We start from the raw sequence: 219018 nt of genomic DNA on the forward strand, positions 1-219018 counted from the left end.
ATGCTCCGCTGGCAGCGGGAATGGTCCAACTCCACAAAGGGCAGATGGACGCACCGAGATATCCGGCTGGGTCGGGAGACGACATGGTGAAGTGAACTTCCACCTGACACAAATACTGTCAGGCCATGGTTGTTTCAGGCAATATCTGCACAGGTTCGGACACGCGGTGTCCCCCATGTGTCCCGAGTGCGTGGAGGAGGAGGAGACTGCTGAGCATGTCTTCTTCGTATGCCCCCGTTTCGTAAGAGCGAGGAGCAACATGATGGCTGTGAGCGGGCCTGGCACTACTCCGGACAATCTAGTCCGGAGGATGTGCGACGACCCGGACATCTGGAACGCGGTCTGTGCGGCCGCCTCTCAGATTGTTCTGGAGCTGCAACGTGTGTGGCGGGTCAACCACCAACACGCCAGTGGTAGCTAATTACCAGTCTCCAGGTAGTTAGCTAGGAGGTTATAAGAGTAAAGAGGGTGCATCACGCACAAAAGCCACTCCCCGACGTAAAACTTAACCGTCGTTCCGGGAAGACCAGGGGTGACATTGCGCATTTCGCTTCGAGTAACTCGAATCGAGAGAAATCAAACTCGTTTCGAGGTGGAGTTGGTATTGCGTATTATTTTCGACACCCCAATTTTATTGCAGTCTATTTCGAGCAAACATTGACTCGAACATAAATGTCAGATTTGTCTAGGGGCTGGACAACTTTATTTTCATGAAAAATATTTCGGTAATATTATACGATATCGGCTGATAAATTTTTGATATTTATCGTTTATCCGACACATTGACATCACACTGACGCTTAATAATGCAACAATAAATACTTTGTAATAGCTAATATTGGAAATATTCCACCATATATCAAAAGTGTCTTGCCCCTAGAGATTGGTATTTTTCACGTTCATAATAAGATGTGTCCTTAAAGCAAAATAATAATCTTTGAATGTTTTTCTACGATTCTTCAGTGACGAAAATGGTTATAGGAATATACAAAGACGTAAACAATAAGATATGAGTATTAGGCTTACATTAAAATGAAACAAAGTTAGTTATTTTCTGATGCAAAAGAATTTTTTTTCCATGGTTTCGTCAACGTTTCAAGATAAGGCGGGGAGCACTCAAACCTATTTTAAGTACAATATTTCCCTCCAAACTGCACTAGTACAATTCCTGCTCCGTTAAAGTTAGCCCCTACTATGAATCTACTCGCTAGTGCACCCTACCAAATTAATGTTTTTCCGCTCCACAGATAATTAGTGAAATTATTTATGTTTTAGTCAACAAACTTAGGTACAAACGAATGTCTTCAACCTATCGACCATTTTTTATCACTTTCGAGCTAAAAAATGCTCGATCAAACCATTACGTAATGCCAGTTTTGCTCGAAGATCAACTGCAATAATACGCCATCTACTCGTTCCGAGCTCGAATCGAAATCGGCAATGTCAAATGTGGTCGAAACGAACAAAAATCAGTCGAAACGAAATGCGCAATGCCACCCCAGGGCTGGAGACTGGAGGGGTTTTAGTGGGTCGGGACAGGAATCAGTAGGGGCCTGGGCGAGTGTAACTACCCCGGCATCTCTCCCCTAGTCTCATCCCCACACCCTGAGTTCTCTTCTCAGGTGTCTGTTTGCAGATTTCCCCGCCACCTTTAAAAAAAAAATAAAAAAAAGCAATCTCACCAACAACCAGACCCACAAACAGGTAAAAATCTAGCAATAGTGCGAAAGAAAAAATTCCCTTTACAAACTGACGCCGTTTCTGGACGAGGACGCCATCCTGCATTTTGCGGACGAAAGAAGAGGGCGGAGAACATACCGCATGATAAAAAATTCCCGATAATCTTGCCGCGTAAGTATGCGGCTACCGAGAAGCTGTCGTACCACTAGAAGTACAGAGATGCCAACCGTACACTCGTACAAACACACTGTGTTCAAGTTCGCATACCTTGCTCTATTAACCTTGCTAAGAGCGTGCAGAGCCAAAGAAGAGAAATTACCGCATACTAGTGATCGTAATGAATCATCGTGAGATCCACGCCATAATCAGGGGAAGTTGAATTCATTAGAGTGGATTCCGTGAACGATTAACTACAATGTATTTAAAATTAAACATATATCTATATGTTGAGTTTAAATAGTTTATTTGACACGGCACGATACAATTTATGTTTAACTGAGCCAAGTACATTTTTTTTAAATTCTAAATTAGCAGGGAAAAGAGGGAGGCCTTTTCTTTATTCTCGCGGCCGACTACGAGCTAGTGGGGATTTAAGGTGAGAGGAGGGGTGTTACAATTTTGTTTTTAACAATTTTATATTACAGAATGTATTCATTTGTACATGGCTAACCAGTGATGTTCTATTTGAGCAGTTTTGGTCTGTAGTGTCTGCGTAAACATAGAGATGCCGAGTCTTCGTTTTAGTGTCTCCAGCCGGGTGTATCATTCTCTTTCAGTTTGTGACAGAAATTGTATTCTAGCCAATAGATAAAAGAAATTAAATTTTAATGCCAGCATTTTTTATAAACCCGTATAGCTGTGTCATGTACTGGAGATCACCGCTTCCCAGAATGTCTCTAACGGGTACGTTCGGTTGTTTTCCTCGGGCCCGAAGGGAATCTATAAGCTCGAACCTAACACCACAGTATTCGGTACACGACCAAACAACATGCTCGATGTCATGGTAGCCATCGCCACAAACGCAGTGATTACTGTCTACAAGCCCTATACGAAAGAGATGCGTGTTTAACGTATAGTGATTGGACATAAGTCTGGACATCACGCGAATGAAGTCCCGACCTACATCCAACCCCTTGAACCATGCTTTCGTCGATACCTTAGGAAAAATGGAATGTAGCCACCGTCCCAGTTCATCTGAGTTCCATGATGATTGCCAACTGTTGAGTGTTCTCTGACGCAAAATGCTATAAAATTCATCATAAGCAATTGGTCTTTCATAAATATCGCCGTCAATAGCACCCACCTTAGCTAAAGAGTCAGCCTCTCCTTTGCCCGGAATGGAACAATGAGAAGGGACCCACGCTAAGGTAACCCGGTAATTTTTATCTGTTAAAGCACTTAAAAACCGCCGTATTTTCCCCAGGAAATACGGGGTGTGCTTCACAGTCTTCATCGATCGCAGAGCCTCAATGGAACTGAGACTGTCTGTGAAGATGAAGTAGTGGTCTATGGGCAGGGTTTCGATGATCCCAAGAAAGTACTGAATGGCAGCAAGTTCTGCGACGTACACGGAAGCAGGAGCATCGAGTTTGTAGGAGGCGGTAAAATTTTCGTGGAAAACACCGAAGCCAGTGGACTCATCTAGATTAGATCCGTCAGTGTAAAACCTTTTATCATAACTAACATGTTTGAACTTATTGGAAAAAATTTTAGGGATCTCTTGGGGTCGCAATTGATCCGGGATACCAGAAATGTCTTGTTTCATGGTGGTGTCGAAGAATATAGCATTATTAGAAGTATCTAAAAGTGCGACATTGGAGGAATCGTATGAAGAAGGATTAATATCTTGAGCCATATAGTCAAAATATAAAGTCATGAATCTGGATTGAGATTGAAGGTCGACCAACCTCTCGAAATTTTCAACTACTAATGGGTTCATAACTGTGCATCGAATTAGGGGCCGTCCACATACCACGTGGACAGAAAACTCGTCATTTTAGACCCCCCCTCCCCCTCGTGGACAACCGTGGACATTGACCGAAACCCCCCCCCCCCCCGTCAATTTGTCCACGTGGACATTTTTTTCGAAGAAGCATTAAAATGGAAAAACGTTCGTTGCTGATGTTTATTTAGCGTATGAGAACATAAACATAAACTTTAGTTCAATAAATAGATATTATCACTATACTAAAAATAATAAAAAAACACAAAATAGAAGATAAATTAAAGAACGTTTGACAGTACTCAATCTTCTGTCCATGGTGATCGTACCCAGTGTGAAATATCCCCGACCACAGGAAAGACGGGATCAACATCGCTTTCTTTCGCCAGTTCAATGTCTTCCACAGTATCCTTGTCCAGCCATAAGACCTCAGTCTGACCGTTGACGTCAACACAACATAAAATTTCATCAATTGTCGTTCTTAGAATCTTCGAGGGACGAGTTTTTTTAGAAAGACGAACACCGTGGTTTCCTTTCTTGTGACGAGCTGCATTCGATTTCGATGCAAAATACAACCCACATTCGGCACAAAGTCGTCCTGAGGGGAGATAAAATTTTTTTAGATTTGTTGAATTTACAGATAATTTTTTTTTTGAAAAAATGAAAATGAAACAATCATTCATACCCGTCAACTGATCATTAATCGATGGGCAGTAGAGATCGTATGGGGGAGGATCAGGGTATGTTGCAGCCTTTGGTTTCATGTTTATCGCGTTCCGTAGTAAAAAAGGAGGAAAGGTGTCTTCATCACACACCTCCTCTGGTTCCGGAATGGTTAGTCCAGTGGGTGTTCGGCGCATTGGGAATGGTGCTGGAAAAAATCCGTCCGGCAATATGTTTTTTAAATCACTGCGAAGCAATCCACAGCAGGCAACATCATTGCATTTCACAATCTATTAATTTTTTAAAAAGATTCAATGATTTGTAAACTATAATAAAACATTAATGCTCGCTTACCTGGAGAAAGTATTGGCTTTCTCTCACATGTGAGGCGTACCATTCTAAAGATGGTGCTTCAACCGATTTTTCGGATCCTGTTCCGAAATATTCAGCAATCACAGGATAATTGTCGATTGTCAATTCACTCCATATTTCGGCCAATACCTCTCCTGCAAATTTGAAGTTTTCGATCTCCAAATCCTCGTCGATTGTTCTACCATGTGCATCAAGATGGCTTCCGAAATGCTCGTGAGGCAGAACCACCCCTGAGAGCTCGCGGCTCAGTGGGGCCATTTTCCTTTCTACGCGGTTATAAGCGCTTCGACCAGGTGCATTTGTAAAAATGTAGAAAGCATCAAGGTTGTACCGCTGGAAATGCTGGATTGCGTGGTTTATTACTTTTGGGTAACGGGGATTTTCGTCTGGCCCGCCATCGACTGATAAAATAATAACAGGTTTGACATCACCGTTATCTAAAATATTTGATATTTTTAAATTTTAAAGAAAACTAATGAAAATTATGATTTACTTTTTAAAATTACATCAAATTCAGGCGTATCAAGCAGTATATCGAAATCATGTGCGTGTGTTGAAGCGTTTGATGTCGAATGCTTTCCCGACCGGATTGCAACGAACGATGGCCCGGAGTATGACACGGACGCAGGATTTCCATCAATCTTGTCATTTGCAATCATAATTCCAGCATAAACACTTGGTATCAGCTTATGCCTTGCAGCGACAACCCAGTCGTGGTCTGGCAAGGTAATTTTGTACTCAACGCTCATCAGAAACGGAGCCTGTTTGTTGACAGCGGTTATCCCGATAGGAACTCGTGCCTTATCGTCCTGAGATACAATAGCAACCTGGGAATTTCCCAAAATTGATGCCAGTGTTTCTACGGATCTGAGAAGAAAATATTATTTCCAACATGTTTGATTTTATAGAGGTTCTTTAGTCTATGATTTAGATTTGTAGAATACTATGAACTCTAAATAAAACCACCGATGTTACTATGAAAATGTGACCGTTGCATTTACACAAAACTTATGAAAACGAATGATTTTTTATTTAGAACTTAAGATTAGAAATGTCTTAAACTTTCAAAACAAATTCATTCTCATGAATTCAGTGTAAACGCAAATTCTTAAGTAGAATCATGCATAGCTGTTCTTATATCTGAAATCACTTCTCTCGTGTCTTTGGAATTGTGATTGCCTACCACAAGTTCAATGAAAGTTTAACTGATTATCGTCACGAATCAAATTTTTAAATGTATATTGAAAAGTTACCTGATGGTTGCAGTGCAGAACTTTCCGTCTTCGTGAATTTTATGCTGTGAATTTTCTGGCTTGCACAATCTCACCGGTACCGTTTTCACATGTCGTTTCCCCTCGGAATTGCGAGCATCGTGTGGTAACAAGCGAAGATATGTGGCGCTTCTGGATAGTTTAAAACCCTGTATATCCAGTTCATCGTGTAGCTCATCGAGCGTCTTACAAGTGCGGATTTTTTCAGAGCGCCGTCGTTCATCAGCTGCTCCACCAGCTATGGCGATTTGGACGATGGTAGACAAGAGTTCCGGTTGGTCGAGCTCTATTCGAGGTTTACCAGGTTGTTGACGGATCTAAAACATTCAAATCCCAGTTTTCTATAGGTCAATTAGATTCAATTTTTCAATTACACTTACTTTGAGAGATGAGGCCAATTCGGGATCCTTGGCTAAGATCTCCTTCAGAGCGCTTTTCCGGTTTGCCCGATATTTTCTCTCCAACTTTGCCTTGATTTGTTTCCTTTTCAATTGTTTCCTCTTGGATTCCAAATCATTCTTAAGTTTGGTAATGCGGCAATGAACTGACAAATCTGAAAGTCCTGAATCCCGGGCTAGGTAAGCAGTGTTTAGCTCGGATTCACAAACGGCAATTTCCTTCTTCAGCTTTTCTTGGGCTGGTGCAGGTTGCACCCCATCGTCGAATCTTCGCTGTTTGAAGAGGTTTTTCGTTTCAAAGTTTTGTTTTCTGAGGCTGGAATGTTTTTCGTTTTTATTTAAAAACTACAAGCAATATATCAGTATTTACTTGATGGCAATGATTGGCTCTCTACATGTTCTCGTTCTTCTCCAGGCTCATGCTCAATCCCACCAACAGGTTGTTGATGTTTTTCAGCTGTCGACGTTGATGACTGCTTTGGTTCCTTTGATGGTGGCTTGAAAGGGGCCTGTAATGAGTTCCAGCTTTATTGAAACCTTGTAGGCTCTCCAGAATCACAGAAAGCACTGAAATCCTTAGCTTTGTCTGACGCTCTCAAGAAGGCCAATATTACGTCATATACGCTGTAGTCTGAATTGAACATAATTCACAATACACAATATAATTATAATTACCTTGGTGAAATATGACATGAGGCCTGCTTTTTTAACCGTCGCAGATTTTTTCAACTCTTTGACTTTCTCTTCTACATTTTTCGGAAAATTTTTACTGTCATTTTTTAACTTTTTCCACAAAACATTAACGTCATCCTGAATTTTTTTTCCACTGAACTCCGAGCCGAAGCAGCGTTTGTAAGCTTTATACAAATCATTGTACGACATTTTGTCCTTATCAATCACTTTAAATCACAATACGCAAGCTCCATTGAAAAAAAAAATGACCGCGAAAATTTTTTTAAGCTATCGAAAAAGACAATTGATTGTAGCATGGATCGTTTAAGCATGAAAAAAAAGACGCGAATAATCTGAAACACTTGTTCCGTCGTATATGATACAAGGTTTGAACTTTGAATGAAATGATTTTACGTAGAGCAATTCCTTTTAAACAATTGATTTTCTTCTTATTCTTTATTTATTGAAAAACCAGCGACCAATCAGCGTTGTTTGTGAATCGACAGATTGACAGGAAACAATCAGAGAAAAAACCGGCGACCAATCAGCGTTGTTTTTGAATCGGCAAACTGCTACTTTCCTCTAACACAAAAAAAAAAACCTTTTGTTGGTGGCATTGCGCCGTTGATTTAGGCCTCTGCCAGGGCGAGATTTTTGCCGTAGGTTGATGAACAACTCTATTTACGGCTGTTTATTTACCTACGGCAAGAATCTCACCCGATCGCTCGCGTTGGCATTTAGCATGGCAGTGGCCTGAATCAACGGCGCAATGCCACCAACAAAAGGTTTTTTTTTTCTGTTAAAGGAAAGTAGTAGTTTGCCGATTCACAAACAACGCTGATTGGTCGCCGGTTTTTCGTGTTTGAACACGTGATGAATAATATATATATGTATATATGTAAACGCTTATATATGAAAACGCTTCCCTTTGCGCCACTCGACACTCAGTAAAGCATCAGCCTTACACCATACATTATATTGATTTGAATTATGGGATACATTTCAAAGAATAAATGGAAAAGGTCAATGATTTTATTTACAAAAGAAATGCTCATGCATTTCGCATTATCGATTGCGAACAGCATCTGTTTTGAATCAGTACAGGTAATAAATACTAACTGCTCGCTGCTATTCGTGACAGTTGAAGCCGAGTTTTGAAAATATTCGTCTAAATAATTGTTACTAATACCAGAGATCCCAGATGTTTTTAAAAAATGTCAGTAACTGCTGAAAAAAAAAAACAAAGAAAAACCTGCTCGAAACCTGCAAAAAAATCTATCAATGATTGGAAAAATTTCGCTCGCGCAAGAAAAAGTTTGCAAAAATCAGCACACATTTTGAGAAAGTCTGTGCAAATATAAGTATACTCTGACAATGAGCGAAATAGCCTATAATTGTTGGTGAATTACATCAAATAAACTTGCTTGTCGACCTCAGCTGACCTCACAGCAGAAAAGAAATAATAGACTTGCTGTTTGCCGCAAAGAATCGCATCGGTTTATCATTATCATGTAGTTGATATCAACTAGAAGGGGCCAAAAAATGCGCAATCTACTTGAATTTGTTAACTCATTGCTGTTTTGAAACTCTAGTTCTGGCAGTTCATTCTAAACTGACGGTACCACGGCAAAGAAAGGATGAATCAACGTTCCGAGTGAAAGACAATTTTTTTTCTACTCATTAAGAGAGAATGCGGAACGAAATGTAAATGATATCATGTCGGCAGAGCATGTTGTATGAAACATAGCGCGAGTGATTGAAGCTTCAACAGAGCTACATTCGAATTCCCAGAGTTAGGTCTGTTAATCAAAAAGAAAATCTGTACAATTCTTATTATAGATCACAATTTTTTTTTGAAAGGTTAGGAAAAAAGGTGTCCACGTGGACACTATCATTACCCCCCCCCCATACCGTGGACAAGCGTGGACATTTGCTAAAGCCTTAGAAGGTCTCCTGGGTGGGCTCCCCACCAGGTTCCGGTAATCGTACGAAGAAAATTAATCCTCTGCTGGCTTTTTTGTGTCAGATACCTAATATGACAAGCCCATATGCATTTAGAGTCGAACCAGACCCCGAGATATTTAGCGACTAAAACCTGAGTGATCGTTTTACCCGTTAGAAGGAGCTGCAGCTGAGCTGGGTTATGCTTCCTCGAAAAAACGACCAGCTCAGTTCTCTCCGGAGAGAATTCGATACCCAGCTTAGGAGCCCATTCAGGCAAATTGTCTAAGGTATCTTGCAATGGTCCTTGCAGATCGTTAGCCTCGCTACCAGTAATGGATATAACGCTATCGTCTGCAAGTTGCCGTAGCGTGCATGAATTTGCAGGACATTTATCGATGTCATTGACGTAAAAATTATATAAGAGAGGGTTTAAACTTGAGCCCTGGGGAAGACCCATGTAACTAATTCGGGAAGTTGTCGAATCACCATGTGAGAAATACATATGCTTTTCTGACAACAAATTGAACAAAAATTTATTCAAATTTGGTGAAAGTCCCTGCGAATGGAGTTTCTCGGTGAAAACTTCAACAGAGACAGAGTCAAAAGCCCCCTTAATGTCCAAGAATGCAGAAGCCATTTGCTCTTTTCGAGCAAAGGCGAGTTGAATTTCGGTGAAAAGCAACGTTAGGCAATCGTTCGTCCCTTTGCCCCGGCGAAAGCCAAATTGAGTATCTGAAAGTAAACCGTTTGTTTCGACCCATTTGTCTAACCGTAAGAGGATAATTTTCTCCATTAGTTTCCGGAGGCAAGAGAGCATAGCAATCGGCCTATAAGAATTGTGATCAGAGGCGGGTTTTCCGGGTTTTTGAATAGCAATGACTTTTACCTCCCTCCAGTCGTGCGAAACAATGTTTAGCTCAAGGAACTTGTTGAACAAGTTAAACAAGCGTCTTTTTGCAGAGTCGGGTAGATTTTTCAACAAGTTGATCTTAATTCTATTCAACCCTGGAGCTTTATTGTTGCACGAGAGGAGAGCCATTGAAAATTCCAACATCGAAAATGGAGGCTCTTCCGTAGCTACTAAAAACGCGTCACGAAAGGTCTTCTGTTCGGGGACAGAGTCCGGACAGACCTTTTTGGCGAAATCGAGTATCCAGCGATCTGAATACTCCTCGGACTCATTCGAAACGTTACGATTCCGCATGCGCCTGGCGGTATCCCAAAGAGTGCTCATCGCTGTTTCCCTCGACAACGCGTTCACAAACCGCCGCCAGTATCCGCGTTTTTTTGCCTTTATCAAGCTCTTCATTTGTCTATCCAGTACATCGTACTTTCGGAGCAAATCGATAGTGCCTTGTTCTCGGAAGGCCAAATACACCGAGGACCTCCGCGCGTACAGGTCTGAGCACTCTTTGTCCCACCACTTGGAGGGAGGGCGCCGTCTAATCGTTACCCCGGGTATCGGTTTCGTCTGAGCTTGAGTCGCGGCATCGATGATCAAGCCAGAAAGGAACGCGTATTCTTCCTCCGGAGGAAGTTCCACGTGGGACTCGATTCTTTGCGATATTATGGTCTCATAGGACTTCCAATCAATGTTACGTGTGAGGTCATACGCAATGTTGATTGGATCCGTTGGAGTTGACCCATTAGCAATTGAGATAACGATTGGTAGGTGATCACTACCGTGGGGATCATTGATTACTTTCCACTGGCAATCTAACGCTATGATGTCGAGCAAAGGGATAGGTCAAGCACGCTTTCGCGTGCTGGAGGATTAGGTACACGTGTCGCTTCCCCAGTATTCGAAAGAGTCATATTGAAGTCGTCGATTAAGTTACAGATTAAAGAAGATCGGTTGTCGTCGTACAGCGACCCCCATAGCGAACAGTGAGAATTAAAATCTCCCCATTTCAAAAAAAGGCGCGGGAAGCAACTCTGCTATATCAGTGAGATGCATCTGTTCAATCCGCGCGGATGGAGGGATATATAACGAAACAAGGCATAGGTCTTTTCCATTCATATTCGTTTGAATGGCAAAGACTTCAATATTGGAGATCGAGGGGAGGTCGATTCGGAAGAAGGAATAGCACTTTTTAATCCCTAAAAGTACCCCTCCAACGTGTGAGTCTCGATCTCGACGAATAATGTTAAAATCGTGGAAATTGAGTTGATCGTTTGAATTGAGAAAGGTTTCACAGAGCGCAAATGCGTCACAATTGTATGTATTTATTAAATGAGAAAATAGATCGAATTTGGGGATGATACTTCTGCAATTCCACTATAATACAGTGATAAAATTTCTAACCTCTTTCGCCGTATTAGTCATCGAAAGATATGATAGCTGAAATGAGGGACCAAGTTGCTGCTAGTTGCTTCAAAAAGGTTTTCACTGTAGGAAGAATGGCAAGAAGAATATTTTGTAGGGGATCTGGTATGTTGAATGTTTTAAATATCCAGTCCACAATATCAGAAAATTTTATGAACCCTGTTTCTTTTTTATCTTCTGATCGAGAAATGGGTGCACGAGGGGGTTTTGGTGCCCCAGGAAGCGGTGGGTACTCCTGGTTTGATTTAAAATTAAAACCGGGAGGTACTTGCTTCGGTTTTTCTTCACCGCTTCCTTTTTGTGTTGGCTTATTGGTCATTCCGCTAGGGGTTATCTTGCGACCTTTTCGAGAAAGATTAGGAGAGTTGATCATTCTCCCCTTCCTAGATCCTTCTGGCATGGCATAAGAACACCCTTCGACAGGAGCGTCAGATGTACCCTCATCGGTTGGCAAAAAGGAAAAGATGTTTCCTGTCGAGGGAGGCTCAGCACTCCTCAGCATTTCTGCGAAAGAGCGCTTTGATCGTTCCTTGAGGGAACGCTTAATTTTTTCCTCGCGCTGTTTGTACGCGGGACACGCCGAAAGGTCATGCCGAGTATTCTCACTGCAAGCGGTCTCAGCATGATTGCCTCCGCACTTGCTGCAGCGTGCCTTGCAGTGCGGATCCGGCGAATGTTACACGGAAGGAATCCGAAGGGAAGAATTTCTTCTTCCTTTCTTCGATGGATACTGAATGCAATTGCTTGACATCCAGTATCTTTACATCTTGAATCAGGGGGTTCTTGAAGCAGCCAACCCCGTGACGCAAAATGTCATCGACCGTGAGGCTTCCTTCGGTAACCACACCGTCGATCTCCACGTCTCGCAGTTTGTTCGGTCTAATCTTGTAATTTCGGTTACGTCCGAAAACTGTTTTGCCAGGTCCTTGCCGATTTGAATAATATTTAGAGGCTTCTTTATGGGCCTGAAGTAAACTACGAACGGACCTTTCGAAGCATCTGGGTAAGCTTTCACCCGTGTTGCCGGTACCCTTGGTACGGGGCTAGGTAGAGGGGAATTGATGAGGGGGGAGCTCAATCTCTTCCCCATTTGTTTCCACATCCAGGAATAGTTGCACCTGCATGTCGTCCATTTTGCGGGAGCGTTACGCTCTACCGCACACAAACGATAAATATTCGAATGTGGGGGGGGGGGTCAAGTAGTTGCTATTAAAATTTAAAAATAATTTTTCAAACTACAATGGATCAAAATAAAAAAAAGGCAGTAATACTAATACTAATAACAATAGTAATAATAATAATAATAATAATAATAATAATAATAATAATAATAATAATAATAATAATAATAATAATAATAATAATAATAATAACAATAATATTAATAATAAAAATTATAGTAATAACAATAATAATAATAATATTAATAATAATGATAAAAATTCTAAAGTGAATACTTCACCGAACGTCTAAGTCACGACCTCACGGCTGATAGTAGGATTAATCGAGCGTCTCCGCAGAACAAACAATGACGATCCACCTTCGTGTTGTGACACAGTGGCCGTGTCCTACACGCGACCTTGTAGATGCCACTTGTAGTTGACTTCCACTCGCTCGATCGTATGGTGGATTGGTGGTCCGTGCTGCTAGCGGGGTAACAGCGGTGCGGGAGAATTATTCTTGCTGATATATCAGCTGCGTATCAGATCACTGGCGGGGTAGCCTGCCCCTACCAGTGTGCAGAAGACGTTTCTGCCGATAAACTGCAGGCTATTGTTATCGCGCAGCACAAGAACTAATCGACAAAAAAAAACACCCGTACGATAACTCGTGTATTGTTATTTTGCGAACTCAAACGGAGAAGAACAATTTGCGTCTAATCGAGACGAAAGCAAAACAACGAATGACAATTTTGGGTTGACTTTTAGCTGTGATAGTTCAGGACCGAATCTATGAAATTATCAGCTCGCGCATTTGTTGACTATCGTTGCTAGGCAGGATTGTTAGGGATTTATGCACAGCACGGGTAGATAGGTGAGAGCAGGGTTTGATTTCATAATTGAGGTTAAGTTTTTAAGAAGCATGAAAGTCAGAAAACAGCAATTCAAGTTTCCATTGATTCGAGTAGCCAAAAATGAAGATAAAACATTTCGTGTGCATCGAAGATACTCTAAACAAATATATAAATATCTAAAGTTACACTTATTAAAGCAAGAAAAAAAACAGTTATGAAATATACAGGTGTTATGATAAACTTGATCATTCAGAGAGCTACGAAATGTCCTCCTCTGTCCAGGAGCATATAAACTAGACAATAATTAATAACGAAAAACTTCTTTATCGCGTATTACTGCTACACTCCTAAGTTGCAGCACCTCGCGTATAAAAAAGTAAAAAGAAATGAATTGTGCATTGCGATGAAAACATGGCTCTGAACATTATAGTAAGTGAATGATCCCAAGCAATGAAAAACTAAACAACAACTAATACCCAACCGACTGCTCATTAACTTTATACATTGACAATATTGGAAATCACAGCACAAAATTTCAATAAAATTATTACACTGTTAAACATCACTGAAGACAAACGTGTTTCATTTATGCTCTACAAGTAGCATTGGACGTAGCGAGTGGTATATTATCAGGATATTTAAATTTAAATCCATAAAGATGTTTACGGGTTGGAGTCTAGATCCCAGACAGTAGACTAAAGTAGAAGCCACCAACGGAATCCAGAAGTCAAATCTACAGCACTTGAAGGCATTTGAAGCTCAGGTTACGAAGCACGTAGGTAATCTGAATCTCAAGGTAAGAAAGGCCAACTGCATCAGCTATTGTAAGGGCACCAAAGTTTACCGTATTTGTGATGCGGAGAGTGGTGAGTCTGTGGAAAATGCTGTCAGTTAGTTTAGTGTTAGTCCAGTTCGCCTACTGATCTACATTGTGCAAAACAAGAAGTTTTCGTCAGCTAAGGCGTCAGCGTACTAACTGAAGAAAGCCAAAATCAATCGGAAAACAAAGATGCACAGTGTTTGGTCTAAGACAATGTGCTGGTTGTACTTTCTCCTGGGTATCAAAAAAGACTATGTGTTCCGAACTCCTAGGCCTATAACCTGTTGTTCTGTCTGATTCCAAAAGACAACTTTATTCAGTACAAATTAGTATCTTATATCTAAATATCGTACATGGTCAGTTAACAATTGTTAAAGTAAAACACAATATCATTGTTTCGAGTGCTTCTACACATCTCTGCACAAGCACATACAACGCGCGACTCGGCTATATAATTTGTCATTCTATTCTGTTGAATCCTTCCAGCTTCATGAAGGCGGTTCATCATCCACGGTCTACGTAACCAGCTGAGGTCCCGTAGTTTGCAAACTCGCACAAAACTAGTGCTGTATAGGACGCTGATACTCCCGGTGGCTCTTTACGGATATGAAGCATGGACGCTGATCGACGTGTGCTCGGAGTTTTTGAGCGTAAAGCTCTGTGGTCGATACTTGGAGGGTGAATTGGAAGATGGAGTGTGGCGCAGACGCATGAATCAAGAGCTGTACCAAGTATACAACCATGCTGATATAGTGAAGGTAATACAGCGGGGCAGGCTTCAGTAGGCTGGACATGTAGCCAGAATGCCTGACGAGAGAGCCTCCGAACCTTCTTCAGTAGAGAACCAGGAAGAGGCTGTCGACTCCGTGGTAGGATGTGCGCGGTGGAATAATATACACGATCTGCTAGTGTACGAGAAGACTGGAGAACGGTCGCTCAAGACAGAAGAAGCTGGACATCTCTAATTCGTTCTCTAGGAGCGAACGGGGAACGGTCCGTTAGCCAACAAAATAAAGTAAAGCAAAGGTACGTAAGTATTCATCAATATCTGTTTTACAGAAACCCTTTACAAAAATTAGTGGTGATTGAAAAAATCACTTATAGCACAAAATGACTTTTCAGCCAGATTAAAAGTCATATTAGTCAAATGAAAATTGAAAATTAATTATTTCAATTTAGACCAGCATGGTCTTTTCGCCTCAGAGAGACACGGCCGTGCGCTAACGACTGCTTTCACACTATTGGGCAAAACGACGCACTTGTTTGAAGAGAGCAGTTTTTTTACGATGTCAACTGCAATAAATTTGTTTTCACTCACTAGAAAATATGATATTTATTCAAAACAAAATTGCTTGATATATTACCCAGTACGGTGCCTACTTACTTCTGAAACTTATTCACAAACGATTTCGTGTGGGAGGCTTTTATTTCATAACGGTTTTCTCTCAAATATCATCATACGTACATAGCCTTAGGGTTTTTTTTCTTCATCTATAGTTTATTTGACACGGCACAAATACAATTCAATGTTTAACGGCGCCAATTATATCTGGTAGCTTACTTTCTAAAGTATTTTAATAACAAAAAGCAAATTTTTTATCCTCGCTGCCGACTACGAGCTGAAACTAAAACTAATTTAACATGACATGTAGGATAGGTCACGGCTCGCCAAGACATCACGAACAAGAACAGCCGGCTGCCTACCTTCGGCCTGCAGGGAAGCTATTAATCTAGACCTGGCGTCACAGTGTACAGGGCATGACCAAACAACGTGCTCTATGTCGTGATAACCTTCACCACAGGCACAGATACCACTCTCCCCGAGCCCAACACGACGGAGATGCGCGTCAAATCTTTAGTGATTGGACATAAGCCGGGACATCACGCAAATGAAATCCCGACCTATGGAATCCAACCCCTTGAACCACGGGTTCGTCGACACCTTGGGGATTATGGAATGTAACCACCTTTCCAGTTCCCCTCTGGTCCAAGCATTTTGCCAACTGATGATCGTATTCTGACGTACAAATGCGAAAAATTCATTAAAGGCAATTGGTCTTTCATAAATATCACCGTTTGTTGCGCCCACCTTAGCCAAAGAGTCCGCTTTCTCATTGCCCGGTATCGAGCAGTGAGAAGGTACCCACGCTAAGGTAATCTGAAACGATTTTTCGGATAAAGCACTCAGATGTTCCCGTGTTTTCCCCAGGAAATACGGAGAGTGCTTAACATCTTTCATCGATCGGAGAGCCTCAATAGAACTGAGACTGTCCTTAAAGATGAAATAATGGTCCGTGGGCATTTTTTCGATAATCCCTAGGGTGTACTGAATTGCAGCTAATTCTGCGACGTAAACAGAAGCAGGATTATCGAGTTGATGGGAGACGGTTAAATTGTTATTGAAAATACCGAAGCCAGTGGATCCATCAAGAAGTGATCCGTCAGTGTAGAACATATTGTTGCAGTTGATGTTTCGATATTTATTGGGTCCTGTACACAAACAGTTGGCTGCCTTGATCAGGTAGTCTATGAAATATGTTCAGTTTAGAACACCGAGCATCTCCATCGGATGGAAAAACGGTGGAGACGTCGAGTCTTTGTTGTAGCTTGGCGTAATTGCGTGTAATAGGCAACGCACAAACATCTTTGAGGTAACTCACTGAGTCTATAGAATCACCACTCAAGTATGGATGAGGAAGACCAACAGAGTTTCTCATATTATTTTCTACCGGAAAACTAAGAAAAAAAACCAAAGTTGTTGTTGCTTAAACATCACCAACAATTCGCACAGCACCGTAGAATTTGCGAAACGCTCTCTATTTACACCCGCAAAAGCTTCAACGGCGCAGAATCGCTCCCCTGGATTGCACTCTAGCAATCGCGTGCGTGACAGCTTTTCATTCATTGTTATAGCTTCTTTAACGTCAGAATGGAGTTCTGGCTGTGACTTCGGAGTTCATCTTATTTTTCGCAGTGAAACAAGTGCAAAGATTTACAGTTGTTGGAAAAATTGTGCAAAAAGTTTCCTTCTTGTCGTTAAAGTGGTCCCTTAAATCAAACTGATTCCTACACAAAGCAGGCTTTGAGCACGAAAAACAACGGAAAAAATGCATTTATTCGATAAGGTTCGCGAAATCGTCATGGTTCCCGTGTCGCCCAAATATCTTCGGATTTCCACCATCCTGATTGCCATCTATAAAGTGGTTAGTAAAACTGTCCTCCTCCTGTGTTTTCTAACAAAACATTCGTTAACATCGATTTTTTTGTGTGTTCCCACCCACCACATCTCTCCGCAGCTGGTTGCCCATATTCTGTTGTTTATAATGCTGCTTGGTCTGGCCCACGCCGAGGAGATGACGGCCATTCTCGGGGCGGACATTGCCGACCAAAAGGAGCGTGAGGAGTATGTTTACCTTCCGACCAATGCCAAAGGCGAGACCATGAACCAACTTCGCTTCAAATCGGCTGCCAATCTGGCTTCGGGTGGGTCTCCGGCACTGTTTGACATGCAGTGCGTGCAAAGACGACAGGCGCCGAATCATGTTAAACATATACATATTTTAAATTGTTTTGGTTGATTTTTTTTTTGCAGTTACGTTTTGTATGCTGTATATCGGTACTACTCTAGCCACAATTTACGTTGTGAGCTGTCTCGGTTTGTTGGTCGGAACGCTACGCAATCGGCATGAGTTTTTCATCCCCTGGATGGTTGTGGACTTCTTCGGGACTCTAGTGGCCGCTTCGATTATGATTGCCGTTGGCTACAACAAGATGACCTATTGTGTGATTGGAAAGTGGCAATACTGTGAGTAAACATTCTGAATCCGTATTTTAGTTTTGGTATGCTATTTTTCCATTGTTTATTTGACATTTTAGGGGGCTTCTGCGCGGTGATGACGGCTTTCAACCTAGTAATCTGGATGGTAGTTCGCATGTTCTACAAGAATCTGGTTCTCATGACCAAAATGCGCGAGATAGCGGTCGTGGCCATTCCGTGCCCTTCACCCGGAACCAAACAGGTGCCGTATCACTACCGTAAGGAAAATATGCACCTGAGCGATGGCGGCCTCAAGCATATACTGTTCGATTCAAACGAGGCCAACTACTTGGTATAAATTCGGTTGAATCGAAATGAAAGCATTAGGTCAATTTGCGGATTGCTTTGTGGTTGATTTTCCACTGGAAGGAAATGTGATAGTAAGGCACCGAAGCTGTGAAAAGATTGGTAAATTTGTTGGTCAAATTGAAAAGCTACTCGAAACACACTTTCTGCAATTCGTTATATTAAAGATAAATCAATTTGATTGAAGGTAACCATTCTAGAACCTATCTTGATACTTCGTAGAAATCTAAACTCCAGATCAAATTTAAAGAATACTACAATATTCTAGCAACACTGCTAACCTAGTGTAATAAAATAAATTATGCCTCTTATGAATCTCACCAAACAACAGATTAGTTTTCAGTTGTTTACATTTGTTCGCCAACTTTGATTTCAAGATGACTCCCTTGTTGAGATGTGTCAAAACGTTATGGTATCAAATACGCCAAAAATGTCAAACATTGCCTGTCATAGATGTCATAAATAGAAACATGTCAAACATTTTATCTGCTTGTTTTTTTTTTTTTTTGAATCGTGAATTATGAATGAGTAAATCAACTGTCGTGATGAAACATTTAATATTGAATCACAATTCAATGTACCAAATTCACAACGCAAATTTCAATACTTCAGCCCATTGTATCGTAGCAGCCCAGCAGTTTTGTAACCGTGAGCTGTGAAACAGTGCAACAACAAATTTGACAGCGTGCTTGCTAGCAACTGCCCCAAGTATGATGACAGTTCTACAAGGTATGCTATTCACGTCGATGCATTAGTATTAGTGATCGTTATGAACTTTTTCCAATTTTGTATGACATTTGAAACGATTTTGCATTTTAAATTAAACTTATAAAACATACTTTCCTGAAAAGTTATAGAAATGATGTTGAAACATGTTTTATTTGTGGGGAATACATAAACATGCTGCGGTTTAGGTAAAATATGCTGTTTTTCATCAATTTGCCGGTAACCTTTTTGCACTTTTCGTTTTTTTCTTGTACTCTAATAGCGCTTCTAAATAAAGTCGCTTATATTTCATACAGTAACAAAAGTCATGAGCTATGACAATGACTAAGATTATGCTCCAACTATTAGAAATATAGCATTTTTATATATTTTATTTCGACATATTGTCGCAATTTTTCACACTAAATCTAAATTAATATCAATTTCTAGTGTGTTTCAACTGGAGATTCACTCTCCAACCAAAAAAATCAGATATAAAACAACATAAAACGAGAAATTTCCAAAAATGTTCTGAATTCCATACAAAACGCGAAAGCATACCTTGTAGAACTGTCATCATACTTGGCTGTCAGTGCGCTAGTTAATTCTCTCCCGTTTAAGTCGCATCTCTACCACAACTGGGTAGAGAAAGAGACACTTCCTTGAACCCATAAAGATAAGCCACTTCGCTCTCTGTTTGTAAATAACCAACTCACCAAAGTTGGCCCCTTTCTCGTGTGCGTTGTTCTCTTTCTATCGCTTCTTCTTGCTCGTTTGTAGCTCGATCGATCGGTGTCCGACCCGGTCCCATCGGTGTTCAGCAGGTTCAAATTCTCTCTGGCCGTTCAGTCGAACTCGTTCATCGGTTCCGTTCGCAAGTGTCTACGGTTGGTGGTCTGTCGCTTGTTTATATATATACGGGAAAATCGCGCCCTAACTATCGTCGGTATTTTTGGGGTTAGTGCAGGGAAATTCTCTCACTTGAAAAAGGTCTGGGTCGTCACTTGCGTGTACAAATTGTCTAGAATTGCGAGCGTGACATTTACGAAAAGCTGACAGTCTCAAATCGCAGCCTGCTGTGATATGTGAAACATCTTACACCAGAGTAGCATTCACCCAAATCAGCGTCAATCAACGGACCACAACGCCAAGTATTGGAGAGTCAAAGTACTTGACAGAAAATATTGTGATTTTGCTTTCGTTTGTTTTTGCAAAAATAAAAAAGGAAATGCTCACTGTCGCTTAGCTCGCCTGCTTGCCTATTGCTCGCATTTTGGGTGGTATTTTTAACAAGCCTTGCGCGCAGCAGCAGCGTTTGTACCGCAGGAGAAAGAGTGTGGGTGAAGTGAGTGTGTGTGCGCTGAAGACGCGCGGCATAAACGGAACGAAAGAACAACGAAGCGTAAGCGACAAGTGATCCCACGAACGTGAAAGAGAGACGATCGCATCCCGTTGTCGCTCTCGCTTGCTAAGGAAAAAAGGGCAGAAGAAAGCAAACGGTGAAAATAGGAAAGAAGAGTCCGCCGAGCAGCCGGTTGGTGTGGTGTTGGTGCCGGTGTTCTTCTTTCCGTGTGCATGTGGGCTGTGCATGAAAGTGCACAAAAAGGAAGGCAAAGTGCTGTTTCAGTGATTTTGCTCTCATCATCTCCCCTCCGATTGTGGTATTGAATCCATCATCACCAGGAATGTATATTTTGCTTCCGAATTGAAATCACATAATAAAATCGAAGGAAGCCACTGGTTGCCATAGTACGAGCAGTGCGTTAGTGAGTAATTAATGTGCGAGTGATTTATTTGTGTTGAAAGAGTAGAGCGCAAGTGCGACACCGATTTGACGTGATCGGAAGAAGAGTGAAGCTTCGCGGAACATAGCATGATGATCATCTTCCGAAGGTGTGCACACAAATACAGTTAAAGTTGCCGCCTAACCTGTCGCCACACGCATACGTCAGAAGACTCAACCCAAGTCACAAGTCAACGTGTTTAGAGAAATATTATCCACTATCGGGAAACAGCGACATCGCAGGACGGCAGGGAAAAATACGAGCTGCCGATGGCGATCGGTATGAGGATCACAGAGAAACAAAAATAACAACTATAACTCCAGACGGTTGGTTTGGAAGCAAAACAGAAGAGACACGAAACTTGAAAACATTTTCTTCGTCCGTTTGTTCCGATCATGAGAAACGTCGATCGTTCGGCGGAAGAATAATAACCATAGTTTCGAACGCATACAACCGGAGAATGGAGCAGAAACAACAACAGCAACGGCAGTAAAGAAGTAAGTCCATAAAGAAAACGATACCGAAGAGGTATACCGTGGTAATGGTGCACGGTTCATCAGGGATTGAAAAGATTGGAATTTTGCCCGTTCGGTGAGGAGCTGGGCCGGTCCCCTCCCCCTCCTTCTCCCTGCTCAGTTCAGCCGATCGTTGGGTTCTTGATGGAAGGTCAAGGAATGGTCCCCGGGCCAATGTTGCAGCCAACGGTACTCATAAGTTGGGGCTCATGGCTTTTTTGAAGTGTATTACCGCTTATGTTTATAAGAAAATCTCTCTTATTCCGGGTTTTATTCAACATTTGTTGGTTTGAATGAAACTCCCGATGAAATGTTGATGGCGCGGTTCGAAAAAGTCGCCAACAGACTGACACGGTTGTAGATAACAATACCAGATTTTCGATCTCCTAAGCGCAAAGGAAAAATTGTTATCTACTATCGGACCACACTGTCTGTACTACCGATAGACAATTGTAGCTTTCTGCTTAGAAAAGTGCCAAGTCATCATGAAATAGCTGCGCGTGCTCTTTGTACGTCTAAATTGACGGAAACTGAGGTTCTAATACATTATCCAGGGGCGAGACTATACTGATTAATCAGGAAGTAGGATAATAGCCAAATGCTTGTTGATAAGCACTGGTTTAATGTTTTTTTTTCCTCGGGGTTTTCCCAAAAACAACATTCACTGCTCAGTTATTTGTTACAGTTTTTCTGTGCAGTTAGATTGGGATTTATTTCTGTGTTTAATTCAGCTAACTGAGGAAGGTTAAGTAAATTCATTTATTTCAGACAGAAGAGTCTGATATCTCTATAATTCCTATATTGTTTTTGAAATGTCTCCAAAATGTTAATAATGTTAGTTGAAGACGTTTAACGCTCCGTTTTTTCTTAGTAAATCGAGCTTAACTTTTCACGAGAACTTCCCTAGAATATTTGACGAGAACTTGGTTTTGATTTGAAATTTTTCCAGAAAGTTTCCTGGGTGAAATGTTCTGCATAACGTCCGATGCCTAAATCATTAAATGATTATATTTCTTTCAATTCGACATAAAAAACTTTATGGTTTTACCGTTGAAATAAAAAGCAAATGTTTGAAGGGTTAGTGGAGAATCAAATTTTCTTTACGCTCATTGAAATGACTGACTCATTTCGTTCTTCGTTAGAATATTTCCAAACATTTTTTTATTTTCAGTCTGCATTTTTAGTGTAAAATTTCTGATTGAAATTTGCACCTTCTCTGCGTTAACCAAACGCCCGCAATAATGCAGCGCATTTTGACAGTTTAATCGTAGAATTTATGGTTTTTGCTGCAAAATACCCAGCAAGCAAGAATATAGGTACAGAAGCTTTTGAACCCACGCCGCAGTCACATTTTACCTTTGTCAGATCTTTATTTATAAAGCAACATTCATGTCTTGATTCATCTTTTTTGCGCGTTCCCGTCCAACCCCTGCCAGCCATGGCTGACGGAATTGAGTATGATTGATCGACTGTTCGTGTGCAAAATCGTTAATTTATTGTCGGAACCACTTTTAGTGTCTTTGCTATAATGAACGTTAATTTCGCTGCATCGGAAGTTAGTTGAACGTGTTTTTGTTTGTTGTTTGGCACAAACGAAGAGACTTTTAATATTATCGGATTACGAATATTTAACTGTACACTAAGGTCGCACCATAGAAGCGTTACGTTTTGGCTCAGTGTAGTATATAACTAGCGCGTCGTTTTGGGTGACGCGTTGATTGAAATATTGTTTACTCGCTCTAGTTACGGCTGTTTGATGTGGGACGCTTTGCGACTTTGCGGCAATCAAAGCAGGCTGGTGAAAAGATCACTCGTTCGTTGAGTCTGGTGGCAAAAAGTGGGCGATATGTGACAGCATTTAGGTTGAGTTTAAATCATCAAATTGATCTCCTGTTTCAACACCTTCTGGCTGCGCAAAACAGTCGATCATCAAATTTTTCCTCGTTAGTGTTTATCGAAAGTGGTTAGGGAGAAAACTTGACACAATTAGTTGTTTTTGTGTAATATACTCTGTTACGCACAATTTTAATTAAAATTTTTTTGATATTATTAGATTATTTTTTACAAAAGAAGGGAACGAATTTTAAATTGTTGTTTTCGAGAAAATCTATCATAAAAACCTTTTTATTGATAGTTGGGAACTGTTAAATGCGCTTCTGATATGAGAATGTCAAAATATGAAATTGTACGGCATCATACAATGAGGAACATTTATTTCCAGCACGAAAATTGCTGAAGAAATGTCTACTTGAAGAACAATTGCTTACCTTATGATACATCAATTAAAACTTGCTCAGAACTAGAAAGTGCCTTCGGATCATTGTCAAAATGATCTCATAATTCCAAGCCAGTTTTCCTGATTAACAAAGAACATCCAGCTGGGATGTTTCTTGGTTGAAACACAAAATTGGCAAACTTATTTCAGACTGGGACCAATACAAGAAGGCTCTGGCTGAATATAACAGAGAGATAAGACATGCCAAAGAAAGGGTTGGAGACGGACCTGTGAAGATGTCAATAGCACTTCAACAGCTACTAGAATGCATAAAGTTCTTTCAAAAGACCATTCAAATGGTCAGGGCAGTCTTATCACTTCCCTTGGTCGATACACAGGAATCTCGCGAAGCACAGAACTAAGATGAGGCAAAACGACATGGTCAACTGATTCCTATCCTCAAGCTTGTAAAATCTTCACGCCTACCTAGGTTGAATGAGCATTGAGTTCTTTGCGTTTGTCTTTCAAATATGCTGGATAAGACGAAATTTTTCCAGCATTACTTCGGCAGCGAAAGGAAGTTATGGTTACCCTGTTGGCTGAAGTTTTACTCTGTGTTACAAACCAAAAGCTTGGAGGAAGGTTCGGGCTGTTTTTAATCCCATAGCAGGAAAAAAGATAAAACGACTTTCCTTTAGACCTATCAGTCTCTCTTCTGTTTTGTTCAAAACAATGGAAAAAATGTGGACGACTGTATTCAGTCAACGAGCTTATTGAAGGCCAAAATCAATTTGCTTATCAATCGAGTAAATCAATAACGAAAACAGCGCTAGGTGATAACATCGAGAAATCGCTTCAGGCCAAGGAAATTGTTTTGGTTGCTTCTCTTGATATTAAAGAAGCATTTGACAAGGCAGCCTATAGCACCGCGTTTCGCAAAGGAAGCGAGCGCCCTGGATAATTGTGTTATCGCATGGATAATGGTGATGCTTAAATATCGAGAAATTTCTGCTTACCTTGGAGGTACTCATATTCTCAAGGAGGAGTACTTTTACCTTAACTGTGGTCTTTAGTATAAGATGGACTCCTCAAAAGGCTAACAGAACTACGATAGGAAATGATTGGCCACGCAGTTTCGTGAGAAGTTTAATGATACGATATTTAATCGGTAACAAACTTCGCTTTATGTTACTTAAAAAAAAAAAAAAAAAAAAACAAAATAGAGGGTTCAAATATAAACCCCTAGGACAAGACCTGACAATCGGTGTCCGTTACATAGAACCAATTGCGACAAGGCTGCTGATTGGTTGAATCTGACATCTGACCGTTACGTAAAAAAATACAACCGGGTTGCTTTCTGATTGTAACGCAGTGTTGCTGGAACTCATAACTTAGCTGTTGTAAATGTTCATTGTTCATAAGAGATGATGTAAGACTATGCAAGTTTATTCATTGCTCATTCGTAAGCTTTGGTATCGTGCGGTCGGTGAAGTTTATCCGTAATTTTGTTAGAGAATAAGTTTTTTTCTAAAATGAAATGTTTTTTGTTAGAAAACAAAGAGCGGAAATCCAGAGTTTTTAAATATATTCAATCTGGCAACAACGAACGAAACGTTTCAAAACATTTCAACAGGGTTAGCTAAAAGAAAAATAAGAATCCTATTGCCGCCTCTTATCTTCTATAAACCAAGAGCCCTATCTAAACTCTACACGTTTAACAGTCGCCCACATATCGGGGCTTAATTTAAAAATAAAACCTCGAGGCAGATGCCCAGCAATAATTCCATATAGCTGCCATTTTAGTCGGGAAGGCTCTCCACTCCTTTAAAATAGAGAGATCGCATGCTGCCACCCCCTTGAGATGAACCCTTTCAAATTATTAGGTATTTTAACGTAGAACTACGCGCCTCAGGAAGTTCGGTTACTTAGGGGTGTAAAATGAAAATCTAATAACGGAAAAAGCAAAAATGTGTTTCAATTCAACAGCTAATAAAATCGGTTTTCAATGGATTTCCTTCGTTCCTGTAACAATTAATTGGAAATTCATGTATGCATCTGCCGGGCAGACTGCCCTAATACAAAAAAAAATAATTTGGTTTTTCGAACCATTGTACTATCGAAAACGAAACTCTTCCATCTTATTAAACAGATAATTCCTCCTTCGTCATACGCAACTTCAACCTAATTACCGCTGTCGGGGTAGCACAGAGTTGCAAGCACTGAAAACGATTCATTATTTCCTCGTTTTGCACTAGAAATTAAAATGGAATTCTCTATGACTGTTGAAGCTTGTCTGAGCCGCGTAGTATTTGTTCCATTCCTTTTCAGTAATGTCCTTTTGATGTATGCAAATTGAAATGCGGTAGCACTTCAACTTCTCTTTTGCGCTAAATTTCAAAACATTACACATTGCTTTTTTTTTTAAGGGGGGATTTGTTAGTAGCTTAAGTATTTATGATAAATATTAGTAAATAATGAGTATGTGTGTCCAATCACAAATGGTGACTTCTCAACACTGTTAGAAATTTGTAATTTTAATTGTTAGGATTTGTTTGCTTTCGCAATTAGGACTTATCATTCGTAGGGATTTAAACCTACTTGTCAGAAAAGGGGAAGTAAACTTACAACTAACTTAATTGCTAACTTATTGGCTATAAAGAGAGCTTATCGTAGCAATTGAGGATTGCAACGATTTTTGTCGAAAATTGTTAATAATTTTATTTGACATAGCTTCTAATGGTTCAACACCAGTAAGTCTATGTAATTCGAGTGTACCAAACCAAGGAGGACGCTTCAAAATCATTTTCAGAATTTTATTCTGAATCCTTTGAAGCGTTTTCTTCCTTGTTGAACAGCAACTTGACCAGATCGGTACAGCATAAAGCATTGCTGGTCTAAAAATTTGTTTGTAAAACAAAAGTTTGTTCTTTAAACAAAGTTTAGAATTCCTGTTAATGAGAGGATATAAACATCTCGTATATTTGATGCACTTGGCTTGTATACTCTCAATGTGCTCTTTGAAAATAAGTTGTTTATCATAAATTAGTCCCAAGTACTTAACCTTGTCGGACCAACTTAAAATAACCCCATTCATCTTGACAACGTGATTATTGTTTGGCTTGAGGAAAGAAGCCCTAGGCTTATGCGGAAAAATTATCATTTGAGTTTTAGAAGCATTGGGAGAGATTTTCCACTTTTGCAAGTAGGAAGAAAAAATATCTAAACTTTTCTGCAATCGACTGCATATGACACGAAGACTTTTTCCTTTTACGGAAATGCTTGTGTCATCGCAGAACAATGACTTTGTGCATCCTGGAGGCAAATCAGGAAGATCTGAAGTGAATATGTTGTACAGGATTGGACCCAAGACTGAACCTTGAGGTACACCTGCTCTGACAGGAAATCTATCAGATTTGGAATTCTGATAGACAACCTGCAGAGTTCGATCAGTAAGATAATTTTTTAAAATTTTGATTAGGAAAATTGGAAAATTAAAAGTTTGCAATTTCGCAATCAAACCTTAATGCCAAACACTGTCGAATGCTTTTTCTATGTCTAAAAGAGCAGCTCCAGTGGAATAACCTTCAGATTTGTTAGCTCGTATCATATTAGTAACTCTGAGCAATTGATGAGTTGTGGAATGCCCATGGCGAAATCCAAACTGTTCATTTGCAAAAATTGAATTTTCGTTGATGTGTGACATCATTCTGTTGAGAATAATTCTCTCAAACAGTTTACTTATTGAAGAAAGCAAACTGATTGGTCGATAACTTGAAACTTCAGCTGGGTTCTTATCCGGTTTTTAAATGGGAGTAATTTTTGCATTTTTCCATAATTTGGGAAAATATGCAATTTTGAAGCAGCAATTGAAAATTTTCACTAAAAATTCCATTGTGCTCTCAGGGAGATGTTTGATTAGTATATTAAAGATTCCATCGTCACCAGGTGCTTTCATATTTTTGAAATTTTTAATAATTGATTTAATCTCATTCAAGTTAGTTTCAATTATTTCTGCAGGTAAAAAATTCTGGGAAGAAATTAAATCAAATTGACGTGTGACTTCATTTTCAATTGGACTCACAAAATTCAAATTTGAGTTATGAACACTCTCAAACTGCTGAGCAAGTCTTTGAGCCTTTTGTTCATTGGATACAAGAAAACGTTCACCATCTTTTAAAACTGGAATAGGCTTTGAAGGTTTCTTAAGAATCTTCGACAGCTTCCAAAAAGGTTTTGAATATGGTTTCAATTTTTCAACTTTAGTCTCAAAATTTTGATTTCTCAGAAGAGTAAATCTATGCTTAATCTCTTTCTGTAAATCTTTATAAATAGTTTTAAAAACAGGGTCACGAGAACGTTGATATTGACGTCTGCGGACATTTTTCAAACGAATTAGAAGTTGAAGATTTTCGTCAATTATTGATGAATCAAATTTCACTAGAGCCTTTGGAACAGAATAATTCCTGGCATCAACAATTGCACATTTTAATGCTTCCAAAGCGGAATCAATATTCACTTCGTTTTGCAAATCAAGCTCATTATTGAAATTTCTCTCAATATGAGTTTTGTATCTTTCCCAATTAGCCTTGTTATAATTAAAAACAGAGCTCATAGGGTTTAAAACTGATTCATGTGATAAAGAAAAAGTTATTGGAAGATGGTCAGAATCAAAGTCAGCATTGTGATCAAATCACTACATACATGACTTTGATCTGTAAGCACCAAATCAATTGTTGAAGGGTTTCTTACAGAAGAAAAGCATGTAGGACTATTCGGAGACAAAATAGAATAGTATCCTGAAGAACAATCATTGAATAAAATTTTGCCATTGGAATTACTTTGAGAATTATTCCATGAACGATGTTTAGCGTTAAAATCGCCGATTATGAAAAATTTCGAACGATTTCTGGTGAGTTTTTGTAAATCACCTTTAAAATAATTTTTGAGCTCGCGTGTGCATTGAAATGGTAAATATGCTGCGGCAATAAATAAAATCCCAAGTTCAGTTTGAACTTCAATTCCCAAAGTTTCAATAACTTTCGTCTCAAGATGGGGAAGAGCACGATGTTTGATTCGGCGATGAATAACAATTGCAACTCCACTGCCGGAACCCTGAATCCTATCATGTCTATGAACCACGTAATTGGGATCATATTTTAATTTTATGTTAGGTTTCAAAAATGTTTCAGTAATAATTGCAATATGCACATTATTTACTGTTAAAAAATTAAAAAGCTCATTCTCATTGGCCTTCAATGAGCGAGCATTCCAATTTAATATTTTAATTGTTTTATTTAAAATCATTGCTAAATTTTAAATTAGAAACAATTTTAATAGTAAAATTTGTGCCTATTTGAATGGCTTCAAACATTGATTTTGCCTGCAACATGGCGTTCATAAGATCGAACATTGCCTGTTGCAAAAAAGAAAGTTTACCTGCCGTAATAGGCCCCAGGCAGTTGACATTAGAAAAAATATTTTCGACGCAATATTAGCTGGAGTAATAGGTGTACAATTATTTTCTAGCGTGTTTTGCTTACCCATATTAACGGTCATTTTCGAACTACCAACACTAGGCGGTATAATGTTCGAACTACCTGTAACCTGTGCATAAGTTAAACGGGTATGCAAAGGAGTAGGTAAACTATGCGTCACTGGTACGCTTGGAGAATTTTGTTTTGAAGTTGGTTTTAATTGAGAAATTGAATTTTGTTTACCTTGCCTTGCCTTAACAATTGCTAAACGGACTGAGCATTGATAAAAATTTGACATATGGTTGCCGTTACAATTCGCACAGCGAAAATTTTTACTCTCTTTCACAGGACATGTGTCCTTTTTGTGAGAAGAGTCTCCACAATTAAGACATTTTTGGTCCATGTTACAGAATTTGGAACCATGGCCATAACGTTGGCAAGTACGGCATTGGGTGATATGCTTTTCACCTCCGCCATACTTCCTATAAATTTCCCACTTTACACGCACATTATACAAAGCATGTGCTTTTTCAAAAAAATTCAAGTTGTTAACCTCATTGCGGTTAAAATTAATTAAATAATTAACAAGAGAAATTCCAGTTCTCTGACTGTTTTCGCCTCGTGATTTTTGTTTCATTAGAATTACTTGGGTAGGGGCTATGCCAAGTAATTCTGTTAAAGTAAGTTTGATCTCATCAACGGTTTGATCGTTGGTGAGACTTTTCAAGACAACCTTGAACGGCTTGGCGTTCTTGGTGTCATATGTGAAAAATTTGTACATCTTGTCAGTTAAATACTGAACAAGACGATCACGACCCTTTACTGAGTCGGCTAATAAGCGACATTCACCTCTACGGCCAATTTGATAGGTAACTTTAACGTCAGAAACAAACGTTGAAAGTTCCTTTTTGAATATATTAAATTCAGAAGAAATAGTTACCACAATAGGTGGAACTTTCTCCTTTTTTAAAGATTTTATATTTTGTATAGTTTCATTATTGGTAACTTCCATTTAACCAGCTTCATGCTCAAGCAAAATATCAAAAGGATTGTCACTACAGACACTCGAAGTGTCAGAAAGAGATGCCTCTCTTTTCCTCCCCGCAGCGATGCGAGGTTTCTTTTTCCGTCCAGCCATTTCAGGTGATACGAAAAAAGTTAAAACAAATGTTAAATTCAAAAGTAGGTAGTCTTGAGAAAGACTGATGGGAAATAACTTTCAGGTAGTCTTTAAAAGACACACTGACAAAACACAAACTTTGAAGCTATAGGCAGTCAAAGACCAGTCCACAAGCAACCGAAAAAACGTCTGATCTGTAGGACAGTTCAAGACGCACTGATTACACATTGCTTATAATGTCATGTATGTGGCTTTGCATACAACCCTTCTGGTTTTTACTAAAAGGAGAAAAATAAATGTAAAACAGCCTACTCTAAATGGAGTTCGAATTCGGTTCGAAAAAAGTTTTATACCTCGGTGTTACTTTGAACAAAAAACTGAACTGGACTTCTTGCTAAATAGGGTGTCCAAGGGTACAAATGTCCAACGGTATTTCAAGCAGAAATTTATGCTATTGCTTGATGCTTAATGTTTAACAAAGAAATACTGATTTGCAAAAATCTGCATAATATCCCATAGTAAATAATATCTGTGAGAATGCATTCTTTTATTAAGACAATTCGCTAGTAGGAACGAAGTAGTTCTATACTGGGTGTCTGGCCATCGTTCTATTGAGGGGAATGAAAAAGTCAACAGTCCAGTAAGAGAAGGTTCAGAATCATATTTTATTGGTTTGTAAAGTCCCGGAGTTTGCTTTGAAGATCTTAAAGAAAACTTGAGAAATGCCTATGGTAGAGTTCCAAACTGGAATGCGACGAAAACATCCAGACAAGCTCGAAGATTTGTAAGACCGAAGGCAATAAAAGCCCGGACCTTACTCAATCTTGGGAAAATGAGCTTTTTGTAATTATAGGTCTGTAAGCCCGAGTAGGTATCATCTGAATAAAATGGGAAAAGCTCATTCGACAGAATGCCGTTTTTGTCAGTTGAAAAACTGAAACTGCGTAGATTCTTTATTTGGAATATGGTTACTAAAGCCAGGGCCGCAATAAGACTTGTGGGGCCCGAGAGCCAGGTAAGATGTGATAAATAACATGTCATATAAAAATCTAAATTAAAGAAAGGTTATAGAAGGATTGTATCATTTTTGTTTAAATTGAAGTTTTTTTAAGTGTCACGAATTTTTTTGTGTCGTGAGTCATTGGAAGTGAACTATCGTGGGAACCCGGCGGCCATGGCCCCTCTTGCTCCCTCCTAGATCCAGTTATGATTAAAGTCCTTAGAAATTTGGCAAAGCGATCCAGTTAGAGTATCGGATTTCGTAAAACGAGTCAAACCTGTGTTTTGGCTCTACAGAAGAGAAAGCCATGTTGGTTTTATAGAAATAAATAAGATAAATATCCAATATTTTTTAGATTTTTTATTTAACCAAAACAAAAAACTAGCTTTGTTATCTTCAAAAAAAATTGAACTAGTTCATTATCAAGTGCAATTATTTCGACCGTTAAAGATTGTTTATTGGTTCTGTCTTTCTGTTGTCCTCAAGAAAAACATTTGTGCCCCTCAGAGAAACGTACTTTGTAGATTGCGATTGTTTCTACGCTAAGAAATCGACGAAACAGAACAAAAACTTTGTTGAGCATGGTGAGAAGATGAAAAAAGCGTTACTTCACAGAAAAAACTCAGATTACTAACCATTCCCCGCCGAATGAGGGGACCTCTCGTGTGTGCAAATTTTCCACACTGCGGTTGTGCGCCTTGGGCGCTGCGAAAAACCGAATGAATAGCTCCGCGCAACGGTCAGTGACATGGGGAAAGGCAAAATTAGCAGCCCCACCGGTAACAATCTGTTAATTTACCCGCGTAGATTCTAGGCCGCCTTTCGGATCAATGTCAGTTCGGATTTTTCCCATAGCATCGTGCATACTGAGTGAGGCCTTTTTTCATGGTTGGCTACCAATTTCGTGCGTGGCGGAGTAGTAATTACTCTGGCAGGAGATAATACTAGGTGAGTGTGAGTAGTGCTTTTTAGGGCCTCCATCCAAGGAATAAGAACAAAAAAATCAGTTGAAGGGTAATTTTCGAAATTATAGTGTCAGACTGCGGATGAAATTGATGCACTCCATGCGGCCATTATCGCCCCGTTATCACTTCCCTCTGTCGGCACACCATCATGCGAAGGTAAACAAAAGCCGGCCGGTCAGCCGCCGCTTGTTTACGTACGCTTCGCAATCATCGACGGTCGGTTACGTCAACGATACACGCGAAACGCCGGTAGTGTCGTTGCTGGAATCTACCGGCGCAGCGCAACGAGTTTACCGCTTTTTTTTTATTCAATTCAGTCAGTATGAACCTTTCGGTTGGTACAGAAATATACATGCGTTTGCTCACGTTTGCCCGCTCCGGTCAGTGACTTTTGATTTAGTGGAAGAGGAGGGACATTCTGGGTGTTAAATGGTAGCGTACACGATTGTCTCGGTTTGACTCGGCTGAGCATGATAAGTGTCCGCCAAATGGAGAATGAGCTTTATTTTCTTCGTTGCAGAGCGACGACGACAGTTGACGAGCTGCATTTCGGCGAACACTTGAAATCGCGACAATAATTCAACCGTCCGTATGCGTTTTACGTTGAACGATACAGCGGGGATTTTTTGCAATTGATGAATTAGATCGTGTGTTTGGTCGGAACAATCAATTATATGAATAAATTTTTGAATAAACATAAAGTTTAAAAATTCCCTTCCCGATTCCAAGTGGAAGCAAATCCAGTGTAGGCATCAAGGGCTCACATGACGCGCTTTAACTTTAGTCGCGGACAGAACATGGTTGGCTACTGGTGAGGAAAGCTAAAGGAATTCGAGCCACTCGAAGCTTCCTGAACAACACTCGAGACCTAACCTGACACAGCCGCGGCCGACGAAGAGGCGTGGAAGTGAGAAAATATTTGTTGTTAATTTATGCTTAAACTATTCAAAACACCCGTAACTTAGACGAGAAACCAGAAGCGGAGCCACGAGAATGAAAAAAAAAAAGACAGACACTAATCACGCACAAGAAACATACCCAGGAACTCAAAAGTCTGAAGCGAGGTAGGCGGCGGTGACGAAGGCATCAGCGGTAGCGGCCTGTCAGTTGAATCTGTGAACATGTTGAAGATAAACAGACGAAAAACTAACATTAGCAGGAATTAATACGAGAACATCGATTCGTTAGCTGGTAAGAGAATTTAGATCACATTCTGTGCCGAACACGCATCAGTACTGGACGTGTTTGGTGATCGGTCCGATAGAGTATAAAACAAAAGACGTGTGAACAAGTGTTGGCATTGTTTGCCTGGTCGAGTGAAATAAATCCGGGTTCAAGGTCGTTCCTTTGTGCAACTGTTTCGCATCGTGACTGCCAGCTGGTGCGTAAGCCGATTTGGCTGCTGGCTGGATTGTGCTACAGCAGTGGACGAGACACAAACGAGGAAAAAGAAGAAGCCATCAGTGTCAGCGAGTCGTATCGCTGTGCGGAGTGATCTCACACCTGGCTCGCTGCTGGTGGCTGTTTGGTGCTGCTGTATTGGTGCTGCTGGCTGTAACGGCTGCTACTTCGAACGATCGGACAACCAACCTTACTGGAAGGGAGAAATAAAAAGGTACGTGTTCTTGTCAGCGCTAGTGCGCTAAACATAGCGCGATGGATGTAGATCCCTCGCCTCCCGCGCCACCATCCCCGAACCCCTCTGACCCTGACCCTTCTGTTACCCCCTCCCCTGTTCATTCTTCAGTCCCCCCTCGCCCCAGGCTTTACCCAGACGGAGCCCAGGGCAGCTATACTGTCTATTTTCGGCCAAAGGCGGGACCGAAATCGAAACAGTTGAACCTCTTGCAGATTTCTAAAGACCTGACGAAGGAGTACAAGGGCGTGACCGAAATTTCCAAGGTCCGGCCTAACAAGCTCCGTGTCGTGGTCGGTAACCTGAAAGAGGCCAACGATATAGCTTGCTCTGAGCTCTTCACACGCGAGTATCGCGTTTACATACCCGCACGAGACGTGGAGATCGACGGTGTCATAACCGATTCGAGTCTGTCCGTCGAGTGTATACTGCAAAGTGCCAAAGGGTGCTTTAAGAACAAAACGTGTCCCGAAGTAAAGGTGCTCGACTGCAAGCAATTGCGGTCAGCATCGATCATCGGTGGCAAAACAGTATACACTCCGTCAGACTCGTTTCGAGTTACGTTCGCCGGGTCTGCACTACCAAGCCACGTCTCGATCCACCGGGTTCGTCTCCCTGTGAGGCTCTACGTGCCCCGCGTCATGAACTGCCTGAATTGCAAGCAGTTAGGCCATACAGCCGCCTACTGCTGCAATAAGGCACGTTGTGGCAAGTGTGGGGAGTCTCATGCGGAAGATTCTTGCAGTGTTAACGCTGAAAAGTGTATTCACTGCGGAGAAAATCTGCATGAGCTCTCGACATGTGCGGTGTACATGCAGCGCAGGGATAAAATAAAACGGTCTCTCAAAGAGCGTTCAAAGCGTTCCTACGCTGACATGCTGAAGAAGACCGTTACCACTTCTCCCGTTACTTCGAACCCCTTCGATCTGTTGCCCTCTGAGGAAACCGATTCTGACGATTCACCAGCGGGAGCATCTTACGCCAATCCTGGGGAGTCTAGAAAGAGGAAAAATATTTCCTCTCCTAAACTTCCCAGAAAAGGTCCTAAGATTTCTCAAAGTGAAATGAAAGTTACAAACAAACCAAACAGTGCCGCGGAAAAACCGAAGCAAACTCCTCCTGGGCTGGCAAATTTAAAGTCCCAGAAGGAGTTCCCAGCACTGCCAGGAACATCTAAAACCCCAGTTGCTCCTTTTACACTCCCAGTTGATGAAACAAACTCTGGATTAGTGAAATTTTCTGACATTGTGGACTGGATTTTTGAAACTTTCAATGTACCCGATCCAATTAAAATTTTTCTTACAGCATTCCTCCCAACAGTTAGATCATTTTTGAAGCAGTTGACTGCCCAATGGCCTCTCCTTGCAGCGATTGTATCCTTCGATGCCTAATTCAACTGCGTATATGAAGGATTCTATCTCTGTCTTACAGTGGAATTGTAGAAGTATTTTACCAAAAATTGATTCGTTTAAAGTTTTGATAAATAAAAACAAATGCGATGCATTTTCCCTTTGTGAAACTTGGCTTACTTCAAATATTGATCTCAACTTCCATGATTTTAATATTATTCGCCTTGATCGAGACACCCCATATGGAGGAGTACTTTTAGGGATTAAAAAGTGCTATTCTTTCTATCGTATTAACCTCCCCTCGATTCCAGGCATCGAAGTTGTCGCATGTCAAATGACAATACAAGGTAAAGAGCTTTGTATTGCCTCAATATATATTCCCCCCAGAGCACAGGTTGGGCAACGGCTGCTCTTTGATTTAATAGAACTTCTTCCCTCGCCACGTTTGATTTTGGGAGACTTCAACTCTCATGGCGTGGCTTGGGGTTCCCCATACAATGATAACCGCTCCTCTTTAATCTATAACCTTTGCGATGACTTCGACATGACTATTTTAAACAACGGTGAAATGACACGTATCCCGAAACCTCCAGCGCGCCCAAGCGCTTTGGATCTATCCTTATGTTCGACGTCGCTACGGTTGGATTGCACATGGAAGGTAATCCTCGATCCTCACGGTAGCGACCATCTGCCTATTCTTATTTCAATTACTAACGGGTCAACTCGCATGCGACCAATTGACATTCCGTATGACCTCACACGAAATGTCGATTGGAAGTTATACGAGGAAATGATTTCAAAAGCGGTCGAGTCGATTCAACATCATTCACCACTTGAAGAATACAACCTCCTCGCGGGCTTGATTCTCGACGCCGCGTTGCAAGCCCAAACGAAGAAATATCCCGGCGTAACGATCAAAGAACGGCCTCCCACTCCGTGGTGGGACCAAGAGTGCTCCGATGTCTACACGCAAAGATCCGACGCGTTTAAGGCCTACCAGACGGGAGGTATACCTGGCGACTATTTACGGTATTCGGAGCTTGATACCAAGCTTAAAAGCTTGGCTAAAGCAAAGAAACGTGGATATTGGCGTCGGTTCGTGAACGAGACGTCGAGGGAGACATCGATGAGCACTCTTTGGAACACAGCCCGAAGAATGCGGAATCGCGTAACGGTCAACGAAAGCGAGGAGTCTTCAAGTAGGTGGATATTTGATTTTGCCAGGAAAGTATGTCCGGACTCTGTTCCTGAGCAAAATATTGTTCGCGATGCGTCTCCGGGCCACGACGCGATAGAATCACCTTTTACGATGGCAGAACTTTCAGTTGCCCTCCTGTCCTGTAACAATAACGCGCCTGGATTAGATAGAATCAAATTCAACTTGTTGAAGAATCTACCCGGCAATGCCAAGAGGCGCTTGTTGAACTTGTTCAATAAGTTCCTGGAGCAAAACATTGTACCGCAGGATTGGAGGCAAGTGAAGGTGATCGCCATCCAAAAACCAGGGAAACCAGCTTCTAATCACAACTCTTATAGGCCGATTGCAATGCTATCCTGTATCCGGAAATTGATGGAAAAAATGATACTCCGTCGTTTAGACCACTGGGTCGAATCAAATGGTCTACTATCAGAAACTCAATTTGGCTTCCGCCGTGCCAAAGGGACGAATGATTGTCTTGCGTTGCTTTCAACAGATATTCAGCTGGCGTATGCTCGTAAAGAACAAATGGCGTCTGCGTTCTTGGACATTAAGGGGGCTTTTGATTCCGTTTCTATTGACATTCTTTCGGGTAAACTTCACCGACAAGGATTTTCTCCAATTTTGAACAATTTTTTGCACAATTTGTTGTCCGAAAAGCACATGCATTTTACGCATGGCGATTTGGCAACTTTTCGCATTAGCTACATGGGTCTTCCCCAGGGCTCATGTTTAAGCCCCCTTCTTTACAACTTTTATGTAAATGACATCGACGAATGTCTGGCAAATTCATGCACGATAAGACAACTTGCAGACGACAGTGTAATCTCTGTTACAGGAGCCAAAGCTGCCGATTTGCAAGGACCATTGCAAGATACCTTGGACAATTTGTCTGCTTGGGCTTTACAGCTAGGTATCGAATTCTCTCCGGAGAAGACTGAGATAGTAGTTTTTTCTAGGAAGCATGAACCTGCTCAGCTTCAAACACAATTAATGGGTAAAACGATTTCTCAGGTTTTGGTACACAAATATCTTGGTGTCTGGTTCGACTCTAAAGGCACCTGGGGTTGTCACGTGAGGTATCTGATGAAAAAATGTCAACAAAGAGTGAATTTTCTTCGTACAATAACCGGACAATGGTGGGGAGCCCATCCAGGAGACCTTATAAGGCTTTACCAAACAACGATATTGTCTGTTATTGAATACGGGTGTTTCTGCTTCCGCTCCGCAGCAAACACACATTTGATCAAACTGGAGCGAATACAATATCGTTGTTTGCGTATCGCCTTAGGTTGCATGCAGTCGACCCATACGATGAGTTTGGAGGTTTTAGCTGGAGTACTACCATTGAAAAACCGCTTCTGGAGCCTGTCTTCTCGTATTCTAATCAAATGTGAGGTCTTGAACCGTCCCGTGATTGAAAATTTTGAAAGGTTAATCGAACTTAATTCTCAAACCCGTTTTATGACATTGTATTTCAATCACATGTCCCAAAATATTAACCCTTCTTCGAATATTCCAAATCGTGTCGACTTATCAAATACTTCTGATTCTACTGTGTTTTTCGATACATCCATGATAGAAGAAACTCGTGGAATCCCGGATCATTTACGCGTGCAGCAGATCCCTAAAATTTTTTCCAATAAATATCGAAACATCAACTGCGACAATATGTACTACACTGACGGATCACTTCTTGATGGGTCCACTGGCTTCGGTATCTTCAATAACAATTTAACCGTCTCCCATAATCTCGATAATCCTGCTTCTGTTTACGTCGCAGAATTAGCTGCAATTCAGTACACCCTAGGGATTATCGAAAAAATGCCCACGGACCATTATTTCATCTTTACGGACAGTCTCAGTTCCATTGAGGCTCTCCGATCGATGAAAGATGTTAAGCACTCTCCGTATTTCCTGGGGAAAATACGGGAACATCTGAGTGCTTTATCCGAAAAATCTACTCAGATTACCTTAGCGTGGGTCCCTTCTCACTGCTCGATACCGGGTAATGAGAAAGCGGACTCTTTGGCTAAGGTGGGCGCAACAAACGGTGATATTTATGAAAGACCAATTGCCTTTAATGAATTTTTCGCACTTGTACGTCAGAATACGATCATCAGTTGGCAAAATGCTTGGACCAGAGGGGAATTGGGAAGGTGGTTACATTCCATAATCCCCAAAGTATCGACGAACCCGTGGTTCAAGGGGTTGGATGTAGGTCGGGATTTCATTTGCGTGATGTCCCGGCTTATGTCCAATCACTATAGATTTGACGCGCTCCTCCGTCGTGTTGGGCTCGGGGAAAGTGGTATCTGTGCCTGTGGTGAAGGTTATCACGACATAGAGCATGTGGTTTGGTCATGCCCTGTACACCGTGACGCCAGGTCTAAATTAATAGCTTCCCTGCAGGCCGAGGGTAGACAGCCGGCTGTTCCTGTTCGTGATGTCTTGGCGAGCCGTGACCTATCCTACATGTCCCTTATATACGTTTTCCTGAAATCCATCCACGCCCCAGTCTAGTCCCGTTCCCCTCCGTCTACACCCAACAAAACGACAAGAACACGTTTGAACCTTAAGCACAAAACCAGCAACCAGACCCCGCACAATAGAACCAGGACCCAAGGACTACGAGCCTCTGTCCCAACTCACGACATCGTGGCTCAGCAGAACGAATCCATACATGCCATTCGACGATTATCAGACGACCATTGAACAACAAAACACTGATTGGAAATCCCATGCTAGTTTTAAGTTAGACTTAATTTCAGCTCGTAGTCGGCAGCGAGGATAAAAAATTTGCTTTAGTTTTTAAGTCATCAGATATAATTGGCGCCGTTAAACATTAAATTGTATTTGTGCCGTGTCAAATAAATGTTATGTGAAGAAAAAAAAAAAAAAAAGAGAATTTAGATACAGTTTCGTGCATTCGATAGCGTTGGCGACGATATTTAGGCATTCTTAACGATTTGTTGTATTGAGCTCCCATTAGGCCCACAACCATCATTCTTTTAAAAATGATTGATGATCATCGGAGCTCGGTGCTTTTCCATGATTTTTCAGGTTTAGGGACATAACATTCCCTGGCCAAAAGACACCTGAGCACTAACGAAACCTAAAGTTACAGAAACTCACCTATTTTATTGTTTCACATCTCCTACTGTGATTGAACGGTGATGATGAAATCTAATCAACTCATATTTTTCTCTCTTCTTGCGTATTTTTATGAGAACACATAGTAAAAGCCAATTATTCGCAATTAACGGTACGTAATTTAATTATTATTATTTATTTATTGACATGTGTGACGCAAGACAATGACTTTGAACATGCAACAAAAACTATTCTTTTTGTTTTGTATTTCCTCTAGTTTTATTGTTCTTCAGTTCAATTTGATTATCCATAAACTGTTAAGCTATGCTAGCAAATTGCGCTTGAAGATTGCCAATTTCGAGCAAAATTTGATTGAAGACGGTTTCGAGTTTCAATAAACAATGTTCTTACTAAAAGCGCTGACGCATAGTTCCAGGTACTATGACACGGCACAGAAAAGTAAAAATGCTAAAATTATTCAGGTACTAGCTGTCCCGGCAAACTTCGTACCGCCCTATTTTCAAATTGAATTATTTTAAACACTCTAAATTGATTCCACCTGCATCCAAATAATTAACTTCCGACTTGTTCATAGTTTGCAAATGCATAACGAACCGGTCATTGGATACGTTCAAACGGAGAAGAAAAAAAGGTTTGAAATGATTGGTTTTATAGGAATGAGAGCATCCTTGCCTTCCAAATTTTGTTTATAATTCTCGATTCTAAAAATACCCATATTGGATGCTATTCGGTCATTTTCAGCTGATTTTCTGAAAAGGAAGCCGTCTGCTTGGATTTCGAAATGGCGAGTAAAATCAATTTCTGGCCTCTGATCATCAGTTCGATACCGGAAATACCCATATTGGATGGTATTCAGTCATTTTTGGCTATTTTCTAAAAAAACCGGAAGTTACCATTCTAGAAATTAGAATGGTGTCTTAGATGGATTTTAGTATCCGTGTATCATCATGATTACGGAAATACCATGTTTTGTCAGTGTCGGCTGTTTTGCAGACACTGGAAGTGGTCGTTTTGAATTTCAGAATGAAATGTGAAGGTAATTTCTGGCCTCTGAGCGTCATTCTGGTCCCGGATATACCCATATTGGGGGTATTCGCCCATTTTTGGCTGTTTTCTAGAAACCAGAAGTCGCTCTCTTGGATTTAAAAAAAGCATGTGGAGTTTATTTCTGGCCTCATTCTGGTTCCGTAAATATCTATTTTGGGTTGTAATTGGTTTTTTGAGCTGTTTCGTTTTCCAGAAACCGTAAGCCACCATTTTAGGATTCAAAATGGTGTCTGAGGTCGATATTTGACTTCTATGCATCGTCACAGAAACGGGAATATTGTGTATTATTTGGTCGCTTTTAGCTGTTTTCCAATAACTAGAAGTCGTCATTAAGGAATTCAAAATTGTGTCTGTGGTCCAAGGTTGTTAATACGATAGAATATCGTCGATAATCGTCATCGCCGTTACCGATAACGTAGGGTATCGTTATTGACGATAACGATAGCGTCTTCAAACATTAACGTTATCGGCGATGACGATAGTCATTAGACGTTATCAGCTCACTAACGTCTTATGCCAGTTTTGTCTGCTGTGGTAGCGAGTGGTGTACTGAATTGATAAAAAAGCAGGCACGGGGTGAAGAAGCATTTTTTAACTTCGGAGGGTTGGAGACGAATCATCACTAGGCAACAGGAAGAAACTTTTCCTTATTTGTTTATGTTTCGCTTCTCACCAGGAAAAAAAATGTTTGAGTTTTGATTGTTTTAACTTTGGAGGCGCTTTTGCAGCACAAATATGAATAGCAAGGTATGTGGCATTGTCATATTTGCATTTAAAATGCATCTAAATTATATATCTAATGACACAAAAATTACTCTTGCAGTGGTTGTTGAAAAACAAACGTTATTGTTTCGATACCGTCCAGCAGCTATCGTCTTTGACAATGACGATAATGTCTGAAGACGTAAGCGTCATCGTCGATAACGATAACAGACGGTATCGTTATCGGCGTTTTCGATAGGTTATCGATTAACAACCTTGCTGTAATCATGATTCATGATTATGGAAATACCCATATTGGGTGGTATTTTGTCACTTTAGGCTGTTTTTCAGTCCTCCTTTTTCCAAAATAGGGAGGGGTGTCAAACCATCACAGAATCATTTTTACCCCTAGAAACCTACACAACTCTAATTTGCTTCCATTTGATCGATTAGTTCTCGAGCTGTGCAGAAATTTGTGTTTCATATGTATGATACCCCTCCCTTTCTGAAGGGGCGTCAAACCATCAGAAAAGTATTTTTTGCCCCCAAAAATTTTCTCATGCCAAATTTGGTTCCATTTTCTTGATTAGTTCTTAAGTTGTGCAGAAATTTGTGTTTTATTTGTATACGATCCCTTCCTTCCAGAAAAGGGAGGGGTGTCGAACCACCACGAACATATTTTATGCTCCCAAAATAAACTTCGCATACCAAATTTGGTTCCATTTGCTTGATTAATTCTGGAATCATGCAAAAATTTGTGTTTCATTTGTGTGGAAGCTCCCCTTTTCAGAGAAGAGAGGGACTTCGAACAACCGTAGAAACACTTCTTACCCCCAAAAACTTTTAGGGTAAAAGCACCGGTTTTGGCCATAGTATGTTATTGCTGAGAGGTATTTGGCCTGCTTCCTTCGAAAAATATGTAATTGAACCAGTTCAACGTGGAAATCGGATGAACTCGCCTATATTTTTCACTAACATTGAGTTTAAATAGTAAAATTATGTTATTTTGTTTATATTTTTTTCAACCAAAAAACTTCTCTAGGCTGTTATTTTGGCCATAGCTTTTCTTAATTGGCCCCTCGGGGCTCCTATTTTGGCCAATTCGCGAAAAAGTTGAATTCACACGAATTTATTTTAAAATTTGACTTTACCATGTAGATATATTTTATCAGCAGAAAATCCTCGTTATTTAACAAACTAAAAGGCCAGTTTATGTATTAATCAAACTAAGTAATAATATTATATTCACACGAAGCTAGCACTGCAAAGTACTTCGACCAAGAATTTTATTTGAATTGAGTAGGATATTAAATAACACAGACATCACATCATTGATCTATGTTAATTTTCTTTTATCATATATCTTTATTAATAAGCGTTAGTTCCGGTAGATACAACCGAAGTTACAATTTTGTAAATAATCTGAACAAATAGAGAACGGATATATTATGCGGAACGGATAAATCACATCAAATAGCGGTGCTGTAGTAATACAATCTTTCTTATCCAAAACCAGTTTTGTGTTTTCACGAATCTCATGCGATATCTTCGTACTTTTCATGTTTTGCATCAATGTTAATACGTTACCATGGATTTGTTTACATATGGCCAATATCAGGATTATGAATTATGGAATTGCTTTGATATGTGGCCAAGAATGGATCATTGATCGTTTTTGGAAGCTTTTGTTATTTTTGATATTGCAGAGAAAAATCATACCATAATGCCTATTTTTTTATCCATGTGCTGTAATAAGTTGTGCCTGATGCTGGTAACAAAATTTGCTATAGAAATCTACAAACTTAAACAAGATTATGCTCTACCAAAAATAGCTTACAAATTACCTAAACGTTAGACTGTACAGTAAACCTGGGAGAGTATATTAAGTTCCTTTATTCAAAGTAAAACACGCATATTTGTTTGCTACAGTAAGTAATGTATTTGTCGAATAACATCAGCAGTTTCAATAGGAGACTTCGAAATAGGAGTAATTCAAGATACTTCTTCACAATTATCAATTTTATTCTATCATGGCCAAAACCGGTGCTTCTACCCTACATGCCAAATTTTGTTCCATTTACTTGAACTCAAACTATCGAGAGGAAGCAGATTTAAGTTAAATTCAAATCTGGAAAAGTGTTACTCAGTTCAACTTTGCAAGAGTTTATGCTATCGCTGGTTATCAAGTCTATATGGATCAGACAGACTGGCAGACAGACAGAACTCCATTTTTATATGTATAGATAGACAACAACACCGCATATTATTGATAACACTGGAGAAGATGGACTTCTTCCTTCTATTCGTTACTAGGACACGTTGTTTTTTGCTGTTATGATGGTAAGCATGAATCAGTGCTTACAAAACAATCTTATTGGAATCCGTACTTTTTAGATACCAATATCGAAAAATTCCATCCCCATATTATGTCGAGGGTGTTCATTTCCTTTCTGTTAGTGCATTTTTTCAAAGAACACAAAAACAAAAATTCTAGGCTCAATTAGAGAATATTTTCTTTTTCGGCCTTCTTTGATCTTTTAGTTTTTTCGGTTCGCCAATTTTGCGAAAAAATATGATATCCAGCTTTCCACGAGCGGTAATGACGAATTGATTTGACATTTAATGAAGATTGTCAAACTACAAGTTCATTGAATATATATATATATATATATATATATATATATATATATATATATATATATATATATATATATATATATATATATATATATATATATATATATATATATATATATATATATATATATATATATATATATATATATATATATATATATATATATATATTAGGGTGGGACAGAGTGATTGATTTTCCAGAACCAAGTTTTTTTGTTTTTTTGGAGCCTCGAACAACCCTAAACTTACCGGAAGTCGATTGGTTTTGTCTCCGCTTGGCACATTGCATTTCAAATTTGTATGAAAATTTAAAAAAGAAAACCTACCTTTCTAGAGAGCACAAAACCAATCGACTTCCAATAAAATTAGGATTGTTTGGGGCCCCCAATAAAATAAAAAAACTTGGTTCTTGCTTTCTGCTATCAAGTTTCGTTTTTTTATTTCGATATAAAGATTCCCCACTCTAATATCCAGTCTATTTTTCCATTGAAATAGTATTATTATAAATGTCAAATCCATCCAACAAGTACTAGTTGATTGGAAATTTCCAATGAACTAGTAGTATGACAACCCCCTTTGACCTCATCCGTCTAACTTATTTTAATAATTTAATAATTAAATGTCAAATCCATTCGCCATTACCGCTTGTGGTAAACTGGATACGAGTTTCTAAAGTCAAAATTTTGAAGCAAATGTACCAAACGTCACAGAGGAATTATTCATTTGAAAAATGACTGTAATCTTGACATGAGCTTCGAATACTCCAAAAACGGTTTGAGGGATGGGAAATTGACAAGAAAGATGGCTTTACATGAAACAATAATTGACATGAATTAACCAAACCCCAAATGACGACACTGCAGTTTGGTTTTTTGCTTACGAAAAAGAAGCTACCTTCAGCTGTTCATGAGAACCGATTAGCTTATCACTGCAACTCGCCAGTGAACTTGTTGTTTTCATCATTTACGGTGCAACAACTAATGTAAACACTGCAAACATGTCAAACACTACCGGCGAACGGGGGGTGTTTGAATATGATAATTACAGATTGATGTTTAAAAACCTAAATTAATCCACCTAGCGGTCAGACCCAGCCTTGCTTATTCAATTTTTTATTTGTAAAAACAGATTTACATAACGCTCAATCCAATAAATGTATATTCACTCTTTAGGTTATAAAATATTGATGTTGTAATCTATACATATAAAAATGCAGTCAAGTCTGTCTGTCTGTCTGATCCATATAGGCTCGTAAACTACCGAACCGATCGACGTGGAAATTTGTTTGTAGGGGTTTTTGGTGCCGATAAAGGTTCCTATGATAGTTTGAGATCCCTCCCTCTTCTGGAAGGGAGGGGTCCCATACAAATGAAACATAAATTTCTGCACAACTCAAGAACAAACCAAGCAAATGAAACCGAATTTGGCATGTGGATGTTTTAAGGGGTAACTAATATGTCCATAATAGTTGGATGAAACACAAATTTGTGCACATCTCGAGAACGAATCAACCAAATGGAACAAAATTTGGCAGGTAAATGTTTTTAGTGGTAACAAATATGTACATAGTGGTTTGACACCCGAATCTCTCTTCTATAAGGAAGGGGTCCCATAAAAATGAAACACAAATTTCGCACAGTTCAAGAACCAATCAAGAAAATACAACCAAATTTGGTATGTGAATGTTTTTAGAGGTGACAAATTTGTCCATAATGGTTCGACGCCTCTCTCTCTTCTGGAAGTACATGTTTCTTCACAAATTTCTGCACATCTCGCGAACTAATCAACTAAATGGAACCATATTGGCAGGTGAATGTTTTTAGTGGTAACAAATATGTTCCAGAATCGACCTTAGACAACATTTTGGATTGTAAGATGGCAACTTCCGGTTTCTGGGAAACAGCCAAAAATGGCCGATTTCCACCTAATATAATAATATCCGGATCTAGAATAATACACAGGAGCTAAAGTCGACCACAGATAGCATTTTAAATTCTAAGATGGCGACTTCCGGTTTCTGAAAACAGCTTAAAATGACCAAATACCACCCAATATGAGTTTTTCTTTAACCAGTATGCCGTTCAAAATCCAGAAATTGTCTCCAAATGCCATTATGAAATCCAAAATGGCGACTTACGGTGTCGGAAAAACAGCGCAAACGACCAAATACCACCCAATATGGATATTTCCGGAACCGTAATGATGCACTGGAGCCACAAATCGACTTCAGACAACATTTTGAATTGTAAGATGGCAACTTCCGGTTTCTGGAAAACAGCCTGAAATCAAAGATAACTAGAACAAGATACCTAACTTCCATATTTTTCATACATTTTGAATACGACCGATTTCCGACGGTTAGTGCTGCCATCTGATGACTTAAATTCTCATAAATAAATCACTATGAGCAAAACTGATTTAACGTGCATAGTTCGTTATTGATCGTTGAGCTGTTCAAGATTGTATATGAAAAAGGTGTAGCAGTTTGGTCAGCTCGACGCTTAAGGTAACATGCAGATTAATGATATTGTAATTTTTTGCATTTAATGCTATTGCCATATTTTTGCACTTCAAAGTACGAAGGAAAAGTGTGAAATTGACTGTCAAAGTGGGGGTTTATATTAAGGGGTTATATTTATTTTCAGGTCCCGTTCTACCAACACTTAAAGTTTGATATGTCGCAAGCCAGGTTTAGCACCATTATGCATATGGTCAGGTTCATCGGGGCACCCGATTTTTGTTTTATTAACCTCGGCAAGGGTGGAAAACTTGACTGTAGAGCGTGCTCATAGCGGTTATTATGAAGTTCTGATGGAACGCTCAATTTTAAATGATGCGCCGATTATTCTTGATTCTTCGGAGAGTTTGATGTTTGAGAACTAAACATTCGTACTCATTATTAATATTTTTCGGATGGCAGCACCGTACAGTCATCCACATGGATACTTGAAAAATTGTTTCACCTTTCAGCAGTTATGTCTTGGCCTTGTCGTCAGTTGATTTTGACGTTAAGTATACATCATATTAACAGTGCATAAATTAGTTCGACTTTTGCTCACGCGCAGCGACAATCATGTCCGATGAATTCTGCAAGAGTTAGGTATCTTGTTCTAGTCATCTTTGCTGAAATGGACGATTCCCATTAAATATGAGTATTTCTGGAACCATCAAGATGCACAGAAGCTAAAAATTGATCACAGACACAGTCTTGAATTTCAAGATGGTGACTTCCGGTTTCTGGTAAACAGCCGGAAATGACCAAATACCATTCAATACGAATGTTTTCGGAACCAGAATTACGCCCAGATGACAGAAATTGTTTCACAGGCAATTTTAAAGTCCAAAATGACGACTTTCGGCTTCTGAAAAACAGTCCAGAGTGACCAAATATCACCCAATATGAGTGTTTCTTTAACCAGTATCCTAAATACCATTTTGAAATACAAGATGGCGACTACCGGTTTGTGAAAAACAGCCTAAAATACTATCCAATATGAGTATCTCTGGAACCAGAATGATGCAAGGAGCTAACAACTGTCCTCAGCTACCATTTTGAATTGCTAAATGGCAACTTCTAGGCAACGGTGGGAAAAGACCGAATAATACTCAATATGGATATTTCCGTAAACGTGATGATGCATAGAAATCAAACATTGACCCTGGACACCATTTTGAATTTAAAGACGACCACTTTAATTTTTGGAAAACAACCTAAATAACTAAATGCCTCCCAATATGAGTATTTCCGGTGTCAGATTGATACCATAAAATCTACTGAAAATGACCGAATACCACTCAATATAAATATATTTAGAGTTAAAGCGATGTACACAAGCCAACAGTCGAGGATGTTGTCATTTCGATTAAAACCAATCATTTCAAACGAGTTGTTATTTGACTTTGATCATATCCTATGGCCGATTGGTTAAGCATTTGCAGACTTTAAACACATCGCAAGGAATCAATGAATTTGAAACGTTCAAATAGTACGATACCACACTTAAATTATGTAAAGGCCACATATATCGATCAATGCAGGTATAGTTTTAAATAGTCTTTGAATTTCTTTTCTTTTCATAACTTTTGAGCCACATATCAAATTGTTATGAAGTTTGTTATTTGTAAGTTTGAGAGATGACTCGTTCGTATGACACTAGTAATGTTCAAATAAGTCATGTACTCTTTGAGATAATAGACTTTCGTTGTATTGTTAACAATTTAATATATAACAGTTGCTTAAGTTCGATTATAATCAAATGAAATGGGAACGTATAGGGCAGCCAAGCTTTGAAACCACGTGTTCAATCATAATTCATCAGTTAACCCATTACTAGCCCGCTCATCTGATATCAATATTGATCAAATCGGTTGTGTAGTTTCTGAGATAATGAAGTTTCGGGATTTTCACAAGTCGGTACATTACAGATGAAGTTACAGTTCGATTACAGTAAAATTCAATAGGGTCTTCTGAGGCAGCTAGACCATTCATTTGACACTAATTTTGTGAAAATCGGGTTAGCCATCTCTGAGAAAAGTGAGTGAATCCAAGTAGGCACCATCCAAGTAGTAGTGGATTTCACATTTTTAAACATAACAGGCAAACTAATAGTCCGATTGCAAAAAAAATCAATAGGGTCTTATGGGGCAACAAGACCTTCCATTTGACACTGATTTTATGAAAATCGGTTCAGCCATCTCTGAGAAACATGAGTGAGATTAAAGAGTCTTCAGAACACGTTTCTTTTCATAACTTTTGAACAACATGTTCAATCTGTATAAAATTCTAAACTTAAGGGTTTTCCAGGTAGCCCGTTCTTTTGAGACCAATTTTGTTCAAATCGGTTGTGTAGTTTTCGAGATACTGATGTTTTATGATTTTTACTATTTGATACATAACCTCGAAACTAAAAATCCGATTACAATGAAATTAAATAGGGTCTTATGTGACAACAAGACCTTTCATTTGCAATTAATTTCATGTAAATCGGTCCAGCCATCTCTGAGAAAAGTGAGTGAGAATACAAATCTGCACATACACACACACATACACACACACATATACAGAAAATGCTCAGCTCGTCGAGCTGAGTCGAGTGATATATGCCATTCGGCCCTTTGGAGCACTTTTATATTTTCGGTTTTGCAAGTGATTGCTATACCTTTCTAGGAGAAAGGCAAAACGATTGATTTGAATTGAAATGAAATAAATCAAAACAGTTTAGGAAGCAGCAGGCATACGTTTAATAAGTAAAAACACACTAGATTAACGCTTTCCGGGGAAAATTGAAATCAGCTTGATAATTTATCCTTTTTTTATTTTTCCGCCTAATATGTTAATGAGTTGTGAATCAAAAAGCAATTTAAAATAATCGAGACAACCCGAACGCAGTAAATCTTTCATTACCGCACCGAAATTAGCAACATGAGTTATCCTCTTTTTAGTCATTGTGCATAAATCCACCGCCGCGCTGAAATACCTCGCTGTCATATTTATTCACAGCCACTCGCTAACGAAGTCCGGCCGCGCGGCTCTCTCGAGTCAATTTGCCGAATCAACAATGACATACGCGAAACGGGGGGTATATAAGCCAAGAAAAAGCCAAACGTCGAAATCTCGTCGACGATCGCGCCGTCGTTTAACATAATCAACAAACATCACACTTGAGTCAATCGTTCTCGTTCGTGACCGGTCAAATTTCCCTAATTTGACTGAATGAGCAGCGGCGGCAGTGATCTTGGTCGAAAGATCCGGCTCAGGTTACCAACAAAGCGTTGGATCAAGGTCTTTAAGGTTTTGATTTGTTCAATATCTAACCAGTTGCAAAACCAACAAATCTGCCGATTGGCCACTGTCATTTGTCATAGAATGAAGCAAAGTGATACACCCAAGTTTCCTGTTTCCTTTGATTGCTCCGACCGGTTATGCTCAGTATTTTGCCTTTTCCGGACAAAACACAATATGAAAAAAAAAAAACACAAACAAATCGAGGCAAGTAGATGACCATTTCGTGAAATTAATGTGCTTTATGTTCGCATAAATTTCGACCGCGAGAGCGTGTCGCGTATTTTTCCCACGAATCACAAGTAGGCCGTTTCGCAGTCTCGCTCAAGTTTGGTGGACGCATATTTGACGTGAAAATATGAAGCAAAATAAACACAATTAAGCCGGACACCCATCACTCATTCCATCGAAGTCGTATTCGACAGTCGTCGGTGTGGTTTCGCCCGGTTGGGAGTTTCTCGACTTTCGGGGATATTTCTAGCCGGTTTGTCTTTTGTCTGTTTCATATTTCAAGGATATTTTGCAGACGAAACAAATGTGTGGCTAATGTAGTTGGCAGGGTTGTTACTATTTTTCAAATTAATTTTCATCGTAGAATTTAGTAACAAGCTCACCAAGTTAGAGGGTCTGTACGCGCTAAATCACACCCCGTTCCGAAGTGGCCGTTTTATTTGTCTTCAGAACATACTCGAGTGTGAAATCCGTCATTTCGTTACGACCGACCGTCGGAGCGGTATGGTAATTCATTAGCTCCGCCAGTCACGTAACTTGAGCATGTCGAGCATATACAATGCGAATATGAGCGCATGAGTCACAGCCGAGTGTGCCCTGACAGGCGAGCGGACGGCCGCAGAAGCCTAAAACTCGTCACCGCGTGCGCGTCAGGTTTCTGATGTTTTGTTATGTCTCCGCACCCTGGAGCGGCGCGCCATCGGAAAATCGAACAAATATCGGTTTTCGTTCGCTGCACGTTAGCTACTTTCGGTGGACAAAGACCGGGAAGTCTAAAGGGCCTATCGCTTGGCTCACCGCGGCCAGTATTGAACAGTGGGTATGCGGGTTAAGCTCAGACATATAAAATTTTAATTTATGTCCAAAGGACAACTGCCGACGGCAGTGCCAGGCATGGTTATTTTAGTCAATTTACATGCTGTTCTCGTATTGAAATCGTCATCACACACACGCGCTTCTTCGGTCATATTCCTGCGATTCTGAGTGCTTTGTGCATGTGTGATTGCGGATTCCAGGAATGGAATTTGTTAAAATCATACGGTTGATGTTGACCGTCGAATACATACCAGGAAACATGCTAAACTCGATCAAATTGTAATTGACGATTTCTTCTTGACAAAATAAGTCCCTCTTACAATAATGCTGGCCAGACGAACATTTGCTGAAGCCTCTCCAGGAAATTGTAATTGCAGTAGGGAAAGGGGCTCGGTTTAGTCCGGAGCATGTCACTTACTGCCAATAATATACAGTGAGCCTTATAGTGAATACCTTGGCAATACCACAAATGTTTCTGGTCGCAGTGACGGGTCCATACAAAGACGAAAACTCGATCATCCACCGTTGAAATTAGAGCCGCAAACTTCGGAACCATCGTTTCATGAATTGAACGAGTAATTATGGTCGTTTAATCTATGTAACGATTAATCATCACTCAAGCGTCACTAAGTCGTTTATCAACAGGTTTGAGTTTATACGACTAGAACAGACATTTCCCACTGTTATAAACCACAACTTTCAACTGCATACATGCGATTTATGGCACTGCATCCAGACAAGTGATATTTTGCGGGCAAGCCGGTGAAAAAATATGAGTGCGAAACCAACGTCTCATTTTTCGAACCATAAAACCAGCCCGAACGAACAATGCCACATTAACCAAAAAAAAAAAAAACAACTCTTCGCCCTCCTGCCGTACTATCCGCGCGCGCACAAATCTCATGTCAACCACGGCGCAGCAGAGCGTCCACAAAAATGACTCTCAAGGTGGAATTAGTAGTGTGACATGATCTCGCTGTGCGCCACAGCTCTCACGATCGGATTCAGGTTCGCGGCCCGATGACGAACATGAATAAAGAGTGTGGAATATAACATGACTGATTATTATGACTTTCGAAAAGAGCGAACACAGAAAGAATCGAAACGAGTTTTTTGTCTGCGCGTTATCCTGATAGACGGGCGGCTGAGTCAGTGTCGTCGTATTATGGTAGTTTTTTTCCTCCATCTTCAAACAAAAATCTACAAACGACCGCGACTGGATTGGCAATCGGCTCCAGTAGTTAAAGCTAGAGTATAGAGATAGACAGGTGAAATCGGACTGCCCCGACTATGATTTATCGATGAGGCTTCATGACAATTTTCGCAGTGGCACTCTGGTTGCCAAGTGGTTAAGTAGCTTGCAATCGGTTTGAAATTTTTTTATTTTTGAAACTCGTTTTCGAAAGGTTTTCTACACCAAATCGCATCATCATCTCAGAGCTAACCGAACGTCCGCGGTCCGGCTGCGATGCCAGTAAGAAAGAAAGAGAAAGAAGATTAATCGAACAGCATTCTTGGCCGGTTTTTTTGCACACACATACCTACATGTGCATGCTGAGCCCATCTTTGGCGTGCACTTTGAGGTAAGTGAACTTCAGCCCGTTCTGTTGCTTTCTGTTGCTGGGCAAGCCTGTGAAACCGAAACGAATCGCTGAACTGAAACTATTGAAACCGATCGGCAATGCATTCCACATGGTGACGCCTGACCCTGTAATGATGGCAGGTGATGGTGACGCTTTCTTACGAAATGGTTTGACAGTTTAGATCGGGTGTCCTATTCTACATGGTAGCCAAGAAACAGCTCAAACCCTATCTAATCTTTGTTTCGAAACAACCGCCACCTTTTTACTGACTTTCGGTTTTGTTCTACTTTTAAAAATTCGGATCACGCTGTGCGCTATTCTTGAAACCAGGAAAAAACGAAAATTTATTGCACAAGATAATCGCGTTCTCTTTGTTCTCTTCTCTACCTGATACGACCGGGACAGGTAGGCAGGAGAAGTCGTATCGCCTACCTGAAATCCTCTAGAGTCCACCGACTGTCCGAAGGCTTCGCTCGGCCTTAGTCACGTACTCGAAGAATGACATTCCTGAGCTCAGGCAACAGTTCCTTTATGACAGCCCTCGGATCGGATGATTAACATCGTGGTGCGAGAAGTCCTCGCTGCTGGTGCTGCTGCTGCTACCGCAGATGAAGATGTCAAACTGCCGCTGTTGCTTTGCAGTAGAATTTTGGACGAATGGGAAGATTTATTTATCGCCTTTCCCGAGATGCTGGCGCAGAGATGCTACTTGTTGATGTCTGGTGCTACGATAAACACTTCAGCTTGATGCTGTCGCGACTGTGCACCGTTTGACTGATGGGCGTGGGTGCTGTAGTGGCAGCCCCTTGAGAATCTCGGCAGCAGCGGTTTTCTCGTTTGGTGAGAAACCCGATTGTTTACGGATCTTGTCTAGGAGTTTGTTTATTTCAGGATTAATGTTGGGAAATGTGAGAATTGCTAAGGAATTTGATGGAACGTTTTATTTTTGTTTCAGGGTACAAATTCTGAAATACAACGCCCAGTCGTCACACCAGCGTTACAACGCGATAATAACAATTTTGGTCCCAGCTGAAGATTCTCTCCGAAATGGAACGATTTATACGATGTTGATGATTACACCCTAAACCAACAGCAACACCCCGTGCCCATTCCGATGCGAATCGTCAATTTATCAGCACCCGAAAGCGTGCTGTGCCCATTTCCTGGGTGCTTGCTGCTGCCATGAAAGATAGACGATCACCTCCGCCCGTATAGTAAAAAGCAAGCAAAAACGGCAAAGCGGGACATAGCGAAAAAAAAAACGGAGCAAGAGTCATCGATTCCTATATTTATGCCCCGAGTCGCCGACGGCGGCAGGAGCTGCTTCTGAGCACAGAAACACGTCCGATCGTTATCACCAACCCCGGCTGGGTGGAACTTGTCCAGTGATTTCGTCGGCTCCCTTCCTGCTGCTCGTCAGCCGGCGGTCGGTCGCTCGATTGCCGAACAAAAAAGGCGAAAACTGGTCCCGGGTAGAGCCACCGAGGCTACGTTCCTATAATTATTTATTGTTTTCCGAATGTAGTTCATCTTCGGCTCCTGATCCCACTCTCTTCCGCCAGAGACCCAGCGATGTCAGCCATAAACAAGCTGAAAATTTATGCTGCCTGTGAACCATGTGACATGGCGCACAGAAATCGATTTTAAAGCGGAGCACTTCACCACGGCACACCTTTCCGATCGATCGAGCGGTCCATCGAACGATCCTCGTTAGCTAACTCGACACATCATCGACAGTCGCGTTTGTCTTTTTTTTTTCAATCGAAAATTCAAATTCTTCGGCTGGTATTCGAGTGTTATTGGCTCCATTGAGTGTGTGTCCACTTCGCCCTCGTTTTATAAAATCAAAGCAATCCGAGGAGGCGAGCTTAACCCCGGCATCCATGACTTTTTCCATGTGGCAAGTTAGGGGTTACTGAGATGCGTCCATCTTTTACAAAACATTTGCCTAATCATCATTCCGATTGGACGATGATCGGTTCCTTTCGTTTCGTTTCTCGTTCGAGTACAAAAGAACACAACAGAGCTTGAGTCATGCGATTTTCACCGTCATCAACTTAACCCGTCATTCCACAAGTTCCCGAGACAATTATGTCGAATATATTCGAATACATTCGAACGGAACGCGCAACGACTACATTGTTGCACGATCATCGACCATTTAAGATGGATGCCCTTCCTGTTCTGCCAATTTGTGATCCACTTTATTCCACACAAAGCGACCATGAATCATCAATCTTCGGGAAATTGCTGCTTTCAGTTGATTTTCCCACCACAGCAGCATCGTCGTGGCCTTAAGTGAATGAGTGGGTGAGCGTGACGAACTCCGTGCTCCGTTGACAGACGGGAGCCTGTCAGAGCAGGAGCCGGGGGTTGGTGGAGCGCAGTACACCGATATCCGTGACGGATGCTGCAGGTTGAGGCTCTGTTTGCTCGCTGTAACAGAATTCTTTGAGCTGCTGCCGAAATCAAGCTCTTGAATGGGTTAACATCAAACTCACCAGGGGGTAAGCTTTATGTGGTTTCTGTTTATGAAATGGATGGTAAATCAAATTACCGTCATTCTCACCCACCAGTTACCTGAATCGAAACAAAAAAAAAAAAAAAAAAACACACACAGACATGTCAGTGAACACCGAATTCTTAGGGATTATCAATCATACACGCCTAATTTGGCGGGCGGATCTTCTAGCACCGACAACGATCAGCACTCAGAATAGAACAGCCTGAATGACGGTGACATGGCACAGACAAGATAAACAAGATGAACAGTATCTTCTAATGGCTAGTTTTTTCTTCTTCTAATGGTTTTTGATGATGCCTTTCGTGTGTTCGCCTATTTCCACGCCCAGATAAAGAAAGAGTTGAAGCCATTTAACGCAGAATTTTCTATAGCGGCAAAAAATGACATTGGAAATACGTTTAAAATCGATGGTCGTAGCACACAGTCTGATTGAGTCTATATAACATCAAAATGTGTGCCCATTTTTAATAGTACAATAGTTCGAATAATGAAATTACAATTTTCTGCATTTGGGTGGGTGCATGGATGATTTTCCAATCGATTGCTGTAAGAATGGAGGAAATCGGTTGGCAACTGACTAAGTTTTAAACGCTTGAAAGTGGAAATTTTTTGTGACGCTCTCAATGGTTCTTGAAATTGGACCCCGATATAAGTTGCTGTAAGACGTATTCTACGTCAAAAAAAGCTTACGAATTAAGCTCAGAATGGTAAAAATGCAATCAAAACCCAGAGAAAGGCCAGAGAAGGAAACGATTCCAGAACTTGTTCAGACGCAACGCTTTATAAGGTCAAAAAGCCATTAGGGAAACACGGTCCAGATTACAAATGTAGCAAAGTAAATGGAATCCAGCCCCTCATCGCCCATTCTCACACCTGTACACAGTCTACTAAATTAGGCTATTTTTACCACTAACCTCAACAACATTCATGAAAAATTACTTCACGTAGTTGATAACACTTCAATTTATATAAATATCAATCTTTCATCACTTTGAATTTTTTTGTGGCACTGGGCAACAAAACTACAACTTACATGTGCAGCGCGTAGTATTGTCATGGTAACAAAACAAAACTGCATAGCAAAATATCAGCCTCAAAAACAGTACCGTGGAATGAGGTGGAATTGATTACCTGAAAATTCGGAATTAAAAGCATTAATCCAAAGATATTGTTTACGTGCTTTAAATACAACTTTTACAAGAATCACGTACCTGGGCAAAGTTAACCCTTTGATTCCCCGGGGTAGTTTCACATATTTTCGTAAAATTTCTCCAACTTCGTCAAAACTCAATCAAATTTGGTAGAACAAGTTTCGAAATACAAAAACTTTAATAAAATTATTCAAAGTCAACTCAATTACGAGTAAATAAGTTTCAGAGAACTGAGTAAAGTTGATGAAAATACTATACCATCATTGTAATACTGATGATTCACCATAAAAGCCGCAACAAACTGAATGGAAATTCGTCGAACGATGATCAAATCTTTTTCGATTGGGAAAAATAGTAAATTTCATCTAGTGAGCTGCCATGAATAGATTTTAACCTGAAATATCATAACTCATCGAACAATAGAAAATTCTCAGATTTATTTTATAAAGTAACCAATAAAGCAATTTCCCTCATAACCTTAGGGAATTTTTGGACACATACCAGTACTCATTTTAAATAAATATTGTTTCGAAAAACTCAGCATGCACCGAGTTATTTGGAAAAGAAAAATCACAGGAGGGTTGTGTGCAAAGCCACGACCGCAAGGATGAAGTAGAATACTTTTACAAGAAAGAAACCCGGCTGCTTGCGTGTCAGTCATTTTTTTAATTGTTGTTCAATTCAATATCGGACAAGATACCGATCACATCTTGGCGTTATCACTGACAGTGCGATTAAAGTATTCCTTGTGATAAAATAAACAGTGAAAAGCTGATTTAAAACTCAAAACTAGACGGCTCATGTGTTGTCAAAATGAGTCAACTTTTATTGAATGCATTAACTAGTGCCCGCTATCGCACAGAGACTGCATTCCACTAAAGTGCTTCACTGCATCAGCTGCTATCGATGTTAAACCCGCTGCAACTGCTACGCTATTCGTAGCCATGCCAATGTTTTGGCCGCTACACGCTGGTATTGGTATCCGCTGTCCCTGCATCAACTGGCCCAGCTACTATCGATGCTGAGATTCGCTGCAACTAGTGCACTATCCATTGCTATGCCACAGCTACTGCTGCTGCTAAGGAAAGAATGCTGTTGTCGCTGTCTAGAACTATTATGAGCGGCTTCGTTGCTGTTGATGTTGATTTCTTTTGAAGGGACTTTAACCCAAACGGTCATTCGTCCCTGATGAGCGGCTTCGACTGAAACAGGCTCTTATATAAGGATGAAAAACCTATCGATAGTAGTAGGCAATCATCGATAACTATCGATAGCCATTTCAGTCGATAATTCCCATCCTTACTCTTATACAGACAAATAGCAAATTTAAAATGCCAAGGTCTATGATTCTGTCGACCGTGCTTGGGAAGCAATCATATTATCGACTAATCAGATCAGTCAAATTTCGCGCTTCAACAAGGATTGACCATTCTCAATAATATAGTTGCTTGTCATGATTTGGACTTGATAATTTTTGAATTTTAATTATGCGAAAAATTAATTTTTATGCTGATAATGAAAGCTTTTCGGATGTTGTGCTCATGACTGAAGGAAAAGATAATTCAGTACGTTCTGAGACACGGAGATGAAGTCAAATATATATATATACCTGTTTTAAATTTCTTGAAAGTGTAAATTGATTTAAGAGAAAATATTAACTCTTCAATTAGGTTTTTATTTCATCCGGAAAAGGACAATTTGTTGTTTAATTCAATGTTTGATAAGATGCCGATCACATCTTTGCGTTATCACTGGCAGTGCGAATAAAGTATTCCTTGAGGGAAGATAATCACTCAAAAGCTTTCCAGAATGTTCTTTTCATGGATACATTTGCTGGTGTGCCTGCAATCGCTCAGAGACAGCATTTCACTAAAATGCCACACTGCATCAGCTGGCCCTGCTTATATTGATGCTGAGACCAACGTCAACCGCTGCGCTATCCCCGTTGCCACAGTAGTGGACGCTTCCGTTGCCATTGGTATCCGCTGTCCTGCATCACCTGGTCCTGCTATCGATGCTGAGACGCGCTCAGCAATCCGTTGCCATAACACAGCTGTGGCCTATATCCGTTGCACTGCTACTGCTGCTGTATCCACTGCACTGCACTGCTACTGCTAAGGGAGGACTGCTGTTGTCGCAGTCTTGAATTATAATGAGCGGCTTCGGGTGAAACAGGCTTTTATATAGGCCAAATAGCACATTTCAAATGACAAGGTCTATGATTCTGTCGGCCGTGCTTGGGAAGCAATCATATAACGACCAATCAGAGGTCGAAGTTTTCGTTTTGACAAGGCTTGACTATTTTCACTTGTACAATAGTTTGAAAAACAAAATTACAATTATCTGCATTTGGGAAGAATCTTAAAAGATTTTCCAATCTATTGCTGAAAGAACGAAGGAAATCCATCGAAAACTAACCGATTTATTAGCATTTGAAATTTGACATATTTTTCACTTTTTTTCATTTTACATCCCTATGTAGCCCAACTTCCTGAGAGAAGTATTCTACTTCAAAAAAAGCATTCTGGATTCAGTCCCGCTCAATTAATGTGTTCTACTTCTACATCCTAACTTGTTTGGGTAGTCATCTGGTGTATCTGAGTCCGTAAATATTTGAATTTTCATGTGTGTCTCATAACGCAAAACTTTGTATCGTACCATCTGAGTCACAGAACAACAATTTAAACGAATTTCACTTAAGTAAAATTTTATTCTAATCTAACAACTCGCTCTTCTAGTGTTGAAAAAAAAAAATTGGTAAAGAACTGACGAAAGTAAGCACTCGTGCATGAGCTTTAGAGGGGAAAGAGGTGGTACCATCATCATATTCATCATCATCCGCATACGCGATAGTATTTTCCATTGAGCTGATGATAAAAATAGGCTTAGCCAGTTGCGTGCTAATTGACTGACGTCCGTTGGCTAGCTTTATCCGTTAGTCAAAGCTACAGACTTATTTCCTCCGTTCATGGATTCCTTCGGCTAGAAGCGAAAACAGATTCATCAGAATCAATACAAGAGAGAAAGAGCCGCAGGTAAGTGGGGAAACTGCTAGCCTAATTGTCGGTCATATATTGGAAAATATTGCTCTCTTCCTGTTTGGCTGTTCTCGCATAATTTTCTTCAAATGCCTCAAGTTTCATTCTATTTTGCGTTGCACGCTGAATTCGGCCGGGGGTCATCCGGAAGCAGTGAGTCTGGCGTAATGATTTTAATTCAACTCTAACTGAACACTGATTCAGGCTTATTCTGACAAGTTTCACTGTTTTTTTTTTTGGTTATTCAAAAAAGCATTTGCCCTACATTCGAACATCGAAAAGTGTGCTGTAGATCACTCCAGGCACTTTTGCAGTGCTTCGCTAAATGAGCTCAGCCTTGTCCGCTTGTTCCTGTTGAAATAAACGACACCGTAATAAGATGCAATCGTGAAAGGTCCATTAATCTCTGGATGAATGCAAACACAAATCTACCGCAATGTTTTAATGGCAATCATATCAACAGATTTAATTTGTTTGCCCACTCCGGGAAGATTAATATACAAGTCCTAAGAGTCCCATCGTCGTGCTAACGAAAATAGCTCCCACTCGAGTGGATGCTCGCCCTCGTGTTTGTTGTTTGGTCGACAGGATTCCCTGCCTGGACCCCCGGGAGCCTTTCTGGCGATTCCGTTTCCACCTTCGTCCGGAACGTCGTGAAGGGTGGTAAACGTGAGCAGCTGCATGTAGCGCAAAAATTATTACTCACATTAGTATAACACTTCGGATGTGCTTGTGGTCGAATCGAGCACCGCACCGCAGCGTAGCGAGTGCAGCACAACACACGGAATGACGTGCCCGTGTGGGTCGCCACTTTGTCCGGTTTCAGTTATGACGTCCTCGGGTCGTTGTAGGTGTAATCTCTTTGCGGATTATGGACTGGCCGAGTAGCGCAACGCTGATAAAGACGATGGTTGCAATTGTGATGCAATAATCAGGCGTGATTTGCAATTGTACAACAGAGTTTTTTACGGTTATAAAACAACGTCTTCTGCTCCTAGTAAATGTCTTTATAGGCTGGCGAAGTGAAAAAATAATGAAGCTGGCAACCTACACTAAAGCACTTACAAAACTGTGAACTGTGAAATGCGGTAGAAACTCGACTGGTTTCGCTTTTGACAATTTGTCTTATCAATTTGTAGTTCCCTAAATCCACTTTGCCAGACTAATTATAAAGTGACTATTCTGCTGCTTACTTATCAATCAATGAGCAACAGATTTCATGCAGTATCTATGGGCGATTTAAATGACTGTTCGACTGACAGCTGGCGCTGCAGTAAAAATGATGATAATGATTTGTATACAGCATTTTAACCTATCATGATTCTATTTTTCAGGGAGTTATCACGAGCTTACGTAGCGAGAAACTTTGAAAATTTAGATTTTTTCACTAAACGATTGATTTAAACTAAGAAAATTCAATTCCAGCACGCTATGTACGTACCAACTTCTGTAAAAACATAACCTAAAATTAGAAACTAAACCGAATCGCATATATTTGCAATTTCATATTATTTTATTGGCAGTAAGCAGTCTACTAGATGCTGCTGAGAGCTTCTAACCAGCTGTATTCTTTTCGACACCAGGAACATCCATGTTACGCAAATATCGCACGAAAAAACAGTCTCCTGTGTATATCAGCCTTGGCTAAACATTAAATCTATCATCATTTTCCTAGTTCTTAAGTCCAAATCCAGAAGTTGCACGGTCGTTTTTAGTTTTGCGTTAAATCACCAATTGAGAGGACAAATAAAAACGTCTTGAACTTACCTAAGAGTCTAAGTTGAAAAAAAAAATTAAAAACTATTGCTTTTTATCCGTTCCTGAGAATTTTTTTGCCCCTTAGGCGTCAAGTTTCCAGTGACTTCAATGAGCGTAAGTGAGCGGAAAAACGATGAACCCAGCGAGCAATTACTCTAAATACCTTTTAACGTATTTCCGACGCTGCTAGGGGCACCAAAATTCACAGTCATCTCTTCGCTCTTTTTCAACTTCTGTTTGACAATATCATCCTCAACTGGGTGAAATTCGAGGCTGTTTTCAATAGACGTTTCCCGTCAGACCACACCCCCTATTTTGAAGTAGAATACTTCTCTCAGGAAGTTCGGCTACATAGGGATGTGAAATGAAAATCTAAAACCGAAAAAAGGGAAAAATATGTCTAATTTCAAATGCTAATAAATCGGTTAGTATTCGATAGATTTCCTTCGTTCTTGCAGCAATAGATTGGAAAATCTTCTAAGATTCTTCCCAAAATAAGATAATTGTAATTTTACTATTCACACTATTGTACTAATGAAAATAGTCAAACCTTGTCAAAACGAAAAATTCGACCTCTGATTGGTCGTTATATGCTTGCTTCCCAAGCACGGTCGACAGGATCATGTACCTTGCAATTGAAAACATGCTATTTGGCCTATATAAGAGCCTGTTTCAGCCGGAGCCGCTCATAATAGTTCTAGACAGCGACAACAGCAGTCGTCCTTCCTTAGCAGCAGCACTAGCCCTGTGGTTGGTCACCACGTCTCAGGAGCAGCGCGGTTATCCTCAGCGTGTGTCGCCAGACAGCCATTATTCCCCCCGTGTTGGGGCAGCATGAAGATTGCCATCAGGAAATCCAATTTCGGAAATCAAAATGCCTTTTTCAAGGCAAATAAACATGTCATTGGAAGTTAATAATTTTTGTCAACGCAAGCAAGCATTCTGTGTTGCATCCTAGCAATTTAAATTTGTCGCACCCGTCTAATTTACTGAATGTGATATAGCTTCCACAGTGCATGTTGTCCGTGTATCTTAACTCCCCCAATGTTAGGGCAGCTCAAAGGTTGTAATTAGCAACCGACTTTGAACCGCAACATGCTTTTTTCAAGGCAAATAAAAAAATAATTGAAGGTTAATAATATCCTAGCATCAACACAAGCAGACATTCTGTGCGGGATGCAATCAAATTGTGTTGTAGTTGTCTAATTTGCACTTTATTTAGTAAACCCCCCACTGTAGGGGCAGCGCAAAGGCTGCGATCAGCATAACCGACATTGAATCATAAACTGCCCTGTTAGAACGCATTCACAAAAGCAGTTAGTTCGACTATGCAGAGCTAATATGAAGTCGATTCCATCAATCAGTATAAACAGAATTTCGTCGTCTCCCAGCTGTTAAGTTGCAACATGATGCAACACGCAACAGCGAGCAAACGAAATCGCTTGATGTTACAAACCGCAATAAGATGCGGGTTGAAACCGTTGCGTGTGTGAGAGCACCATCGGTGTTTATTCGCTGGATACAAAAATCAAATGCGAATTGTGGAAAAATTTGTCTGAAGAACATTAGGGAATGGAACAACTGAACAGATAGGGCGTGGTCTATTTCGTAGCACCCTTCGGCTATAAAAGAGTGTTTCTGGGAAAACTAGCAACATTCATTAGTCGGAAGGTGAGCTGGATGGACCGTCCACAACGTTGACAGCAGCAGCAGTAGATATCAGCACTCAGCGGTAACAGAATATATATTAGCGGGTTGCGCCTGTGGCTGCCTTCGAATTAAATAAATCACTTGCCCTGTGGTTGGTCACCACGTCTCAGGCCTCTGCCTGAGAACGAACGCCAACGCGAGCGATCGGGCGAGATTTTTGCCGTACATCAGCCGGCACTTCCTCTAATGGAAAAGTTGGATCATTTTGTTCAGAAGAATATTACTGTCGGTAATATTACAGAGCTGCGATTGCATTATATCCGATATGGAATTGAACAATTGTTCTTTTGAGGACAAATAAAACACTTAATTTGAAGAGTTAATAGTTTTGGGTACCAGTAGCAGTATGGTAACAGCCTCAGCGGTAGGTGCATCCGGTACTTCCATGAGGCGGATGTTATAAGGAAGTAAATGGAAGCGGCATGGCGAAACAGTTCGGGTGTGCTTAGACGCGCGTCATTTTTCGTTGTTGATATTATTCCCCACATGAAACAAAGCGCTTTCGTACGATAGCGGCGGTATTAGCGGAAGATGCATTTGCCAACACTTACTCCAGTAAAGCCGTGTCTAATTTTCAATGTGAAAACACCTTTCTATTGTGTTGGCCGTGCACATTAGACCTCTGCCAGGCTAAACGCGAAAAGCGGCGTGAACCGTTTCGCCCGGCCGTAGGTTAATGTGCAGCCGTAAGTAGAGCTGTGTAAAAGTATTCTACTTCAACCTCGCGGTCGTGGCTTTGCACACAACCCTCCTGTGATTTTTTTTATATTTTTTCTTTAAAGTACTTCGTATTCAAAGAATGATAGAGCTAAAATCGGATTTTTTGAATGAGTATTAAATTTACCATTATTTTTTGAAAAGTTGAAAATGCATGAATGTTGAATATATTTTTCACCTTGCATGAATGTTGAGTTTTGAAATTTACGGTATTGCAGCACTGAAAAAAAATATTCACCCCAAATTTCTGGCAACATTGTCATTTTTGACATGTTTTGATACCGTTGCGTGACAAGACGAATCACATCACAAGTGTCCTGGAACCGCTGGAGAATTTCAGCGCGCAGTTGCGTTCGCGGTGTAAAACCAGCCTCTATAGTGAGAAATGCAAAAGCAAGTTATAAATCAACCAAATCAACCAGTGACAAATGCTGACATGGACCGTAGGCAAAAGCAGCCACCAAACGAGCGGCCAAGGAAATCGAAAGCTCACAGCAAGAGCTTAGAGCAGTTAACTTTGTTTGAGTATTATTTTTCGGAACTGCTTCAAAGTGATATCCGTTTTGATGGCATGACAATGTCAAAGAAAAACCCGGATGAAATACCAAAAAAAAATTAGTTTAAAGTTGCTTGAGACGGATGTCTATTTTGAAAACTTGGTTTGTAACCTTCATTACTCCTAATGTAGATAATTGATACATTACTATTTTTAGGAAAACGTACATCCGACTGGGAGTTAGCGACAATTAAGAAAACATCTTTGGAAGTAACAGGTTTTCATCGGATCATCAACAGCGCAGCCAAAACTTGGTTTCGAATTGAAATGGGCACGACTTTTTTTACCAGAGCATTTTACGCTAGAAGTTTCAGCTTAGCAATAGCGGACGAAATCGCTAGAACATCGTTATAGCTTCTAGTTTTTATGCGATTAAGTATTATTTACGATTTTGAGTTGTTATGGATTGAAGAGGGTGATGCGAAGAATGTAAATTTTACGCAACTTCCATTGCAAGATAGGTTTTTTAGCCTCTATTTATTTGACAATACCATTCATGTGCACGGTGCCAGATACAAAAAATAAGAAAAAAAACTGCTGCTTTTTATTTATATTTGTTTCGTTATGTTTTCTTGTCGATCCGTTTTGGCTGTTATTACACGTCTTGATTTTTGTTAGGGAGGTGAAAAAGTATTCTTAACTGTCGCCGGTTCAGGGCGAGTCGTATCGTTTTCGCTGGTTTATTATTCGGTGAAAAGATCAAAAACTGAGCTTAAGTTAAAACTCAGAACCGAAATGAATCAGGAATAACATCAGGCTGACAGTCGATGAGCGGGAGGTACTCGGAAGCTACTTCAAGAATGGAACACTTAGAGTGATAGTAGCGTCCAGCACGCTAAGCAGTAGCGTTAATCTACCTGCCAGGAGGAGTGTCGTACGATCACTTTTGTTTGGGGGAGTGCAAATGAACGCACTGACCTGCAGATGAACGGGCAAACCTTTGAAACCGGTTGTCATTTTTAATTTGTTTTGTATACAGGAAATTTTTGCAAAAAAAAAAAACAATAAATAAACAAATAAAACATGTTGCAGGATAACGAATTTAAAATTCTAAGATTCACAGTTCTTTGTATCATTAAACAATCAAGCAATCACGGGTGACCGATATCACATACAGTTAGAGCAGAAGTATAACGGCACGGGACACGCAGCCAAGTATAAGTGGCCCGCCAATCGACACCGAGATTCGCTTCCAAGCCAATTTGGCCATTTAGATATGCTAAGCCGAGAACAAATCGTAAGCCCAGGTTTAAAATTATGGAAAAAACGGTACAACCATGCGAACTACCACTCGAAAAGCCAAAACAACCCAACAAATAATGGTAATTCAGACTGTACCTATTAACCGAAAGCTAGCTTCTCTTATAATTTAAGCTGGCTTCTTTTATAATTTATAACAACAGAACTGACTGGTAGCGAAGGCATTCTAACTTGCACAGCTATTGCTATTCTTTTGGGCTAAAATTCTATGCTACTTCTGCATTTCACTAGTGTCCCTGATCAAAGATACAAATTACACTAAAACTCACACTTAAACTTTTAAGAAATAACACTGCGAAGTGACGAAAATCTGTTCTATTCTTTGCCGTCATCCAAATCGATTTTCTGCATGTGTTTCTGCACCTCACAAACCAGCAGTTGTTACCAGAGCAACTTTATTGTTCGTCTCGTTTGAGCTCTGGCAAGCGGCTTTCACCGCTTCGAGAGTAATTTGCGCTTGAAGTTTTAGAATGTGCAGTTTCGCTAGCGTAATCACTTCATAGTAACCGATCCTGACGCCGAGATAAACCTTCTCCTCTACTGAAGTGGCAAAACGGCAACTGTCGTGGCGGTTACGGAAATATCAATATCGAAACAAATACTGACAGACTACCGGTGCCTTGGCTATTGTAGTTATCAAAGATCGTTCCTCTAATTGATCCGTTATCAGTTGATACGACGCTCAATTTCATAACTGGAAGAGAACAAAATCAAAACATTCAGAGTATGTTTTAGATAATTTCAAAAAATACTTACAATGTTTAATCTAACACATTTTCCTGGCGTTTTGAAAAAAATGACAGGAGGGTTGTGTGCAAAGCCACGACCGCAAGGTTGAAGTAGAATACTTTTACAAGAGAGATAACCTGGCTGCTTGCGTGTCAGTCATTTTTCCTAGTAAAAAAATGTTGACCGCTCATTGGCAGTATTGAAAATTCTGTGCAAATGAAGTTGAAGTACTATTCAATTTCAGTTTGCACATATAAATACAACCTCACTGAACAGGTAAAGTACAAACTCTTTGCGGCGCAAACAAGTTTCAACAGTCAGAGTATATGTACATGTGAATTCAAATTAAGATAATTAACTTATGGTTAAAGCTCAGAACGAGAAAATATTAAATCTTCAATTCATTTGTTTGGTTGACTTAAAAAGGACAGTTTGTTGTTGAATTTAAAATCGGATATGACGCTGATTGCATCTCTGTGTTACGTCCATAGCGGGAGTTATGGTAAACTTGCGTATGACGAAGGCATCGTATTACCTGTTTTATTGAATGGGAGAAAGAGGAATATTGTAAAATTTTTTAAACATTTAACTCAAACATAATTACCAAATCGTAGTCAGGCACTCTGACAACAAAGTTGAAGGCTATTTTCTCATTGAAAATCAGACAGCCAGCAAAAGTTTTGATTGCCAAAATCCAGAATGCCGAACAGCCGTAAAGAGAGCTATTTATTTACCTACGGCAAGTTTCTCGCCCCATCGCTCGCGTTCGCGTTCGCCATGGCAGAAGCCCAACTGTCTGTGTGAATGCGTTCTTACAGGGCAGTTTGTTATTCAAAGCCGGTTATATAATATAGTAAGTATTTAAAGTAAGAATTAGGCAACTACAACAGAATTTTGTTGCATCCGGCACAGGATGTTCGCTTGTGTTGATGCCAGAAAATTATTAACCTTCAATTACTTGTTTATTTGCTTTGAAAAAGGCATTTTGCGGTTTAAAATCGGCTGCTGATCGCAACCTTTGAGCTGCCCTAACAGTACACATACACGAATAACATGCACATACACGGACAACATGCACTGTGGAAGCTATTTCACATTCAGTAAATTAGACGGGTGCGACAGATTTAAATTGCTAGGATCCAACACAGAATGCTTGCTTGCGTTGTCAAAAATTATTAACTTTCAATGACTTGTTTATTTGCCTTGAAAAAGGCATTTTGATTTTCAAAATTGGATTTCCTGATGGCAATCTTCATGCTGCCCCAACACGGGGGGAATAATGGCAGTCTGGCGACACACGCTGAGAAGAACCGCGCTGCTCCTGAGACGTGGTGACCAACCACAGAGCTAGTGCTGCTGCTAAAGAAGGACGACTGCTGTTGTCGCTGTCTAGAACTATTATGAGCGGCTTCGGCTGAAACAGGCTCTTATATAGGCCAAATAGCATGTTTTCAATTGCAAGGTATATGATTCTGTCGACCGTGCTTGGGAAGCAATCATATAACGACCAATCAGAGGTCGAATTTTCCGTTTTGACAAGGCTTGACTATTTTCAATAGTACAATAGTGTGAATGATAAAATTACAATTATCTTCTTACGGGAAGAATCTTAGAAGATTTTCCAATCTATTGCTGCAAGAACGAAGGAAATCCATCAAATACTAACCGATTTATTAGCATTTGAAATTGGACATATTTTTCACTTTTTTCGGTTTTAGATTTCCATTTCACATCCCTATGTAGCCGAACTTCCTGAGAGAAGTATTCTACTTCAAAAATATCCCGGTCTCTTCTAGGCGTTTGCATATTTTTGCTGGAGCTGGTCGAGATCTGACATGACGAAACTAGCTATCAGCAGTGCAGCGATGGCACAGAAACTCAATGAGACACATGAAGGTGCGAAAAAAAATTTCGCCAACATAAAACAGTAAACGGATTTTATTCACCGCTTCCCCCGCCTAATTTTAAAGCAAACCGGAATGATCATCGAACGGTGCTGCAAGGCTAATGAGCCAGTAAATTGTTCGTTGCTGGCCAACGATCGTACGGTCGGGTCGATTTAGGACGTGACTCTAATGGCCCTCCGGAATGCCACTGCGGCATACTTCGGGGTGCCGCAAGTCGAATATAAATCAACCGTCGAAAATTGTTCACACCTGTCCCAAAAGATTGTGAAGTAAAATGAAGTGATTGACATTCGATGCGCTGATGGTTTATCATAATCCGATCGCTCTTCACTACCGGTACGTGACGATATTGCCAACGAAACACACGTACTGCTGCTGGAGAAACAATGGCGCCATCTGTCAACGCTTGGACCGATCGGCATCACGCCTGGATTGAATTTCGCAATCACTTGCGCGACGCGACCGGAAATGTTCCCTCGAAGAGCGTGTGGGCCACATTATTTATAGCCACGCGCCATTGGCGGGACGTGCTGCGAAGCGGAAGTTGCGCGTGAGTTTCTTCTTCTTCGCCGTCGTCGTCGTCGGTTCTGATCGGATGTCGCAGTGTCGCACACGTCGAGACGAGGTGTTACCTAATTCGATGAAAACATTCCTACGCACATACCGATACACTCGTTACGAGTGCGACCCGCGACACCTCCGTGCGGAGGTGTGTTGTTTTATAGTTACCCATGTTTTCATCTCGATCGACAGGTTGCTCACCGTTGGAGTGTCCGGTTTCAACTATTTTAAGAGCCACTAAAGATATGGAATGAGACACGACAACTGTTTACGAATGTCAGCACTTTTGTGAGGAATTTTCGTTTGTTCTAACAAAAATAAACACTGCTTTAAAAACCATGACGAAAGCAAAGCTCACTTCGACGCTTGCTGTTGACCCATTATCCTCAAGTGATGGTAACTGTTACAAAACCTCACCTCACTGTATTCATAGATCGTCTCTTGAACTGGAATATTTCACCGATGGACCGTAAAACTTCCCACGGCCGCAGCGATGGGAGGAGAAATATTATGATGGCTTTGCTGCTTTACTGTAGTTACATACCGTATAAACATATTGGCGAACGCTCACTCCTGCCCAAGCCCACACACGAAACGTTTGACCGCTGGCACCTCTTCTCGAATGGTGCTGCTATCGTAGAGTGTGCTTCGCTTATTTGGGTTTAGTGCGATCATTGGAGCTTAATTGAATTATTGAAGGCGCGCGCGAAGCTTACGCAAGTCAAAAAGTAGATAAACTCCTCCAGTTTTCGGACGTTTGGGTGTGCGAAGATCACTCTGGACTTGCCTCCCACACGGTACGGTGGTGATACACATGCTCTCGCATGATGGAGTCATTCCACAATGGAGCTACGGCGTTGGGTTTGGGAGGAGGAGCATTGGATAGTTTTTGACATGGTTTTTTTTTTCTCTGTTTGATTGTTGCTACCCGTTGAGCGGTTTTTGAAGAGGTTTGTCATAACAAGTTTCGGTGTTCCTTTCAAACAGGTAAACTTCGATACTAGCTTTACTGTTGAAATGTGGGAAACATTAAATATTATTACTCTGAATTTTCGTGAATTTTGCAACCGATCTTTTTGGGATGAAACTCAATAGTATTTGGCATCGTTTGTTATTAAAAACTCATAGTTTTGTGTTGTGCCAATCTTGAATTCAACGGGCGTTATAGTTTTTTAATAAATTATCAATGTTCTTGACCATGTTAGAAAGAAGATGATAAGAAGGCGTGTTAAACATCTGATAAATGTATCAATTCAGTTATCCTCTCTTAGACTTATTTAACTTTGCTACCCCCCTTAGCCCTTATTTCGCAGGTATTTTCATTCGAAAAGGGGATAGTTTCAAAAATAGCTGTTTTTATCATTATTTAACAACGTTCTGGCGATAATAACTAATAACTTTTTCAATTGAATAATTTTGAGGTGCTGAAAAATGCCGTTGGTGTGTCACAATAGTGACGTCATTGTGTGGGATAATTTTCATTTTCTTGCTACCACAGCAGCATTCTCATGAATTTAGCAGCTACTATGTAACAGCCTACTCCATAAAAGCGAGCAGAAGGATGGGAACACAATTTCCTTTGTACTGCAGGCACGAGATCGACGGTATTTTGCCTTGCCCTTACCGTACGTATGTTATCATCTTAGGAATGGTAATGAAGGTGAAATTTATGTTTACTGCCTTTTGCCGTATCAAATAAACTATTTAAAACAACAAATGTTTACTATCTTGTATACTAGGATTTCGAGAGAACCTTTCAGTAGAAGAGAACACTTGCCAATAGAACAAGCTACACTTATGTTGTACTATGTATGAAAAAAAAAAATTAAGTTAGAATCCATCTTGGTGTCATCAGAGGTTTGAAAAAAAAACCCGAGAAAGCGAATTAAATGAAAGTTGCGGATAGTTCTAAAGCGTAAACTTACTGTTACGTTTCATCGTAAAGCTTTGTATACTGAATGAAAGACGGTACAACTTTTTGTAAGTGTTTTGGGAAAAAAACAATGCTAGAGTTTTTTAAAAAAAGTACTAGTTATATAATTTTTCTTGTAAATCTTCAGATCCCTTGGGGAAGACCAAATCTAAAGCCGAAACGTCGTACTTGAAACAAATTAGTGTTTTATTCCACCGTTGAGATTGAAAAAGTCGTATCTTCCTCTGAATTTCACGTTACAGTCCTTCTTGAATTTGTACATCACAGAATCAAAATTTTGGTAAACATATATCTTGTTTTCCAGTCGATTGCTGCAGGAATGTAAAAAAAAATCCGTTACAAACTGACTGACACAACACTGATAGAACGGACACGTAAACGGGACCAGACAACAACACTTATATTGCTCTTACTTAATATTAAGGATAAATTAGGAAATTCACCTTTTAGAGTCGACCAGTTTCGAGCATTTTCATACTCATCTACAGGACGAGGCCCGATGTCCAACTGATAACAAATGTTTTTTGCTACAGCTTCCAAGTCACAGAGAGATGAGGAACTCCGTTGTCTCTTTTTAGCTAGGTTGAAGAGAGGCGAAATAATTGGTGCGTCATCTACGTTCATTAAAGGTTCCTCCGCGTTAGCAATGTACATTGATTCCCATGCATTCAGCAGAGAAACCTTTTGGACGGTTTTAATTGACTGAGTTTTAAGTTTTTGGAAGTGGACATTTTTCGTGACGCTCTCGGTATTTTCGGATTATTTTCACCCCTATAATGTTGCCGTAAGACGGAGTTCTACGTCAAAAACTGTTTCCAGGTTAATATTTATGTCTATAAAAACACCGCAAAAGTTTCGCGAAGCACGATTTGGGAACTCGTGTTCTATAGAATATAATATCTGTATGTAAAACTACTCACATTTAAAGAAAACTTAGAGAACTTTTAAGTACATAATCAGGCGCTATCTCATATAATTGCATTATGCTAGCTTTGTTTTATTTATATAAAGGATCCAGTTTTTCACACTTCATTCAGCATTCTTCCAATTAAAAAAATATTGGCAACCCTGCGCCAGAATGTTTTTTTTTTTGTTCATCTATAATTTATTTGACACGGCACAAATACAATTTAATATTTAACGGCGCCAAATATATCTGGTTGCTTACTTTCTAAAGTATCTTAATAACTAAAAGCAAATTTTTTATCCTCGCTGCTGACTACGAGCTGAAACTAAATGTAACTTAAAGCTATAATATTTTGCATTGAAATCACTGGTTTACTGTATGATGGTTTTCATTGCCATAGGTAAGCACATGTTCCGCTGCTGGGCCAAGATATTACGGACTGGCATATTGGGTTGTCTCCCTCAGGCCTTGAGAGTATCGTGCGGGTCTGATTGCTGTCTCCGGATCCGGGGTCTTAACGTGTTCTTGTCGTTAGGCTGGATGCAGGCGGAAGGGGGTAGGACTAAACTGGGGCGTGGATGGATTTCAGGAAAACGTATATAAGAGACATGTAGGATAGGTCACGGCTCGCCAAGACATCACGAACAGGAACAGCCGACTGCCTACCTTCGGCCTGCAGGGAAGCTATTAATCTAGACCTGGCGTCACGGTGTACAGGGCATGACCAAACAACGTGCTCTATGTCGTGATAACCTTCACCACAGGCACAGATACCACTTTCCCCGAGCCCAACACGACGGAGATGCGCGTCAAATCTATAGTGATTGGACATAAGCCGGGACATCACGCAAATGAAATCTCGACCTACATCCAACCCCTTGAACCACGGGTTCGTCGATACCTTGGGGATTATGGAATGTAACCATCTTCCCAGTTCCCCCTTGGTCCAAGAATTTTGCCAACTGATGATCGTATTCTGACGTACAAATGCGAAAAATTCATTAAAGGCAATTGGTCTTTCATAAATTCCACCGTTTGTTGCACCCACCTTAGCCAAAGAGTCCGCTTTCTCATTGCCCGGTATCGAGCAGTGAGAAGGGACCCACGCTAAGGTAATCTGATACGATTTTTCGGATAAAGCACTCAGATGTTCCCGTATTTTCCCCAGGAAATACGGAGAGTGCTTAACATCTTTCATCGATCGGAGAGCCTCAATGGAACTGAGACTGTCCGTAAAGATGTAATAATGGTCCGTGGGCATTTTTTCGATAATCTCTAGGGTGTACTGAATTGCAGCCAATTCTGCGACGTAAACAGAAGCAGGATTATCAAGCTTATGGGAGACGGTTAAATTGTTATTGAAAATACCGAAGTGCTATTCCACTGGACCCATCAAGAAGTGATCCGTCAGTGTAGAACATATTGTCGCACTTGATGGTTCGATATTTATTGGAAAAAAATTTGGGGATCTGTTGCACGCGTAAATGATCCGGGATTCCACGAGTTTCTCCTATCATGGATGTATCGAAAAACACAGTAGAATCAGAAGTATTTGATAAGTCGACACGATTTGGAATATTCGAAGAAGGGTTAATATTATGGGACATGTGATTGAAATACAATGTCATGAAACGGGTTTGAGAATTAAGTTCGATTAACCTTTCAAAATTTTCAATCACAGGACGGTTCAAGACCTCACATTTGACAAGAATGCGAGAAGACAGGCTCCAGAAGCGGTTTTTCAATGGTAGTACTCCAGCTAAGACCTCCAAACTCATCGTATGGGTCGATTGCATGCAACCTAAGGCGATACGCAAACAACGATATTGTATTCGCTCCAGTTTGATCAAATGTGTGTTTGCTGCGGAGCGGAAGCAGAAACACCCGTACTCAATGACAGACAATATCGTTGTTTGGTAAAGCCTTATAAGGTCTCCTGGGTGGGCTCCCCACCATTGTCCGGTTATTGTACGAAGAAAATTCACTCTTTGTTGACATTTTTTTATCAGATACCTAACGTGACAACCCCAGGTGCCTTTAGAGTCGAACCAGACACCAAGATATTTGTGTACCAAAACCTGAGAAATCGTTTTACCCATTAATTGTGTTTGAAGCTGAGCAGGTTCATGCTTCCTAGAAAAAACTACTATCTCAGTCTTCTCCGGAGAGAATTCGATACCTAACTGTAAAGCCCAAGCAGACAAATTGTCCAAGGTATCTTGCAATGGTCCTTGCAAATCGGCAGCTTTGGCCCCTGTAACAGAGATTACACTGTCGTCTGCAAGTTGTCTTATCGTGCATGAATTTGCCAGACATTCGTCGATGTCATTTACATAAAAGTTGTAAAGAAGGGGGCTTAAACATGAGCCCTGGGGAAGACCCATGTAGCTAATGCGAAAAGCTGCCAAATCGCTGTGCGTAAAATGCATGTGCTTTTCGGACAGCAAATTGTGCAAAAAATTGTTCAAAATTGGAGAAAATCCTTGTCGGTGAAGTTTACCCGAAAGAATGTCAATAGAAACGGAATCAAAACCCCCTTAATGTCCAAGAACGCAGACGCCATTTGTTTTTTGCGAGCATACGCCAGCTGAATATCTGTTGAAAGCAACGCAAGACAATCATTCGTCCCTTTGGCACGGCGGAAGCCAAATTGAGTATCTGATAGTAGACCATTTGATTCGACCCAATGGTCTAAACGACGGAGTATCATTTTTTCCATCAATTTCCGGATACAGGATAGCATTGCAATCGGCCTATAAGAGTTGTGATCAGAAGCTGGTTTCCCTGGTTTTTGGATGGCGATCACCTTCACTTGCCTCCAATCCTGCGGTACAATGTTTTGCTCCAGGAACTTATTGAACAAGTTCAACAAGCGCCTCTTGGCATTGCCGGGTAGATTCTTAAACAAGTTGAATTTGATTCTATCTAACCCAGGCGCGTTATTGTTACAGGACAGGAGGGCAACTGAAAATCCTGCCACCGTAAAAGGTGATTCTATCGCGTCGTGACCCGGAGACGTATCGCGAACAAAGTTTTGCGCAGGAACAGAGTCCGGACATACTTTCCTGGCAAAATCAAATATCCACCGACTTGAAGACTCCTCGCTTTCGTTGACCGTTACGCGATTCCGCATTCTTCGGGCTGTGTTCCAAAGAGTGCTCATCGATGTCTCCCTCGACGTCTCGTTCACGAACCGACGCCAATATCCGCGTTTCTTTGCTTTAGCCCGGCTTTTAAGCTTGGTATTAAGCTCCGAATACCGTATATAGTCGTCGGGTATACCTCCCTTCTGGAAGGCCAAAAACGCATCGGATCTTTGCGTGTAGTCATCGGAGCACTCTTTGTCCCACCACGGAGTTGGAGGCCGCTCTTTGATCGTTACGCCGGGATATTTCTTCGTTTGGGCTTGCAGCGCGGCGTCGAGGATTAAGCCCGCGAGGAGGTTGTATTTTTCAAGTGGTGGATGATGTTGAATCGACTCGACCGCTTTTGAAATCATTTCCTCGTATAACTTCCAATCGACATTCCGTGTGAGGTCATACGGAATGTCAATTGGTCGCATGCGAGTTGACCCGTTAGTAATTGAAATAAGAATAGGCAGATGGTCGCTACCGTGAGGATCGAGGATTACCTTCCATGTGCAATCCAACCGTAGCGACGTCGAACATAAGGATAGATCCAAAGCGCTTGGGCGCGCTGGAGGTTTCGGGATACGTGTCATTTCACCGTTGTTCAAAATAGTCATGTCGAAGTCATCGCAAAGGTTATAGATTAAAGAGGAGCGGTTATCATTGTAGGGGGAACCCCAAGCCACACCATGAGAGTTGAAGTCTCCCAAAATCAAACGTAGTGAGGGAAGAAGTTCTATTAAATCAGTGAGCAACCGTTGCCCAACCTGTGCTCTGGGAGGAATATATATTGAGACAATACAAAGCTCTTTACCTTGTATTGTCATTTGACATGCGACAACTTCGATGCCTGGAATCGAGGGGAGGTTAATACGATAGAAAGAATAGCACTTTTTAATCCCTAAAAGTACTCCTCCATATGGGGTGTCTCGATCAAGGCGAATAATATTAAAATCATGGAAGTTAAGATCAATATTTGAAGTAAGCCAAGTTTCACAAAGGGAAAATGCATCGCATTTGTTTCTATTTATTAAAACTTTAAATGAATCCATTTTTGGTAAAATACTTCTACAATTCCACTGTGAGACAGAGATAGAATCCTTCGTATACGCAGATGAATTAGGCATCGAAGGATACAATCGCTGCAAGGAGGGGCCATTGGGCAGTCAACTGCTTCAAAAATGATCTAACTGTTGGGAGGAATGCTGTCAGAAAAATTTTAATTGGATCGGGTACATTGAAATTTTCAAAAATCCAGTCCACAATGTCAGAAAATTTCACTAATCCAGAGTTTGTTTCATCAACTGGATGTGCAAAAGGAACAACTGGGGTTTTAGATGTTCCTGGCAGTGCTGGGAACACCTTCTGGGACTTTAAATTTGCAAGCCCAGGAGGAGTTTGCTTCGGTATTTCCGCAGCACTGTTTGGTTTGTTTGTAACTTTCATTTCACTTTGGGAAATCGGGGAAGTTTAGGAGAGGAAATATTTTTCCTCTTTCTAGACGCCCCAGGATTGGCTTAAGATGTTCCCGCTGGTGAATCGTCAGAATCGGTTTCATCAGAGAACAACAGATCAAAGGGGTTCGATGTTATGGTAGAAGTGGTCACGGTCTTCTTCAGCAACTCAGCGTAAGATCGCTTTGAACGCTCCTTAAGTGACCGCTTGATTTTATCTCTGTGCTGCATGTACACCGGGCATGTGGAGAGCTCACGCTGATTTTCCCCGCAGTGAATACATTTTTCAGCTATACACTGCAAGAATCGTCCGCATGAGTTTCTCCACACTTGCTACATCGTGCCTTATTGCAGCAGTAGGCGGCTGTGTGGCCTAGCTGCTTGCAATTGGTGCAATTCATAACACGGGGTACATACAATCGCACAGGCAGACGAACCCGATCGATCGAGACGTGGCTAGGGAGAGCAGATCCGGCAAACGTAACACGAAACGAGTCTGACGGAGTGTACACTTTTGTGCCGTTGACAAGAGACACAGACCGCAATTGCTTGCAATCTATGATCTTTACTTTTACGTCGTGAAAGTAAAGTCCGAAAGAAAACAGTAAAGCTGCCCTGAGATCCGTCCGGGTAAAGCCTGGGGCGAGGGGGGACTGGAGAATTAACAGAGGAAGTGTTGGCAGGAGGGACAGGGTCGGAGGGGTTCGGGGATGGGGGCACGGGAGGTGAGGGATCTACATCCATCGCGCTAAATCTAGCGCACTAGCGCCGACAGAACACGTACCTCTTTACTTCTCCTTTCAGCAGGGTTGGTTGTCCGAACGGTCGAAGCTGCAGCCTTTACAGCCAGCAGCACCAATACAGCAGCTCCAAACAGCCACCAGCAGCGAGCCGGGTGTGTGATCACTCAGCACAGCGACACAACTCGCTGTCAACTGTTGGCTTCTTCTTTTTCCTCCTTTGTGTTGAGATTCTCGTCCACTGCTGTGGCACAAATCACTTAGCAGCCAAATCGGCTTACGCACCAGCAAACAGCCACGATGCGAAACAGTTGCACAAAGGCGGGCGACCTTGAACCTTCACTCGACCAGGCAAACAACGCCAACACTTGCTCGCGCGTCTTTTGTTTTATATTCTATCGGAGCGATCACCAAACACATCCGATACTGATGCGTGTTCGGCATAGAATGAACCCTGCGCCAGAATGTTTGTATCTAACAAAATCAAAAATAGAGTAGGGAAGGGTAATTTCGTCATACTGGTATTTTCGGCCCATACTCAGCTTTTTTAATTACAGTTATCTGTACAAATAATTTCGCCACACAACGTATGCACAAGCATTCTTTTGTTTGTTGGGTTACAAGTTGGGTACAAGTTTTAATAGTTGTCTTCTGAAAAATATCATGATATAACTGGTTTTGGCAAGTTTTACAAGCTGTTGTACACAAGAGATATTGGTAACTCACTACCCGTACTGCATCATTTTTTAATAGAATCATTATTTTTAATGAAATCATATACTTCGCACATTATATTGCTGAACATTACTGCATGAAATCATTAGCCCTAGTGCATATGCAACGCAAAAGTGCCAGCATATGTTGTTTATAAAACCGTTCTAATATGATTTATTTACGAAAAACATTGGCAGCCCGGATTTGTCACAAGCATTGTGTTTCGGGACGTAAAGACATTTGAAAAATGACCTGGCATCCCTGGTGTTGCTTTGAAAACTGATCAGTCCATGCACCAAGGATTGAACGCAAGATTCTACGTTCAAAAACACCAAGAGCTCGCCGATCAACCTCTTTTTAAGTGCCCATGCTTCATGGCAAAAGTGGGCCACCGGGAGAATCAGTGCTTTGTAGAGTGCTTGTTTTGTACGGGTCTGCAGGTTGCGGCACCTCAGCTGGTAACGCAATCCGTAGAATGTCCTATTTTCGGCCGCTATCCGTCTCATTATTCCACGGCTAACCTCATTGTCGCACGTCACCAATGTACCCAGCTGAATGAGTTCGTCGAGTACTTCAAATGATACTCCATCAATCACCACCGCTGCACCAAAACCAAAGCTTTCCTGTTGAGAGGTCGAAAGCCCTTTTCCACAGCTCTACGGTTAATACCAATGATGTCGATATCGTCCGCAAAACCTAGAAATGTGAGACTTCTCTACACGCCAGTCCTCTGTACGGCACCTTCCAACGCGATGTTGAACGATAAGTTGCTTCAAACTTTCTAACGTCACGGAAGCGTCCTGCTCGATGTGAATCCTATCAGTCTAACTAGTTTTGTAGGAAAACCATTCTCGCACAGTATCTACCATAACTTATTTCTCTTAACTCAGTCGTACGCTGCGCTGAAGTCTATGAATAGATGGTGAGTAGGGTGCAAACCAGTCCGAGGGCAATTTATCATCGGTTCACACTTTCAGTATGGTCCGATGGATGACACGATACAGCTGTTCGCTTCTGACTTTGAAAAGTTCGGCGGGAATGCCTTCCTTCCCAGCTGCTTTGCAGTTCTTCAGCCTTTTCCTTGTCCATGGGTTGTCCATCTTTCTCAATACCAATCCTGCTTCTTTCGACTCCTCTGCATCCCTCACCGTTCGTGCTTCGCATCGTGCCGCGATAAGCAGCTCTTCGACTCTGTAAGAACACGGTCCCAAAACTGACGTTTTTTCGGAAATAGTTTCTGTTTTCTGCGGCTCTAGCTACTCGATATCTTATAATTCTCTGACGTTTCACAGCCATAGCCAATATGTGACCTCTGACGCGTTTCTTTTCATCCGTCGCTCACTGGCGCTCAGTGTCAATTTGCATCCCCGATGATAAACTTGATGTACGTCTTCTCGAGGAGACCATAGAACTCCTCCTTCTTGTCATCTGTTTTATTATTAGTCGGTGCGTACACAATGATTAGGCTGTAATTAAAAAGTTTGCTTTTAATTCTCAACACGTATATACGGTCACTGATCGACCACCAAATAATAACACGCTTCATTTGTTTCCCAATTCGCACTAAACCGACTCCTTTTTCTGCCTTCACGCCTCCACTGTAGTAGATGTGATACCTAAATGAAGTGTCCGCAATAAGATCTACTGCCTGGAATTCACCGCATCTTCTGGATAGCTGCGACCTCCACATTCACCTTTCACAGCTTTCTAACCAGGATACCCATGGGTCCATGCCGATTATTCTGTTCCGTACATACCGAATATCAATTACTACGATCAATCCGTGTCTGGATTGTTCGTAGTAATTGATATTCAGTATGTTACTTTACGGCTATAATACCTAGTCGCGCGAAGCCCGCTCCGGGTCAGACGTTATTGTATACCGCCCCTATCATGGGGACACAGCCAGGGTTGATATTTGTTGACACTCTTTATTGAAAGTGCAAGACAACAAAATCAGTTTATCAGTTAACGAAGATTGTCAAGGCATCGGTCAGTGCCAGTGAAAATGTGTTTCGGTGAGGTTCATTTTGGTTGAGTGGACTGTTTGTTTTTCTTTTTCGCTTTGAAGCGCGCGATCTATTTCATCTGAGTATAACAGCACGTTACTAGGACGAAAATCTAGTGTATCTGAAAGAGTGCTGCGATCTTTGGATGTGAAAATTGAAAATGATTGGCTGTAATTTTCGAAGAATTTTGCTGGGGAAAATGACTTTTATCAGCACTGGACACAGCCGGATAAGATGCCCTTTTCCAGTCAGAATATGACCTAAGCTAAGCTATGATTTCTCGTATTTCTCGGAGTTGTTGAACAAAAGGTGGATGATCACAATAGGATCTCAAGTGACACGTGTTCAGCCATTTACCAACCACATTCATTGTTCCTGATCTGTAATTTAAGACAATGTTTAGGAGAGTAACCTAATAAGCCGGGAATAGGTCTTTTGCCCTATATCCAACTTGTTTTTGCATGAAAACCGCAAACGCGCCGCGTACTAAAATAACCCCTTCTTGATATTTTATTAAAATGGACAATATCATTCCTATAGAAAATCTTGACTGTATTTAAAGTAGTACAAGAAAACTATTCTAAAACACTGCTCAGAAGTACGACAAAAATTTCCCACAGTTTTTCGATGTATGTTACAATTGTGTTCATAATTCTGAGTGTTGAGTAATGTTTGTATCAATATTGTCAACACTTATGAGAATCTGTGCCTCTGTCAGTTTTATGATTCATTCTGCAATCGTTCGCTGGAAATCATCTTTTATTTTCAATCAATCAAAGAGATATGACAAAGCGTTGTACGAATCTCAAGATTAGACTTTTCGGAAAAATCTTCAAGATAAGCACTGTTTGTGGCACCCAAAATTGCTATCAAGATTGCCGAACAAAAGAAAAGTTGGTCCGTGCCAACTTATTGTGTCACAATAAACGATCAATTTTCGACAGGTTTTATCAGGCTCGCCTCTAAGTAAAGATTGTTGTAAGCTCCTTAGTTCTATTTGTTTTAACCAGGTGTAACCAGATGTTCACAAATGTTACATTTCTATTTTTGTTCTTTACAGATAATGGTTCTCCAAATTTCAAGCTGATATTGCAGGGTAAGTAGGGAACCTTCATTATACCTTGTATTTTGTAAAATCGTGTATTTGATTATATCTGTTTTTATTCAACATTATAAAATTTTTTGCCACATAAGTCCCAACAGAAGAAGAACCTCCATCAGGGTTTATTCTGCAACTAGTTGAACATTCCCGGCGATGCTCGGGATCAAAGGTTTCAAAGATAGATTTTTTTTATATTTCATTGCTGCATTAGCTCAACTCACTTCATAAATATAATTTACACCTTATATTTCCATCATCACTTTAAGTAGGGTGTCGAACGTCTTCGTCAGTGGTTTTCTTCGGACCTTTTTTGCATAAGATTGCGCCAATAAAACGACCGAAGAAAACCACTGACGAAGACGTTCGATACCCTACTTCAATATTCTTAGAACGCGCAGAACGGAAATACCCATATTGGATTGTTTTTTGTGATTTTGGGCTGATTTACAGAAACTGGAAGTCACCATTTTGGATTTCAAAATGACGTATGGAGTTCCACTTTCGAAAGTATTGAAATTGTTGGCCAAATATCACTTTAGAAGTCATAAATTTGCATGTTTCATGTAGTTTTGTGAATAATATATCAAATTTAGTAATCAGATACTTGTTATTTTTCTTCAAATGTCTTTTCTGAACGTTAACAAACATTTTAATGAAAAAAAAAAAAATGTGTCATCGCTGTAAAATGACGTATGGAGGTCCACTTTCGGAAGTATTGAAATTGTTGGCCATATATCACTTTAGGTTATTTTCCTGAAACCGGAAGTCGCCATTTTTTAATCCACAAAACTTTGTAGAAAATAAGAAAATAAAAGATTTTTAATGCTTAAGCTGCCTCTTAATCGATATTCAAACAAATGAATCGTAACCTTTCCTGCAGCTAGATGTGAGTTCTAGTTTGGATTAACGCAAAAAAAGTAAAACAGTAAGATTAAGAGCTGAATGACCTTCTGGTTAAAAGCTCTCTAGTAAAAATCAAATTCAAATTCAAAAGTACAAAAGTAAATCGAATGCCGTAAAATGTAACTATTCACAAAACTACGAAAACATCAGAAATGTAAAATGTTCATGCTCGGGATATGGGTTATTCTGCAAAAAAAAATGTAGATGAAAGAACAACGAACATTTTATTGCAAAAAAAAACAAATCATTGAATTTTGATTCAGAGGCGAATTGCGCATAAAAAGTCAAAGTTTCGCATGTAATCGTATAAAAACGTATAAATTAAAAAAAAATATTTTTCGGTGATTTTCTGTATCCTGTATGCTGTATATGGTCCTCGTGGCTCTGTGGTTAGCGATGTCGATTGGCTCCCACACGGTTGTGATATCGGGTTCGATCCCCGATCAGGTCGAGAATCTTTTCGAACTGCAATTTTTCTCGACTCAGCTCTGGGGCACGGTGTATCGTTGTTCTTATCCTACAACATGCAAAATGTGCTAAAACAATATCGATAACGAATTTTCTCAACTAATCTGGTTGATCGAGAGCGCTATTAGAAGGCTGCAATATTGTTGTGCTGTATACAGAAAATCATCTTCAAACATACATTTTATATTTTAACATAAACAAACATTTTAATGAAAAAAGAATCACATGTCATCGCTTTAAATTTTGATTTAGACGCAAATCCAGCATAAAAAGTCATAATGTTGCATGTTTCACGCAGTTTTGTGAATAATATCTCAAGTTTTAGTAATCATATACATTTTATTTTTCCTCAAATGTCTTTCCTGAACGTTAACAAACATTATAGTGAAAAAAAATCATATGTCAACGCTTTGAATTTTGATTTAGAGGCGAATTTAGCACAGAATGCCATAATTTTGCGTGTTTTCGGTAGTTTCGTGAATAATATCTCAAGTTTTAGTAATCAGATACTAAATATTTTTCCTTACATATCTTTCCTGAACGTTGACAAACATTCTAATGAAAAAAGAATCACATGTCATCGCTTTGAAATTAGATTTAGAGGCGAATTCAGCATAAAAAGTTATAATTTTGCTTGTTTTACGTAGTTTTGTGAATAAAATCTCAAGTATTAGTAAACAGATACTTGTTACTTTCCTTCAAATGTCTTTCCTCAACGTTTACAAACATTTTAATGTAAAAAAATCACATGTCATCGCTTGAATTTTGATTTAGAGGCGAATTCAGCATAAAAATTCATGAAGTTGCATGTTTCACGTAGTTTTGTGAATAATATCTCAAGTTTTAGTAATCATATACTATTTATTTTTCCTCAAATGTCTTTCCTAAACATTAACAAACGTTTTAATGAAAAAAGAATCACATGTCATGGCTTTAAATTTTGTTTTAAAGGCAAATTCAGCATAAAAAGTCATAATTTTGCAAGTTTTACGTAGTTTTGTGAATAAAATCTCAAGTTTTAGTAAACAGATACTTGTTACTTTCCTCCAAATGTCTTTCCTGAACGTTTACAAACATTTTAATGTAAAAAAATCACATGTCATCGCTTTAAATTTTGATTAAGAGGCAAATTCAGCATAAAAATTCATAAAGTTGCATGTTTCACGTAGTTTTGAGAATAATATCTCAAGTTTTAGTAATCATATACTATTTATTTTTCCTCAAATGTCTTTCCCAAACATTAACAAACGTTTTAATGAAAAAAGAATCACATGTGATGGCTTTAAATTTTGTTTTAGAGGCAAATTCAGCATAAAAAGTCATAATTTTGCAAGTTTTACGTAGTTTTGTGAATAAAATCTCAAGTTTTAGTAAACAGATACTTGTTACTTTCCTTCAAATGTCTTTTCTCAACGTTTACAAACATTTTAATGTAAAAAAAACCACATGTCATCGCTTGAAATTTTGATTTAGAGGCAAATTCAGCATATTTTTGCTTGTTTTACGTAGTTTTGTGAATAAAATCTCAAGTTTTAGTAATCATATACTAATTATTTTTTCTCACATGTCTTCCCTGAACATTAACAAACATTTTAGTGTAAAAAATCATATGTCAACGCTTTGAATTTTGATTTAGAGGCAAATTTAGCACAGAAAGTCATAATTTTGCGTGTTTTACGTAGTTTCGTGAATAATATCTCAAGTTTTAGTATTTAGATACCTATTATTTTTTCTCAAATATTTTTCTTAAACATCAACGAACATTTTAATGAAAAAAGAATCACATGTCATCGCTTTGAATTTTGATTTGGAGACGAATTAAGTATAAAAAGTCATAATTTTGCATGTTTTACGTAGTTTTGTGAATAATATCTCAAGTTTTAGTAATCAGATACTAATTATTTTTCCTCGAATGTCTTCCCTGAACATTAACAAACATTTTAGTGAGAAAAGAATTATATGTCATCGCTTTGAGTTTTGATTTAGAGGCAAATTAAGCACAGAAAGTCATAATTTTGCATGTTTTACGTAGTTTTGTGAATAATATCTCAAGTTTTAGTAATTAGATAACTATTTTTTTATAACTAATGTCTTTCCTGAACATCAGCGAACATTTTCATGTTAAAAAACCTACATGTCACAGCTTATTATTTTTGATTTAGAACGGTTCAAAATGATGATGATTACTGTACACCACAGAGACTGAGGGAATAATATCAATAAGATCAAGCGTTACGGAATTCCATTTTTATATAGTAGATTAACCTTCAGATGCGTGAGTGCACAATTCTGTATGCTTTTAGTTACATTTTCGAGTATTACGCTGCTCTGAACAAAACATCCCATATTACCACCAAATAATAAAAATAAAAAAAGTAGGAGGGTGGTATTCAAGACACGACCGCATGACGTTGACTACCGTATTCTTAAAAAAAAAAAAATATTCCATTGAAGCAAATAGTAGAGGGAATTGCAACGCTTTTTTTACAAAACTTCTGTTACAAAATTTCGAGGCTCCAAAAGATATCAGTTTCCGATTATTCTCGTCCAGAATTCCAGCCATTTTAGTATTTTGCAGTAGCCATTTATTACTAACTGCCACCAGCATAACGGGTGAAACCGGCACGAGATGACCGGTACTATTTTGTTTTTCCTCCTTTTAGCTGCTAACACCGAGCGTCCGTATGTCCCGGTACGGTTTAATAATGAAACTGATAGGGTGAAATGTTCGAACGATACGTTTTATACCAAGGCTTCGTCAGATAAATAGAAAGAGGGAGGGGCTACATAGATGATGGAATGGTAGAGACAAATGTTTCTTGAAAGCTGCGCCGGCCGCTGTCATAATATTAACACCAACACAAACTTGCATTTTTGCAAGGTTTTTTCCGCTAGCAGCAGCATTTGGTAAAACAGAAAATTCAATTAGCCGCTTCTGTACCAAAATTTCGAGGCACCAAAAGGTGCCAGTTGCCGATTATAGTTTCCTGGTTAGTGCGTCCAGAATTCCAGCCATTTAAGTGTTTTGCAGTAGCCATTTACTACTAAAGCCACCAGCATTACGGGTGAAACCGGCACGAGATGACCGGTACTATTTTGTATTTCCTCCTTTCAGCTGCTATCACTCAGCGTCCGCATGTCACTGGTGCGGTTTTGGAATCAGAATGATGGGGCGCCGGCCGCTGTCGTAAAATTAACACCAACAAAAAGATGCATATTTGCAAGGTTTTTTCCGCTAGCAGCAGCATAAACATCGGAAACAGAAAGTGACAACAACAATAACAACAAAGTCAGATCGATTGTATCCGTTAGTGTCGACTGTGCTTGGGAAGAGAGGTAGTGATTGGCTGCGCGGTATGGTTTAGACAATCGATATTAATTACCAATTTTTCAATAGTGTATCTCAAACAATAGTTTGTTTTTGTTACATAAATTTAACCGTAAAAGAATTTCTGATCGATTGATGCCAAAACCTCGAAAACCTGATTATAGATGACTGCAAAATAAGCGCTCAAAACCTGACCACTTTTCTCTGGTTTTCCCTGGTTGAATTACTAGATTTTCAAATTCAGGGGCCTAAATTTGATATAGACGTTAGTCAACGTCAAAAAAGCATCCCACTAAGCATAACGTAGGCCACAGAATCCAACTTCAGTGCAATTATTGCAATCTTCTTTTATAATGTGAAAATGTGGCCGCCTGACACCGACATGATGACGATTCGCAGCACCGGTTTGTCAGTCATTTGCTTTCGACAGATTGAAATCGTAGTCCTGCGGAGCAGGCAGTGGTACGGGGAACGCTTTTCATATCTCTTTTGTTCAGGCTTCTTCTCTTCAACAGAGATTTTATTCACACACAAAAAAAAAACACGGAGAAATGGAACTGCATAGGAACGTAATAGAAATACTATGCATAGATCTGTGCATCTACCAAGGTGAATGTATCAGGCAGCAGAGCTTCCAAATACATAGTTGTGTTTATGTTTTCGCTCTCGAGTGAGTGGTTTTCCACCTGAAAAACGAGGCGAGATGTTCTGCATAATGTTGCATGTGTTTGCACTATACTGAATGGCCTGGGATGGGAAAATACAGCATTTGAATGCACACGGGAAACGCTATTGACACATGCTCCAATTCTGCGGAATTGGAATAGGGGACTTTCGGTTTCCTAACAAACCTCTCTTGTTCAGCGTAATATTTCTCCTTCATTCGAAATGAAGGTAGATGAAATCTGCTAATAGATAGGAGTCCTATAAAAACAGTTGCACCCGATTCGATGTCATGGCCAGTGTATTTTGTACCTATGGCTGTATGACAAGTTTGTTTATTCAGCAGAAATAGAAGTTTTCCACTTTCACTCTCTTTTTATTCGAGTGAAAAAAAAAGTTCTTTCTATTATAAATGTTGGTTTGTCTGCACTTCACATTTTTCATTTAAAAAAATACCTTGCCCAAGACATCGAAATAGTAATTATTCTTTTACACGGAAGGCTCCCCTTCATAACGGAAAATAATTGGTCATTAATGGATGCTTCCAGGTTAGCAACAAGAGTCTTCGGTTCGGACAGACAACCAGCAGCCAGGGAGAGAACAAAGAAGCAACCTGAAGACTGAAGGGCCCACATCTTCGCTATAGCGCCCTGTGATTTCACTGCACTTCTAGGTGCATCTTGTTCCCGTTCCGAAGCGGGTCGCGTCGGATGACCGCCTCAGTCGATCGGTGAGGGTCTGTAATTGGGCTGTACGGTTCGGCTCAACAACGCTGCGAAATGGAGTGATCCACTGGGTGTAATTTATTCCCAATTATCTCGATTCCGATCTTGGCGATGCTTTGCGACTTCTCCTGCACGTGTACGATGATGCCGAAGCCGACACCGCAGCCACAATTCATCTCCTTCGCACGCGTGTTTGTAGACATGCTAGGCAATACAATATGGAACAGTTATTGCCATTGTATTTTTCTCAATGTCTGATACTAAGACAGACTTTACTTTTTTGATGAAAATTGTTAAAATTTCCAAATTTCATTTTCGATCAACCCAAATCTAAACTAAATCCAATTCAATTCCTATCCAGTAATAAATAAGAAAAGGAATCACAAATCCATGTTATTTTTTTATGAATTTGGAAATAAGAACCATTAAATTGATGAGTTGAAATTGTGATCCAATAATAAATCTGTCGACTCAATGGTTGCGCTGGACCGAAACGCCCCTTGGTCTCATTATTATTTTTCGACCTTTCGATTTCGATTGCAAACCTTCCGCGACGGAATCTCCAAACCACTTAAATTCCGCCGACTGTACTCAGAAATCATGCCATCAGCCATTCCGCGGTTAGGAGCACACGGCGCTTGCGGCTTGATCATCAACCGTCGTGCCGTGACTGAGTGCCATCTTCATTCCAAGACAGCATGTTTAGAAAAAACAGCATCCCGAAAGTTTGAAGGAGACCCACTAAATACACATTAAAATATTGTTATTTACCCAAGAATTTTTACTATCCATTCCCACCCGCTTGCCGCTACTACTCTCCCCTGGGAACTGCCGACCGAACAAATTACGACTCAATAAATTTTTGACTAGTTGGGCATGACGCGAGAAATGGGGGGTTCCCGAATTGGGTCTCCTGTATCGTTGTTGGTTTGCGGTTGGTAATCGACGCAGAGAGCTGACAGGCGTTTCAAGTTTCAAAATCGGTTTTTGCGATAGTAAATTTGGGTAGCAAAAAGTGAAAAATTATTGTTATCTACTGTTGTATTACTTAAACGGTAAGCTGGTTTTAAAAGCACCACAGCTCACAAATCTTTCTTAATCTCACGTTTGTTGTTCGCTGCTTGTTAGCGTTTCTTGTTAGCGCGCTCTCCCTTCGGTTTCTTTTTTATTTACCCACACCGTAGAAGAAGCACCAGCATCAGTGGCAGGTCCACAAAAACTGACGACACAGCCGGAACAAACGGGAAAACCAGTAGGAAAATATTAATTGACCGTCTTTTCCCGAAACCTATTTTTGTTTACACAAGCAGGAAAAAATCATATGTTTTGTGTGTGTGTTTGCTTCCTCCAAGACCACATAAATCAATCAGTAGCGGCATATTTGTGCCTTCCTCCCTGGAATTCATGTAACCATCAAAACTGAGCACTGAAAGCGAGTCGAATTGTAGTTAAATTTTACTACGTGTCGAACAAATTTTACTCCCGAACAGTGGTTGAGGAGGAGACATTCTGCCTTCTTTTTCACTTGTCTGTGGTCTCTCTCGTGGTTTGTGCGGTGGTGGTGGGTTGTTTCGACACCGCTTTCTCGAACCCATTCCGCCGCCCAGCAACATAACTCATCATTATACGACCGACGCCGGTGCCTGTGTCGCCGTTTGCTCTAGTTTTTGAGCTGATTTTGAAATGCTGCTGTCAAAATTCGAACCAAAGAAACTATACCTTCGGGTGGACGCGATATTTTTAGGATTACTTCTGCTGCTTGCTTACCACAAGAAGTAGAGACGCTATTGTGTAGAGACTGGCAGACTGAAAAGCGGCGGGCCAAAATGACTGTCAAACGGAGAAGGTAAAACGAATGTTTCAATTGGCCGTTGTGCGATCAAATTTGAAAAAGTGTTTATTTATATATTCTTAAGGCCCAAATACACACACGGCACAAAGACACCTTTTCCATACAAAACAGAAGGCGTGGACCCTATCCCGCCTTCCATTTTGTATGGAGAAGGCGTCATTACGCCGTGTGTGTATTTGGGCCTTTAATCTTTCTAGCTTCAAGCTGTAATTTTACTCTTGAAAAAAGATTTTGGACTAATGATTAAAAAATACCAAATTCAAACTAGTAAAATCTCACGAATAAGTAATACACAGTTTCAAACCTATTAGGAAGGAAGTTTACAGTAGGAAAGGAAACCACTTTAAGGCCCAAATGCACACACGGCGTGACAACGCCTTCCTGACGAGAATTGTCAGTACCTTTTTGAAACCGTCTAATGTGCCTTCTAGCATCTACTGCCTTCCGCTCGTCTACACGGAAGGCGCAATCACGCCGTCTCGAACCCACCGTGTGCTAACCTTCTTGTCGCCATGCCACCCAATTCATGTTTGTTTATGTTTGTTGGAAGAAAAAAAAGGCAACACCAGCACCAGAATCACCAGCAGGCGGAAAATGATACAACACGGCGTTGCCAGCACCTTCGCCAAAAAAAGGCAACACAAGACCGCGTGGAAGGCACGATACATCTACACGGGAGGCAGTCAAGTACGCAGCTGAAGGCGGCGAACTGCTACCTTCTTCACTAGAAGGCACAGCTAGAAGGTTCTGGTTGAAAGGCGTCCCAACGTAAGGCGCGATTACGCCTTCTAATTTGTATGGAGAAGGCATCATTACACCGTGTGTGTATTCGGGTCTTTAGTGTTGAGCGTCGTCAATAGAAATAGTTGACTGCTGCGAAAATTTGAGTTCTGTCTCGGAATTCTAGTTCCATTGCCGGTGTGTAGAAATCCAGATAGAGTAGGCACTGTAAAAGCGGTACTGCCAAAACATGGATTGTCAGGAAAAAAAACCAGCAGATGAAGGATGCCAAGAAGTCGTCTCGTAGCCGGAAAACAACCAATTAGACAAATCAAAGGAAAAAACAGTTACAGGAGCTAGAAACCGAAATGAAGCTGAAGATTAAGGAGAAAGAGTTGCAGCGCACATTTGAAAAAGAGAAAATGGAATTAGAATTGAAAATACGCGCCGAAGACGGAGAGCAGCAGATGTCGTTGCAGTAGGAAATACTACGGTAGAAGCAGGAGCAGATCAATCGAGTTAAGGCAAACCAAAAGACGTTCGAACAGAAGATGGCAGGTCTGTATAAAAAGTTGAAGTTATCGAAAGTCATTGGAACTGGTAATTTCATCGGTTACCACCAACCCGACGAATAGCCGACCGCTTAGAAACTGGCCTACTATTCCCGGACAGTTATTTCATGACCGTTAAATAAATGAAGCATCTTGAAAAGCAACTTCAGGAGAATCCAGAGCTACAGGAGAACGTCTGCAATCGAATATCAGGAGGAGGAGTACGCTCATCGGGCTACGGATGAAGAGTTGACCGGATTCTCTCCCGACGAGGTTTGGTATTTTCGCATGATTTGCATGGAATGATTAATATGTATGATTTGCTTGTACCACTGGTAAAAGTTCTGCGTGGATTCCGAGAATGACGATTCGCTTTCGGCGGAGACGTGAAGGAAATGTTCCCCCAGATAAAGATTCGCCTTGGCGAGAGACAAGAGCAGCGGTTTCTGTACAGAATGATCCCGAACGATTCACCGAGTATCAACGTAATGGACGTGGTAAATTTCGGGTCAACATGTTCTCCGTTTTCGGTCCAGTTTGTCAAAACCATAAATGCAGAGGAATTCGCTGGTCAATATCCGGAGGCAGCCCCAACCATCATAAAACGGCACCACGTCGACGACTATTTTAACAGTGTTTTGATTCCGTGAGAGAGGCGGTAAGGCTGGCATAAAAGGTGCGCCTGATACACCGAAAGGGAGGCTTCGATATCCGGAATCGGGTCTTCAACTTACCAGAAATTATTTCAAGACAAAACCGGTTGCACCGATACACTTTAACCAGGACAAACAAACCTTTGGAGAGCGAGTTCTTGGAGTGATCTGAGATCCAAACGTGAACAAATTTGCATTCTCAACGATGCACCGAGAGGAGTTACATACATACAGATGCGTGGCGTATTTTCGAGCTGTAGAGTCTGTTGAAGTCTCGAGCGAAGGTTGCTCCAGTAAATGTCAATTAATTCCTCGTCTGAAGCTCGTTTGAGTCAGTCAGTTCGGCAAAACCATTCGTACGACATTTCTTGCATCATCTTTTGTACAGATTCTCGTTCAGTTTGTAACTTCCGATCAACATCGAGGCAAGCAGTTCGTGGCATTCCGCGTCGGACAAATCGTAGAGCTCACGAAGGCATCAGGTTGACGATGGATACCGAGTAAACTGAATGTAGCAGACGTGCTACGAAGTGGTTCCTGGGACCATAATTACTGTACCGGCCGGAAAATACGTGACCAACGCAAGAAACTGAGGAAGAAGCACCAGGGATAGTTTTGGTAAGCTAAATCCCGCAGCTTTTCTTCTAAAAGCCGTAAAGGCCTTCTCCACTGCTCTACGATTAACACCGATGATATCGATGCCGTCCACAAAGCCTTGAAGCATGTAAGACTTCGTGATGATGGTGCCGCACCACCGCACACCTGCTCTTCGTACAACACCTTCCAAGGCTATATAAAACAGTAAATTTCCAACGTCACAAACGCGTTCGAAATTTCCCACGCTGTCCTGACGCTTGATGTGGAACCATAACGTGTCAGTTTAAGTAGTTTCGTTGGGTCTCCATATTCAAGCATAATCTGTCAAACCTCGTTGCGTTTCACTGAGTCGTACGCCGCCTTGAAGTCTATAAACAGGTGATGTGTGTGTTAGAGATGGTCGGGTTTGATGTTTTTCAAACCCGTACCCGACCCGAACCCGAAATTTTTTTTCGGTCAAAACCCGAACCCGAAACTTTTTTATTCGTTCAAACCCGAACCCGACCCGAACCCGAAAATTTTATTTCATTGAAACCCGAACCCGACCCGAATCCGAAATTGTGAAACCCGAACCCGACCCGAACCCGAGATTTCATAGATTTTATAATCGGGTTTTGGGTTTTAATACCCAAACCCGATCTGAACCCGACATTTTCAAACCCGAACCCGACCCGAACCCGAAAATATTTTTTTCACAAAACCCGAACCCGACCCGTACCCGACACTTTTAAAAATTTTCAAACCCGAACCCGACCCGAACCCGTCGGGTACGGGTCGGGTTCGGGTTTCGGGTTTGAAAACCCGAAACCCGACCATCTCTAGTGTGTGTGTGTGTGTGTGCTCTCGAAACACGGATATTATACAGCCGCTTTGAAAAGTTTAACCGGTGAGCCGTCCCTCCCAGCGGTTCTTCAGCTCTCCGTAAGCTTCTTTTGCCCTGCCAAGGTTAGTGAAGCCACACCTGTATGGATACTGGAATTTATCTCTCTTGTTCTCTTCGACGATTCTTCTACTCTTAAACTTCAACTGGTTCATCGATCCGTCCATCAACTTTCCAAGTGTACTCTGTAGCAACCCCTTCCGTTGAAAGCCTATTCGGTTTTGATTTTATTACGTTGGATAGCCAGATGCGAACCATGCCTACTTGAAGTAAGTGATTTTTTTTCGCGTCTCTGCTTTATATTATCTTTCATTACCTCAGAAATACGGGCTCCATTGTTTTCAATTTTTACTGTTGATTTTTATGATAAGGTTTTTAGCAGTTTTGATAAATTTCGACGTGTTTAATGTTCACAATTTCAAAAACACGCAAAAAGTTTACTATTTTGCATTACGCACTGACGAAACTACCCATGCAGCATCAATCATAGTAACCCATGAGTCAGCAGAACAAAATGACAGCTCTTTTAGTCAAACTTTAACCGTGAAGGCGAAAAGAGTGAAGTACTCCGTTCAAAAGTGTGCGCGTTCAAAAAATTTTTCTTCCCCAAGAAGGTGCTGCTGTGGCTGACCAATCAGTGAGAAGGGTGTATCAAAGCCGCTCTTCTTTGCTCCGGACTGGCCGTAAACGGGGAAACTTATAGTCCGAGTGTCTACCGGAAGTTGCGTCATTCATCAAGAGATACCATTAATACGAAGACGCCGTGTTCTGGCCGGATTTGACGTCGGCCCACTACTCAAAGCGATCACTCGAGGTTATGGAGCGGCTGTCCCATCGGGAGTTACTGGGTAAACCTAAAGCGTAAGATCTACTCGAACAATTTTGTCGTGAAAATTGAGGAGGAATTGATAGATAAAGCGAAGACAGAACTCAATAACATACCTATACGCATGTTTCCCTCCGCCATAGCGAATGATCCGGTCAACTGCCGGAAGACCACTGGCAAGGGCGTAGAATTCCATTGCTTACTTACTTTAACTTTTTTGGCCAACGGACCGTTCACCGGTCTAGGGCCGAACGAATTAGAGATGTCCAGCCTCTTCTGTCTTGGGCAGCCATTTTCCAGTCTCCCCTTACACCAGCAGATCGTGCATCTTCTTCCACCGCGCACATCCACCGCGTGCGAGGCCTACCACGGAGTCGACGGCCTCTTCCTGGTTCTCTACTGAAGATAGTTTTGGCGGCTCTCTCATCAGGCATTCTGGCTACATGCCCAGCCCACTGAAGCCTGCCCGCTGTATTACCTTCACTATATCAGCATGTTTGTATACCTGGTACAACTCGTGATTCATGCGTCTGTGCCACACTCCATCTTCCAGTTTACCGCCAAGTATCGATCGCAGAACTTTACGCTCAAAAACTCCGAGCACTCGTCGATCAGCTTCCTTCAGCGTCTATGCTTCATGTCCGTAAAGGGCCACCGGGAGTATCAGCGTCCTATACAGCGCTAGTTTTATGCGAGTTTGCAAACTACGGGGCCTTAGCTGGTTACGCAGTCCGTAGGAAGCCCTGTTCGCAGCTGCAACTCGTTGTTTCACTTCACGGCTCATATCGTTGTCACATGTCACAAGCGTACCGAGATAAACGAATCCGTCAACCACTTCAAATCGTTCCCCATCTATCTCCACCTCAGCACCAACACCACGGGGACTCCCACGCTTTCTGCCAGCTACCATGTACTTCGTTTTGGCAGAGTTAATGACAAGTCCCAATCTCGCTGCTTCTCTCTTAGAAGGTACGAAAGCCTCCTCCACGGCCTTACGGTTGATACCGATGATATCGACGTCGTCCGCAAAACCAAGAAGCATGTGAGATTTCGTGATGATCGTACCGTTTCTTTCGACGTTTGCTCTTCGTACTGCACCCTCAAGAGCGATGTTAAACAGTAGGTTGGAGAGCGCATCCCCCTGCTTCAGTCCATCCAACGTTACGAACGCGGCTGATGTCTCGCCAGCTATCCGCACGCACGATTTTGATCCCTCCAGTGTCATACGACACAGCTTTATTAGTTTCGCAGGGAAACCGTGTTCCAGCATGATCTGCCACAGCTCGTTTCTTTTCACTGAGTCGTATGCCGCGAAGTCCACAAACAGATGGTGAGCCGGTAAGTTGTACTCCCGGAACTTATCGAGGATCTGTCGCAGGGTGAAGATTTGATCCGTCGTGGAACGCCCCTGTCGAAAACCAGCCTGGTATTCGCCAACAAAGGATTCCGTTAACGGTCTCAATCTGAAGAACAGGATACGGGAGAGCACTTTATATGCGGAGTTGAGCAACGTTATGCCTCGATAGTTGCCACAATCCATTCGATGACCGTTCTTATAGATAGGGCATATGAGGCCTTCCAACCAGTCGTTCGGCATTTGTTCATCCATCCAGATCCTTAGTATTATCTGGTGGATCGCATAGTACAGCCGCTCGCTTCCTGCTTTTCGAAGTTCGGCCGGGATACCGTCCTTCCCAGCGACTTTGCCGTTTTTCAGCTCACTAATCGCCTTTTTCACCTCCTCCTGTGTTGGTGGCTCCACAGCTTGTTCGTCACTCATAATCGTCATCCTGTTCCTGCTCTGCTCATCTCGCTCCTTACCGTTCAATAGCGCCTGAAAATGCTCCTTCCACCTGGCTGCAACCGTCGGTTTATCAGTAAGCAGGCTGCCGTCCTTGTCATTACACATGACCGGCACAGGGAAATTCCTGCTTCTGACTCTGTTGACAGTTCTATAGAATCTCCGCACGTCGTTTTCAGCATAGCTGTCCTCTGCGCTGGCGAGCACCTGCTCCTCGTACTCGCGCTTCTTCCGACGGTGGGTTCTATTTTCGGCAGCTCTTGCCACCCTGTACCTCTCTCTGTTCTGACGCGAATTCCATTGCATGTAAGCTAATTAATAATTAATAATAATTACTTTCCATGCGGAATTTATCAATTTTTCATGGTAAAGTTAGTGCAAATTTATTTGCCGCACTCGGAGCAGAATTACGCTCATAAGTTTAAAAATCCCTAGTAGAGCAGCAAATGTAACGCAGGGGAACGAAAGTAAATAGGAATTCAATAATGAGACTAAATGCGTAGATAACACTGGTCAACACAGGTGTGGCAGTTAAGCTCAAACAAATGAAGGATTATTAGTTTTTAGCCATTCCTGTGAACTTTGCTGCCCCCTACCATTTCATTAGAGACTCAAATGAGTTTTAACGTTTGAGCGACAAACCTGGCGAACAATTACTATGCGAACTCTCACGTAGGTTGGCGCGCTTTGGTGATGTCTAGGGGCACCAAAATTCACAGGGAAGGTTAAAAAGCTATAATCTCTAGGGCAGCTATTTCGAGCTTTAAGGTAGCACTTTTTTCGCTTTTGTCGACCAGTGTAATTACATTGAACAGATTAACTTGTTTTTTTTTTAATATACATGAAAATCAAGTTTCCAGCGCATCTCTGGATTTTATCAATCAATTGTTTACAGTTCGCTTTCCATTTTTTTTTTGTACAAGTAACCTAAAATCTCAAGAAACCTTCGATTAGACGACAATGAGGCAGATTTGTTAGCTTTCGTATATTGGGTACAAATAGTTGTTCAGGAACGTTTTGTGTTATTTGCCGTAATATGATGATCTTTTATCTGGCCAAAACACATACCTTCCATCGGCATGGTGTTTGTGCAGAAATGAAATCAAAATTTTCTTCAAACTTTCGCTCTGGTACACTTCCTGATTGATAGTCAAACCACTGGACTTGAACCATGATTTAGACAAAGAGAACGAAGTTCTTTTTTGTCTATGACTTTTGCCGGTTTTCCACTACCTTCCTAGCGAATTGTTGAGGTTTGCAAGAAATTATATACAGGAAAATTCAAAAGAAACCCACAACCAGAAAGCAGCTTGCTTCACTCCGCATGTCTTTACAGTGTGGTATCTAAAACAAGAAGCTGGTGCTGATTAAAAAAACGGCTGCTACGATGTAATATGACACTTATTCAGGTTTTTGATTTTAATAAGACTAAAAGGTCAGCAGAAGTTTGTGATTATAGTTTTGTTTTAAAAGTAATTTCTTTTCTCGAAAATCTCCAACTAACTCTCGTTATTCGCCTTCTGCTGGTCTGGCTTGACTCACGCTGCTTGACACCATGGATGATGATGGCAACGGAGATATAAATTTTATTTTTAGAAAGTAAGGTGCACTTTACGCCCCCTTCGCGGAAAATGATTGCTTCATTCGTTGGTGCATCGGTAATAGGAGGCGACGAAATTGAGATGCAGATCACAGACAAGTGGACTGGTCCTCATTCCAGTGAATCAGCACATGGCCTAGGGAGTGATATCCGTTTCCAGATCAATTTACCATAAGCATTAGCGGTCCCTGATAGGCTGACAGTTGAATAAGAAAATACGAAACAAAAGAAGTTACTTCGGTTGTCCGGCCTTGTCACGGCTGTCAGCGGACCATTCATGTGCTGGAGAGCCCGCACGAAATGACGTTTGAACACGCTGAAAAGGTAGAAGCATTTATCCGCTCGTTCGCTTGATTCAGCAAATAGCGCAAAAAGAAAGATTAAAAGCGTATATTATTTCACTTTATTACCCCGAAAGACCCACCGAAGACCGAACCGGACAAGAAGACAGAAAGTAAATTGGGTCTGTAGCTTGCCCCATTGCCGAAGCGAAAGGATTACATTTTCCAAGATTAAACTGGAGACGGCAGATCGCTGCGCTGGTTGAGCGATGCATTGCGACGACGATGGCCGGTTGGGACGCGCGCGGGACCCATGTATGAAATTGGAAACCCCTTTTTCCTGGAGACTGGCATGCAGAAAACAAAAGCAGAAAAAAACTGCAATGAACAAAATGTGAACGTGAGAAAGATTTATCGGGGCATACCGAGAGCAATTTCTGCCTGCATTCACTAACTGAGGTACGCGACCGCGTTTGCGTTTGGGCCCACCTCTCCATGCGGTAAATTGTCACGTTGGAATTTCAGGTCTGGTCACCACTGTTCAAACACTGTCGTGTTTGCCACTTGACTTACGGTCATAAAGGGAATTACCAGCTTATCAAATTGGTCAAAGTCTATTTCTGTATCTTCATTGTTAAGGAAAACATGTCGATTTTTGGTGCAGAGTAGGCGACGAATAGCCGTAGACGCAAATAAAATACCTATTTACTGAAGGGTATTTAACAACTATCTATCAGGCGCTGTCCTATCACTGATAAACCCATCAATCAGTCATCGCTGGAATGTGGAGAAACAGACTACACGAACCCCCCTTCTATTTTTTCGCCTAGAAAATCAACAATCATAATGTTTACAGCCGCATGATATGCTGGCAGTTGTCGGTCAATTGGTATGCGACAGGTACGCGCTTTCGTAACGGAACGCAACCCGGCTATTCAATTAAAAGATAACGCACTACGATAATGTTAACACACCGTTGAACAGCGGTCAATTATTATGTGGTGGCCGGCGATAGGCTTTAGCCTGCGCCGGTAATCGCTATCCGGCGCATGTTGGATTCCTAGCGAAGAAAAAAGTAGGAGGGTGGTATTCAAGACACGACCGCATGACGTTGGACTACGGTATTCTTATATTCCATTAAAACAAATAATAGAGAGAATTGCAACTCTAGTATTTGCTGCAATTTTATCTAACAGTGCATTTCTGGATGCTGAGACGTTAAAACGTTATAAATAATAATATATACTAAAAGAATGGATATCTTTTATTTAATCGCTGTCATTTCATACATATTCGAATCAACCCTTTGTTTGCTGCACTACCAAGACAATCATTTAATTGAGCGAATTGGTAAAATTTCCCTATCTAAGCAAAAAGCAAACTTTACGAAACTATCTGAAATTGGAGCCCAGAACGATTCAACCGAAAATTTGAAATTTGAAAATTGTTTGACATTTAATCGATAAAACTCATGCTAGGTTAGTTCCAGCCCAGCATATAACTTCATGTATTTGAAAAAAAAACGTTTGGTTCAATAACTCAATATAGCAAGAGCTCAATCACACGTTTTCCGGTAGTTGTTATCAAGGTTTGGGCGAGTGACAGGAAAATATCTTAACTTCTTCAGTTGTGATTTAGAGCATTTCTAATTGTTTTGTTATTTTTCACGATAGCGACAAGTTTGTTTCTTTCTCTGTGTGCGAGAAACAAAATCAAAACCGCGCACCGAGAAACAAAAACGAAAATTTAATGAATGCTCATTGAGAAAACTTGCAACTCTTTTTACCAATAACTTATGATACTCAAAAGAACCCGTTTTGATCTAAATCAAATTTCTAGTAAATAAGTGTTGATCATTCATAGGTAGTAATTTTTCCTCGATGAATAAAGACTGGCTGAAGAAGTTAAAATCGCTGCTGTAAAATCAAATTCACAACTGTGTTCGTTAAGACGTTTTAATATTTTCAATGACAATAATAATCTTCGATAAACACCCGCTATAGTTATTCACACACATGCTATAACTATCTAAACACGCGTTAAAACTATTCATACACACGCTGTAGCTATAGCTATCCATACACACGCTATTCCTTTCCATACATTCGATACAACTATCTATACACACGCATAAGCTATCCAACCATGTGCTATTACTATCCATACATACGCTATAACTAATCATTACACACGCAGCAGCTATCCACACACAAGCTATAACTATCCGTACACACGCTGAAGATATACACGCAATAGCCATAATATGCTACACATGCTAGTGTCTTACACACGCTATAGCTAGCCATACACACGCAACAGCGCAATCCCTATCATCGCAAATGTCATAGCAATACAGATGCACATACGCTATATGTGCACACTGCACACACACCCAACGTTTTCACCCAACGATATCTGAATTGGATTACCGCTGGTGGGGTCCAACTCAGATCGAAGGAGCACCGAACTGAATGAAGAAATGCAGCTTCCCACTACCTCCGCCGCTGCTGCCTGATACCACCGCTCTGGTTCTGCTGCAGCTCAGTTTGGCCGCTGGAATCAGCCACCGCTGCTGATTATACAAGACCGGCCTGGTGGCCTTTCACTTGTTAACTGATGACTGCTATGAGTTAAGTTAGTTAAACAATATCTTTATTCAATTGATTTGCGTTTTCTTACATTTTTCAAATTTTTAAGTGATTTAACTCTAGTTTTTCAGGCTTTGGTCTTTAAGGTTTAATTTTGTAGTATTCGTTGCTGTTTTTGCTGTATTGCAAATTGTATTAATTTACCGATTCTATCGGATTGGGTCAAATTGTAAAAGAGACTACTTAAACTAAATTAAAAATTAAATAAAACCTAATTAATCAGAGCTCGTATGAGCTGGTGTTCTGATGAGTTGGCACTAGTGATCAGCCATACGTAGGCATCATCGATGCGCTCCTGGATGGTCTTGCAACTTGCGAGTCGGTGTAGCTCCGTTATTCTAGTGTCCCATGGTGCATCTAGAATCATCCGTAGGAAGCGATTTTGAACCACTTGCAGCTTCTTCTTGTGTGTCTCTGCACATGAACCCCACATCGGCATGGCATAATTCACTACAGGTGCGATGATTGTTTTGAAGACCGCCAACTTGTTTTTCCTTGACAACTTTGATCGTCGGTTGATCAATGGATACAGCGATTTAAGGAGTGCAAGGCACCTTTGCTTTACTTTTTCTGTGTGTATGTTGTAGAGTAGTTTTTCATCAATGGTGACTCCAAGGTATCCAACAACTTTGGACCACTCAATGGGGCATCCGTTTATATAGATGCAGCAGCCAGGTGGTGGCGACAGCTTAGGAGAAGGTCGGTGTTTGAAGACAATGGCTTGACTTTTTCCTTCATTTACCTTAATTTTCCAGCTTTTGAGATAATCAACGTATGCAGTAACTCCTTTCTGCAGCCGAGATCTGTAATTATTAGGAGTTCGACCATTGGCCATGATCGCACTGTCGTCTGCATATAACGCCAAACTGCAGCCGGATGGAAGTTGCGGTATATCAGAAGTGTAAACACTGTATAAGATTGGACTCAGCAAACTGCCCTGAGGAACTCCTGATGGAACACTGTTGATATCCGAGGTGGCGCCTGCAAGATGAACTCGAAACTTTCTGTTGTTGAGGTAGTTTCTTACCATTTTTACTAGATAAATCGGGAAATTCTTCTTCATCAACTTGTGAACTAGGCCGTCGTGCCACACGTTATCGAAGGCTTTCTCTACGTCTAGTAGCATCATCGCCGTGTTGTTTGATAGCGTTTTGTTTCGTTTAATTATTTTTTCCACTCGAACTAGTTGGTGTACCGTTGAATGACCTTTCCTAAATCCGAATTGCTCCGGGGCGATTATTTGATGCTGGTCTATATGTACCATCAGTCGATTAAGGATGATTCTCTCGAATACCTTGCTTACCGCCGATAGTAGCGTGATCGGTCTGTAGCTTACCGGTAGTGTAGGGTCCTTACCAGGTTCCAGAATGGGGATTACTTTTCCTGTTTGTTGAAAGCATCTTGTGAAAATCGTGGCTAAGAAGCGGTAGGCCTTGCTCGACAATTTTTTGAGGACTAGGTTGAAAATAGCATCGTTTCCTGGAGCCTTCATATTTTTTCCACATTTTATCGCCTTGCACACATCGTCCTCAGACACTTGATCGATGCGTTGCTCCTCTACACTCAACACATTTAACTCGACGATTGATTGCTGAACAACTGGTTCGTATGGACTCGGCATATCGGTTCCCAAGTTGTGCGCTTCCAAAAGCTTACAGGCGATTGCGTTGGTCTTCTCTAATGGCGATACCAGAATACCACCAACGTTGTCTCTCAGAGGGGGAATTGCTTTCGGCTTCTGTTTCATTATTTTGGCCACTTTCCAGAACGGCTTTGTGAAGTCTCCCATTTGCTCAATTTCGTCAGTGAATTTCTGGTTTCTTATAATACTCACCCGGTCGTTTAAAAGCGAATTTAATTGTGTCATTTGTTGTTTCTTTCGAAGACATCCTGTTCGCTGGAACTGCCTTCTGACAGCGTTGCGTAGTCGAATAATTCGTTGTGTGTGTGAGTCGATCTTGATAAAATTTTGTCTCACTGGTACCCATCGGATGCAGCGATCTTCTGCGGCATGCACGGCATTTTCAAACATAGCTAGATGGTTGTCGATCGCTTGTTCGGACGGTAGTTCTAGATTTTCGAGCAGCTGGGAGTCCACCAGTCTGTTGAAAGCATTCCAATCAACTCGATGGTAATCACGCCTTTGTATTTTGGGTGCTAGTGAAGGAATGCAGTCTAATTCACATACAACAGGATAGTGGTCTGAACTTAGTTCGCGATGAGTAACTGGTTTCGATAACGATAAATTCGACAGGAAGATGTCCAGAGTAGATGTAACTCTTGAGGGTGACAGAAACGTTGGGTTATCAGGAAAGTGGATGGTGCACGTTCCCGAATACAAGTGGTCAGCAAGGAGGTTGCCATTTTTGTTGCACCTCTCGTTTCTCCAAATAGTATGCCGTGCGTTGAGATCACCAGCTACTACGAAGCGAGTTCTGTTGTCTGTAAGTTTTTGCAAATCTTTAACAAATAAGTCGGATGTGCCGTTGCTGTCTACACACTGCTGCGGAACGTAGACTGAAAAAACTGTTATGCCTCCTTGGTGGGTATGTATTTTCACACCGATCGCCTCGATTATGTTAGTCTTCGGATGCGGTAGAACGTCGAATCTTATATTTCTACGGATGATGATAGCTACACCACCTCCGCTTGAGTTGGGACGGTCTAGTCTAATCACAGAATGAGAGGGAAGTGAGAAGTTAATGGATGGATTGAGCCGGGTTTCCGTAATCACTCCCACGTCGATGTTGGTTTGAGCCAAGAAATTAAACAACTCGATCTTTTTCGCTCGGATTGAGCGAGCATTCCAATTGGCAAATCTGATGCTGCGGAGCTCAGTTGACCCCATAATAACAAACCATGTAGCCTAGGACCTGGATTTGGTCAGCACGTGTTTTTCACTGCTTCAGTCGACCGCATAGCTCGGTAAAGATGGACCATAGCTCTGCGGAGCTAAAAAGCGTTGACTCGTTCACTACATTTGCGCAACTTGAGGAGGGCTCTTGCATGCCAGCTCTTATCCGAGGGTCTATGCGACGCGTAGTATTCCCGGCTACATTCGTGGGCTGGGAGCCCACAGGGTTGAGCAATCCTATCGGTTCCATCACTTTGGGCAACGGTGGAAATTCAGTAGCATCTAGAGCTGGTGCTGCTGGCCTTTTATTGGGGGACTTCCGCCCCGGTTGATTTGATTTTGTCGCTTGCTGTCTAATCCGTATGTATTCTGCACGCTTGGGTCTGTAGCTGAATGGGCACCGTCACAGTTGGCACAGTGTTTGGTTGACTCTGATTTCTTCGGACACTGATCTGAAGTGTGTGCGTCGCCGCAGTGATTACATCTGCTTTTCAAATGGCAGTTCCGTGTGCCGTGGCCGTGATGCAAGCAGTTCAAGCATTGGGTTACGTCTGCACGATTGTTGCGATAAGCTTGCCATTGAACAATTATGCTTCCAATGTGTTTTATTTCACGCAATTTCTTCAATGTGGTAGACCCCTTCAGGAAGTGCACTAGGTAAAAGGGTTCGGATTCCTCTTTTCTCCTTATAACATGGACAGCTTGAGCCTCGAGCCCATATTCACTTTCAAGCTGTGACTGCAAAATTCCTGGTTCTGCTAATGGTAGACCGCGAATGATGACCCGGTAGGGTCTTTCTCCTGGTTTGTCATGTGTATAATACTCGTAACTGCACATTTTTAGGTGATCTTGCACCTGGTTGAATTCTTGCGATGAATTACAAAGCACTTTTATTCCAAACCGCGTGAGTTTGTATACTGGATTTACTCCACACTCGGCGATTCCAGTAGATAGAGTTGAGAAATTCACATTTTTCACTACTAGTGGCGGCTGTTTTTTCCTACCGGAACCATCCGATAGGTTGACTGTTGAACAATTCGATTGATCCTGTGGGTTTGTTACCAGTGAAGCGAACGGGTTTTGCTTAAGCAGCGTATCTTCGTCCCCCTCGGAGTTTTCAGCGGATTGCTGACGGCGTCTTTTCCCCACGTTCGAGTCATCGGGTGGTCCAGGGCGAGCTTTTCCCATTGCTCGTGTGAGATCCAGCAAACTGACAAGTGCTGGGGATGGTTGATCCTGGTGAAGCAATATGTCAAATATACTGTACTTCAAATAACACTTAAACACGTCTTGTCGAGTCAAATGACTAAACCAAACTGATGATGACTGCTATGAGACGACACAGGCTATTATATAGCCCAAAGCAAAAATCCATCCGCGAGTAAACAAGAAGCGAGCTTGTGATTGGTTGAATGTGCACGACTTTTAACACAACTTTTAACTAGTTTAATATCGAAAACATATTTAAATTATTATATGACAATCTTGCGCAATATTTCCCCTATCAATCAAGCCATTGGTGTTTAGAATCTGTTCAGTGGTAATGATAAAAGAAGCATTTTAAAACGGTGTTGAAACACCTGTTGCAGCTACCGAAAGCGAGCTCGTTATTGGTTGAAAGCTGTGAGACTGTTTACAAAGTCAGATCGGTTGTATCCGTTAGTGTCGACTGTGCTTGTGAAGAGAGGTGGTGATTGGTTGCTCGGTATGATTTAGACAATCGATGTGATTTATCAATTTTTCAATAGTGTATCTCGAACAATAGGTTATTTTTGTTACATAAATTAAACCGTAAAAGAATTTCTGATCGGTTGATGCCAAAACCTCGAAATTCTGAAAAGAAATGACTGATATATAAGCGCTCAAAACCTGACCACTTTTCCCTGGTTTTTCCCCGGTTGAATTACTAGATTTTCAAATTCAGGTGCCTAACTTCGATATAGACGTTAGTCCAACGTCAAAAAAACAAAAACAAAATTGTTGGCGACAGGATGATTTATGCCCGTCCTCCTCCGCTGCGACTATAACCGATAACGTGCGTGTGGACGGATTTGCTGGAGCTCAAAGCGACGCCGCCGCCGTTGCTAAGAGAGACCGTCCATAAATTGTTCTCGAGTTCCGGAATAATACACTGTCCAGAGTCCGAGCTCCAAATTGTAATTACAACCAATGATTGTATCTGGGAACAACATTAATAGATCGAGGAACAGGTGCGCATTTTATATGACATCATTACATGACAGCACGTCGAGTATGAAACTCCGCGGATCAAAGCTTGCTTCATGAAGACGCAGAGACTCATCCGCTAAGGCTAAGATCTCCCTGCAGTAATTGGACCGCTTAATAAGTATCGTATTAATTTATGGTAACTTATTTTATTACATTCAATCATAAAAATATTACATTCAACGATAAGAATATAATTTTGCAGCTTGTTTCCAGAATGGATTTTGTTGCGAAAAATAAGCCAACAAACAAGTCGCGATTCCATTCAGTTTATTCAAATGCACGTGCCATATATTGAAGCTTCTATCTACACTTGTACGGTTTACGCAATTATGGAAACTTTGATTGCGTTGCCTCATCACAACGAAGCCACCATTCTCCGAGAAGAAGGGACGCCATGAGTATCAGATCAAAGCAAGCTTCCGTTAGGCAGTGACCACCGTTTACTATATAGAATCAGTTATTGCAAGCCAACAAATAAGCATTTAGGGTCATAAATTATCATATCAAAAAGGAACTGACATTCGATCGTTCATGTTTGCCCGACGCCGCCTATGCGAGCGCAAGTAGCTTTGTTATTAATATGGGCGATGATGACAGTTATTACTGTTGTCATGTGAATTACCGCGGGTGTGGACTACTCTGTGCAACGATTTTTAATTGCGTTCAATTGTAGGTTGCTTAGCTACCGTTGATCCCCCGCACGTCTGACCGCGGGGCTAAAAACAGTCTATTGAAGGATAAAATTGTAAGTTTCGATTGTACTTGATTGATTGCGTCCCACGCATTTGTTGGTGGTGGAAGCGTTAGTCAGTTATGTTGTAAATTAGATTTTCTTCGAAGCAGTTTGCAATTCAGCACGCTAACACTTTCTCAAAAGTATTGTAATCTTTCATAAATTGTAATGTGTGATCTTTACTTATTTTGTTGATGATATTTTAATTAATGACTTACTTCAAAGGAGAGAAGCATCAACAACTTCGCAGTGTTTTTCCACAATGTCATAGTTTCTAAAAAGGTTAATCTATTTGCCATCCATCCACGCTCGTCTCGGCATCACTCGTCGCACCGCGGAGTCTGCCACGGTTATGACATGCCGCATTACGACGACAGTGGATACAAATTTAGATACCACACACGAACCGTCCGGAGCGGAAGCCGTAGGCGAGTGTGGTTAGAAAACGTTGCCCAGGTTGTTTTCAGTTCGCAAACGCAAACAACGCCGGCAAGTCCACGTCCCAAGTGCGGCTGCGGTTCGGATTTTCATTCATGAAATCCCACAAATATTCAAAGTGGCCGCAAAAGGATGCAAAAAAGTCTCGCTTTGGCGGTGTATGCAGTTTTATTATTACATCATCGAGCTGTGGAAGCACTTTCGATTTGCATGCACTCTCAATCAGAACGGAGCAATAAAATGCAATCCAGTTGGCGGCGGAGACGCCTTCGCTGCCAAGTGCCTCATGGCAACCGTAGCAGTCGTTGTGCTACCAAGCAGACGGTGATCGCAGATGGAACACGATCGATTTGATGTTCACAGTTTTTTTTTTAACTAAAAAAAAATTCTAACCATTGATACGCATTGATAGAGTTGCGTAACTTGAGTATTCCAAGTAACAATATTGTGTAAACTGAATTTATCTATTCCTATACGGCGGGTTAAGGGATACTAACCACGCACTGAGAGTTTAAATATTGATTTAATTCACTTGATGCATGCAGTTTTTGTTTTTCTGAGAGAAAATCACGTCGTATTTTGAAATGCTATTCTAACTTTCAGTAAATTTCAACTTATTCCTGAAATCTACTCGTACGTGACTCTTGGCTCGAATTAAAGTGCGCAATATATCTCAAATCAGAGCATCTTTGTTAAGCATACTTCGGCTATGGCCTAATTAACGCTACCTATCTAGCTTAGCTTTAGCTTTGCTAATTAATAATTTCATTGAAAAAAATAGGAAAAATTTTTAAACAAAATCAACAAAGAAGGGTTTTAGTCAAAGTACTGGTAAAATTAAAACCGTTTGTGTAATTTTCTCACCATCCGGTTCGCACACTAATCCTCTCGTAACATACGCATGACTTGTTTTCACAGGTGACTTACTGTAAGTCATTTATAACGCACCATATTTACTCCCCCACTGATAGGAAAACTCAGTTGTAGAACCGAAAAGCGGAATTTGCGTCGGCAGCTTACGGAAACTGTCATACCGAATCGCGACAGGCGCTAATTTCATTAGGCCGTAAACGTGCATCAACGAAAACGTTATACACTTTTCATAAAAAAAAAAAAATAATCCCAAAAACAACAAGCGGCTAAGACAAACAACACGAGGGGAAAACATCTCGCCATTAATAGCCAATATCTGCCGGCCATAAGTTATATGTTGGAGTTTTTTTGGCGCTTACTGCGATCCCGCACCAATACGGACTGCGCTAACAACCGTCGGTGGAGCGTCGGGGCGAAATCATACCATAAAAAATTCATTCGCGCTTGCTGTGACATCTGACATGCTAATTTCGTCAAAACTGCCGCGTGAGACCGTGCGAGCACGGTTTTTTAGCTTCACTCGCTCTTCGGTAAACATCGTGACACCATTTTGCCGAAATCTGTTCCGCGTGACGTTTTTTTTTTTTATGAGCTTGACCTCTCGAGAAGTTTTGCGGCGACGAACAAATTTTTTTTCTGAAGTTGAAATCGCGATTGTTTTGACAGGACAGGCGATAAATATTTCACGTATTTTTAAATCCATGCCTCATTTGGCAGCCAACATTACGATTGCCTGACAGATGTTTAGCTCCCACTCGAGCTGGTAGATGTCGCACGCGTCTTCCGAGAATTTTATCCTCCTCCGTCGCCTCCTCTGAAGCGTGGTATTTAATTATGTGTTAAAATTATTGCCATTTTCTACAACCTGCTCACGTAATTGACTTTTCACTTTGTAGAGGGAAAAAAGGTGCAGTCAATTTCCTAGCTGGGGCGCAGTTTTGCATACCGGTCGTCGGTAGGTGAAACAATTTGTCATCTGGGCGGTCGTGCGTCGCACATCTTGTAGCCGGCAGTCGTTGTAGTCATCATAGTCGTCGCATGGAAAGAAAATTATCGATGGCCCCTTGCCCAAGGTGGATGAACCGAACCAGAGCGCGTCAACAGAGAAACGCCGCTGGGAAAAAAAGTAGTAGGGTGGTATTCAGGACACGACCGCATGACGTTGACTACCGTATTCTTATATTCCATTAAAACAAATAGTAGAGGGAATTGCAACTCCAGTGTTGGAAGAATGGATCTCTCTTATTTAATCGCTGTCATTTCATACATACCGCATGACGTAGGACTCTATATTTTTCATCTAACAGTGCTTTCTTATTTGCTGACATAAGAGCGCTTTGAACAACAATTAATAAATAATATAAATGACATATATGGATGAAACCTTATTTATATCGGCATCCCCGCTTCCCAGGTATTCAAATTAGAAAAGCATTTGTTCGTAGTATAATATCTATAATACACAATTCACACGAATATACAATTTTGACACATAAACATTATGCCAAATACTGTTAAGTTTGTTTCCACAAAAATCCGTTCAAAAATTTACAAAAAAAAATCAGAATTGTGAGTAGAAATGCTTTTGCTGCTAGAACCAAAATTTCGTGATTAAGATAGTTAAAATTAAAACACGGTTGAAACTACTGCAACGTGCTCATATTATGTACACAATAGACACAGAAAGTTGAATGACGATTGATAATTTTGAAATCGAGTTTTCCTTTAAGTTTGAACGAAACTTTCCAACGCGTTTTCCTCAAAATTATAATTTTTGAGTTGTGGGTTATTATCAGTAAAGTTTATGAACAATGGATGGCCTAACACACTTTATAGTAACTCTATAATTTAGTTAGGCATCTCTCATAGTAGCCGCGAAAAGTGGCGCGAACCGATTCGCCCGGCCGTACCCGATCAGTCAAAAATATCAGGATTATAACAAATCTTGATATATTGTAACGCACTTTTCGCATCAACTTGTGTTCTAAATTGGGTCTCGTTAATAGTTAAAATATCAAAATTTCTATCAAAATCATTTACTGATTATAACAAATTATAGCAAGTTTTGTAGATTTTCGGCAGAAAAAAATCAGAGTTAGTTAGAATGTACAATATTTTCTTGATTGAATAACAAGTTTTGTTTTAAATATGCTTTAGAAAAACACACTTTTGAACATTCAAGTGTATGGTAACAGAATTTGATATAATTTTGTACTTTTTACCATTCTGGCATATCAAAAATATTACAGGGTTTGTTATTTCTATCAAGTTCAGATATGTTTGTGTTACCCGTTTGTTATAATCGTTTGATCGGGTAGGCCAATGTACAGCCGTAAGTAAAGCTATACATTACTGCCTTACTGTGAATAAGAGGTACAAAAACCGAGTATAATATAGATATTATCAAATTTATATGCTTGAAAACATGTTATAACAGCGACAAGTATATGCAGTTGTGAAAACTTGCTGACCTCATTATAAACTGAATTGAATTTCCTACCTCGAGTCGAAGGTCCTTCTCCAGCGTCCCAATCAGTTGAAAGCGTATTACCTTTAACCTCTAGCATGTCGTCTTGATCTCGTTCTTGCCCAGCAATCGTTCTTCGTACCTTCGGAGAAATCGTCTTCTGCCGATCCTTCGCACGCTTCCGAGAATTGCGCTTATAGATCATGTTCATGTGTCGAGACATTGCGAAGATTCTCAATATGTTCGTTTTAGCACTAAACGAAACTGCTAGCAAATTACTATAGCTGTAAACCTTTATAACAAAAATCCGTATCGTCCGTATGTCACTGGTGCGGTTTTGGAATCAAAATGATGGGGTGAAATGTTCGAACGGTACGTTTTATACCAAGGCTTCGTCAGATAAATAAAAAGAAGGTGGGGCTACATAGGTGATGGAATGGTAAGGAAAAATTTTTCTTGAAAGCTGCGCCGGCCGCTGTCGTAATATTAACACCAACACAAACATGCATTTTTGCATGATTTTTTCCGCTATCAGCAGCATTTGGTAAAACAGAAAATTCAATTAGCCGCTTCTGTAACAAAATTTCGAGGCACCAAAAGGTGCCAGTTGCCGATTATAGTTTCCTGGTTAGTCCGTCCAGAATTCCAGCCATTTAAGTGTTTTGCAGTAGCCATTTACTACTAAAGCCACCAGCATAACGGGTGAAACCGGCACGAGATGACCGGTACTATTTTGTCTTTCCTCCTTTCAGCTGCTAACACCTAGCGCTGTCGTGAAATTAACATCAACATAAACATGCATTTTAGCAAGGTTATTTCCGCTAGCAGCAGCAATTGTAAAACATAAAATTCAACTAACCGCTTCTATTATAAAACTGCGAGGCACCAAAAGGTGCCAGTTGCCGATTTCTTGTTTACTGGTTTCCGTCCAGAATTCCAGCCATTTTGGTATTTTGCAGTAGCCACCAGCATCACGGGTCAAACCGGCACGAGATGACCGTTACTATTTTGTTTTTCCTCCTTTTAGCTGCTAACACCGAGCGTCCGTATGTATCCGGTACGGTTTAGTAATGAAACTAATGGGGTGAAATGTTCGAACGGTACGTTTTATACCAAGGCTTCGTCAGATAAATAAAAAGAAGGTGGGGCTACATAGGTGATGGAATGGTAAGGAAAAATTTTTCTTGAAAGCTGCGCCGGCCGCTGTCGTAATATTAACACCAACACAAACATGCATTTATGCAAGGTTTTTTCCGCTTGCAGCAGCACTTGGTAAAACAGAAAATTCAATTAGCCGCTTCTGTAACAAAATTTCAAGGCACCAAAAGGTGCCAGTTGCCGATTATAGTTTCCTGGTTAGTCCGTCCAGAATTCCAGCCATTTAAGTGTTTTGCAGTAGCCATTTACTACTAAAGCCACCAGCATTACGGGTGAAACCGGCACGAGATGACCGGTACTATTTTGTATTTCCTCCTTTCAGCTGCTATCACCTAGCGTCCGCATGTCACTGGTGCGGTTTTGGAATCAGAATGATGGGGCGCCGGCCGCTGTCGTAATATTAACACCAACAAAAAAATGCATATTTGCAAAAATTTTTCCCCTAGCAGCAGCATAAACATCGGAAACAGAAAGTGACAACAACAATAACAACAAAGTCAGATCGATTGTATCCGTTAGTGTCGACTGTGCTTGGGAAGAGAGGTAGTGATTGGCTGCGCGGTATGATTTAGACAATCGATATTAATTACAAATTTTTCAATAGTGTATCTCAAACAAAAGTTTGTTTTTGTTACATAAATTTAACCGTAAAAGAATTTCTGATCGATTGATGCCAAAACCTCGAAAACCTGATTATAGATGGCTGCAAAATAAGCGCTCAAAACCTGACCACTTTTCTCTGGTTTTCCCTGGTTGAATTACTAGATTTTCAAATTCAGGGGCCTAACTTCGATATAGACGTTAGTCAACGTCAAAACATCTTCAACAAGGTTCGCAGTTGTTCGCGATTAGCGATAAATCAAACTAATTTACTACCGGATGGATCGTAACGCAAGACCGCCGCCGATGGTTTGAGATTGCTTCCGAATCAGACTGTCCCGCTTTCAATATTCCAGTAAAACGACTTTCTTGGAAATTTCATATATCATTTCGAAGGAGATCTAAAGCAAATACGAATGGTGCTGATCAAATCGCTGTGTCAATCAAAATAAACTTAACACGCGAATTTCCAACGTAAACCGAGCAATCAATCATCATTTAAGTCTGATTTGCAATCATTCAGACTATGCTTCCCACAGCCTCTCGATTTCTCTGACTTAGTGAATACTTAGACGCGTACGCGGATATGTGTGTGTGTTTATGAAACGATTTGTCTATGACAGTGATGCAGCCAGCGCGCGAAACCATCAAAACGAAAAACGAGCAAGATTTATTTTTATTACAGTCTAAATAGTCATCCAACATGCCTTCCCAGCCCCCATTAGAGTGGCTAGGATCAGGGGGTCGTCACAACTCTTCTCTCGCTAGACTTCTTGCTTTCTCTCCTTCATCATCGCTCGTAATCGGAACCGCGCGTGACAGTGAAGAGTGCGATAGACACGCGATAAAACATGAAGGCTCTCTACCAGTCTCTGGACTCATGCAGCAGCAGCTTAGATCTCTTCTGGAGGTTCATCTGTTCGTTCGACAACAACAACAACAACGGAGCCACCACTCATATGGGGAGAAAGCAGCAAGTCTGTGTGCATGCGGATAGAAAAAAGCAGTCCGCATTCGAGCCATGTCCATAGATAATTTATTTATTTATAAATTTTGTAAGCCAATTTAACGGTATCTTAGCCCCTATGTTGTGATTTTTTTTTTTCATCTCTCCGATCGACAATGACTGCACGGCGATATCGGAACGCCGCCGCGCTGCACGCCAAAGTATTTCCTTGCGCGATCGATTGCAGTAGCCATCGCCATCACCGCCGTATGTGGAGAAACAACACTCGGAGCAAAAAAGCAGTCGATTATCGCGCGATCTAGTTATCGGAGAATCGCCAGGCACAACAATGGCCTCCATTCCGAAAAAGGACATCATCATTATCGCTGTTCCCGCCCGGATTCCGCAGCAAAGCCGCCGTGGTTTGTGGAGCAGAAACCAGTTGCCACTTGATGCCTGGAGCGCGAAACGTTACGGAATGCAGCCTCCAGAGCGGTGTGCGGTGTTTATGTGGAGCAGGTTCCTCGTTTGGTGTTCCCGGGTCCGTGCCCGCCGGAATATCCCTAGATGGTCAAATCGGTCGTCGCCGGTTCGCGGTTGCACCAATACCGAAGTGGTTCATCCGCGTTTCTGTTATCGTGGCTTTCTCAAGGATAGGACGAAAGTTGCAGTATGCATGGGGGAAATTTGTTGAAAAGTGACTGAGTTTAAAGCATGTTAAATTGGAAAATTTTCGTGACGCTATCATTGCGTAAATTATCAATTTACTCCCTTTGTCAGAGTGTTGCCGTAATTCTACGTCAAAAACGGCCCTCAGCACAGTCACGTAAAAATGATTGCCTATTTCTTAATTGTACCGTGCTGGATCGAAACCCGTACAGTATCGAAATCCGTACACCTTGATGTTTTTCTTCAGTTTTAAGCATTATAAAAGTGAAAATTCATATGATAGTTACATGTACATATCCGTTGAGTTGTTGGCCTTCTGTTAAATTAAACTATGCGCCAGTAGGCCATGAAATAAAAATATTAAAAAAGAAAAATCAATCGTGTATCGGTTTCAGTTGTCATTTCGTTGTATCGTTAGAGAATTTACTAAGGAAACGTTCTTCAGATAAAAACGATTTTCAAGTGGGATATAAGTGTTTTACTCTGTGAATCTTTTCAAAATTGATGGAAAAGGTAAGTCTTTGTCATTTTCGAGCTGTATATTGTCTAATAAATAGTGTAAGTTGTATTTATTCAACAAAAACTGTGCCGTACGGATTTTGGTTCTTGTTATTTGCTTGAATCGAAATCCGTACAGCGTGTGTATCATGCATATATTGTTGAACATTCTTCTTGTTTTCAGCATCTAATAGAAGAAAACAAGTATAAATATACGGCAAACAATTTTAAACGAGCTGTGACTGAGGTGCAAGGGAAAGTCGTACCGGGAAGCTTCGAGAGGTTCCGGCGTTCCGGTTACTACGAAACACTACGAAAATTGCACTATTTCAGATGATATCAAAAATTAGAAAACCGTGTGAAACTTTAGGAGCCAGTTGATCCTCAAAATATACTTATTCGGTAATTGAAAGGTAAATTATAAATAAAAGATGTTCATTTTTGTACTTCTTCATCTATACGGAGTTTGATTTATTGTTGTATGGACTTTGATCCAGTCTATATCGCGTGTGTGCGGATTTTGATTCAAAAGTGTACGGGTTTTGATTCAGACAAAAAACTGTGTACGGATTTCGTTTCAAAACATGTTCTATTTAAACATGATTTTTTCGAGTTTCGGAGTGATTTTAATCATTTTGCTGGAAAATAGTGATAAAATATAAGTAGACCTATAACTAAACATGTCAGTTTAAAGCAATATGTGATTTCTTGATTTTATATTGACCGTCGAAGACTATCATGTGCTTAGGTGTATGGATTTCGATCCAGCACGGTAATTGTTTTTTTTTTCATCCCAGTTCCAAAAATACCTAGATTATGTGGTATTGGTGCCATTTTACAGTCGCGTACAGTAAAACCTTATTTTCATGTCATTTTTGAATGAAAGGAATCAACGTAAAAAAATTGAGCATGACCAGACCATATTAGCTTAGTTGTTTTCTATACAGGAATCTAAAAATGGATTTTTTTTCACAAAAATGTTTGTTGGTATCCAAGGAACACGCCTGAAGAGAAGTAAACATTTTCTGATTACTAAACATAGCGCTTTAATCAAACCTATGAAGAAGTTTTTAAAAAAATCACGCTTATGTCGCCTTCTAATCGATATTAAAATCAATGATATGTGGTCCTTTCTCGAACCCAGGCTTGTCTTTTCTCCTCAGAGAATCACTAGCGTGCAGGAGAATATCTTTCACTACAGAAACCACTGCTCTCAGACTGGTGAACAAATCTTGCTTGAAAGGAGCAGCGAATCTAAGGAGCTTGCCAAAAACACCGTGGTGAAATCGCAAATATCTCTCCAGAGAGATAATGAACTGAGATGAGTTTTCTCACACAAAGGGACATTATACACAATAACTACACAACAGAGCTCACTGCAGTGCTTTTACTTACTTTTTTACTCGCACTAACGTGATTTAACACTCTTTTTTCGCTCGGCTGTGGTGTAAGCAGTTAATTTTTTATGCGAGCGGCAGAAATGTAAAAAATCGCTACACTTAGAAGTGCGCGGTGAATTTTAACCCCGCTCTTCCCACATATTGAGGAGAATAACAAGCCTACTCCAGCTAAAAGTTAAAGTAAATAATTTCGGAATCCTGTAATGTAATACTATTCACAAAACTGTGAAAGGAAAATATGCTTGTCTCGCACTAAATCTAAACATGTGCTCTTTCTTCAAGAAAATATTTGGAGATGTTTGAGGAACAACGAACATTCTACACTGGGGTCGCTTTTAACGCGGTTGGTTGTACCGCATTTTAAAGATTAGATTAGATATATTTATACTAAACTTATTTGATACCGCGTACAAATAATCTTTAGAATCGAGTAAAAATAATCCGCGTTATTGTAAATATCCCGTTTAAAAAAACGCATAAAAACAACCCGCGTAAAAAGCGACTCCAGTGTATTGAAAAAAAAAAATCAGAATCGTCGGCTCTCGCACTGAGAGAAAATGGTGATATGACATTCACGCATCGAGGAGATGCACACCGCAATTCGTTTGACGATGTTATTTTGTTTTATTTCTGTCTACACTGGATTCTTTTCTTACGCGATTGATGCGTCTACGCAAAAAGAGAATCGCGAGGAAATAAAGTATAATTCTGAACAAATCGTGTAAAATAATTGATAAAGTTTACCGACACGTGTAAAAAAACATCGTGTAAAATAAAATCACGTAAAGAAAAATCGCGTAGAAAAAGATTTCAGTGTACTCAATTATATTTCTGTTGAGAACTATTATTAAAGGCCCAATGATATAAGTAATTTCTAAAACCTCCGCACTCAACGCACATAATTCTCATTTCTAGAAAAAAAGTCAAAATACGTTTAGGGAAAAAACGTCGTAGTGGCAAGTACTCGTTTGACATGTTTGTTCAAGAATGTATTCAGACGATAATTATTGCTGGGAATAACAATTCTGCCGTGACCATTAACAAACCGGTCTACGGGTACGGGGGTTCGAGAGTAGCAGTGGTAGAGGACAGGGTCATGTCAAATTTCGAAACTGACCATGGACATTTTGTATTCCATGTAGATTTTTGGGGGTTGAAAAATCACAACTTTGAGCGCTTTGAGGTACCCAAAAATCATGTCCGATTGAGCTGAAATTTTGCACAGAGGGTTTTTTTTGGGACAATGAACGAAACATACATGGTTGGTTTTTCGAATTCGATGATGAATTTTTTTTTCCATACAGTCTTTGCCACTATAGGGCAAGGTACTTTTTGTCTACCCCTCAATAATTTTTCCGAAAGGCAACGTATCATTTGATCCCCTCAACAATCCTAGAAAGGAGTCGTCTCTTTTTTTCGGTTTTCATGATAGTTTTATTTGTTATTTTTATACTTCACAATCCTCCCACCATTTTGCAAAATTGTGGTCTATGATAGCTACTATTAAAACTGCTATTCCAATCACTTAAGGTCAAGACATATCGCACGCAAAAATTTTAAGCAATATGTTTCTAAAATCAGAAAAATCAGGTTTTTTCGAAATTTATTCGCAGGGGTTCAGTCTACGGGTGCTCCAGCACCAACGCGCATAATACTGCGAATTAAAGCCAAGCACGAGATGAACGGAAATTTGTCTTTCCCTTGACTGTGTCTCTTTTGTCATGACCAGACAATGTTATTCTACAAATTCGATTGTACGGAATATAATCCGTGTGGTTGTCTTAAATAACTACGGAGAGGACTAACGCCAGACGGCGCGGCGCAGGTGGTAGAATTAGGAAATTTGAAAAGGAGAGTGGATTGCGCTGCACTTTGTTTGTAGGTATACGGACGAACGCTGTGCGCGAAAGTACGTTAGTTCATCGTCAACTATAAATGTACCCCCAACAAGCTTATTGTTGAAAGCAGAGAAAAATATTACCAAAGGTGACAGCAAGAAGAAGAATAGTAAGTGTCATAGTAAGGGCAGCTATGCAGGTGTAATAAAGATGGTGGTTTGAAAACCCTAAGCCCGACCCGTACCCGTCGGGCTCGAGTCGGGTTCGGGTTTGAACATTTTTAAAAGTTTCGGGTACGGGTCGGATTCGGATTTGGTGAAAAAAAAATTCGAGTTCGGATTTGACAATGTCAAAATGGGGACAGAGATGCAGTCCCCAGCATTGTATTATAGCTGGATCATTCACTATTGCTGTCGATGACGTGGAATTATCCATTCACACGCTAAAACAGTCGTGACTTGACGGTATCCCTGACGGAGGCGTGTAGTGAGGCGTTGAAATTTCCAATCACTGTTTTACTGAATCTTACGAAGCCAAGTTCCTAAATGTAGAAATTCATCACACATGTTTCTCATATTCCAAAAGGTGGTAGAGTGTAGAGCATTACCGTGGAATCACTTCATTGTGCGCATGTTCTGAAATATTTGAGAATATCGTCTATAAACATCTTATGTTCCGTGTAAAAAAAATACATATCTACTTCACAACATGGATTTTGTCCAGCCCGATCAGTTACAACCAACTTATTGGAGTTTGCTTCGTTGTGTTTGCGCACCGGGGAGCAGGACAATCAAATTAATGCCATCTACACTGATCTCAAAGCGACATTCGATCGGGTATACCATGAAATACAGTCAGGTTTTTTTACGCGGGGGATACGTACCTCGTAAAAAAACCGCGTAAAAAAACGCGTTAATTCAAAAATCCGCGTAAAAAAAACCGCGCTAATTCAAAAATCGGCGTAAAAAAACCGCGTTAATTCCAAAATCCGCGTAAAAAAAAACCTCGTAAAAAAACCGCGTTAAAAAACCTGACTGTATTATCAGCTGAATTTAATAAACCAGGTGTTTCATCTTGCTTGCTTTCGGAGTTTAACTCCTATCTACGCTCTTGGAAATTTAACGTCAAGTTAGGATCATCTCAACCCTGTTAGTTATTTATCTGCTCTAGAGTACCACAAGGTAGCATTTTAGGCCCGCTGCTTTTCTTACTGTTTATTAATGATGTAACGCGGTTGCTACCTCGTGGATCCAGATTACGTTACGTTAATTATGTTAAATCGTTTTACTGACAGAATCTACCGAAAACTGCGCAAGACTTAAAGCTATCTAGATTTATTTTTGCACATCGGTGTGAATCTAACTGTATGTCAATCAGCATTTCAAAATGTACTCTTATTAGCTTCTGTCTCAAAAACAGCCTCTGGTTTACGATTACTGCATTGAGGATACGTGTCAAAGGCGCAGCGACAATGTAACTGATCTCGGCGTGGTGTTGGATACTCATTTGACGTGCAGGCAACGGTATGACGATTATCAACAAAGCAAATCGACAGTTGGAAAATATTTTTGGAATTGAACAAGAATTCATAGTTCCCGATACTCTGCGTACTCTTTACTGCTCTTTAGTAAGTTCTATCCTCGAAGCTAGCTGTGTAGTTTGTAATCCACACTATGAGTTCTGGACTAATCGTTTGGAGCGTATACAGAAATGTTTATTCGCGAAGTTTGCTCGTGCTACCATTGAGAAATCCTGATGCTCGACCGCCTTATGAAGAACTGTGTCTACAGGGTGACAAAAAAGTCCGGTCACACAGGAAAATCTCAATATTTCAAAGAACAAGAAGAAAATATGAATCTGGCTTTCATAGCTTTATTCAGTAACTCATCAAGATACTTCACAGACGATATCTCGGGATTACACCACCTTTCTCTGATCGAACCAGCTTCAGACGTCTCGGAAAGTCGTCGCAAGCGGCGCGCACGTGCTCCATCGGCATCTCGTCCCAGATTTTCGTGATAACTCGCTTGAATTGCCCTAATTTGTTATTTTATTGTCGTTCAGCTTCGACATCATGTATCCCCACACGAAATAATCCAGTGGAGTTTTCCTCACACCACGCCTGAACAACCTTTGCGGTGTGGGATGCGGCGCTATCTTGCTGGAAGCAGTAGTAATCGTCTTCAAACAATAGTTCAGCTTGACGCAGAACATTTTTATTCAAAACCGTGTCCAGGTAGTACGCTGCGTTGATTTTGACCCCTTGATCGACAAAAAATAAGAGGCAGTTTACCTTTTTTGCAAATGGCTCCTCAAACCATCACTGACGTCTTATTTTGGAACCGGGAAACGTTCAGCTTGTCCGCAGGAGCTTGCTGGAGGCTCACACTCCAAACTCGATCATTTTGGCGATTGACTATTTGCTCCAAAACGAACAGCTTCTCGCCCGGATAAATAATCTCGTCATCTGCGCGCCAACCGAGCAACTCCCGCGACCGTTGGTACCTCTTGTCCTTTGTAGCTTTGGTAACCCCATGAACCACCTGTTTTTTGTACGGTGTAAGTTTTAAATCCTTGCGCAGAAGCAGACGGATTGATTCTCGGTTCATTTTAAGGTTCCTGGCCAACTTCCGTGCAGATCAGCCTTGGAGTTCTCACAGACCTTGGTCGTCCAGATCGTGCCTTGTCCTCGGTGCCTCCGGTCTCCAGGTACTGACTTATGGTCCAGTACACGAATTTCCGGTTGATTCCGAGCGGTTTTAGGTGTTTGAATATGTGTCCGGGTTTGTACCCTTTCACATATTCAGCGATAACAGCTGCTCTTAACTCTGCCATGGCTCACAACTCAATGTAAACAAACTGCACAGAAACGAAACTCTGCCACTTTGGGCAGCAAAGTAAACCCTTTCATTTGACATATAGATGGCACCAGAGAGATGCAACGTGTAGGCTACAGGCGACCCCAAAAAAGTGTGACCGGACTTTTTTGTCACCGGGTACTCATAGGCTTAGCGTCGCTCGAACAATGTCGCAAGGATATCTTAACAAACACCGCTTATAGGATATTATTGGGTGTTTATGACAACAAAGCTGCAGCGGGTTAGGTCACATCATACCAACTACGGAAGCATAAGCCAATTCGGCAGATGGTGTTGAAATACAACCGATGTCTAGTTTAGCTTCTTAACTGTGTTTTTTTACTTGCAGAGTGTTCTGTATTGTTATGAGCATGAGCATGAGCATGATTGACCGCCCGCGGTTGCTTCTCCGTTTTTGCCAGATAACCTGTAATTACACAGAGAACCAACAGATGATGCTCAGGACCAACATGCATCCTCAATGTGTAAAAACTGGAGATCTTAATCTTCATGTAAGGCAATACCAGCGCCGGCCGCATCCGAATGCAGGTCAAAGAAGGAGTTTGTATGGGAATATGTTGACGTGATACTCGCTTTATTGGAAGCCGAGAACACCTCTGCACTTCCGCGAGAAATCACTGGGATGTTGGAGGAAGGGCAGGGTATACAGCAGGGTTCGTTTTGGTAAACGATTCACTGATTTCGAGTGTCGGGCTCTTTAGACCAAATGTCGCGCCTACAAGTTCATTACATCCGCCACGAAATTCATAATGTGTTCCGAACTTTTTCAGTTTGATGAAGTAACACCACAGTAATAAGCAAACGCAAAGATACTGGATTTAATCGGACATCTCCTCGTAAGGTGATCCTCTTCATACCGAAAACTATTGCGCGTTGTTGATTGATTTGTAGATAATAAAACCTCATGGAATGTATCGGCGCGGAGTCTTTAGGGGTTTGGTCAACCAGACATTCAGTTTTCTACCTTACAGATCGAGTAGCGACATCTCTCGTATAGACTTCATCTGTCCTAAAATAAAAAAAAAACCCTACGATACCGCGAAATGAAAACACCTGAAGTCACGAATATTTGGTAAAAAAACACAGGTTAAACTGTCGTTAATGGGCAGAGTTAATTAGATGAAGAAAGTATGAATGAACGGGACAAAGTTTGCCGGATAGCTAGCCTCTAGCAAGTTATATACGATTTCTACACGACGTACCGTTATGGAAGCTATCAATCTCGTAATTACTATGCGCGCCGTACACACTGGTAACAAAGAAACGTTATTTTCGCGTAGATTGATGGATGGAAAATCCGACAGTTTGCCTAGGTTAGTCTATCAATAGTCTGTTTCACTGTTAATCACAATTAATATTATCATTAACACTACGGCAACTGGCGTAAGGACAAATAAGTAGTAACAACGCGGTTATCATTTTCGTAGACGCACGAGAGAATATTTCTATTAAATTTTAAATTTGGCAACACTCATGCATCCAAAGCTCGAAAAACATAAAAAAGCGCGTAAGCATAGGTAACAATACTGCATTCCTAATAAATTTGCAAAATGCCAATATTATCATTATTGGTTTTATGGTTTCGAACCCGTGTCATCTTAAAAAAAATTACCCTAATTTGCGTGGAAGCTGGAAAAAATGTTCAAAAGCTAAAGAAATCCAAAAGAGAAATAAGAGAACATTTCAAAACAAAATAAAACCATCGCATTTTTTTATTTGGAACTTTTAAGTATTTCAAAATCCAAATACACTTTCTTAGTCGGTGCACTTGTTTGGAGATATTCCATGTAATTATATTAAAAGTATATACGTGCGCATATGCGATAGTGTTTTAAAATCCGAATGTGAATCTAAAGATCCGTTTGTTTCAATACTTACAATAATTATGATTTGAGGCCTACTGAATATATAAACTAGCTAAGTCCCATGCATACGAAACCTAACAGTCTGATCAGGATTAACCGTGACAAGCAATCGGACATGTCCTTATCTCGCTGGTTATCTTAAAGGTAACGGTTTATTATATTAGGTTACCTGTTGAATGTCAAATCTGTCTAACTTTCTTGCATTCAAAATCCAAAATATAAATGACATTTAAAAAAATCCATCATTTATAGGCAAAAAATCCATCTTTTACAGGCAAAAAATCCATCTTTTATAGGCAAGCTGCGAACATAACAATATTCATTTTTAAGCTAGATAAATCATAAAACATATGCCTAAAAAAAAAATCAGTTGAAATAATCAAATACAATAGATATTCAGAACACAACAAATGACAATTTGCATATGATTAATTGACTCATTAATTGATTAACACACCTAAAATATCAACTAATTAAGCGGGATGAATACTTTCATTAAACCTTGCTGTACTTTTTAGATATTTTCATAAGGACTATGTTACTGACTTCTTTACTCTATAGTCTGTACCGGGAAAGCTCAGTAGCAAGAGACCCTGTGACGATGGTCCCAGGATCGGCTTACTACTGGGTAATCAGCGGGGCTTCGCGATCAACGGTGCGGACTACTTTCACCTTGCTATTTGGGCTATTGTATTCTGATTTATATTTAAAATGCACTTAATTATGTAAAGGAAACTATTTTATTGAAAAGAACTATTTTTGAACGAGAATATTGAGTGATTTATTAATATTTTCTATTGTGAGTGTGTTTGTGTGTGGGTGTGGGGATGGCTGATGATCGGTACGTACCGCTGCTTAAGATGACGCTGCTGCTGCTCGGTGTGGGCGACGCTGCTGCCGTTGCGGTGGCGTAATGCTCTGCTCCGTTGCTGCTGAGGGTTGACGCTGCTGTGGTTATCGACGAAGGCGGGGAGCGGGGAGGTAGCCAACTCAAACGTAGTCTGCTGGTGTTTCTCTCTGGTCTTCCCTCGTTGACGTAGATCGACAGGCCCAGGACGATACCGGAGTGACCGTGCCTAGAGGGGTAAGTCCTCCTTTGCGGTGATGGCTCTAAGCCAGAGGACTGTCGCTGGTCCTTTACGGGTTAGACGTAGCGTGCATCCAGGGCTCGCTAGGCCGGTCGTGTGCTGCTTTAACCGTATGCCACGGTCTAAACTACGTTCGCTTGGCCAATTACGGACCGCAACAACTCCTGTTGCCACTGACAACTCGTACAAGAACTCTTCTAATTTTCTAGATTTCAACGTTATGCACACGACTACCAGATACTATCTGATGATGGCTGGCAATTTGGGCTAGCAAGAAGGCTCTTCGCGCTCTTTTTTCCGCCAATCTTTTTCGATGGATGCGCGATATTTCGCGCCTCAATCAATTTGACACCCATCTGTATAACAGCTTTCCTCCTCCTCAACAAATCTGTCATACTGGATGGGTGCTGCCCGTTTTACCACCCACTTGTACCCACTATGTGATGTTTATATTGTTCAGTGTGCTTACAATTTCTGGTATTTCTACTTATTTTATTTTGACTAACCCTACTAACCTATACCATTTACATACCAATACATTTTACTAACCCTACTTATGATGACCCTCAAATATTAACGTGAAAGTATGACTAAACATTTAAGCACAAATAAAAATCATACTGGATTCTGTAACCGACGGTTACACTATCCCTCCACCTCGGCAAAATAAATGTTAGAACTATATTCTTAACATTTATTTTATATTCTCTACACACTACGTACTTCTAAAACTTACAAGACGTTACCATTGATAAATAACATATATTGAAAATTTACACGTATTTTACACAGTTGAATAGACAAATATACTAAGTGAGCAACTAAACACCTTCGGAAATCGTGATTGACTAAAAGCTAATTTTAATTTCAAATTTGCCATAATTTCACACATGTGATTTCCCTCCTATGCTTAGGCAACACGGTGCACACCATTGGTAAAATCTAGTACTGCCATTCATTGTTTAATCGATTCTCATATCGGGTAATTCGGTCGACGTTTGGTGAAACAATTCAGTCTACCTACAATTTGATCGCGTGCGGATGGAAACGTGTGGATCATTGAGTGAAATGAATTTACTTTACTCTATCTTGATTTATAAAGATTAAGAAAGTATGTCAGCGGTATTTCAGTGATTTAAGTGATTTAAGAGTAAGATTGTTTTTTTAAGGTATTTGTTCTTTTGTTTTAGACGTATCAAAACGTCTTTGTTCCAAGGTTTATTCCCCCAGTTGGCCACCTGGGGATCTACAGGAATAACTCCTGAAACAATGTGGTTTCGAGGTTGTTCAGTAAAGGTTTGTGCGATCAAATACGATGCAGCTTCGTTTTTTTTTTTAGTTTTCCCTAATCATTTAGGGGTTTATTCTTATTCAAATTTTCTTTAGTTGTGCACTATCTAAAGGAAATTATATTTTTATTTCAAGGTTACGAAGCTTCATTCCATATGGCATTCATTTGAGCTAAGCTGTAGTGATTCATCTGTACATAAATTATTCACCATCTCTACTGTATTAACCACTCACATGATGATCAGACATATCATGAGTGAGACGATGAGAGGTGAAGAATCGCATCTAAAGTTCTGTGAGTTGAATACCTCATACACTACGAAGAACATCATGGTAGTTTATTGATTGGTGAGTTGAATTTATGTCGTTTATTTTACTTTGTACCGGGTCGAATATCCTGTGCTGACAAAATTCCAAGATTTTTCCCATGCTCGTCAGCCAATTCATAGGAACTACTACCCCGTTTTGCAACAACGATACATGGTGTGAAAAGCGGTCCATACTTCGCGTTAAAATTATCAGCGGCCGAGGAAACACGAAAATTCTTCTTGTAGACTTTCTGTCCGACTTGGTAAGTCGGTGCAAACTTCTTATGTCTCAAGTTATACACTCTACGATGTTTCTCGTGACTCTTCTCTAGATTATTGATTACCGTCTGCAGAATATTTCCCCCAACTTCTCTCCTGTGCTGATCTCTTACATCGATGGGTAATTCTCCTTCATCCCGCTCCAACCGATGTTCCTCGCCTTTCACTACTTTCTCGTGCCCATACAGTATACGATAGGGAGTATAGCCAGTGGATGCATGGATTGTAGTGTTCATCATCTCTTCTGTTTCAGCGACTCTAGTATCCCATATTCGCTGATCTGTCTGCATATACGTTCTTAGACAGGCGTTTATTGTCCGGTTAGTTCTTTCCACCGGATTCGCCTGACTATGGTGCCTCGAATTAGGCCAATGTTTGACTCCTCGGTGGTTTAAGAGTGCTTGGAATTCTTTTCCCTGGAATGTGGTTGCATTATCGCTTATAACCACTTCCGGGGTTCCATAGCGCCTCATCCACTGATCCTCCATTATTCTGCAAACAGATTTTGCATCAATCCTTTTCACCGGCACGAGCTTTGTCCATTTAGAAAAACAATCCAACAGGACTAACAAATGGCAATTTCCTGTCCGGCTTCTAGGCAAATTTTGAATGAAATCCAGAGCCACGATCTGAAACGGGCGATCAGTTAACCTTTGCTTTCCCATGGGTGGAACCACTGGGGAAGACGAAGGTTTACATTGCTTGCAAATGTCGCAGGCCTGAATATAACGCTTGGTATCTGCTGCCATTCTGGGCCAGTAGTACCGAACCTTCAAGCGATGTAATGTTTTTTCATATCCTGGATGCAAGCAGTCATCGTGTTCCTGTTTTAACACAATTTACCGCAGTTTTTCCGGCAGGCAAAGTTTCCAGTCGTACGTATAGTCTAAAACATCAGAGATTCCAGACACCAACTTGTACAACTTTTCCTCCTCAATTTTAAAGTCCGCGAAACTATCTGGTTCATTTTCGACTTTTCTATACAGGTTAGCATACCAGCAGTCAGAAGTAGTTAAACCCACAGATTCGACTGCCCTGGAAAGTGCATCGGCAACCACGTTTTCCGATCCCTTTCGGTGCTGCACCTGCATGTCGTATTGCTGTAGAAGAATACTCCAGCGGCTGAGCTTCGAAGAAGGCTTCCATTTAGTGTTCATAATGAACGAAAAAGCTGATGAGTCCGTCACGAGAGTAAACCTTGTCCCTTCGACATAGGGACGAAATTTCTCTATCGCTTCCAATGCCGCTAACCCTTCCTTTTCAGCTGCCTTCCATGATCGCTGAGGTGTAGTGAGCTTTCGGGAAAAGTACGCTATTACGTGTTCTTTGTCGGCAAGTTCTTGTGTAAGAACCCCAGCTATAGCAATGTCACTCGCATCTGTTTGAATTTTAAATGGCAATTCAAAATTAGGATTGGCCAGAATGGGTGCTGTGATAAGTTTTTCCTTCAATCTGTTAAAAGCCTTTTCTGCTATTTCGCTCCATGCTACCATTTTTGGCCTCCCTTTTAACAAGTCTGTCAAAGGGCCTGTCATTTCACTAAAGTTTTCTATAAAGCGACGATAATAATTTACCATGCCTAGAAAACGCCTCAGTGATCTTACGGAAGACGGTCGTTCAAAGTTATCGATTGCCTCCACTTTTGCGGGGTTTGGTCTCATGCCGTTTTCGGACAAGATAAAGCCCAGATATGGTAACTCTGGCACGTAAAATTTCGATTTTTCTACATTAATTGACAAATTTGCGCCCCTCAGACGTTTTGCCACCCCTTGAAGGTGACGAATATGCTCTTCAAATGTGTTGCTTGCGACCACGATGTCATCAAGGTACACAAACACATTTGGTTCTAGCTCCCCGTAGCCCAACACTTGGTCCATTAGCCTGGACAATGTTGCCGGGCTATTGACCAAACCGAATGGCACGGTCTAAACTACGTTCGCTTGGCCAATTACGGACCGCAACAACTCCTGTTGCCACTGACAACTCGTACAAGAACTCTTCTAATTTTCTAGATTTCAACGTTATGCACACGACTACCAGATACTATCTGATGATGGCTGGCAATTTGGGCTAGCAAGAAGGTTCTTCGCGCTCTTTTTTCCGCCAATCTTTTTCGATGGATGCGCGATATTTCGCGCCTCAATCAATTTGACACCCATCTGTATAACAGCTTTCCTCCTCTTCAACAAATCTGTCATACTGGATGGGTGCTGCCCATTTTACCACCCACTTGTACCCACTATGTGATGTTTATATTGTTCAGTGTGCTTACAATTTCTGGTATTTCTACTTATTTTATTTTGACTAACCCTACTAACCTATACCATTTACATACCAATACATTTTACTAACCCTACTTATGATAACCCTCAAATATTAACGTGAAAGTATGACTAAACATTTAAGCACAAATAAAAATCATACTGGATTCTGTAACCGACGGTTACAACTAAGAATATTTATTGAGGAACGGCTTATTGTTAGATTGGGTCAGGTGTCCCTAATCTCGTCCACCACCAACGCGTTCTCCATAGTGAAAAAAAATCGCTGGCACAATAATAGAGAAATAAAAAACTGTATACTCATCTGTAGATAGCCCCCAGACTCACGTCGCCCAAGTGAATGTCACCGGGAAGCAGCACATCCAGAGCGATGATCCTGCTTCACGATCTCACTGTTGGTCCTACCAAGAAATTGAACCTTGGAAGCGGATTTTGCGCCACGCATTAACCGGAGCACATCCCGCAAATCCTATCCACTCTCCTCCTCCCAGAACCGTCAGAGCAGCATACGGCAAGTTTGCTCCAATCCTACCAACGCAAGGTCACTATCACTTCTCCCAACTTCAATCCTTAATTTTTCACGAAATTATTGAAGAAAACACGCAACCACTTCATCTGACTCTCAACCCGTTCGGTTTTTAGCACTTCAGTACGATAAACTAAAAAATGTTTCTATATCATCTCAATTTTTGCAAAAACAGGTAAGCGAAAAATATTCACATGCACTCGCAGTCGCAGTTTGCTTCGATCCTCTTGCAGAGTGTTCTGTATTGTTATTAGCCAAAAGTATTAATTTCTGATTGTATTGTATTACAAGATACTAGGTTTTTATGCCACTTTGAGTGAAGACGCAAGTTTACCTAGTCCCAGTCCCTAAATACCTAATATCACTTAGACGTGTACTCGAATAATAATAACACCAATAGTTAACGTTACTACATGCCAAAACATTGCGGATAGGAAATGCCAAAGAACTGTTTTGTTTTTTTTTTTTTTTTCTTCAAATCTGTTGTCTATGAGGCTCCTCGTCGTATCGTCGTCCATCGTCTGAGCTTGGATTGCATCATTGTGGGCATGCGATTAGTTGAATCATAATCAAATAGGCTATGTATTTTAATCACTTAACTAAGAAAAAATGTTTCAAAAAATGATTTAATTTGTTTTCTCACCAACGAGACATCAATGGCCAAAATCCGCTTCACTCCATTCTCGATTTTTTAAAATGCCTCCTTACTTAAGTAAGACGTAATTCTACGTAAAAAACCACAGGAGGGTTGTGTGCAAAGCCACGACCGCAAGGTTGAAGTAGAATACTTTTACAAGAAAGATACTCCGGCTGCTTGCGTGTCAGTCTTTTTTTTTTTCCTAGTAAATAAAAGTAGGCTAACCATATCAATCGAATTTTGCGCTTCAACAAGGATTGACCATTTTCAATATAATAGTAAGTTGCTTGTCATGATTGGGGCTTGACAATTTTTAAATTTTTGTCATGCGAAAAATTAATTTTTATGCAGATAATGAAAATTTTTCGGATGTCGTGCTCATGACTGAGGGAAAAGATAATTCGTCCTGAGACACGGAGATAAAGTAAAATTTATAGCTATTACAAATTTAAAAATGTAAATTAACTCAAGAGAAAATATTAACTCTTCAATCATCAGCTTTTTCTCATCCTGAAAAGGACAATTTATTGTTAAATTCAATATCGGATATGATACCGATCACATCTTGGTGTTATCACTGACAGTGCGAATTAAGTATTTCTTGTGATAGAATAAACAGTGAAAAGCTGATTTAACACTCAAAATTAGACGGCTCACGTGTTGTCAAAATGAGTCAACTCTCCATTGAATGCATTTACTAGTGTCCGCTATCGCACAGAGTCTGTATTTCACTAAAGTGCCTCACTGCATCAGCTGCTATCGATGCTGATACCCGCTGTAACTGCTACGCTATCCGTAGCCATGCCACAGTTGTGGCCGCTATACGCTACCATTGGCATCAGCTGGCCCAGCTGCTATCGATGCTGAGATCCGCTGCACCTAGTACGCTATCCATTGCTATGCCACAGCTGTGATCGCTATCCGCTATCGCTGGTATCCACTGTACTGCTACTGCTGCTGCTAAGGGAGGACTGCTGTTGTCGCTATCTAGAACTATTATGAGCGGCTTCGGCTAAAACAAGCTCTTATATGGGCCAAATAGCATATTTTAAATTGCAAGGTATATGATTCTGTCGACCGTGCTTGGGAAGCAATCATATAACGACCAATCAGAGGTCGAATTTTTCATTTTGACAAGGCTTGACTATTTTCAATAGTACAATAGTTTGAATAATAAAATTACAATTATCTTCATTTGGGAAGAATCTTAGAAGATTTTCTAATCTATTGCTGCAAGAACGAAGGAAATCCATTGAGAACTAACCGATTTATTAGCATTTGAAATTGGACATATTTTTCACTTTTTTCGGTTTTAGATTTTCATTTCACATCCCTATGTAGCCGAACTTCCTGAGAGAAGTATTCTACTTCAAAATATCAGCTACGATTTTATTTATTTTACGCACTTTTTTGCAGACATCTTTCGTCTTAGTTTAGAGTAGGATTATGAATGCCTCGAATGCTCCATTTTTGCAGCAATCCGACTCAAATTGGTTTGTCAAATCTACACAAAACATTTCAAAGCTTTTGCTCAAGTATTTTATGAAATTCTAGACGACTAGCGATATATTCTCGAGAAGTGTACTTACTAAGTTTTCGGTACCATAACCCATTTCCACTTACGTTCCGTCGTTTAACAAAATTCACTACTTTTTATGATAATAAAACCTATTCAAAACAAACTACTGTCAAAAGATTCCAGATACGACCACTAGGAGCGCACGAGCAGTGATCCCGGATTCTCACTGCCTCGGTCCTTATTGCGAAAATTCCAACACTGGTGAGTCATGTTCCCGATGCTGCTTTTGACATATTACGAGAAAGCTTAAATTTTTTTTAGAATTTGTAAACCGCCAGAAGATTAAGTAACGTGCGGCTTCTTTTCGCTCGCTAAATTCGCATTTTGCGCTAGCGCAGAACATCGCCAGCCGCTGTTAGGCAAAGTCCATTCAACTCAAACCCGAACAACCACCGGCCAAGTTTGCCCCTCGACTGTTAACAATGAGATCATAGATTGTAAGCTCGCTGGGACACGCTTTTTTATCTGTTGATCGAAAGACTATATTGTACACATTGAAGGCGGCTCTCCGAAGAACCGACAGGCGGACCGACCGCCTAGCCAGGAGTGCATCGCGTATGGCTGCCGAAGCAGTCTGAATGGGTACTCAAACATGGTGGGAAGAAGCGACGAAACCGGCTCTAGTGCTCCGTCCTCAGTTCCCAATGCTGCAGAAGAGGAGGCAATGCCGCAACTATGCAAATTTTTTTACGCTCGCACGACGCACGACGATCGGCGCGCGGGTACTTGTTCGAATTTACTATACACACCAATATGCTAATGCGAGTAGACAAGCGTCATGCCCATGGCACGGGAGCTTCTCCTCCACTAGGAGGACATTTTTCGCCTATGCTGAGGGGAGGGGGGATGAACAAGAAAACGATAAAGTCGGAACGGCCAGTGACTGCACGCTAGGTTTTACGAACTACGAGTCAATATTTGCCAGTGACAAACTGTTACTGATATCGTTATTGAACGCCCGAGACGATCTGCCGTTATTCCTGTTTTTTTTTTTTACCGCAGCAGCAGCCAAGTTTGCAATTTAATACGAAACTCAAACAGAATGAGCAGGTTGCAACTTGCGGATTATCTTGCTAAACAATTTTTTGCTACTTTGTATGGCCGAATAAATGTCGTAGTTTCGACTGCAAATAAGCGTTAATTTTTTTCACTATATTGATCATGGATTTTCTTTTACCAAACTTTTTTCCTGGAATGGAGTGATTACATTTTTCTTCAAAGACGCAGTTGTGTTTGAAAAAGAAAACTGACAGAAATGATTCAATCAACATCTGCGTCTGTTTCTCTCTATTAACCACCCTTACGCGTCAACAAAAATGTAGTTTAATTTCAAGATTCTGTTTGTTTGCTCAGCTAGAATACTCCTGAAACTAGCTAACAAGTTTTTCTTATGTGAAACGAAGTTCTGTGTTTATCGAGAGCGCGCGCGTTCATGTAGAGCGGGAAGAAACAGCGTGGAAAAGTTCACTCCCATCAACCCGCCCGTTCCACTGCATCGAGTGCCTACTGCGACTGTTTTCAGCTTGAGTGCATTCCTGGTTGGTAGAGGGCGAAATTATCGCCGGGAAAATTTATTGAACCGATTATGGCCACTAACTGTGCAGTAAAATTTAATAAGACGATCCGCGTGGGTGGGCAACTCTTGTACTTAACAGAATGCCGCCTCTAATCGAAGTCGTTGGAGATAGAGCGGCGAACAAGGTAATTACTTAAATAAACATTTGATAAGCGTGGTTAGCAGGAAGCAGCACACAGCACACATGCGGTTCGGTTTTGGTTTTTTTTTATCTAGAATGGATACTTGGGCTTCGAGGGTCTTTGAAATTGTGGATTGCGTTATCTTCGCGTCTTAAGCAGGTATTAGACAACGCACGTTTGCTTGTAGCTGCTGTTCGCATTTGTATTCGCAAAACGGGATCATAAATCCATCACTCAAGATATGGTCGTAGGGGAATAAATCAAAAATATAAATTGGCAAACAAAAAGCTTATCTGATGTGCACTTGTTGTTTGCTCTTAGTCAGTGAAAAAATAGAGAGTATGTTTTTATCTTTATATCTTTTTACCCTTTTTTACATTTTAAACATTATCAACGCTTCAACCATTTATGTCATTTTTGATAATTTTCGAACTTTTGCTATGAAAAATAACACTTTATTTTTATTTTCGAAAAAAACATTAGGCATAATTCGCCATGGGGTAGAAGCCAAAAAAGTGGTTTACTCATCCACCGAAAGTGGAGAGTACTAGATTTCAAGCGTGGGTTTCACGCTACGGTTGCTCAGACGATGATGAAAACGGCAGCGGAGCGTCGTCTACTGGGATGATGGCGCCCTGCATTAACCTTCACGAGCAGTTAACTGCTCATTAAAGTGCGGCAGCCGAAAATAAACGACTCCTGCGATTGAGTAACAATTGTCTAGTCTGTTGCTGCTTCCGTCCTCTCGTCAGACGGACGCTTTTTAGCACTGCTATAACTTGACCATCTTGAACTATTTTCTAAAATGCATCACAGCCCCCACCTGTTTGCCGCCGCGGATAATCCGTATCGTGTGACCACTTTGAATCGTCGGCACCACGCAGTATCGAAGGTTTGAATCGGTTTAGTCACAGCAAACACTAAAATATACGGTCGAAATATGCTAAAAGCGGTCGATAAAAGTTGGCACCCTTTCCCATCGCAGACGGGCGGCGGCGGCCATTCGCGTGGTCCGACCATATAGATCTATATACAGCCGGGGCCACATTCACGTTTGTTTCTGTCTGCATGGCGTGGCACGGCGGAAGTGTGTGGGACTCTCACCAGTGCCGTGCGAAGTCATTCGGTGCCAAAATGAGATGTGATCGTTTGCACCTCGCAATTTGATTTCATTATAATTCCAATATTTTACTTTTTTTTTGGCTTTTTGCTATGGAAGGTATCCCTTGAAGAATACTTCACTTGGAGTAGTTTTACTGCACTCATTAACTTAATAATATTTCTGGTAATTTCAAAATTTATTCGTCTCAAACAATTCCCACACATGCTTTTCGACTCAACCACCGGCGTCTTCACCTGTGTATCCAAATCTTTACGAGCAATCATGGCGATCCTGAAAGCCGGTAGCTCCGTAAAATTATGCCTCTTTCGTTGCAAGCCAGCCGATTGCCTGTGAGGCATAGAAAAACGCCGGAGGAGGCAGACTTGAGAGGATAAGCTGTGATGAAATTTGTCGTTTCGACTCGGTTCACCTTTGGTTACTGTTTCTTGAAAAAAAATCACAGGAGGGTTGTGTGCAAAGCCACGACCGCAAGGATGAAGTAGAATACTTTTACAAGAAAACCCGGCTGCTTGCGTGTCAGTCATTTTTTAATTTGTTGTTCAATTCAATATCAGATAAGATACCGATCACATCTTGGCGTTATCACTGACAGTGCGAATAAAGTATTCCTTGTGATGAAATAAACAGTGAAAAGCTGATTCAACACTCAAAACTAGACGGCTCATGTGTTGTCAAAATGAGTCAACTTTTCATTGAATGCATTTATAGTGCCCGCTATCGCACAAAGACTGCATTCCACTAAAGTGCCTCACTGCATCAGCTGCTATCGATGCTAAACCCGCTGCAACTGCTACGCTATCCGTGGCCATGCTAATGTTTTGTTCCATCTATGCTGAGATCCGCTGCAACTAGTGCACTATCCATTGCCATGCCACAGCTGTGGCCGCTATCCGCCTGGTATCCACTTGTCGCTGTCTAGAAATATTATGAGAGGCTTCGACTGAACAGGCTCTAATATAGGGATGAAAAACCTATCGATAGTAGTAGGAAATCATCGCTAACTATCGATAGCCATTTCAATCGAAAATTCCCATCCTTAGGCCTCTGTCAGAGTGAACGCAAACGCGAGCGATGGGGCGAGAAACTTGCCGTAGGTAATTAAACAGCTCTCTTTACGGCTGTTCATTTACCTACGGCAAGTTTCTCGCTCCATCGCTCGCGTTCGCGTTCACTATAACAGAGGCCTTACTCTTATACTGAAAAATAGCAAATTTGAAATGGCAAGGTCTATGATTCTGTCGACCGTGCTTGGGAAGCAATCATATTAACGACTAATCAGATCAGTCAAATTTCGCGCTCCAACAAGAATTGACCAATCTTAATAATATAGTTGCTTGTCATGATTTAAACTTGATAATTTTTTAATTTTGATTATGCGAAAAATTAATTTTTATGCTGATAATGAAAACTTTTCGGATGTTGTAACGGAGATGAAACCAAATACATATATATCTGTTCCAAATTTCTTGAAAGTGTAAATTGATTTAAGAGAAAATATTAACTCTTCAATTAGGTTTTTATTTCATCCTGAAAAGGACAATTTGTTGTTTAATTCAATGTTTGATAAGATGCCGATCACATCTTTGCGTTATCACTGGCAGTGGAATAAAGTATTCCTTGGGGGAAAATAAACACTGAAAAGCTTTCCAGAACGTTCTGTTCATTGGATGCATTGGCGAGTGTGCCTGCTACCGCTCAGAGACAGCATTTCACTAAAATGCCACACTGCATCTGCCGCTGCGCTATCCCCGTTGCCACAGTAGTGGACGCTTCCGTTGCCATTGGTATCCGCTGCCCTGCACCACCTGGTCCTGCTATCGATGCTGAGACGCGCTCCGCTATCCGTTGCCATACCACAGCTGTTGCCGTTGTCCGCTGCACTGCTACTGCTGCTGTATCCACTGTTGCTGCTTAGGGAGGACTGCTGTTGTTGCAGTCTAGAATTATAATGAGCAGCTTCGGGTGAAACAGGCTCTTATATAGGCCAAATAGCACATTTCAAATGGCAAGGTCTATGATTCTGTCGACCGTGCTTAGGAAGCAATCATATAACAACCAATCAGAGGCCAAAGTTTTCGTTTTGACAAGGCTTGACTATTTTCAATAGTACAATAGTTTGAAAAATAAAATTACAATTATCTGCATTTGGGAAGAATCTTAGAAGATTTTCCAATCTATTGCTGCAAGAACGAAGGAAATCCATCGAATACTAACCAATTTATTAGCATTTGAAATTGGACACATTTTTCAATTTTTTCGGTTTTAGATTTTCATTTCACATCCCTATGTAGCCGAACTTCCTGAGAGAAGTATTCTACTTCAAAAAAAGTAGGAGGGTGGTATTCAAGACACGACCGCATGACGTTGACTACCGTATTCTTAAAAAAAAAAAAAAATATTCCATTGAAGCAAATAGTAGAGGGAATTGCAACGCTTTTTTTACAAAACTTCTGTAACAAAATTTCGAGGCTCCAAAAGGTATCAGTTTCCGATTATTCTCGTCCAGAATTCCAGCCATTTTAGTATTTTACAGTAGCCATTTATTACTAACTGCCACCAGCATAACGGGTGAAACCGGCACGAGATGACCGGTACTATTTTGTCTTTCCTCCTTTCAGCTGCTAACACCTAGCGCTGTCGTGAAATTAACATCAACATAAACATGCATTTTTGCAAGGTTTTTTTCCGCTAGCAACAGCAATTGTAAAACATAAAATTCAACTAACCGCTTCTATTATAAAACTGCGAGGCACCAAAAGGTGCCAGTTGCCGATTTCTTGTTTACTGGTTTCCGTCCAGAATTCCAGCCATTTTAGTATTTTGCAGTAGCCACCAGCATCACGGGTCAAACCGGCACGAGATGACCGGTACTATTTTGTTTTTCCTCCTTTTAGCTGCTAACACCGAGCTTCCGTATGTACCCGGTACGGTTTAATAATGAAACTGATGGGGTGAAATGTTCGAACGATACGTTTTATACCAAGGCTTCGTCAGATAATTAGAAAGAGGGAGGGGCTACATAGATGATGGAATGGTAGAGACAAATGTTTCTTGAAAGCTGCGCCGGCCGCTGTCATAATATTAACACCAACACAAGCATGCATTTTTGCAAGGTTTTTTCCGCTAGCAGCAGCATTTGGTAAAACAGAAAATTCAATTAGCCGCTTCTGTACCAAAATTTCGAGGCACCAAAAGGTGCCAGTTGCCGATTATAGTTTCCTGGTTAGTGCGTCCAGAATTCCAGCCATTTAAGTGTTTTGCAGTAGCCATTTACTACTAAAGCCACCAGCATTACGGGTGAAACCGGCACGAGATGACCGGTACTATTTTGTATTTCCTCCTTTCAGCTGCTATCACCTAGCGTCCGCATGTCACTGGTGCGGTTTTGGAATCAGAATGATGGGGCGCCGGCCGCTGTCGTAAAATTAACACCAACAAAAAGATGCATATTTGCAAGGTTTTTTCCGCTAGCAGCAGCATAAACATCGGAAACAGAAAGTGACAACAACAATAACAACAAAGTCAGATCGATTGTATCCGTTAGTGTCGACTGTGCTTGGGAAGAGAGGTAGTGATTGGCTGCGCGGTATGATTTAGACAATCGATATTAATTACCAATTTTTCAATAGTGTATCTCAAACAATAGTTTGTTTTTGTTACATAAATTTAACCGTAAAACAATTTCTGATCGATTGATGCCAAAACCTCGAAAACCTGATTATAGATGACTGCAAAATAAGCGCTCAAAACCTGACCACTTTTCTCTGGTTTTCCCTGGTTGAATTACTAGATTTTCAAATTCAGGGGCTTAACTTCGATATAGACGTTAGTCAACGTCAAAACTTATGATCTGGCCCGTTCTTCTTTCGCGCATTCCTCGAAGCACACCGTTGTCCTACTGCTTCTGCCGTGGATTCGCTAAATTGACGTGAACTGTATGTATCTATACCTTGCATCCGAAAACTCAATAAAGTTTATAACTAATAAAATTTTACGATTATTAGCCTCAACAGGCAGGCCCAGGCATTGCACCTCCTGTCGCGTCGCACATTCCTTCGCTTGTCTGCCGGTGCAATGTCCGAGTCGAAGATCACAGCAGGCGAGAACTGACTGTGGAGGAAGCCTATTGTTGTTGTTATTGTTGTGTCCTATTAACAGGGCTGCAAGTCGGTCACTTTTTAGTGACTTGGTCACTTTTTTTAAGCTGGTCACTCAAAAGTCACTTTTTTCATCAAAAAGTCACTAAAGTTACTTTTTTCCGAAAAATAGTCACTAAAGTCACTTTTTTACCAACTTGACCAGCCCTCATCAGCCCTGTTTTTTTGAATAAAATTTTTGATGCCAAATATCTCAGATATGCATGATACGTCGAGATCTGTTCTCTCAAAAAAAAATTTTTTTAGGAATAACCGACTTTCTGGCACTAAGAGAAAATTTTCGAAACGGGAGAGTGAATTGAATTTAACATAAAAGATTTGAATGCAATTCCTTATACGGCCAAATACCGATCGCCAATAGCGTTGCTTTGCCAAACTTAAAGTTTGATAAGTCGCAAGCAAGGTTTCGCTACCATTTTTATTCTAGCCTGTGTCTCTGGAAGGGTACTTACCCCACGGTTTCCCTCGATAGATCCAGAACAACGGAAAATTTCGAAATGTCTTCTACTGTCCTAAAAACTATGATAAATTTGTGATCTTTTGAAAAAAGTTCGATCAAAATCGGTTCAAATCTCGTGGAATGGCAGGTAAAAGAATTTTCATTTTTTCGGCTGCGGAGGGGTTGAGTACGCAAGTGTTAAAGTGCTCGACATCGGAACGAAAAGTTAGGTCTGGATTTTGTTGTTGTCTGGTCTGATTGAAAATCGGAACGAGCCTGGTCCTCGTGGTTCTGTTGGTTAGCGATGTCGGTCGGCTAGCTCTCCCACACGGTTGTGATGTCGGGTTCGATTCCCGATCAGGTCGAGGATCTTTTCGAGCTGGAAATTTTCTCAACTCAGCACTGGGGCACGGTGTATCGTTGTACTTATCCTACAGCATGCAAAATGTTGCAAAAACAATATCGTTAACCAATTCTCTCAACTCATAATCAAGTTGATCGAGACGGCATTAGCCCTCCAGGCTAGCGTGCGATATTGTTTATTGCTCTGTTGCGGTCCGTTTAGGGTGCAGTTCGTTTGGTTTCGTGTTTAGTGTTGAGAAATCATCATTTGTGATTGGACACTAGGGAGTCCCAAAAAAAAAATCGATGTTGAAAAATTCAAGGTGCTCAGCCCTAAATTGAAAGATGATGTTATTTATAGCATTTTTGTAGTACATTTTGACTTTCTAAAAAATTGTTTTCAGGTTGCCCAAACGTGATTTATGAAAAATGACTTTTTTAAGCTACAAACCAACTTTTTTGCACTTTTTTCAATTCTGTTCGATTCCTACCTTTTTTTTTTAATTTTTGTGGGGTTGTTTTTGAATATTTTGCCTGATTTGGTTCAGCTCTGTATTCAGTTTTTTGACTCCCAGAGCCCATTTAACATCACAAAAAAAAATAATTTTTCTAATAATTTTTAGATAAAATCCTTCAAAACACAAATAAAAAAAATTTGAGCAAGAACTGAAATTTTCATTGCAGGGCGGGATTTACCAAGAAAATTTACACGAAAAAAGATCCTTTATATCTTATCGGGGAGCTGGAATATTGGCACTTTTCTATGTGATGGAAATGTGATGGGAGATAAAAAATAACAATGTTCGGTAAACAAATGCATTTTTTGATGGCTGATAACTTAGTAGAAGGTTTCAAAATTTGGAAAAATCTGCGAAAAAAGTAAGAACGAAAATTATAATTTTTCGTGCCTTCTAATAGAAAACTCAATGTTGCTCGTAATATGTAAGAGATAGAAACATAATGTCTTCGGTAAAGTTTCTTGTTTTAAGATAACCTAAACCTTTGTCGAAGACACCTTGCGTCTATCTTATTCTGATTAAAAGTAAATTTTTTATCTCACTCATTGGTGGATTGATCACCCTTCTCTCTACATAAAAAAATGCATTTTTGAATATCCTGAAACTTCTCCCAACATACCTCATGGCTATAATCAACATTTGAATCACTATTTAGGAAATCATACACACAAACGGCAAAATAAAACCCTGTGCAATGGAGATATTGAGCTTTAGTGGCATTTTTGACAAAATGCATAGTTTTCCATCACATGTAAAAACGCCGATATCTCAGCCCCCCGATAAGATATCAAGGATCTTTTGACTTTGCTGCATTCCAGAGGCGTGGTTAAGGAAAGCGGTCGCAAACTTTATTTGTTTTCAAATTGCTGAATCAATTACCACTGAATCTTGTACATTAGGGCTCTGCAGTAGCTTGTGCTGAATGATTTCAATTTTCATCCATCTTATTAGAGTGCGCAAGGATCATTGACTTTGTTCTTTCTAAACATCCAGTTAGGATCACCGTGCCGATTCGTATACAAGGATACTCATACAAGGGATATATTTCTGTGATATTGATATTGCTGTTGAGCAATACTAGCAACATAGGATAATTTTAATATTTCTTCAATTGTCATTTTTGATCAGGCTGGAACTTTGCACAGATCTTCCTATAGGCTAAACATATTATTCTGCGGTTTTTTTTTCTTGAGTCACGACTAACTTTCGAAAAAAAAATGGGTAAAATTGGTAAATGGTAATGGATGATTAAAAATATTTTAAAAGCCAGAACGGTTTTGGCTAAGTTGTAGATAAGATTTATTTCTTCAAAAAACAAAAAAAAAGACTGCAAATACGCCTCAGTTGAAGTCGTGTCGCATTCCAAACGTAATGTTCAAGCTATACGGAAATGTTGACTGTTTACACTTGCTAAACACATATTTTTGTAATTTTCAACCTAAAGGACCACCTCTGAGAAAAATAAGGAAATCGTTTCAAAGAAATATCACGTTCTACGACGATATAGGCAATGATTTTATGCTATTGACTTCAATATCTCAATCGAATTTAATAATGGTTCATTATGTACAATGAGTTAACCATCATGATGAAATTTAAAATGTCGACAAATTTTTATTTTTTCCTCTTTTTCGACTAAAATTTGCCTTGCCCAATTCTCAATTTTTGAAAATAGAAGGTCAATTGCGTGAAATCAATGAGAATATTTTTCATGAGTGTCATCTTCATGGGTGCCATCAGGGAGAATAATTAAACTGGTAAACACAGGTTTTGTCCAAAATTGGAAAAAATGAAAGGTTCTAGCTTTTCAACCATTCCTTTGAATTTTGATGCTCCTAGCAAAGATAACTTTTTCAGAGAATTAAATAAGTTTTCCCGTAAGCAACGAACGTAAAAGTTTTCCCGTAAGCAACGAACCCGGCGCGCAATTATTCTGCGGCGTTTTGACGCACTTCTACATTTACTAGGGGCCTCAAAACTTTTAGGAACGACCAGAGGAGTGCCTACACAGTAAGAAAACTTTATGTCGAATCGCATGTAAAGAATTGCCTCCCTCGCTTATGATAGAAAATTCCATAATATTCCACGCTACTTTAAATGATTTTGTACATAATTTTCAAATTAAATCGTGGTTTACGTCAGAATCAACAGAAATTTTAATGGAATTGCACATAATTTTCAAACAAAATCATGGTTTACGTCAGAACAGCTAAAATTTAAATGGGAAAATATTTTACGTGACGTGTAATATTCAGAATTTTTTACTGTGTAGAACAAAAAGCTGGCCAAAATAAGAAAAAAAGTTTTTCTAGGCTTTTTGGTGCCGCTATATTTTTTTGCAGCTTGAATAAATGCTTTACGAAATGGAATCACTCGATTAAGTTTTGACTGCATTTACATATGCTGAGAGTGCTGTAAACATTGACAAATTTTCAAGCTTCTTTTTTGGGAATCGAATCATTTATACTAACAACTTGTGCCAGGCGTCAAAAAAAAGACATTTGATCAATATTTTGCAGTAAATGAGTTCTCTATGTTCAATTCCAGTAAACCGGTTGTTGGAAATTCCGGCACTAAAAAATTATAACTACTCTTAGAAACTTTTCGAAATTAGTGATTTGTTCTGTATTTTCAAGCTTTTGCAAACAAACAAATTTTGCCGTTAGGAGCTTACGCGTATATGGGAAATAGAAAAAAATAAAATACCTGATGGGTCTCTGCCTCATGCTCCAAACAGAGTTTCAGCTCAACAATGATTCAATAAAATTAAATTAATTTTCGCTTCACAATCAAATATTACCCAAAATATTGCTAAAAAGTAGCGAAAATAATTTTGGCCTGGTTTTCACACGAGTTACTCCTCTGTAGAACGGTTCAAAAAGTTATAATTTTTCATTTTTCCAGTTAAAGTTTAGTTAACCAGTGCAGTGCTATCAATTACCAATCGTCAATTGAAAACAACCGTGCTTACTCTACTGATTTTGCTGACGTTAACGGACAATCTGCTGTTGCTATGCCAAGACGTGTCAAAGTCGGCTAAAACATGAATTTGTATTAAACTGTTAAATGCTGTTATTCCCTTCCAGCTGTTCTTGAGATACGATGGTGGCCTAACAAGCCAGTCGTCGCAGGTTCGAATCCCGGTTCGGGTGAGAATATTAGTGTCAGTAGGATCGTAGCGCTAGACCCGCAATCGTCCTGTACACTAAACCAGTTGGCTGCAATGTCTATGTAAAATAAACAGGAGGTCGAGTTCCGTTACGGAATGTAGCACCAAGGCTTTGCTTTGCTTTAAATGCTGTTCATTTGAAAATATAATAAATTACAATTACTGGTTACAAGATGATTTCACTTGTTGACTTGCAAATTTTCCGCCCGGGTTTTGCCACTGATTGTCATGAATATCTCAGCAATTTTAGATGAAGAAAAAAAAATCTCAACAATTGCAATCAAATCCTCCATTCACTCTCCAAGCTCGATAATTTTCTAAGTACCAAGTCAATTCATTTCAGAACCAAACATCAAAGACGAAAATCGACTTTCCGAAGTAAAAAATTTGCATGAATGTGTCGAAATATATTTTTTATGCTAAATGTCTTGCATTAAAATAATAAAATTATTAAAAAGTCTATGAGTTTCTTATTTTTTTGAAAAAAAAAATGACTTTCTGGGAACTTTTTAGCTGAGGCCAATGGAATGTCTGAAAAAATATAGTCCTTCGAGTATCGTTCAGCGGTAGAGCTAAAAGTTTCGTGTTCTCACCTTTGGATGCAAAATTTCAGCTCAATTGGATTTTTTCACGCTCGTAGTGATCAAAGGTTTATTTTTTTGACCGATGAAAAAATTCGAAGCTCGATTCGTTCCTATACATTCTATTGGCACCGTAATCGATCGGCTGCATCATGAAGAGTTGGTTGTATGTGCAAGTTTATGCAAGTGTTAGCTTTGCAATTTCCCTATTCAATGTTTTACAGGGTTAGGGTCCTTAGGGAACATTAGAAAATCTGGAAAGTGTTCATTTGTTAAGGAAAAAATATTTTTTTCTCGTGAAACAATAAGTAACTCATCGGAAAACAGTATAAAACTACGCTTTAGCGGATATTTTTTAAATTTTTAATTGGCAGAGCAAAAACAGTTTTTTTTCTTTGTGTTGGATTCGATTCTCTTTGCTTTAAATTGGAAATGCTCTCTAGTGTCTTTTATCTCTGCTTTTTTATACTGAGAGGCCTCCTGAATTGTTGAATTGTCATCACCGCTTTTAGTTTTATCGATTTATCAACGTTTTTTTTTTTTTTTTTTAAGGGGGGATTTGTTAGTAGCTTAAGTATTTATGATAAATATTAGTAAATAATGAGTATGTGTGTCCAATCACAAATGGTGACTTCTCAACACTGTTAGAAATTTGTAATTTTGATTGTTAGGATTTGTTTGCTTTCGCAATTAGGACTTATCATTCGTAGGGATTTAAACCTACTTGTCAGGAAAGGGGAAGTAAACTTACAACTAACTTAATTGCTAACTTATTGGCTATGAAGAGAGCTTATCGTAGCAATTGAGGATTGCAACGATTTTTGTCGAAAATTGTTAATAATTTTATTTGACATAGCTTCTAATGGTTCAACACCAGTAAGTCTATGTAATTTGAGTGTACCAAACCAAGGAGGACGCTTCAAAATCATTTTCAGAATTTTATTCTGAATCCTTTGGAGCGTTTTCTTCCTTGTTGAACAGCAACTTGACCAGATCGGTACAGCATAAAGCATTGCTGGTCTAAAAATTTGTTTGTAAATCAAAAGTTTGTTCTTGAAACAAAGTTTAGAATTCCTGTTAATGAGAGGGTATAAACATCTCGTATATTTTATGCACTTGGCTTGTATACTCTCAATGTGCTCTTTGAAAATAAGTTTTTTATCATAAATTAATCCCAAGTACTTAACCTTGTCGGACCAACTTAAAATAACCCCATTCATCTTGACAACGTGATTATTGTTTGGCTTGAGGAAAGAAGCCCTAGGCTTATGCGGAAAAATTATCATTTGAGTTTTAGAAGCATTGGGAGAGATTTTCCACTTTTGCAAGTAGGAAGAAAAAATATCTAAACTTTTCTGCAATCGAATGCATATGACACGAAGACTTTTTCCTTTCACGGAAATGCTTGTATCATCGCAGAACAATGACTTTGTGCATCCTGGAGGCAAATCAGGAAGATCTGAAGTGAATATGTTGTACAGGACTGGACCCAAGACTGAACCTTGAGGTACACCTGCTCTGACAGGAAATCTATTAGATTTTGAATTCTGATAGACAACCTGCAGAGTTCGATCAGTAAGATAATTTTTTAAAATTTTGATTAGGAAAATTGGAAAATTAAAAGTTTGCAATTTCGCAATCAAACCTTTATGCCAAACACTGTCGAATGCTTTTTCTATGTCTAAAAGAGCAGCTCCAGTGGAATAACCTTCAGATTTGTTAGCTCGTATCATATTAGTAACTCTGAGCAATTGATGAGTTGTGGAATGCCCATGGCGAAATCCAAACTGTTCATTTGCAAAAATTGAATTTTCGTTGATGTGTGACATCATTCTGTTAAGAATAATTCTCTCAAACAGTTTACTTATTGAAGAAAGCAAACTGATTGGTCGATAACTTGAAACTTCAGCTGGGTTCTTATCCGGTTTTAAAATGGGAGTAATTTTTGCATTTTTCCATAATTTGGGAAAATATGCAATTTTGAAGCAGCAATTGAAAATTTTCACTAAAAACTCCATTGTGCTCTCAGGGAGATGTTTGATTAGTATATTAAAGATTCCATCGTCACCAGGTGCTTTCATATTTTTGAAATTTTTAATAATTGATTTAATCTCATTCAAGTTAGTTTCAATTATTTCTGCAGGTAAAAAATTCTGGGAAGAAATTAAATCAAATTGACGTGTGACTTCATTTTCAATTGGACTCACAAAATTCAAATTTGAGTTATGAACACTCTCAAACTGCTGAGCAAGTCTTTGAGCCTTTTGTTCATTGGATACAAGAAAACGTTCACCATCTTTTAAAACTGGAATAGGTTTTGAAGGTTTCTTAAGAATCTTCGACAGCTCCCAAAATGGTTTTGAATATGGTTTCAATTTTTCAACTTTAGTCTCAAAATTTTGATTTCTCAGAAGAGTAAATCTATGCTTAATCTCTTTCTGTAAATCTTTATAAATAGTTTTAAAAACAGGGTCACGAGAACGTTGATATTGACGTCTGCGGACATTTTTCAAACGAATTAGAAGTTGAAGATTTTCGTCAATTATTGATGAATCAAATTTCACTTGAGCCTTTGGAACAGAATAATTCCTGGCATCAACAATTGCACATTTTAATGCTTCCAAAGCGGAATCAATACTCACTTCGTTTTGCAAATCAAGCTCATTATTGAAATTTCTCTCAATATGAGTTTTGTATCTTTCCCAATTAGCCTTGTTATAATTAAAAACAGAGCTCATAGGGTTTAAAACTGATTCATGTGATAAAGAAAAAGTTATTGGAAGATGGTCAGAATCAAAGTCAGCATGTGTGATCAAATCACTACATACATGACTTTGATCTGTTAGCACCAAATCAATTGTTGAAGGGTTTCTTACAGAAGAAAAGCATGTAGGACTATTCGGAGACAAAATAGAATAGTATCCTGAAGAACAATCATTGAATAAAATTTTGCCATTGGAATTACTTTGAGAATTATTCCATGAACGATGTTTAGCGTTAAAATCGCCGATTATGTAAAATTTCGAACGATTTCTGGTGAGTTTTTGTAAATCACCTTTAAAATAATTTTTGAGCTCGCGTGTGCATTGAAATGGTAAATATGCTGCGGCAATAAATAAAATCCCAAGTTCAGTTTGAACTTCAATTCCCAAAGTTTCAATAACTTTCGTCTCAAGATGGGGAAGAGCACGATGTTTGATTCGGCGATGAATAACAATTGCAACTCCACCGCCGGAACCCTGAATCCTATCATATCTATGAACCACGTAATTGGGATCATATTTTAATTTTATGTTAGGTTTCAAAAATGTTTCAGTAATAATTGCAATATGCACATTATTTACTGTTAAAAAATTAAAAAGCTCATTCTCATTGGCCTTCAATGAGCGAGCATTCCAATTTAATATTTTAATTGTTTTATTTAAAATCATTGCTAAATTTTAAATTAGAAACAATTTTAATAGTAAAATTTGTGCCTATTTGAATGGCTTCAAACATTGATTTTGCCTGCAACATGGCGTTCATAAGATCGAACATTGCCTGTTGCAAAAAAGAAAGTTTACCTGCCGTAATAGGCCCCAGGCAGTTGACATTAGAAAAAATATTTTCGGTAGCAATATTAGCTGGAGTGATAGGTGTACAATTATTTTCTAGCGTGTTTTGCTTACCCATATTAACGGTCATTTTCGAACTACCAACACTAGGTGGTATAATGTTCGAACTACCTGTAACCTGTGCATAAGTTAAACGGGTATGCAAAGGAGTAGGTAAACTATGCGTCACTGGTACGCTTGGAGAATTTTGTTTTGAAGTTGGTTTTAATTGAGAAATTGAATTTTGTTTACCTTGCCTTGCCTTAACAATTGCTAAACGGACTGGGCATTGATAAAAATTTGACATATGGTTGCCGTTACAATTCGCACAGCGAAAATTTTTACTCTCTTTCACAGGACATGTGTCCTTTTTGTGAGAAGAGTCTCCACAATTAAGACATTTTTGGTCCATGTTACAGAATATTGAACCATGGCCATAACGTTGGCAAGTACGGCATTGGGTGATATGCTTTTCACCTCCGCCATACTTCCTATAAGTTTCCCACTTTACACGCACATTATACAAAGCATGTGCTTTTTCAAAAAATTTTAAGTTGTTAACCTCATTGCGGTTAAAATGAATTAAATAATTAACAAGGGAAATTCCAGTTCTCGGACTGTTTCCGCCTCGTGAGTTTTGTTTCATTAGAATTACTTGGGTAGGGGCTATGCCAAGTAATTCTGTTAAAGTAAGTTTGATCTCATCAACGGTTTGATCGTTGGTGAGACCTTTCAAGACAACCTTGAACGGCTTGGCGTTCTTGGTGTCATATGTAAAAAATTTGTACATCTTGTCAGTTAAATACTGAACAAGACGATCACGACCCTTTACTGAGTCGGCTAATAAGCGGCATTCACCTCTACGGCCAATTTGATAGGTAACAAACGTTGAAAGTTCCTTCTTGAATATATTAAATTCAGAAGAAATAGTTACCACAATAGGTGGAACTTTCTCCTTTCTTAAAGATTTTATATTTTGTATAGTTTCATTATTAATAACTTCCATTTCACCAGCTTCTTGCTCAGGCAAAATATCAAAAGGATTGTCACTACAGACACTCGATGTGTCAGAAAGAGATGCCTCTCTTTTCCTCCCCGCAGCGATGCAAGTTTCTTTTTCCGTCCAGCCATTTCAGGTGATACGAAAAAAGTTAAAACAAATGTTATTCAAAAGTAGGTAGTCTTGAGAAAGACTGATGGGAAATAACTTTCAGGTAGTCTTTAAAAGACACACTGACAAAACACAAACTTTGAAGCTATAGGCAGTCAAAGACCAGTCCACAAGCAACCGAAAAAACGTCTGATCTGTAGGACAGTTCAAGACGCACTGTGGAAGTGTTTTTCCGACATTCCTTCACCAGAATAAAGTGCTGGTATAAGGCTGGTTCCCGGCGAAATCAGGAGATAACGAATTATCAACGTTTTTCATATTTTAGCGTAACGTTCTGTTATGCAAATATTTATTTTAATTTCTTGAAAAATCCACATGATTTTCGGAAAAAACTATTCCCTTTTGAACGATTTATACAAGACAATCAGAAAAAAACCGGTCACTTTTTTTTCAAGTTTTTAGGTCACTTTTTGGTCACTTTTTTCGAAATTTTGGTCACTAAAGTCACTTTTTCTTACCAGTTTGACCACTTTCAGCCCTGTATTAAGCCTGCTAGGTTTAGAAGTTTACGATATAATATAATCTCGATACAAGCGAACTCCGTTAATTAAACGGTTGTGGATTATATGGAGAAGAAAACGCAAGACTGCATTCCCACTCGTGTCCACCCGGTATGAAAATAGTTGGAAGACGTAAAATGGTACAAATTGGATGAGACGGGTTTGTTGTGTTTCCCTGGAAACTGTGTAATTGGAACGTCATTCAGTTCTGATTAAGTGACTATTGTTCCTATGGTAGAGTCCCGAGAGTACAGACTAGCAAACTGGTTTAGAAACACATTCTATTTTATGTTTTTTTTTTCGCTCTTTACAGATGATTCCATCGTCTCAAATGACAAATGAAATTCTCATCCAGTGACGGTCGATGGTATCAACGATTTACTGCTTCAGACAGGTAAGTTAAAAAAGTTAATTACGGTGTGTCCCTACAAGTACCATTAGGTGTTTATTCCTCTCTTTTTTTCTGCTCTGATGTTGATAAGTTTCACGTTCGCGATGATGATTGCAAGTTACGCCCAAGTGACCCTAACCCCGGCTACTTCGATTGATCATCCTGCCAGATGCACGCCGCAGCGGAAACGCTTCGTTGCCAATTTACCGCTAATGGCGCGTATCCAATTTGATCATATTTTATTTACCACATCAACGTGAGTGTGTTTTTTTTTATAAAAACAAGCAGAAGCACATGGAATCTTGGCTTGGTGGCTAGAGTGATCATCATTATTACCAACAGAATCTTTTGCGCACTTTTTTGCACGAACTAATGTTCTTTTCTAGAACGTTGTGGTATAAATTTTTTATATGATTTACTAGAACCGAATATTTGCACTCCGTGGTCCAGTCGAACTTGGACAGAGCCCCCAGGTTGCCAAGTGTACAAGGCTGGTAGCCTTGTAATTGGCCATAAACATGAAAAAGTAGTTTAACCAGCAAAGGTCGCATTACAGTCGCAAGAATAATGGACGCGCAAAGCGCTCGGATAATTTCGATTACAAGTAAATGACGCGCGATGAGAAAACGATGCGCCACGGGTGGACATAAATTTAATGTACGTGTGTTTATTTGAAAGAGCAAATTAGTAATTAGAAGACAGACATCAATCAGTCAACTGGATCGTTTGAAAATATCATCACAGATCTAAGAATGCTTGTCACTTTGAGTAACCAGAGCGATTAGAAAAAAATCCCCGAATTAGATTTAAAATCTCAAAAAAATGAAAAACGCTTCTGGAGGCTGGAAGAGAATAGAGATGGTTAGAAAAAGATTTCTAATGACTTTAATATCACTTTCAAGGTAAGAGAAAGCCATGAGAAGAAAAACAAATTTCTTTAAGCATTTTCACAAAAACGTGCGATCATCGATTACATAGAACGAACCGCAAAACAAACCCTGCTCCTCTCTCACCCATCCTCTGTAACGGCCATTGTGAAAACATTTTTCAAAATAATTGTTCATCGCCATAAAATATGGTAATTTTATCGCCCCCTCGTCCCGTCGATGGCGGATCGGGTACTATCCAGCAGCAGCAATCTAATCGCATTTCGATGTTAATTCCTGTGGCCACAATCAATTAATGTTGGGTTTTGCGTTGCATGCGTTGTAACTGAGTAGCCATCGTTGTTGCCAAAACTGGCCTGCTCTTCGGGAATGACATCAAAGCCTACTTGTGACGACTCGAGACTGTCACTCGATCAATGTCTGCGTTGTCGAATCGCCAAAAATCTTCTCCGCGGTGAACTGGAGAAGAACTCCAAAAAAACGTTCCGTCATATAAACAGCGCTATTATAATATATAATAAACGAAACATTTTGCGCAGCATTTGCGCCTGCGGCGCTGAGTTGAGTTCAAAAGCATGCCAACTTGTTAACCTTGAAAGCTGAGAAACAGAAACGCTTTAAACGTCGAAAAAACCTGCAACTGAATAAAAGCAATGAATAGAAGAATTCGTGGTGTAATTTTGAACTATAATTGGTCAAACAGTAACTGAAACATAAAACCAGCAACGGAAGTTATATGTGTGTGTGTGTGTTAGTGTAGTTTCTGTCCGACCCTTCACGATAATAACTGTTATCCTGACACAGTGCCTGCACTCGATCGATCTCATGTGTTGTTGCTCGCTCCTCACAAGGCCGACCTAATTGAAGCAACTTAAAGTTATCGGGAACCACAAACCTGATATCACTTATCCTTCTACACTTTATATAGGTTACATCGAAAGGGGAGCAAAACTTCGCAAAAACAGTATCAATTACAACTCACTCGCTCTGTGTCCAACCAGCTGAAAAACCACCTTTTTATCAGATTCTATTACGAGGCAGAACTTCCTCCATGTTCTGCCGAAAAGGGTTAATTTTCTTAATTCAACATTTTAAGGTTTCTTCATTGGGGCCGAAAAAATACACATTTACAACGACATCTGCGTTGTTACTCTGTAATCAACCAGAAAAAATACAACGCAGCGTAAGATACGCACTCCTGAAGCAAGGAGGAAGAGAAATGGTCGACAAACTTGAAAGCTGGATAACTCCACAGGGCGGCAGGTCGCGGAGTTTTATCAACATCAGGTGCCTTATAATTTTTTTCTTGCCATGTGCATGCCTACGAGGTAGCCTACCATTTATCTCATTGCAGGATCTCCAGCGGGGCGTTTGTGTCGATTATTTCACATTATCCCATGCTGTGACCTATTTCACGATTTCACGATGTATTGTTTAACCCTCTAGTGCCCAATACCGCCATTTGGCGGGCTTCAGTCGAAGTTTTGAAAAGCTTCAATATGTACTTAAAAAGTGTTTATAATGATTCATAGTGATTTTACCGAAGCCCGTTTAGAAATTAACTTGGGCACTAGAAGTTAATATGGTTGCACGATTGTATTAACCCTCTCCCCCCTTGGTAAAGTATCCGTTCTCGATTCGAGTATCCGTGGATCGAATCGATCAGCGAATGAAACGAAAACTCAACCATTGGCGGTTTAATCATATTTTAAATGCTTCTTCTAGCAACAGTTTTTGAAATTCGAATTATTAACAACTTAACTTTCAAAATGATTCCATTCGTTGTTTAATTCTTTAGGACTTGAGATCGTCAGCGTCTCAGGATTGTTAGATTCCAGAATGCTATGATTCCAGGATTCTAGGATTTTAGGACTTTTCTTGTCCTCTAGGTTCCTGGGATTTCAGGATTCTTAGATTTTAAAATTCTAGGATTCTGAAATATTTTGCTTCTATGGGTTTTGAGTTCCACAATTCTAAGGTTTTGGAATTCCGGCATTCAAAGAAATCTATGAGATGCTGGAAGTTTCTGGAATTCAATGGTTCCATGATTCGTGGATTTTGGGAGTCAGAAATTTTGAGATTGTAATAATTTTAAGGCTTCTAAGCATGCTCGTGTACTAGGTTTTTGGAATAGTACGATTCTGGGATCATAGAACTCTGGCATTCTAGGATTTAGGGACTTTACGATTCTAGGTGATTCTACAACTAACTTCTAATTCTAGGGTTCTTGGAATTTGAATTCTCTTATTCTTGAATTTTAGAATTCTGGGATTTCAAGATTTTTTAGTTTTAGGATTTCTAACAAACGAGGAATTGTACAATTTCAGAACCCTTTGATTGCACGATTGAATATTCCTATTCCAATAACCAAACCAAACAAACGGCTGACATACCATCAACCACGGAGTGTTGGTTTCTCGTTAATCCGCTAATTCAAAGCCAATTAATAGGCGAAGTTCGCTCGTCCCAATCGTGGCACTGAAATCATCAGGAAAGGGGAATGGAGAAATGATTTAATCCAAATGTTTCCATTCACGATTTTATTCACACTTCATTCATTCCGGTCTGACGAGCATCACAATAACTACGAACTGCTTTTGTTTACTATCAGCAGCACCACACCACGCAGGCAGGCTGCTGTTCGCGCCGTTGTTGTTGTTGTTGCGACCAGGGCAGCTTCATTAACAACGCAACGGCGGTGCAGTCAATATCGTTAAAATTAATTGTAATCACGCTGCTTAAACGGGGGGCCCATAAGCAGCTCTAGTTTGCTCGTTGGAGAATATTAAAAGATAACTCTTCCAGCCTAGTCTGCCGGCTGGTGGGGCTCGCACTGACGGTAGAAGTAGGAGGGGCAAGTGTGTGTTTACATTTTTCAACGCTGCCGCTTTCTCAACCAAAGGCCGAGAAGCTCATTTGCAGTTGTAGTTTATTTGTGTCGACAATCAGAGACGAAATTTATCGACTGCTGTGCAGTGGCAGTAGGCTTCGCCAAGTAATCAGTTTTACCGATTAGGGTATGATTTGTTCACTTTGACAAGTGCTGTTGGATCGATTAGGATGCTGTTTATCTGTCGTTTAATGAATTGTTTGAATTATTGCAAAGGAAATAGTACGCTATTTTGGATAAGCCGTAGTGTATAAAGATGTGATGTAATAAAATGTCAAAAAATCTAATTCGTGGTATTAAAGAAACAACGATTTATTTGGCATTCCGTCATGACATAGCCTGATAAACAAAGTTTCTCCAATTCACTCGGTTATTAGCTGCTGCTCTCCAATCCCTGGGACACCGTGTGCTCTTCGCCAGAACTCGCTCCACCTGGTCTACCCATCTTGCTCGCTGCGGCCCTGGTCGTCTGCTTCCTGCCGGGTTCGAGGCAAACACCATCTTCGCAGGGTAGTTGTCCGGCATTCTTGCAACGTGCCCTGCCCAGCGTATCCGTCCAGCTTTGGCCACCTTTTGAATTATGGGTTCACCGTAGAGTTGCGCGAGCTCATGGTTCATCCTTCGCCTCCATATTCCGTTCTCCTGTCTGCGTCTATTGTTTAATTTGTAACAAGGGGTCACCCTGTTATAACTTCAGTTTGCCCGACGACACCCTTACAGAGCGGCAAAGTCTGCTATCGGCTGTTCGGATCTTTAAAAATGATCCCGCGATGGCTGCCTCCGCTGCCGACCAAAATGATCCGCGGAGATGTCGAAGCCAACACCACTTTTCAACAGCTAGAGAAAATTTCCAGCCTATGTAATTCTAAACTTTCATTCACAAACATGACACAAAAAACTTATCTGCACGCAACTAAACAGGACACAGGACAAGAAGTTAAACGCGCGCAAAAATTCGCATAAAGCGCGTCGTGTGTCCTGTACCGAGATCACGGCTAAACTAAATGATCCCGCGATGACTGCCTTCGCTGCCGGCCAAAACAAACCACCGAGACGTCGGAATCAGCACTTTTTCACAGCTAGAGAAAAATTCTGATCTATGTATGTAATCCTAAACTTTTATTCACCGCGAAAATATAGTCCACCAATCGTAAAAAGGAACGATTTTTCACGAAAATCAATCAAATTTACGTGAACGATATGATGCGAAAGTGGTGAGCAGTTGTCATGTTAGGTACACGCTCTTACAGAAGTATCCATGTTCAGGGTTATATTCCACTCAAAGCTAAAATGGTAACCGCGCAAGTTACAAATGAGCAATTCCACAAAAAAACGGGCGATTAATCGCCTTTTTTGATTTGGCTGAAAGCATAGATTTTTCTATGACCAAAAGATGCCATTTTGTGCTATTGGTTTAATTTTTTGGAACACGGCTCAATTTTGAGAATCTAATCAAAAATGTTATTTCGGGAAGGTATTGATAATTACAAATAGTTTTAGAGCCAAAACGGTTGATTTGATCGGTCTTATACACTCTGATAAAAATCTGTATATGTGGCATTCCTGACCACAACATTTTTTCAACAAAAAGCATCTGCATTCTATACGTAGCGTAGTGTAATTGTAATTCTTCTTACATGACCGCAACTTTGATATCTCTTACGGACCGTCGTCGAGTTCGGATGCGCGTGCTGCACTATAGTATTTATATACATTTTTTTTTACTACTTAACTTTTTTTTGTACCTCAACATTTTTTTTTTTCATCCAACCGACGACGTGTGGAACGCGCGCAAGCATTCAAAAGTAGTTTATTTGTTTTTACTTGATACGGTCATTTGTTAACGTCGCGAGTGCAATGAAGTGCGGTATCGTAAACTGTGCGCAAGGTGACAATCGCTACCTCTGGCGTTGTCACGGAATCTGTAACCGAACATTTCATGCTGCGTGCATAGGTGCACAAAGAAATCACAAGGAAATCCTGCGGACTTTTATGCTGCCGCTTTGTCAGAACTGCCAGGAAAAGTTCGTGACCGACCTAAATCTTAAGGCTCTGACATCTCATCTCAGAAACATCTCAGAAAATATCGGAAAGACGCTTGAAGTGAACCATAAGCTGCTTTCAAATTATAAAAATCTCAGCGCGACTCATGATAACTTTTTTTTTTTATTTTTTTTTTATTTTTTTATTTTTTTTATTTTTTTTATTTTTATTAAAAAAAAAAAAAAAAAAAAAAAAACTCATGATAACTTGCTGGAGCATATTGAAAAAGCCTGAATGAAATTAAACTTACCATCACCAACGCCGCGAGCAGCAACAAAGCCAGTGCCGCAGAAATAAAAAACAAAATGTCAACACTTCTTGATACACATTCGGACACCTCAGCAGCTGTTGAAGCGATGGCTAAGTCAGCAGCGACAGCAGCAGCAGCTACAAACTCAACGACAGGGTCAATAAACAAACTACTCGCTACAATTGAAACCGGTTCAGCGCAGTCTAATGCTGATTCTGCTCTTCGTGAAATTCTCGACGAGGTAAAATTTGTCTCTGGAGCTATTACCAGTCTCCAAATTAATCAAACTAGCGCATCACAACAACACAAGTCACTGCATGAAGAATTAAATCAAACTTTGGCAGCTAACAATAAAGCTACGAAGCCCATAACGGACCATTCTTCGCCAGGATGGCGATTTTTGGGCAATAAATGGCGCTGGATGCCAGACTGGTCGGATTATGATGCTAGACTACGGACTCGTAGGCTCCAAGAAAAGGCTGCCGAAAAATCTAGACGAAACAGGAAACGCAGGAGGCGACAATATATTGAATCGAAAAACTTCAACAACAATCGAAATCATACCACCAACAGCAACAGCAACAGTAACAAGTTTTCTTTTTCGGTCTTTTCTGGCCTTTAGAAGCCGATTTTGGCCATTCTAAGCTCAATTTGGGATCATTTTCTTTTTCGGTCTTTTCTGGCCTTTAGAAGGCGATTTTGGCCATTCTGAGGTCGATTTGGGATCATTTCCTTTTTCGGCCTTTTCTGGCCTTTAGAAGGCGATTTCGGCCATTCTGAGCTCAATTTAGGATCATTTTCTTTTTTGGTCTTTTCTGGCCTTTAGAAGGCGATTTTAGCCATTCTGAGCTCAATTTGGGATCATATTCTTTTTTGGCCTTTTCTGGCCTTTAGAAGGCGATTTTGGCTATTCTGAGCTCAATTTGGGATCATTTTCTTTTTTGGCCTTTTCTGGCCTTTAGTAGGCGATTTCGGCCATTCTGAGCTAAATTTGGGATCATTTTCTTTTTTGGCCTTTTCTGACTTTTAGAAGGCGATTTTGGCCATTCTGAGCTCAATTTGGGATCATTTTCTTTTTTGGCCTTTTCTGACTTTTAGAAGGCGATTTCGGCCATTCTGAGCTCAATTTGGGATCATTTTCTTTTTTGGCCTTTTCTGACTTTTAGAAGGCGATTTCGGCCATTCTGAGCAAAATTTGGAATCATTTTCTTTTTTGGCCTTTTCTGGCCTTTAGAAGGCGATTTCGGCAATTCTGAGCTCCATTTAAGATCATTTTCCTTCTTGGCCTTTTCTGGCCTTTAGAAGGCTATTTCGGCCATTTTGAGCTCAATTTGGGATCATTTTCTTTTTTGGCCTTTTCTGACTTTTAGAAGGCGATTTCGGCCATTCTGAGCTCAATTTGGGATCATTTTCTTTTTTGGCTCTTTCTGACTTTTAGAAAGCGATTTCGGCCATTCTGAGCAAAATATGGGATCATTTTCTTTTTTGGCCTTTTCTGGCCTTTAGAAGGCGATTTCGGCCATTCTGAGCTCAATTTGGGATCATTTTTCTCTTTGGGCTTTTCTGGCCTTTAGAAGGCGATTTCGGCCATTCTGAGCTCAATGTGGAATCATTTTCTTCTTTTGCCTTTTCTGACTTTTAGAAGGCGATTTCGGCCATTCTGAGCTCAATTTGGGATCATTTTCTTTTTTGGCCTTTTCTGACTTTTAGAAAGCGATTTCGGCCATTCTGAGCTCAATTTGGGATCATTTTCTTTTTTGCCTTTTCTGACTTTTAGAAGGCGATTTCGGCCATTCTGAGCAAAATTTGGAATCATTTTCTTTTTTGGCCTTTTCTGACTTTTAGAAGGCGATTTCGGCCATTCTGAGCTCAATTTGGGATCATTTTCTTTTTTGGCCTTTTCTGGCCTTTAGAAGGCGATTTCGGCCATTCTAAGCTCAATTTGGGATCATTTTCTTATTCGGTATTTTCTGGCCTTTAGAAGGCGATTTTGGCCATTCTAAGCTCAATTTGGGATCATTTTCTTTTTCGGTCTTTTCTGGCCTTTAGAAGGTGATTTTGGCCATTCTGAGCTCAATTTGGGATCATTTTTATTTTTGGCCTTTTCTGGCCTTTAGAAGGCGATTTTGGCCATTCTGAGCTCAATTTGGGATCATTTTCTTTTTTGGCCTTTTCTGGCCTTTAGAAGGCGATTTTGGCCATTCTGAGCTCAATTTGGGATCATTTTCTTTTTTGGCCTTTTCTGGCCTTTAGAAGGCGATTTTGGCCATTCTGAGGTCAATTTGGGATCATTTTCTTTTTCGGTCTTTTCTGACCTTTAGAAGGCGATTTTGGCCATTCTAAGCTCAATTTGGGATCATTTTCTTTTTCGGTCTTTTCTGGCCTTTAGAAGGCGATTTTGGCCATTCTGAGCTCAATTTGGGATCATTTTTATTTTTGGCCTTTTCTGGCCTTTAGAAGGCGATTTTTGCCATTTTGAGCTCAATTTGGGATCATTTTCTTTTTCGGTCTTTTCTGGCCTTTAGAAGGCGATTTCGGCCATCCTGAGCTCAATTTGGGATCATTTTCTTTTTCGGTCTTTTCTGGCCTTTAGAAGGAGATTTCGGCCATTCTGAGCTCAATTTGGGATCATTTTCTTTTTTGGCCTTTTCTGGCCTTTGGAAGGCGATTTCGGCCATTCTGAGCTCAATTTGGGATCATTTTCTTTTTCGGTCTTTTCTGGCCTTTAGAAGGCGATTTTGGCCATTCTGAGCTCAATGTGGGATCATTTTCTTTTTCGGCCTTTTCTGGCCTTTAGAAGGCGGTTTTGGCCATTCTGAGCTCAATTTGGGATCATTTTCTTTTTCGGTCTTTTCTGGCCTTTAGAAGGCGATTTTGGCCATTCTAAGCTCAATTTGGGATCATTTTCTTTTTCGGCCTTTTCTGCTATATCAACAACAACCACAAGTTCACACACACTTACCAAAACGACCAGATCCGTGTCAATGGATCGGATAAACAATTACTGGCAACCGCCAAAGTTAAATTTGCCAGACCACCATCAACTATTGACCACCCTATAGCAGGCCTCGCAGTTCCAAATTTCATCAACTTCCGGAAGGGTGAAACCATAAACCCTTACCGTTCAGACAACCAGAACCAACATAATATTGAATCGCCACCAAATGAGAACACTACTTCAAAAGCAACATTAGAATCGCACCCAACATCGTGGTCGCTCGATCCCATGCGGCCTCCTGTTGTCAACCTAACACAACAATCAGCTGTTGGAGACGGGCGTTTTCTGAAGGCGCGTTTACGAGATCCAAAAATTATGCACCTTGTACGTCTTTACCTTGCGTACATGCATGACAAAGACCCAACGGTTTGCTACGACGGTATGACGAAAACCAGCATACAAATTACTTTGGCATCAGAGGGACTACCAGTAGCTGCGGAGGAGCTCAGGAAATTTTTCTTCGAGGTACATGAAGAATTCGGCGTGCCGAAACAAGCGGCTTCCGAAGACCTTAATTCTTATAGTAGACACTTGAACAACCAGAGGATTCAATCCCTGCAACGCGCAAGGGAAAATGCCGACAAATTTTATAGACCGATTTTTCGGAAATAATGACTCCTTTCGATGAGAAAGAGAGTAATTCAAGACGTGGCTCTGAAGAGTTTGTAATTTATTGCCAGAATTTTAACAGAATGAGTAGTTCAAAAAAAATTGATATTCTTAGTAAAAAGATTAGTGGTTGTATGTATTCAATCATTATAGGAACGGAAACAAGTTGGTCTGAAAGTATAAAGAGTGAGGAGGTTTTTGGAAACAGTTATCAAGTATTCAGAAGCGATCGTGATCTTTTGTTAACTGATAAAAATCTGGTGGCGGTGTACTAGTAGCCGTCAAGACAAAGTTCGATGCAGAGTTGGTCCCAACGATGAAGTATAAAGAATTTGACGATGTTTGGGTCAAAACTATATTAAACGGTCAATGCCACATTTTTGCATCAGTATACTTCCCTCCACAATTTGCAAAAAAACAATATTATGAATTATTTTTAGAAACCGCCAACTCAGTAATTTGTAACTCTGACCCGGAAATTAAAATTCATATCTACGGCGATTTCAATCAAAAAGATGCAGACTTCATCAAGGACTGCGATAACGAATCACTGTTGCTTCCTATAGTAGGAGATAACGAGGCACAACAGCAAATTTTCGACACGACCAGTCAGTTAGGATTATATCAAGTAAACGCAATACGAAATGAACTGAACTGGTTTTTAGATCTCTTGTTCACAAACTGCACTGAAGATTTTAGCGTAGATAAAGCCGTTGATCCTCTATGGAAAAATGAGAAATTTCATACAGCCATTGAGTATTCATTGAACATAGATAGCACTAGATCACGTCCCAATGATAGTGAATTTGAGTATGTGTATGACTTTAAAAAAGCTAATATAACAGAAATCGACCGTAAACTTAGTGTAGTCGACTGGCAATCACTTTTGCGAGGCAAAGAGGATATTAAAAAAGCCGCGAATACGTTTCTCTCTCTATTATACGAAATTATAAATGATACAGTTCCTAGGACGAAAAAACGCACTAACTTCTGTTTCAAAGATCCCGTATGGTACACGCAACAGATCAAAAACTTGAAAAACAAAAAACAGAAAGCCCATAAAATGTACAAACACCATAAATGTGAGACCAATCTGGAACGATACAAGAACATATGCAGCGAACTAGATGCAGAAATCTCATTAGCTTATGAGAATTATAACTCTAGGGTAGAAAGTAATATCAAATCTGATCCAAAGCAGTTTTACCGTTTTGCAAAGGAAAAAATGAAAACTAATAATTTTCCATCACGCATGCATTTTGAAGGTAACGAAAGTACCGAGTCTCAGCTTATTTGCAACCAATTTGCGAAATTTTTCCAGACCGTTTACAAAAACCCGGATGAAAATAGAGATTTTAACTACTTCACGCATTTACCTGAATGTACCAATAGTGTATCAGTTCAAAATAAGGCTGTGCGAGATTTCGAAGGATTTCGTATAATTTCGCAAAACACGAATTTTCCCGAAATTTCGCGAAATTTCGGTTTCGCGAAATTGCCGAAAAATTTCGTTGAATTTCGCTAAATTCCGCCTAAAATTTCGCGAAATTAAACTTCCAATTTCGACGATTACGAAATTTCGCGAAATTTCGGACCAAATTTCCAATGCACATTATTACATTATTTTGGTTTGTGCTCATTGCGACTATAAATTAAATTGAATATATCTCAACAGTTATCTGGTATACTAAGTCAGACATAGAAGAATAAACTCTCAGCCGGTAATTTTTGTATAAAAAAACCACAAAAAATCACGCGGGGGGTGTGGGGGTTAATGAATAGACCACGTAGTCTTTTTTCTGACTTATAATTTATTATTGCCAGTAAGTCAAGACGAAGCTTTCGCAATTTTTTAATTAATAAATTTATTTGACACGACTTGATAATTAATAAGTGTCACGGAAAGATTGAGAGTTGTCAGCAATTAATTGTAATCAAATTTGTGAAACGTATTTCAAATTTATCCGAACGAAGAATTTTTTTTTTGTTTTAAACAGGCTTTGCCTTATATGGCATTTACTTCTTCAGAATAGTTCTATTTTGCAATGCGTCGGAATTTATGACATTTTTCCTGGAAGTATATTTCGATACTCAACGACCGGTAAAAAAATCAACGTTTTGGTCTTAAAAACAATATATAAGACCTGGATGTTCGTGAACTGTAGGAAGAAAGAAAGATGTTTATATTTTGTTCGACATTCAAAACTTTGTAATTTATTAAAAAAAACTAAGTTACAAATCCGATACCTGAAAATCACTAAAAGTAAGGTTTCACTTATTATCAACTAAATATTGATGATTTATAGATGAGTATACAATTTACCATAACTATAAGCGAAAAATTTATCGTAGATGATCAAACTGCCTAAACAAATTTTATTTATTTTGATACTCAACAACAAATTAAAAATCATTTTGAATATACTCAACAGAATAGAGTATTTTAAATTACTTTCAGGTAAGAAAATTATTATATTTGTTAAAGACAATGAAATATTATTAAAAATTAAACAACCATTATCTATTTGTTATTTTGGTTTTGAGAAAATGATATTACTGAAAATTCTATTTACAATTTGCGCAATAACTAATAATCAGTTTTCTTAAACCTTCATTTTTTTATAAGTTTTTCATACTTTATTGTACATATATTTGCAGAATAAGATCACAATACAAAAGACCACGAAAGACCACGGGGGAAGTAGGAGGGTATAAAAGGGATCAAAATATGACCACGTAGCTTAGAAATGGTCCCAAATGCATTTTATTATTTTTGGTGTCGCAGAAACTCACAGGGCATATTTTTTTAGGACAAAATTATTTTCTACAACCTTACCAGAGACACTAGTTATGCCAGTCAAACAAACCGATTTAGCTGAAAAAATAATTTAATCTCCAATTGGGCACTCTGTGGGTAATTAAAATATTTTTATAATAGAAACAGTTGGTTTGATTGGCATAGTGCCTTCGGCAAAGTTGTAGATAAAAATATTGTCCTTCCATGTTGTAATTTTTTTTAATATAACTTTTTGGATTTCTTCATCGCTTCGGTATTTTTTTTTGTAATTTTTATACAAAAAAAAGATTTTTGAAAATAAGCTTTTTTATATTAATTTTAATGTTTCTTTTACATTAAAAAATGAATTTTTTGAGTTTTTTTTATCGGAAAGATAAAATTACTATCTAAAAATTTTCCAGAGACGACACACTAATCAAAAACTTTTGGCTCTGAAAATATTTATAATCACAATAATCCTCCCAAAATAGTATTTTAAATAGCTTCTCAGCCTATAGAATCGTTTATGCAAAGTTTAAGCTAAATCTAAAATGACAAAAAATATTGAAACTGGGACCTTTTTTGTGGAACTGCTCAGTAAAAAAGCAATTTTAAGTTATATTGAAAAATGTGCAAACATATTGAAAACTTTAAAGTTTACAGAATAGTTAACTTAAATTTTGTTTTCCTCGAATTGATGAAGATGTCACTTAGTCTACACCCAACGCAAACGGGGAACATTTTATTACTTTAGGGCAATTTTTTATTACTTATTGTGTCTTATGACTGCGCATTATACACAAATAGTAATAACCGAAAAGTAACAAAAATTATGACGGGCATACGCTTGTATGTGTTTCTGCAGGAGAACATACAGCCAAGCACCGCAGTGCATGTGTCAGCAAGCCTTCACTCGCTGCATTTGTATTGATGCAACGATCAGATTCATTTTTGCTCCCTTCATCCACACATAATGAGAATCTCACCCATCAACCTCAAATGTCTAATTAGAAACAGTTTCGTTTCGTCCCCCAGTGTTTACATGAAATGAATATATGTCATACTGTCTGAACAGAGTTGCCGAAGTTGCGAATATTGTTCTGGATGGGCACGAGTTTTGTATTTTCAAACAGGTGCAAATGAGTTTCCATGAACCAATGAGTATGTGTTTTGGATAGCTTGCAAGAAAGCGAATGTTTTTGTTTTTCTCTAACGCAGTTTACAGATCGTGATGTCATTTAAAGACGCATTTCAAGTCTTTGAAATCATCAACGTTTGCATACTCTATGACGGGGAAAATGCTGCTTGGCAGCTCTTGTCATATTCTTCCTCTACTCCATATGCATACAACGAGCGAACTAATACACGCTCACCGGATGAATTGGAGATTGAAGAAACTTGTAACATGTGCAACATATGCGACGGTGTGTGATTTTTTTCTTTTACTTGAGATGGAAAGGGAGCAGTTTTTGATAGAAAAAATCTTGCATGTGGTTGAAACGACCATTATTAGATAGTCGTACTCCCGTAACACGTGCTAAATATATGACAGTATGTGTTGTTACTTGACTGGGGAAGAATTTTATTGCCTTTTTAGTAATAGGATTGTTACCTAAAAAGCAATTTTGCGCTATTGCTTCTAAGGTAATAAGGAAAAGTTTTGCGTGTAGTCTGACTAAACGGTGTTAAAAAAAATTAATCAAACACTGGTCGGCAAAAGCGAAAAAAAGTTGCCCTAAAGCTCAAAATGGTTGCCCTCCAAAGGTTTTACAGCTTTTTAACCATTCCTGTGAATTTTGCTGCTTTTAGAGAATGCAGAAATGCATCAGAAGGCCGCCGAGGAATTGCTTATCGGATTCGTCGCTTTTACGTTTGCATAGGGAAAAACTCTTTGGAAAAATTATCTTTGCTAGGGACACCAAAACTCACAGGAATGGTTGAAAACCTACCTACCATCTCTCATGTTTTCCAGTTCGAGCTCTAGGACAAAACTTGGATTTTGAATGATGAAAGTGCTATGAAAGAAGGATTACTATTTTAAACATAGTTGCATTCAAACCAAAAGAATCAGTTCAGAAATTTATTAAATTATTATTTACAAAAACATTTCGAGTTTGACCTTTATATCATTTGTATCTATCACGCTACTATTACCTGCAATATAATCTGTAAAAATGAATGCATAAGGATTTTAGTTTTTAACAATTTTGATTTTCTCGTCATTGTCGGTTCCCAAGTAACAATTTAAGTCGTATTGCATTCTTTTAGCGGTTTTCATGACCAATTTCGTAAAATTGCTGTTAACTATCAGAACCTCCCGTTAACCGCTATAAGTTTGCTTTACAGCCAGGTGGCCCACCCTTGCCAAGCTTATTGAATCAATTATAAGAATGGCAATAAAACTGCTTTAAAACCACATGTAAAGAGTACCGCATACTATAAGCAGCTGGCATTACCTCTTTAAGAGCGCAATAAGTTTGGTTGCATTATTGCGCTCTGCTACTTGCCACAATAAGTCCAAATCAACTTTTCATTGCTTGACAGCAACCGTAATAAGTTGATTTGTTGTACCGTTCCTGCACACACACCAGAACATCACGCCACTTTTTTCAATAAGGAAATCTCTCGTCGCGGGAGAAATGTTTCACCTGTGTTGGTTATCATCGTGCAATCGTTTTTATTTGATGGTGATATTGTAGAAAGATAAGGAATAAGGAGGGGTTTTTGGTAGGTTTTGTAGCTCTCAAGCATATCGTCCCCTTAATGCTAGAACTAGATAACTCGAAATTTGTCGATTTTGAGTTAAGTATGCCATCATATTTATCGCGTCGAGCTTTACAACATATCTAAAACTCGTTGAAAAACGATTACAAGAAAAAAAGTTATTCATCAATTAAAAAACTAGATATCTTAACGAAAAACAAGCGTATTTTGTAATAAAACTAAATAACTCGGTTTTTTGTTGATTTTTCAGTTGCTATAACGGGCCTGAAACGATATGGATGCGTTTCATAAAATCTGAACCTTTAATAATTGCAGTTGATACGTCATCACCAGAATCGGTCAAATTTTCAAACTCGTTTTTCTCGAAACGTCAACTTTCGAGTTATCTAGTTCTAGCATTATGGGGACGATATGCGCATGAAATTTTGTCGTGCATTTTGAGATCATAGGCGCTTAAAATTTATGCGCCATCAAAATAGTACGGGCTTACAAAAATGATCTCATTGTTAGCAAAAATGAATTGGATTGTTTCAGCTCAGTTTTTCAGAAAAAAATCTAGCCGTGTTCTTCAATACAGAGATAGAACAAAATCAACTTTGGATATTCAATTTATTTGTTAGTCAGACGACGATTTGATTTTCGTTTCAAGATTATAAAAAGTTTCAAAAATATCAATATGGCGCGGTTGGTAGTTAGTTGGCATTAATCGTAGCCGCAATAAGCCTAGTTCAATGATATATATGTTGTAAGGTGCGGCAAAGGTTGGATGCCTGCATTATTAGAGAAAAATATGGTAAATCCCTGAGGCCTAGACAACTTTATTTTTATAAAAAATCTGACATCACACCGACGATAATGAGGAATCAACAAACTTTTATATAAATAGAGAGGTGCACGAAAAATGCAACGATACATACTTAGTTTAATTGAATATTGAATATATTTCGAAACATATCAATAGTGTCTTGCCCCTACCTTATTTTTAAGGACGCATAATTTAACGACATAGGAAATTATTTTCAACCAAAACAAAACAAACTGGCGATAAAATTTAAAAAAAACTACCGAAAAGTACTAAGTTTGCTGTGTTACTTTATTAGAATTTTGGAGTTCTACGTCATCAATGTTCACAAATGCGCTGCAAGATGCTCTAAAGCATTTTACACACATCTTACGGAGACTGCGACAGAATTCTGCATCGCACTAAACCAACTCAGCCGCTTTTGTCTCACCTGTATGTATATCATTGCCTGCATATATTTGTTTACAAGTACGACAGGTTAAAACTGGGCATTCGAATGACCGCAATAAAACTGGTTTCTATGTTATATGACAGCAAGCTGGAGTGGTTTTATGGGGCAATAGATAGTAATAATAAAACCAATAATAAAGCAAAATCGCATCGACTCTTGCCGGTTTTATTAGAGTTTTATTGACAGCTATCAGTGTTCATTACGACTTGCTATTTTTGGCAACGGGTTTAATCGCTATAAAACCGTTGGAAATAATCATTGCTGTGATATAACCGTTAGAAAACCAAGTAGCTATAGAATTGTTACTTGGGTTTATCGATATCTGAATATTGTAATGCTATGTTTCAGAAACATTTATTTTATTTTTCGAAATTTCGCGAAATTTCGCGAAATTTAGAGACCAATTTCGTTTCGTCTCGAGAACTCGAAATCCACCTTGATTTCGTTTCGACTAATTTGGCGAAACCGAAATTAAGGGTTAATTTCGTTTCGTTTCGTTTCGACACCAGAAAAGCCAGTTTCGCACACCCCTAGTTCAAAATATAACTGTTCAAGAAATATTAACATCATTAGAATCCCTAGATGCAACTAAGGGTGCTGGGCCAGATGGAATTCCACCATCTATGCTTAAAACATTTGCTTCTTCTTTTGTAAAACCACTGTTTTGGCTTTTCAATCTTTCAATCAAAACAGGTGAATTTCCTTCCATGTGGAAAAAATCATTTCTCATCCCGATCTTTAAGTCAGGTAAACGCTCTGATATAAAAAATTATCGCGGCATAGCAATCATCTCTTGTATTCCGAAACTATTTGAATCAATCGTTAATAAACGAATTTTCGAACAGGTGAAAAATAGTATTACAATCAACCAACATGGTTTTTTCAAAGGAAGGTCCACAGCTACTAATCTATTAGAATTCGTTAATTTCACACTCGCTGCAATGGATAGAGGTAACTACGTTGAAACATTATATACCGATTATAGTAAAGCTTTCGATAGAGTCGATATAACATTACTGATTTTCAAACTAAAACGCATTGGACTAGATAACCAACTCGTGAAATGGATTGAATCTTATTTGACGAACAGAACACAATTTGTCCGTTTCAAAGGCCATCTCTCTGATCCAGTGAAGGTAACATCTGGAGTTCCGCAAGGATCACATTTAGGACCCTTACTATTCATTTTGTTCGTTAATGATGTAACCCTTTTACTTAACCAGATCAAAATTTTAATCTATGCCGCAATATGAAATTGTATATGGAGATTAAAAACCAGTCTGACCTCGAACTGTTTCAGTTGCAGATCAATACCTTCTATACTTGGTGTCTGAAAAGCTTACTTGATATAAATATTAAGAAATGTAATGTCATATCATATACAAGAAAACTTTCAATGCAAACTATGAACTATTACATAGGCCAACAACTTGTAGAGAGATGTAAATGAGAGACTTAGGAGTGATCCTCGATTCGAAACTCACTTTCGTGAATCATTATAACACAATAATCAACAAAGCCAACAGTATGCTTGGTTTTATTAAACGTTTCAGTTATCATTTCAAGGACCCATACACAATAAAAACTCTTTTTGTGAGCTATGTTCGATCAATATTAGAGTACTGCAGTATAGTTTGGTCCCCATATCAAGAAGTTCATATCAATCGTATTGAATCAGTTCAAAAACAATTTCTGGTTTTTGCATTAAGAAAACTCAATTGGGCATCATATCCTCTCCCTTCTTACGAATCTCGCTGCATGCTTATTAATATCGAAACTCTGAAGAAACGACGAGAAACAACCATGATTACCTTTGTAAACGATATGATCTCACAACGTGTTAATTCACCAAATCTGCTGGAAACTCTTAACGTTTATGCTCCTTCTCGTCCTTTAAGAACGCGCAATATTTTTACTAACAATAATTACCGGTCACTGTACGCCAAACATGGACCAATTAACAGCATCATGAACGCATACAACAAACACTGCGAGATTATAGACGTTACCATGTCCCGGAACGCATTAAAAAGCGCATTACGTGCTAGAACTCGATAGCTTAAGATTAACGTATACATTAGAATTGTAGTCTACATTGATTGACGAAATAAAATATCAAACAATGACTTATAAATTTATCTGCACTTTTGGTTATAACAAAAGCTGTTAATGGACAAAACATTTTCGTTCCGTAGCATCGATACAACTTGCTCAAGCCGTTATTCGGCTTGCCAAAATTAATCACCAATCGTACACACAAACACGCGCAACCGTGCACACAAATAAACGTGCACTTTAACGCCATCCATTTAAGGTGCCATTGCTCCCAAAAGATGCAGGGCCGACCGTAGCGAAATCCCATCACACGACATCAATAAATCAAAATAAATTGACAACCACTTGTTTCGGGAGTGCGGGGAGTGCGTTATCAAGGCCCGCAGGAGACTCCGGGAGCCATTGTCCGGGCCAGTGGAAAGGAATTTATGGTTAAAATTAAATGCCTGTCCTGCCCCGTGCCTGCCCCCGTTGCCGCACTTTTTCGCGCTAACCGCGGGAGGGCAGTGCAAATTTGCAAAATAAAATGAAGCAAGCGCAGAACCGGTTCCACAACCCCGATCGGAACGGGACGGGCCGGTCGGTTTGACGTGTAATGGTGAACGGGTGCGTAGCGGAGATTTATTTCATCGGCGCGAGATGCAATTTGGCTACAGATTGGAACCCGCGAGATGGGGTATCAAATTTCCATAAATTATTATTTTCGGACGGGATCGACGGGTTCGGGGTCGAGTTGTTCTGGGACATTGCCATCATAGCCGCCGCGAAATTCGCGGAATTCACAATACCGCTTAACAAGGTCCAGTGCAAGCGAATATAAAACAGAAACTCTGGGCCGCTTACCGAATAGGTTCATCCTGTCATGCACGATTTGCACTGCCACGAGGTTGAGTCGGTGTTCGGCTGTGGTTCAGTTTTGTTTCCGGAACTAGATTAACTGAATTTTAAACCAACTAAAAAAAATTAAAATTTATGATGTAAGTTATCGTCAGCTTTATGAATAGCGAGTCGTTTTAAGCACACAAAAAGTAGTTGTAATAAACACAACTAAAATCAATTAGCCTGAGAGCATGAAATTTGGCGCTTTCAAGGCAGATCAAAACATCCAACACCGGAGATCAGCATCATCATCAAGCAAAACGGATCGATCTCCAGCGGCCACGGAATGCTAATATTAAAATTACTATATTTATTTATGCAAATTGATCGGTCGGACCCGCCTGCAGAAAAAAAAGCGTCCACCAGAGAACAACCTGTGCCACAGAAATCGATCTGTCCGGGACACACCGAAAGCGATGAAAAATGAAGCTCCCGCGTGTGCCTTCCACACATACACGCACACACTTTGGAAGATCATGCTGGTTGAGCCATTTATTGGCCATTTTCGCGGACCATGTCCATCAGAAATTCCAACCTGCTTAATCAGCAGCACTGGTCCACGACGGAGTGCGCGGTGCGTGGATCCCCCACCGTTTTGCAATGGCGATCATTACAGGATATCGTGCGCTACGACGATGTCGTCCGGTTCTAATTTGAACACGGGGTGAAGCCATGCACAGCAGGGCAGGTGGAATGAGAGGCAGCCGGTCGTAAAGTTTGCGATGAAAGACAACCAACCCGGCAAATTTGGGCTGATCGTGGGAAGTCGTGATCAGTTTTATTGTCTGAGGAGCCAACATTTTTGCACTATTCAAACATGAAACTGGCTGGAGAGGCTGTCGGATCATTCGGAGGCATACGTAATTAAAGTGGTTTTTAGTAATTTTGACTAAGTTTTTAATTAAATCATGTATTTATTGACGATAACTTCTGGAAATCAAAATCAACCTAATATTCAATGCAAATCCCACAGTCTTATCTTTCTGTAATATTTATTTTTGGTGTTTCGACAAAAACCCAGTAAACAAATATTAAACTGACAACAGCGTAGACAAATATATTGATCAGTGATAAAGATGACTGTGAGAAATATAATATGTAAACATTTTAAGCTTGCTTGCGTGGTGGATCACTTAAATCTAGATTCTTTGGTTATCTGAAGTTTACTCTAGCCTGACCTTTGTTGAATTTGCATGGCATTTCAAGTTTTATAAGCAATATTTAATATCACATGCTCAGCCTTGGGGCTAATAGCGGTCTCGATCAACTAGATCAGTTGAGAAAATTATGTCCCTTAATCTGGAAGTACAAAGTCAGCAGAACAAAGAGTTAATAGCATGAAAATTTAGTGCTCATTCGATGCTCATTTAATGCCATATCGCCGAATTTAATGCTCCATCATTTCTTTTAAAAATGCATTTGTTTGCTAGCTTAAGAAAATAGCTAGCAGACAATATACGAAAATAGCATTTTAAGTCACAAAACAGTTCTATAACGGTCAAAAACATTTAATGCTCTTGAAAAAACCTAAATTAATCCACCTAGCGGTCAGACCCAGCCTTTCTCATTTAAACTTTTATTTGTAAAAATATATTTACATGAACGCTTCAATCCAATAAATGTATGTCACTTTTTAGGTTCTAAAATATTGATGTTGTAATCTATACATTTAAAAATGTAGTCCGGTCTGTCTGCCTGTTTGATCCATATAGGCTCGAAAACTACCGAACCAATCGACGTGAAAATTTGTATGTAGGGGTTTTTGGTCCCGATAAAGGCTCCTATGATAGTTTGAGACCCCTATGTAAAAGCTTCTTATTTTTCGCAAATCTGGGTTCAACGTACCCAACGTAGTGTGGACGGAAGCTTCGCAAGTATGAAAAGAAGCTAAGTAAGCATTGCAATTTGCTCTAAAAATAATTTATTTACACCAGTTAAGACGCACTACGAAAAGTGTGAAAATTATGCAAAGTTGTCGATGATTGTTGCTTTCCTTTGAGAAAAAAATAGCGATACGAAAAAAGAGGGATAGAGAAGAAGGAAAAGCATGGAGAGAGAGAGAGATAAATTATCCAGAAATTAAAATATCCCATGTCTAAAGCAGGTATTAGACGACGCAAATATTTTTGGTACGATTTTTTTTTGCACAAAATAAAATCCGTATTAAAAATAGCAAATATTTGCTCCGTCTAATGCCTATTTAAACTATACTTTGGTCAAAACTCTACAGTTCAAGCAACCAATAAAAAATCGCACTCAGTATGATTTTCAAAGAGCTCCGAGGCTTTCATTTGAGCATGCGAACATCAAAATCGGAATATGCGTACTGTAAAAAGGGTGTTTTTTTGTTATTTTTTTTGTTCGATTTTGATATACTACACATATAAACAACATATTTACACATCTATACATACAGGCACACATTCACATACATACAGAAATTGTTCAGTTCGTCGATCTGAGTCGATTGGTATACAACACATGGCCCTCCGTGCCATTCATTTTGCCTTAAAAGTTAAATGTCTCATATAAAAAATACTCTTTGATCAATAATTCAAAATCTAAGCCACTAATCGAAAATCCACTCGGTAGCATTCTGGGGGAGAACAGTAGCTTTCGTTTGTGTATAAGATCATCAAAATCGGGTATTGTGTTCTGTAAGAAAGGTGCGTTAGTGTTTTGCGGCACATACATACAGACAACATACATACACACACACACATACACACACACATACACACGAACAGACATTGCTCAGTTCGTCGAGCTGAGTCGAATGGTATATACGATTCGGCCCTCCGGATCTTAGATCTATTTTGCGTTTTTGGACCGATTTTATAACCTTTGTTTAGTATAACAAAGGTAAAACTCTCTTTACAGAACGCTTATTCCGATTTTGGTGTTCGCATGCTCAAATGAAAGCCCGAGAGATCTTTGAAAATCATACTGAGTGCGATCTTCTATTGGTTGCTTGAACTGTAAAGTTTTGACCAAAGTATATTTTAGGCATGGGATATTTTACTTTCTGGAAAATTTTTCTCTCTCACTGCTCTTTCCTATTCTCTATCCCTCTTTTTTCGTATCGCTATTTATTTCTCAAAGGAAATCAACAATCATGGACAACTTTTCATAATCTTAACACTCTTCGTAGTGCGTCTTAACTGGTGTAAATAAATTACCCTTAAGCTTTTTCTCGGAAATTTGAACCAGTTTTGAGAAGAAACTGCAATGCTTACTTAGCTGCTTTTCTTCCGAAGCTCCCGTCCTCACTACTTATAAAATATATACTAAATTGTACGTTGAACCTAGATTTGCGAAGAGTAAGAAACATTTACAGCTTTCGGGTGCCAAGCATTGTAGTAAAATCTGATCCCACAGTGTGCAAATGTAAAACAATTAGCGATGCAGATATTTTGAAAAGCTTCACCAAAGATGTATAGACCTATTTACGTACGAATGTGTCAGTGCCACCCGTTGAGAAAAACACAAATAAATCGCTGTTTTTCTGCAACGCTACGTTTTAAACAGCTGGAAAATTTTTCAGTTGAACACCTATTTTATGTTTTGAATTTGTGACCAGGAACCTAAAGTAGCTGATGAACGTAATCGGCAAAATAAGGAAAAAGTGTTGAAGCAACTCTACATGGCTCTACACGTTTACTAGTGTGCGCAGGAGAAAAGTCACTTATCTCTATGAATGATACAATATGCTCATGTAAGATAATTTAAGACTAAGTGCAAACAGAGTATCCATGTTATTCCACTTCTCGTTATCGCAGCAAGATTTAAAAAGTCTTTATTTCGGATTTTTTCATACAGCCTAGGCCTTCGAAAAGAATAATGTTCTTGCCTACACTCTGAAAATCCAAAATTCTCAAAGATCGTGGAGAGCCTTCATTTTCAGATAATGCATTTGAGATGGAATTAAATTGACAACTTTCATCAATAGCTATATTTTTTCCTGTTTAATTCTGAACTATATTTCGAGAGCAGGTTTGTAGAAGCTTGCTTCAATTCGTAGAAAAAAACTTGATGCTGATTCATAAATCTAGGTCCTGCGATTTCGGTAAATAAAGCGAATAAGTAGAACCGCATTAAACTAACATACATGCTTGCTGTTCTAGTGTGAAATCAATATCTATTACTGTTTCCCCACGTTCGAATATCTCAAAAAAAATTTAATTGCTTCTAGCCAGCATTTGAAAATTGGTTTGTGATCGAAAAAATATGACTCATGTACTCCAGTGATAACATTCATATTATTTGCGAAAACCACGTCAAGCTTCAATTCAATGATCGTCTTTGTTTTTTTTTTTTTTAAGGGGGGATTTGTTAGTAGCTTAAGTATTTATGTAAATAATGAGTATGTGTGTCCAATCACAAATGGTGACTTCTCAACACTGTTAGAAATTTGTAATTTTAATTGTTAGGATTTGTTTGCTTTCGTAATTAGGACTTATCATTCGTAGGGATTTAAACCTACTTGTCAGGAAAGGGGAAGTAAACTTACAACTAACTTAATTGCTAACTTATTGGCTATAAAGAGAGCTTATCGTAGCAATTGAGGATTGCAACGATTTTTGTCGAAAATTGTTAATAATTTTATTTGACATAGCTTCTGATGGTTCAACACCAGTAAGTCTATGTAATTTGAGTGTACCAAACCAAGGAGGACGCTTCAAAATCATTTTCAGAATTTTATTCTGAATCCTTTGGAGCGTTTTCTTCCTTGTTGAACAGCAACTTGACCAGATCGGTACAGCATAAAGCATTGCTGGTCTAAAAATTTGTTTGTAAATCAAAAGTTTGTTCTTTAAACAAAGTTTAGAATTCCTGTTAATGAGAGGATATAAACATCTCGTATATTTGATGCACTTGGCTTGTATACTCTCAATGTGCTCTTTGAAAATAAGTTTTTTATCATAAATTAGTCCCAAGTACTTAACCTTGTCGGACCAACTTAAAATAACCCCATTCATCTTGACAACGTGATTATTGTTTGGCTTGAGGAAAGAAGCCCTAGGCTTATGCGGAAAAATTATCATTTGAGTTTTAGAAGCATTGGGAGAGATTTTCCACTTTTGCAAGTAGGAAGAAAAAATATCTAAACTTTTCTGCAATCGACTGCATATGACACGAAGACTTTTTCCTTTTACGGAAATGCTTGTGTCATCGCAGAACAACGACTTTGTGCATCCTGGAGGCAAATCAGGAAGATCTGAAGTGAATATGTTGTACAGGACTGGACCCAAGACTGAACCTTGAGGTACACCTGCTCTGACAGGAAATCTATCAGATTTTGAATTCTGATAGACAACCTGCAGAGTTCGATCAGTAAGATAATTTTTTCAAATTTTGATTAGGAAAATTGGAAAATTAAAAGTTTGCAATTTCGCAATCAAACCTTTATGCCAAACACTGTCGAATGCTTTTTCTATGTCTAAAAGAGCAGCTCCAGTGGAATATCCTTCAGATTTGTTAGCTCGTATCATATTAGTAACTCTGAGCAATTGATGAGTTGTGGAATGCCCATGGCGAAATCCAAACTGTTCATTTGCAAAAATTGAATTTTCGTTGATGTGTGACATCACTCTGTTAAGAATAATTCTCTCAAACAGTTTACTTATTGAAGAAAGCAAACTGATTGGTCGATAACTTGAAACTTCAGCTGGGTTCTTATCCGGTTTTAAAATGGGAGTAGTTTTTGCATTTTTCCATAATTTGGGAAAATATGCAATTTTGAAGCAGCAATTGAAAATTTTCACTAAAAACTCCATTGTGCTCTCAGGGAGATGTTTGATTAGTATATTAAAGATTCCATCGTCACCAGGTGCTTTCATATTTTTGAAATTTTTAATAATTGATTTAATCTCATTCAAGTTAGTTTCAATTATTTCTGCAGGTAAAAAATTCTGGGAAGAAATTAAATCAAATTGACGTGTGACTTCATTTTCAATTGGACTCACAAAATTCAAATTTGAGTTATGAACACTCTCAAACTGCTGAGCAAGTCTTTGAGCCTTTTGTTCATTGGATACAAGAAAACGTTCACCATCTTTTAAAACTGGAATAGGCTTTGAAGGTTTCTTAAGAATCTTCGACAGCTTCCAAAATGGTTTTGAATATGGTTTCAATTTTTCAACTTTAGTCTCAAAATTTTGATTTCTCAGAAGAGTAAATCTATGCTTAATCTCCTTCTGTAAATCTTTATAAATAGTTTTAAAAACAGGGTCACGAGAACGTTGATATTGACGTCTGCGGACATTTTTCAAACGAATTAGAAGTTGAAGATTTTCGTCAATTATTGGTGAATCAATTTTCACTTGAGCCTTTGGAACAGAATAATTCCTGGCATCAACAATTGCACATTTTTCATTATTCACTTCGTTTTGCAAATCAAGCTCATTATTGAAATTTCTCTCAATATGAGTTTTGTATCTTTCCCAATTAGCCTTGTTATAATTAAAAACAGAGCTCATAGGGTTTAAAACTGATTCATGTGATAAAGAGAAAGTTATTGGAAGATGATCAGAATCAAAGTCAGCATGTGTGATCAAATCACTACATACATGACTTTGATCTGTAAGCACCAAATCAATTGTTGAAGGGTTTCTTACAGAAGAAAAGCATGTAGGACTATTCGGAGACAAAATAGAATAGTATCCTGAAGAACAATCGTTGAATAAAATTTTGCCATTGGAATTACTTTGAGAATTATTCCATGAACGATGTTTAGCGTTAAAATCGCCGATTATGAAAAATTTCGAACGATTTCTGGTGAGTTTTTGTAAATCACCTTTAAAATAATTTTTGAGCTCGCGTGTGCATTGAAATGGTAAATATACTGCGGCAATAAATAAAATCCCAAGTTCAGTTTGAACTTCAATTCCCAAAGTTTCAATAACTTTCGTCTCAAGATGCGGAAGAGCACGATGTTTGATTCGGCGATGAATAACAATTGCAACTCCACCGCCGGAACCCTGAATCCTATCATATCTATGAACCACGTAATTGGGATCATATTTTAATTTTATGTTAGGTTTCAAAAATGTTTCAGTAATAATTGCAATATGCACATTATTTACTGTTAAAAAATTAAAAAGCTCATTCTCATTGGCCTTCAATGAGCGAGCATTCCAATTTAATATTTTAATTGTTTTATTTAAAATCATTGCTAAATTTTAAACTAGAAACAAATTTAACAGTAAAATTTGTGCCTATTTGAATGGCTTCAAACATTGATTTTGCCTGCAACATGGCGTTCATAAGATCGAACATTGCCTGTTGCAAAAAAGAAAGTTTACCTGCCGTAATAGGCCCCAGGCAGTTGACATTAGAAAAAATATTTTCGGTAGCAATATTAGCTGGAGTGATAGGTGTACAATTATTTTCTAGCGTGTTTTGCTTACCCATATTAACGGTCATTTTCGAACTACCAACACTAGGCGGTATAATGTTCGAACTACCTGTAACCTGTGCATATGTTAAACGGGTATGCAAAGGAGTAGGTAAACTATGCGTCACTGGTACGCTTGGAGAATTTTGTTTTGAAGTTGGTTTTAATTGAGAAATTAAATTAAATTAAACATATGGCTGCCGTTACAATTCGCACAGCGAAAATTTTTACTCTCTTTCACAGGACATGTGTCCTTTTTGTGAGAAGAGTCTCCACAATTAGGACATTTTTGGTCCATGTTACAGAATTTGGAACCATGGCCATAACGTTGGCAAGTACGGCATTGGGTGATATGCTTTTCACCTCCGCCATACTTCCTATAAATTTCCCACTTTACACGCACATTATACAAAGCATTTGCTTTTTCAAAAAAATTTAAGTTGTTAACCTCATTGCGGTTAAAATGAATTGAATAATTAACAAGGGAAACTCCAGTTCTCTGACTGTTTTCGCCTCGTGATTTTTGTTTCATTAGAATTACTTGGGTAGGGGCTATGCCAAGTAATTCTATTAAAGTGAGTTTGATCTCATCAACGGATAGATGGTGTAGGTGAATGCGAGAAAAAATGACGCGTGATATATCGCTCCGTGATTTTCGATTAATTTATGCTTGAAAACAGTGAATAAAATGTTCAGAAACGTAGTGATCGAAAGATAGGATATCAGAATGCTTGGTGAATGAGTGTTTTAATAGTTTCTACAAAAGGGCGGTGAGAAAAAGGGAATCAAATTCTACAGTTGCTGTGATCAACTATGGATATGGCTGATCAGTTGAAGTGGTAGGAGTAGGTGTGCAAAAGAGTAAAGGAGTAGATGTGAATACACCAGCATCTCGGTGTTACAATACTGCGATCAGTTAAAAAAAATTTAATTGCTTCTAGCCAGCATTTGAAAATTGGTTTGTGATCGAAAAAATATGACTCATGTACTCCAGTGATAACATTCATATTATTTGCGAAAACCACGTCAAGCTTCAATTCAATGATCGTCTTTGTTTTTTTTTTTTTTAAGGGGGGATTTGTTAGTAGCTTAAGTATTTATGTAAATAATGAGTATGTGTGTCCAATCACAAATGGTGACTTCTCAACACTGTTAGAAATTTGTAATTTTAATTGTTAGGATTTGTTTGCTTTCGTAATTAGGACTTATCATTCGTAGGGATTTAAACCTACTTGTCAGGAAAGGGGAAGTAAACTTACAACTAACTTAATTGCTAACTTATTGGCTATAAAGAGAGCTTATCGTAGCAATTGAGGATTGCAACGATTTTTGTCGAAAATTGTTAATAATTTTATTTGACATAGCTTCTGATGGTTCAACACCAGTAAGTCTATGTAATTTGAGTGTACCAAACCAAGGAGGACGCTTCAAAATCATTTTCAGAATTTTATTCTGAATCCTTTGGAGCGTTTTCTTCCTTGTTGAACAGCAACTTGACCAGATCGGTACAGCATAAAGCATTGCTGGTCTAAAAATTTGTTTGTAAATCAAAAGTTTGTTCTTTAAACAAAGTTTAGAATTCCTGTTAATGAGAGGATATAAACATCTCGTATATTTGATGCACTTGGCTTGTATACTCTCAATGTGCTCTTTGAAAATAAGTTTTTTATCATAAATTAGTCCCAAGTACTTAACCTTGTCGGACCAACTTAAAATAACCCCATTCATCTTGACAACGTGATTATTGTTTGGCTTGAGGAAAGAAGCCCTAGGCTTATGCGGAAAAATTATCATTTGAGTTTTAGAAGCATTGGGAGAGATTTTCCACTTTTGCAAGTAGGAAGAAAAAATATCTAAACTTTTCTGCAATCGACTGCATATGACACGAAGACTTTTTCCTTTTACGGAAATGCTTGTGTCATCGCAGAACAACGACTTTGTGCATCCTGGAGGCAAATCAGGAAGATCTGAAGTGAATATGTTGTACAGGACTGGACCCAAGACTGAACCTTGAGGTACACCTGCTCTGACAGGAAATCTATCAGATTTTGAATTCTGATAGACAACCTGCAGAGTTCGATCAGTAAGATAATTTTTTCAAATTTTGATTAGGAAAATTGGAAAATTAAAAGTTTGCAATTTCGCAATCAAACCTTTATGCCAAACACTGTCGAATGCTTTTTCTATGTCTAAAAGAGCAGCTCCAGTGGAATATCCTTCAGATTTGTTAGCTCGTATCATATTAGTAACTCTGAGCAATTGATGAGTTGTGGAATGCCCATGGCGAAATCCAAACTGTTCATTTGCAAAAATTGAATTTTCGTTGATGTGTGACATCACTCTGTTAAGAATAATTCTCTCAAACAGTTTACTTATTGAAGAAAGCAAACTGATTGGTCGATAACTTGAAACTTCAGCTGGGTTCTTATCCGGTTTTAAAATGGGGGTAGTTTTTGCATTTTCCATAATTTGGGAAAATATGCAATTTTGAAGCAGCAATTGAAAATTTTCACTAAAAACTCCATTGTGCTCTCAGGGAGATGTTTGATTAGTATATTAAAGATTCCATCGTCACCAGGTGCTTTCATATTTTTGAAATTTTTAATAATTGATTTAATCTCATTCAAGTTAGTTTCAATTATTTCTGCAGGTAAAAAATTCTGGGAAGAAATTAAATCAAATTGACGTGTGACTTCATTTTCAATTGGACTCACAAAATTCAAATTTGAGTTATGAACACTCTCAAACTGCTGAGCAAGTCTTTGAGCCTTTTGTTCATTGGATACAAGAAAACGTTCACCATCTTTTAAAACTGGAATAGGCTTTGAAGGTTTCTTAAGAATCTTCGACAGCTTCCAAAATGGTTTTGAATATGGTTTCAATTTTTCAACTTTAGTCTCAAAATTTTGATTTCTCAGAAGAGTAAATCTATGCTTAATCTCCTTCTGTAAATCTTTATAAATAGTTTTAAAAACAGGGTCACGAGAACGTTGATATTGACGTCTGCGGACATTTTTCAAACGAATTAGAAGTTGAAGATTTTCGTCAATTATTGGTGAATCAATTTTCACTTGAGCCTTTGGAACAGAATAATTCCTGGCATCAACAATTGCACATTTTTCATTATTCACTTCGTTTTGCAAATCAAGCTCATTATTGAAATTTCTCTCAATATGAGTTTTGTATCTTTCCCAATTAGCCTTGTTATAATTAAAAACAGAGCTCATAGGGTTTAAAACTGATTCATGTGATAAAGAGAAAGTTATTGGAAGATGATCAGAATCAAAGTCAGCATGTGTGATCAAATCACTACATACATGACTTTGATCTGTAAGCACCAAATCAATTGTTGAAGGGTTTCTTACAGAAGAAAAGCATGTAGGACTATTCGGAGACAAAATAGAATAGTATCCTGAAGAACAATCGTTGAATAAAATTTTGCCATTGGAATTACTTTGAGAATTATTCCATGAACGATGTTTAGCGTTAAAATCGCCGATTATGAAAAATTTCGAACGATTTCTGGTGAGTTTTTGTAAATCACCTTTAAAATAATTTTTGAGCTCGCGTGTGCATTGAAATGGTAAATATACTGCGGCAATAAATAAAATCCCAAGTTCAGTTTGAACTTCAATTCCCAAAGTTTCAATAACTTTCGTCTCAAGATGCGGAAGAGCACGATGTTTGATTCGGCGATGAATAACAATTGCAACTCCACCGCCGGAACCCTGAATCCTATCATATCTATGAACCACGTAATTGGGATCATATTTTAATTTTATGTTAGGTTTCAAAAATGTTTCAGTAATAATTGCAATATGCACATTATTTACTGTTAAAAAATTAAAAAGCTCATTCTCATTGGCCTTCAATGAGCGAGCATTCCAATTTAATATTTTAATTGTTTTATTTAAAATCATTGCTAAATTTTAAACTAGAAACAAATTTAACAGTAAAATTTGTGCCTATTTGAATGGCTTCAAACATTGATTTTGCCTGCAACATGGCGTTCATAAGATCGAACATTGCCTGTTGCAAAAAAAGAAAGTTTACCTGCCGTAATAGGCCCCAGGCAGTTGACATTAGAAAAAATATTTTCGGTAGCAATATTAGCTGGAGTGATAGGTGTACAATTATTTTCTAGCGTGTTTTGCTTACCCATATTAACGGTCATTTTCGAACTACCAACACTAGGCGGTATAATGTTCGAACTACCTGTAACCTGTGCATATGTTAAACGGGTATGCAAAGGAGTAGGTAAACTATGCGTCACTGGTACGCTTGGAGAATTTTGTTTTGAAGTTGGTTTTAATTGAGAAATTAAATTAAATTAAACATATGGCTGCCGTTACAATTCGCACAGCGAAAATTTTTACTCTCTTTCACAGGACATGTGTCCTTTTTGTGAGAAGAGTCTCCACAATTAGGACATTTTTGGTCCATGTTACAGAATTTGGAACCATGGCCATAACGTTGGCAAGTACGGCATTGGGTGATATGCTTTTCACCTCCGCCATACTTCCTATAAATTTCCCACTTTACACGCACATTATACAAAGCATTTGCTTTTTCAAAAAAATTTAAGTTGTTAACCTCATTGCGGTTAAAATGAATTGAATAATTAACAAGGGAAACTCCAGTTCTCTGACTGTTTTCGCCTCGTGATTTTTGTTTCATTAGAATTACTTGGGTAGGGGCTATGCCAAGTAATTCTATTAAAGTGAGTTTGATCTCATCAACGGATAGATGGTGTAGGTGAATGCGAGAAAAAATGACGCGTGATATATCGCTCCGTGATTTTCGATTAATTTATGCTTGAAAACAGTGAATAAAATGTTCAGAAACGTAGTGATCGAAAGATAGGATATCAGAATGCTTGGTGAATGAGTGTTTTAATAGTTTCTACAAAAGGGCGGTGAGAAAAAGGGAATCAAATTCTACAGTTGCTGTGATCAACTATGGATATGGCTGATCAGTTGAAGTGGTAGGAGTAGGTGTGCAAAAGAGTAAAGGAGTAGATGTGAATACACCAGCATCTCGGTGTTACAATACTGCGATCAGGGAAAACCATCAGCATTACTTGGAAAATATACGGTCATTCAGATAAGTACCAGATTAACAAATAAATAATTGATATCATCATTGTATTGAATAGGAAAGAGCTGGTCAGCCTGAAAGCCAGAAAGAACGCAGTTTTTAATGCGTTTGTGTGCATCAGTTGTGTACCGGTTGAGTGAGACAAGATTAATTTGTTTGCGTGTGTAGTGCGAACTGTTGCCGTTTTGTCGTTCGATTGCTCGGCGGTGGTATGTGTGTTAACGCTGGGGCTGTATGCCAGTGGAGTGGTGGTGAATGAAGAAAGGAATATATTGAATGTGTGTTTCTGTGCCTTCGGCACGCAGCTCGTTGACATTGACAGTGAGCGTGTTCATGCAGTGCGCATCGCGCACTACATCTGGGATTTTTTTGGACATTTTATTTTTATTTTGGTTATGTAGAAAAATAGAACTGGTGATTGGCAGGTTTTTCTAGGGACTTGAGGGAAGGGTTGAGATCTATATACTGTTTTTCTGCTGGCGGTGTGTATATGTGCAGACTGTTCGTCATCGTCATTGGCGTTTTGATAGGTGTTCGGATAACGTGTTAAAATTTTGCAACAGTTGCACCATGATTGGTTTGATACTTTGTCAATACGTGTTAGGCTTCTGCCAGGCTGGGTGCGGGGGCGGCGCGGACCGGTTAGCCGGGCCGTGGGCTAGTGTATAGCCGTAAGTAGAGCTGTACATTGGCCTACGGCCGGGTGGATCGGTTCGCGCTGCTTTTCGCGTTTTTTCGCGTTTGGCCTGGTAGAGGCCTTAGACTTTTGGTTAGTTTGTATATGTGCATTTTCATGTTCTTACGATTTTGAATGCGTAGAACGCGATATGCCTTGACATGTAGTATAATTACAAAGGCTGTTCGCAATTTCATCCATAGAGTATTAGCGTAATAAGAAAAAAATTCCAGTATAAGGTTTTCTACTAACCGGTTTCTATTTTTTCGATTTGTCTAGCTTTTGATCGATTATTGATTATGACCAATTCTTGTTTCAGGGTGACACGAGCTAACGACAATTATATCCTGATTGTGGCTAGTCTGGCACTCTGTGCATAAATTTAAGGCAATTTGGTGAAAATATATATGTTTTTTTTTTTAATTTTACGGCTTTGTATGCATGAAGATTCGCCAGTTTTTCTGAAATCTTATGATTAAATTATTTCGATTTTTCTAGCTTTTGAGCAGAGGTTTTTGTATACTATGTCCCAATTATGACTAGTTTGGCATTTTGTCGACAAACTTAAGATATATATTTTGGTCAATTTGCATATCTGCATTTTTTAAACTATTGGGGCTTCGGATGCATGAAACTTTGCCAATTTTTCTATTTGATAGGCAACACTCGCATCAACAGCTAATAGAGAATCGGCGTGAAATATCGTACTCCCGAGCGTCTCCGTCGGTAGGCGTGGATTGAGCGGTCGTGCATAATGCTTCGGTGTAAACGTGCTCCGGCCCGGGAGAGTTCTGCTCATATATATGTTTTCGAAATGTAGTGTAATATACCACACACACACCTGTGCGTGGCTCTAATAATACTCTATTGTTTATTTCTGCTTTAAATCGGTCTCAAAGCAAGAAATCGCTTTTCAAGAACAGACGAACAATTTACAAGAAACGTCGTTAGTCGACCTGTTAAGCTCAAAGCCAGATGTCCGGGTCACCGAATATCTAGAGACTTCGTGTCGATACCTTTCATGAGGTTGTATTTTCTACAGACTAGTTATAACCGTGTTATAATTTTCGGTATACAGAAGAAGTGATAGGAGTAGCGAGGCGTTAACGTAGGCTCAACTCTCGTAGCTTTCGTAACATTGTGTAGTCAGCTGAGATAAATCAATGAGAGATACGTTTCGGTAGTTGCATAATGACTTCATAAACAGATGTTCGAATATTTGAATCTGTCTTGATTGAGTCATAGGTCCGGTATCCTCGCGTGCGCTTTATTTTTGCGGTGTTACATCATCAACCGGAATTTGTTCAGATCGCGTTATGATTTCCGTAAAAGATATAATGAACTCGTACGCGCGATATTTGTTATTATGAACCCGGTACTAGAACTCAGCGCATCGTTTACCAAAACGAAACCTGCTGCAAATCTTACCCTTTTCTCCAACATCCCAGTGATTTCTCGTGGAAGTGCAGAGGTGTTCTCGGCTTCCAATAAAGCGAGTATCACGTCAACATATTCCTATACACACTCCTTCTTTGACCTGCATTCGGATGCGGCCGGCGCTGGTATTGCCTAATATAAAGATTAAGGTCACCAGTTGTTACACATTGAGGATGACTGTTAATCCCAAGCATCATCCATTGGTTCTCTGTGTAATTACAGCTGATCTGGCAATGACGGAGTAGCAACCGCGGGCGGTCAATCATGCTCATGCTCATGCTAAAGTAAGTTTGATCTCATCAACGGTTTGATCGTTGGTGAGACCTTTCAAGACAACCTTGAACGACTTGACGTTCTTGGTGTCATATGTAAAAAATTTGTACATCTTGTCAGTTAAATACTGAACAAGACGATCACGACCCTTTACTGAGTCGGCTAATAAGCGGCATTCACCTCTACGGCCAATTTGATAGGTAACTTTAACGTCAGAAACAAACGTTGAAAGTTCCTTTTTGAATATATTAAATTCAGAAGAAATAGTTACCACAATAGGTGGAACTTTCTCCTTTTTTAAAGATTCTATATTTTGTATAGTTTCATTATTGGTAACTTCCATTTCACCAGCTTCTTGCTCAGGCAAAATATCAAAAGGATTGTCACTACAGACACTCGAAGTGTCAGAAAGAGATGCCTCTCTTTTCCTCCCCGCAGCGATGCGAGGTTTCTTTTTCCGTCCAGCCATTTCAGGTGATACGAAAAAAGTTAAAACAAATGTTAAATTCAAAAGAAGGTAGTCTTGAGAAAGACTGATGGGAAATAACTTTCAGGTAGTCTTTAAAAGACACACTGACAAAACACAAACTTTGAAGCTATAGGAAGTCAAAGACCAGTCCACAAGCAAAAACGTCTGAATCTGTAGGACAGTTCAAGACGCACTGTGAATGATCGTCTTTGGTTAACGTTCTGGAAACTATCTTTTAAATTCATCTCATTCACTATTGAAATTAGACTTACGTTGGTATACGATTTGTAATTGACTGGCCTAAAATGTATAATGTAATAGTTAGTATAACAAAGGTTTCTGCACCACTAGGTGGATTAATTCGGGTTTTTCTGAATTATCTTTAATTAATTTGTCTGAATTTCGCTAGGTAATAAACGGTGATAAGGATTAGCTAGGAATCAAAAACAGTTGATGATAACTGCGCTGGCATAATACGTGAATAGCAGATCCTCTCAAGATTCCTCAAGATATACTTGGTTCATACTATACCTTGGTATATACCGTTTTGACTATAACTTCGAACAGTCTCAAATTCCGAACACTTCAGCATAAAAATCACATTATCATAAGTAGAGTAATCAAAAGTATGATTACTATGTGGCAAACAACAGTGATATTTATGGGTTCCTTTGATTGTTTCCACATTTTCTATTCAAAGATGTTGGCGGCAGCGTAATCTCTTTGCTGTACAAATCTAAAGGCCCAAAACACAATGGATATGTTTGCATTGCGTTGACGTTAATTTGACAGAAATGTATAAGCTAACTGTCAAATTGCCGCAAATGCAGCCGCAACGTATCCATTGTGTTTAGGCCTTAAATGCTATTGTTTTTCCTTGATTTGCAACTACCCATTTGTAATCAAACTCTTTTTAAGTAAAAAAACCGTCGAAGGGGTTGCTCACAAAATACGAAATGTTCAAGGGGAAAAGAGAGGGTGTGAAGCTATTTTATTTTCCATGAATTTTGTATATACAGGGGGTAGCCGAAATGATTGAGACAGGGAAAATTTTGTCAATTTTTTTGATGGTTTTAATTTACTGGAAAACTATCCTAGTTTCTTAGTATTACTTGAGAATTAGACGTGACGCAAATGTTACGGATTTTAGAAGTGTCTGTGAAAATGTACGTTTTTGCAACGCGAAGAACTGTTTTTGATATTTTGTTTCTTTTTGGGTTGATATGTTGCCAATAACTAAATTTGAAATTTTTCCGAGTTATCTAATGTTAAAATTTTCTGATTTTCTTAGATTTTCATAATTGCATGATCTGGATTTGTCACTTCACACGGAATTATATATATGCACTGTTTATAAATTTCCCGAACTTTTTTAAAATATTTGAAATTACATCAAAAACCTCTGAATTTCGGATTTTACACAGTTCTTACTTGAATTTGGTTTTTTTTTTTCATAAATGTATTACGGATTGGTCTATAGTTTAAAATTTGTTCTAGTCCATTAAAACTGTAAATAATATAAATTGTAAATTGTATTAATTTACCTAACTAAAATATGCAACTATGCAACTGGTGTCGACTAAAAGTCCTTTTTTCAGATCACTGGGCAAAAAATGTTCCACCTTAACCATTCTTAATTTTTGTACCTCGTTTTACGTATGATTCATTCGACCTTTTAACAACCAAACCCTAGAATACATCTTTCGAATAAGAATCAGAAAAATAAATTAAAATTCTTCGACTTATATTTAATTTATCGAGTGTCCTCCCTACCTGCACTACATGAGCATCCGACAGAACAAGCCCCAATGCGAATCGATTAAAGTCACCATACTTGGGAACTAGTTCGCGACAAGCAGCCGAGTACCTCCCGATCGGTCATTCCCAGCGACCCCAACCAAGGCAGAATTCCAATGGTCGCGTGTGCATTGACTAACTTGATTGGAAGAACGGGGGACGCAGTACTTTGGTGACATGCTACGGAATCCAATTTAGCGTGCCTTCGTTTGTTTCTTGCGTGGTACCACCATCGCTTGTTGACTTATTTATTGGCGACCTGTCTTGTTTTTTGCCATCGGAAAAGCCTCACCGTAAATCAAGTGGCGTATATTAGAAAGCAATCGCGTGTTTTGTTGAATGTTGCTGAATTGTTCTAATCTGTTCTATTTACTTTCTTGTTCATTTTCTTGCAGATTGTTACTCTAGAATGATAGCGAACGCTCCGAGCATCGATGCCCGTCTGCGTGATTTGTCTTTAGTCGAGAACGTAATGGCACACAAAGCGGAACTTGCCAGCTGCTGGCGGCACCTCAAGGCAAGTAAACCGAGTAGAATATCCTCCAAGCTGCAACGACATCGAATAGCGAGCCACTGGGGTGCTGCTACTGGCTACTATTGTTCCTTGCTCATAACTCTAGCGTTAAGTTGGCCTCTGCTGGTGCAGGCAATGCCACATTCTTCACATCATTCTTCGTCACCGTCGTCGTCATCCTCGTCGGGTGGCAGTGGATCGTCCAGCAGCAGTACAAAGAGCCTAGGAGTGTACATGATTCGATCGCCGGAATCAACGGTGGCACCGGCCGGTGACGAAGTACTCTTCGAATGCGAACTCAACCTGACCCCCGAAAGGCTGGAATGGCGGTTTCGGAATCAGTTTAGTCAGGGTAATCGAGAGGATTACACTTATCTAGATAAGAATGTAAGTAATATTGTAGGTTTTTTGAATCACTTCTACTATAAACGTTCTAACCGTAGAATCACAATGTGACAATCATCGAAGGCAACTCGAAGTTGCACGTGTATGTCAACGCGAAGACAATCGGAGAGTACCAGTGTGTAGCGTGGTTCGGAGCATCGGCAATCGCTTCACTACCGGCCCGACTCACGCTGGCCTCGATAAGTGTGGATTCCAATAGTATTACTAGCAACAGTGCTAGCTATCCCAACTATGGACCATTGCGTAGCAGTAGCAGTAGTATTAGCGATGTTCACAGCGGTCGAACCGACCGGGTCCCAACCATGATGAGACGGGTTTTGTCGCCTATCCAGCAGCAACATCTAAAAATCTCACCGGGAAATAGTATTATCATCAAATGCGGAGACGTGCTCTCAAATCCTCCTGCAGTGTGGAGTTATTATAAGTAAGATATCAACAACTCTGCAAAGCTTTTACTAAACCCGCTTCCCTTCCACAGAGATGAAGTAGCGATCCCCGCCAGCACACCGCAACTGCCGAACGGAGGATTGATTCTACCGCAGCTCACACCGCAGGACTCGGGGACCTATCGTTGTTCAGCCGTCAATTCTATAACCGGAAGCGAGCTCAAGCTGCCACAAAAAACCACAATCCTCGTAGAGTACACTTCCAGGTCATCGCCAAAGGCGATCTACAAACCACAGAACGTATCTACCACCCCGGGTTCCACAGTTCTACTGGAATGTACCGGAGTGGCAAACCCGACCCCTCAAGCCTCTTGGACTCGTCGCGATGGTTTGCCCATCAGTGATCACTCGGAGGTTCTGTCCTACGGATTACAGATAAGCGATGTCGTCCCAGAAGATCAAGGAGAATACATCTGCCGGTTGGACAACGGCGTCGAGCCGGCACTACTGCATACCATCAAACTGACGGTTCTGGAAGCTCCCCAGATAATCGAACCACCCCGACCGACCCTGACTAATGAAAGCGAGAGTCTCGAGCTGGAGTGCATTGCACGGGGTTCTCCGACACCGGAAATCTACTGGATGATCAACGGAGATCCCGCTCGGTGGGATAGGCTGATAAAATCAAACGGCTCGAAACTGTTCATCAAATCGGTGGAGAAAAAGCATGCCGGAATCGTGCAGTGCTTTGCTCGCAATGAGGTCGGTGAAGTTAGCGAAAGCAATCTGCTGCAAGTCAATCCGAAACAAATTCCCGGCGGAGTTGGAACACCTCCGCTGGGATCCGTTCCTTCCGGTTCGAAGTTTGGCAACGAACACGGCGGTAAACGACAGAAGGGTGGCAAGAAACACAAACACCGTAAGTACAGCACCGTAAAAAGTTGTTTATTTTTATCTGCCGGTTTGATAACACGCTCAATTTGCTCTAAAAGGAAAGTTAATTCAGTGGGAAATTTCTCCCGACGTGGAGGTCCTCGCTCTATTCCACTCCATAGAATTTCGGTTGGTGAACGGCAGTTCCTGGCGAAAAATAGCTCAAATGATCCATCCCTCGACTGTTGACGATCGAAGTCATTTCGTATTAACTTGAATTTATGCTCCGGAAATGCTTTACAGATTTCGGTAAAGATTTTTTCCGCCATCTCTTTGTAGATGGGACAATCTAAACTGTGCTCAACAGTGATTACGGCCAGTTCGGGATCGAAATGCTTATCGTCACAGAAAATTAAATTTTTATCAATCGGAATTTTCTTACGCTTTTTCGATTTGGTAGATTTTTTCACTCTTTTCTCCTTTTTCGGTGCCATTTTTTTGCGGATTTCCTCACAGCCTACTATTCTATTTTTTTCTTAACAGTTATAATGATTCCACCTTCGCGACCCAACATCACACGGCTATCGGACGAATCGGTGATGGTGCGCTGGTCAGTTCCATCCAGCGACGGATTACCGATACAGTTCTTCAAAGTCCAGTACCGCATGCTCGGTGACCCTTCGAAAAACATCGCCCGAACGCAATGGATGACGGAAAACGAGGATATTCCCCCGTACACACGATCGTACGAGGTGAACAACCTGAAATCGGACCACTTCTATCGCTTCCGGATCGTGGCGGTGTATTCCAACAACGACAACAAGGAAGGTGTCGCATCCGGAAAGTTCCACCTGCAGCGGGGTTCTCAGTTGGGTCTTACCAAAAACCATTTACTGGCCCCAACTTTAACCCGAATCGAACCCGTCTCCCAGCACGGTATCGTTCTGCACTGGCAGTTCCCGCAGCATCTTCCACATCCGATCGACGGCTTCTACGCGTACTATCGACCAGCCACGACAGCTGGCGAGTACTCGAAAGCCACGGTGGACACTCCGACCGCGCGACATTTCAAAATCGATCATCTTGAGCCAGGAACGGCATACGAGTTCAAACTGCAATCGTTCACGGCCGCGGCGGCCTCAGATTTCAGTGCTATACTAACCGGAAAAACTCTGAAACCGCCAACACCACCGCCCATCGTGCCATCCGTGGTTGCTGCTTCCGAGGCGGACAACGGAACAGCGGAAGTGCCGAATTACATCTACATGGGAGTCGGTGGCTTCGTTCTGGTACTCGGTGGAATCATACTGCTCTGTTGTTGCTGCGTGGCGTGTAAAAAGAAACGCAGTCCCGGTGGGGGTAAGCCAAACCGAATAGTTCGAAGATCCTTCCCTAGTAACAGTTGTTTTTCTTTCAATCACCAGACGAATCTGAAGCCAAATCCCACATCCAGGTGGAGCAGAACGGTTTCCCCGGATCGGTTAGCAACGGAGGTCCACGGTCCCACCATCACAAGAGCCGAAATGGAATCAGTGCCCGGATGAACATCACCCCGAATCCGCTGGCCCAGGATAGCGATAAGGTAAGCTGGTGCTTTACTAGCTATCACTAGAATGCTGAGAGTGCTTGCTTGCCATAAGCAAATTCGGGCTTAGGCCTTACTCTACTAACCCTTTTACCTTTTACTCTGATCTGACCGTTTTGGGATTCCCATGTTCAGATGCCTCTATGCTAAAATAAAACAGAAAGATTAAACTATTGGGCTTGAAAGCGTTCCAATTGCGGCTAAAGCAAGTTTCCGTAGATGGTTTACCGAATAGAGTTAGATGCAACAACTAGTTAAAGTTAACGTGTTAAAGGAAAGTAGTTTTTTTGCTCGCCAGTTGAAACGTTTCCTGTTGTTACTAATTCCCAGCTGACTAATCCGCCAACCCCCGCAAACTTTTTCGGGGACAAGCGATTGTGGATATTTCTTGTTTTATTTTTCGTTTAATTGCACACAACACATTGTGGAGTGGAAGAAACAATCGAAACCGTTAAAAAATATCGAAGTGTCAAAAATGTCACAAACGTCAAGAGTGTCAATATTAAAAAAAAGGATTCCTGATAGTAATGTCAAAAATAATAAAATGCCAAAAATCCCAAAAATATCTCAAGAGCCAAAAATGTCCTAAACGTCAAAAAAGTCAAAAATTTCAAAAACATTCGAAACTTTAAAATAATAATATAACGAACATATTTATTTTTTACTTATGTACGATTAAAGGCTGCAAAATAAACCCACAAAAATCACACAAAATAGCAAATTAAGCAATTAAAGACGAAATTACAAACTATAAGTTGAAGACAACAAATGTTTTTAATTGAGCTTTAAAACATCAGGCATTAAATGAGAAAAGTAAATTTCATTAAATAAATAATTGAACAAAATTAATGCCAAATATAAAACAATTCACGTAACTTTATTAAACTTTTGAACAGTTAAACAATGATAAAGCTATCGTCAATCAATTGCTTCTATTGAAATAAAATCTGATCACTAAGTCTCAAAGCAACCTGCAAAATGTCTCATTTTTTGGAATATTTCACATCATTTGCAAATAATCTAGAGAAACATTTCAAAAGGTTTTATCTGCTTTGATCGATTTTTTGATCGATCACTTTCATTTAACCACCACAACTTATTAAACACTTTGACGCGCTGTTTGCACAAGTTGATAGCGGAGGGATCACTCTAGCCTTCTGATCGAAAACCACGTTTGGGAGAGTTACTGAAGCTGAATAGTTACCATAAAAAGACGCTCCGGAAAAACAACGAAAGCAGATAGGACCTTTTGAAAAGTTTATCTAGAAATATACATTTAGAGACTGCATGAAGAGCACTGATCCAAGGCAGCTGCTTTGTGGCACAACTAAAAAATGTAAAAGTGTGCAGATCCCAAGTGGGTGAGCGTAGAATGGCTTCTTTAAATACTAAGCAAAGCACGAGTAAATTGCTTCTTCCATTCCATTTGTTCACATTCGTCAATTCATTTCATTGTGTGTCGTTACTGTATATGCCAAAAAATAAGCTGCACACTCTGCTTGAGCAATATATTATTCAAAAATTTCGAAACATATTTCCTACAAAAAAAAAATTGAATTTCTCAGCAAAGTACCGCCATCGCTGGTCCCCCCAGTCGAGTAGCAATCGTAGCCGTAAGCTCCCCCGCTGAACTCCACGTTTCACCTTCTTGACCTATTATAGTTCGTATCGTAGTAGTAATGCGTTTTCCTACTTCCAATATTCTTCTTTTTCTGTTTCTTTTTTCTCACCGACCTGTTCCTTTGTCTATATGTACCCACTTTTTTCCACCACCAACACTTGTATACACACACGCGTCCACGCGAACACACATAAACACACGCACCCTTTTTGGTAAAGTAGCGTTATCGTTAGATTACAACGCACCCAAAGAAATGCGCAGCAGTAGGCTGCGTAATTCGTTGTTTATAGTTCTTGCTTTTAATCTGTCAAAAAAAAAAAATCTTCGAGCACTGCTAGTTCACATTTTCCAGACCAACACTCCGACACTTTCCCCCTCAACATTTCTTGGGTCCCGAGTAGCTAGCCTATAGTTCTAGTTCTTTGTGGTTTGTGTGTAGCGTCGCGTTTCTTGTATTCTCGCGAACCGAGCCAATTTGTATTCTAGCTTAGAAATCAGCGTGAATGTTCTAGAATCGTAATGTGATGGAGCTGCGCTTTCTGCCGACCAAACTGCCCCAGCCGACGTCAACGCTTACCGGTGGTGAAGTTGGAGGTGGTGGTTCTTCCGGTGGCAGCAGCGGTGGCGGTACCCTGAATCTGATGACCAACGGACCCAACTCTTACCCTACTAATAACAATCATCATCCGCATCCACATCACCAGCACCATCAACATCAACAGCAGCAACAGCAACAACTCCAGAACCATCAGTCCGTTCTGAACGCGGTCGCTACGGGCCAGGAACACATGATGCTGGCGTCGATGCCTCACCGGAGAACACTGGAGCGAAGTGTCCGAAATTTGCCGCATGGTGGACAACATAACGGACTCGTGGATCAGAACCAAAAGATGATGCTGGAGGGAGACTGCGGTGTAACCACAACGGTTGGTGCAGGTGTGGGCATTGTGCTCGGAACGTCCCGAAACAATTCTTCGATTCGGCGGGGTCGACGTGGTTCCGGCTCCGTTCCCGGTAGTCCCCGGGTCGGACGAGGTCCGAGTGCCGAACTGTTGCAGCACAATCGATCACCGATGCCAATCCGAGCGGCCACCAGTGGCGTTAAACGGGCAGCTAGGTTGGGACGTGCCGAGAACATGTCCTCCGGCAGTCTGAACAGTATTGAAGTGTGAAAGATTTTTCCTCCGTGCGATGGTGCGGCGGGTCGTCGTTGATATGTGATAGAAATTTACGCATAATTGGCTCTCCTAACTTCTACAAACAAACACGTAGCAGAAGTGTAAACAAAAAGACAACCCCAGCTTGTTCTGCTGGATGGATGATTGAATCCCACAGAATTTGGAACAGAAATAGCTAATAGTATCCCACTTAACCGATGAGAAGCCCCTCAATCGAAACGCTGTAGACTCTAGTTAGTAATCCGTCCTTTTTTAGAAGCGCAGATCAGCATGCAATTTGTGTAGCGTAACAAAATGTTCACTTTTACTGTAGGAGAGTTTTATTTACTCTGAACTGTTGTAGCAAGAATGTACGCTTAAAACTCGATTAGTAAACACAACCAGAAACAGGCAAACTAATTGTACTTATTAAGCAAGATATGCAACTTAACCGAATGCTCGAACATGTAAATATACTTACTTTCTTTAATGGTTCAGATTATTCACAGCAGCAACAGCAGAAGTCTAGCAATCACGAAATTTAACAAACAACTGAGCTGCTTAAAACTGTTTCTAGATGTAGGTTTCTTCTTAGTATGATTTTCGACTGATACTAAACGTAATTAACGAACAGAAAACAAAAGAGAAAGTGGAAGAGAATGAATAGTTAGTCTCTGTGCGCGTGTTAAATTATTTACAAACTAGAGGTAATGATTTTAAAAGAAAATTCATATATAAATATATATATTTAAAACGAGAAAACGAATGAACAGCTGGTACACAGCAGCGAAGCTGAATACAAGTTAAGCTTAACTGGTAAGCCACAAAACAATCGAACGTCACTATTTTATGTGTCCTTTTATTATTTTGAATTTATTGCGTAACATTTTAATTTTTCCACTGATGTACATAATAAGAAAGCGCCCATGCTGGAGCGCAAGCCGAGACAGCACTGAATAAAAACAAAATGCTGTCCGAGAACAAGTTTGGATTCTTCACTTTTGGACCAAACACATAACAAATAGATTTCGAATGGTTTTATTTTACTTCCGTCTGTTCAGTAGAAAATTTAGCATACGTAGTAGCCGTCAGAAAGCGGTTAGAAAATGGCATAAAAATTTAGATGAAATCTAAAGTCTAAATTTGTAACCAAGTATAAAACAAGTTGTTAAAGCTATTATTAACTGTAGAAGCATACAGAGAATAAATTGACATTCGTTTTTTTTTTTTTTAAGTTTACCGATAACCGACTAATATTCGAAAATCCTTTGCTGGAACTTCCTAATTTCCGAGACAGCGAGTTCGTCGCCTGGGATTCTTGTACACAGTCGTGCATTGATGTCTTTCTGTTTGAGAGGGTTTTCTTGGTCCATCCTTATTAAGGTCGATGTTGTGTTTACTAGTGGATTAATGGGGACAGAATAGCGATTGGTTGAGGTTTGACGCATTGTTTATCAGGCGGTTTAAGTTTTTAGCCTTCAATTTAGTTAGTTGTTTGATGAAAACATTAAGGACGCAGTCGCTCACTCTAATAAAAATGACTTCTCTGCACTATTGCAAAATGTTTGTCAATTATCGAGATAAAAAACTTGAGCAATTTGATTTGTTTTTTTTTTTTTAATTTAATTTAATTTATTTCGTTAATTTGGCGTGTGTTAATAAAGAACATAGGGTGAGATATGGATAAACTTACAACAACTTGATGATTCGAAGGAAATTAATTGGGTTCTGAAGGCTAGTTTCAATCGAATGAAAGAGAAATTGAAATAAAAAACCTTCGATAATTGCAAAAAACACATAAGGGATGGTTAAAGAAAAGGTGAGTAAGATCAAGCATTTTGGGTGGCCTGCAGTTGATTGACAACTATCGTTGGAACCGAGTTTGAGGTGGCGAAACCGGTGTCGTCCACAAAGAGAAAGAACTGGACGCTATCTAGCATTACGAGCTCAGCTGTAAATATGTTGTACAGCGTAGGACAAAGAATAACTCCTTGTGGGACTCCATAGCCCCTTCTTTTAAGGTCTGATGGTTGCTCGTTGACAACAACCCTGAACGAACGATTTAGTGTTTACAAAGGGAAATTTCCTTGCAGTACCTATTTTGTGCAAAATTGCTTTATGCCAAACAGAATCGTACACTTTTTCGACATCCAGAAATACCAGGCCCGAACTCTGAGTGCGGAGTTGGTTATAACCTCTTTTACAAGTCTGTGTAGATGGCTGGTCGATATAAAATAAATAAATAAATGAAAAAAAAAATGGTTAAAGATGTAGTTTCAGATTGGGCTGGCTCGAGGCACTTTTTGGATTTTATTTTTCTCGATGAGCTGCACTATTTCTTTGGGGTTGATCAGTACAGCCACGGATGTGTATTGGACAGGTTCGTTCGATCTGTGTAGTTGATCGAGTCGTTCACCGCAGCGACCGTTTCGATGTCGTCTACCATTTAGTTGATGTGGGTCTGAGCAAAACTGTTTGCTCGCAGCTGTACCTTACCGGATGAGTGTGTCACTATAAATTCACCTTGGACTTTATTTGATTGATTTTCGCAGAGCCCTTGGCACTTGAGCAATTTCAGTACCGATGCCGTGCATTAAAGTCTTCCATTATAAAGATGGGTACAGTGCGTCCTTCTGGTGAGAGTTGAGAAATCTCGACGGAAATGGGTTCAGGTAGAGCGTCTCCTCGCCCCGGGAAAATAGGCAATACTGCACCTCGCAGTGCTAATCGAAATGCCGAAAGATTCTGTCGTTAACCAAACTATGTCTCCTATTTTTGTTTCTAAAGGATTTGATGTTTGCGATTGATTTTCTGTTCTTCTTATTTTTGATTTGTCCAATAATGTTTTTGCTTTTGCACATGTTGTTTGAATTCTATATTTTAATTCTGTAATATATGAATCTCATTCCGCGTCGAACACTCGACAGAAACGGACGTGCAAAGTGGTCGTTCTATTACAATCCGGTCCGTGTGTACGAATAGCCAAACAAAAGAGTGTATTATTCGCGCTAAAGGCCAACTAGATTGTGAGTTGTGTCGCTACGTTCTGTACCCGGCTCGCAACTTTGGCTATATTGGTGCAAAATACCAGCTGCAGTTTTGATCTGTGCACAGTGAATAGATCTTTCTAATTCAAGGCCATCATTTGACAGTCGAGTCGTGTCGCTGTGCTGAGTGATCTCACACCCGGCTCACTGCTGGTGGCTGTATTGGTGCTGCTGTACTGGTGCTGCTGGCTGCTTTTGGTGCAGCTTCGAACGATCGGACAACCACTGCTGGAAGGAAGAAGTAAATAAGTACGTGTTCTTGTCGGCGCTAGTGCGCTAGTGCACTACATTTAGCGCGATGGATATAGATCCCTCGCATCCCGTGCCACCATCCCCGAGCCCCCCTGACCCTGACCCTTCTGTTACCCCCTCCCCTGTTCATTCTCCAGTCCCCCCTCGTCCCAGGCTTTACCCGGACGGATCTCAACAGGGCAGCTATACTGTTTATTTTCGTCCAAAGGCAGGAGTGAATTCAAAGCGATTAAACATACTGCAAATTCCTAAAGACCTGATGAAGGGGTACAAGGCCGTGACCGAAATTTCCAAGGTCCGACCTAACAAGCTCCGTGTCGTGGTCAGTGATCTGGCACAGGCCAATGCTATCGCTTGCTCTGAGCTCTTCACACGCGAGTATCGCGTTTACATACCCGCACGAGACGTGGAGATCGACGGTGTCATAAGCGATTCGAGTCTGTCTGTCGAGTGTATCCTAAAAAGCGCAACCGGTTGCTTCAAAAATACCGAAACACAGGCGAAGATTTTGGATTGTAAGCAATTGCGGTCCATGTCTCTCGTCGGCGGTAAAAAAGTTTACACTCCGTCAGACTCGTTTCGCGTTACGTTTGCCGGATCTGCACTCCCTAGCCACGTTCCGATCGACCGGGTTCGTCTGCCTGTGCGATTGTATGTACCCCGTGTTATGAATTGCACCAATTGCAAGCAGTTAGGCCACACAGCCACCTACTGCTGCAATAAGGCACGATGTAGCAAGTGGGGCGGGACTCATGCGGAAGATTCTTGCAGTGTTAATGCTGAAAAATGTATTCACTGTGGGGAAAACCAGCATGAGCTCTCCACATGCCCGGTGTACATGCAGCGCAGAGATAAAATCAAGCATAAAAGGAGCGTTCAAAGCGTTCTTATGCTGAGATGCTGAAGAAGACCATGACCACTTCTACCATAACATCGAACCCCTTTGATCTGTTGTCCTCTGATGAAACCGATTCTGACGATTCATCAGCGGGAACATCTTATGCCAATCCTGGGGAGTCTAGGAAAAGGAAAAATGTTTCTTCTCCTAAACTTCCCCGTAAAGGTCCTAAGATTTCCCAAAGTGTAATGAAAAGTACGAACAAACCAAACAGTGCTGCGGAAAAACCGAAGCAAACTCCTCCTGGGCTTGCAAATTTGAAGTCCCAGAAGGAGTTCCCAGCACTGCCAGGAACATCTAAAACACCAGTTGTTCCTTTTGCACATCCAGTTGATGAAACAAACTCTGGATTAGTGAAATTTTCTGACATCGTGGACTGGATTTTTTGAAAATTTCAATGTACCCGATCCAATTAAAATTTTTCTTACAGCATTCCTCCCAACAGTTAGATCATTTTTGAAGCAGTTGACTGCCCAATGGCCCCTCCTTGCAACGATTGTATCCTTCGATGCCTAATTCAACTGCGTATATGAAGGATTCTATCTCTGTCTTACAGCGGAATTGTAGAAGTATTTTACCAAAAATTGATTCGTTTAAAGTTTTGATAAATAAAAACAAATGCGATGCATTTTCCCTTTGTGAAACTTGGCTTACTTCAAATATTGATCTCAACTTCCATGATTTTAAAATCATTCGCCTTGATCGAGACACCCCATATGGAGGAGTACTTTTAGGGATTAAAAAGTGCTATTCTTTCTATCGTATTAACCTCCCCTCGATTCCAGGCATCGAAGTTGTCGCATGTCAAATGACAATACAAGGTAAAGAGCTTTGTATTGCCTCAATATATATTCCTCCCAGAGCACAGGTTGGGCAACGGCTGCTCTTTGATTTAATAGAACTTCTTCCCTCGCCACGTTTGATTTTGGGAGACTTCAACTCTCATGGCGTGGCTTGGGGTTCCCCTTACAATGATAACCGCTCCTCTTTAATCTATAACCTTTGCGATGACTTCGACATGACTATTTTAAACAACGGTGAAATGACACGTATCCCGTAACCTCCAGCCCGCGCTTTGGATCTATCCTTATGTTCGACGTCGCTACGGTTGGATTGCACATGGAAGGTAATCCTCGATCACATCTGTTCAACTGAAGAACCAAAAATGAGGCATTTTCTTTTTATTTTAAGTATCGACATCTAGCGGTTACACTCAAAATTTATTTATAGTTATACCATTTATACCAGCTTTCCAATATTTTCTAGACTAACATTGTGAAAAGTCCGCATGCTTATGCAAGAATAAATCAAGAACACTTCTGAGCTAATTCTTGTGAAAATTTGAAAATTCCGTTTAAAAAAACTGTTCTGACTATTCGGCTTATATCTGTAAATTTGAAGAACTATTGGATCAAATCATGTGTTCAACTCGGTAGTTTCATTGTTGCAATTGCTCCTCAATTTTCAATTCTGACTTTACATACTGATACATCCGAGGAAAAATGCACTCTTGTGCTGAGAAATTCATCGCATTATTTTATTGTTCCAATCGAAAGTCGAAATATCGACTCGGGACTTAAGTTTTTTTCACCTTATGCACAATGCGCATCAAATGCGCTAAACAGAGCACTAGATGCGACATTATGTGCATTGGCAGCTGGAACGGTAATAACTAACGCCAAATAATTTATAATGTCGTTTTTGCGCCCGGACTACACCAGGACTGCAGCCCATATGGTACTGTCATTTTATATGCCATTCGACAGGACTTGTACATGTGTTGGTTTGCGGACCACACTTCACCACAAAAACGAATACGACATAGGATGCAATGATGCAATGCAAGCAACTTCTGAAGCAGAAATTATTTGAGTTGTATTGCCACCTCTTTTTGCGAACAGAATAAATAAAAGCTTCTCTCTCTCCCACGGTGTCGACAGCAAAGTTCATTTCCACTTTGACTGTTAAAAATTGGACGTTGTAGTGTTCAAGTGAAAAGTTTTCTTCGCAGTTGATATCTGGAATTATTTAAATTGAATTAAAGTTACGCGTGAAATTATCGCAAAATGGGGCATAAATGCTGTGCTGTGAAAAATTGCTTTTATTCAACGGTTTCATCCAATGTATCTATGTATGCAGTCGGAAAAAGGTAATAAATTGAAGGAACGAAATATTGAATGGAAAAGTAAAACGTTTAATGTGTCTAGGTGCATCGACATGCGACAAAAATGGCTTGAATTAATAGATCCGGCTGTGCGGGATTCTTCCGCCATTTGTAATATATGGATATGGGCAAATCACTTCCGTTCAACCGATTTATCAACACTTCATGCAAAAGTAAGGGGTGAGTAAAAATGAATTGTGCAGTGAGACCATCACAGGACTGTATTTCAGAATAGCTAGTGCGTGACGATTTATTTCTGTCCCTTTCTTCCTCATGTTAAACTAGAGAAGGCTGCGCGAGCTTTAGCCGCTCTCTCATTCAGAGAATTCTCTGTCCTGTCTCAACACTGGTATACCGAGTGTGACGTTTCATAATATTCGTACAGTACCACCCGGATACATGCAAGATATTGATTTTTTTACCGTATTTTCGATGAGCTTAATGTATTTAGTGAGATGCCTAATGTGTTTAGTGCGATGTATCATGCATCGAATGCGCTGTACAATGCACTAGACGCGACATTATGCGCATTGTGAATAATAAGTAAATAAGTTGTTTATTTTAGTTTCACCTGGAACGGTAATATCTTTACTACGGACAATATTTTTTTTACGTTATACCTAATGTCGCAAGTAGTGCTGTGTATAGTGCGTAAGATCCAAGTAGATCTGTTTAAGGTGACAGTGATTGTTTGAGAGATTTTCTGTTTGATCTTTAATATATTTTAACTGATTATTGGAACACAACGACGGTAGTGAAAGAAAAACTGGGTAGAATTTTATTACCCCATGATCAAGTTTTGCTAGATATTAAATTTTTCACAACTCAAACCGGATGTGTGTTCATGTCAATCAGAAATGTTTATATATTTATAACTAATATTGATGTAGAGCCCAAGAATCATGATGAACCATTAGTTCATATGGATCTTGACAATGTTGGAGCACACGAAGAGTTTCACGGCTTTGCAGAGAAAAAGAAACAGATGAAATTTTGTTGAATAACGGTGGCTTAAAGCGACGCTTGACCTCCAAGAAACTTGTCGATCACTAATATGCGTGTACTGTGGATAAGTATAAAGCAACTCTGAAGCAAAATGATAGGTTGAAGCATAAAAATAAACAGCTTAAGAAAAAAAAAAAGAAAAATTTGAAACGAAAAGAGAAATCAGCAGATTTATGGAAGAAAAAAGCGGCGAAATATCGCAAGATACGATTTCCACAGCGCAAAATTCGTTTGCCTTGTCGTCGTTATGGTATTTTGGATGGATTACAACGCAATGCTACAAGAGCGAAGAGAGGTGTACGTTATTCAACGGAGATGAAATCGGCAGCTATTGGACTGTACTATTGCTCTTCTAAGGCTTATAAACAACTCCGAAAAGTGTTGAGATTCCCCAGTGTCTCGATAATCCGGGAGTGGTTCCGCCATTTGAACATCAAAGACGGCTTTTCAAGGAGTATTCAAACGCTCCTTAGAGTAAAAGGTAAATCGTTGACCACAGCTGACGAAACTGTTTCAATAGTCATCGACGAGATGACCCTACGTCCAAGAATAACTTATATCGATGGGCTTTCCAGCTAAAGTATCAGGAAAGGAATTCATCACAAATCGTCGAGCTGGGTCAGTGCTGGTCGTTATGATAAAGGTAAAATTTTGGATGATTTTTTCGAACGACAGCAGCGTTATGTCTGCGGCTTGAGGATTGCTTGGTTATTTTTTTGTTTTTCTTAATTCAAGGGTATCAACACTGGATATAAACAGGGAATAGGATATTTCTTCAGTGAGGCCGGTTTCAAAGCTGAAGAACTCGAGGCAATCGTAGAGAAGGCCATTGATTATGTGATTGAAACTGGTCTTACTCCCAAAACATTGGTGAGTGATCAAAATTCCACGAACAGGTTACTTTATAAGAATTTGGGAATTACCGAGGATCACCCTTATTTTATTTATAAAAACCTGAAAATCTTTGGTCTCTTTGATGCACCACATCTCCTGAAATCGGCGCGAAATAATTTGATGAGACACAACGCTGTATATCAGGGAAAAATAATCAAGTGGGACCATTTGCGGCAATTGTATGATGAAGATTGTGGGCGGAATCCGCGGGCGGCGCCAAAACTATCAAACAGTCATGTGTACATGCCAGCATTCGGAGAGATGCGCGTGATGAAGGCAGCTGAAACAATGAGTATCACTGTAGCATCTGCAATTCGTATGTATGTTTCAAAGAAAAAGCCACCAAAAGAATGTATAGGTACAGCAAAATACTGCGAAGTTATTGATCAAGTATTCGATATCTTCAATTCCACGAGTAAAGTTCGAAAATCTAACAAGGTATGACTTCAATTTTTAATATTCGTCTATATACACTGAATTTTTATTTAACGTAATTGATGCGTCCGTGCAAAAAAAAATTGCCTAAAAAAGATCGCGTCGTTATGAAAAAAGCTTATATGTGTTTGTGTGTTTATGTGTATGTATGTATTATGTGTGTATGTATGTGCGCGTATATGTGTATGTGTGTGTGTGCTTGTGTGCGTGTGGGTAGGTGTGTATGTGTGTGACTGTGTGCGTTATGTCTTAGTTCATATAGAAATGTTTCTCGCGTAAAAAGATCGTGTAATTTCGAGAAAATCGCGTGAATAAAATCGTGTAATATGAATTCAAGTAAAAAAGTCACGTAAAAAATTTAGTGTACTTCTAAAATTTTAATGGCTATCCTTGAACTTCGGAGACTCTTGACCATTTCTACATATATCTTTCTTTTAAAGTAAAGAAATTTAAAAATCCTTGTGGACCTCTGATTTTGGCATGATTTTTTTTGGAATCTCAGGAGTCTTCGTGGTTTGTGAATGGTTATCGTAATATTAGTATTAATTTGTTTTTTCCACTTTCAAGCCTTATCTTTCACCACTTACATTAAACTCTCCGCATTGGACAGCTCTGCAGCAAATCCGAGTTAATTTTACAAAGCTTCATTTTATTGATAAAACGATGCGAATCTATAAAAGAGGTAATGCCAATAAAAAGGTGATTTTTAACGGTTTTAGTTTACCAAACATCTTTTTTCAGGAAGCCAAATTTAAACAGCTACCTAAACATAGTAAAAAGCCATGGTTTATGGATGGTTGGCTTCTAAACATAAGTGCGATTCCACAACTTTTCGAAAATTTGTGTACGAATTATGAATTTACAGAATTGCAAACAAGGAATCTCAATCAGGATTGCATAGAAAACTTTTTTGGTATAGTAAGAATGAGAAACGGAAACAATACTACACCAGATCCGTTGAGTTTTCAATCTGCATTCAAGTCTGTTGTAGTTAACCATTTATTAACAGCGCCCGAAACATCAAACTGTGAACAAGACGCGGGCATTAATATTGTTGAACTGGCTGATTTTTCGAAACTTCAATTATGCGAAAACAAAGATGAAAACTATGAGACATGATTTTTTTTGGAATCGATTCGGTACAGTTAAATTGCTATCTCAATAAGTTCGACAGTTCGCAACTCAACAACATTAATTGTGCTGCCGGCTGGATTACTGGCAGCATGACCCACAACGCATGTTTAAACCAAGTAAAAAATGACACAACTACCGGTGCAAGCACCTCCATGCTTTCTAAGTTCAAGCAGTCGACGCAACAGCAGGTCAGTAAAAAATTGTCAACATATTTGGGTAATATTTCTTCGCTCTTCAACAATAACTTCGACAACCTGCTTAAGGCAAGTTCCATTGGAATAAAGGATAGACTGAAAAAAATCACAGGAGAGTTGTGTGCAAAGCCACGACCGCAAGGATGAAGTAGAATACTTTTACATGAAAACCCGGCTGCTTACGTGCCAGTCATTTTTTAATTTGTTGTTCAATATCGGATAATATACCAATCACATCTTGGCGTTATCGCTGACAGTGCGAATAAAGTATTCCTTGTGATAAACAGTGAAAAGCTGATTTAACACTCGAAACTAGACGGCTCACGTGTTGTCGAAATGAGTCAACTTTTCATTGAATGCATTTACTAGTGCCCGCTATCGCACAGAGACTGCATTTCACTAAAGTGCCTCACTGCATCAGCTGCTATCGATGCTAAACCCGCTGCAACTGCTACGCTATCCGTAGCCAAGCTAATGTTTTGGCCGCTATACGCTGCTATTGGTATCCGCTATTCCTACATCAGCTGGGACAGCTGCTATCAATGCTGAGATCCGCTGCAACTAGTGCACTATCGATTGCCATGCCACAGCTGTGGCCGCTATCCGTCTGGTATCCACTGCACTGCTACTGCTGCTGCTAAGGGAAGACTGCTGTTGTCGCTGTCTGGAACTATTATGAGCGGCTTCGACTGAAACAGGCTCTTATATAGGGATGAAAAACCTATCGATAGTAGTAGGAAATCATCGATAACTATCGATAGCCATTTCAGTCGATAATTCCCCTCCTTACCTTATACAGGCAAATAGCAAATTTAAAATGGCAAGGTCTATGAATCTGTCGACCGTCCTTGGGAAGCAATCATATTAACGACTAATCAGATCAGTCGAATTATTCGCTTCAACAAGGATTGACCATTCTAAATAATGTAGTAGCTTGTCATGATTTGGACTTGATAATTTTTGAATTTTAATTAGGGTAAATGACCCAATAGTGGAGGTGCTTAGCACGAGTTATGCATGTTAAGCCATGTTTTGGCTAAGAAAAACGAATTTAGCTGGTCCGTTTCACTATTTTCTGTTGAAATGGGTTCTATTTGATAATTTTGCACCTTAAAATTGACTTTGAACCCGCTTTGAGGATTTAAATTAACTAAAATAAGTTGCACGCTTTTGTTCCAATAGTTGCGGTAGAGTTCCTATAGTTGTGAATGGGTGTTCCTGTAGTTGCGGTACATAAAACATTCGTGTTTGCTTGGTTAAATGAAGGTATTTGCCTTGCTTGAAGTGGTTTTTGATTGTTTTACTATCTATCATATTGTTTTTAATAGGTTGACAAGTCGGTTTGCTAGTAAATACAAAAATGCACGAAGTTAACTAAGAGACGGATTTTGCGCCAATTTGGTCAGATGTTAGCAAAATTCAGTGAGGGTATGTAGGTTTTATTAAAATAAAAAAAATTTTGCATACTTTTTATAAAATGTCTATAGACTAACATTTGAAAAGGGCTGAAATTGGCTGAAGAGAAAGACCAATGGCGCTCATTTTGATATATTCAGAAGAATTTTTTTTTTCACAAATGGTGACTTCTCAACACTGGAAGTTAGAGTCTATTACCTCTGCTTCGTACCATGTTTGCGCTTACATTTTTGACGTTAGTGTTTACTAAAAGAGCGATTGAAGCTGTGAAAGGTTCGTTAAAAGAATTACAAGACCAAAAGCAGTGGGTAAGCATCGATTAAGAGGTCATAAATGCATAATACAGCATTTTAGGGGTGAGAGCGATAGCTTTTGTGGCCGATCAAGTATGAAGTATCGGTAAATACACGGTGGCAGGGGAAGGTGGGGTTCGAAAATTGAATAGTAATAAGTTACATCATTTAGGTATGTCCCCTAGTACCTGCTTGTCCCTAATATACACAAGTAGTCCCACATACATATGTTCTGATAAACGTAAATCAGAATTGCGAAACATACCGCAACTATAAGAGCATAGTGTATCCTGTGATCCAATAGTGGAGGAAGTAATTTATAAATAATATGATCATCTATTAACGAACTACAACTGTGCAACAGTTTACATAATAAACTGTTATCTGGGAAAATAATTATATGAGTAATAATCGTACTAAAACCACACACATATCTTAAAACAATCGTGGACAAAATAAGAAAATGGGTAGTGAGTGGTGCCTTCCGGGAAAGTTTCTGAAAAATACAGTATTCTTCAGTAATTTGGATATTTTCAGTATATATTGTTGTAGTAACATATGTACTTATGTTTAATCTATTATTTCTTCAACATGTAGCACAAGCAATTCGGTTCTTATTAGTTTAAACGATGAATTTAAAAGCGATGCCGCAACTATTGGTGCTACCACAACTATTGGATCATTTACCCTATGCGAAAAAATATTTTTTATGCTGATAATGAAAGCTTTTCGGATGTTGTGCTCATGACTGAAGGAAAAGATAATTTAGTTCGTTCTGAGACACGGAGATGAAACCAAATATATATCTATTCCAAATTTCTTGAAAGTGTAAATTGATTTAAAAGAAAATATTAACTCTTCAATAAGGTTTTCATTTCATCCTGAAAAGGACAATTTGTTGTTTAATTCAATGTTTGATAAGATGCCGATCACATCTTTGCGTTATCACTGGCAGTGCGAATAAAGTATTCCTTGGGGAAAATAAACACTGAAAAGTTTTCCACCACTTAGATTTTGTTGCCGAGAACTCAACAGCTGACATTTGGTTAAAATTTCGCCAAGCTCCATCAGCTGTTGGGAAGTTTGCCGAGATAAATTAAGTGTGCAGAACGTTCTTTTCATTGGATGCATTAGCTAGTGTGCCTGCTATCGCTCAGAGACAGCATTTCACTAAAATGCCACACTGCATCAGCTGGCCCTGCTTATATAGATGCTGAGACCAACGTCAACCGCTGCGCTATCCCCGTTGCCACAGTAGTGGACGCTTTCGTTGCCATTGGCATCCGCTGCCCTGCATCACCTGGTCCTGCTATCGATGCTGAGACGCGCTCCGCTATCCTTTGCCATACCACAGCTGTGGCCGACGGCCACTGGCCGTTGTCCAATGCGCTGCTACGGGAGGACTGCTGTTGTTGCAGTCTAGAATTAAAATGGGCGGCTTCGGGTGAAACAGGCTCTTATATAGGCAAAATAGCACATTTCAAATGGCAAGGTCTATGATTCTGTCGACCGTGCTTGGGAAGCAATCATATAACGACCAATCAGAGGCCGAAGTTTTCGTTTTGACAAGGCTTGACTATTTTCAATAGTACAATAGTTTGAAAAATAAAATTACAATTATCTGCACTTGGGAAGAATCTTAGAAGATTTTCCAATCTATTGCTGCAAGAACGAAGGAAATCCATTGAATACTAACTGATTTATTAGCATTTGAAATTGGACATATTTTTCACTTTTTTCGGTTTTAGATTTTCATTTCACATCCCTATGTAGCCGAACTTCCTGAGAGAAGTATTCTACTTCAAAAGCTGATATTGGAGACACAAATTTTTGATTTAGTATGTGACCAATGTCGCAATAGCCTTTGTGACAAATTTCTAAATATGATGATTAAAGCAAAGTTAAAACCTTGAACGAGACGCTAAAAACGCACAGATCTGGAGTAAAACGGCGCAAAACGAGTGGAACAGAAAAAGCGAAAAAATTGAATATTGGTTAACGTATCTGATATGTATGTGTGTGTGCGTGTGTGTGTATGTGTGTGTATGTGTGTATGTGTGTACGTGAGTGTGCGTGTGTGTGAAGGAGGTCTACCACAATATATAACTATTTGTTGAATTATAGAAGTTTTTAGAAATACCAATTATCTATTAAAAAAAACGTTTCTTTTCACAACAACTAAGAACTATCAATACATGTTGGTAAATAAACCATAAAATATACTTTAATGTCAGCTTTTCATAGATTCATAAACTATGAAATATTCCGTTGTTCATTCCGCTTATAACTTTCTCTTATTAACACTCCCTTTCTAAAACTTTCTTTCTCGTTTCACACTTGGACACAATGTTGCTGAGCTTTCTCTTGAGGGTCTGTCTGGGCTTCGTTTACCTGGTCATCGAAGCAGAAAAAAGGATTTTATTTTGCATGTTCAAATTATTAGGAGCATACTGTTCGAATCCTGTTCCAACGGTATTTATACCACTTTATACAAGATTTAAAAATATCATGTGCACTGTAAAATAAATATAGGATGAAACGGCAAAAAATGAATGTGACAGCATGGGCACAAATTTGTTAAAGCATTTTGTTCGAAGTTACATATCTGTTCTGTGGGATAATTCAATATAGAAGAATATTTGCTTTTATCTGGTTGAATACCCTGTTCGGAAATATGATGTCCTAAATAGGTTACATCAGCACAAATGAAATTACATTTTGCAGGGTTCAATTTCAAGTAAAATTTTCGTAACTTCTCGAAAACTTTTTCGAGATTTGACAAATGATGATTAATTGAGCATCCAACTATAATTATATCATCTATGTATAGGAATGCACTCTCTGGAGGCAATCCGCTCAAAGCAAAGATCATCATTCTCTGAAAACTGTTTGGCGATATATTCAGACCAAACGGTAATCGGTTGAATTCAAAATGACCTGTTGGTGTGGAGAAGGCAGTATATTGTTTAGATTTCTCGTCGAGTTCGACTTGGTGGAAACCCGACATCAAGTCTAACGTTGAAAAGTATTTTGCTCTACCTAGTTGATCGAGGATATCGTCTATCCTAGGTAAAGGGAATTTATCGGCAACTATTTTTTTATTCAATTGCCTGAAATCAACGACTAGACGCCATTTTTTAATGTCTGTCGTGGACTTCTTTGGAACTAATAGTATTGGAGCGTTATGGGGCGATACAGAGGGTTGTATAATTTTTTCGTTAAGTAATTTTTCAACTTGACTATTACTTTCTTGTCGGTGAATTTCTGGTGAGCGATAGTTTTTAATATAGACTAGTGTGTTGTCAGATAAATTAATATTTTGCTTGTAAAAATTGTTGCTTGATAACTTGTCTTCTTCTAACGAAAATATGTCATTAAATTTTGCACATAAACTCAAAAATTTTTGTTTATGCATTTCCGGAGTACTGTCTAAATTTAACTCATTGAAAAGTTTTTCGTTTCGGTTATTTTTGTTGGTTTTATCGAATTTGAAAATATCGTAATCTTGAAGGGATACGTATCTTCTTTTAAAATTTTTGTTTATTCGAACGGGTTCACTGTTTTTTTTTTATTCTCGCTTATTTTCCGTCGGTCTATTTCCGCCACTGTTGTGGCCAATTACCGACGCCCAGGGAGGCGACTCCACACCCAGGTCCCTAACTCACGACCCGTTTATAAACGGACCGGCGCCAACGGCTTTACTTCCTCATGCGATGGAAGGCGTGATCCCAGAGATTTTTCGCCTCAGAAAATCTCCCGGTGTCGGCTAGGATTGAATCTAGACCAGTTGGGTTGGTAATGAGTGGATCACGCCACCTCACAACCATCGACACCTATGTCGGCGGTGGGATTCGAACCCAGGCGTCGAGCGTGGTTGGCGGAGACGTTACCAACCACACTAGGCCCCCGCTCTTGGGTTCACTGTTTGTATTGATTAATTTTATTACATGATGTTTAGAGTTAATCACTGTATTGGAGCAGAATACTCCTGGTTTGATTTCTTGTGATAATAAAACGTAATCATTATCGATTGCTTCTGTAAAAATTTGTTTGGAAACTTCACATCTTGGAGGTAGAATAAATTCTCCGTTCAAATTATCTTCGATGGGTATTTCAGATATTTCGCCATTACTAATTACTGTTAAGAACCATGTATCGTAGCTAATTGAACAATAAAATTTTGTGAGGAAATCTCTTCCAAGAATTCCATCAGTAGGTATTTGGAAATTTTTATCAACGAGTTGGAACTTGTGTTCAATAGATTTTCCATTTGGAAGCATGATTTTTATTGATGACGTTCCAATGGTTTCTAAGTGTAAGTCATTATTACCTGTTATTCGACATTTATCTGCTATGTTTATCTCCTGTGTGGGTTTGATTGTGTTTATTTTAAAAATAGAAATTTCAGCACCGGAGTCAACTAACAAGGTAGACTGAGGTGATGAGAATTCTAAATTTAAATAAATAAAATTACTGCAAGATGGATTAACTTGCATATAACGTTCAGTTATTGGTGTCTTTGTAAATAGTGCATCGCTTGCGCTTGCCGTTGCGGTCTGACCTGTTCCGGGGTTTGATTTTGGTTTTGGCCTTGATTTTGTCTTTGACCCCCAACTACTATTTGTTGGTGGGCTGGCAGGTTTCCCGATTGTGCCACATAGACACGGGAACCTGAGCCCCTTTGCTCGTTTCTAGGGTAACGATTAGAATTATTTGAATAATTCCGTTTCCTCGGTTCCTGTTGTAATTATTTGAGAACCGGCTGTTGTTGTGATAATTATTCCTAGAATTTTGTGTACGGTAATGTAGTACACTATTTGAACCGTTGCTCGCTGGTTCGTTTTCAGTCAGTTTTTCTACCGCCGATGAAACAGTAGAAAACTGTCCAGCCTTCAGCAAAAGTCTGGTTTCGTTATTCTTTACGCCATTGACAAGAGCTTTCACTCCTGCTTTGACAGCCATTCTTGATGCTGTCTCAAGTGGAACATTTTCATTAATGTACGCACTTTCTAGCTCTTGCGTAAGCTTTTCAATCTGTTCGGTGAACTTTCCAATTTCGCCAGTCTGTTTCGTGGCGTTTAGCTTTGCAACCACTGTTTCGTTTCGTCTCGTCCACATTTTGAGGATTATCACCCACGGCTGATCTCGCTTTGCCACCCAGGCGAGAAAGAATAACCTGAATGGCAATTACTCTGTTTTCTTCTTTAATTAGCAATTTGCACGCATTAAGAGCGGCTATTGTGCTATTGAATTTTTCCCCTTCACCATTGTATGACGGAACTAGTATAGGGATGGTTTTTACGATTTTTAAAACTTGTGCCATTTTTACACTTTTTTCCAAACGCTTGGCAAAAATAACTGCTGTCGCAGTTGCTTTGAATGAAATTACTTCCGCTGTTCTTTTCGCTTCTACCAGCTGTTCTATGGCTTGGTAGTATTCTCTGGCTTTATCTAAAATTATTTGATCTTCCGCAGTATTTTCAATCTGAGCAATCTCTTTAAGTTGGCTTAGCAATTTAGTTGCTAGTTCTATTTGCTTAGTCAATATCCTATTAGATGATCTTACTTTTAATTTTAGTTTTAAATCACTATAATTTTTTTTAAGTTCCGCGTACTTTGCCTCATTTAGAACATAGAACATAAATCATTTAGTTTTAATAATCTAAGCTAAATTTGTGTACTCACACAAAAACATCCTTTCGCGTTCCTCTTGTTCCGGTAGCTCATCTCACAGTTGTTGGAAACGGTTGGCCTCGCCGAGCTGTTTGCCCCGGGCATTTGTCATCGGTGACTCAAACATGATATTTCCGATGCAAACGGGTGTCTGCGGGATCACGATTCCTGGTTCCGCTTGTTTCTGGTACATTCATCAATCTTTCACGACACTACTTTAGTTCTTTAGTTCATCAATTTGTTCTACACATTAAGTGCTGCGATCGATCGTGCAGCTTTTAATGCCACTTTCTTTTCTCGCTTTTTATTTGTTTTGTATAGCGTAATAGCGAGTTGGAGTACAACAGTAACTAAAATTAAACACAGTAGCAAAGTTTGCATACCATGCTCAGAGCTATGTTGCTCTTGATTTTGGATAACTGTTACCTGGGGATCGCCGTTTTGGTTCGTGTTCTTTGATGGCGATTTACCCATGTTGTACCATGTCACTGTTTCACTGTTTGTTCAGATTTTTTTTTCTTTTCGCACTCGATCTGAGCATCCGCACTTGCCCAGCAGCTCCCGATACTCACTCCGTTGAGGGGCACGTACCGTAAATTTCTTCAGTTTCGGAAACGCGTGTTATTCACTCGGTGGTAAATTTCTTTACCCACTTTGTCCATAAACTGGATTGCGTCCACTTGAGCTTGCACTTGCTCTTTAAGTTCTTGCCAGATGTGTGTCATTTTTGCACAGAGTTACTTTTCGCGCACATGTTTTGAATAAATTGGTTTGCACTTGCACTCCTAAGTCCTTACCTTGGACTGTTGTTTCACTAGTAAATTTTTCTAAGTCCTAAAACTGACTTAGACTGTCACGGTCGCCATATGATGGGTTTCGGCATTTGTGAGAATCAGTCTAACTCCAATGATGGTTGTAACAATTCTGTTTATTTCATTTTAAGTTTACAATAATGAAACCTTCAGTTGGTTTTCCTTTATCTTCTTAAACATACATCGGTTCTATTCTAATTGCGCTTAAGCTTTCGTTCCAATAGGAATCGATTATAATTAGTCTACTTAAGGGAAAGAGAAAGATATGATGGATCAGACAGACAGAGGAGATCGCAGCAAGCTGCGACCGCGAGTGGATGTAAAAAGATTTCGCTTGTGATTTTTTTGTGTCAATTCGCAATTTTTTGCAGTTTCTCGTGCTTAAGTGCCAAAGAACTTAAAGATAATTACAATCCCCATTTTATTCGTTGTTGTGCGTGGATTATTTTCGTTTATCACTGTTTTCGGACCATCCATCTGCAGAGAAAAAGTGTAGTTATGAATATTGTTATGCAGTTTGAAATAAAAGCTGCAAACTAAAGGCAAGTGAGGAAAGACGTGACCTGGAAACTGCAATCATAAATGTGTGAAGATTAGTGTACACTGTGCCAGACATGATCCAGTAAAATTATATGATGATTCCTGGAAGCAGCCATTTCATCCGGTGGCGGAGCGCTTCCTCGAAAGTGGTCACAATCACCAAGGAAACGATGTGATTGTTTATGTACGAGTGGTGAAAAAAAGTAACGGAATGCTTTGTGCGCTGAATGCTGACTCGATGTATAAGATAAGTGCATTGTGTTTATATTTACAAAAACATTTATACTATAATTTCGCTCAGTGGTTGAGTGATTCTTTTTCGAAACTCGAGTAGATTTTTCATATCTTCCGTGAAATATTAAATATAAGCTAGTTTTATAGAACCTTCTCTAATATTTTCAACAATTAAATAACTTGAACCTTCACATAGTTTTGTGAGTATTTCGTTAAGCTTCATTTTTGAGATTTTTCTAACTTTTGAACAATTATTGATTTTTGAGTGACTATTTCAAAGTTTTGTAAATCGAGATTACATGAAAGCACGACTGTATAACTAAGTGTGTATGTTTCACTTTTTCGATTTTTCTAGCTTTTGGGCAGATGGTTTATATACTATGTTCCAATTATGACTAGTTCGGCATTTTGTTAATAAACTCAATACTATATACCGGACAATTTGGATATCTGCGTTTTTAAATAATTAAGGCTTTGTATGCATGAAACTTTGCCAATTTTTCTATTTAATAGGTAACATTCGCATCGAAATGTCGTGTCCCCGAGCGTCTGCGCCGGTAGAAGGGAAATTAGCGGTCGTGTGCAATGCTTCGGTGTAAACCGCGTTTCCGGCTCGGGAGAGTTTTGCTCATATGAACGTTTTCGTAATGAAGTGATTTCGCGGCCTATCCAGATACTTGTTTATGTCTCACGGTGACCATTTAGCCGAAAATTTCGTTCGGTAGATAAATATCGTGACTAAAGAAAACGCGATGTATACCGTCCAAAGAATCACGTCAGCCGACGTATACTCGGGATTGACAAATAGCTGGTTGCTACGAGTGGCAAAGGCTACTTCGCGCGCGTCGTACGCAGAGGATCGTGGTGTTTAGCAAGAAAGATACACATAGTTCGTTTCCGTAATAAGCGCGCAACATTTTTATATTCCGTTTTTCAGGTGTGATTTTCGCGGGATCGTTTTCTTTTTAAAGCAGACGAAGTGAATACGAGAGACGTCGTTAGTCGATCTGTTAGATAGAAAATATCCGGTTGACCGAACCCCTAGAGACTCCGCGTTTATACCTTTAATGAGGCCGTATTATCTTCAAATAGATCAACGCGCAATTGCTTTCGGTATAAAGAGGATCACCCTACCAGGAGATATCCAATCATTTGAAGTTGTCTCAACTCGGTCAAAGATCCAGTATCCTTGCGTACGATTTATTGTTGCGGTGTTACATTGTCAAACTGAATAAGTTCGAATTGCATTATGAAAATCGTGGCGCGACACTTGTTCTAAAGAACCCGACGCTCGAAATCAGCGCATCGTTTACCAAAACGAACCCTGCTGTATACCTTGCCCTTTCTCCAACATCCCAGTGGTTTCTCGTGGAAGTGCAGAGGTGTTCTCGGCTTCCATAAAGCGAGTATCACGTCAACATTTTCCTATACAAACTCCTTCTTTGACCTGCATTCGGATGCGGTCGGCGCCGATATTGCCTAATAAACAGATTAAGGTCACCAGTTTTTACACATTGAGGATGCATGTTAGTCCCAAGCATCATCTATTGGTTCTTTGTGTAATTACTGCTGATCTGGCAATAACGGAGTAGCAACCGCGGGCGGTCAATCATGCTCATGCTCATGCTCATTAAGGGAAAGAGAAAGATATATTTGTATTTGAGAAAGATATAGTTGCGCGCTACGCGGAGCGCTTGAGTTCCTGAGCGTGGTGAGTGCTGCTTGTAAGAATTAGAATGTAGGTTAGTAACGATATGTGAAATGCGAGACGTTGCACTTCTTGGCCTGCTCAATGTTTACGTTCGGCTTAAGAGTTGCATCGACTCATGCTTCTCACGGTGCATGTTATTTATGAAATGTGGATAATATGGTATGGAAAGATGTTGTAAGGTTTGTCACTTCAAGTGCTTGTGAAATGTATTGCTTGAAGTCGTATTGAAATGAGGATGGGAAAGTTGTCTGGAAAATGTTGTAAGGAATTTATGACTACGACTCATGTTCGATTGGAAGTGTAAAATGATTTGAATAAGAGCGAAGAGCTCGGGTTTACAAATAATGAATGTTAATAGGTTACATGTGGACTTATCGTGGGAAAGGATAATAGCTAACACAGCACACCTACCCCCTTTTGGAAAGAATGGTGTACGTAGTTAACCGTTCTTCAATAATGTATATATTAGGTAAAAAAATAGTATTTAGTATATTCTTATTATTTTTATGTATATTGTATCTAATTGTATATATATTTTTTTACTTTATTAGCCTATTCTTATGTACTTTTTGTTGATCTTTTGAGATTATATGTTCGATTGTTACATTTGGTTGTTCTACATTTATGATTCTATATGGTCCTGAATATACGGGATCAAGTTTTCTTCGATTTTCGATGTTTAACCAAACTATGTCTCCTATTTTTGTTTCTAAAGGATTTGATGTTTGCGATTGATTTTCTGTTCTTCTTATTTTACTTTTGCACATGCTGTTTGAATTCTATATTTTAATTCTGTAATATATGAATCTGTATTATATATATAGGATCAATTCTATCTGTAATTTTTGTAGGAAATTGAAACTGTCTTCCGTAAACTAGTTCAAACGGTGAATATTTATGTTCCGAATGTGGGGTTGTGTTATAATAAAATGTGTAATAAGACAACCATGAATACCAATCATCATGTTGTTCGTTTATAAAATGTCTCAAGTATTCGTTAAGGCATCTGTGGTTTCGTTCTAAACCTACCTATCGTTTCGGTATGGTATGCTGTTGAAAAATTTTGCTTTATTTGAAGTAAATTGCACATATGCTGAAATACTTCGTTTTTATATTCGGTTCCCATATCCGTTTTGATAGTGGAAGGGCAACCATATTTTAAGATTAAATTTTCGACGAATGCTTTAGCTAGAGTATTCGCCTGTTTATCGACTATTGGATCGATTACCTTCCATAGATTTAGTAAATGGACCGATTGTATCCATTGAAATTGTCTGAAATGTTCTTGCTGGTGTAAATGTATGGGTAAATTGTTCTTTGGTCTTGATCGTGTGTTTATTCTGCTTACAGAATACACATGATTTTACGAATTTGGAAATTATGGACTTCATGTTTGTCCAATAAAAATTTCTTCTCAATCTTTGGATTAATTTATTTATACCGACGTGTCCTCCTAAGGGTGTCACATGGTTTTCTTCAATAATCCTTGAAATTTCGTTCTCATCTTCAATTATTTGTGCTGGTTGGTATATAATAATTTGAACGTTCGTTAGCACTTCATTGCATATTTTCTTAAAATGTTGCGCATCAATTAATGAGAATATCATATCTGTTTTTGCAATTGCTATTTGCTTAATTCGTGGTTCATTGGCCATATCATTTATGATGTTAAGGTACCTTTTGGTGTTCATTTGTTTCAATGCATAAGGAAATTGTGCTTGAACAATTACCTTTTTCACATTTTTGGTATAAATTGTCGCATATAGGTCGTTTTGTTGGACTGAAAAAATAAGTTTCGGCAGATTTAATGCGTCAATGTTGTTTATAGAATCATATGCCATGAGGTGATCAATCTCATCAGCAGTTTGAGTTCTATTCGTCGTTTGTTGGAGTGTTTTAGTCATAGCTCTGGTTTGTACTGGTAATACTTGCAGATTTTTAAGTTTTTCAGAGTCTATATTGATAAGTGATAAAGCGTCAGGCCCGACATTTTCTTTTCCTTTCACGTATTCAACATTGAAAGTGAATTCTTCTAAATCTACTCTCATTCGAGTCAGTTTCGAAGAGGGGTTGGTCATTGAGAATAAGTAAACCAGTGGGCGGTGGTCAGTTCTAACCACGAATTGTCTACCATACAAGTATGGTCTAAAATACATAATAGCCCAGTGGATAGCAGTAAGTTCCTGCTCAATTGTCGACTTGTTACTTTCTCCTTTGGTAGATGATCGGCTGGCATATGCAACTGGTAAGTCTATCACCATACCTTTGTGACAATACAGCACCGCATGCTATTTTGGATGCGTCTGTGCTGAGAATAAATGTTCTGTTGAAATCTGGAAATTTCAAAATCTGAGGAGATAGAAGCTTATTTTTGAGTGTTTTGAAAGCTTGTTTACAATTTTCGCACCAAACGAATTTTGCATTTTTCCGCAACAATGCATTTAGAGGAGCTGCAATATCAGCGAAATAAGGGATGAACCGTCTGTAATAATTACAAAACGCGAAAAATCTTCTTACTTCATCTGCTGGTTTTGGCTCGGGATAATTCAATATAGAAGAATATTTGCTTTTATCTGGTTGAATACCCTGTTCGGAAATATGATGTCCTAAATAGGTTACATCAGCACAAATGAAATTACATTTTGCAGGGTTCAATTTCAAGTAAAATTTTCGTAACTTCTCGAAAACTTTTTCGAGATTTGACAAATGATGATTAATTGAGCATCCAACTATAATTATATCATCTATGTATAGGAATGCACTCTCTGGAGGCAATCCGCTCAAAGCAAAGATCATCATTCTCTGAAAACTGTTTGGCGATATATTCAGACCAAACGGTAATCGGTTGAATTCAAAATGACCTGTTGGTGTGGAGAAGGCAGTATATTGTTTAGATTTCTCGTCGAGTTCGACTTGGTGGAAACCCGACATCAAGTCTAACGTTGAAAAGTATTTTGCTCTACCTTGTTGATCGAGGATATCGTCTATCCTAGGTAGATGGAATTTATCGGCAACTATCTTTTTATTCAATTGCCTGAAATCAACGACTAGACGCCATTTTTTAATGTCTGTCGTGGACTTCTTTGGAACTAATAGTATTGGAGCGTTATAGGGCGATACAGAGGGTTGTATAATTTTTTCGTTAAGTAATTTTTCAACTTGACTATTTCTTGTCGGTGAATTTCTGGTGAGCGATAGTTTTTAATAAATTGTTGCTCGATAACTTGTCTCATTCTAACGAAAATATGTCATTAAATTTTGCACATAAACTCAAAAGTTTTTGTTTATGCTGTCTAAATTTAACTCATTGAAAAGTTTTTCGTTTCGGTTATTTTTGTTGGTTTTATCGAATTTGAAAATATCGTAATCTTGAAGGGATACGTATCTTTTTTTAAAATTTTTGTTTATTCGAACGGGTTCACTGTTTTTTTTTTCTTTTTTCCTTGTTGGGGACATTGTACCACTGCGACCAGTGTTTAGATCTTTTGTGGTGTGTCCTCTTTTACTATAGGCCTTTACCTGTATAGTCAACTACTATGTGTCTGAGTAGTTGCCTTTGTCATTGAAGGCATTATCCCAATGAGGTATTATACTGCGAATAAAATTCAGAACATTGTTCGGAGAACTAGCCCATATTTCCCAAGGTTCTAGAAGTCCCTTATTAAGAAATTTGCGCCGTTTGTTGAATATTGCTGGGCATTCGCACAACAAATGATGAGCACTTTCACTCTCTATGTAACAGAAGCGACAATTGTAATTTTCAAGCCTTCCTATTAGCTTTAGATGATAGTTACTCGGACAGTGACCAGTGATCAGCCCAGTATAAGTACTCAGATCCTTCTTTGAAAGGTTTAACAGTTTCAGTGCAGTCGAAGCATTAGGCTTGATGTATCGTTTCGCATGACGAGCTATTTTAGTGCTTTCCCAGTTCAGCAGCACCTGACCTTTTTCCCACTCTGATAGCTCCATTCTCAGGGCACTAAAGGAAACCCCACAGAATGGTTCAGGACCAATAAGTGTCATTGCTGATCCAGCTCTTGCTAGCTCATCTGCTTTTTCATTACCTTCGATACCACAGTGTCCAGGAACCCAGTAGAGGTTTACCTTGTTGCGCGTAGCTAGTTGTTGAAGCATTTTAACACATTCCCAAACTAGTTTGGAAGTGCAAGTAACAGATTTCAAAGCGCTCAAGGCTGCTTGACTATCGGAAAAAATGCATATGTTAGCATTTCGATATTTTCTTTTCAAGCAGATCCAGGTACATTCCAAAATGGCATAGATTTCAGCTTGGAACACCGTGGGCCATGTTCCCATCGCACTGAAAGACTTACTCCAGGGCCTGATATGCCAGCCCCTACCCGATTTCCCATTTTTGAGCCATCAGTGTAGAATATTATTGAGCCATCTCGGGTGCTGGGCCCTCCACATTCCCATTCACTACGACTTGGATCTAGAACTATAAATAGATGGTTGAAATCATACTTTTTTTCCATCAGATCTTCATTTTTTAGTATTAGAGGATTTATATAAAACTCCTTCAAAATTTGTAGGTGACCATTTAGGTCTCCTTCAAAGAGAGCATATGTACAACATAACCTAATTGCACTTTTGAGCGCATCTAGTCGAATAGTCTGAGATAAGGGCAGAAGGTTGAGAAGAGCATCAAGGGCTTTAGACGGAGTGGTACCCATTGCCCCTGTAATAGCTGTAGTGGCAAGCCTTTGCAGTTTTTCAAACTTGAGTTGAGTCGTTTTTTCTTTGGTTTTTGGCCACCATATCAAAGCTGCATATGTTATTCTGGGTTTTACTATAGCCGAGTAGATCCACTGTATCATTCTAGGCTTAAGCCCCCATTTTTTCCCAAAAGTCTTTTTGCAAGCCCAAAAAGCACAGGTAGCTTTGTTTAAGACTTGTTTAACGTGTGCGTTCCAGAGAAGCTTACTATCCAGGATTACTCCAAGATATTTAACTTCAATGGAGAATGTCAGCAGAACACTGTTTAAGTAAAGAATGTTGAGATTAGTTTTCCTTCTTTTTGTAAACGGTACTAGTGTAGTCTTAGATGGATTTATATTTAATCCTTCTCTTCTACACCACGAGGAAGTAAAGTTTAAAGCTGATTGCATTTGTTCTGAGATAATGTCATCGTATTTACCACGGACTATAATAACCACGTCATCCGCAAAACCGATCACTTCAAACCCCAGTGACTCTAAGTTTTTTAAGAGATCATTTACTACTAAAGACCATAGTAGTGGAGAAAGAACTCCTCCTTGCGGACAGCCTTGAACAGCTATTACTTTAAGCGACGAATCTCCAAGATGCGTCAGTATTTCTCGTTTTGTAAGCATTTCAACAATCCACTCAATTAGACAGTTCTTATAGCTTGCATTGTCGAAAGCTCCTTCTATGTCGAGAAATGCTGCCAACATCATTTCTTTAGCCTTGTAGGTTTTCTCAGTTTTTGTTACAACTGAGTGAAGAGCATCCACTGTTGATTTTCCACTTTGATACGCAAATTGCATTTTACTCAACGGGTTTCTGCAAAGTATTGCATCCTTGATGTATTCGTCAATAAGTTTTTCCATTATTTTGAGAAAAATAGAGGCCAAACTTATTGGTCTGAAGGATTTTGGTGACGACTTGTCTTTTTTGTTTGTCTTAGGAATAAAAATAACTCTGGTTTGCCGCCAAGTTGTAGGAATATAACCTAGCGAAAGACTTGCTTTATATATTTTTGTTAAAGCAGGTACTAATCTACCTTTGCATCTCTGAAGAAGTATTGGATAGATTCCGTCAACTCCTGGAGACTTGAATGGAGCAAAAGAGTCAATAGCCCATTCTACTCTATGGGCTGTGAAGATCTTGTTGCCTAGACTTTCAGCCTCATTTTTGGATAATTTTGGTCCACTAAGTGTGCCATTTTGTCTAGTTTCAACATTTTTGATACTTGAAGTGAGACCCAGCATTGAAGTGTTTGTTGTTGTATTATAAATAGGAATAGAACCAGGAAAGTGAACTTCCATCATCATATTCAACGTTTCCTCTGTCCCTTAAGTAAAAGATCCATCACTTTTCTTGAGGGATCCAAGGCCATTAGAGTGAGTTTTGGAGAGAACTTTCTGAAGTCTACTGATGACTGGTACGCTCTCAATTTGTTCGCAATTGAACCTCCAGTCTTTTCGTTTGGATCTTCTTATCTCTTTATTATACTCAGTTAGGGCCTTTTTATATTCAACCCAATTTGATGTTGCTTTAGCCCGATTGAACAGTTTCCTAGTTTTCTTTCGAAGGTGTTCCAATCGTTTGTTCCACCAAGAAACGTGTCTCTATTTATGGAACGCTTTTTTCCGGACAATTAGAATGGTAGGCCTGTTTGATTTTACCTATTATGTTTTCAGATGCAATTTCAAGCTCATGATGACAATTTATAGAGATCGGAATTATATCACTCTCACCCTCAAGGGCTGAGCTGTAAGACTCCCAATCCGTTTTACGAAGATTCCTGTAGGTTTCATTAAGTAAACCATTTGCTGCGTACTCAAATAAAATATGGTTGTGATCAGATAGAGTAATTTCTTCTGAAACATGCCAATTTTTAATATTTTCAGAAATTGCAGAACTGCACAATGTGAGATCGAGAACCTCTTCCCTTATTGAGTTCATGAAAGTTGGAGAATCTCCCCGGTTGCAAATATCAATATCGTGTTGTGTAATAAATTCTAAGAGTGACTCACCTCTTTTGTTCACATCAGAACTACTCCAAATTGTATGATGGGCGTTTGCATCGCACCCAATAAGAAAATTTCTGTTATGGCTTTTACAGTACGAGATGAAGGCTGCAACCTTCAACGGAGGGATATCATCTACATCCCCTGGAAAGTACGCTGAAGCCAGATATAGCGTCGTTTTCCCCTTTGTGGTAGGTACTTCTAGCATTATTGCAACAATGTCTCTATCAATGAATTCTGTAATGGGAACAAAATTCATATTGATGTTTACCAGAATTGCAGCTCTTGGAGAGAGCTGACTGCTGTCGTAGACTAACTTACAATGTTTCGTAGGCAATCCAAAGATCCTACTTTTATATGCCCATGGCTCCTGGAGAAGGGCAACATCCAGTTTGCTTTTTGCAAATACTTTACTAAGAATATATGAAGAGGCCTTTGCATGGTGAAGGTTATTTTGTATTATTTTTATAGTATTATTAGCCATTTAGGAGAGACTTAGTTTATTTTGTTTTATTTTATTTTATTTCATTTTATTTTATTTAGGAATATTGAATCACCCCCCGGTAGAACTTTTATTTGTTTAAACACTGGCTGGGAACAAACTGTCAATTTTGAGCATTCAGGGACGCAGTCGATGAGTTCTGAATCTTTTCCGCTATCTGTTGTATCACGTGTTGCTGATGAGCTCGGACCATCATCGCTATCGCCGAGTGCAACACCGTCACAAACTTCGCAGACTTGTTCCAGGTCAGGAAAGGCCTTTGTACTGCAATCATTTGTGTCGTGTTGCTCTACTCGAGAAAGGTTAGTCACACCCTCACTAGCAACCGACTTGATACCGCTTTTACCAACAGCGGTCCAGTGCGTCTTGAACTGCCCTACAGATCAGACGTTTTTTCGGTTGCTTGTGGACTGGTCTTTGACTGCCTATAGCTTCAAAGTTTGTGTTTTGTCAGTGTGTCTTTTAAAGATTACCTGAAAGTTATTTCCCATCAGTCTTTCTCAAGACTACCTACTTTTGAATTTAACATTTGTTTTAACTTTTTTCGTATCACCTGAAATGGCTGGACGGAAAAAGAAACCTCGCATCGCTGCGGGGAGGAAAAGAGAGGCATCTCTTTCTGACACATCGAGTGTCTGTAGTGACAATCCTTTTGATATTTTGCCTGAGCAAGAAGCTGGTGAAATGGAAGTTACCAATAATGAAACTATACAATATATAAAATCTTTAAAAAAGGAGAAAGTTCCACCTATTGTGGTAACTATTTCTCCTGAATTTAATATATTCAAAAAGGAACTTTCAACGTTTGTTTCTGACGTTAAAGTTACCTATCAAATTGGCCGAAGAGGTGAATGCCGCTTATTAGCCGACTCAGTAAAGGGTCGTGATCGTCTTGTTCAGTATTTAACTGACAAGATGTACAAATTTTTTACATATGACACCAAGAACGCCAAGCCGTTCAAGGTTGTCTCGAAAGGTCTCACCAACGATCAAACCGTTGATGAGATCAAACTTACTTTAACAGAATTACTTGGCATAGCCCCTACCCAAGTAATTCTAATGAAACAAAAATCACGAGGCGAAAACAGTCAGAGAACTGGCCCTTGTTAATTATTTAATTCATTTTAACCGCAATGAGGTTAACAACTTAAAATTTTTTGAAAAAGCACATGCTTTGTATAATGTGCGTGTAAAGTGGGAAATTTATAGGAAGTATGGCGGAGGTGAAAAGCATATCACCCAATGTCGTACTTACCAACGTTATGGCCATGGTTCCAAATTCTGTAACATGGACCAAAAATGTCTTAATTGTGGAGACTCTTCTCACAAAAAGGACACATGTCCTGTGAAAGAGAGTAAAAATTTTCGCTGTGCGAATTGTAACGGCAACCATATGTCAAATTTTTATCAATGCCCAGTCCGTTTAGCAATTGTTAAGGCAAGGCAAGGTAAACAAAATTCAATTTCTCAATTAAAACCAACTTCAAAACAAAATTCTCCAAGCGTACCAGCGACGCATAGTTTACCTACTCCTTTGCATACCCGTTTAACTTATGCACAAGTTACAGGTAGTTCGAACATTATACCGCCTAGTGTTGGTAGTTCGAAAATGACCGTTAATATGGGTAAGCAAAACACGCTAGAAAATAATTGTACACCTATCACTCCAGCTAATATTGCTACCGAAAATATTTTTTCTAATGTCAACTGCCTGGGGCCTATTACGGCAGGTAAACTTTCTTTTTTGCAACAGGCAATGTTCGATCTTATGAACGCCATGTTGCAGGCAAAATCAATGTTTGAAGCCATTCAAATAGGCACAAATTTTACTATTAAAATTGTTTCTAATTTAAAATTTAGCAATGATTTTAAATAAAACAATTAAAATATTAAATTGGAATGCTCGCTCATTGAAGGCCAATGAGAATGAGCTTTTTAATTTTTTAACAGTAAATAATGTGCATATTGCAATTATTACTGAAACATTTTTGAAACCTAACATTAAATTAAAATATGATCCCAATTACGTGGTTCATAGATATGATAGGATTCAGGGTTCCGGCGGTGGAGTTGCAATTGTTATTCATCGCCGAATCAAACATCGTGCTCTTCCCCATCTTGAGACGAAAGTTATTGAAACTTTGGGAATTGAAGTTCAAACTGAACTTGGGATTTTATTTATTGCCGCAGCATATTTACCATTTCAATGCACACGCGAGCTCAAAAATTATTTTAAAGGTGATTTACAAAAACTCACCAGAAATCGTTCGAAATTTTTCATAATCGGCGATTTTAACGCTAAACATCGTTCATGGAATAATTCTCAAAGTAATTCCAATGGCAAAATTTTATTCAATGATTGTTCTTCAGGATACTATTCTATTTTGTCTCCGAATAGTCCTACATGCTTTTCTTCTGTAAGA

General features: G+C 39.6%; 4 protein-coding genes across 8 annotated transcripts; 2 read left to right on the plus strand and 2 right to left on the minus strand.

Annotated features, from left to right (window-relative positions):
• Nucleotides 1–3924: 3924 nt before the first annotated feature.
• Nucleotides 3925–7208, minus strand: LOC129729308 (uncharacterized). Its single transcript, XM_055687817.1, has 7 exons — nucleotides 7002–7208; nucleotides 6309–6599; nucleotides 5911–6245; nucleotides 5151–5524; nucleotides 4640–5094; nucleotides 4308–4575; nucleotides 3925–4220 (listed from the first exon to the last, which is right to left on the minus strand). Exons 1-7 carry the CDS (start codon nucleotides 7206–7208, stop codon nucleotides 3925–3927), a joined length of 2226 nt encoding a protein of 741 aa, XP_055543792.1.
• Nucleotides 7209–16986: 9778 nt separating this feature from the next.
• LOC129729597 (uncharacterized) lies at nucleotides 16987–18557 on the plus strand. The gene is made up of 4 exons (XM_055688289.1): nucleotides 16987–17305; nucleotides 17399–17585; nucleotides 17695–17907; nucleotides 17979–18557. Exons 1-4 carry the CDS (start codon nucleotides 17210–17212, stop codon nucleotides 18215–18217), a joined length of 735 nt encoding a protein of 244 aa, XP_055544264.1. The 5' UTR covers nucleotides 16987–17209; the 3' UTR covers nucleotides 18218–18557.
• Nucleotides 18558–19770: 1213 nt separating this feature from the next.
• On the plus strand, nucleotides 19771–189892 carry LOC129729598 (interference hedgehog-like). 5 transcript variants are annotated; one of them, XM_055688290.1, is made up of 9 exons: nucleotides 19771–21211; nucleotides 79955–79990; nucleotides 145533–145613; nucleotides 182515–183020; nucleotides 183077–183462; nucleotides 183517–184343; nucleotides 184841–185656; nucleotides 185722–185879; nucleotides 188016–189892. In XM_055688290.1, the coding sequence occupies exons 4-9, from the start codon at nucleotides 182529–182531 to the stop codon at nucleotides 188673–188675; spliced, it is 3339 nt and encodes a 1112-aa protein (XP_055544265.1). In that variant the 5' UTR covers nucleotides 19771–21211; nucleotides 79955–79990; nucleotides 145533–145613; nucleotides 182515–182528; the 3' UTR covers nucleotides 188676–189892. The 5 variants fall into 5 exon arrangements, with proteins under 5 accessions (XP_055544265.1, XP_055544266.1, XP_055544267.1 ...); XM_055688291.1 differs by having other exon boundaries at nucleotides 188208–189892; XM_055688292.1 differs by having other exon boundaries at nucleotides 187990–188181.
• LOC129729309 (uncharacterized) lies at nucleotides 101629–102534 on the minus strand. The gene has a single exon (XM_055687818.1). It carries the CDS (start codon nucleotides 102532–102534, stop codon nucleotides 101629–101631), a length of 906 nt encoding a protein of 301 aa, XP_055543793.1.
• Nucleotides 189893–219018: the final 29126 nt, after the last annotated feature.

Source organism: Wyeomyia smithii, chromosome 3, assembly GCF_029784165.1.
Source record: "Wyeomyia smithii strain HCP4-BCI-WySm-NY-G18 chromosome 3, ASM2978416v1, whole genome shotgun sequence".
In the NCBI taxonomy this organism is placed as follows: Eukaryota; Metazoa; Arthropoda; class Insecta; order Diptera; family Culicidae; genus Wyeomyia; species Wyeomyia smithii.

Bases quoted from the DNA above. Each gene is read 5' to 3' on its own strand.
- LOC129729308 (XM_055687817.1), bottom strand. From the start codon at position 7,208: ATGTCGTACAATGATTTGTATAAAGCTTACAAACGCTGCTTCGGCTCG. The intron at 6,246-6,308 runs GTAAGTGTAATT...TGAATGTTTTAG, and splicing joins AATTGGCCTCATCTCTCAAA to ATCCGTCAACAACCTGGTAA. The intron at 5,095-5,150 runs GTAAATCATAAT...CAAATATTTTAG, and splicing joins ATTTGATGTAATTTTAAAAA to ATAACGGTGATGTCAAACCT.
- LOC129729309 (XM_055687818.1), bottom strand. From the start codon at position 102,534: ATGGGAAAAGCTCGCCCTGGACCACCCGATGACTCGAACGTGGGGAAA.
- LOC129729597 (XM_055688289.1), top strand. From the start codon at position 17,210: ATGCATTTATTCGATAAGGTTCGCGAAATCGTCATGGTTCCCGTGTCG. The intron at 17,586-17,694 runs GTGGGTCTCCGG...TTTTTTTTGCAG, and splicing joins GGCTGCCAATCTGGCTTCGG to TTACGTTTTGTATGCTGTAT. The intron at 17,908-17,978 runs GTGAGTAAACAT...TTGACATTTTAG, and splicing joins GATTGGAAAGTGGCAATACT to GGGGCTTCTGCGCGGTGATG.
- LOC129729598 (XM_055688290.1), top strand. From the start codon at position 182,529: ATGATAGCGAACGCTCCGAGCATCGATGCCCGTCTGCGTGATTTGTCT. The intron at 183,021-183,076 runs GTAAGTAATATT...TTCTAACCGTAG, and splicing joins ACACTTATCTAGATAAGAAT to AATCACAATGTGACAATCAT. The intron at 185,657-185,721 runs GTAAGCCAAACC...TTCAATCACCAG, and splicing joins GAAACGCAGTCCCGGTGGGG to ACGAATCTGAAGCCAAATCC.